Source organism: Phacochoerus africanus, chromosome 1 (assembly GCF_016906955.1).
Source record: "Phacochoerus africanus isolate WHEZ1 chromosome 1, ROS_Pafr_v1, whole genome shotgun sequence".
In the NCBI taxonomy this organism is placed as follows: Eukaryota; Metazoa; Chordata; class Mammalia; order Artiodactyla; family Suidae; genus Phacochoerus; species Phacochoerus africanus.
In genome coordinates this window covers 3,390,463-3,662,259 of record NC_062544.1, presented here as the reverse complement: position 1 = coordinate 3,662,259, position 271,797 = coordinate 3,390,463, and the positions used below count along the sequence as shown (strand labels likewise).

The window sequence follows — 271,797 nt, the reverse complement described above, 5'->3', positions numbered from 1 at the left end:
GGGGCCCCGCCTGCCACCCTCTTTCTAACCAGACCTAATCCCAGCCAGCCTCATCCCACGAGGCCCCGTCACCTCCCCAGCCAGAGGCTCGGGGCTGCGTCCTCACTACTTTCAGACCTGCCAAGTGGTGGCACTCCTCCCTCCCTGTCCTCAGAGGACACCAGCATCTGGCCGGTCCAAAGGCATCGCTGACGCCTCACCAATACGTTTTCTCATCCCAGCTCTTGCATCCTCCCTGCTCTCTGCCTGCCTGTCCAGGCCCTTCCCGATTCTGGTTACACATGACCCACTGCCCTCTCCGACAGCTGTGGTCATGAGACTCCCCGGAGCCCAAGGTTACATGCAAGGTGACTGACCCCGGGACCATTCTGACGACCGATAAGGACAAAATATTATTTTAATTGGTGAAGAAAAAGGTATTCATGGCCCTTAGAGAACCGTAAAAAGGCCTTATCTAGGACCATCGTGCTGAGGACCAGTGCAATGAGGCTTTGCCGTCGGAGAGAGAGGTCAGGCTCAGCTCCAAATACGCAAGGAAAAGTGGGAACTTGCAGCCAAGGAGCAGGTGCCCAGAGGGGGCGGCAGACAGGACATTTCCAGGAGGAAACATCAGGTGTCAGGGAACAGACCTGGTGCTTCTGGCCAAATGAACCTCACAGGATTCTTGCTGAGGTGGGGGGGGTGAGCAGATCTCCTGGAGGTGGGGCCCGGCGATAGAGGACCAGGACTAGGCTTAGAAATCTCAGGGGAGCAGATGTCAAGAGTGGGAGATTCTGGTTAAACTGACTTAGCGAGGCCCTTGCTAAAATGGGACAAGGCAAGGAGTTCTCATTGTGGCTCAGCGGGTTACGAATCTGACTCGTCTCCATGAGGATGCAGGTTTGATCCCTGGCCTCGCTCAGTGGGTTAAGGATCCAGTGTTGCCATGGCTGTGGTGTAGGCCAGCAGCTGCAGCTCCCATTCAACCCCTAGCCTGGGAACTTCCATCTTTTTAGAGGCGCAGCCCTAAAAAGCAATTAATTAATCAAGGAATTAAAATCGGCCAAGGCACAGGTGAACCCAGAAGTCAGGGCCACGTGGAGAGGAGGGCTCAGAGAGCCTGACCAGGGTCCTGTCGAGGAGAGAGCGTGGGGACGAGTGGCAGCTGCTCTCCCTTGACGCTGCCCTCCCCCCGCCCCCACCCTGCTCCAGCCAGGGTGGATCTGCCTCTGGGCTCCTCTGGGTGTCACCTAAAGCAAAGATTTCGCTCCCCCAGGAGCTTGGGGAGCTCTTTCTTCCAGAGCCCAAGGGAAGAGCTGTCGAGGGAGCTCTGCTCTTAGAAAAGTCACCGTGGCATTTTGGAATCTGAGAGAACCTTCCCCGCGGCCGCCTTGAGGCCAAGAGAATGGGTCCCAGTACAGGGTGACAGCAAGGCTGGTCCCTGCAGGGATCTGGGGTGAGGGAGCAAGGACAGATGCCACCAGAGGCCATCCACGGGCACCTTCTGATCCCCTGCTCCCTTCAGGCAAACCTGAAGGAAGGGCCTCTAGAGACACTGGCCGAGGGTGGCTGTGCGCCTCTGGAAAAGCCTTCCTTTTCTCACTCCTCGGGAATCAGGCCCTGGGCTGCTGGCCTGCTGCCGGACATCCTGCTGGGCTCCTGGCCCCCTCAGGCCCCTGCACACCTGAGAGTTCCGCCACCTCGGCAGGTCCAGCAGGGAAAGCCTCTGCCAGTCTCTAGCCGTGACTCTCACAGGCCTGCAGGGCAGCCTTTGTTCTGCTGTATTGACTTTGGAGACAGCAGCTGCTTTATGGCCTTCTTTCTGTGCCTTCTCTTGAGTTTTACCTGCCCTCCCATACCCCCACCCACTTCAGAGTCTGTGCCCTGAGCTGAGGTTTGGGTCGTGCCACCTCGCTGATGTGTCCTGTGTCCTTGAGCTCCCCCAGGACTGACTCTAGAAAGGATGCTTCCAGGATGCCTCTGATCTCGTGGTCCCGCTCTCCCTTAGAATCCTTTTGCCATCATCTAAAGGGAATTCTTTGTTCATTTATGGGCAGCATTTCCTCAATGGACATTTACGTTAAACGGCTTCTCACGATTATTTTCTCATGCTATTTTTAGAAATTTATTTTTTCGAGGTGTGGTTGATTTGTAATGTGTTCATTTCCGCTGTGCAGCAGAGGGATTCCGTCTGCATATGTGTTGTCTTATTCGTATTCCTTTCTGTTGTGGTTCATTAGATATTGGATTAGGTCCCTGAGCTGCACGTAGGACTTGTTGCTTTTCCATATCCTATGTATACTAGTTCGCATCTGCTAATCCCACCCGCGGTCTGGTGAGCCTCCAAGGTCTCACCAGGTCAGAAGGTCTGGTTTGACACAAAGCTGCCCATTGGTGTTGAAACTGACAACACAAAGAGCCTGGACCTGGCCAAAACCCAGACTGGGACTTGAACACACGTTTTAAATTAGAATCCCTCACCCGGTGTCTGGACTCACTGAGGCTCAGGTTCTTCACGTCTCTGCACAGAAGGAATTCAGCGAGAGGCAACGTGATAGGCAAGAAATAGATTTATTGGTATAGGGTGCTTGTGAGGGATGCCAGCAGGCAGGCACGAAGCTCTGCCCCAGGATCTGATGGGCTACAGTTTTATCCTCCAAGAGGAGTGAGAGACACGAAATCCCACCTCCTCCTTTCCGGGAATAGCAGCTCCTCCTTGGTATCCAGTAAGGTGTGTGTTCAAATCAGCCGCAGGGCGGTCCTCAAACCCCTGCCCTTGGTCTGAACCTGAATGCAGGCCTCACCCCATCCCCCACCCGACGACCTGAGGCAGTTCTCGCGCCTCCACTAGTCAAGCCAGCCTGCCTTGTGCTGATGGCTTTCTTGAGCAGGTGTTCACTCACGGTCATCTCCCAAAGTCCCCTGGGTTTCCCTCTCTGTCTTCGGTCCCTTACTGGGACTTCTACAACCCCCTGCGCCATCCCTATTATTGCCATCAGCCCCATCCGAGGAAATGATTTCCTGCCCATGTGAGCTTGGCTGAAGGCGTGTGTCTCATCTGGGGACTGCTATAGGGACCTCAAGGTAGTGGCTACTCAGAAGGTGGGTATCCGAGGGGCACTTGGCATCCGTACCCACACACTGGCCGTTCTCACTCCACGTCAGGGTCTCCCAGCCTCGCACTGCTGCTTGGTGGGCTGGATGATCCTGGGCAGTGGTGGGTCCTCCCTGTGCATCTTAGGATATGGAGCAGCATCCTCTGGCTGCAGAGCGGATGCCAGTGGCCCCTCCCCCAGCCCCCACTATGATACTCAAAGACCTTGCCCTCTGTCCTTGTGGTGGGGTTGGGTACAAAGTCACCCCCAGTTGAGAGCCACTGCTCTATGTCAGGAAAGTTGCATCTTTAATGTCCTTGGTGGCCGGATGGGAAAATCCGGAGGTGCGAGAGAGGTTTTTACAGACGGGGGATGCTCATCGCAGCACCAAGTCCACCTTGCACAACGTACAGCCCTGTTTGTCACAGCTATCCGTCACCCCTTCCCCTGTCACCCAAGGCTTCACTGGAGTTCGGGCACCCCCTCTCAGGATGCTCCCCCGCCCACAAGGCTGCACCTTGCAGGTGTACCTGTGGGTGGGTCCTGGAGCTGCCCCCTTCCTCTTCTCCCTGTGCGGTCACTTGGTCACGTCCTGTGCAGCTTCCTCCGGTCACCTGGCATTAAGTTTCCAGGCTGAGCCTCTGGCCTGAAGTCTGGAAGAGCATGTCGCACCACCTGTGTGCTCTCTCCCTGCACGCGTGTGGACGGGGCATCTGAAGGTCCCCCCCCCGGGGTTAACCAAGGCGCCTTCTCCCGCTTACAGGCTGGAAGTCGAGGAGGGCAGCAGGGCTGCTGGGCAGGTGTGTGCAGCTCCCTCCTCGGGCTCCGCATCATGCAGAGCCACCTCCCATCCAGGTGCCCCCAGGCTGTCCCCGCTGCCTCATCCAAGCAACGTTTTCATATGGAAGTCCTATCAGAGTTCGCCTTGGATCCCGGAGGAGTAAAGTCAGAGCCTGTCTCGGAGGCTGGCTGTCTCCGGGTTCTCACTCCCCCTCTTGAGCCCCGCTCCCCTGACCCGGCTCCCCGCCTTCAGGCTGCAAGGGGGTGGGGTCTGCAGGACCTCCGACCCAAGGTCTTGGCGAGGCGCTTTCCTAACCCAGCATCTGTCGGCCTCCCTCCCTGATGTCATTCATTCACCACTGTCCTTTCCAGGGCCACCTGCCCAGAGGGTCTGCCTGACGTGTCTGTCCTTGTGTCCTTGTCCTCTGAGCTTGTCACCTTGTCACCACCTGGCGTGATCTGTGAGTTTGCGGATGGCTTCCCTCCACTGGAATGTGTGCTTCCTGGACCAGAAGCACGTGTCATTCTTTCTGTGTCCCCAGTGCTTGGGACGTGCCTCACCCATGGCAGTTCCTCAACACATCGCATTGTTGAAAGAACCAGTGAGTGCATCAACCGATGCATATCGAGATAAAAATAAAACTCAATGAGAGGAAGAACGGCTCCCCAGTCATGCTCCTTGATACTTACCAGAAGTCGAAATACTCAGATGATCTGCAACCGGCACCTGCATGAAATAATTGTGATACATCCAGTCAATGGCGTATTATTTGGCAGTAAAAAGAAAGGAACCATCGAGCCGTGAAAACACATGGAGGAACCTTCATGTCATGCCACGAAGTGGAAGAAGCCACTGTAAAAAGGCTACAGCCTCTATGATTCCAACACTGTGACATTTTGGAAAAGGCAAAACTATGGAGACAGTGAAAAGTTGGCCGTCACCAGGGCCTGGGGATGGAGGTGAGTAGGTGGCACAGGGGATCTTTAGAGCAGCGAACACACTCTGTGTGATGTTATCATGATGGGTCCATGTATCCTGTTTGTTCAAACACATGGACCATATACAACAAGGGGGAACCCTCATACAGACTGCGCGCCTTGGGGGATTAGGATGCGCCAGCCAGTGTAGGCTCATCAATGGTCACAAACGTATTATGTGACGGGGTGTTGATAATGGGGGAGGCTGTTTGCCTGTAGGGACAAGGGATGCATCTGCACTGTCTTCTCTTATCTTGCTGAGAATCTAAAACTATTATAAAAATTAAAGTCTAATTTCAAAAAAAAAAGAAGAAGAAAAGATTGCAAGCCATGGGAATAAGAATAGAAAGCCTCCAAGTCAAGAGCAGGTTCGGGCTGTGACAGCATCCAAAAACAGCGCCAGGGACTCTGGGGTGCAGTGAGCCAGGGCTGGGACTGTTGATTTATTGAGGTGAGCAGCAGTGGGCACAGACCAGATCAGACAGGGTCTTGTAAGCCACAGTGGAAATGCGATAGATTTGAATGCAATGAGCAGCCATGAAAAGCTTTTTTTTTTTTTTTTTTTTTAGCTTTTTAGGACCATACCTGTGGCGAATGGAGGTTCCCAGACTCGGGGTCTAATCTGAGCTACAGTTTCAGCTTCTGGCCTACACCACAGCCACAGCAACACCATAACTGAGCTGAATCTGTGACCTACACCATGGATCACGGCAATGCCAGATCCTTAACCCACTGAGCAAGGCCAGAGATCGAACCCGCAACCTCATCATTCCTAGTCGGATTCATTTCCGCTGCTCCAGGAGGGGAACTCCTGTTTTGAGTTTCTTACTGGCCTTAAGAAGCCACCATTCTCAAAACTTCCATATTTCTGAAATTGGGGGTCCAGATTGTGAGTTGAGAAGGCTTTATTCTAATGTCATGAAACTATAATACATGATGATTTATCCAGGCAGAAAATGAATGTCGAGGAGGAAAAAAATGTCTTTGATTTGTAATAAATGTCTCGCAATTGTTTGAATTTTAGATAAAAAGATACCAAACATCTCTGGCCAGAAATTTGCTTTTGGCCTCATCCTCAAGCCCTGACATAAAGAAAAATGGGGCTAAATGTTAAAAGTATGTTCGGATAGGCGGTGGGAGCTCCAAGCCTCAGAGACAATCATTCAACATATACTACAGTGAAAAAATATGTGTCTTAGCTTGTTGATTACAAAATAGGAAAGTACAAACCCCAAATGCTCTTGGATGTATCCTGTTGAATTGGTCGTTCCATGTTGAACTTCTATTTGAAAAGAACTTTTCTATTCAGTAAGGATCTTGGCGGTTGTAACTTGAGGAAAAAAGGCAAATGTCTGTTTAAGCAGAGGTTGAAACCTCTTTGAATGTTCGGAAGTAAGAAGGCAGATCCCATCCCATCCCACTGTGAAGGCAGGAACTGCAGGCTGCCTGCCCATCCTCATTCTCAAGAACTAGTTGATGTGGAAGGAGCGAGGAAAAAGGAAATGATGTTTCCCTTTTCTCGGCAAAAATATCAACAATCATGGGAACTTTCAAATAGGCAAAGTTATTCAAGGCTCCTCTGGAGCCAGGTAGCTATACTACTTAGAAATGATTCAGTTGCAAGAAACAGGAAATTCAACCTCATTTGCGTTTGAGAAGAATGGGTTGGCTCCTGTGAACTGGTCTGATCCAGGGATCAGCAAATCTAACTTTTTGTTGTTGTTGTTTTTTGTCCTTTTTTTTAGGGCCACACTCGTGGCATATGGAGGTTCCCAGGCTAGGAGTCTAATCGGAGCTGTAGCCACTGGCCTGCACATCTGCGACCCACACCACAGCTCACGGCAAGGCTGGATCCTTAACCCACTGAGGGAGGCCAGGGATCGAACCCGCAACCTCATCATTCCTAGTCGGATTCATTTCCGCTGCGCCACGATGGGAACTCCCAAATCTGACTTTTAAACTCTCTTTCCATGATCAGACAGGCCCTCTGCACAGCCTCCAGGTGGATGGTTCCTCTGGGCTCTCACCCACTGGGAGAAAGGGTACCTGTGCCTGCTCCTTATAAGCAAATTTCTAGCTCACGCAGGTCAGGTGCTCATACCTGATCCAGCCTCTGTGGCTGGGAGATGCTTCCGGGAGAAGCTTGGGTCCACCTGGAGCACAGGCAGCCCCTCACCCCATGGCAGATGGGCGGGGCCAGATGCCGAAATGGCCTCAGGTGCTTCTACTCCAGGCAGAAGACTGGATGCTGGTGTCCCTCCAGAGCACGTGACGATTCCAGTGGACCCTGTCTGCGACTGCGCTGCCGGCTGTGGTTTCCGCTTGGTGGAAAGGAGGGGTACAGCCCTGGGGGTGGGCAGTGGCTCCCTCTATTCCTAAGATGGCCAGTTGTACCAGATGCTTCAGTAAAATGAAACGAGACCTAGGAGGCTGAGTATGAAAGTGGATTTTTTTCATTTCTTCACCCATTGGACATGTTTATGGGTCACGGCTCCCATCCCTGCCAGCCCTGTGTGCTGTGCTGGGTGGAGGAGGTACAAGCTCATCAGCCCTTGTCCCCAGAAGCTTCCTTCTGGGTCATGTAACCCATCGTTAGGAGGTAACAGTGTCACTGAAACTGTGCAAGGAAAAAAAGGAAACCCTGAAAAAGCCAAATATCCTGAAATGGTCACATATCTTGGGGAAATGGAGGTATAGCTGGATATTTATTTAAAGAGCCTTCTAAGAATATCATATAAAAATCAAGGGCTTTGCCCTATACAGGCAATTCCTTTAAAAGGATGAGCAAAAATGCTTGCTCAGCAATTGTTTAGTGAACTACCCAACTGTGGTTAGTTGCTCAGATTATGTAGCTACAAATTAGGACACCAAAACTGAAGTAGTGGCAATTAAGTCAAATTGTAGACAAAGTCATAGAGAAGAAAATAACAAACGTCTCGAGTGGCACCCAACCCGTCAGTCTTCATATCTGGAAGCAAATGACTCCCAAGGTAAATAAATTCAAATCCCCTGCAAACGAAAGGCGTGCATAGAATTAAAGCAGACAGCAAGCTCTTGTTTAAACATGCCCTGATGTAGGAGAAAGAGGTGACTGGTGAGCCCATCCTTTCACTATCTCTCTGGTGGGTCTTCTGCAGATTGCAGGGTCTGGAGAGCTAACCCTACTGTGCTTATATGTCTTTGTAGCTAGACTGGGGGCGTAAACTAGCTTTGGCCAGGCAGATGTACTCACAGATGTTTCAGAAGAAAGACGCAGGAGGACGTCCTGTTTCTGTTGTTGTGACCGTGTAAGGTGGTTTTTTAAATTTTCTCCGTCAGTATGCCAGGAGGCCATCACTCGTTCTTTTAGAGAGCCCTTTGTGGCCGTGATGTCTGGACCTCCTTTGCACAGCTAGGAAAGGCAGGCCTGGAGGACACCAGGTTGACACTGACTCCCTGGCCAGGCGCCTTCCCAGCTCATCACAAGTTGTCCCTCCTGGTCTGTTTGGGCCCGTAGGGCACCGCGTCCCTCCTGGAGGCCCAGCCTGGAGCCCCATTTCCAGTGTAGTCGCCACCAAGTCGATGGATAGCTTGTTTTAAATCCCTCTTGGCTTAAAATGGTTGGCGTGCTTTTTCGTTCGTGCATTGTGATGCTTCCTCCAGAATTCTGCAGCAAAAGCAGTGGTAGGTCACAGACCCTGAAGGATTGAGGCAGGGAGATGGCCTCCCTGTCTGGATTGAATTTGAAGGGCGGAAGGATTAAATCGCCCTTAGAAAATGAGAACGTAGGCATACATGGCACACAGTGGGAAAATCTACTTACATTGCCAAGACGTTGGTGGATGAGCAGCTGCTGCAACCTCACGGCAAGAATGAGGAACTCAGGAGGGTGAGGGGCTGGCTGCTTCTGGCTAAGCTGAAGATTTCAAAGAAAGACAATGTCGAGCCTGAGGCTTTGCACTCTCGGCTAGGGCACAGTCAAACAAGGGGCTCCTGAATCTGACAGGTGTTGCCTCTCGCAGCCGCGGGCTGGTGTGGCCAATCATAGCCATGGCTGAATTGCCATGTCTGCTGAATTCAAAGCTTCCCCAGCTCTCCTTTACCAAATACGGATTGTTCGGTAGAGTGGGAAGCGGAGAATTGCAACGGGGAGATTCCCTTGCTAACAGAACTAGCTCCTTCTCTGTCCGACGAGGTCAGTCTTATTTGCCTTGGACATAGTCTCCTTGAAAGGGGTGCTACTTCTTCCCCCTGCCAGCCTCGCCTCCCTTGTCACCCCCGGACCTATAATTAGAATCCGACCCTGACATGCCCGAACGGGGGAGCAGAACATCTGACTCAGAAAGAGGAGACATATTCGTGACCATCGGTATAATTTGTTCACACAGTCAGCCCTCTGTATCCACGGGTCTCGCTTCCACTGATTCAACTCACCATGGACCAAAGAATTTGAAAGCAAAATTCTAGAAATTCCCAAAATGCAAAATCTGAATTTGCCACTCACTGGCAGCTAGTTACATAGAATTCACATTTTATTTGCAACTATTTGCATCAAATTTACATTGTATGTAAATTCTATGTAAACAGTATGTAGGTATAATATCCAGAGATGATTTTAAGTACAGAGGAACAGAGGAATGTAGCCTATATGCAAATAGTACAGCATTTTACATAAGGGACCTGCACATCCAAGGCTTCTGGTATCCTGGGAGGGGTCCTGGAACCAATCCCCCTCAGATATCAAGGAGGGACTGTATGTAATTATAGATGATGAAGCCTGGGTAGTACCTTTTGGAATGGACTCGAAACATGATAAATAAATGAGTAAAAGAAATACAACTTTAGATAAAATGTATCAGCTATGAGCATTGTCATTCCCTGTGACCATTTGCTTACAGGGAATTTGATTATCTCACCATCCTCCAAGGCACCATATTGGTTCAATTTATTGATGGCCTCATACTTATTGGACTTGACAGTAATCACTGCCCCAGTGATTTTTTTTTTTTTTTGGTAGGTTCACATATGTCCCAACATGGGAGAGCAAAGGACACTCTGTTGGTTTTTGAGGCCACCAGACCACTGTGAAAGAAGCTCTAGGCTTGGACAGACATTGCTTTTTGAGGCAGAAAGCACCACATTTGAGTGTGCAGCCTGACTCATTTATTGAGTCACCTGAATTTCAGAGGAACTCGAAGCAGAAGGCAGGAAGCTCTGACCTCTGGCTTTCCAGCAGACACAGGGGGACAGACCAGCTGTGTCACGGAGTCTGTGGCAGGGTTCCTAGGGGGACTTGTCAGGCCCTTAGGCTTTGGGCACAATTTTTTAAACAATTAATTAATTAATTAATTAATTTTGTCTTTTGTCTTCTTAGGGCCGCACCCGCGGCATGTGGGGGTTCCCAGGCTAGGGGTCAAATCGGAGCTATTGCTGCCGGCCTACACCACAGACACAGCAATGCCAGATCAGAGCTGCATCTGTGATCTACACCACAGCTCACAGCAAGGCTGGATCCTTAACCCACTGAGTGAGGCTGGGAATCGAACCTGCAACCTCTTGTTTCTTAGATTTGTTTCCGCTGCGCCACAATGGGAACTCCTGAGCACAAAAATTAATGTCCTTTTGGGAAATAACAATCATAACTCTTTTCCCCCTAAAGTGGCTCTTGGTTGCCACTGGACCCTGGAAGTGATGGCCTGACGACAGGACAGTGTGTGTCCTTGTGATCTAACTGCCTGAGTCATGAAGTGTGACTTCCTTCATAGCATCGGGTCAGACGGACGTGACAGAGGAGAGCCTGAGCATATGCAGGGGCCAAAGGTCCATTCAAATCACTCGAACAGGAGGCTCCCCCTCTCTGTAGCCCCACTGACGCTTCACGTCTCCTCTCGTGACCGGCCAAGCCAGAGCCCCACGGGAAGGCCGCGTGCCCCGATGCCAAAGGAAGAAAAGCACAAAGCCTCCTTAACAGAGGGCCCAGCATCTCATGGTGGTAACAGCCTAGGATAGATTTCTGCAGAATTACAGCTCCTCTCAGCAAAGTCTGTAGAAGAGCAGAGAAGGAGACGTCCCCCGGGGGCAGAAATTGAGCCAGGAGTGTCTTGTTTTTATTGCAGGAGATTCGGCAAGAGGTGTCCCTTTTCCATGACAAAGCCCTAACTTATCCAGCTCAGGGTAATTGCTCCGTCGTAGTAACTCCTACAGGGCTGAGACGAAGACTGAGCCCCCACCAGATCCCGCACCGCTTTGCGTCACTGCTGTTTCCTTCTGAGCCTCCCTACACGCTAACAGGAAGGTCATTCTGCTTAGAATCTTGTGTTGTTTTCACCTTTCACGATGCGTGTCACAAGCTGATTCATACAGCAGGCTTTAATGCATAATCCCTCAACCGACATGAGAGCGAGAGGCTGACAGATGGGGACGCATAGCTCTTGCCATCGGGAGAGTTGAGCTAAATGCTTTATGTTCTAATATCAGCTCAGGCATGCATTTCTTGTGTGCTTGAAAAAATTTTCTTTTTAGGAAGTTCCTGTCGTGGCACAGTGGTTAATGAATCCGACTAGGAACCATGAGCTTGCGGGTTCGATCCCTGCCCTTGCTCAGTGGGTTAATGATCCGGCGTTGCCGTAAGTCGCAGATGCGGCTCGGATCCCACGTTGCTGTGGCTCTGGTGTAGGCTGGCAGCTACAGCTCCAATTAGACCCCTAGCCTGAGAACCTCCATACGCCACGGGAGCGGCCCAAGAAATGGCAAAAAGAAAAAAAAAATTTTTTCTTTTTCATGTGTGCTTTAGAATTTCTGCCTCCCCAATGGGAGAATGTATACCAACTACTGAGCAGGAATCCTGCGACGTGCAGTGTGATTCGAAAAGCATCTTGGTTTTCTTTTTCTTTTCTTTCTTTTTTTTTCTTTTTGCTTTTTCAGGCCGCACTTGCGGCATATGAAGGTTCCCAGTCGAGGGGTCAAATCAGAGCTGTAGCCACTGGCCTATACCACAGCCACAGCCATGCAGGATCTGAGCCACGTCTGCGATCTACACCCAGCTCACGGCAATGCCAGATCCTTAGCTCACTGAGTGAGGCCAGGAATCAAACCCGCAACCCCATGGTTCCTCGTCAGGTTCTTTTCCGCTGCGCCACGACAGGAACTCTGCGTCCTGTTTTTCATTGATAAAATAGCAACATGAAGAGGACGGTATAACTGTCTTTATGAAGTAGGTTTAAGTCACAGGTCTGAGATTTGAGAAAAGTAGAAGGAATCCAATACCCTGAACTTGACCAGTGTGATCTATTGTCTTTGAACTGAGTGGTACGAATTTAGCAAAGAAAAACGCAAAAACCTCTTGCTGCTGCCAAAGTATATGTTTTCAATTCCCGTATCCCAAAGTCTCTCTTACTCTTTTGAGGGGAATTCCTTTTCTCCCTAGGTTTGATGAAACTCTCATTTATTAGAGGTAGAAAGATGATTTCTTATCCAAACATCTCCCCAGAGATGTTTGCATTAGAAATCAGCACATTTGCCCCACTTTTGTTTATTGGTCCCGTGTAAATCTGCTCCTGGCGGGGCGCTGCTCTGGGGGTACCGCCTGTGGGGGTGCAGGACCTGGCCAGGGGAGCACCTCCAGGGCTGTGATGCCCCGCCCCCTGCCCCACCCTAAGGAACCCAGAGGTGCCACAGGGTGGGGCAGGAATTGTACTAGAGATTCAGGAGCCCTTCACAGGAGATGAGCCTGGAATTCTGAGCCTGGGATTCTGAGTCTGTTCTTTTGTCGAGAACAGAGCCATGAGGGTCAGCAGGGTTGGCGCGGAGCGACGGTGGCAAAGTCACTGGGCATAAAACCATGGGTGAGTAGTTCCCATTGTGGTTCAGTGGGTTAAGAACTGGATGTAGTCTCTGTGAGGATGCAGGTTCAATCCCTTGGCCTCGCTCAGTGGGTTAAGGATCCAGCATCGCATCAAGTGGCAGCATAGGTCCCGTGTTGCTGTGGCTGTGGTGTAACCTGGCAGCGGCAGCCCGGATTTGACCCCCAGCCTGGAAACTTCCACCGGCTGCAGGTGCAGCTGTAAAAAGAACAAACAAACAAAAGCATTGGCTTATCAAGAGGAGTCGAGTAAGCGTACTCGGCCGCAGGGAAGGCTGTGGAGGCAAATGTGAAGGAAGACTAAGCAAGAGATGGGTGGTGGGGTGTGTTAGTTGGAAAAAAAATTGGGGGCCCAAGGACACTGTAGTGCGTGGAAAGTCAGGGAAGAGGAGGGTTATGCCTAACCAGCTGAACTTCCAAGGATCCGCTTTCTTGGATGGATTTCTTTTCTTTTCTGAAGGGCAGACCTACAAGCACACACCATACAAGGCTGACGGCTGCCCACTTGCACAGGCATGTGTGCGCCCATAGATGTGGGTACCATGCAAGCCCCGTGGAGTGTGACAGAAGCCACCACAGCAGCTTTCCAGAAATGCCAGGGGGCAGTGTGGGATCACGCAAAGACTTATAGCCACTCACTGTGAAGCCTTGGCCGGACACTTGACCTTGAGAGGGTCTTTATTCGCACATCCGCAAAATGGGTCAATGAGACTTCCCTTTATCAAGTTAGTTGCACATATAATACCTGACCAACAGGTCAGTGTTTAGTAAGTGGCAGGTGTTAAAATCTGCAGACGCATCGTATTCGTAAATTCAGTTTGTAAATTTCCCTCTACTCCTTTGGAACAGAGGAGGGCTCATTGGAAGCAGGCCTACCTGGTTGGAAAAATGCTCTCCTGGTTTTATTTGAATTGATAAAAAGGGCTCACGCTTTGCCTGCATCTGAACCATCTGGCTGCGGGTCTGCCCACCCCACCCCCCTAGAGCAGAAGGGCTTCCCATGTGGCTGGGTCCCGGGTCAGACTCTGCACCCCATCCCTCGCAACACATGCAGCTGTTGCTTAAGGAATCCGCCCGCCTTCTCAGCTCCATGTCCACAGTTCCTGTCGTTTGAACTCACCCTTGGAAGTCACTCGGGTGTGGGGTCTGGAAATGACCTGCACAGGATGTTCTGCCTTGACAGCTGCCTCCCTGCAAATTTCTCAGGGAGCCTCGTCCTGCCCTCACACTGGCCTGACTCGCCCAGCTTTTAATCTTCTTTTCTCTTTTTTCTTTTTAGAGAGGCACCAGCAGCCTGTGGAAGTTCCTGGGCTAGGGGTCGAGTGCACCTTCTGGCCTCTGCCACAGTCACAGCAACTTGGGGATGTGAGCTGCATCTGCGACCTGCACCACGCTCACGGCAACATCAGATCCTTAACCCACTGAGCGAGGCCAGGGATCGAACCTGCGTCCTCATGGATACAAGTCAGTTTTGTAACTCACTGAGCACAAAGGCAATTCCTGAGACTCTCCCAGCTTCTAGGGGTGCCTTCTGGATTTCCTGTCAAGAGGGGGCCTCCCAGAAGCACTCTCTGCTTGAATCTGATGCATTTAGAAATTTTTGGTATTCTGAGTACTTAAGAGTCCAAGGGTCCAAACCCATACAACTGTCTGCATATATTATCATCAATTTACCATCCCGCCGTCTAAATCACCTTGACTTTGCTTCTCCAGATACCTCTCACCCAGGAAGAGAAGACTTGCAAACATTGCTAATTTCAAGAGCTTCCCCAAAGTTAATTTAAATGGACATCAGGCGCCAGAGTTTGCAATGTATGATATAGGGTGACTATGGGCCTCTAGGCCTTGCGGAGTCTGCCTCTCCTAAGCTATTACGGTGTCAGGAACTTTAAGGAATCTTCTTCCCATCCTCCCCCCGGAAGAAGCAGCCTTCAACCAGACACCGGAAACCACGTAAATATCCCACCCCCTCCAAATCTAAAACCATCAAGGTAGCGCACGCCTATAGTGTGGTGAGTGACAAGCTCCACTTTGCTCTGCCAGCAGCCTGCACTGGTGGGATTGCCGGGGAGCTGGCACTCAGAGCACGATGCCTCTGTGTCCCTCCAGTCACCTCCCTGCTCTGTGCTCTGTGTTGACAATGTGTGTCTCTGAGGACCCTCGGCAGCCCTATGCAGGGTAGTTGCACCGTGTCTGGTCGACTGGGACCCACTCCATCACCTGGCAGCACCATCATCCCGGCCAGGCATCGGGTCTCCTGGTGCCATGGGCTGAGAAATGGCTCACAGGGTCCCTGACGTCGTCCTGGTGGTGGGCTGAGAAAGGGCTCCAGAGTCCCCACTTCCCATCCCTGCTGCTTTTTATGACAAAGGGGTCTTCGCAGGTGCGATTGGGGTGAGGATCTTGGGGTGCGGAGGTGTTCCTTGGTTTTCTGGGAGGGGCCTAAGCGTAATCTCTTTGATGATGGAGGGAGGCGCCCCAAGACAAGGAATACAGGTCTCCTACAGAAGCTGAAAAATGCAAGAAAACAATGAACTTCAAATCTTCAAATATCAAAGAACCAGTCAATATACGATATCCTGTATATACTGTACATTACAGATGCATTATCGTTACTGTGTGGTATAAGGCAGGACGTTGCAGTGTGTCTGTTGCCAAGGCTGTGGCCAGAAAAAGAGGAAGAGGATAAGAGCCTTTATCACGATTATCAAACACTTTGGTCAGTTAGGAACGTGCTGCACTGAGCAGAAACGCTGGGTGGGTCTTTTTTTTTTTTTTTTTTTAATCTTGTCTCTTTGCAAATTCTTGGGCTGCTCCCGCAGCATACGGAGGTTCCCAGGCTAGGGGTCTAATCAGAGCTGTAGCTGCTGGCCTACACCAGAGCCACAGCAACGTGGGATCTGAGCTGCGTCTGCGACCTACACCACAGCTCACGGCAACGCCGGATCGTTAACCCATTGAGCAAGGGCAGGGATTGAACCCTCAACCTCATGGTTCCTAGTTGGATTCGTTAACCACTGCACCATGATGGGAACTCCCCTGGGTGGGTTTTTAACCTTGTCTCCACCCTCCATTTCTCTGAAGTGGGGACAACAAACTGTACCTGAATCTTCAGGTGAGCGGAATGCTCTGTAATTGCTTTGGGATGGATCCAAAGGTGCCCCCAGACCAGCCTGCCTCAGGGCCAGTGCTTCTGGGCGGCAGTGGACGCTCATGCTCACTGCTGCCAAGTGTGTGCGGCCTCTCAACGTTAGCCACCCACCCTGACCCAGCTGCTCGAACTGTGCCTCTATCTTTCCTCCACTGCCCTACAGGCAAGCGACTGATGACTCGGTCGTTTCCCCTGCTGGCTTCTTGCTGTCCCAAGCTCAGCCCCACCATTGTTTTGTGTCACTGTCGCATGCAATGCTTGGGTGGGGGGGGGGCAGAACTGCTCCCTGTCAGAATTAAAAAAGGTACAGGGGGAGGAGCCTGTCACACCTGGGGCTGGACCCCTTCTCAAGGTGCATCATTGGGCAGGTGGTGTACCTTTTTCTGCCATCACACTATACAGCTCAACCGAGTGGGAGTAAGGAGTGAAAGTCACCTGGTTTCAAAGCACTCGAAGGTTCCAGCACTCTCTAAATCACAGGACACTCTCGGATAGACGTGCACATGCACCAGCGGATCAGGCAGAAATGATATACTCCCAGAATGAAGGGCTGGGGATGCAGGAAGATTTATTGGGCTTTAAGGAAAAAGGGGGAAAATCATGTTATCAAGTGAAAGATCGGAAGGGATGGGAACCAACCAAAAATTAGAAAACACCGGACGCAGCCGGCCGCCTCTGCTGCCTCCCTCGCAGGGGAACAGCAGGGCTGGCTGACCCTCTGGGTTCCATGGTCACACATCCAAGACTTTGAGGATGCTTTGCAGGAAGAAATTCCTTTGGAACTTTTGGAGCCCAGAACTTGGAAAGAGGTTTACCTAAACTCTCCTCCCCGGGGTCTGTGATCATTCAAAAGTATCACAAGAAGCTTGTCCAGCCAAGGGAACGGTTTCAACAGGCACGTCAGTGGTCAGAGTGGAAACCATTGATTTCAACATTGCGGGGTCAGAGGCGTGATGAGGAATCCAGAGGATCTAAACGCTGGTAAACTGCGAGACTGCTGGTCCCTTCACAGACCGGGAGCTCGGAGTGAGCAGCAGAGGCTGGAGGCTGGAGTTGGGATGGACGGTCCTGGGCGCCCCCATCTTCTGCTCTCAGGCTGACCCGGCGAGTGGACCGACAGGGCTGGCTACGGGAAAGCCGGGAGACCTGTGTCCCGCCCATCCTCATCCCTCTCCTGGGCAGCTCTGGGGTCCGCCTTCTTAGGATCCCCCTCCCACGGCTCAGCCCCAGAGCTGTCTGCTCCTCAGGGCAGGGCTGAGCGTCGCAAGGCGATCGGCTTAATCAGCTGCTTCCCAGGCAGGGCCCATGGCTCAGAAGGGGGCAGTGTGTTATCTTCCTGAGACACACGCGTTACAACTCTGTGTCTCCACTTTGAGACTGGACTCCTTAATGAAGGAGCCTGGAGCATCATCATACAGTAAAGGAAGTCAATAGAAGATAGAGAGAGAGAGAGAGAGAGAGAGAGAGAGAGAGAGAGAGAGAGAGAGAGAGAGAGAGAGGTAGATAGAGATACACACAAAAGATACAGAAGAGGCGTTCCCATTGTGGTGCAGCAGAAATGAATCTGACTAGGAACCATGAGGTTGCAGGTTTGATCCCTGGCCTCACTCAGTGGGTTCAGGATCCGGTGTTGCTGTGGCTGTGGTGTAGGCTGGCAGCTGTAGCTCCGATTAGACCCCTAGCCTGGGAACCTCCATAGGCTGTGCGTGTGGCCAAAAAAAGACAAAAAAAAATTTACAGAAGAATAAATATCATACTCTGAACATATGTAATATATATATTTCATTCATATGCTACTTCCTGTAGACACGCACAACACATATATTCTCTCCATGGAAAACATGAAAGAATGATATTCTATAAATATGTAAGGATTTTGTTAATATAGATATATTTTTTCTAGCCAAATGATGATTTCAAATATAGTTTTATAATCTTTTTTTTCACTTAGCATTGACTTCTAAACATAAATATGAAGCTCTGCTTACAAAGTCATGGTTCTTTCTTATGCTTGCAAAACATTTCGCTTTAATTAATTCAACCTCATCTCTGCAGCAGTACATTTTGGTCGGCGTCTCTCAGCCTTGGCACTGCAGGCATTTTGGGCTGGATCATTGTCTGCTGTGGGCATCCTGTGCCCTGTTGGGTGTTGAACAGTATGCCTGTCCTCTGTCCACTAGATGCCAGCAGAAGCCCTTGCAGTTGTGACAAGTAAGGCTGTCTTCAGACGTGGTCAAGTGTCTGCTGGGAGCTGAATCACCTTAGGTTGAGAGCCAGTGAAGTCTGTGTGTCGCCCTCTGGCTCCCTTTAAACAAAGTTGCCTGAACTTCCTTTTAGCTGTCTCCCCCCTTCTATCCAATTACAGCCCGAGGGTAAATTCCTTGATACTAAATTACGGTTGCAGAGAAGAAACACCCATTTGAGAACTTTAATATACTTTCGCCAAATTTCTGTCAAAGTATCACTTTTAAGAAGTTAAAACCCCAACTCTCATACAAATATAAAGTGAGCCTATGTCAAAATTGTCTTTGTCTGCTGTAGGATGGTGAGGCTGGCTCAGGTAGAAGTGAAAAACGGGGGCCCGAGATGGCCAAAACACTGGAAGAGGGCAAGTTAGCCCCCACACAACGCAGGTCTGAGCTTTGGGCCGACGTCCTTCCAAGGCTGCGGGCACCATTCATGTGCATCGCTGCATCTGAACGCGGCCTCCGACAGGGCTGTGGCATAGCCTCATCAACAGAAAATAGCAGGCAAAGCAAAGGCATTTTCTCCTAATGAATCCGACAGGTCTGAGGTGCCTGCTGGCAAAACCCCAGTACATCCTGGAAAAGCCACTCATTCTTTTGCCTGTTTCTAAGGTTTGATGGTTTTCTCCTAACCCCGCCTTTCTGAAGTTTTGTAAAACATACTCTTCTTTCAGTGCACCCAGCTCACGGAACCGTAACCAGCAGGAGGGGTGGGTTGTCAATCCTTTTTGGCAGGTGTACCTGCAGCTACTATCTGACAGGTATCTTCCTGCTTAGTTTCCATTTCTTTCACTACCTGCGAGGTCAAATATGCCTTCACGTATTCCTTGGCCACTCATGCTCTAATTTATTTGGTCTGTTTATCTTCTGTGTCCATTTTCCTTTCGGGGAATTCAACTTTTTTTCATTCATTTGCAATTCATTTGTCTACTTAGAATACCAATTCCTTGTCCTTTATAAGTGTGAGGACTGTTTTTTCTAAATTTTCCTTTGCCTTTTCATTCAGTTTTCCTTTAATGTAGGAATTTATATACAATCGGGTCGATCCGTATTTTTCTTTATGGTTTCACCTCTGGAATTATGTTGAAACATCCTCTCTTAACCTCAGATTAAACACACTTGGCCCACAGGGGCCACTGATTCTGTATCTGCGGATTCGATCAACAGTGAGTCAAAAATATTCAGGAGGAGTTCCTGTTGTGGCTCAGTGGGTTAAGAGCCCGCCATGACGTCCATGAGGATGAGGGTTTGATCCCTGGCCTGGCTCAGTGGGTTAAGGCTCCGGCATTGCCCCAGGCTGTGGTGTGCTTGGCAGGTATAGCTTGGATCTGGCATGGCTGTGGTGGAGGCTGGCAGCTGCAGCTCTGATTCCACCCCTGGCCTGGGAACCTCCATATGCCGCAGGAGTAGCCATTAGAAAAATAATGATAAAATAAACATTTTAAAAGCTTCCTTTACTATGAACATCTCCGTGAGCTTTTCTTGTAAAAAAACAAAAAAAACCCAAAAAACAAGAGACCCTGTCATGGTGCAGCGGAAATGAATCTAAGACTCTGACTAGGAACCATGACATTTGCAGGTTCAATCCCTGGCCTTGCTCAGTGGGTTCAGGATCTGGCATTGCTGTGAGCTGTGGTGTAGGTCACAGACACGGCTCGGATCCCGAGTTGCTATGGCTGTGGTGTAGGCTGGCAGATGTAGCTCTGATTCAGCCTCTAGCCTGGGAACCTCCATATGCCGTGGGTGAGGCCCTAGAAAGCAAAAAAAAAAAAAAAAAAAAAAAAAATCGGGGGGAAAAAAACAAAACTCTGGAGAATTCCAGAAAAAGCAAAACTCAAATTTGCCATATGCATTGCAACTCTTTACATAGCATTTACGGTGTCTTTACAAGGATTTTCTCATGGAATTTGCACTGTTTGGGGTATTATAAGGGACCTAGGGATGATTTAAAGCAGGGGGAGGATGTGTCTAGGTTATATGCAAATACCGCGTCATTTTATACAAGGGACTTGAACATCAGTGGATTTTGGTGTCTCAGGGCGTGGAATGGGGTCCCAGAACCAATCACCCACGGACACAGAGGCCAGCTATTTAGCTATACTTTCTTTCAGAATATCTATTGGTTATTATTGGATACTTAAATTTGTAATCTATTCACAGTTCATTTTAAAATAGGATGAGAATCAAAAATAATAACTTTTTCCCCCCAAAGAGTTAGCCAGTTTTCTCAACTGTTTTTTTCTGTTAATGATTCATCTTTTTTTTGAAATTGTCTGAAAAGGAATTTTATTTATTTTTAGCTCAATGAATTTTGTTACACTTATAGCAGTAAAATATAATTTATCTTTTTAAAGTCCTGTTGCTTATGTGTGAAGCCCTGTGTAGGGGGCCTGTTTCTGTACTCTGTTTTAGCTTCTTGATCTAGCTGTGTCTTGGCTCTAAGCCTGAAAATGTAAATTCCTGTTGACATATCATAGACTTCTTTATCTGGCAGAGTAGGTCTCATTTTAAAAGTCACAGCTTTTATTTCAAATAGTGGAGTGTCCATTTGTAAGAATTTAGGTAAGTAAAAAGGTGTTTATTTTTTTATGGACAGTGATTTTTCCTTTTGTCATCCAGCTAATATTTTCCTGTTAAAAAGATATTTTCACCACACAGTGAAATTTTGCTGTGTGCAGCCAAAGGCAATGACCTCTGTCTTATGTATCCTTACCAGGGCTCCCTTTCCTGTGCCTGGATTGTCTGAGAATGTTTAGGCCCAAGGTCATGGGGGGACGTGCAAAAATTGGCCGAGGGAAGGCTCCTGGGCGCTGGTGCTTGTGACCCAGCACAACCAGATTGCATGCACCAGCAAGTCTGTGCATGGTTGTTTATTTGTTTGTCCTTTTTAATCTCTGACCCAGGTTCTCAAAGAAGGCGTCTCCATGATCCCATGAAACTTACCAGAGTGGCTGGAGGAAAGTGACTTGGGGAGCAGAAGGGTTGGCAAAGGCCTTGTTAACATAAACCATGATGAGCAAAGCCCTTGGCAGCTGGACTTCTCAGGCCCCTTAAACCTGCTAATGTCCATGACCCCCCAAGAGCAAGGTCATCAGCGGACCCTGGCACCCCCTCCAAGGAGCCAGAGTCAACATTCCCAGGAATACCATCTTTCCAAGCTCGCAGCCCAGGAACGACCATCTCCCCCAACCTCTAACTGCTCAAACAAAATTATAAAAAAGACGCAATATCTCTAATAGTGAAAAGGACCACAGGTGTCCTGAACCATCATGGACAATAAGACGACAGCACCCGTTCTATCGTGGAGGCAGGTTCTGTTCTCCTGAGGGAGTTCGAGTCACTTTCCGGGGGGCCCTCCCCACGCCCCAGGGAGGGGTGGAGGACGGGCGTTGTCAGCCCTCTTTGCTGAGAACGCTGACATCCTGCAGCTGTGGATGGGGGAGCCTGCCCGAGTCTGCATCCGCTGCCTGCACAGCCCATTCTACTGGTCTTCCTTTGCTGTGTCAAGTTACAGAACCGACAGCCATGTATTAGCTCATAGTTCTCCAGATCAGGAGCCCAGGCCAGTGAGGCTGGGTTGTCTGCTTACTCACAACCCGGGGTGTTGGCGGGGCTTCCATCCTTCCTGGAGCTCAGGGAAGATTCTGTTTCCAGCTCATGCGCGTTGTTGGCGGCATTCCTCTCCTCATGGTTGTAGGACTGAGGACTCGGAGTCCTAGAGGCCACTCCCTGCTCTTGCCATGTGAGTCCCCATCTTCAAAGCCAGTGACAGGGAAACCCCCTCATGCTGAATCCCCCTCATGCTTCCAATCCCCTTCTTCATGAAGAGCTGGGCTTTTGCAGGGTCCACCACCTGATTAGGTCAGGCTCACCCAGCAACCTCTCCCTGCCTTGAAGTCAGTGTATTTTGGATCTTAATTCCATGTATGGGGTCCCATCCCAGGAGCACCTAGATGTATGCAGCACAGGGTAGGGGGCTCCTGACGGGATCTGGAGGCGACCCTAGAACTGCCTCCATATTCACTGCCTTTCTGTTGGGGGCACCAGGACTGTAGGAGCCTTAGACAATTTCTCTGCTGTTAAGAATGTCCATGTGTGACTGGGGACATAGAAACTGAGTAGGAAGCAATTTGACCTTGGTTAGGGTCAGTAGAACGCATGGGAACCCCACCCAGAGAGGCTGCAATGAGGAGGATGCCGACAGCCCGGCAAAGCCCTTTCCACGTCTGGCAAAACCGCTTTCCCCACTGCTGCCTCGCCCTGTGGGTCCAGGGACTGAAAGAAGCTGTGTGGCGGTTCTATGGTTGCCTTTCAATGACTTTTAAAATAAGTCTCATTTAAGCTTCAGTGTCTTTTGCTGTTGATAAAATGCTCAGTGTATTTGGGGCAATGAAATAACGAGTGACCATGCGCTGATGTTCTTTATGAGGTGTTGGTATAACTCCTGCTCGTTTGCCCTCAACGACACAGCAGAAGAAACCTCCCGTCTCCACCCACAAACTGACACTCGATACGTGGAGCACGCCACATCCCCCAAGCCTTTCTTTACCCCAGGTTACGCCAGACCTACTTTCTTTCTTTTTTTTTTGTCTTTTTGTCTTTTTTTTGTCATTGTTGTTGCTATTTCTTGGGCTGCTCCCGCGGCATATGGAGATTCCCAGGCTAGGGGTCGAATCAGAGCTGTAGCCGCCGGCCTACGCCAGAGCCACAGCAACGCGAGATCCGAGCCGCGTCTGCAACCTACACCACAGCTCACGGTAATGCCGGATCGTTAACCCACTGAGCAAGGGCAGGGACCGAACCCGCAACCTCATGGTTCCTAGTCGGATTCGTTAACCACTGGGCCACGACGGGACTCCGAGGTTACGCCAGACCTACTTTCTAAATTCTGGATACACGTTTATAAACGCCACCCTGTAACGTTTTTAGGAAAGCCTAAAAAGTAAAAACATTTAGTCAGGAGTTCCTGCTGTGGTTCATCGGGTTATAAACCTGACTAGCATCCATGAGGTTGTGGGTTCAATCCCTGGCCCTGCTCAGAGGGTTAAAGATCGGGCATTGCCATGAGCTTGGTATTGGTCACAGATGCAACTCGGATCTGGCATTGCTGCGGCCGTGGTGGAGGCCGGCAGCTGCAGCTCTGATTTGACCCCTAGCCTGGGCACTTCCATAGGCTGCAGGCACGGCCCTACAAAAAAGAAACATTTAGTCAAACCAGGCTCCCTGGGGCTGGTGACGGGCTGGTGGAAGCCCCCTCCTTCCAGTCACTGTTGCAGGGAGAGGGCTGAGCCCTGGGGAGATGCTAGAGGAAGACCCCCCCCCCCCCGCTTTGCCTCCACACCAAGCTCTTCTCTGCAGGAACCATCAGCGTCCCTCTTGGATTGAAGGAAGCTGTCATCTTCTATTTCAGATGAGGCAAGCCGGGCTCCCGGGGGGCTCCAGAGAAGGCCCACCACGCCGTTTGCTCTGCATCAGACTCCCCGTCCCGGCTGCTCCCTCCGAGCTCGGATGCCGTGGGTACCACAGGCGCGGGGCAGTGGGTCAGGCTCCGCTTCTCAAGCAGGCCCTCGCTAATAGCATCATCTGCCTGGTTTTAATTTTCACCCGCTTCCCAACTGTCGGCTTAGGAGTGTTCCCAGCCAAAATCCTTCCTTCTTTCCACCCCGTCCCGGTGCCTGGAGCCGTTTCGCGATTGTCTCGTGAGGAGGAGAAAGGAATACAGCTCAGGATGAATGGGAGAGGGATGAGAAAGAAGGATGCTACGCTGGCAGAGACACGCCAGATGCTAAAAGACTAATTGAAAACCCCCACCTGCAGGGTCACCGCAGTGCGGCCGGCTTGACGGGGACCCTAAATTATCTCCTTGCTGCGACTCACTGTGAGAAAGAACGTTTAAGGAAATCCAGGGGACATTCCAGGGTTTCTTACAACTTTATCTAACTGTTCAGCATGCGGGACACAGAGCGAGGGGCTGATTTAAGGGCCTTCAGCCGTCCCTTGGCCCCTAAGCAAATGTTCCAGCGCTGAGTCACTGACCAAGACCCGCAGGGCTCGCCCTGAGGGATAAAACAGACGTGTGGCTGTGGCGCCTCTGATGCTGTGTCCTGTCCGGTTGAGAGACTTCATGTCTCAGAGGGCAGCGTGGTGGCTCTGGGGCAGTTATCACAGGGCCTTCCCTGCTTGTTTTCTCTACCAGGTGCCCGGGTAGATGCCCGTGGGCGTTGCATGCCTGTCCTCCCCCACTCAACCTGAGCCTCCTTGCAACCTGGCCCTTCTCAGTTGGCAGGGCCTCCTCCCGCTGGCCTCGCTCCGGGAGGTGCGTGTGGGTCTCTGCGGCCTCAGATCCAGGGACGGGACGGCCCGACGGCTGTCTGTGCTCTACCCCTCCCTCTGGCTGGGAGCCTTCTCCCCCTCCAGCCTTGCCGCTGTCCTTCTTGCCCTTTCAGATCTAGGTGCCCGAGAAATGTGTGAAAACTAAATAGCATCATATCTTGCCCCTGCTCGAAGCTCTCCAACGGCTTCCCAGTGTGCTTAAAATTAAACTTAAATATTCCGATGGCTGGAAGGCCAGCGTGCCAGGATGCGTGCCTCTCCCTCCTCCTGGTCGCCGAGAACACTCGCTTCCTTCCTGTTCACGGCCTTGCCAGGTCCCTTCCCACCTGCGTCCCTCCACTTGGAGCCCACGCTTTCCAGGTCACATCCCAAGCACGCGGGTCTCTGCTGGACTATTTCCTCTCCGGAGAGGGTTCATTCTACCAGCCCCTGTGGGAGCCCCCGGGGGCGGGGTCCCTGAGGCAAAAGGCATCTGGGCTGCCACAGGCTGGTCCCTCAAGTGTTTGGGAAATGAGTAAGTAAGTTCTCTGATGCATCAGAAAGTTTAACCCCTTCAACTGAGAATGTGGATGGGTTTTTTACTCCCAAGTTCATTTCATTTTAACATCTGTGGACCAAGTAGTCTAAGCAATATGGGAGCTTCTGCAGCTGTGTTGTAGCCACTAGCCATGTGTGGCTATTGAAATGTAAATTTAAATTAATGACCATTAAATATTCATTTCTTTTTTTTGTCTTTTTTTTGTCTTTTTTTTTGTTGTTGTTGCTATTTCTTGGGCCGTTCCCACGGCATATGGAGGTTCCCAGGCTAGGGGTTGAATTGGAGCTGTAGCCACCGGCCTACGCCAGAGCCACAGCAACGCGGGATCCGAGCCACGTCTGCAACCTACACCACAGCTCACGGCAACGCCGGATCGTTAACCCACTGAGCAAGGGCAGGGACCGAACCCGCAACCTCATGGTTCCTAGTCGGATTCGTTAACCACTGCGCCACGACGGGAACTCCTAAATATTCATTTCTTCAGTCACGCTATGCACATTTCAAGGGCTCCATAGTTACATGTGACTGGTGGTTGCCTACTGTGGACTAAACCTTTTTCTTTTTTTTTTTTTGGTCTTTTCTGTCTTTGCCAGGGCTGCGCTTGCAACATATGGAGGTTCGCAGGCTAGGGGTCTAATCGGAGCTGTAGCCGCTGGCCTATACCACAGCCACAGCAACGTGGGATCCGAGCTGCATCTGTGACCTTCACCACAGCTCACAGCAGTGCCAGATCCTTAACTCACTGAGCGAGGTCAGGGATTGAACCTGCAACCTCATGGTTCCCAGTCGGATTCGTTAACCACAGGAGCCATGATAGGAGCTCCTGGACTAAACATTTTTGTCCCCTGCCACCCCCCACCCCCACCAATTCCTATGTTGAAGCCCTAACTCACATGATGGTACCAGGAAGTGGGGCCTCTGGGAGGTGATTTTGTTTAGATGAGGCCAGAAGGGTGGGGCCCCCGTGATGAAATTAGTGCCCTTAAAAGAAGAGGAAGAAAATTCCTCCTCAAGGAACTCAGAGTCTGCTGGGGAAGGACAGATGGGCAAACAGCATCCGATTGGTCCTGGTAGCATAGGGTCTGAGGCCTTAGCACAGAGGCCCTGCCTTTGCTGACTCTGAGCTGGGTTTTCCAAGAGGTTCAGGAGCCATTCAGTCAAGTGGAGCGTGGAAATGATGGGGGGACCCTACCGAGTTTCCTGAGAGGAAGACCCGAGGAGGAGCTCTAAGACCCCAAAGAATGTGTTTGCGTGCCCCTTCTCCCCTCCCCACCTCCTAACACATTGCATTTAAAAGCAAAGCACATTTCATTTTGCTTCTGGCAAGACTGACATAAACACACAGTCTCTGACTTACCGTGGCTCAACTGGGGTGTTTTCAGATGTATGGTGGTGCAAGTGTTCTACATCCAGACCACTATTCTCTCCTGATGCTGGGCAGCGGCCCAGAGCTGGAGCTCCCAGTCGGCCCGGGGTGGACCACTGACATGTGTACAACCATCCTGGGCCCATGCGGTCACTCTTCTTCACCATCAGCACAGTATTCACTCAACTACGTGAGACGGACCAACACTTTCTTCTAAAACAGGCTTTGTGTTGGGTGATTTGGCCTGACTGTCAGCTCTTGTAAGTTTCTGAGCACGTTGGAGGCAGGCTGGGCTGTGCTCTGCTGGGTAAATTAGGCAGATTAAATGCATTTGTGACTTATCATACTTTCACTTTACCAGGGGTTTATCAGGACAGACCCCCATTATAAGCTGAGGAAGGCCTGCACCGCCATAAAATAGTTGGGTGGTTTGGGGTACGTTACTTTGTATAGAAGCAGCTTACCCAGCCTCAGTGAAACAGAGGAGATAGACGATTGTCTGAGGTGCTTCTGGCAGGTGAATAAAAAGTCCCAGCCCGAGGCACGACGGTGATCAGAGTCCACAGCTTCTGCAGATGGAGCTCCCTTGCAGCGAGCGGCGACTGCAGCCTTGACGCGGGTCTGTCTGCAAATGCGGGTCCTCCAAAGACACATGACATGACTTCCTGTTACTTCCCAGCTGGGAGAAACTCCTTCAGCTTTCTCCCCACTTCCCTGGTGTCAGTTTCTTGCCAGGGGATCGGTCTCCTGATATCCAGGGGTTTCAACCACCCCGAACAATCAATCCATCTTCCTGCCATCTGTGACTCTGCTTCCTGGTGTCCGTGTCTCAGCTCCAGGTCAAGTTTATGCAGTCGTCTTGCACCCTGGTCTTTTACCTGTGGCACCCGGCAGGGTCTTTCTCAATAGTAGGCATTTCACCTGTCAATGTGCCTTTTACTTTTAAAAAAATTTATGCATTCGTTTTTTAGGGCTGCACCTGCGGCACATGGAAGCTCCCAGGCTAGGGGTTGAATCGGAGCTACAGCTGCCAGCCTACACCACAGCCACAGCAACTCGGGATCTGAGCTGTGTCTGTGACCTACACCACAGCTCACAGCAATGCTGGATCCTTAACCCACTGAGTGAGGCCAGGGATTGAACCTGAGTCCTTGTAGATGCTAGTCAGACTCTTTACCACTGAGCCACAGTGGGAGCTCCCTCAGTGTGCCTTTTAAAATGGTACCAGGGAGTTCCTTGTGGCCTAGAGGTCAAGGATCCGGCATTGTCACTACTGTGGCTTGGGTTCGATTCCTGGCTGGGAACTTCCACATGTCACAGGCATGGCCCAAAAAATGGCACATGAAGGAAAGCCACCCAGCGCTCAGCTGGGCTCTGGACTTGCCCTGGTCCTCCTGGACCCCATCCTGCGGTCGTGAGTACTAGAGAAATAAGACTGAGGACTGCAGACTTCCCAAGAAGCTCAGAAAGGAACTGTGTGGTCATCCAACGGGGACTTCCAGGGACCTGTGTGACGCGGAATGGCGAAAGAGAAGTGGCTGGCGGGAGGGCACTTCCCAGTCTCTCCTGATGGAAGGAGAGGAGTGACGCAGCCAGGACACTCTAAAAGGTTCACCCGGAGAGCAGTCTCCCTTGGTCCCTCTCCCACACCTGTGCTTGCTGCTCACAAGGAAATCGGTGACCGTTGCAGTGCATTTTTGCAGGTAGGAGGCTTTTCCTTGCCTCGTCTGGTGGGATTTCAGAGTCTTGTGGAGGTGGCAGTGCTGTCCCTGCAGGTTGGGCTGGAGATGAGACCGCCAGCCGAGCTTCGTGCGGGAGAAATGTTGGCAGCGGCGCCAACTTTAAATTAATGTGCATATCAGGGTTGCTTTTCATAGCTTTCCTGCAGGTTTTAGCAACAATAGACCGAGGCAAGCTTCATGGTGCCTGAGCCGAATCAAGCTTGCCTTTTTTTTTTTTTTCCTCTGACGCGTATGCAATTGGGTTTTGGCAGAGAGTCTCTGCTTTCTTGGGTCTGACATCATTGCTGAGGTTGCATGGATACCCTCTAAGAAAACATCATCTGTAAGCAAACAGGCTCACAGAAGAAAGGAATGCGTGCCAATTCCGACGAATCTTCGTCTTTATGGGAATAGCTGTTTGCTATCGATGATTAGCCAAACATCTGTGTCAACACCTCCTGGGCTGGAGATAGAGACGCTAATCGCCACATTTACAGCGATATTTCTAGCTCCAGAGGGGGAAAAGCTCATCCCCGAAATCATCTCAGATAAGCTCTTCCAAGTAAAATCGAGTCCCCTAATTACTTATGATAATTAAAGACACTGATGTTTGCTTGGGATGCATGCATGTGCGCTCGCGCGTGTGTGTGTGTGTGTGTGTCTTGTCTCACACTAAACTTTCTCAGAGAATGACCTCTAGCCACTCCTATGGGGTCATTTTAGGAAAAAAGATGTTTTCCTTTCCCCAGGGAAGAGAAGCACATGGTCTCAACTGCAGCACGAATCCAGGCATCACTCAGCATTTTCCGGGCTGAAAAGAGGCATATATGCTCTTCGAGGATGGTTGGTGTGACTAAAAATGACAAAAGTGTTCAATAACTGAATCCACTGTGACACGTCTCCTACAAGAGTCCACATCTGTACCTCATGGGTCTACACACAAGGCTGGTCTCAGCGTTTATTGTGCGAAGTGTGTTTGTCCTGGTAATTTACAAACACTCGGCTGCCAGACAACGCCGGCTCCCCCGGTGCATGTTTGCTGCAGCAGGCGTGGTGGGGACCATGGGGGCCACGCCGGGGGCCGGAGTGGCTGCCTTGCTGTGCAAGGCGTGGCCTCTGACTGAGGCTGTGCTCTGCCAGGGATCTCTTCTGTCCCTTGGAGGCATCCACCGTTGGCATCCACCTGCAGAACTGATGTTGCAGGAGGGTTTGGTGAGAGATCTGGACCCACTGGCAGCTGGACAATTCGCTCAAATTCAGAAACACTCATAGGTAGAGCTGATGAAAAAGCAGGACGGTGTTCATGGCCTCGGGCGGGCCTGACGCCTCTCTCCTCTGTTTTCCTGTCCTGGAGGACTCAGCACAAATGGGCCTTTTCTAGCACATCCAAATCAACTCAAAGTACCCACTGATGGCGGGATAAGAGGCCGTTTTGTCAGTTGCATCCTCCCGTGGGCACGCGAGGCTCTCTCAAGCCCTCAGAGGCCGACACAAAAACTTTGAGTCATCCGGTCCACTGTCCTTAAACCTAGAGACCAATTCCTTGAGTTTAAGAACATGAAGTTTTAAGTAAAGGGAGAGTTTATTCTTCCATGGCTGTTCCTATTGAATTTGCAGGCTGCTTCTTAAGACCCTGCACGGTGGTGTGGGAGGCAAAGGATGGAACTGCAGCAGGCTGAGCTATTCCAGAGTCCACCGGGTCCTTCATAATGCCAGCTGGATGAAATCCAACTTCAGATTCGAGCTCCCTCCGCACAAGCGTTTTTGTCTTTCTGCTTCCTTAAGTCTGCCTTTTGCTCTGTGAAAGTTCACCCACAAGGCAAGTTCTCATGTGGCAGAAGCAGGGAAAATGGCTCAACGCATCTTGGTGGAATCTGCGTAAGGCCGGCAGGTGTCTTTTCCAAACCGCTGGGGAACCGTCCTGTCCACCACTGAAGCCATCTTACCTCCGACTGCATTTGCCATCAGCTCCTGCCACCTCAACATCACAGAGCTTTTACGGGGCCCTCTGCGTCCCCCCCCTGCCCCCACACTCGTGTTCAATCAAGACCCTCAGGTTGTTCTGGCTTCTGCACGTTTACCCAGGAAAACCGTCTATCACCTTTACCGAGAAGCTGAAAGCGGACAGCTTTTATTTTATTTCAAAGCTGGGGCATCTAGGGGCCAGGACACGGGGTCTTTCCCGGGTCATCCCCACCTCCTGTCTGGACGACTGTCCACAGTCGTGAGGGTCCCAAGGGCGCTCCTACCTCAGAATCCAAGTGCTGTGCAGAGACTCCATCCGTGTCTTCATGGGAGCAGAGGTCTGAGTCAGCACCAAGATGACAAGGGGACGGAAACGCAGCTGGACAGGACAGTCAGAAGCGCAAACAAGATGCTGAGATATACTTAATGTCTTTCTTGCCTTGCTCCTTTCTTCCGCTTCCTCCTCCTTCTTCTTTCTTTTGACAGCCATACCTGCTGCAAATGGAAGTTCCTGGGCTAGGGATCGAATCATCCCTAGTAGCTAAGGTCTACACCACAGCCACAGCATTGCAGGATCTTCAACCCACAGATCGGGGCCTGGGGGGATCTCCCTTAATGTTTTTCTTAATCATTTTTTCGTACATTCCCCCCAGAATCCATTGGACTCCTCCCCTCAGTTGCACCTGTGACTTCACTGGATGGTAGCAGGGTCTTGTCACAGTGGGTGTGCGATAAGGCCAATGTGACTGTTAAGCTCTGCCCTGTGTCAAAGCCCCGCGAGCTCTAAGCATCCGCCACCCTCATCCTCGGGTTCTTAAAGTAAGAGAGCCTCGAGCGCCTGCATCCAGTGTCCATTTAGAGTATAGACTTGGTACCGCTTTGAAATTCTTTGCTTTTGAAGATGCCATTTAGTGCTTACAGATTGGTGGGCACAAGAAAACACAATATTCTTTCTTATCAGAGGGGAGTTAATTACAATTCAGAATTTAAATTACTCACTTTAAAAAGTTATTGAAGTGGGAGTTCCCGTTGCGGCAAAGAGGAAACGAATCCGACTAGGAACCATGAGGTTGCGGGTTGCGGGTCAGTGGGTTAAGGATCTGGCATTGCCATGAGCTGTGGTGTAGGTCACAGACGTGTCTTGGATCCTGCATTGATGTGGCTGTAGCGTGGGCTGGCAGCTGTAGTTCCGATTGGACCCCTAGCCTGGGAACCTCCATATGCCACAGGCACGGCCCTAAAAAGCAAAAACGAAACAAAACAAAACAAAGTTATTGAAGTAGAGTTGATTTACAAAGTTGTGTTCGTTTCTGCTGCACAGCAAAGTGGCTCAGCTATACACATGTCCATTCTTTTTCGGATTCTTTTCCCATGTAGGTTATCACAGAATACTGAGTAAATTTCCCTGGGTACTCACTTTTGAATGAACCGATATGGCCCTATCATTTTTAGATGTAAAGGAAATTTCCATTAAGTCTCACTTCGCTATGATGGAAACATAAAAATAAGAGTTTGTTCATTTGAGTGTCAAATAAGAATTCACTGACTTTGGGAGCCTATATATTAAACTTCAGGACTTTGGAGCAAGGCTGGGGTGAGCTAGTTCAGGGCAGGTGCCTGTCTTTGAGGCGGCCCATTTGCGCTGATCGTAGAGGAATGAAGGAATCAGCAAATGAAGAAGGTGAGATGAGCATCCCGGGCCCGGAAGGAGCCTTCATGTTGCATCTGCTCTGCATGGAGCCTGGCGTCTCAGCGTCTATTCGGGAATCAGCTGGCATCCTGCCTTGTCCTCAAGCCCACAAGCGACCATCCGTGCACACACTACAGTGATGCTGTGGTCCTGCACGCTCCCCCATCCGGTGAGATTTAGCTGCTTCTCTTCCGGGGGTCATCACCCCATGTCCCCAGAGCGCGCAGATACAGCCCACTGTCACCCAGGTGCCTATGCCCTGTCCTCGCCTATCTGAATCTCCGCTCTTCCTCCAGGCTCGGCTTCGAGGCCTCCTCCTCCCTCTGTTCCCTGCATCTCCTACAGAGTCTAGCACATAGCAGGTGCTCAACAAACATGACTATAGGGAGGGAAGTGATGCCTGCCAGGTGTCTATTTTTAAGTCTCCAGGCGTCAGGGTGAAGAGCTGTCAGCTTGTGCACACCTGTCCCCAGGAAAAGCCTTGCCAAGATGAGGACACAGCCTCTCGCTACCTGGGTATGACCAGGTCACTTTGCTGTACAATAGAAATTGAAGGGAGTTCCTGCTGTGGCTCAGCGGAAACAAACCCCACTAGTATCTATGAAGATGTGGGTTCCATCCCTGGCCTCGCTCAGTGGGTTAAGGATCCGGCATTGCCATGAGCTGTGGTATAGGTCACAGATGCGGCTCGGATCCTGAGTTACTGTGGCTGTGGTGTAGGCTGGCAGCTGTAGCTCCAATTCGACCCCTGGCCTGGGAACCTCCATATGCCACGGGTGCAGCTCTAGAAAAGGCAAAAGGATGAAAAAAAAAAAAAGGACCAAAAAACCCCAAAGTATTTCAAAACTCACTTATTTTCTCAACAATTTCTTTTTATTAGTATCTCTTTCTGGAAATGAAACATGACTCACTTCTTCTGGACAAAAGAAGTCCATCCTTTACTCCGCTGCTTTTTCTTCCTCCCCAGGGCACTGGCTTCTTGCCATTTTATTTAGCCTTCGTGTCCTCTCTCCTCCCCGAGCACAGCGCTGCTCGCATCTGCTCACACGGCCTCGCCCTGTCATCTGTCTCCTTCTCCCTGACACAGCGCTCCCCCTCCTCGCTCCCACGTCCACAAACACATAACTTTCCGCTCCACTCAGGCTCCCTCACACTCCGCAGCTAGAACTCCCCCGATGCAGCTGGACGGGGCCAGCTCATAGTTTGGGAGATGAGGTCACTGTGGCTTGTCTATACAGCTGTGCTTCTGGCAGGGCCCCGGAACCACTAATCCCATCCCTCATGGTGGAACCGACAGTTTAGTCTCAAATCCACGTTCCAGGCAGGCCCATCATGGTCCTCGGAACATGACACACTCAGAATAAAGCCAAAAAGCGAGTCACCTAGCCCTGTAACCCAGCACCAGCTTCCAAATGTCTTCCTACAGGTTCCATAACCCTGGTGGCCCTGGACCCATCGAGAAGAGCCTCCCAGCTGCTGGTGTGGGTGGCTACGGTTGTGACCCCCTTGGCTGGTGATGCTGAGGCCTGGGGACAGGAGGTTGGCTGTGCCTGGGATGATGAGGCCAGTGGCTGCCCCTTCTGGGTAGAGGAGCCTGGCACGCTGGCCTCTCTCTGGCCACACCTCGTTCTGGACTAGACACACCTAATTTGGAATTTGATGGGTGAAACAGGACCTGCAGACTGGGTCCAAACCAGAAGAATGTCCGAGGCACGCCAGAAGGGAGTGGGGATTAGGTAATAGGGAGGGGAAGGGGCTCTCTGTCCATCTGTGGTCACCAGCAGTCATGGTTGGCCCACGTCTAGGGGAGGCAAGGTCAGAGCTGTCAGGATGACTCTGCTGGAATACAGACCACGCAGTTATGGGACGTCCGAGCAGAAACTGACGGTCAAGCTCGTCTAAGATCCATGAGGTCAACCAGTTACCCAAAGGCTCTCCTTCTCAGTGGACTTTCCCCTCCTTTTTCTTTTCTTTTTTAGGGCCATACATGCAGCATATGGAAGTTCCCGGGCCAGGGGATGAATTAGAGCTGCAGCTGCAGCCTACGCCACGGCAACACTGGATCTGAGCTGCATCTGCATTCTACACAGCAGCTTGGGACAATACTGGATCTTTAGCCCACTGAGCGAGGCCGGGGATCGAACCCTCAGGATGGAACCCATATTGTCCCAGGGACGACGCTTCCCTTGTGGCTTCACCAGCTGAGCCACAAGGGGACTATGCCCTCCTTATTTATTTATTTTTTTTTTAAATGCTACAGTGCAGACAGGTGAACGTGAGGCCAGCGGGAGTGGGTGCTGGCTGCTAGTCAATATTTCACTGCTACCGCCCGTGCCGTGAGCCGCCTGTGTGGTTGTTGGAAACTTTGCATTCAAGCATCTCTTGGAGGAAAAGAACAGCTCGTGTGCAGCCCCTGAGCAGAGTGAGCGGCCGGTGTGGGGGGACCCGCTTGTCACGATCTATGCAAAAACTATTTTCGGACAGTTCAGAAAGTATTGTATACAGCACACATAGAGACAGAGAGAGAATAAGCACCAAAGGAGATGAGGGAAAAGGAAGGGTTACAGGCATTCTTGTTCAATTTTTTTAAAATATTTTCTCTAATTTCAACATTATTTCCCAATGAAAGGTTAAGAACGACAGCAAAAGCAGTGCAGTCTATTCCCCCCAAAGGAAACTCAGACCTGCCTTGGGGTCACCGTGATACCTCAGGGATTTCTCAGTTTCGGGTTCTGCTGGGTTTTATTTGTAACGTTAAAAAAATTTTTTTATTGGCACATAGTGGACTTACCAGTTGTGTTCGTTTCAGGGGGACATCAAAATAAATCAGTGAGACATATCTGCCGGAATTCAGCAGGGCGGCAGCAGGCCTGGCCTGGGGGCCTCACTTTTCTGCCTCCTGTTTGGTGACTTTTTTCCAGGATGTGTGTTTCAATTCACCTCCAGGTAGCTGAGGGTGAACACCGCCCAGCTGCGTGCCAACAATAAGGCCTGGCTCTCCTGTAGCCTCAGAAAAACTGTAAATAAACGAAAACGCAGGGGACATTATTTGATCTAGAGAAGGGTTACTTAAGTCTTCCAGGATGTTGGAAACAAAAGATGTTTTAAATACCATAAGGCCTTCAAGAGGGATTTAGTAATTCTGCCCAACATGAGCTGAGATCAATTGGAAGGAAACCACACCTAAGCACTAAAGCCCCACGTGGAGGAGAAAGAATTTAAAAATCCAGTGTCTTAGACCCCAAGAATTCAGTGATTCTCATTTTTAAGTGAAAGATAATAGGATCAACAAATCTCTGAACATCCTTGAGCTCCTTGCGGCTACATCAGCCACTCCTGCAGGCATAAATTTTTTCCCTCGTTGCCACAGCCAGAGTTGAGGGGGGACCGTGTCATTGCCATGTGGTCAAGCTAAGGGGACAGCATCAGTGGTTTGCAAAGTGGTGAGACCCCAGCCCAGGAGCATCAGTCAGCACCACCCAGGAATCTGAGAAATGCAAACCAGCAGATCTGGGAAATCAGAGCTCCGGGTGTGTTTCAGCAAAGCCCTTGGGCAATTCCTTGATCACTACGGTGTGGGAGCCACGGGGCTACATTTCATGGCCCCATTTTTACTCCAGTGGCATGTCACTTGCCCAAGGAGCAAGGTTTTAAGCCCTGTTCAATCAGCCCCTGTAAACTTGGGGAGATGAAGTCACATTATTGACTTATTGTAAATCCAGGGACTCTGATCAGAAGACCTCTCATTTTCTATTTCTTTTTTTCTTATTTGTTTATTAAAAATTACATTGAACTGGGCTTCTCCAATTCTAAAGGTTTCTCAACTTTGCTGCAAAATGACCTGCAGAATCCATTTTAGGGCCGTCCCTGCAGCATATGGAGGTTCCCAGGTTAGGGGCTGAATTGAAGCTGCAGCTGCCAGCCTACACCACAGCCATAGCAACGCCAGATCCGAGACACGTCTGCGACCTACACCACAGCTCACAGCAATGCCGGACCCTTAACCTACGGAGCGAGGCCAGGAATCAAACCCACATCCTCATAGATACTAGTCTGGTTCTTAACCCTCTGAACCACAGTGGGAACTCGACAGAATCCATTCTTTATGGGTTCCTCACAGGAGGAGGACTCACGGAACACGTCGGACATCCTGCTGAAGGGCCAGGGGACAGAGACCAGCCCTCGGGTGCCCCTGGACCCCTTGCCCCTCCCCACCCCCCGAGATGGGCGGGCGGTGCTGGAGAGGCAGGGTGCTGGGCTCAGGGCTGAGGCCACACCTTGGTCCGAGAGGAATAGTCTGAGCATTCCCGGGTGCACCCAGGTGTCTGGGAGAGCCTTGGGTCCTGGCCTGGAGTGGGGTGCTCCCCTGGAGACCCCACCTTGGGAGGGGGGTTGGAAACGGGGGCTCATAAGCATAGGGGTGCGCTTCCTTTCATCAGCCTCGCCCTTTGGGAAGCTGGGGCCACTGGAGAACTGGGATTTTTTTTACAGCTCCTGGTCTTTCTGCAGAGGCCCCACTTTCCCCCCAGAGTTGTGGCCAGCAGGAACGAGATAAGGACAGCAAAGCCTGGTGCGGTGGGACAGGGGAGACGCAAGCTTCAGAAGCTCAGAGCCAAGGGCTCAAGACTCGTCTCAGCCATCATCACCCATCAGCAGACACTTGTTTCCATGGAACTTGAGGGCAGACGTCCGAAAAGGCTTAGCAAGCCCTCAGTAAACCAAAGTCAAGGTCAGAGATCAGAAGCTGTGAGAAACAAACTGGTGGTTAGAAGTGGGGAGAGGGAAGGGGCAGCAAGACAGGGCAGCAGATTAAGAGCGCAAGCCACTAGGATGTACTGAAGAGCCCGGGGAAATGGAGCCACGATTCTGCAATACTGTAAATGGGGAATAATCTATAAAAATAGTGAATCACTAGAGTTCCTGCGGTGGTGCAATGGGTTAAGAATCTGATTGCAGCAGCTCGGGTCTCTGTCGAGGTATGGGTGTGAGCTCAGGCCTGGGGCAGTGGGGTAAAGGATCAGGCGTTACCACAGCTGTGGATTGGATTCAATCCCTAGCCCAGGGAATTCCATATGCCCAGGGTTCCGCCATAAAAATAAAAACGATTTTTAAAAAAATATTAAAGATGTATGTACAATGTAAGATTGTTGTATATATGTATGTATTATAATACATGTATTAGATAATAATAATCTTATTAAAATCTATAATATATAATACCTGTGATGTATATGTATTATAACACATCTAGTAAGTGTAATAATCTTATTAAAATCTATAATATATAATACATATATGTATATATGTATACATTATTACAATATATGATATACATTATATATGTATCAAAGTGCATGTATTTTAGGAGTTCCCGTCGGGCCGCAGCGGAAATGAATCCTACTAGGAGCCATGGGGTTGCAGGTTCAATGCCTGGCCTCGCTCAGTGGGTCAAGGATCCGGCGTTGTCGTGAGCTGTGGTGTAGGTCACAGATGCGGCACAGATGTGGTGTTGCTGTGGCTCTGGGGTAGCCCGGCGGCAGCAGATCCGATTAGACCCCTAACCTGGAAACCTCCATATGCCGTGGGTGCAGCCCTAAAAAAGACCAAAAAAAACCCACATGTATTTTATATAATAATCTTATTAATAGCTATACTATGGATAGATATATATATAATAATCTTATTCATATCTATACCTTGCATAGATATCATACATAGAGCCATCTTGTTCATATCCTCATTGACGTACTGACTTATAAAGAAGTTGGCTCAGAGGGATAAAGCACATACACATGATATGAAAAGTCATTTCTTCTCTTGCAAGACCTCCTTGCAGAGAGAAGTTTCTAAGCACAACCAGGTGGAATTAGCAACTCCTTTCAGATCTGAGTATAAAGTCAAGCACTGGGCTCATGTCCAGATTTAAGAGTTGAGTTACAAATAAAACAAGTTATTATATAATTCAGATGAAATATGGTACATGCACTGAATGCCACGGAATCGCATGCTTGAAAATAAGTAGTGTGGTGAATGCTATGTGAGTTTTGCCAAAACTAAAGTTAACAACATAAAATAAACCCGAAGCAGTAGCCCTCAGTTGAACCTGTGAACTAGAGTCTGCATTTGCCAGCGCTTTCCATCCACGTCTCTACGGATTAAACCATGAGCGGCGGGCAGCTGCAGATCCGCCGCTCCCCCGCGTGGTGCTTGGGGCGGACATCAGGAGGGAGGCACTCGGGGCTCCGGGAAAACGCGCCGAACAGGGCTTCAGACAGTCAGATTATTTTTTTAGGACAAGATTTTATGTGCCCAATTCTTGCATCTCCTCATGTCTAGAAAAACAGCGATGCCTGCTCCTTGCGACTAGCGGTAACCATCAGCAACACATTTTGCGAAATGTGCGTCTGGCTGCAGGCCCCGCCCTCTCCTCTGTATCACACCCTGATATCCCCCCTTTCCTCTTTGGGGCAGCATTTCAGAGCTATCTGAACTCCAGCTGCCTGGTCCGCAGTTACAGCTAAAACGAAGAAAGTCACGGTCACCCGTGAATGCGGTCACCTCCAAGGGCGAGAGCCGCTGAGTCCTGCAGGCTGTGAAAACTCAGCATCCTGGCCCTGATGGCAGAGGCGCATATCAGAGGAAGGATTTCAGGGAGCCCAGGCCTCTTCTGTTCCTGCTTCCTGCCCTGGGTTGCAAAAACGCCTATGAATCCTGGTCCGTCCCTCACTGCCTGGGAGCCGTTTCTCAGGGCTCCCCGAGGTGCTGTCTCCGGGGCTTAAGTCCTAATTTTGCCCCAAAGAAAACTCAACCCTCAACTCCCAGGTGGTACATTTTTTAAAGCCATGTGGGGGGCTTTTGCTGTCTGGGGGAGGAAGGCCCCACTCTTGGCTTCAGATGGGGGGTGGGGGGCCCTGCCTGATTCTTCCAGGGACCCTCCGCTCTTCAACAGGAATTGTCCCTTCAAGCTGACTCTGGTCTGCAGAATATTCTCTCACTTCTGAATACTAAGTTCTAGCTCTGTCTTTTTTTTCAAACTATCCCCTCTGCGTGGCATGTTCTTTTCCTGTAAAATACACCAGCCCCAGGACCCATGCCAAGGAGTCCAACACATGGGTGTTGCAGAAAGGAACGCAGGTCCTGGGGTCCCTTTCCTGGGACCCTAATTCTGTGGTCTGTGGGGGAGGCCCCAGCCCAAGTCCCCAGGCCTCCCCTCACAGGCTTCCTGCAGCCACCTGTGTCTCGTCTAAGGCCATTCTTTGAACTCACATAGAGAAAAGTTTTCTGGTTTTTGAATGGAGGCTGCTTTTGCAGTCCCTGGAGATCAGCCACCAAACCTGGAACGTGACACCGTGGTCCCCTCCCAGGCCTCACGTGGGTGCGGGGCTGCTCAGGAGAAAGGGGAAGCCCTTTGCTCGCATGTCCGCAGCCCATATCTACCACCCACTCAGGGGCATCTCTGGCTCCAGGCAGAAGGTTCAGGTTGCTCCTGCCCCAGAGATGCCTCCTTCTGTGACACATGTCCCTTCAGGCCCCTTTTCCTCCCACTTTGCCACGTCAGGTGCCTCCTCCACCGGAGAAGCTTCTCCCTGACTCTCAGGAAGCCTGCAGACCTGACTCGTGGGAACCCCACCTGCAAGGGGCCCTCTTTCTCCTGCAGGAATCTGACAGGGATGGAGTTGGCACAGGGGGTTGTGGGAGTCCCAGTGTCGGATCACAGACAGAGAGGGAAACCCAGGGGACTTTGGGAGATGACTGTGAGTTAACACCTGCTCAAGAAAGCCATCGGCACAAGGCAGGCTGGCTTGACTAGTGGAGGCGCGAGAACTGCCTCAGGTCGTCGGGTGGGAAATGGGGTGAGGCCTGCATTCAGGTTCAGACCAAGGGCAGGGGTTTGAGGACCGCCCTGCAGCTGATTTGAACACACATCTTACCGGATACCAAGGAGGAGCTACAGCTCCCAGAAAGGAAGAGGCGGGCTTTTCTAACCCCCATGCCCCTTGGAGGATAAAACTGCGGCCCATCGGATCCTGGGCAGAGCCTCCATGCCTGCCTGCTGGCATGTCTCACAAGCATCCTATCCTAATAAATCCATTTCTTGCCTATCACTTTGTCTCTCATTGAATTCCTTCTGCCCAGAGGCACAAAGAACCTGAGCCTCAGTGAGTCCAGACACAGGGTGAGGGATTCTAATTTAAAACTGTGGGTTTATGGGAGTTCCTGTCGTGGCGCAGTGGTTAACGAATCCGACTAGGAACCATGAGGTTGCGGGTTCGGTCCCTGCCCTTGCTCAGCGGGTTAAGGATCCAGCGTTGCCGTGAGCCGTGGTGTAGGTTGCAGACGCGGCTCGGATCCCGCGTTGCTGTGGCTCTGGCGTAGGCTGTGGCTACAGCTCCGATTCGACCCCTAGCCTGGGAACCTCCATATGCCGTGGGAGCGGCCCAAGAAATAGCAACAACAACAACAAAAAGACAAGAGACAAAAAAAATAAAAAATAAAAAATAAAACCGTGGGTTTAGGTCCCAGTCAGGCTTTAGGTCGGGCCCGAGTCCCGGCATGTGGGTTCATGACCCAGCCTGTGTTCTGGCTGGGTTCAGGCCATCAGGGCTGTTAGTTTCAAATCCCCTTCAGTAAAGCCTCTCCATACCAAGTCTGGACCACTTTTTACTTGATGTCGAGCCTCAGTGGCCTCAGCGGGCTATGTGGGAGCTCAGGAAGTGGCCACATTGTGCCTTGAAACCTGTCACTTCCCAGAGGGTGGCCCCAGGAGGCCGGGCTGTGCCCTACAGCTGTGCCCTGCGGCCAGGCCTGGCTGGTGCCTGAGGAGCCTTGGTGGCTGTGGCCACAGGAGCAGGGACTTGATTGGTGGGGCCACCCCTGAGGGAGGGGGGGAGGCTGGCTCAGGACCAGCCTGGCCCCAGTGTGGAGGGGCTGAGACCCTAGTCACTGAGGGGAGGGGAGGGCCTGCCCCAGGCCAGGCAGCCTGGCAGTGCCCGTATGCCCAGGGCTCAGGCTAAGCAGCCTTACTCACCTCTGACTCTGGGGCCAAAACTGTTAGAGCTGCAGGCAGAGAGTGAGGCAGGAGGAGAGAAGGGGCCACGGGGCCAGATGGCAGCAAACCCAGCCTCATACAAACGGGATCCATGCGTGAACCAAGTAACCCGGAACCTCCAGACGAAAGGGAAACAACGCATTTTAGGATGATAAGTGCCCTGCAGGCAACAAAGAGGTGGAAAGGGGCCCAGGTCCCGTCTCCAAGGTCCAAATGTAATCTGTTGCTCATTATGCCCTCATTATAATCAAATTATAATAAAATTAGCTCTACAGATAGTCATCACACACTGAGGCCACGACACTTCCCCAAACCAAACGAGGACAAAAATCTCTCCTCCCTCCGGAAGGTGAGCTGGGATGAAAACCAAGGAAGCCGACCCCCAAACCCCGCCTTCTCAGCGAATATCCCGCCCCTACAATCCGATGCCCTGGGTAACCCACTCCCAGAAAAAGCCGGGCAGCTGCTCCCCTCTGCCCACCTCTCCTTAAGGGGTGTATTTCTCACTTAAATAAATGCTCCCTCTTCTTTCTCATTTTCCGTCGCGTTTCTGAATGCCTTCTGTGACAAGAAACCAACCTTTGGGAACAGACGCAGAGAGTGGGGGACAGAGGGATGAAGGACCGAGCCCTGGGTGACAGGAAAGCTGAAGCCTGGCCAAGAAACTGGGAAGATCAGAGAAACACTTAGGCCAATTCGAGCTGAAGGAGACCCCAGAGGGCCAGGGGCTCCCAAGCCCCTCCTTCCTCCCGGGGCCACGCAGGCCTTGCTCCTGCGGCAGAGACAGAGATGAGGCAGAGCGAGATTAAGTCCCAAGCTCGGCTCTGAGGTAGAGCCTTGTCACTCACCCACGTCACCTTGGAAACGGAGACCTCCTCAGGCAGCATTTAAGGGGGGTGTAGAGGCGTTCCGTTGTGGTGCAGCTGAAACGAATCCAACCAGGAACCATGAGGTTGCAGGTTTGATCCCTGGCCTCGCTCCATGGGTTAAGGATCTGGTGTTGCCATGAGCTGTGGTGTAGGTCACAGATGCGGTTCGGATCTGGCATTGCTGTGGCTGTGGTGTAGACTGGTGGCTACAGCACCGATGAGACCCCTAGACTGGGAACCTCCATGTACCGCGAGTGTGGCCCCAGAAAAGACAAAAAGACAAAAAACAAACAAAACAACAACAACAAAGGAGGGTGTAGAAGGGGCCAGCAAGAAAATGTGACTGGTCAGAGGCACCATCCAGCAATGTTCTCCTCCTACACTAGTATGTCAGATAAAACAATTTTGTTTGCAGTGGGCACAAAAACCCTGACTCAAACTCACTTCTGCCAAAAATGGGAAATAGTTTCATGAGGCCAAAGAATGGTGATGCCTTAGTTTTCTCCAAGAACCAAGCAGCTATTTAACCTATGAACCCATTTTGCAGATGAAACTAGTTAATGAACTAGAGAATGCCAGTTTATTGTAAATTATTATAATTATGCAGTAGCATAACATCAATTACTATTATAAATTTATAAGTTCCAGAAAGAACTTAAGAAAAGTAAAGCCAGAAACAAGTCCTGAATCTATTTTCCGGTAACGAGCGCTTCTGAACCTTCACGCAGCTCTATTTGTCACCATCTTTAAATAAATCACTCGCCTTGTAGGTGGAGCAAATGTAAATTATGCATTCTTTTAGGGTAAAACCTCACTAGTGTCAACCTCATGCTTATATAAGGGGAATGCAATGAAGTCAGTCATTTTAATCTTTTTTTTTTAATTTAAAGAAGATTGAAAGATTTTTTTTCTTTTATTATGGCAAACGACCATCATTTGAGACCATTACATAAAATGGTGGTTTCAGAGCAGAAGCAACCCCCGGACACCAAAACGAAGGCAGGTCCCCATTCCCTTGGCATGTGGTTACTCGTCATTTTATAATATAAAGTCAGAGACACAGAAACCGCCAGCCTCGGTGGCTTCACATTTGCTGAGCTCCTTTGACGCGTCTCTCTGAGTTCAAATTCCCAACCACATCCCTCTAGCAGGGGACCTCTCATCCCCAGGAGTCCTGGGGTCTGCATCTGTCCCCGATGGGTGTGGTGCGAGCAGGGCGTGCAGACCCGCCTCCCTGGCTGGCATCCTGCATCCCTGCCTTCCATCGGTGCCTTGGGATGCCTCTCCCGCCTCTGCTGCCGTTTGCCAGGTGAACATCCTGGACGCCGACATGTATCCTGATGTTTCCGGGCAGATAGAGAGCAACTTAGATGAACCAGACTGTGCCCGGCCAGTTCTGTTTGCCAAACGCGTCTGGTGTCCCTGGAGGCGCTTTGGTTCCTGCACGGACGGAAAAACCTAGTGGAGGCAGAAAAGCCAGATGTCAACAGGGGTGGGACGACCGGGGCCTCTGGGGTCTCACTTTCCCAGGCTCTGAGCCTCTGTGTTCAAAGTTCAGAGAAGCCAACACATCCCAACAAACACCTCATATTTCTCCGGCTTAGATTAGAAAAAGCCTTTCACTTCTTTTCTTGCTATTGCGTTTCACTTTCGGAATCTGCTCACATATTTATTCCTTTATTTGGCCAAACCTACAGGAACTATTCCTTTAAGGCAGTTAAGTTTTAAACTTCTAAACCTGGACATTCTGTTCACACATACAAAGATTTGGGGCAAGGGGTGGTCGTTGTCTGGCGAGTCCTTCTTCCGCAGGTGATCCTCCGTCAAATGGGACGACTGGTCCTGAGCCTGACTCGGAAAGGTGCACAGCGGTCCCACCCTCGGGGAGAGACCCCTCTGCGGGTCCCTCAGGCCCCTCTTCCCTTCGCATCCTGCAGAATGCGACCCAGCCCCTGCGGAAGGGGTGCTTTCAGCAAGACAGACTCACCAAAGCAGGGGTCCGTTGGCAAGAATATATGAAATTTAGGGAGATTTTGTTGTGGCTCAGCAGCTTAAGAACCCGACTAGGATCCATGAGGATGTGGGTTTGATTCCCGGCCTCCCTCCGTGGATTAAGGATCTGACATTGCGGTGAGCTGCGGTGTAGGTCGCAGATGTGGCTTGGATCCCACGTTGCTGTGGCTGTGGTGTAGGCTGGCAGCTGCAGCTCCAATTCAACCCTCAGCCTGGGAACTTCCGTATGCCACAGGTGCAGTCTTAAAAATAGAGAGAAAAAAGAACATACAAAATTTAGAGATTTAGGGCTCTTGGTGCCGTGGTATCAGCCCACTATAAAATACTGAAGCCTGGCAAAGCAGGCTTGATTTTCTTTGTTGTCTGAAACTAAATAGGTGCACTTAAAATGTTCCCAAACCGAGCGCCCCCACCCGCTTCCATCTGCAACCATCTCTCTGCTCTGCCCATACCTCTGTCTACTGTGGATTTGGGGGTGTGGCTGTACCATTTCAAAGCCAGGCTTCTCCCCATCCCCCAGTGCAGGTACTTGGGGAGGGAGGACTGGTCATCCTTGCGGTGAGTTGGGGGGCTTCCCAGCCCTTCCTCTGTCCTCCCCTCCTCCTTGCTTTGCTTTCTCTGCCCACCTCTTTTTACCACATGTGCCCACAAACAGGCCCCTCTCCCAGGCCCCAAATGTGCCCTTCAGGGCCCCAACTTCTGCCTCCTTCCCTCCATCCTGGCCCCCCTCCCCGTTGCTTTAGCATCTTGTTCTGTACAAAACAATCTTCCAAAGGAATCCGCTTGAAAGTTATAACTTAGTGCCTAACAGGGGTTGGTCCAGGTTTGGGGGGAAGGGGGCATCCAGATTTACAATTTCAGGCGCCCTTTGTAAGAGAAAGAATGCCATAACAGTTTGTGTAGATATAGACTCATTGGTGCCATAGTTTAGATTCTACATGTAAGCGCCGAGGCCTTGCGACACTACAGCACAGCACAGAGACCTGCATCCAATCCCTTCAGGCCGACCATGATGGAAGAGAATATGAGAAGAAGAGTGTGTGTGTATAGCTGACATGGAGTCTACTGGCACGTGACCTTGGATTTCCAGCCTCCAGAACTGTGAGGAAGGCAGGTCTTTTGTCTCTGAGCCTGTGGCCTGCAAGAGCAGCATCAAAGACCTGAGACGCATGGATAGCATATTGGCCTCGTTTGTCTTCTGGAAGTTTAAGTACTCACAGAACAAACGTATCTGTGTAAGGAAAGAGTGGAGAATATACTTGAAATGTACCGTGACAAAGGTTTCTCCCACCTATTATAATTATTATTATTTTTTGTCTTTTTAGGACCGCACCCGCAGCATATGGAGGTTCCCAGGCTAGGGGTCAAACCAGAGCTGCAGCTGCTGGTCTACACCACAGCCACAGCAACACAGGATCCAAGCCGCATCTGCAAACTGCACCACAGCTCACGGCAATGCCAGATCCTTAACCCACTGAGCGAGGCCAGGGATCGAACCCACATCCTCACGGACACTAGTCGGATTTGTTTCCACTGTGGCACAATGGGAAGTTTTTTAAAAGGCATTGCCAAACATCAAGAATCTGAAGTACTCATTTCATGGTTTTTCCTTCCTTTATTTTCTCCTCGGAACATCAGAGACCGGGCATTTCATCTCGACACGACTTAAAAGAAATCAGTGCATTAGTCAGGATAAGCAAAGTGTTCTTGACTAGAGTACAAAGTCTCGATGCCTGTTCCAGGCCATCTCTCTCTGTCTTTACACAGACCTGGTGCCTGCAGGGAGCCTTCAGCCATGCCAGTGGCACAGGGCTGCCCCCTCCGTGATTCAGTGCCTTCTGTACCTCCCCCCCCCTCGCCCCCACCTGTGTCTTTCTGACCTGCAGCAAAGCAAGAAGCCTCTTAGTGCCTCCTGGGTGACGCTGTGCTCTGCGTTTGCATATTTGGGACTTTGCTTTTAGGTATGAAACTATTCTCAGAAGTGAGCCGCCGTGTCATCGCCGGAGGCTGTTTACATTTTAAAGAATTTCACTGAGTAGGGTTTTCAGGTTCTCAAAAACACTATCCTTTTTGTCCATTAATATTTATGGCCTCAGCTTGAGAGAAGATCAAAAGCTCCCTCTGGTTGGCACTCCCAGGGGATGACAAAGTTAGCAAAAATTGCATCTTTCTGAAGGTAAATGTCTCATGTCTATGGGCTTGACCCACAAGGTGAATGATTGTGTTTTGTCTTCTAGAAAGAGTTAAATATTAAATATTATGCTCATAAGTTTTTTCTTAGAGGATACACACAAACATAGGTAAGTACATTCATAACTATGATTCCTATTTCATGGTTGAAGAATTGGGGTTTGCTTTTTTCTTTTTTTTTTTTAAGGGCTGCACCTGTGGCACATGGAGGTTCCCAGGCTAGGGGTTGAATCGGAGCTGTAGCCACCAGCCTACACCACAGCCACAGCAACGCCAGAGCAGAGCCACCTCTGCAACCCACACCACAGCTCACGGCAACGCCGGATCCTTAACCCACTGAGTGAGGCCAGGGATGGAACCTGTGTCCTCATGGATACTAGTCAAATGCGTCTCCGCTGAGCCACGACGGGAACTCCCGGGCTTTTCATTTTTTTAAATGCACATCTAGTTTTAGAGACTTTACAAATAATTTATGATGTCTGAGTAAGAAATGGCATATTCTCCAACGTTCAGTAACACTGAATTTTAATTCATCATTAACAGGAATGTTTGTGGAATTTGGAGAAATGATTGTCACAGAAAAGTGAAATATAATTGGGGGCCTCGAATTTCTGAGAGTTAAGTAATTTAAACCCCTGTGGCCTTCACTCCCCCCCCCCCCAGTTTTGGCCATTGACAAAATAAAATTGACCTGCCAGCAGTATCCGCTCTGGAGGCTGCGGTCATCACCCGCCTGTCCACGCACCATCCTCCTCCAGAGGGGACGCACCGATTTATTTCCTGCGGGTCCCAGGCTGGGTCCTCCGTCTGCTGTGGGAAGAGTGCCGAGAATCACGTAGCCTGAGACTGCTTGCTGCCTTCATCTCGACCTCCTCTCTTCTCTGAGGTCAGCACCAATTCATTTTCCTAGAGCGAGAGAGGAAATCGAGTTAGGGGAATGCGGAGAACCTTGGAGAGCATTTAAAGCTGGGACTGCGCCTATGGATGAGGCCGTCAGGACTGCTGCGGAAGCGGGGGTGTGATGGGGGGCACGTGTGTGACCCCTAATGCGCACGTGGAAGCCCTGCTCCCCCTCGTATGGTGCTTGGAGGTGGGAGCTTTGGGAGGTCATTTGTATCAACTTAAAAAAATGCACAGCCTGAAAGCTGAGCGTTCCGTTTTCTTTGGGGCAAAATTTGGACTTGAGCCCAGGAGAGGGCATCTCAGGGAGCCCTGAGTCACCGCCCTGAGGAGGCGAGGGGGATGCTAGGGCACGTAGGATAAAGGCGAAGGGGAGGTGCTGCAGCCATGCGTGCATTTTATAGAAGGTCACTGCTGGTGTCCTGAAGGTCACTGCGAGTCACGAGGAGCAGACATCACCATGAAGGATTTTAGTGTTTTTCTAGATATGAGGAGATGCAAGAAATGGGCTCATAAAATCTCCTAAAACTATCTATCCGAAGACCTGTGCTTCCAGTTTTCCCAGCGCACAGAGGGCCCCGCTCCTGGTCTCCACCCCGAGCTCCCCTCAGGGGGGCTGCGGGTCGGCAGCTGCAGTGGCTCATGATTTAATCCACGTAGAGGCCGAGGGCAAGTGCCAGACTTCAGTTCACACTCGCGCTGGATGAGATCATGAGGGCGGGGCCCCTCTAATGGGGTTGGTGCCCGTTAAAGGAGAGGAGCTGGCTCCCTCGGTGACCAGGGAGGTTGCAGCAAGAAGTCAGCCCGCTGTAAACCGGGACAGAATGCCAGCATGCTCGCGTTGATCCTGGACTTCCAGCCTCCAGAATCATGAGAAATTCCTGTTTGCTCTTTAAGCCACCCGGTCTATGGGGATTTGTTCTAGCAGCTCCAGGGACTGAGGCGGGGTACCCAAGCAGCTTGTCGGAACAGAGCTTCTTCTTTTTTTTAAACAAAATCTACTTATATTTATTTCTGCTTTGTCTACATTCTTTCAATCCTGGCTAATTTCATTTCTTTCTTTGAGACTTAAGATGAGGACTGCACACCCAAGGAGTGAAACCGTCAAAAAAAGCAAAGACATACGAGTGAGGCTTGTGGTCTCTGGGGGAGGTGGGGGACAGAAAATAGTTTGCGGGGGAGGCCTATGGATGTTCCCAGACTAGGGGTCAAATCAGAGCTGCCGGCCACAGCCACAGCCGCAACCACAGCAAGACTGGAGCCAAGCCGCGTCTGCGATCTACACCACAGCTCACGGCAATGCCAGATCCCTAACTCACTGAGCGGGGCCAGGGATTGAACCCACGTCCTCATCGGTGCTAGTCTGATTGGTAACCCCCTGAGCCACAGCGGGAGCTCCCGAACACAGCGCTTCTTGAGAGTTGGAGTCTTGGGTTGGAGCCCAATCTGGAAAGAAGGTGCGTGTCTGGCCCAAATCACTGGTGATGTCTCATTCAGCGGGGTGTGGGGGACCGCCTTGTAATCGGGGCCTGCCATGGGCTACCAGGGGCTGCCCATGCCCCTGTGCGCTGCAGTCAGATTGGCCACAGAAGAGTCAGTTGCTATTGAGGGTGTTGGCATCTGAGACAGTTACACACGTGACACTGCTGTGATGGATGCCGTCAGAATAGAGACCAACCACAGAGCAAACGGACGGACTGGCTGAACAAAGGCCACCAACATTACAACCAAACTGTAGCAAATGGATGAAACAACTTTTGCAAGAAAAAAGAACACATCCGTCTATGGGCTAAGTCTGATATTCAATGCACAATTGAATCCAATAAGGCAAAATATTAGTGGTTTGTGACCAGCTATAGTTCATTGCAGTGAGTCAAAGGTCTAGAACGAGAAGGCTCGCATACTTCTGGGCTTCCCTGGCCAAGCATTTCTCTCGAGTAATCGAAATTGAAACATAATTGTTAAAGGGCTGGGTCCGTGATGTTCATAAACAAAGAAATGTGAGAAACGCGCAATGACGCAATCGTTCTGAAGTCTGGGTTTCGCCATGCTTTGATTGATGAGACGCTTTCAGGGCACTGCCACTCCCCGGAGGACAGCGGTGCCAGATTGCGTTTATTTACTGAAAACTTTGAAGAGGTGTAAGGTCATTGGGACGGTCCTGGTTGCACAGAGGATAAGATCAGATGGGCTTTAGCGCACTGTCCAAAACCAATATTTAGAATAGGATAAAGGGAGCCCCCAAACGCAGCAAAGAACAAGCCCCTTGGCTTTTTCATTAAGATGTTTATACCGGGTGGGATCCCGTTTCCCGTCTTTTGAAAGCAAAGCCTTGGCCCCAGAGGAGGCGGTCTCTCTTTGGGTCTGAAGCAATCAAGCCCTTTTCTTCATTGAATCTTTGGTTGGCCCGGTGGCTCATCCTGCTGGCAAATCCTGAGCGCCCTGTGGGTGGAGGAAGAGTGCCCCGGAGCGGATCTTAGGGACCAGGGGTGGGGGCGGGTAGCTGAAAGATCAGTTGAAACTTTGAGTCGTGATTGGACCCATAGTGAGGTGTTAACAGATAAGCTCTCCCCAGCTGTGCAGGAGCCTTGGAGCCCAAGGGGGTGGGTCTTTTGCTGGAAAGCCCAAGATCCTGCCTTAGGCCGACCCACTCCTCCCCTGGCCAACGGCAAGGCCTGGACCCGGGTCCGTCGGGCACCACCCAGGACCCAGCTCTACCTTCCACTGCTTGGGCGACCCTGGGCACACACGCCTACTCTCTCTGCCTTGGGTTCCCTGCCTATCAGAGACAGAGATGGAGGGTCACCCTGCCCCTTGCTCGCAGGATTGTCTTGATGATTAAATGAAGATACTCACTTAACCCCCCTGTGCAGGGCTCTGTAGCTGTAACATGTCCTGTGAAAACAGTAAGCATTTTTGAACAAGCAGGGCTGGAACCACTGGACATCCATAGGCCAAAAAATGAACCTCACAGCTTACATGAAAAGTATCTCAGAGTGGATCACAGTGGACTCAAATAGAAAAACCAGTCTGCTAAAACTTCTAGAAGAAAATAAAGAGAAAATACCTGTGATCTTGGAATAGGCAAAGACCTCTTAGACACATCACCAAAAGCACGATTCTCACAAAATGAACTTTTGAGTAATTTGCTTCCAAAATGGCAAAAGTCCTGCTGTGTGAAGGTTACTATGAGGATGAAAAGACAGGCCACAGACAGAGGGAAAATATTTGCAAAACTCGCATCTGATAAAGATTTCCTATATCAAATATCAAAACTCAAAAATAAGAAAACAACGCAGTAAAAATCTGCCAATGAAGTGAAAAGAAGATGAGGGGTGGTGATGAAGTACATAGATGAGAGCTCAGCATCATCAGACAGCAAGGAAGCGCCAGGTAAACCCAGGTGAGACACCAAGGCATTCCCATGTGGGTGGCTCTGACCGGACACCGTCAGGCCATCAGCCCTCCAGCCACGGACACCCTCCTCCCCCCGGCCCCCGTTTTCTCTGTCATCATCAGTATGACAGGCCCTCGAAGGATTTCGGTGCATCTGTAAAGAAATTATGAGGCCCCCGTGTATTTTTTGAAAATCTGAGTTGTGTGAATTTCCCATCTGCTGTACACTCACCGAGACGCTCATCAGCACGCGTGAGAATAGCTGAAATTCACAACATTCAGTGACTAGGAAACTGGGAGTCTCTCTCTCTCTTATGCTGTCAGGTGTTGACCTTGAGACCCAGCTCAAGAACTTGCCAGGGGTGTCCCTGGAGTGGAAATAAGTTGGACTAGAAAAGGGTAGTTACACCGTGAAAGCAACACAAGAAGGGATGATCTTGTCCATTACAGAAGCAGGAGGTAGCATTTCAAGCCGTTCTACTTCAAAACAGGAGCACACATGGAAACCCAGTGGGCAGAGCAGGTAGCTGGGTTAGACTGAAGGCAGCAGCTCCTGGTCCATTACGGCTCCCAAGCCCTCCACCGACACGTCCTGAAGGAGAATGCCTCCCTGGAGCCAGCGGCCCCTTCACTCTTTAATCGGCACATTCTGTATATTCAAGACCCATTCTGCACATTTTTATTTTATTTTATTTCTATTTCATTTTATTTTATTTTTTTGGCTGCACCTGCAGCATGTGGAAGTTCCCGGGTCAGGGATCAAACCCGAGCCACAGCAGTGACCAGAGATGCTGCAGGGACAAAGCCTGATCCTCAGCCTGCTGAGCGACCAGGGAACTCCACGCACGTTTATCTTTTGAACGGAGTAGGAGTCTTAACACCCACAAAGTTGTTTTCGCAAATCCTTTTTAAATACTTTTTAAGAGTCTGGAAGGAAAGCTACACAAAGGTTAATAGTGGTTATTTCCAGCCGGTGAGATGCGGGCAGATCTGCCCTCTCCCCTTCCTTTCTCTTTTCCCCTCAGTACTTTCCCATCGACCGAGGGCGGGTATGTGATCCTTTCCCTGGGGAGAAAGTGAAGTCGGCTTCATTTTTGGCAGGTGTCCTTTGTGTGGGCGACGGAGAGCCTGGCTCTGCTGGAAAGAGGGCATCCCAGGGGGAAGGCAGCTGTGAATGATGGCTCAGCACCGCTCCAAACAAATGGGAATTTCACATCGAAGGTTCTCCAAGGAGTCCTTTTCCTAACTGAGAACCAATGAACATGTCTGCAAGGAAAGAAGACCCCAGCTCTCGTTTTTCTATTGCATGAACTGTGGAGTCTGCATCCATACTTTATCACATTCACATCTCAGTAACACAATTAAGATGTCTGGGCAGCGATTTTTTTTAATCGTATTGCAAAACTGTTGATTTGCCATGTTGTGTTAATTTCTGCTGTACATCAACGTGACTCAGTTATCCACACACACACGTCCATTCCCATACAGGTCATCACAGACTATGCAGTGGAATTCCCTGGGCTCCACGGCAGGTGCCCTTGACCCTCTATCTCTTCCATATACAGCGGTGTGCAGTTGCCAGTCCTAACACCCCCATCCCTCCCCTGTGAGTCCGTTTCTGTTTTGTAAATAAGCTCGTTTGTACCATTATTTTTAGATTGCACATATAAGTGAAATCATATAATGTTTGCCTTTCTCTGGCTGATTTACTTCACTTTGTACGATAATGTCTAGGTCCAAACATTTTTTTTTTTTGGTCTTTTGTCCTTTTAGGGCCACACCCTAAATGTGTGTGGTTCCCAGGCTAGGGGTCTAATCAGAGCTGTAGCTACTGGCCTACACCACAGCCACAGCAATGCCAGATCCGAGCCGCGTCTGCAACCTATATCACAGCTCACAGCAACACTGGATCCTTAACCCACTAAGCAGGGCCAGGGATCGAACTGAAACCTCATGGTTCCTAGTTGGATTCATTTACATTTTGCCACAATGGGAACTCCCTCTAGGTGCAAACATTTTGCTCTAAGTGGCATTATTTCATTCTTTTGTATGGCTGAGTAATATTCCTTTATATATAGAATATATATGTAATTATATATGTTATATATTTTTATATATGTCACATCTTATTTATCCAACTTTCTGTTGATGGACATTTAGATTGCTTCCATGTCTTGGCTATTATAAATAGTGGTAGAAATTCTTTTTTAAGAAGACTTTGCTACAAATGTGATAAATTCATTTGAGTAATAAAAAAAATGAAAAGAAAAAAAAAAGAAGACTTTGTTTTGGAGTTCCCATCGTGGCTCAGTGGTTAATGAATCCGACTTGGAACCGTGAGGTTGCAGGTTCGCTCCCTGGCCTCGATCAGTGGGAAACTCCATATGCTGAGGGAGTGGCCCTAGAAAAGGCAAAAAGACCGAAAAAAAAGAAAAAAAAAGACTTCGTTTTCTGTTTGGGTTTTTTTTTTTTTTTGGCATTTTAGGGCTATACCCGTGGCATAAGGAGTTTCCCAGCCTAGGGGTCGAATCAGAGCTGTAGCCGCTGGCCTACGCCACAGCCACAGCAATGCAGGATCTGAGCCGTGTCTGCAACCTACACCACAGCTCATGGCAACACCGGATCCTTAACCCACTGAGCAAGGCCAGGGATCGAACCTGCGTCCTCGTGGATGCCTGTCAGAGTTGTTTCCACTTCGCCAGGACAGGAACTCCAAGAAGACCTTATTTTATGTTTATAGCAGCTGTTGTTGTTGTTTGAGTGCACATGTCTGTGTGTCTGTGTCTTCGAGAGAGAACCCGAAAGGAGGAGACATCGAGGTTCAATGCTTATTGAAGCTGCGTGTTGCGCATTCCAGGCTCACGGCATCTTTCGGTAAGAGGCCCCGAGCAGGCAGCCCTCGAAACGAGCCTGGACCTGGAGTCAGGGGGCCAAACGCATCTTCCTGCCCTTGACCAGTCAGTCCCCGGGACAGGCCACTTCACTCCCCGGGGCTGCATCTTACCCGCAGAAGAGGGAGAGGCATGCTATCCTTCCTATGCCCCCTGGTTTCTCTGAGAGCCAGTGTGCATAAAATCATTCTCTACGTGTGTTGAAATCTGTAGGTGCCAGCAACGGCAAATGCACGGCCGAGTGATTCGGAACCATGAAACGTTGCCTCTCTCTGCTCTTGATTCTGAGGCGTGGCTTTTAATGGACTGCGTGGGACCTCCCGGTGCATCCATGACCAGCCAACCCAACAACTCTTCAGAATCCGCCGTCATTTCCTGGGAATTTTATTGTGTTTTTCAAAGAGGACCATTTTGCTGTGTCCGTGGAGAGCAAGCGGGCCCTGGCCCTGGCTCCATGCAGCGGTCTCAGTACCCTCAGCACCCAACAGATGAGAGTTTCCTGAGTAAATGGAAAGAAACAAGCGCCAACATGTCTAAAGATCCCATGACTATATCGCCCTAATGCCCAAACCACTGGCTGTCCATAGAGACTCATTGTCTCAGCATTTGATAGACCGACAGGGTTCAAACCCAAGTTTAGATGCAGCCGGTGAGGAAGCTTCATGTCAAAATAGCAACTGACAAAATGTTGCGTTCCCATGGCGGCTTGTCCCAGCCTGTCCTCAAATTGGGCTGAAGGCCCTGGCCTTGGCCTTGCCTCCTTTCACCCCTGAGACCTCAGGGGGGCACAGCCTCCTAGACCAATGATCTTGGAGTTGCCTGATCACCCCCTGGTGGGCTGGCTTCTCAGTCTGATGAACCGAGTCCTTGCATCACAAAGTCCCCTTGGTCTTTAAACCACGCACAAGGCTTCCAGGGTCCTGGGTGGGTCCTGTCTGATACGCAGAAAAAACCGAGGCACAGAGGGAGTTCCCACTGGGGCGCGGTGAAAACAAATCCGACTAGTGTTCATGAAGATGCTGGCCTCGCTCAGTTCGATCCCTGGCCTCAGTCAGTGGCTTAAGGATCCGGCGTTGCCGTGAGCAGTGGTGTAGGCCACAGATGAGGCTTGGATCCCGCGTTGCTGTGGCTGTGGTGTAGGCCAGCAACTGCAGCTCCAATTTGACCCCTAGACTAGGAACCTTCATATGCTGCAGATGCGGCCCTAAAAAGGAAAAAAAAAAAAAAAAAGAAAAGAAAAGAAAAAGAAAAGCAACCCAGGCACAGAAAGATGAAAGTGCCAGAAAGCTGGCACTCAGCAGATCTAGGATCTAACGGAGGGTCGGCTCGTGGTCGCGTGCGGCTTCCTCCTCACAGCCACACTATGCGCAGTCTGGAAATGGAAGCACTTGAACCAGAATTTCCCAAGCTGCGCTCCTTGGATGAGAGGTGGCCCACTTTCCACAACATTCATCCACAAGCACCTGTCCAGGGCCCCCTCTGGGCCAACTCTGTGTCAGGCACGGGATGGTAACATCCGCCCAGATAGTTCTTATCCTCGTGGGCCTCGTCTGAGAAGCGTTAAGGGTCTGCCCCTTAGAGGAAGTAATCTGTCCCTTGATGTAAGTGGGGCGGTAAGTCCCCCACTATTATCGTATTGTTAACAACTTCTCCCTTGGGTTCCTGTTGTGGCTTAGTGGTAAAGAGCCTGACTAGTATCCATGAGGCTGTGGGTTTGATCCCTGGCCCGCTCAGGGGGTTAAGGATCTGGTGCTGCTGTGAGCTATGGCATAGGTCACAGATGTGGCTCAGACCCTGCATTGTTGTGGCTGTGGTGCAGGCCGGCAGCCACGGCTCTAATTCAACCCCTAGCCTGGGAACCTGCATATGCCGAGGGTGCAGTGCTAAAAAGAAAAAAAGGAAAAAACAAACAAACAAAAAAACCACACAACTTTTCCCTTGTGCCTGTTGGTATTTCCATTTTTTTTTTCTTTGCTTTTGCTTTTCAGGGCCACACCCATGGCATATGGAAATTCCCAGGCTAGGGGTCAGGTTGGAGCTGTAGCTTCTGGCCTACACCACAGCCACAGCAGCACAGGATCTGAGCCTCAGCTGTGACCTACACCACAGCTCATGGCAACGTCGGATCTTTAATCCACTGAGGGAGGCCAGGGATCGAGCCTGTGTCCTCGTGGATGCTCGTCAGATTCATTAACTGCTGAGCCACGACCGGGACTCTGGTATTTCCTTTATCCGCTCAGGTATCCCCGTGTTGGGTGATGTCATGTAATGAACGTGTGTCCTCTTCTCGTAGTTACCCCTTCGCCGTTTCGCAAAGCCCTTCTTGGTCCTTGGTGGTAGACTTAGTTTAAGGTCTGCTTTGTCTGACATGAGTATGGCTTTCACTTAGATGGAATATCTTTTTCTCTCCCTCAGTTTCAGTCTGTGTGTGTCTTTACCTCTGACGTGAGTCTTCCATAGGCAGCGTATAGATGGTTCTTAGTATTTTTTTTTTAATTTAATTAGCCACCTTATGTCTTTGATGGTAGCATTTAGCCCATTAACATTTAAAGTGTTTATTGGTAGGTATGTACTTATTGCCATTTTGGTAATAATACTTGGTTTCTGGTTGGGTTTGTGGTTCTTGTCTCCTCTTTCTTCTTGTTTGAGTTTCTTTCTTTGTGGTTTGATGATTTGCCATTCTGCTGAGACCGACCCACATAAAGCAAGGATTGGATTCTCTGTGGTCAGAGGACATCACGGTGCTATGTCCCTCGCTCTCAGCATGTGGTCTGTCTCTAGTTCTTTTTCTCCACTGCTGGACTGTGGATTCGTGTGCTTAGAAGCCGCCATGTTGGTGTTGCCCTGACAGCTGGCCTGGCCACTGAGGCATCCTGTGTAACAAGCATCCTTTCATAGGAGTAGCTCCTAAGATATCATGAGAACGCTCATGATTTTAAGGGAAGGGGGTAAACCTTTAGCAAAAGCTGCATGTTCAACATTTAGGCCACAACAGTCACCTAATACGGCATTGTTGAGATTCTGTTGAGTGTATTATTCTGCTCCCAATTCTGCTGTGTGGGATTTTCCCACCTGGTCTAAGCAATTCTCTGACACCAGCTGGGTGCCGTGCAGTTCAACCCAATTCTGAACTACGTACCTAGAGACAGTGTCAGATCCCACGGGTGAAGGTATCCGTCTTTCAAGACTGCTTCCCTCCACACTTAAATGTGAATCACAAGGCTGCCAGCTGTGATTCTGATCAATGGCTACAGATTGGAAGTTCCAATGACCTCTTCCCCAGGTTCAACTTATTTGCTAGAGCTGCTCGCAGAACTCAGAGTGCTCAGAGACTTACCAGACTGCCGTGTTACCATAGCCGGAGGCAACTCAGGAAGAGCCAGAACCGCGGAAGAGCTGCACAGGGCAGGGTGTGGGAAGGGGCTCAGAGCCCCCAAGTCCTCTCCAGGTGCCCACTCTTCCCAGTCCCCGGGTGCACACTGCGCTCTCCTCTCCAGCTGTGATCTCTCCCCAGTCCCCAGGTGTGTGCTCTCCTCGGTCCCCAGGAAGTTTATAAGATCTGGGAATCTAATCATGGGCATCCGTAGAAAAACAAAGCCAAGCAGAACAACCCTGCCTTGAAGACAAATGTGTGCTGCTCTGACACAGGGCTGTATTCACTCATGCGGTACTTTCCTGTAAATTCAAAAGGCCGCCGTTGATTTTGTTGTTGATGTCATAGACAGGACATCGGTTCCGTCTTTCAGATTCCACAAATAAGTGACATCGTATGGTACTCGTCTTTTTCTTTCTGGCTGACTTCACTTAATGTGAGAATCTCTAGTTCTAGCCATGTTGCTGCAAATGGCATTGTTTTGCTCTTTTTTATGGCTGAGTAGTATTCCACTGTGTATATGTACCACATCTTCTTGATCCCTTCATCTGTAGATGGACATTTAGGTTGTTTCCACGTCTTGGCTATTGTGAATGGGGCTGCAGTGAACATAGGGGTGCATGTATCTTTTTCAGTGAGTGTTTTATCTGGATATATGCCCAGCAGTGGGATTTTGGGTTCTATATTTAGTTTCCTGAGGAACCTCCATACTGTTTTCCTTAGTGGTTGTGCCAACTTACATTCCCACCAGCAGTGGAGGAGGGTACATTTTCCTCCACACGCTCTCTCTGTATAGCCGTGGTGACTTATGAATGTGAGAGAACATGATTCAGTTCATGCCAGGGTGTGTTTATAATTTGCAATTTACAATCTGTCCCCCTACCAGAATGGAAGGAAGTTTAACTGTTCTGTTGACCCCTATCCATGCAGCTCCTGGAATAGAATCAAGGTCAGGTTAGTGTCCAACACAAAGGAATGAATTCGAAGGGTCAAGGGGTTCCTCGCTTCACCTGGTCATTTCTGCTGGGAGAGCTACCAATGCAGAAAAAGGGATTCAGAGGCATCTTTGGACTAAATGTGTAAAGCTTTAGACTCAAACTTTGTGATGCTTCAGGACATTGCGTATGCCACTCTATTTTTTAATGATTATAATGTTCACCTTTTAATTTCTTCTGGCCAATGTCTTGTCAACTGGAGGCCAGACATCTGAACTTGGCATCATGGGGAGGAACTGAAGGTGTTGGCGGGGCTGTGCCCGCTCTGGAGGCTCCGGAGGAAAGTCCATCCCTTATCTTCTCCAGCTTCTGGTGGCTGTGGGCATTCCTTGGCTTGTGGCGGCATCCCTGGAGTCTGTAAGTCCAGCCTTTTCGAATCACTCTGCATTCTGCCTTCACCACTGCCTTCTTCTGTGGTCCAGTCTCCCTCCTAGTGGAACCCTGGCAATCGCATCCCTGAAGACCATCCAGGAGAACCTCCCGTCTCAAGATCCTCCCTCACACCTGCAGAGTCTCTTTGGCTTTTTAGCGGATAATACTTGCAGCTCTGGGGATGAGGGCCTTCTGGGGTCAGTGCTCAGCCTACCCCATCTCTCCAGAGTCGGTGAAGCACACTGAGCACTCACGAAGAAAGAGGAACTTAGACTGTGCTACCTGAGATGTGGCTGTGCTATTTTGCTAAATTCAGACTGGTTAGGCTCCCTCAGTCCCTTTATTATGCTTTGATATGCACCACCTGCAACACACACACGTGCGCACGCACACAGGCAAGCAAATCTCTGAACACACCCACAGAGGTGCACATATTCATACACACCCACACTTTACTTTTTAAAATACAAATTGTGTGTGTGTGTATCTTGGCTTGTTCACCTTTAAGATCTGGCTTGGAGACACATCCCAGCTGCCTTTATTCTGTCCTGGGCCCGCACCAGCTTAGGTCCCTTTTGCTGTGTTTTGTTCCGGGTGGGATCTTAACCAGAGAGTCACACCAGCTGTGTCTGGTGGTGCAGAGCCAGCTGCGGGGCCTGGTGGGTGGACCTGCCCGCGATGCCCTCCGTCTTTCCCTCGTCACTCACGTGACCTCAGGTCCACTCCTCAAATGTAATTCACTTTTACTGTGTTATCACCGAAGACCCTCCTGCTGTCTTACAACGCGTGGGGTCCTGTTTGTAAACACGGAGCATTTTGCCTGGCTCGCCGAGGTCAGTTATTAACACACATCGTTAGCGATTTACTGGTCCTGACCGTTTTTGTGCCTTAAGCATCGAACCCAAATAAAGACGCCCATCCAACCTAGAGAAGAGTATCTGTATGATAAGCTCTGTTCATTCTTTATTTCCCAAAGAGGCCGAAGACAATTTTTTTTCAGCTATTTTAGACTTTTGCCTTTTTCTGTGTAGACCTCGCGGTTACCGTCTGTGTTTTGCAAAGCTTACCTGGCGCATTTTACCTTTAGATCATCGGATGGATTTCCATCACAGTTTTGATCTGCGTGTGGAGACCAAGGATACACCAGGGACCGGGACGTGGCTGCCTGTTTGCGTTCGGCCTGTTGAGCACAGCCAGCCCGAGAGTGTTGGTCGGAAGGAAGCGCTGGGGTGGATCGAGAACGGTTCTTGGAGGGAAGAGCATAAGTTAAAGAATGTCTACTTTTTTGGTGTGAGATAAACTCTTTGAAATACGCAGTGGTTACAAGTTAACACGCATTTTGATGAAAACTTCCCATCTGCTGGCTGAATGCATTTGAGTTATCGCGACCGCTGTGCCCTGTGTGTGTGTTTAAAACCATGATAGTTCTACATTTAGTTTTTTAAGGAACTTCCATACTGTTCTCCGTGGTGGTCGCATCAGCTTCCATTCCCACCATCGGTGCAGGAGGGTTCCCTTTCCTCCCTCTCCAGCATTTGATGTTTGTAGACTTTCTGATGACGGCCATTCCGACTGGTGAAAGGTGGTAATTCACTGCAGTTTTGAGGTGCATTTCTCTAATCATGAGTGAGGTTGAGCATCTTTACATGGTCTTTTTGGCCACCTGTCTGTCTTCTTTGGAGAAATATTTACTCAGATCTTCTGCCCATTTTTTTTATTGGGTTGGTTGGTTGGTTGATACGGAGTCAATGTTCATAGCAGCCCTATTCACAACAGCCAAGACATGGAAGCGACTTACAGGTCCATCGTGAGAGGGACAGATAAAGATGTGGTGTATACATACAATGGCCTATTAGCCCTAAAAAAGAATAAAACAATGCTGTTTGCAGCAACATGGATGGACCTAGACATTATCATAATGAGTGAAGTAAGTCAAAGACAAATATCATGTGAGATCACTAATATGTGGGTCTAACAAAACTAATATGAAGGAACTTAATGAAACAGAAACAGATTCAAAGATTTTGAGACCTAATGTATGGTCGCCAAAGGGGAAATGTGGAGCAGGTGGGATGAAATAGGATATTGGAATTGACATATACACAGTATTATACGTAAAATAGTCGTTGGTAAGAATGACCTACTGCACAGCACGGAGTAATCGACTCAGTACTGTATAATACCCTACGTGGGAAGAGAATCTGAAAAGGAATGGAAATATACATCTATATCCATATCTATATCTGATTTACCTTGCTGTACACCTGAAATGAACACAACTTTCTAAGTCAACTCTATGCCAACAAAATTTATCAAAAACACAAAGCAAAACTAGTGTCTTCTCTTTCCCTTCACAAACCAGTTGGTAAAAGGGATGGCGAGGATGGATGGGTGAAATGTAAAGTGTGATTAATGCCAGGATCTGGCTTTCACTGTCAGTTCCCCCAGCTTGGCCACGGAAAACCAAACCAAACACACTCCAGGAGTCACTGTGTATTAATGAGAAACACCAGCCTCCAGGGGCAGATGGGATCTAAGCTGTGACCATGCGAGGCTTTAAGGATGTTGCCTAGGACAGAACAATGCTTGGGGTTTTCCAGGGCCGGATGTGTGGGTTGAATGGCTTTTTATTTGATTTTTTCTTAATTTCCTGACTATGTAGGCACAGTTGTGAGCCCTGAAGGGCTGGAGAGGGGGTAGAGTTGCAGTTTTGTACCGATCCCCTCAAAGGATTAGAGGTGGAGAAGGGGGAGGGCTGGGGGGGCTCGCTCAGTGGAACTGAACTGGGTTCTGTGTCTGGGAGAAAGGGAAGCACAGTCAGTTCCATACTGAGAGCCTAGGGCATTTGACTCATGATGAGGTGGCTAGAAAATGCTTACTCTTTGCAGGGAAGGCTGGCCCCACACTGGGAGGCCTCAGTTTGTACTGGAAGGGAGGGCCTTGAGGGGCTCAGGTGTGGATGTGGGATGGTTTAAGAAAGGCTCCAGAAAGATTCGTCCCGTTGGGAGGTTTCAAATTCAGAGTTTAACATGGACTGTCTTCCATGTGCTTTGACCCTGAAGTTCACGCTGCATGTGACAGCACAGCCTCGCACTGGACAAGGACTTAATTTCCTGACTATGCAGGCACAGTTGTGAGCCCTGAAGGGCTGGGGTCGGGGTAGAGTTGCAGTCTTGTACCGAAGACCTCAGGGTCATGTCACAGTGGACGCAGGAAGAGGTGGTGCTGCTGGAATAGGGGAGAAGGAGGAAGGCCAAGTGCAGAAGAATGATTGGAAGGAGACCAGTGTCATGGGCAGGCTCCATTGTCCTTGACCATGGCCATGCTCGACTCAGACACACGCAACAGCAAACCCTGGGAAAGCAGGTGCTTGCAAAGAAGAGACACTGGAAGACGAGTCAGGATTCTCCCTACAATACACAAGGAGCCATTTCCATTTTGCCTTAAGTCCTGGTCTCCATCAAGTTGGGCATTTAATTCTTGGGATTATGTAGAAAATAATGAAATGGACTCACTTTTTCTGTAATACTTTCCCCCCTCCCCACCCCAAAGAGTATAGATCATCGCCAGAGTCATCAGAAGCAAAAGAAAATTAAACTTTGGGAAGAAAATATGAACCTAAGTTTTCATGACTTTTGATTAGGCATTCATTTCTTAGCTATGACACTGAACACACGCAAAATTTTTAAAAAAAGGTAATTTGGATTTTATCAAAATTAACTTTTGTCCTACCAATGACACTATCAAGAAAGTGAAAAGACAGACCACAGACTGGAAAGTACTTGTCAATTATGAACTTGATAACAGACTTGTATCCACAATATATAAAGAACTCTTATAACTCAACAATAAAAAGACCAGCAGCCCAATGGGCAAAGGATTTGTATGCATTTATCCAAATAAAATATACACATATTCCACTGGCATATTCAAAGATGCTTAATATCATCGTTCATCAGAAAATGCAAATCAAAACGACAATGAGATACCACTGCATGTCCATTAGTATGACTAAGATCAAAAAGTTAGACAGTGGTAAGTGCTGGTGAGCATACGGAGAAAATAGAATTGCTGATGGGCTTGCAAAATGGTGCAATTCCTTGGGAAACAGTTGGGCAGTTTCCTCAAAATGTTAGACATGGAGTTACCATAAGACCCAGATTTCCTACTTCTAGCTATAAACCCAAGAGAAGTGAACATGACGTCCACACAAAGACCTGTGCACAATTTGTTCAAAGTAGTATCGTTTATAATAACAAAAAAGGGAAACAACCCAAATCTCCATCACCTGATGAATGGATAAACAAGAGGTGGCATTTCTATTAACTGCCCCAAAAAGGCGTGAAGCAGGCATGTGAGCCAAGGACACAGGTTGTAGGATTCCTTTTACGTGAAACGGAGTCAAAGTCACAAAGCCAGAGGGTAAATCGGTGGCTCCCGGGGCTGAGGACCTGACTGGGGACAGGATATGGAGTTTCTTTTTTTTAGGGGGGGAGAGTGTAAAAATATTCTGGAATTAGACAGCAGTGATGGTTGCATAGCTTTGGGAAGATACTAAAACCCACTGAACTGGACGCTTTAAAGGAGTATATTTTATTGGATATAAATTATGTCAATTTTTAAAAAAACAAAAACGGAAGAAGGCATAGTGCATGGATGAGCCATGTGTAAGCAAGACAGTGGGAGTCGTATGTGAAGTTCAAAGCTTTGGGTCATCAAATATTTCAGCCAAAAAATATGTAAATATGTCTGGAGTGTTTATGGGTGGGAGGTTGGTGTACACGGCTCAGCTGAACCAGAGGCTCTGGGGACAGATATGTCCTGTGAGGCAGGGCACAGAGGCGGGGTGGACCTGGCCCAGCTCTCCCGGGTCCAAGCACAAGCCCCGGCGAGCGTTACCCTCGTGAGCTCCAGATCCATTCCCACCTGGGGGTCCCGGACCAATGAAGCAGCAAACGGGGCAGGACGGGGGGCCCTCAACTCGCCTGCCTTCCTGCCAACATCTTTCCTCAGTGTAAATCGCATTCTCTTTATTAGCACATCTCTGCTGCTACGACAGCTTCCTTTTTTGTGTGTTTGTTTTTTTGTTTCTCTAAATCTTATGGCCGCACCTGTGGCCTATGGAGGTTTCCTGGGGCAGGGCTTGAATCCGAGCCGCAGTTGCGACCGACACCACAGCGGCAACCCAGGATCCTGCCATACGCTGCGGGAATTCCTCAAGTGCCATTCTTATCACGTTACCTCAACAAGCCCTTACAATCGGCGTGACCTACAGTCCATCATTTGGTGGGTTGGGGGGCAGGCAACTGGCTACTAGTACTATTTGGAAATACTGACATATATGGTGCTTTATTTATTTGATTTTTTCTTTTCAATGGCTGCGCCTGCGGCCTATGGACATTCCTGGGCCAGGGATTGAATCTGAGCTGCATCTTTGTCCTACGCCGCAGCTGTGCCAAGGCTGGATCCTTTAACCCACTGCACGGGGCAGGTAGATTCTTAACCGGCCGCACCACCGGGGGAACCCCTGGCCCCTCTTTTTATGCAAATGATGTGGGCGGGTGTCTGAACGGATTCGCCCTTCCTTTCACTGCAAAGACACTCAGAGTTGCTAGAGTCCCAGGGGATGCTGTGGTCTATGGATTCCTCCCATTGCTCTGGCATGTCAACTTCAGTTCCAGTTCTGCAGAACAGCTAGCGTTCCTCGAAATGAAATCCCCAGTCTGCCTGGGGGACCGAATACGTTGATTGAGACGGAAGGTGCTGCTTCTAAGAGCAGGGTACCTGGCGGGCCCCTTACTAGTATCTGGTCTGAAGAGCCCCCACGCAGGCTGTAGGGAAGTTGTGGTTCCATCGGCAAGGGATTTCTCAGACACTTGAAGATAAATCAGTCAGACTCCATTACAAAAAAAAGAAAGACCAGGGTGATACGTGGACCGTCCGGGCCGTGAGGGAGCCCCTTGCTGTGTGAAAGCTGAGTCATCCTGGATGAGTAATTCTGAGAGGAAACACATGGATGGAGGCTTCCCCAGACGTGGGGAGGCCAGCCCGCCCCTGGGGCCGAATGCCGTGGGAGGTCTGGGAGAAGAATACTAACACGTAGCCTCAGCTTCGCTGGCATCCCCTGGTGGCTAATTACATCCTCTTGCAGTGCCGCATCCCAGGAAACTTCTCCCTCGAGGACTGGTCGAGTGATTGCTTTCCTCTGCTCTTTGCCCTTGAGGTCCTGCCCTCATCCTCGCCTCCCACGCCAAGGGTTTGGTTCTCTGGAAACCCCGGCCTTTTTCCTTCTGGCCTCAAGTCCTTCCAGGGAAGAGAAAAGCCCCAACATGAAGCTGCCAAACCCAATCAACTTGACCACAAATTTTATTAATCCCTATCCAAGAGGCAACGTGAAAATTGTTTCATAACTTTGTGGAGGTGCTCCATGTGAACAATTTCAGACAAATCATAAAACAGGTCATGAAAACAAAGAGGTCCTGCCCTAGAAATGGTTTGGCATCTTTGAGAAGCAAAGAAACCTACTCGGTGGTAGGTTTGCCCCTGAGGTCTAAACGCAGCTCTGGGATGAATGGAAACAGCCCAGGAAAAGGGAAGGGGAAGTTTGGACTCGTCTCGTCCAGGTCCTGGGCTTTGTCAAAATCTCTACAAAGACCCGGAAACCACCCAGGTCATGGCGTCTCCTGTGGCCCCTCCAGTGGCACCTGCACACACAAGCCTCCAGCCCTGAGACCCAGCAAACATGAGGGCTGACTTTTCCACCCTCAGCCTTGGCGCCCTTGTCCCCGCATCTGCATCTCAACCCCATGGTCTTTCTAAAAAAAAAAAGGAATTCTTCCTGAGCTGGGAGAGCCATGAGCTTAGAGGAAAGGCTGACAATTAATCAGCGTCTGAGTTTGGAACTTACCCGAAAACTCAGAACCCGTTGTCCCCACATTCGAACAGAAGAGGGGGCTTTGGTGTGAAATGGAGTGACCGCCATGCTTGGAGCTCCCGCTGTGGAGGGAGGGCAGAGCAGGAAAGACACGAGGCGATTTTCCAGTTTATTTACGGTGGTTTCGTGTCTCTCAGAATTGAAGAGAAGGCCACTTGTCACACGCACCCTCAGTTAAGATAACAACAAAACAGCTGTGCATTTGCTTTCGAATTGTCCATCCAAGCTGTTCTGTCCTGAGGAAACTCCCAGCAATGAACTGTGGTCCCCAGAGCCTTAATGCCCAGACCATGAATCGCTAAAGATATCGCAATTTCTCTTTTGTTCCTTCCTGCCATCTCTCTTCACTTCAATTTAACCAGAGTTTTATTTGAGGCGTAGGTGAATCCACAGCCCTCATTTTAAAAACAAAAGTGGAGGAGTTCCTTTTGTGGCTCAGCAGTTAATAAACCCAACTAGCATCCATGATGTTTTGGGTTTGCTCCCTGGCCTCGCTCCGTGGGTTAAGGATCTGGCGTTGCCGTGAGCTGTGGTGTAGGTCGCAGACGTGGCTTGGATCCCATGTTGCTGAGGCTGTGGCGTAGGCCGGCAGCTATAGCTCCGATTTGGCCCCTAGCCTGGGAACCTCCATATGCCATGAGCGCGGCCCTAAAAAGCAAAAATCAATAACTAAAAATAAAAACAAAAGTGGAAAAAATAAGGAAATTACTTTGTATCTGTTTTTCAGTTGAGGGGAAGAGAGTCAAAATTAACCTGGTGACCTTTTGCAAATATAATGCAAATTATAATGTTCTCCCCTCTCCCAACCCCAGCACACACAATGAGTGTGTGTGTGTGTGTGTGTGTGTGTGTGTGTGCACGTGCACGAGTGAGCGACAGAGAGAGAATGGATTTCTGGTGCCTCTTTTCTCAGGAGGACACCTGTCCTCTGGGCTTAAGGCCCCGCCCTCCTGTGACGTCATCTACCTCGATCACCTCCTCAGGGGCACCGTGTCCATGTACAGTCCCATTGGGGCCACGCGTGGTCCCACGCACAGTCCCATATGGGTCAGCATGCGAGTGCGGTGGGGGTGACAGGATTCCGTTCACAGCACGCCGGGCGCTGGAGCAGGAGGGGCTGCGAGTCCCTTTGCAGGTACAGAGGTGTGACAGAGTTCGGCACATCCCACCACTACGGTGCCCCCTCGGACATGAGGGGAGAGGGTTAACGCTGCACAGATTTGGCCCATTTCCCCTCGGGCACTGATCCAAGTGTCATGAGGGGACATTTGGGTGCTCCCGGCTGCAGAAGACAGACCTACAGGACCCCGTCTGCCCGTGCCAGAGGCATCCCCTGGGGTGGTCAGCTCTGTGACGTTCCCTTCCCCGTGGGAAGGCATGGTTTGCCGCTGGAAGGTGACAAGGGAGCAAGTGGCACGCCAGGGGGCAGAGTCAGGCCGTGAAGTGAGATCTGGAGCAGGTGGTCTCTGCTCATTCATCTCCGGGGCTGGAGCCTGGTGTCCTGGGGAAGCTGCTGTTCCTTCCTCGGCCCCTGAGAAGACGGCGACGGCCACGTGCAAGAAAAGCAACAGAGGTGCTCCCTTGCCCGTCACGCTCCACCCTCGGGCTCGCCACCTCTCAGCCACACCCGACACAGGGCGCTGCGTCTCTGTCTGGACCTCAGACTCAAGCTCTCGCGGATTTTTTTTTTTTTTTTGTCTTTACAGGGCTGTGTCTCTGGCATGTGGAAGTTCCCAAACTAGGGGTAGAACTGGAGCTGCATCTGCAGCCAACACCACAGCCACAGCAACCAGATCTGAGCCTCGTCTGCGACCTACACCACAGCTCATGGCAACGCTAGATCCTTAACCCACTGAGCAAGGCCAGGGATCGAACCCGCATCATCATGGATACTAGTCAGGTTCTTAACACACTGAGCCACAATGGGAACTCCCCAGCTCTCATGATTTGTAAACCCATTGCAGGGACCAGCCATCAAACCAAGGGCAGACGAGGAAATCTCAGGCACTGTGGCTCCCAGCTGGATTTCGGGCAGTTCTGCTCAGGCCCTAAAGCCCAGGTGACAGCCAGGCCACTTTCAGGGCCAGGCCGGCAGACGGGTGGGCCTGGGCAGAGCTCTGCTGTAGATTCGGGCAGAAGAAGCCTTGGCGCTGCCTTCAGTTTCCTCCTTTGCCAGGTGGGCAGGTAGCTCTGAACACCCCAGTGTGGACTCAACCCACCCAGCCTTTTGGAGAATTACAGGTATGGTCTGCTCTGTCCACCTCTGGAGCCTGGGAGTGAGTGAGCGGGGGTGAGGGAGCGTGGGGGTAAGGATTTTGGCAGGCACCACCAAAACCATCCCTAAAACCCCCCAAGCCCTCTTTATCTGCTTCTCGTGCAGAGAGGGACCTCCTTTCCATCTGGCTGGATTCCACGAGAGGAGAGCCTGTGCTCAGGGTTGATTCAAGACTTCTGGCCAATAATTAGTTTAATAATAAGCAAACTGGAGACCACAGATTGTGGAATGGTTGAGGAACCTGAAAACCTAATTGTTCTGTTTTATCGACAGGAAGTCCAACAGCCAGAAGTGACATGGCTTGTCCGGATCAGGCAGGTGTTAACACAAGGGCCACCACGCCGCCACAGCCTTAAGGGAAGGGGCCTGAGCCAGTTCCCAGTGAGCGTAGACGCATGCGCTCTGCCTGCTAAGAGCAGGTGTGATGGATGGTGCGGCTGTTCTGATAGCCAGGCCGTTCCCGGGTCCATGCAGGGCGACCCCATCACTGCTGGCTGTCTGTCTTCCACGAGAGCCTCACACAGGGGAGCAGTTCATGTTCCCGTGGTTTTGCCAAGTGCCTTGCTCTGGATGGTGGGTGTGAGTGCAGGTGGCCCGGGGCCTGCTCTGGGCAGAACAGTCAGAGGCAGCGGTCATTGCCAGCAGTTGCTGACCCGCTTCCCTCTGCCGTCTAAACCGTGTGGCCTGGGTGGGGGCTGGTCTTCATCCTGGACTTGGGATCAAGGACAACGCCCAGAACAGACTCACGGGCCACCGGCAGCCACGGATCAGTACCATGCAGAGATAAGCCTTTGCCCTAGAAGCCCCTGAGACCCTAAGGCTGTCCCTGCCGCCACCAGGCTGACTGACGGAGTCGATGTGGGGTGACTGCATGTGGAATTCACAGTGGCCAGAAAAGGGCACATGATCCAGTTGCCATCAGTGCCTCTAGACACCGAGGACTCGTGCTCATCCGGGGCTTCGGCTTCTGGGCGGGTGGTGTCATGAGTGAGGCTGGACCAGAGGAACTGTGCCCGGCGGGGCGGCGGGAGGCCCGGGCCGTGTTAGAGTCTAGCCTGGGCCCAGCTGCCCATGACCTGAACTTGGCAAAGGGGTGCAGAGCTCAGGCCCCAGCGATTCTGACCAGCCAAGGGCGGGAGCCGTGCTGCCATCATTGCTGGTGGCCCTGGGGCCTCTGGCAAGTGTACAGGTCAAGCCGTCCTCTCATCTGGAGGAGAAAAAAGGAGCGTGCGTGAAGGCGTCTGTCATGCGTGTAGGTGAGACGGCGGGGTCCCGCCCCCGATTGACTGTGCCCTCTTGTACCCTCCCGGGGATCCTGTTTCCCTCTGGAAATTAACAAATAGGGCTTGCTGAAGCATGCACGCCAAAAGGCTCTTTTGAGTTGAAATGCGTTGGAATTAATTACGAGGAACAAAACCTGACTTCGAATATGTGCCCCCCAACCTACATCCTGCGTTTGCAAGTCTGATCGCACGCGGAGAGAGAAAGCAGTTCCCTGACTTGACAGCTTTGTCTTTTTGGTCCTTCCTCTCTGCATCTAAGAGACCATCGAGCAAGGCTCCAGCCCTGTGGCATCGGCCCTGGACCCGGCGACCCTACTCGCCCAGGAGAAGCATCAACCTCGCAGGTCATCTTGGGCTGTCGGAGCCCAGCTTCACTCCGAGGCGCTGAGTCAAGCATCCTGACCACCCGGGCTGTGGCTGATGACGGAGCATCCGAGGAAACCAGCGCCCTCCCCCAGGTGCCAGGGGCCCATTTCTCCATTTTAAGGCCCTCATGCTGGTCTCTGCGCCAGCCCTCGGGTCCCAGCGCAAACCTCAGAAGAAGCACGCGCAGTTCAGAAGCACGCCACACAATGCAAAATTTATTATAGAACCTCGGCAAATATAAATATCCAGGTGCCCTTTGGGATGGAGGTCACACCACGGTGAAGGAGTAAAAGCCGCAGAGATGCTGGCGGGGCGCCGGCGAGGCCCGCGTGCAGCCTTCCCTCCGGAGCCGCTGGCCTTCCTGCTGAATGGCTGCTCCAGAAACACACACAGTGGATGGAAGAATCCTAAACACCTCACAACGTGCAACACCGAAACATAGGGTCCAAAGCCGTCACTTGCTGGGTCCCCAAGTGGGACCAACCCTGAGCCCCCGTCCAGTCGGCGAGGGTTGGGTGGAACCAGTGAGTCTCTAATTCTGTCACTTGAACAAGAAAAGCATGAGGAAATGGGTTTAAACAGGAAACATGCACTTGCAAATAACTGAGAGAGAAAAAACAGCACATAGGAAAATTCTCTCCTCCAGCATGTGAGTCTGGGAGGGACAGAAGCACCACTTAGAAGGGGTTTCATTTTCCCCGTTTGCAGAGCCGGGTCCCCCGCCAGGATGGAGACCAGCTCCCCCACCTGGGCCCCCGGTCTCTATGCAGAGAAGCGGCCACTGGGGCAGGACGGGCCTGGGGACACATCCTGGAGCTGATCCCGCCCCAGAAAGGGGCCTCCAGGTGGGACCCGGCTGGTGTCCTCGGCAGCAGCTGCTTCTTTCCGGGCCGGCCCTCACGGACAAGGACCCGCAGTTCAGGGTTAGCACGTAGGATGAGTGCCGCCTGCTGCCCAGTGTGCCCTGTGTCCCGGGGCCCGGCTCCGCCTCGCCAGACCATGTCCGTGCACCCAAGAGCCACTTGCACGCGTGAGTCTCTCTCACGCACACGCACGCACAAACGCAAACACACGTGCATAGGAGTTGGGTCCAAGAGCCCAGCATGACGTTTCATGTCCTGGCTTCCATCTTGCTCGGATGCGCACGGTGTGGACGCCCTGCTGGCTGTGCTGGAAGGGAGGAGGTGCCTTTTGTGCCCTGGAAGCCGCCGACGTGGTTCACAGGTTGGACGAGGAGCACGTCCGGCAGCACTGCGGGCCGTAGGAGGGGTGGCCGCACAGGCCGTGCTGCGGCACCAGGGAGCACCAGGGGGTGCGGTCCTCGCAGGAGGCGCCTGGAAGCGAGCAGACCCCGGTCAGCCACCACCCCAGCACCTGCGCTGCCACCAACAGTAACCGCAGCAAAGCAGGGCAAGCCTGTCACTGCCCTGAAGCGAAGGTAGGGAAGGCAGGAAGGCAGGCCTCAGGTCAAACGGACCCGTGGATCATGCTTTTTTTTTTTTTTTTTTGTCTTTTGTCTTTTTAGGGCCACACTGCCAGCACAGAAGGTTCCCAGGCAAGGGGCAGCTGCCAGCCTACACCACAGCCACAGCAACGCAGCATCCGACCTACACCACAGCTCATGGCAACGTGGGATCCTTAACCCACTGAGTGAGGCCAGGGATTGAACCCATGTCCTCATGGATACTAGACAGGTTTGTTAACCTCTGAGCCATGATGGGAACTCCCGATCGTGCTGTTTCTCACAAGACCCTTCTAGGAAGGTTCCTGCAAAGCTCAAACGGTCTCCTTTTTGTGCTAAACCCACCCACTTGACCGCTCATCCACCCCAGACAATGGGCCCTCTGTGGACGGGACCCCAGCTGCCGAGGCCCTGACTGAGCCAGCCTGCTCACGCTCCTCCAGCCCCGCGTTCTCTTCCAGAAACCTCGGCAGACGGGGCACAGTCCCTGCAAATATTCGAGGCCCCGAGGGTTTGTGCACAGGGACAGCGTTGAGAGAACTTCCATAATAAGTCGGGCTCTTGTTTCCCTGGGGGGAAAAGGCCGTTTTATTTAAAACGTCTTCTTGAATGTAGAGAGTAGCACGGCCGTGCGGAAGCAGCCCTGCTTTTTTAAAGCCAAAGAGATTTCATAACCATCGGGGAGAAGCCAGAGGTCGCTGTGTGGGCCCTTTTGTGCAGGACAAGGAGGAGGAGATGCACGGAGAACAAGTGGGCCAGACACCTGACCCCCTAACCCGCGGGCATCCTCCACTTCCTTGGCTCTCTTAGGAACCACTCCAGAAATGGGTCAGCCCCTCCCCCGCTGCCCCTGCCGGCAACGCCAAGGTCAAGCCCAGGGGCTCCCACACTCACCTCTCTTCTTGGCAACGGGGCAGAAGTGAGTGTTGCAGGCCTGGGAGGCTGCGGGCTTCTGCTGCACGAAGCAGCCCGAGGCTGGCCGGCCCCCCGCCAGGCACTGCACAGACCTTGTCTGCACGCCGCCGCCGCAGCTGGCCGTGCACTGCGAGAAGCACAAGCAACAGTCAGCCTGGGCCGCTGGGTCCTCGGGCCGCCCCCTCTCCCCAGATCCCCCCCCACCACCAGGCTCCTTCCGGTGGTCCCCCCCTACGACTGATGGTGGGTGCTTGACCAGATTCTGGACTTTTCCCAGGTATGGACACTGGGGAGAAGTGCCTGCAAGTCTGAATGTTCTGATCATCAAGGGTTGGATGGACACGAAAAAGCGGCACATATCTGGGGACACCGTCTGTGGTCCTTCATGGAATGCCGTCACCAAGCCAGCCTTTCTGGTGCCCCTGACCAGGAAATGACAAGCCAGCTCCCACTGAGGCAGAGTGACACTGAGCCCCTTCCAGACTGGAGCGCAGGGACCCTGGTGCCATTCAAGTCCCCCAGGGGGTCACTGGAACGCTCCCGGGAGCGTTTCCTGACATGGAGGCTATAGCCCATAGCAGTGGCCCCATTTGGGACACACTGCGGACAAGAAAGTGGGAGGGGACGTGGGCGATCAGACAGACAGAGGAACTCAAACCCCCAAACCCGCAGCAGTTAATTTGCCCCCAAAGAAAGTGACTCAGGCCTAGATGGAATTATGTGAATCGTGCTCAAAGAAGGCTTTGGGTCCCAGAATGTTAAGAATGTAAGCAATTAAAGCAGCACCTGCAGAAGAGACGGCATCCGATAACGTCTTGGATACCCTGGTGTGTGGTGGGTGAGCTAAACGGATGCTTAAAAACTTGAGGATAGGGCTATGCAGGTTTGGAGTGCATAGAATTCAGGCAGCTGCCCAAGCATCCAGGACCCTGTGCCAGGAGCCCCCAGCCGGTCTTCCAAAGCAGGAACAGCCTGCAGCCAAACAGTCAGTTCCCGCTGCTGCACACAGAGGCTTGGGAAGTGGCTTTTAAATCCCCTGGTGATAGGGACTCAGGGATGGGGCCAGTAAAACATCGTCTGCCCCTCGAGGGAGAGACGTTGGAACCAGAACGTCCTGAAAACTCCTAAGCTGGAGGAGTTGGCCTTTCTTCTTTTTCCCTCTTTAGGAGAAAATCCAGGGCTTTCGCTGAGAAGCACGCGGTGGGGAAGGAACATTCCATGAAGCTTACCCTCTTCTTCCAAACCCATTTCAGAGAAAGTCATTGATGATTCGGTTTCAGGGTACAGCGAAGGCAACCAGGAAAGCAGCAACAGACGCGTGAGTTGAAGTCCTATCATCAGCTGGGGCAGAGTCTCCCTCTGGCTGAGGATAGCATGCCCCAGGTGGAAATGCAGAGAGCTGGCTGGCATCACTGCATCACTTGAGCAACCGTGGGTGGTTTGATTCTTTTTGTCTTTGGCTCATTCATTCACAAAGAGGAATTGCTTCGTAGGAGCTGTTCTGGGGTGTAGACACTGCGTGGGAACACAAGCAGCTGGCCGCTCCTTGGGGCGCTTACACAATACTGCTGCTGGCGCCACCCCCAGGTCAGTGGTTGTCAAGCTAGAGGGCACGTCCGAATGACCCTCCGGGCTTGGGAAAGCAGAATGCTGGAACCCAGGCCCAAACTCGAGCGCCAGCAGGGCTCGGCCTGAGAACCTGCATTTTTCTAGCCACTGAGGGTTGGGTCACACCTAGAGAACCGGTGCCCAGTGACTGACCAGAACTACACAGCAAACGGCCCTTCCTCTTTTGTTTTCTGTTTGCAGAACTGACTTGAGTCACGTTTAATCTAACGAGAGCGGTACAGCGAGCTGATGTGCGGCCTGACTGCAAGCATCCAACGAGCCTCTGGTGATGAGGCTGAGGTTCCCCGAGTGGCCTGGCGGTCACCGCCATCTTTCAGTCCCATGGACTCCCCCTGCCCCCTGCCTTCTTCTGATCCCCTTTCAGGGATCAATTTAAATGTCCCGGTGCAGCCTCGGTGACACCCTGGCGACCCCCTCCTCTGTGGGTGGGTGGGTGATGCTATGCCCAGCTGTTGAGGGGCAGGTGGCTGCCGAGCATACAGCAGGGATATCCCCATTGACCCCACAGCTGCCCACGTTCAGGTGCCTTCCCGACTCTCCCTTTGCTTCTGGCCCTTTAACCCCACGGGCTGCCTCCTGTCGCGGAGGGTGGGGCTGGGATGGGCCAGGGCTCCGCGAGAACCAGGGAACCAGAGGTGGAAAGGGTGGAGGCAGGGCACTGGGGTGCAGCCCCTGAGGTCCGGCAGTGATGGTTATCGCAGGAGGAAAGGGCCGTTGGGAGGACGACACATGCCCGTCCGCACCAGGGACACGATGCTGACTGGCACGCCTGGCTCTGAAAGGGTCTCTCAGGCCGGCTAGTCCCGCCCCCTCCCAGGGAGTCTCGGGAAGAGACACCCACTGAGACGGATGCTCCAGACACCGAGATGCTGCAAGGCCTCTCCCTCCTGATAGCCTGTGCGTGCCCCGTTCCCGCTGCAAGGCCCATGCTTCTAGGGAGACCCGCCACTCCTGCACAGGATGTGCCACATGACCTCTGACTAGATGGATGGGAGAAATCGAGAATTACTCTTTTTTTTTTTTTTTTGCTTTTTTAGGGCTGCACCTGCGGCTTATGGAAGTTCCCAAGCTAGGGGTTAAACTGGAGCTGTGGCTGCTGGCCCACACCACAGCCACAGAAACGCTAGATCCAAGCCACATCTGCTATACTGTAGCTCATGGCAATGCCAGGTCCTTAACCCACTGAGTGAGGCCAGGAATCAAACCCACATCCTCATAGATACTAGTCGGGTTTGTTACTGCTGAGCCGCCGTCAGAACTCCCAAGAATTACTCTTAATCATTACTTAAAAACCCCCAAAGATGCATTTTTAAAACAATAACATTTGCCTCTAGGTTTGTTTTAAATTAGAGCAACTAGGGGTTCCCGTCGTGGTGCAGCGGAAAAGAATCCAACTAGGAACCAGGAGGTTTCGGGTTCGATCCCTGCCCTTGCTCAGTGGGTTAAGGATCCGGCGTTGCCATGAGCTGTGGTGTAGGTTGCAGATGCAGCTTGGATCCCACGTGGCTGTGGCTGTGGCACAGGCCCATGGCTACAGCTCTGATTAGACCCCTAGCCTGGGAACCTCCATATGCCGCAGGTGCGGCCCTCAAAAGACAAAAGACCAAAAAAATTTAAAAAAAAGTAAATTAGAGAAACTACTCTCATTCATGTTGCTGGTCTTCGTGGAAAGTGCTGGCGGAAGGTGATGGCTGAGCCTCTAAGTCGTGACGGACGCTCTGCTCGCTCTTCCTCACAGGTCAGGGTCCACCTTCCCATTCACAGGAGCCGGTAACACTGGGGCTTCCTGCAGGGCCAAGTCCATCTCTCAAATGCAAATGCAACACCAAGTAGAGGAACACGCGTTGGTGGCAGGGCGTCAGAGGCTTGGCACCTTCGTCTTCCTTCGGTGAAGTCTCCTCCATGGGGACCCCGAATGTCTCTCTTTATTTATCACCGTGCGTGGGCCTGGCTGGGGGAACCCCCCGCCCCACGTCTGGGGCTTCAGCCGCCGTGACTCTTCTCCCAGAGACCAAACGTCTTCCCAGTGGGAAAGGGTTAGCGCACCTCTCAATGGCCGTATCCATCACCCCTTCTGCCCTAAATCTAGGTGGGACTGTGAATTTTTGTGCAAATTCAGATGGTGGTGGGTGGTCTCCCTCCCACTCAGGTGAAGTTATCCATCGATGCCAACAAGGCACGTTCCCCCGGGTGCTGCCGTAACTCCAGGGAGGAGGGCAGCTCATCAGAGGTTGGAGCCAGGGTGCGGGGCAGCCCCGTGTGGCCGGCTGAATGCAGTCCCCCAGACCAAGCCTGCTCCAGCCTCCACCCGTTCTGTGTGTGACCCTGTGTGAGTCTGCACATGCGGGAGGGTGTCTGACACAGCACTGCAGTCGTAGCTGCTGCAGGGGGAAACCCACAGGTCCCCGGTCAGCGTGCGCTTGGGCCGGGCAAGGAGTCCCAGAACAAGCCAGGGCCCCGGCACACACCTCGTCTCTGCCACGTAGAGTTAGACACACAGGCCAGCAGGTGTTCACACACAAGCCTTCCCAAGACCAAGCCAGTGCGTGGACCACTGGACCCTAAGCCCAAGCAACCCAAATGAGGGCAGTCAGTCCTGCCGGGCGAGGCACTGGGAGCCAAGACGCAGGCAGGGCCATTACGACCCGTGGAAACCCTATGGATCCCTCCCACTGCAGCAGGAATAACCTGCCCGGGGGCAAAGCCGAGCCTGGCGCCGGGCCCGCATGTCTCCCTCGCAGGTTCCCACGGCTGGAGGGGCCAGAGCCTTGGGTACCAGAGCTCGTGGCAAACGTCGCCTTTGAGTTATTTCTCCCCAAAGTTATGTATGGCCTGGGAATGTAATAGATGAGTCAGAGGGATAAGATCTTCCAGGAGCTTATGATAAAAATGACTTATTAGACAGACTGAGCAGTTCAGGCTGGTGAAAACTATGCAAGACCTATTTTTAGGTTTTAGGTTTTGGTTTAAATTAAATACTGATAAACTTGTTTTTCTTTGGCTAAATTTGCCTGAGGTCTCTGAACGGAGCAGAGGTGGGTGGACCCTGGGAGCCTCAGCCTCCCGTTAACACAGGGACAGCGGTCTCAGGATCCACAGGCCACCTCTCGGCGGTTCCTGGGTCAGGGGACCGAGGGTCACAGGGCCTTGAGGTCTCCCCCTTGGAGGCCCACCTTCCTCCTGCTGGGGAAGCCCTAGTGGTGGCAGATCCCATGGGGTTGTCAGATCAGCTGCTGTCGTTCACGTGCCCACAGTCCTCAGACTTGGGGCTGGGCCAGGAGGAACAGGAAGGCGCAGAAGGCAAAGCCCTTGGCCTTGGGAGCCACCCTTGGGATGGGGCAGGGGTCAGAGAGAAAACACAGTGGGAGAAAGACACACGTGGAACCAACCTGGACCCTGTGGGACCTTCCTAGAGACAGACACCCCCAGTGGCCCCCACCTCTTGTTTGTAGAAAAGCTTTAGCCTCTAGGTCTATTGTTGTTTTGTGTATGTGTTGGGGGGGGATTTGTTTGTTTTTGGGGATTTTTTTTTTTTTTTGGCCGAACCTGTGGCATATAGAAGTTCCCAGGCCGAATCAGACCTGCACCTGCCAGCCTATGTCACAGCCACAGCAACTCCAGATCTGAGCCACAGGACACAGCCATTCTGGGGGGCTTGCCCCATTCGCGTTTGCTCAGATTTGCAGTTAACTTAACATAAACCTACAATCACCTGTTTCTTCCAGATCTTGTCTCCCTGATTCACACACATCACTGGGGGTGGGAGTGGGGGTGGGGGTTCAGCCCAGCTTTTAGCAAAACCATAACATTTTTCTACCCTTCACTGGGTGATGCTTTAGAATAATCGCAGGTGCCCTAAAAGGCGGAGTGACGTTTGGAGAGCACCTCAGGGAAGCAGCCCGGCTCTGCACCTGCTCTGGAGAGGAGGGCCTTGGATCTGGGGTAACCCCCTCCCAGAAACTCCCCCCCAACCCAGCCAGCCCACTCTCCCGTAAGTAACTTAGAGCCACCCCTACCTGAGACCAGGGCGAGGCAGACCAGCTGGCCCGTGGGGGGCCTGCGGCAGGGAACAGAGGGTGCTTAGGGCAAGGAAACGGGGCGCAGACGCGTTCTAGCTCCAGGTGGGGCTGTGGCAGGTGCAAGCACTTCTTGGAGGCCAGCTCCTGGTACTTCCCAGAAACGTACTTCTCAGCACATTTTAAGAACCTTCTCTGTGTGCCTCTCTCACAGGTAGCAGAGCACTGCAGAGAGAAGGCAACGGAAGCCGTGAGCAGAAGGTATTTTCAGGGGGTGGCGGCCTCTCATAAAAAAACATTGCGTCAAGACGCCTCCTGAGTATATCAGCTGGAACATTTATATTTGTGGAAACTTGCAATGGCATTTAAGGGAGCTTGGCATTTTACCTATTCATTTTTATTTTTTAAATTTTTTTGGTCTTTTTTTTTTTTTTTTTTTTTTTTTTAGGGCCACACCTGCGGCACAGGGAGGTTCCCAGGCTAGGGGCTGAATTGGAGCTGCAGCTGCCGGCCCACACCACAGCCATAGCAACTGGGATCCGAGCCGTATCTGCGACCTACACCACAGTGCACGGCAACGTTGGAGCCCTAACCCACCAAGCGAGGCCAGGGATCGAACCCACATCCTCATGGATACTAGTCGGATTCATTTGCGCTGAGCCACGACGGGAACTCCAGGACCTCGGTGTTTTAAAAAGCCGTTACAGTGTCTGCCATAAAAAGGAAGGTCCTGAGGTCACAGTGGCCCAGTGTTGGGGGCGTTAGTTGGGGCGGGGCAATCAAAAACCCCGGGGAGAGTAGTTTGAGAGCCGCTGCTCCCCCGGGAAATTAAAACGTTGGGCTGTAACCGCTACTGGAAGGCACTGCCGTGTAACACACGAGGGTATGAGGTAAGTCCCGGAGCTCCCGGATTAACACCAGCCAACTGCAGCCAGATGCTGGCCCCTAAAGCTGGGGCAGGCAGAGGGAACCCAGGGCACACAGATCTTCCCGAGAGCCCTCGGTGTCAGCACAGACAGCAAACCCACTCGTTCCCACCAAGACCTGCTCTGAGCCTGAGCTGTCACTGCAGCCAGACCCTCTAGCCTGTGCAGGGGGGGCCCTGGGCAAAGCTGCAGCCTGGCAGAGGCTGGAGCCACCTGTCACACAGGGATGACACAGAAGAGCCAGGCACCCTGTTGCACGGAAGGGGAGGGTCCCCACGCCTGGCATCGCTGCCTTGAGCCAACGTGCCTGCAGGTTGCTTTCGCGGAGGAGCCCAGGTGGCCACACCTGCTGGGGTCCTGGCCTCACACACGTGCTCAGGCGTGGCTTACAGGTGTGCTCTGTGTCCTGACGCCAGGATGGAGCCGGACGGGGCTTGCTGGGGCCACGCCTAAGAGAGGAGCTCTGGTGTTGTGTGTGTGTGTGGACACCTGCATATGTGAAATATTCAGGGTGAGGACTCCCCCAGGGACACCTCCGGGCTACCATGCAGCCCACGTCGCTTCCTTAGGACTCAGCCTCAGGCATGGCATGGCAACAACAGTCTTGTAATGATGGGGAAGTCCACTCCTAAAGACACCGAGGCCCCTGTCCCCGGTGAGAGGGGACCAGGAATTCTTCGTTACCGGGGCAGACGTGCTACAGTAGCAACTCGGTTTGTACTTTTCAGTGGCGGAGTGAAGTGCTGTCTCACCCCAGTAAACGTCCTGCCTGGCACAACATTCCCTGCTCCATTCGTTCCTCCCCCCTGGACGGGGCGCCATTCGAGGTGTGGGTGGGAATGGAACCCATGTCTGTCCCTGAGGGGCTTGGGGTCTGGGAGCTGGGGGCTTTCTTTCTGTGGCTGCTACGGAAATGCTGGGTGCGGCTCTGGGATTACAGGGCAGGTCCTGCAGGCGGGGGCTGCTGCTCTTCTGTGGGTGCTTGGTTTCCGATGCCCCCTGCTTCACTGACCCCAGGCGATGCACACTTGATCACGGAGCTCCTAACAGGCTGTGCAGGCAGCCCCTGTGTGCACCGTACCCGTGAGGGGCTGGCATGGCCGCCTCGGTGTCCCGGGCATGGGGACAGCTCTGTCTGCTCCCCCACGTGGTGTCCTAGCACTCACCCCAGTCAAAGCGAGTCACGAAAACGTTAACCCTCCAAACTCAAGCTTCCGAGTGTTGGTCCCGGCACAGCAGGGCTGGGACAGTCCCCTGACAATGCAAATGGGGGCTTCCTGGGCTTCAGCAGCACATGGCACTGAGCCAAACCAGCACAAGCCGTTTCTTCCCCAGTCAGAAGACCACCCACGGACGCTCATCTCAGGAAAAGGGGCCTCTGTCCCTTCCCTCCCCAGAAATGGCCACAGCTATTCTGAGATGAGGTGGGGTCCCCACCACCCACGGTCAGCACGACGAAGGCCCCCCCCCCCCACTGGCACCACTTCACCCATTCACCCTCTCTCAACCCCGAGGGGGTGATGGCCGCGGACGGACCCTGGATGAGGTGCCCCGGGATATGACCTGAAAGCCAACTCATGCCAAGGCGTGGAGTGCCAGGAGGGGGCGCTGAACGCTGGTGGGGGGACAGGGAGGGCTGGAGATCCGGAGGAGGAGGAGGAACGGAAGCAGAAAAACCAGTCGAGGGGAGGCAACCGAGGGGAGAGCTGGTTGACTCAGCTCCATCTGGACTCGGAGCACCTACCTGGGACCAGGTGCACCTACCCGGGACCAGGTGAATCTACCTGGGATCAGTGCACCTACCTGGGACCAGGTCCCCTACTTGAGATCAGGTTCCCTACCCAGGACCAGCACCTACCTGGGACCAGGCGGACACAAGCCACTGCAGCTTCCTGTGCTTGTGGCAGCGCTTGAGCAGACAGGCCTCATGGGTCCTGGGCTTGGGCTCCGAGGTGCAGACAGCGTCGGGCAGCAGCTGCGCCCTGGCCGAGGGGTTGGTGCTCTTACAGGCCACGGACCGCTTCTTCCACCCCTTCCCGCAGGTTCTCGAGCACTGCATGGGAGGAGCGGGGTCAGCTCCCACGATGAGTGGGGCAGACCGTGCTGGGGTGCCAGGTGCTGCCCTCCAAGACCCAGGGAGACCCCAGCCCCGCCATGCAGGAGGGGCCCCGCCACCCCACGCCAGCCCTGCCCCGTTACCTCTGCCCAGGGCCCGGTGCTCCACGCGGGTGGGCAGCTCTGAGGGTGGCAGGTCTGTCGGCTGGAGGGCATGGGCTTTGGACAGAGGCTGGCTGGGACCCGCTCTGATTTGTAGTGTGCCCGCCGCGTGCACTGGACTGGGCGGCTCTGAGTGCCCCCACCACAGGTCCGGCTGCAGGTGCTCCAGTTCCCCACGGACCAACTGCGGGGACAGAGAAACCCTATGGTGAGGGATGGTGCCACCTCTCCAGAGGGGAGGACCAAGTCTGGGGAGTGGCACCAGCTGGCATTACTTCCCACCTAGTGCCAACACGGGCAGTTATTCTCGGTCACCCCAGCAGTCTGCCCTGGCCCCCCCAGCTTCTAAGCTCCCTGATTCGCATCCCCGATTATCACGTCCCCCCCAATAAGGTTCACTTGAACTTGAAACTAACTCCCCTCAATACAGTGTGTCTAGTCCTGCTCTAACTTTTATGCAAAAGGGAAAATTTCAAACACATAAAGACACCCATGTCCTCATCCACTCAGTTTCAAAGATCATCAATTTATGCCCCACCCCTAGAGCATTCTGCAGCAAATGCAAGACATAGTAATATCTCAATACGCATCTCTAAAAGAGAAGCATTCTTCGCTTTTTCAGTCTAGTACCTGCAACGCCATCATGACATCTCAGCATTTACTGATGACCCTTTAATGTCATTAAATACGCAGGGTTCCATATTCCCCATTATGTCATAAGTGTCTTCGCTGAACCTGCTCGTTTGACCTAGAATCCAAATAAAGTCCACACGTTGTAAGTGGTGGATGTCTTTCTCCTCTTTTAGTCTATGGGTTCTTCCTCAGTCTCATTTTTATTCTCGTCAATTTATTTGTCACAGAAAAGACTGTTCACCTCCCTGCATCTCCAAAGCTTTTTTTTTTTTTTTTTGGCTGATTACAGGACTTTGCAAGGTACACATCTCTGGTTCTACTTCACGTCACATGTTCTTCTGGACTTTCTGGAATTTAGTCATTGGATCTAGAAGCTTTGTCCGATGCACATTTTTTATGTGTTTGCTTTGTGCGACTCCTTGAAAAGCGATGACTTCCAACAGAAGGCCCATGTCTGCTCATCTTTCTTTCACTTTGTTAGCAGCTGTGGATGTTCAAGAATATGCCTCTTGAAGGGAGTTCCCATCGTGGCGCAGTGGTTAACGAATCCGAGTAGGAACCATGAGGTTGCGGGTTCGATCCCTGGCTTTGCTCAGTGGGTTAGGGATCCGGTGTTGCCGTGAGCTGTGGTGTAGGTCGGAGACGAGGCTCGGATCTGGTGTTGCCGTGGGCTGTGGTGTAGGCCGGCAGCTCCAGCTCTGATTGGACCCCTAGCCTGGGAACCTCCATATGCCACGGGTGCGGCCCTAAAAAGACACAACAACAACAACAAAAAACAACAATCAAGAATGTCTCTTGAAGCAAGCCTGTTTTTCTCCTCTGCTATAAAGGCATTCCTTGTCGACAGGCATGCGGAGGCGACGGCGGTGGGGGAGCCGGGTCCAGCCACAGAGCCCTGGCTGGTTTTGCACAAATCCGCGCACAGGAGGGCCAAGGGCATGGCTGGGGTGGGGCTCACCTGGGGCGGGAGAGGCGGGAGGTGAGAGGTGGTCCCACAAGGAGGATCCGTTTGGCCAGGGGGCCTTGGGCCCCAGGGGTGGCCACTGGGACTCTAGGAGGACTCGTGATGTCCACTCCGCTGTCTTCCTGCTCAGGGCGCTACACAAACCCTGGAAATTCTAAGGAAAGCTTGGGGCCTAGGAGGCTCCGTGTTGGTGAAACGTCATCACCGAAGGGAAAGGAAAAGCCAGGCTCGCCTTCCTTCAGACAGCACAGCAGCCCAGGCTGGACGAGCAGGGGTCCTGCTGCCAGCGTGGCGGGGCCTGGCGGACAGCAGAGCCCGAGAGCTGCCAGGAGGCTCTGCCCAGCCGAGTGTGTGGGGCGGCTCGGGGGCCCCTCGCAGGAAGATTCTGTGCCCTGGCCCACAGCATCGCTGGGTGCGAGGCGACTGAACTCCATCTTCTCCTGAACCTTGAGGCAGAACTGGGGGTTAGTGAAGATGCTCAGTCCTCCTCTGGCTGGGGGACCTCCAGCCTCTTTTGCACACGGCGCCCTGACAGTCACACTCGGGTGAGGACCCAAAGCAGCAGCCACAAAGCCGGTCCCAGAGCTCAGGAGGCGCCTCCTGGAGACGCTGCACACCCGGGGCCGGGGGTGGGGCGGGAAGGAGGAGGTTCCGTGAGAACGGAGCGTGCGCACCGGGTTCCCCGGGGGTCAGGATCAGGGGGACAGAAGCTTGTCACCCCCCCTCCTCCCAGGGTAACGACGGTCCTTATCTGCTCCCCTCGGATTCTGGTGCTCTCCCTGCGCGCGTGCACACATGCACAAACATGACGCCCTTTTAAACATGACTGAAAGTCTGCAACTTTTAAATGCAGCGATTTTACAACTCAATGTCCAAAACACAGTTTTCTCACACTGCAAAGCCTTCATGCACATATTTTCAGAGTCTGGAATATTTCACAGCATGGAGCAGTACACAGGTATCTAAACAGGGAAATCGAGGCACAAAGGATTGGGCTCCGGGCTCCAGGAGACCCACGAACACCCCCAAATCCTACCAGTTCCAGGGGGGCCGTGCCCCCAAGATTGCAGAGTAAACCAGTCAGCACGTTTCCTCAAGTTCTCAAGGGGTCTGTGATTCAAACCACTTCAGAGCCGGTTTTTGGACCCTCGTGAAGGTTCTAAGAATAAACTGAGCAGTGGAGGAAAGAGAGGGAAACTGATGCTGCTTCCTGGGCGGGAAGCGGAAGAGATCCCACCACGGCTCCTAGCAGCCCTGCGGCATCACCTGGCACGATAGCTTTCCTTATTTTGCCTTGTAGAAGCCCTGAACTATTTTATACTAAGTGTTTCTCAGGAGCAGACTCTATCATATTTCTAAGAAAATTATTTTTACACGCTGTAATGCAAAGTTTTATTCATATAAAACTAAACACTGAGATTGTTGGAACTGTTCCTTACCAACGGTGGAAATGCTTCCATTTTTCAGTGTCAACAAGAAGAGTGGGTTTTTCTTTAATTTCATGTTAAATCATGTAACTTATGCAAACTCCTTATGAACCATGGGCTTTGGCTTCTTGGCTGGGATGACTGCTTTGGAGCCTCTCAGCTGCTTCTCTGCTGTTTTTATGTTTCCTCTCACTTCTTCCATTTGCCCTGCAGCCTCGTAAACTGTAACTGGTGTCCACACTGGGGTTGCAAAGAGTCTTGGCTGCTCCCAGGCTTTTCCCACCCCCGCATTGAGTCCTCTGTCTCCACCATCGTAAGCCCTTCCAACTGGCTGGTCCATTCTCTGCCCTTGTCTGAGCTGCACATCGTTAAGAAATCATGCTGAACCCAGATCACTCACACGGCATCTGGAAATGCCCAGTGTCTGTTCTGTTTCACAGGGAGAGCTCTGGAGGCAGGTCTTGATTTCCGCTCATGAAAGGGTCAAAATCCACGCACGCTTCTGCGCTGATGTCTGAAGGTTCTGTGAGCAGAACGAGGCGTGTTGGGCAGAGAACCTGTCCTGCTTTGTGCTGGCTCTTCAAGTCTGCCGACTGGAGCAAAGCAGAGGGCTGGCATGACCCAAACCCGTCGGGTTTCCCAGGCAGGACCTGAAGGACACAGCCACTGGGCCACCATGGTGCTCCCACTGGCTAAGGGCCCCTGGCAGGGCTCGCCTCTACAGCCCTTGGTGCTGCCAGGAGAGGGTGCGGTTTATGGCTGTTACTCAGCTGTTGGGCAGGATTTCCTGGCACCATTTGTTCACTATTCAATATCCCTGTCAACCGTTGTGAGTTATTTCTCATCAAATTACGTTCCTCTCCCTATTTAAAAAAATAAGAACATTTTGGTTCTGGTTATTTAATGCTTCCTTTGAAAATGCACATTTTCAACGAGAGTCTTTGATTTACTGAAACATTGAAATGCGTGGTCATGAAACCCGGCCCAGGAAGGCGTGGGGCGGGCACTGCCATTCTGACGCAGAGGCCACCGTCAGTGGGGACCAGAGGCTGCTGCTCACAGCCGAGCGCCGCCCGCAGCCACCCCGGGCTGTCACCCATGTGGCATCAGGAGCTGCTGGCTTCATTTTAGAATTCTGTTTCAGTTTCTCTTTCTATTCTCTTTAGAAGTTTCAGGAGGAGGCAGGCTGCTGTCCCATTTCATGAACAGCTCAACCTTCTGTGCAATGGTCTTTCATCACTCAGTGAACACAGGGCCTAACGATGGGGCAGAACCCGCGTCACAACCCGATACTAGCGAAGGCTGTGTTCACAGCTGGATGGAGCTCCAGAGAGGTGCGTGCTGGACGGGGTGAGAGACGGCATGAAAACACACCTCCGATCCCGAGGTGTCTCCACATGGGTCACTCACGACCTTCACCTGCTAGTGCATCCATCACAACCTTCAAGGAGACGGTTCCTAATCAAACCGCCGCTTTCACCTTCTCAAATGAGCTTTAAAATCCTCTGCTCCTATAAACACAGACACGCACACACGCATGCTCAGTGGCCCGGGGGCTGGGGGGGGGGGTGACAAGCAGCGTGCGGTTTTTGAAGACGAAGGACCTTGTCTTCATGAAACTACAGCCCTGCCACTTTTAAGTCATCTGAGATTTATCACGCTTTTCCTCAAAACTAAAATGTTTTCAAGATAGCAATGCACATCCAACAATAAACAGATGCCGGTTTGAAAAAATAATTTTTTCCCACAGGGGAAAAAAGAAACCAGCTCAAAGTCAACTTAAAGAGAGCAGACCTGCATGTGCAGCGACACGCATGGCCCAGGAGATGACCACACTGAGTGAAGAAAGCCAGACCGGGAGAGACAAATGCCCTGTGATAGCAGCACTTACATGTGGAATCTAAAAAAACGCAAAGGGACTTATCTGCAAAACAGAAAGAGACTCCCAGACAGAGAAAACAAACTGATGGTTACTGTCCACTGAAAAAAATGCACGACCTAAAAGCTGAGAGTTGCATTTTATTCGGTGGACAAAACTGAGGACTTAAGCCGGGGACGCAGCATCCTCGGTCTGAAGAGGCGTGCTGGGAGCCAGGATACAGAGGAGTTTTTGCAACAAAGCCCAGACAGGTGGAACATTACAAGGTGACCGTTAATTAAAGAAAACCAGACATCTCAAGGACTGTTAATTAAAGGAAATCAGACATCTCAAGGAATAGAGCGCTTTTGAGCAAGCGCAAGAGTTGAGCAAGATGCAAGAGCCTGGGCTCAGCGAAACCATCCCTTTGGTAACCTCAGCTCTCGGAGGCCAGCATCCTGTGCTTCTCATCCTGAACCCCCTCGGGGTGCACCCTTAGGGGGTGGCTGCAGTGGCTGACTGCTGCATGGGGCATCCTGTTTCCATCCTGAGGGACCCCAGGGCTTATCAGAGCGGGGACGGGGCTGTAAGGTGACAACTCAATGGCTGCAACATCCTGTATTTACTAAATGGGAGGCAATATTTTCCCTTTTACATCAGCAAAGGGGAACATGCAGGGAGGGACAGATGAGGAGGTGGGATTAATGTACAGACACCACGTACATAAGACAGAGAGCCATCAAGGCTGACCTACGGTACAGCCCAGGAAACTCTCCTTGACACTCGGTACTCACCTACAAGAGAAAAGATTCTGAAACAAAGAAATACAGATACACACACAGATAATGGAGTCACTAGGCTGTACCCCCGAAAGTAATGCGGCTTTGTGCATCAGCTGTACTTCAATTTTTAAGTTCCTGTTGTGGCGCACAGGAAACCAATCTGACTAGTATCCATAAGGATGTGGGTTCGATCCCTGGCCTCGCTCAGTGGGTTGGGGATCTGGCACTGCCGTGAGCTGTGGTGCAGGTTGAAGATGTGGCTCAGATCCTGCACTGCTGTGGCTGTGGTGCAGGCTGGTAGGTGTAGCTCTGATTCAACCCTTCGCCAGGGAACCTCCATATGCCACAGGTGGGCTCTAAAAAGCAAAAAAATAAAAATAAAATAAATAAAAATAAATTAAAAAAAACTAAAAAAAAAGAAAATAGGCAGGAAATAAAGAGAGCAGGCTGGCCATCAGATGGAAGCACAGCAGCTGAACTCAGAGGCCTTGGGAGGAGAAGTGAGGAGAGAAGCTGATTCCTGAGCCCTCCTGGCTGCGGGCCGCACACCCGCCCTCAGCTGGCCTGCCTCCTCTGCCGATTTGGGAGTCACTGGTCTATGTCAGAGGATGCTTCCTCAGCATCAGAGGATGCCAGCTACACTCCCAGCTGTTCCGCGGCAGGGGGCCAGCTCGGAAAGGGCCAGGGAGCTTGATAACCAAATGTGTGAGTGAAGGGTTTCGGTGGAGCCAGCGTCACTGGACAAACAGCATGCCCTCTGCTCTCACGCTGCAACCTCTGGAGCAAATCCTCCTGCAGCCTGGGCGTGAGTACGGAAGATGGGACAGGGACACCGTAACGCCGCGCCCCCCTTCCTGGCAGCCTGTATTCCACCTGCTGGACGCATTCTCCTAGAAGCCCCTCCAGGAACTGGCCTCAGCTGTCACCTCAGGACCGAAAGGCCGCTCCTGAAAACAGGTTGGCAAGGACAGGGGATGGACCTGAGAAAACAGGAGACTTGGATGCGGAAGCCTGGTCATCAGCCCTTGGAAGCTTGTGGCTGGACACTAACTTCACTTAGTTCAGCCTCAAAAGTTGAATTGAACTACTCTGTATGTGAAACTGACGCAGACACAGGCCTGAAAATTTTTTTTCCCCATCTTTAAAGGCAGCGTATCTTTGCTGAATCACACAAAGCCAAACTGCAAGACGTCAAAAGCTCCCCACAAACGTGGGTGTTCATTTTATGGTCTGTGAGAAGCCAAAGGTATGGAGATTTTTATTATTCTGGGCCTCGCGCGCGTGCTATTTTTACCAGGTTTTTCTGCCTCACTGTCCTGTCATCAGCTGTTATCTCAAGAAGAATCAGTAAGATCCACAGAGCTTCATTTACATGACAGAAAACAGGGAAAAGAGGATTAGGAGGGACTCTCGGGCCAAAGAAACCTGCCTCCCTGTGCCAAACAGCCTTAATAATTCCCTGTGTCAGCAAAAATCCTTCATCGGAAGGTTTTTCTCTCCGCAGACGGCTGACGGTCTGTGCATGTGTCATTAACGCAAATGAAATGAATGAAAACCCTCAGCTCGCAAAGGGTGAAGGGAAAACCCAGATCCTGGATGACCACGAAGGCTGGGTCTTTATGAGGCTGCCCCTCCAGCCAGTTTCTGCGGAAAACGGGGGAAAAAATAAAAGCTGGGTGTTGGAGGCGGGCAGGGCTTCAGAAGAGGTCTGCTCTTCCAGATGTGTCTCAAGGATGGGAAAACGGACCGAGAGGCAAAGGCAGGGCCCGAGGGGGAGGAAGACGCCCACAGGATGGGGCAGGAACCTCCCACGGGGCTGCCCTCCGCACGCATCCCGACTCTGCCTCTGTGGGAAGAACAGCACCTTTGCCAGCATCCGACTGCTGAGCGGCAAAGGCCATGCCTTCCTGCTCCTCTGTCACGCCCATTGGTACCCAACCTTCGGGCCAACTCTTTGTGTCACAAACAGCTCTGCTACGGAGTAAAAAGAAGGGGGGTGGTGACGTCATATAGGCAGGCGAATTAGCAGTCTACACCGGGTTGCGGGAGAACCTGACTGATGGCTGACAAGGAGGTACCGCCTTCTACTTTAAAAGGTTCAACATTCGGAGTTCCCATGGTGGCTCAGTGGTTAATGAACCTGACTAGCATCCATGAGAACGCGGGTTCCATCCCTGGCCTCGCTCAGTGGGTTAAGGAGCCGGCGTTGCCCTGAGCTGTGGTGTAGGTTGCAGACGCGGCTCGGATCCCGCGTTGCTGTGGCTGTGGTGTAGGCCGGCAGCTACAGCTCCGATTAGACCCCTAGCCTGGGAGCCTCCATATGCTGCGGGTGTGGCCCTAAAAAGACAAAAAAAGAAAAGAAATAGTCAACATCCTAAATTCTCATGCCCAAGCTTAGTACCAAGGCGCCAAGAGGACCCTGGGACCCAGCCTGGCACCGAGACTGTGTTTCCAAACCATAGCTGCCTGGTGGGACTCTCAAAACCTCCACCTTCCCGGTCTCTCCTTCTTTCTGCAGGAATCACAAATTTGGGGTTGGGAGTCAAAACTCTGAACTTTTGCAAAGCCCTCCTTCCCCAGCCTGGTGGCCACGATGCCCAGCAGGGTTGGGGATAAACCTAAGAAAGGCAGCACCTGCTCTTCAGGCCAGACCAGGCTCTGGTTCTTGCAGGTGGCAGCTGCCCTCACTCCCTCTTCCGTATGAAAGTTGTACTAATGTCACTTTTTAACTCTTGTGAGAACTGAGATGTGACAATCCGATGTCAGGGGAAAAAGTTCTTCTGCCAGAAGGCTCGATCCTCAATCCTGTCGCTGGTAAATCAGAAGAAACCCCCAGGCAGCCCCACTGCCCAGCTGGCCTGATTCTGGGGCGCCCCCTGGTGTTAAAGACCACGCTCTGGAGGGGGCCTCGCCCCAGACCCTGCACCCGAGCTGCTGGGAGTGCGAGTCCCGTCACGCAGGCTTCGGCTCCTTCTGAAACAAAGGAGCTGGGATGGACCAGAACTGCCTCCTCCTCGGATCCTCCCGACTAAGGGATGGTACCCACGTCCGATGCTGACACTTCCCATCCTTCTGAACTACCCAGCTTGACAGCTGTGAGATGCTGGTCTAGGACGGCTCCGTGGTGCAGGGTCTCTGGAAGCGGAGGTGTCTCCTGGGCATGGAAGGCTGTGACAATGGCTGTATTCATAGCTGGGGGCACCCTTTTCTACCGCTCTGCCCCCCACGCAGACAATCGAGTTTCCACCGGGCAGGGCGACAGGACCTCCCACATGAGACTCCTCTGATGTCTGCCCCCAGGAGAACAGAGCCTTGGGACAGGGCCCCAGTCAGCATTTGTCCTGGGGACTCTTGACGTCCGTTCCGCTCTTCCCTGGACACGAGACACACCACTGGATGGGCGCCTTCCTGCCACTGGTTCACGTCCAGCCTCGGGAGCGACTCTCTTCTCTGAACTTGACCTGTCGGATCATCGGGCCTCTCCATCCTCTTGGCAAAGCCCCCAGCTCACTGCCCACCCCAAGTGGAGCGCCAGGTGGGGTGAAGGGACAGCCTGGCCCAAGGTTGTCAACATCCTTCTGCTGCCACCCCGTGACACATGGGCACACACAGAACCAGCTGAATCCATGTTCCGATCTGCTTCCGCCAGCTGAACTTGTTATTGGAATTACGAAATGCAGGGAAGTTGGGGGCAGCTAAACGAAACATGAGCACGGAAAACACGACGCCTGTTTCCATGAAAACCACTTTGAGTCTCTGGACTGACTCGGTAGAGATGAGTCATTAAAGGGAACTGCTCGCAGCTTAGGTGTGGTTGAGACCAAAGTAACCATGGAGAAAAAATGAAAAATTTAAGATGATTTTGCACTCAGATGAATGAGACAAGTTTCACCCTTCTTTCAAGAACTCAAACTAAATATCATAGGTATTGTGCCTTTTTTAGGCAAATTATCAACTTAGATCTTTTAATAGGCATATTTCTACTCAAAACCAGCTCTGGTTATAACTAAAAGAATTAGCGAATGGATGCACATTTAGGTACTTTAAGTAAAAAATAAAGTTCAAAGTGCATGTGTTTATATGTATATATACATATTTTTCTTTTTAGGGCTGCACATGCAGCATATGAAGGTTCCCAGGCTAGGAGCCGAGTCAGAGCTACAGCTGCCGGCCTACACCACGGCCATAGCAACATGGGATACGAGCCACATCTGCGACCTACACCACAGCTCCTGGCAACACCAGATTCCCGACACAATGAGTGAGGCCAGGGATCGAACCTGCATCCTCGTGGATATGAGTTGCCTTCGTTTCCGCTGAGCCACAATGGGAACTCCCTGCGTACGTATTTTTAAGTGTTTCCCTTAATCTACTTTTTCATCAGTGGGTTGAGGCATCTCTTCTGCCTGGTGAGGACCCGAATCCTTCCTGTCTGGACTCCTGCTCACAGAGCATCTCCATCTGACCTGGGATGGGGACCCAGAACCAGCCGTCCCCAACTTTTCCCCTCTGGCCTGCATATCCATTCCAGGGAGTGGAACCCCTCATGGCCCTCCAGCCCTTCCTGGGTTTCCCCAAACCACAGACTCTGCTCCCTGCTTCTCCAGCCAAGCTGCTCCCTCCTGCACACCTGACCAGATCCAGGCTGATGATGATCCGTTTTGTGTGTCTACCTGGCCGGGCTACAGACCTAGATATTGGCTCAAACATCACTCTATATGTTTCTGTGAAGTTGTTTTCAGAGGAGGTTAGACTCCAAATGAAGCAGCTCCCCTGCCATAACATGGGTGGGCCACACCCAATCAGTTGAAGTCCTTAATAGAAAAAGACTGACTTTCCCCAGAAGAATGGAAAATTCTACCAGCAGATGACCTTTGGGCGTACACTCCTGCACTGAGTCTTCCCTAGGTCTCCAGATTTTGGACTTGACAGCCTCCGCAACTACACGGGCTCATTTCTTAAAATCTCTCTCTTCACACCACACACACACACACACACACACACACACACACACACACACACACACACACTCTCTTACCCTACTGGTTGTTTTTGGAGAACCTGGCCTAGTTCAACATCTTTGTCACATCACATCTGACTTGCCTTTGCATTGGCTCCTTGCTCCTGGGTTTAATCTGATGAAAGCCAGTCCCTCTCTGTTACAAGGAATAAATGAGTTTCAGTGCTAACATGAACATGCCTCTTCACTCTCTGAAATCCTTGCAGCTCCATTTCCTAGGCTGTGTGATTCATTGCCTAGGAGAACCTACTATGGCCCTTCCCTTCTTCCCCAGATGCTTACTGAATGTGCAGAGTACTAGGTAGTACAGTACTAGGTGCAGAGTACTAGGTGCAGAGTACCAGGTAGTGCAGTACTAGGCGCAGAGTACTAGGTAGTGCAGTACTAGGTGCAGAGTACTAGGAAAGCCTGCATGATGAGGCTCATCTCATTCCTTCTCCCAGCCTGGTGTCTCTCTCCAGTCAGGCCTCTTCTGACCAGGCTCCGTGAGAAATCACAGTGCAAGGATGGCAAGAATCAAATCTTGTTGGGAATTCCACATTTTAAAGGAATAAGAGAGACCATTTCATAGGCAAAGAGAAAATAGCAAGAAGGAAGATCTGCAGGCTTCGTCCTGATCGGGAGGGGGGGGTCCCCCTGAATCTTCTCTCTTCATACAAAGGACTCGAGTGAAGAAAAAGGGAAAGGAAATTGGGACTAAAGAACCTAACTGTTTATCTTAGTGACCTAACACACATATTTATATCTAAAGAAGGGAAAAACAGAAACTGTTATATTCAACTATACTAAACAAAATTAGAGAGGCTGGAAAGGCCCTGAGCAGGTGTTTGTCATCTCTTCAGGTATTTCTCACCTGAGAACAGAACAGAAACGATGGTCACTGATGAAAGAACTGGGTTGTCAGGTTCCCCACAGAGAAGGTCTGTAGAAGAAATGACTAGTCGTCCTGTCTGAAAAATTCTGTCTTTCCAAAAACAAAAAGTCACGAGATCCTTGCAGAACTCCTGAGAGATACCGCCGGAGCTGATCGCATCATGGAAATAAGAAGAATCCTGGGGCTCCTTAAACTGCTTTCAGGCAACAGCGCACTAAGGACCATTCCTGGAGGAGAAGGGGTTCTTCTCCCACTACGCAGAGACCATGGCGCGGGGCCGCCCAGGACGCTCAGACATTGGAGAGCTGGTAGGAAGTCATGCCATGTAGGTAAAACCCAGCTGTATGAACATGAACTTGCATGTTACGCCCATCTGCGAATTTCACATCTAACCTACTTTTTGATTTAGAGACACCTTCCTGTCCTGAAGATGTGGCATCTCCCTCATGGAGAAAGGATCATAAAACAGGTGGCCCAAATCACCAAGAAGAGAAAGCTGTTCATAAACACGTCTTCCAACTCACTCTAAAATTACTTCCCGACGCATGATAGGACCGCACACTTAAACAAGGGCAGGTTTTCGGAACTATTCAGAATGTGTTGCTGCAGCAACATTCACACTTATTTTGCCCTGAAGAAGGGTGACAGGTAATAGAGACAACATCTTCTACTGGGTCGCTCTGCTGCATAGCATTGGAAAGAACCTTGCAAATCAACCACACTTTAATAGAGAATTTTTTAAAGAACTTTTAAAAATATAAAGTGCACGTTGGGCTTCAAAGATGTAGTTCAAGAAAATGCAAACCCGAGAATCCCTGTTTTGATTACGTGTCGAAATGATGGTGTTTTACATAAAGTTAAAGAAATACATCATTTTTAAAAAGGCACTTCTTTTGCCAGAAAGATGCGTTCATCCAGCCCAAGAGTTGGTGAACAGTTCACCAAAGGGCTTGACAGTAGGTATTTTAGCCTGGTGGCCACACAATTGCAAGGACTCAACGTCACCTCAGCAGCGAGAGGGCAGCTGGAGGCGGCTGTAAGCAAGTGGGCAGGGTGTGCCTTAAGAAGACCTTCCTTAGGAGTTCCCCTTGTGGCTCAGCGGCAATGAACGCGACCAGTATCCAGGAGGTTGCAGGCTCAGTCCCTGGCCTTGCTCAGTGGGTCAAGGATGCGGCATTGTTGCGGGCTGTGGTGTAGGTCACAGATGCTGGCTCGGATCCTGTGTTGCTGTGGATGGTGTAAGCCAGCAGCTGCAGCTCCGATTCGACTTCTAGCCCAGAAACTTCCATATGCCATGGGTGAGGCCCTAAAAAGCAAAAAATAATTAAATAAATACGTAAATAAAAGAAAGGAAGAAAGAAAAGAAAACCTTATTTACAGAATTGGGAGGTGGGCTCCCAGGGGCCACAGTTTGCCCACCCAGGCTTCAGCAATTGCACTTGGGGAGATGGGATCAAGAATGTTTGCAGAAAAGCCGGCAGAGATGGGTCTTTTTACAAAGGCCAGGACGGCTGGGTAAGGTCAGGGCACTGGAGAGTCAGACCGACCCTGAGCACAGCCGAAGCGGATGGCCTGGAGGACTGGACAACTGCCTCCTTCAGGGAGACAGATGTTAACAATAAAACAACAGCTGCAACAGAAGCAACCAGCCCCACGCGCGAAGTCGTGAAGGTCTAGCAAAACGGTTGCAAATCTTCAAGCGAGACTAAGGCCTGGAGCAGGTGGCTTCCAGGAGGGTGCGGAGGGGGATGGGGGCGGCCAGCACCTCGTGGGCAGCACTGAGCTCAGCGAAGGGCCAGCAGGCCGGGCTCTAAGCTCTGGAGAGCTCTGGCTTCTAACTCTGCCACGGTCCCGCGAGCGGGGCGCCCTTCCTTAGTCCATTTCTTAGAAGGAGGGAAGCTCAGGATGCCTACAAGCTGTGGGGGCCTGGCTTTGAGCCCGGAGTACAGCTTGGGGCCTGAGAAGCTCACACAAGGACCTTTTCTGCAAGGACACAATGCCTGCTCTGTGCCCCGTGCTGTTCCAAGCGCTCGTGAGGATTAATCCACCCACACGGCAAACGCTTTAACCACCCCAGGGAGATGCCGGCAGAATCCTCCTTCTACAGAGGCGGAGGCGAGGCCCAGCCATGGTGAGAGTCTGTGGTGCAGCCCCTGAGGTTCTAGGTGGTGAAGGGCACACAGCTGGTTGGCCGCAGGGCCCGAGAACACGCAGGGAGCCCTCTTCTAACCCACCCACCCTGCGGTGTTCTCGCTTGGTGGGTCAAGGCGTCAGCAAGGGGGCCTTTCAGCTGGGAAACTGGAACAAGGCAGTTATCTAACGTGGCTTTTCTCCAAAACATCCTGGGAAAATGCATATATTCAGGAGTTGGGGGGGGGGCATTACACATCTTAATTGGATGGTTGCAAATTGTAGGCATGTTTCTTTCACACGCATATAAGTATGGAATTCACTGCTCTACGTCCAAGTTACGTATTTATTGCTACTTCCTGGCTAACCCCCGTGCAGAGCAGTTTTTTGAAAACTCCAAAACGATTCAGTATTGAATCAGTGTCAAAATACTCGGTCAGGGCCATGCGCTTTCCAAATGGTTGTCTGTTGAGTCACCAGGACATCCGGATTTTCTGTAACATCTGAAATACCTTTTCCCTGCCCCTGAAGAGAACCTATTAAAGATGCTCTAGGGAAAATCTATGTGTCTAACATGAATTTAAACATTTCACAACGGAAGTGACGCGAGTTCATTTTTTCTCTCTTTAAAAATGGACGGCTTTCCCCTAGGAGGTGGTTTAATTCATCTTTGGAGGTGCAAAATGTCATTTCAGTGAGGGAAGATTCATGGAGAACCTCGTGCCAACTCGCTTTCTTTGGATTCTCGTTTTCTTGGCAAGAAAGGTCAGTTTCCCGTTTCATACAGAAGTTGAACTCTCCCCACTGCGGCTTCTTCCTTTTATGAGAAGGATTTTGAGACGATGGCATCTCTCCTCCTCCAGTTTCAGGCTTTTCTGGTATTTTTGCTGTAGGGCTTCTTGGATGTTCACTCCTTGATAAATACTTGGAAATGATCTTCTCCAGACACATGAGTCAATTTTCTAGGAATGCTTTCCAGGTGGCCTCGTCCAGCACATCTGGATGGTGCGAGCCAGACTGCAGCCCCTCAGTTCCCCAGGCTTACGCCCTCGACCCAGGTACAGTGCGGCAGAGCTCCGGGTCAAGGGCAACTGGTCAGCTGGGGCCGTCCACAGAGGGTTTATGTGCCAGGGTTACCAGGAATGGCCATAAATCCATTGGGTTTTAAGAGAGAAGCCAGAGAAACAGATCAAATCCACTTTTTACACAGGGCGGACTGCGAGCAAACTGACACCGTGAATGAGGTCAAGGTCAAGGTTGTGCCCAGAGCTTCAGTCACGTTCTTTGCTGTAAGATCATAGGAGGCACTAAGATGGAGTTACCATCGTGGCTCAGCGGAAACAAACCCGACTAGCGTCCATGAGGACTGGGGTTCAATCCCTGGTCTTGCTCAGTGGACAAAGGATCTGGCGTTGCGGCGGCTCCAATTCCACCCCTAGCCTGGGAACTTACACAGGCTGCAGATGCAGCCCTAAAAAGAAACCCCCCTCAAAAAAAAAAGCCCTAAGAACATCACGGACACAGAATTACACAACTCAGGTCCGCAAGGTAGTCACAGAGCTTTCCGAGGGGTTAGCCTGCTAAAACGCAAAAACCAAGTATCTCTGGTTACCTCAATTCCTTACTGAAAAAAAATTATGAAAGCAGCAACGACAGCTGAATCAAGAGGAATATGAGGCATAAACCCACACAGAGGTTCTGGGAAGAGACCTGAAAGGTAAAGGTCAGAAGTCAGAGCAGACACGTAGATATTCAGAGTAGTTTCCCCAAAACGATGGCCGGGTTCAAAGACTCTCTAAGTTGTATCTGTTAAGCTGTCAAACAGCTTCCCAACCGAGGTCCAGGTGGGAAGGCACCCCATGCTGGGATGGCTTTTCTAGCCACGGGATGCCCTGAGGGCAGATGCCTGTCACCGACGTCCAGTTAACATTTGATGTTGGGGTCCTTTTTCTCCAGGAGGCTGGAGCCATTCCATTCTCTGCAGGGAGGCGTTCTCACCGTAGCACTTGGAGGAGAATAATCGGATGCAGAAATGAATACGTAGGAATATGCAGAACAATTTTTCTGTAACCTTCTGGCTCCTGTCTCCATAAAACTACCTTCTTCAGCCATATTTATTCTTCTTCAAGACACTGCAGATTTGTTATTTCTTTTCTTACAAGTCTTATGTCCTTATGGGTTGAGATTTGCCCTATCAGGTGGATTTTACATATTAGTAACTGAAAGGCTATAATAAATATACATATATATATATGAAATATTATATATTATATGGAAAGAGTTAAAGAATATTGCTAGTTATTTAGTTAACAAATAATTATTTAAACACTGTTTTTTTCCCTTGGGAATCAACTTCCTGATCTAAAGCTTCAGATGTAGCATCACAAAACTTAAGAGTGGAATCCTGCTGTAAATGGGATTTTTTTTTTTTTTGTCTTTTTGCCATTTCTAGGGCTGCTCACGCGGCATATGGAGGTTCCCAGGCTAGGGGTCTAATCGGAGCTGTAGCCACCGGCCTACGCCAGAGCCACAGCAACACAGGATCCAAGCCGCATCTGCAACTTACACCACAGCTCACGGCAACGCCAGATCCTTAACCCGCTGATCAAGGCCAGGGATCGAACTCGCAACCTCATGGTTCCTAGTCGGGTTCGTTAACCACTGCGCCACGACGGGAACTCCTGTAAATGTGATATTTATCCACTGCTCTTACACATGTCGATGCGCAAAGACTGAGGGGATTTGGAAAGGCACGTGCTACCCTGGTATTTCATTAATGATATTTGTTGTGTTATAACTGGCATAATTTATTAGCCTATGCTGCAAAAGTGCCTAATAATTTAATGTATTTACGTTACCTATCTAGACATAAAAAACCATTCTCTATTTAAATGTTCGTATATGCTCAATACTCTCAATGAATTGAGGCAGAGAGAAGCCCCAGATGTAAAGACTTCATTCTCTAACTCAGCTGGTTTAAATGACTCGAATTGGGACAGCAGCCAACCAGTGGAGCATTTATGATAATTTATTCCAAAATACCATATGCAGACCATGGAAACGGTGTCTGGGTCGTTTAGACAGGACGCTGATGTGTTTCTTTAACTGCCCGCATGATGTAAAGTCTACGCGTGCACGAGCAGCCATGAGAGACCTGCATTAGCGTTCACAGGCCCGGGACGGAAATTTATGGGACGTTCACGTCTCTGAACTAAATAAAAGGATCTCCTGAGGAAGAACACGTGAGGCCACGTGAGAGTGCGGCGGCCGTGGACAGCTCGCCGTGTGTATGTGAAACCCACAGGCACAATGACGTCAGGCAGGCTGTGCGCATGCGCCCTGCCCTGGAGAAACCGCTGTACCCTCCCAGTCCCGAACAGCCTGCAGCCAGACAGACGATCTGGGCCAGTGATCCAGCGTCAACGTCCCTCGAGTCTACAGGGATCCAGGAACACGAGTCGTGATGGTGAGTGTTTAATGAGGGGCTCTGTCCACACTACCTCTTTAATTCTCACCACAAATCCCTATGGCAGGAATGGTGAGCACGCCCATTGCACAGGTGGGAAACTGAGGTGCAGAAATACTAACTCATGTGCTCAAGGATATGGGGGAGCAGGTGATGGGGCCAGGGTCCCCCTGCTAGGAGGGACGCCCATCATCACTCAGAGGCCCACGGGAGGTGTGTCACAAATATGGGGCCCTGTGGCCACCAGGATGGTGTGGCTACCTGCCAGCTCGGGAGGAGTCCTTCACAAATGTCCTGGGCGGTGCTCGTGATGGTAGCATCGTCTGTAGACGGAAATGATGCTGCTGGTGATCAAGGGACCAGATTCTGAGGCAGTGTCTTTGATAACCACGAGTAGGCCACACAGCCATCGACGGTGTGAAAACTCTGAATGCTTTATAAAAAAAAAAACCACATCTCCCTTTGGACGGGATAAGCAATGAGATCCTGCTGTATAGCACTGGGAAGTATATCTAGTCGCTTATGATGGGGCATGATAATGTGAGAAAAAGGAAAGCATATATGTCGGTGTGACTGGGTCGCCATGCTGTACAGTAGAAACGGACAGAACACTGTCAACCAGCTATAATGGAAAAAATACAAATCATGAAATATAAAAAAATAATGTCTCTCCTAAACTCTTTTTAAAAATATTTACTTCTTTCTAAATTTTTTTAAATTTCTTTTAGGGCTGCAGGTACGGCATGTGGAAGTTCCCAGGCTAGGGGTCAAATTGGAACTACAGCTGCTGGCTACACCACAGCCACAGCAATGCCATATCCAAGCCACATCTGCACCCTACACCACAGCTCATGGCAACACCAGATCCTTAACCCACTGAGTGACGCCAGGGATCGAACCCACATCCTCATGGATACTAGTTGGGTCCTTTTCTGCTGAGCTGCAATGGGAATTCCTAACGTCTTCTTCTTTTTTTTTTTAATTAAAAAAAATCATGGTAAAGATTTGGGGAAAGATGGTATAAATGAAGCAGTATAGAGATTCCTTTTCCCTCAAATAGATGGCGGAGAAGCTGTGAAAATTCAAAAGAGTCGAAATAAAAGGAATACTCCTGTCACAAATCAACCCATACTTGCCCCATAGGTACTTGGGAAAAGTACACCACAGGATCAAGACCAGGAGGAGGCAGGGCAGCTTCGCTGTTGGTGTCTAAGAGTCTGCACAGAATGCCCTGGTCAGAACTGAGCTGAAAAAAAGGAGTCTTCCAGGGAATCTACGTGAAGATTGCAGAACAGCTCTCTCGCCACCAAAATGCACATGTAGGAAAGATACAGAACTCAAAAGAAAGATTAAGGAATCAAAACATCATAAAGAAGACTTACTCATCAAATACAATTTTACAAAACAGATTCCACTCCCAGGGAATTGAAAAGTAAAAATTCTACGAAGCCAGACATCAAGGAAGAGATAAGATGACAGAATGACATTAAAAGCAGCTAGAAGAGAAGCAACAGAAGGACACTCCCAGATAGGAAGGAGTTAGGATACTCATGGTTTCACTGCCCTACTTGAAAACTTCTCTCCTGCTGACCTGGAAAAGATGAAACTATTAAACTGAGGCATGAGAAAGCTCTTGTATGAGAAGCTTGGTGAGGCCACTGAATCCATTTAAACAGACCGTTCAGCTTAAATAACTGTAAAATTGTAACACAGATTTAACTGACTATCATTATTGAAATGATAGGGGTACATGCTACAAAAAAAAAATAACATTAAAGCTAAATGGAAATGAGAAACCTGCAAGCAACTGTAACAAAGATTAGAACCTGAAGTAGGAAGAGCAGAGAATGAAAAAGTAGAAATGCGCTAATCACCTTATTTTACCTAATAGGATTTTTAATGGTTTTAATTTGTGGAGTCGATAAATCAAAAAAGAATGTCTGAGCCATATGATCTGAAATAGTATAGGTAAATAAAGTAAATTTAGAAATCCACTGTAAGTTCCCTAAATAACCGGTGGGGTGAAGAAGAGAAGGCCGAAAATCAAAAGTTAGAAAAGCAGCAGTAGCGAAACATTAAATAACTAAAAATGGGAAGCAGACTCAGAGGAAATAATTACTACAAGATTACCTATTGAAGAATAGCACACAAATAGAATTACAGACTCAGTTTAGGAAATGCAAGAAAATCCCAAAGAAATCCTGTAAAATTAAAGCTACCAAAGCATATTCAAAATCACAGTGATTGCTGGGGCTCATAACAGGAATGCAAGGATGGTGCATTAACCACACACGCCAGGCGTCATCCATTGAGACTGGAGAATGAGATACAACATTTCTCTTCCTCAGCATCCTAATGGCAAGGGCTCATGTGTTTGCTTGATGGAAAAGCATCCAAGTTCAAGTGTTCTTCAGGGACTCGGGGGCTGACATAGTGTCACTTACACAAACACTCGGAATACCAGCCGACACTCAGCGTGCAGTCCCAAGGGACCAGTGCATGTCTGTCTTCTGCCCTGAAGCCCACAGACCTGCGTGTCTAGAGACGGCCCATAGTCCCGATGAAAGGAGTCTTCCCCGAGGTGCTGCTGCTCCAAATCCTGAGAGGGTGTGGCCCGTGGGCTTCTCTGAGGTGGGCTGGGGTGTAGGCAGGACTCTAGCCTATGCTGCAGAACCTCAGACACTTCTCAAAACAGATTTGTTGGCATCCCCGTCATGGCTCGGTGGTTAACAAACCCAGCTAGTATCCATGAGGATGCAGGTTCGATCCCTGGCCTTGCTCTGTGGGTTAAGGATCTGGCGTTGCTATGGCTGTGGTGTAGCCTGGAACCTACAGCTCCAATTCGACCCCTAGCCTGGGAACCTCCATATGCCTCGGGTGTGGCCCTAAAAAAAAAAAAGACTAAAATAAAAAGTATATAAAGGTTTCTAAGTACGCTACATAAACAAGATTTTATTGTTCACTGCATATCAATTAAAAAATGCAATGTAACAGTTATAAGAAATGTGTTTGACAAGGTCCTACAGCAAATGTCTATGAAAGATTGTCCAGAGAGCAAAGGCTCATGTGTTGAGCAACCACACAGTTTATCATCCAAAAGAGGACACGTCTGAGGGTAAAAGGCGCTACGAGTGGGACGAGGTGGATAAACTGGAACCGTTCTGCGCAAATGGGGATGTGTGCCTGCCCTTATTATGGGGCTTCTGTTTTCTATGTCACACTCACACACACACACACACACACACACACACACACACACACACACATGCACAGGGAAAGAGAGAGAAAACCAATAATAAAACGATAAGGAGTTGTGACCATAGCTTCACGCTGATTCACTGACACACGACACCTGCCTGGCTGGTTTAAGCATCTCCTGCGTAAGTGTCCTGCTGTCCCCCCTCCAGTGCCCACCTGCCTCGGCCTCCACATCTTCACCCTAACTGGGGTGGCTGCGAGGATGGCACGACTTAACCCCTCATTTCTGCAAGCGTTAGATTCGGGCCAGGTCCCGCTTTATCGTCATCATCATCGTCATCGTCACCCTCCCAGGGGAGACCCAGGTTTTGGGGGGCCCGAAGCTGATGCCGTTTAGGACAACTTCTGCACGAGCAGTGAAGTCAGCCCTGGGGACTTGGCATGAGAGGCGCCTCAGGGCTTCCTCGGCCCCGCGTCACCCCGCTCCGTCCCTGACATTCCTGCCATGACCTTGTGCCTCATCCCCTGGCGACGTTACTCCTCTTTTGAAAGTGATCCCATGGCGACTGTCACTGGTTACAAGAGAAGCAGCCACCCTGCTTAGCTTGGAATCAAGGGCTTCCCCAGAAATGGGACTTTTAGGCTTAAAACCAGGGCAGTTCCAGGCCACTTGGAAGGAGCGGATCACTCCGGGGTAACTTCCTTTTCTTCTCAATACAGAACAGATTCAACCCTAGATTTAGGTAAAATTTTCCAGTAATTTTCTTCCATGTTTTGACTGCCCTGCTTCAACGCACTCCTTCTCATAGCACAGCAAGGCACACATTTTCAGTCTCTTATGACTGTTTAGTTGTCCTTCTAAGTAAGCAACCATAACAAACACCTTTCTGGAAATGTGATGCACTGAACTCGCGTGTTTATCTCTGCTGCCTCCCCCAAAGTTAACGGAAGCCAGGAAGGAGACCCCTCGCTGGAGAGGCTGGCCTGGGAGAGGCAGAGCTGTTAGATTGAGAAGCTCTGAGATGCTCCCCGCCACCACCCCCCCCGCGCCCCCTCCACCCCAGCCCCAGGCACCTTCCCTGCTATGCTGGGCACACATGCTTTGTACCCCAAACACACACACAGCTGATGACAGGACCCTTCTTGGAGAAATATAAAATTCTGCGGAACATTCGGGGAAGTGACAGAGCAACCGAAGGATCCTGTCTCAGCCCAGAGAATATGCTGGACAGAGAAGGATGAGGAATTGGAGGGTGACATCTGCGTGAAAGGCACAGAGAAACATCTGCCTTCCAACCACTAGAGGAAAGGCATAGGCAGGGAATAGGATCCAGGGAGAGAGGAGGGGGAGGGGAGGGAAGGGAGCGAAGGAGAAAGAGGGGGAGGGGAAGGAAGAGGGGGACAGAGAAAGAAAGGGGGAGGGGAGAAAAGAGAGATAAAAAAGGAAGAAGAACAACAGAATTTTTGAAAAGAGGACTCGGAAGTCTTCAAAGAGAGGGAACAAAGACCAAAAAAAAGCATTTGTCAGATGTTTAAAAATAAACAAAACAAAGTGGAAAATCTCAAAGATTAAATTTTTCAAATATCCTAGGAAAAACGATGAAGAGCTGGACCTGTGAAAAGAGGACGCAGGAACATTAAAGCCTGAGTCTAACGGATCAAGCGTTTGGAAGACAAGGATTCAAAAAGCGAAGGGGGGTTATTCCCATCTTGCTTCTCGAAACTGAAAGGGCCCCCTACAGGCTCCACCAACGAACGAAGATAAGATGACATGAGGCAGATGAGACGCCTGGGAGTGAATACAAGACCCTACCATTTCCTCCAAGGGCGAGGTGAACATAAAACAAAACAAAACAAAACAAACACAAACAACCGGTTCCCAGATGAAGGACTGGGAGTCAGAACAACCACTTCTCAGCAGCCGCAGAAGGGAGACGGGGCTGTCAGGCCAGAAAACTCCTGGGGGGGGGGCGGCCTCCACCCCTGACCTCTGCTCCTAGACTCCGTCAAGCCGGGAGCCGCAGAAAGTTCAACTCCCCGCACGGAGTCTCAAGCAGTGGAAGGAGCTTCTTCCCCAAACACGGTCTCAGCCAAGACAGACACTGGCCTGGAAGCCAGGCAACACCATCTCGCACCTCGCACAGCAACTGGGACAGTCCCAGGACCACTGGCTCAGCTGGAGCAGAGGTGGTGGCACCGGGATGAGGCTGCTGGGGAGAAGGTCTCTGCCGAGGTCACCCTTGGGGGAAGTGCCGTGACAGGCACGTTCCATCCACACCTGCTCAGGGAGGTCTGCCTGGCACCGGACACTGGGCACCTCCGGTCCCACCTCCTCTGTCTTGTGTGTCTTTCCTTTTATCCGTGGTTCTTACCACCTTCTAAAGAGGCCATCAATTAAACGGTATGCTACGTTTCCTGTTGACCTGACCCTCCCCTGGAAACTCCCAGGACATGGACCTTTATCTGTTGGCCCCGAATGGAACCCCAGTGCCTGGCACAGAGTAGACGCTCAACCTGTATTGGTTAAATGAATCCAGGAACATGCATCTTTGGGGGCTTTATGCAAGCAAACCAAAGCAGGCAAAATTCAGGCAATGATTCAGTTTCAGAGAAATATAATCATGTACCCGAAAGGGCAGAGCCCAGGCAGTCTACTTAGCCAGCGAAGCGTAACAAGACGACGACGGGAACAAGGCATCCTAGCAGCACATAACTGCACGGGAAGGATGGAGGCAAAGGCAGCTGGTGTCAGGAGAGCTTATGGATGTGACGGTGACACGAAGTGGTGCCGAAGAGCTACAGCCTCCCCCGATGCATAAAGAAAGGACAACCTCCAAAACCCACAAAGAAGAAAATGATAACTACATGTATGATTTCCCCAAATAGAGAAAAATGTCACACCATATGGCTTATATGTGGAAATGCAAAAAAAACCAAAAAAAAGATACAATGAACTTATTTCCAAAACAGAAATAGACTCACTGACATAGAAAACAAACTTATGGAGAGTTTGCGTCGTGGCACAGTGGTTAATGAACCCTGCTAGTATCCATGAGGTTGTGGGTTCAATTCCTGGCCTCGCTCAGTGGGTTAAGGATCCAGCGTTGTTGTGGCCTGTGGTGTAGGCCGGCAGCTATAGCTCTGATTAGACTCCTAGCCTGGGAACCTCCATAAGCCACGGATGCAGCCCTAAAAAGACAAAAGACAAAAGAAAAACAAAAAGATCTTATGGTTTCCAAAGGGGAAAAGGGGTGGCGAGGGATAAATTAGGAGGTTGGGATTAACAGATCCACACCACTAGAGATAATATAAATAATCAACAAGGCCCTACTAGTTAGCATAGGAGACCCAACATCTTATAATAAACTATAAGGGGAAGGAATCTGAAAAACATACATACATGTGTATGTATTTGTACCTGAATCGCTGTGCCATGTACCTGAAACTAACATGATACTACAAATCAACTACATTCCAATAAAAAATTTTAAAAATGAACTAACAGAATGATTATTTTTTTCAAATAGAAATACCGGGAGTTCCCACTGTGACCCAGGGGGTTAGGACTCCAACTGCAGCCGCTTGGGTCAGTGCAGAAGTCTGGGTTGGGTCCTGGCCTGGTGCAGTGGGTTAAAGGATCAGGTGATGCTGTGGCTGTGGCATAGGTCACAGCTGCAGCTTGGATGCAACCCCTGGCCTCAGAACGTCTGTATGCCATGGGCGTGGCCATAAAATTTAAAAAAAAAAAGAAAAAGAAAGAAAGGAAGGAATCCTGGAGTAGACACCAGAAGAGTAAAAATGACAGTTAAGAGTAACTGAACTGTGACTCCTGGTCAGTGGGATCAGGCACAGGGGTTGGGAGGGTGGGGCAGGGAGTGCGACTCCTCATTGCGAGCCTCAAAGCACGAGACGCTTTTCTTTTTTTGTCTTCTTGCCATTTCTTGAACCGCTCCTGCGGCATACGGAGGTTCCCAGGCTAGGGGTCTAATCGGAGCTGTAGCCACTGGCCTAGGCTAGAGCCACAGCAATGCAGGATCTGAGCCGCATCTGCGACCCACACCACGGCTCACGGCAACGCCGGATCCTTAACCCACTGAGCAAGGCCAGGGACCGAACCCTCAACCTCATGGTTCCTAGTCAGATTCATTTCCACGGCACCATGTTTAAAAATACTGCACTCTCATGAATGAAAGTCACTAGGTGTTTTTCAATAAGATGATTTATAGATAAGCCAAAATATGGAGCATAATGGAGAGTATATCATTCAGTTATGCAGCAGAAGACAGTAATAGGACATTCTGAGCAGGTGGAATTATTTGCAGTTTGGAATGTTTTTCCTTCCTTTCTTTTCCTCACTGTCTGTATTGAAGTCACAGTTTCTTGGGCCGTATCATGGGGTGAATATGTAATTTTGGCCAGGACTAATGCTGAGAATACTTGACCTTCTGTGCCAGGCACAGGCCAGGGCTAATCCCAAAAGACCCCCGACAACCTGAGCCCACACCTGCCTGGGGGAAGGGGCGGCTCGCCATCCCCAGATAGGGACGCTCATCACACTCGGGGCTGCATGGGAGAGGCGTCTGCAAGTCAATGTCTCTTTCTAGGTGGTTCCTAAAGATGGTTCCATGTCAAGAACCGATTTTCAGCTCACAGATGGTTCAAAAACACTTGGCCGATATTCAACCAACATTCAAACAGCCACCCTCTCCCCATCACCCGCCCCCTGTGCCACCGAGGTCTTGCCTGCTAGAGAAGATCCCGTGAAAAACCAACCAACCAAGCTGACCTGAAATGACCAGCTGTGGATGGTTTGAATCCCTTGAAAGAATGGCCGGATGCTCTGAAGTCTGTTTCCTGAATCCCACCTCCTCAGGATTCGAACAGCTCCCTTGTCCCGCCCTCTGGGGATGCCTAGCCAAAGCTCTCAGCACAGACGAGGGTCTGGGAGGCTTCCTGTGGGCAGAGCTACATGCATCTAGAGGCTTCCAGAGAAGTGCAGCCTAAAGCCAGACACCTGAGGCCCCGGGGAGGCCCGGGTGGACGGCCCCCAGCAGTGGGCGTTCCTGCTTCCTGGACCGAGTGCTAGTTTTTCTCACATTTGGTGTCCAGGTGGGAGAAAAATGCGCATCTTTAAATGCCGGACGTAAACGGGGCCCGGCCAGATGGAGGCAAGATGGGAGTCACCTCCAGAGAGCAGAAGGACGGCCCTCCCTTTCCAGAACGGAATCAGCCTGCTTTTCTCATTTAATGAATGGAGCACTGAAATACCTGAAAAATGTCAGCCAGGGTTTGGAAAAAATGCAAGTCAGCCAAAAAGTGGACCCTCTCAACTGCCAGGCGGTTTTTGGATAGACACATTTCTACTGTTGAATCACTGAAATGAGAAGAATTATAATCTATTTTTTTTTCTTTTTAGGGCCGCACCTGTGGCATATGGAAGTTCCCAGGCTACGGGTGGAATTGGAGCTGCAGCCACCAGCATCCGAGCTGCATCTGTGACCTACGTCGCAGCTGCGGCAACACTGGACACTTAACCTACTGAGCGAGGCCAGGGCTGGAACACACACCCTCACAGGTACTATGTCAGGTACTTTTTAAATTTAAAAAAATTTTTTTTGTCTTTTCTAGGGCCACACCCATGGCATATGGAGGTTCCCAGGCTAGGGGTCTAATTGGAGCTACAGCTGCGGGTCTACACCACAGCCACAGCAACGCGGGATCCGAGCCGAGTCTGCGACCTACACCACAGCTCACAGCAATGCCGGATCCTTAATCCACTGAGCGAGGCCAAGGATTGAACCCGAAACCTCATGATTCCTAGTCGGATTCATTAACCACTGCGCCCCGACGGGAACTCGGGTACTATGTCAGGTTCTTAACTCACTGAGCCACAAAGGGAACTCCAGTTTGTTTGTTTTTTCTTTTTATCCTAATTCTGGTTAAGCCAACATTACCACTGTGTCTGTGCCCATGGCCTGGGTGATGAGGCTCAACTCAGGACCTGCAGGCCCAGGTGGCCCAGGCGATGCCCACCTGAGACTCAGGTGACTGGTCCGGGCACTGCCCACCTCACTGTCTCCTTCCCCTCGAGGCCGCAGGACAGACGCCCCACCTTCTCCACCTGCCGCTTATCTGCAGAAAAACTTTAGCCAAGGATGAATTTAATTGGAGAAGTGAGAAAATACAGAAGCAAAGGAAAAGAGTCCATCAAGACTCATACCGGTTTGGTCATTAAACGAAGCGAAGGACTTTTTCTTCCTCCTCGAGGGCTGCAGATAACACCCGAGCCATGTCCTGGGAGCTCTTTTACAGAGGCTGAGACCCCCGCCGGGTGGAAGAAGTCAACTACACGACAACCAGACTGTGGCCAGGATAGAAGCCGCCACCATTCTGCGAACTCACCTCAAAGAAAAGGAAGGACCCTGGAACCGGAGATTACCTGTGACTAAAACGATCAAGATGACACCAACCAACTGTTCACAGCAGCCAAGACGTGGAAATAACCCAAATGTCCAGGACAGATGCCTGGATTAAGAAGATGTGGTACATATACACAATGGAATACTACTCAGCCATACAAAGAACAAAATCGTGCCATTTGCAGCAACATGGATGGACCTAGAGACGCTCATCCTGAGTGAAGTAGGTCAGAAAGAGAAAGACAAACACCATATGATGTCACTTATATCTGGAATCTAATATACAGCACAAAGGAACCTTTCCACAGAAAAGAAACTCATGGACTTGGAGAAGAGACTTGTCGTTGCCGAGCGGGAGGGGGAGGGAGCGGGATGGATTAGGAGCTTGGGGCTAATAGATGCAGACTATTGCCTTTGGAATGAATAAGCAATGAGATCCTACTGTGTCGCGCTGGGAACTATGCCTAGTCACGTCGGATGGAGCCTGGTAATGTGAGAAAAAAGAATGTGTACATGTATGTGTGACTGGGTTGCCATGCTGTACAGTAGAAAATTGACAGAACACTGTCAACCAGCTATAATGGAAAAAATAAAAATCATTATATAAAAAAAAAGTTGACACCGATCAGACACCATGTGATCCATTTCGAGATGACTGTCGGAGCTGACCGAGCTGTCCTCCTCGGCCGGACACCCCTGAGGCTCCCCTCTAAAAGCTCCTGCCCCCCGATCAGCAGTTGGGAGCTGGTGCCTGGAGACATAAGTCCACCTGCTCCTCAGGTTGCCAGCCTCCAGAATAAAGTAACCTTTCCTTTCTGGCCAACACTTGTCTTTTTCAAGCTGCGAACAGCCAGACCCGAGTTGGGTAACAGAAGGACTTGGCTTCTCTCACTGGGAAAACGGAGGCAGTGAGGAAGAAATTTCTCAGCATCTGGCCACGGCCTCTCCGGGGCCTGTCCCTGCTCCTGCTTACAGCCCACCCTCCCAGGGACAGCCTCCTGTCCCTGGTCACTTCCAGAGGCGCAGAGGCTTGCTGCACCGGCTCTCTTGGGCAAAGAAGGAAGGGTACCCAACGGTTCCTGGGCTCCACGGCCACGTTCACCTCCCGTGGCGGTCCTGTGCCCTTGCTCTGCTTTGTGGTGAGACTCCCGAGGGATGGGGCTCTGCCCACACACGCTGCTTTCTCATCTCTCTCAATCCCACGCCCCGACCGGAAAGGGTCACATGGTGCCAATGCTCGCAACCTCCCCAAATGTCCCCAGGGCTTGAGGAGCAGGATACGAGTGGCCTAGACCTCCAAGGTGGTACACCCACGGTCACCTCATGCCTCAGTGGCTTCTGTCTACTGTCTGGGTACTCACCCAAGGAACATACACAGATAACTCCAGCAATAGAGCATAACTGGGGAGTTCCCGTTGTGGCTCAGCGCAAACAAACCTGACTAGCATCCATGAGGATGCAGGCTCCATTCCTGGCCTCGCTCAGTGGGTTAAAGGACCTGGCATTGCTGTGGCTGGGGCATAGGCCTTCGACTACAGCTTGGAATTGACCTCTAGCCTGGGAACCTCCATATGCTGCAGGTGTGGCCCTAAAAAGACAAAGAAAAAAAAATTGCATAACTGATCTGTAAGAAGATTTACTCCAGCAAAAGCTCTGTCATGGTTCACTTTGCTTTTTCTATAAAATTACTTATTTCTGGGAGTTTTACGATAATCGTGTATGGATAATCTTGGATTTTTTTTAAGTTGTGTTAATTCATATGATGGTTTGTTTTATTTATTTATATCAAAAGGTAGTGGTGTGAAAGAGAATATAATTTCCTGCAGTAGAGGCAATAAAAGAATATGAACAGAATTTGGCAAATTCATTAGAAAAGAGAAGAGCCATGACACAAACAGATGAAAAGACAAGGCCTGGGAAACAGAAGCCAAAAATCCTGAATCTAGGTTCAACTCCATAGAAGAGCAGTCACATCTCATATAAATGGACTAAGTTCGCGTGTAAAAGACAGGCCTGATTTGAGAAAGTCAAAATCCAAGAGAAAATTATTCATGCAAGGTGCAGAGAAACCCAATAATAAAACATTTAAAGATAAGGAGAATGAAGAAATGCAAGACAGGCCAAAAATAAGTAAATGGAGGTTAGTACCATAATATTAATTTCTGAAAAAATCGATCCCACACTGAAAAGCAGTATTAGGAATAAGGATGGTCAGTATTTAATAAGGGAGAATAATTTACACAGAAAGCATCACCCTACCTGACAACATAAAGTATAATTTGAACATTAAGGATCAAGTAAAATTAACAGGACAAGTTGAAAAATAAAAAATCATAATGTGAGTTTTTAAAGTATTTCTTTCAGACACAGACATACAAGATAGACAAAAAGTCAATAAGGAGCTTGATCTGTCATATAAATAACCCCACACAACACAAAGCACACAGCCCTTCCTTCCCACAGAAAATATTTACAAAACCTCCCATTCCTAAGGCATAAAGGAAGTCTCAAAAATGCCAAAAATGACATAATTTTAACTCTTTCTTTGATCTCAATGTAGTAGCATCTGAAATAACAAGAAGATTTTCCCTGAAGCCTCAATAAATTTGGAAATGGAAAACCACAATCATTCTAAATAACTCATGGATCTGAAAGTTTTTTTTTTTTTTTTTGGCTTTTTAGGGCCACACCTGCAGCATATGGAGGTTCCCAGGCTAGGGGTCGAATTGGAGCTGTCGCCACCAGCCTACAACACAGCCACAGCAATGTGGGATCTGAGCCGCATCTGGGACCATAGCTCACAGCAACGCTGGATCCTTAATCCACAGTATGAGGCCACGGATCAAACCTGCATCCTCATGAATGCTAGTTGGGTTCATTAACCACTGAGCCACTATGGGAGCTCCTCTGGATCTGAGAGATTGACGGTGCTTAATCTTCCCTAAAAACAACCCACTGTGTTCCCCCAAAAGAGTGAAGCTTCAGTGTTCAACGAGTATTTCCAGAAGTTGGGAGTTCCCACTGTGGCTCAGTGGTAACGAACCCAACTAGGACCTGTGAGGAGGCAGGTTTGATCCCTGGTCTCGCTCAGTTTGTTAAGGATCCAGCATTGCTGTGGCTGTGGTGTAGGCCAGCAGCTGCAGCTCCAATTCGATCTCTAGCCTGGCAACCTCCATAGGCTGCAGGTGCTGCCCTAAAAGACCAAAAAAAAAAAAAGTCCAGAAGCACTGGTTAGTATACTCGTATACCCCAGTGAATATACAGAGGTAAGACAGATTCGTATTTAACTCCAGGAGTTAAACCCTTTCCTGTGTACAGATCAGCTCAGTGGCCAGGGTCCTTTTCATCCCCCCTTGGTAGACCATACACTACAAATATTAATACCCTAAAAATATTAATATTTCCATGGCTAATATCCAAAAGAGATGAGACAGAAAAAATCGCTGCCCCTTTCCTGCCACTGGCAGTGTTGCCCTAAGGAGATGATTAGCGATGAGCTTATCCTGCTGAGTCTTAGCTCTCATCTCCACTGGGCAACCCGAGATGCAACCACCAGGATGCAGCCATGCGTCTCGGCATCTTGGCTGTCAAGGGAACAGGTCTGCTGATGGGTTTGTAGGGAGTCAGCAAAGCGGAGGCACACACATGAGGACCAGCCACATACCAGCCGAGAGGGACACAGGGCGAGGCATCTGCTGACAGTATGTTTTATCTACACTCCTGCCGTGCATCCCTAGAAGAGCCCTTTGGGAGAGGACTCGGATCTGCTTACCATCTGGAAAGCATTTATTTCCTCGCCTACCTTCAGCCCCACTGTCCAGGAAGGCGGGCAGTGACTGTGCTTCGAAAACCAGAGAGGTAAGATAAATGACAGGAAAAGCCACTCCATTTAGATAAACTGAGAAATAGAGAGAGGAAATAAATACCCGCGTGATTTATAATTCATATTTCCAAAGCAAGCGATAAAAATGCCTGATTCTCGCTAAAAGGAGCCGTGGGAGAGCTGGGCGCTGGCCTCGCGCACAGCCGCCTTCCAGGGTGCAGCCGGGAGGAGACGGACGCCCGCTGGCCTCCCTCCATCCCCGGGAGGGGCGCGAAGTGCTGACACGTTAGCCGTGGTGCTCCTGCTGGCCGGGGCCTCGCAGGCATTTTGAGCTCATCCTCCTCCAGCCAGAAGCCTCCTGCCTCCCAGCCCTCTGCCCCTGCGGAGGTTTACGACCTGGGTCCCCGTCCCGGATGCCTGCGCGCCTGAGACGCGGCCGGTGGCACGAGTGGTTGAGGACCGACCCGGGAGGCGAAGGGCTCCAACCGGCCGAGCAGGTCACGTGTTGGCTTCCGTTAAAAGGGAGAAGGCCCGTGAATGAAGATGTTTTAAAGACTCTGCTCCCCAGTCCTTTGGGAGCCTCCTTCCCCTGGAACAGGAAACGCACGCTGCATCCTGCTGGAGCTCCTGGCCCGAGTCAGCCAGACGGCGCGAGGCTGAGAACCGCGGCCATGCGCACCTGCTGCGGCTTTGAGGCCACGGGGAGGGGGACACCGGGTCCAAGAGGGCCCTGGATGGAGCCTCGAGGCAGATGGCCTAGTGAGAAAGAAGCCGGCCCTCATTGTCGGAAAGATACAACCTGCGTGTGCTGCCCACTGCATCAGGAACCAAAGTCATCCGTGTTCGGGGCAGGAGAGCCATGTAGCTCACTTTCAGAGCAAAACAAACAAGTTTTAAAATTAAGATCTATTGTACCAATTCAATTATTAAAATCAAATGCTAAGCCACAAGGACTATGTATTTCATACAGGTTCCCTCTTCTGCGTCTGTCACAGAGTGTGTTGCTTCACACGCTAAATCACGTGAGTGGGTTTCTCTGTTTAGAGCTAGAGTTCCAACAGCCAAGATGTATGGGGTATTTAGCAGACGTGCTAAGAGCTTTGCCTGGATCCCCTCAATGAATCCCTGCGATTGCCCTGATCACATGTAAGGTGGGAGCAGCCGGGTGACAGCGCAGCCCACACCTTTTTTCTTTGTCAGGGCTGCACCTGCGGCATATGGAAGTTCCCAGGCTAGAGGCTGAATCGGAGCTGCAGCTTGGGCCCTGCAGCAACACTGGATCCTTAACCCGCTGACCGAGGCCAGGGATGGAACCTGCATCCTCGCAGAGGCAGCATCCGGTCCTTGGTTTGCGGAGCCCCAGTGGGAACGCCTTCAGCCCACCCCTTTGACCCTAGCCCCTTAGCACAATGCAGGCTGACCAAGTCCACTCTGCTGGAGGACTGATGCATGGAGCTGGGAAATCTTGCTCCCCAGGGACAATGGAAACCCGTGGGCTGGCTTGTCATCAGGCCTCTGCTACTCGCCGGGGGAGCAGGAGCCCGGCAGGCCCACCCTTGTCCTCCTCAGCATCTCCCAGTGGGGACAAAAGGCGTTAGCTTTTCTGCCAGACTTTGCATTATCTCCCAGAGCTGCTTCTTTCAGAGGAAATATAGACATTCAAAAAGATGAGATATGCAAATAAAAGACTCGGGGCCTCTGGATTTTTCTGGGGTGACTTGGGATACCCTTGCTGAGCTTTCTACAGGTGGGTCCTGGACACCAGTTCCACCCTAACTAGACTGGTCCTTCGCCCTGACTCGTGTCTCTGCTTTCAGCACACAAAGCTGCTGACAGAGTTTCCTGGTGAGATTCTACCCGAGCGAGTTGGATACAGAATACAAGATGCAGAAGAATCCAGAGACATTGCTGACTCTAGATCCCAGGCAGCCAGACAGGCAGACTGCAGGGGGTGGAGGACGCCCAGTGAGAGAAACCATGGGCTGAACAGGTGGCTTACAGGAAAAATCAGTAATGCAAATATCAGTATTTATGGTATGGTGTAAGGAAAGCTGACACCCATTTAAAAATATTGCTTTGAGGGAATCCATGAGCAGGAAGGATAAGAGACGCCAGAGACGTAACTGTGGAGGCTTCAGGGGAAGGAGCAGGACTGCTGGCCCCACATGAAGGGGACACAGAGCCTGGGAGAGTCAAGGTGGGTGCTGGAGGGAGGGAGGGTGGCCGGAGCCTGACACCCATCTCTAAGGTCTGAGGTCTGAAAGCTGGAGGATGGGGGGGGGGTGACGTCTAATCATTGTCCTGAGAGGGACCAGATATCCAGGGAAGGGGTCAGGATAGCGTGCCATCCTGGGCGGCCAGAGACGCAGGTGGCTGCACCTTCAGAGTGAGACGTGGGCTTGTGAATTGCTGGCAGCCTTTAGCTCCTGAGCTCTGCGCGCAGCCCAGGGACGGACCAGGGTGTCACCAGGTTGGGTTTTCTAGGGGAGTAGAGTTGGACAAGAGGCTTGAGTAGGCTGGACAATGATGGGGGGGGCGGGGGGCACCAGCCAGAGTGGTGACACAGAAGGGTACCTTGAGTGTGGATCTGGGAGCTCATGAGCTGCAACGACAAAGAGGCTGCGGCCAGCAGGGGTGTTTGGAACCAAGGCCTCACAGAATGTCGCGCAGGAGGCAGGGGAGGGGCTCAGCTGCCCACAGAGACCTTGGGAGCGTGGCTCGAGCAGGGAGGGAGCACTCCCCCGTCACACGGAGGCTGGGCTGGAGGCAGCTGGGGGCAGTGGGGCGGCTCTGCCCTGAGGTCACCTGGGATTCCACTGCCTCTGCCCTTGGACTCCATGTGACCTGCCCACTGCGGCTGGATCTGGGTCACCAAGGCAGGCCAACTCCGCTGCCACCCAGGAGAGGGGACAGGCAGGGGAGGAGGCAGAGCCTTCGAAGGACACCCGTGAAGACACCTGTCTGTTCTGGTCCCATCCCATTGGCCAGACAGATGACGGCGGGGAGGAAGGATGGGGAAGGTCCAGGCGGGCGTGTGGGCGTGTGTGTGTGTGTGTGTGTCTGTGTCTCTGTGTGTGTGTGTTGTGAATTTCTATTAACACAGATGAGAAAGAGGAAGGGGGCATGGGGGCGCCTCCCTGCAGCCCTTGCTGACGGCAGGAGAGAGAGGCTGAGTGGGGCCTGGAGACTCAGGGAGGGACGTTAGTGACCACGGGTGGCCGTGGGGTGGGGCATCTGACGACACCTCAGTCATCTCCAACATACAGACACTGTCACTCCTGGGGCAGCTCTTGAAGAAGCCCGGCCTAAGGTGGTACTTGACATGAGGCACTTGTGGGAAAAAAAGAAGAACAATAAGGCTTACTCTGGGTTAAGGCACAGGGGATTACTCAGCGTCTTATTTCTTGACGGCAGCATCCAAACAGGACGGGCCAGGCTCCCCTACGCCACCTGCCCCAGGGAGGGCGGCCCGAGCTCCTCACTCCGGACTCAGGCCTTCCCGTTTCCTCTCCGTCGTCTCACAGCTGAGGATGCTGGGGGAGGGGAGGGGTGAGGCCACTGCCCAGAGACTATGCCGCAGTGGAGCCCTCGCCCTGGCCTGAGGGACCCTGATTCACCCCTAAATTCTATAAGCATTTACTGAGGGCCAGGCACCGTTCGTCCCTCCAGATACATCAGGAGACTAAAGCAAGACTTGACCCTGCAGAGATTTTCAAAAGCATGGAAATTCTGCACCAGGAGCAACGGTTTATCCGAACAGACACAGGAGATGATGACGATAGCTGAGGATAAGGGCTGAGGGCGAGGACCATTTTGTCCGGCCACGTCAAGTTTGCTAGAATTCCACACTGAAATCCAATAACGGTACTGACTTCCGTAGGAAGTGATGATTCTGATGTACCCGCCCTGGACCAGCCACTATAGAAGCAGCCTCTGCCGTGCAGCGCATCCGCCGAGCTGGAGAAAACCCTACATCAAAAAGATCCATGCAGCCCAGTGCTCACAGCAACACCGTTCACAATAGCCAAGACACGGAAGCCACCTGCACGTCCATCAGCAGAGGACCGGATGAGGATGCGGTACGCCTATACAGCGGAATCCCACTCAGCCGGAAAAAGAACGGGATGATACCGTCCGCAGCAACGTGGACGGACCTAGAGATTATCGTACTAAGCGAAGTCGACTGGACAGAGAAAGACAAATATCCTATGATATCTCCTACATGTGCAATCTAAAAAAACAGTGCAGAAGAACTTACCTACCACACAGAAACAGACTCACAGACGTCAACATCAAACCGACACTTCCCAAAGGCGAAACGTCGGGGAGAAGGATACATTAAGAGCTTGGGCTGGAAATGCTATAAAATTTCGTTGTGATGATCATTGTACAACGACAGATATGATAAAATTCACTGAGTAATAATAAAACATTTAAAAAAAGAGCTTGGGGCTAACGTATGCACACTACCATGTATAAAATAGACAACTAACAACCACCTACTGTACAGCACAGGGAAATCTACTCAATATTCTGTCATAACCTATATGGGAAAAGAATCGGAAAAAGAATGGACACATGTCTCTGTACAACTGACTTGCTCTGCTGTACGCCTGAAACTCACACAACACTGTAAATCAACTATACGCCAGTAAAATTTAAAGAAAAAGGAACCTCAAGTAAAATAATGGATGCACAAGAAAAACCCAGAGTGACACGGAACTGACGGCAGCTGGGCATCCCCTGAATGGTGTACCTAAGGATTCATCACCAGGAGGAAGCCCAGGAGGCGGGGGGAGCCCCTTGTTTTTTCGCCACACAGTACAGGGACGCGGCAGCTGCTGGCTGCCCCCTGCTCCCTTGGGGCCACCAGCTGCTCCTGCATCCTAGGCTGGGTCCTGCAGGGCCTGGAGAGGCAGAGGGGCCAACGAGGGGGTGCCCCAGGCATCACTTCCCATCTGAGTTATGTGATGCTTCAAATCACACAGTTGGAAGCCCAGGAGCGGGTGACTTAGTCCCAGGCTGGGGTAAGGTTCTCTCGTGTCCACGGTAAGGAGCTTCAGCAAACTCACCTGGGCAGCCTGGACGGCCAGGGTACGAGCCACTCAACAGTTCCAGGGAGATGCCAGGCGAGCACTAAATATTCCCAATCGTCCCGAGCTTTACTATCCTGGATCTACTCTCCACTGAGTTGAGTTTCTGCTGCACGTTAAAGCCACCACCACACCCCCCAATTGAACCTAAAGCGGTTTCCCGACTCTTCACACCGATGCCTCTGCCTTCGTGAGAACTCAGTGCCGTAGGGAAAGGCACGCTCAGGGTCCCAGCAGCCCCAACCTCCTTCTCCACGAGGCTCCTTGGGGACGCCCACACTCCGTCCCCTGGAACACAAGTGCAGAACCGGCTCTCTGGGGAGAAGGGGTCAGGGTGTGGCACTTCAGCGGGCCAGGGGGCCCTGGCCGGGTGCCCCCCCATTTCCTTCAGACAGGAGACCCACTTTCCGGAAATGGGGCTCTGCTACGTCTTCCCGCCACTCACCCTGGGGCTCGTTTCCTAAGCTGTCCCGGGTGGCCTGAATTTGATGTGTGACTTCAGGCACAGAAGCAGCTCATGGTGGCCGTGCTCCTGTCTGAGGTCCAGCCCCGCACGCCCCACAGGGGCGCCCACTGGGGCTGTGGGATCAGTGACAGAGGCGGAGTGCGGACCAGGGCAGGCATCAGTCCCAGGAGTCCCCTTCGGTTCTGGAGGATCCCTGGGTGGGCATGCATAGCCTTGGTGAGTGACGGGCCTCTGGCACAGAATTCCTGGTGCAAATTCTGACCTGCTTCTCTCTCAGTATCAGGCTGATCGGTCTGGTGGCCAAGGAACGTGGTGGAGGCGGGGCCACGGGCTGCATAAGGTGACAGGTCCCCTCCTGACAGGATGGGTCTTCCTGCCCCCCCTACCCCCGCAGTGGTGGGAGGCAGGGTCCCAGCCTCTCAGATGCCGCTCCGTGGCCTCCATCTCTATGCTGAGTGAGGACCTGGGGACCCACGGCTCAGAGAGAAGGCAGACCGTGCACCCACCCTCCTGCGTCTTACTGTCTCTGGGGCAGGCGTCTAGCTTTATGCTTTTGAGACACACACTAAAGCTCAGCAAAGCCGGGCTCCATTTAGAGCCACTGTGGACCTCTTCATCAAACTGCGAGAGATCATGTGTGCTGGGGCGAGTGCCCGGCTATCTGAGGCGTCTGGTTGGGGTGAGACTCTCATCCTGTAAGCACCTTTCCCAGGCCACTTCCACACCCCTCCGTGGAGATGCAGCAAGTGAGAAGCATCAGACTCTGGACAAGCCCGGGGTGCGGGGGCGGGGGGCGGGGGAAGATGGCTGGAGAGGCCCGGGCAGGACAGAGCTGCCTCCTGGGTTCTCCCTACCCCCTCAGGGGCCCTGAGCTTTACCTGGGAACATAAAGGGGCGGAAGTACTGGAAAGAGGGGGCCAAGACAACAGAGCCCTCTCTGTGCTGCCTGTCCCACAAGTGAGGCAGGCGGAGTCCCCGCTCCCCCCACAGCCCCAGCAGCTTCACTAGTCAGAAAAGCAAACAACAGTGAAGGGGATGGAGCTGAGAGCAAAAGCATCCTGTCCCCTTGGGTACCACTCCCCAGGCTGAACAAAGCAGAGAACAAGCCCCACCCACTAGGAGGCCTCCCACCCACACCACAGGCTCTTCCAGGCTCTCTCCCTGCCTGAACGCGAGTCATCTACTCACGGGTCGGAGACCAGGCAGTTTCTGTTCCTTTTGCCTCCACTGGCCCGGAGGACACAGCAGCAGGTGGCACTTCAATGCCCCAGACTCAGGAGCACCAAGGACTCAGCTTCTAGTTGCAATATTCTGACACCTGCTCAGAGGAGGGTGGGCGTTCTCACCTGGGGGGACAGGCAGACACTTTGCAGGGCGTGACCCCTGTGACGGGCCGGGCGTCGGGGCTGCAGAAGGACGCGTTCACCGGGAACCTCAGGTCTCTGTAGCAGGCTCCCCTCGTGGTCATGTGTCCTGTCGGAGAGTGGAACGCAGAGTAAAGACCACAGACGGGCCCGTGGTACGAGACCACGGAACCGAGAGGGACATCTTTAGCGAAAAACCTTTTTAAAAAACCTTTGCCCGGTTGGCACATTTTTGTTTAGTTAATGGCATCGGGTGACTCCTGATGGTCTGCTTTTCCGACCTGTCTTCACGATTTTTATCAGTGAATTTCATCAATTCTGAGACGGCTCCTACCTTCCCCTGCATTTCAACATCACGAAGCCTGTGCCTTGCAAGGGCTGCCAACATATATTTGATGAACCAATCTGGGTCGTTTCTATTGTTTCCAGAGTTGGAAATAACAGCAATTGCGCAAAACAGGCGCAATGCTGGGTACATTCACCAGCGCTTCCATGTGAGGGTGACAACAAGAAACGATCGGCAATAAAACAGAACTACAGACAACAATGTGACAAGCCCTTGACCCCAGAGGATTCCGAGGGAAGTACTGTCAAGGTCGCCGCCGAGTGGCGACGTCTGCACAGCGATGATGACGTGGATGTCGCCTTCGGTGAGGTGGGGGGAAGGGAAAGGTGGTTGGACGCTCGGCCTCCAGTCGCGTCTTTCTGAACACGCTTACATGTGTTCAATAGTTCAGTTCATTAAATTTACCCCCCAGAAGGGACCATTACTTACCAGAGGTGCCTAGAATTGTCAAAACCACAGGGATGGAAAGAAGGGGGCTTGCCAGGGTCTGGGGGGGGGGTAGGCGTCCACAGGCAGTGCTTCCGTTCGGTTCGGAAGATGCAAACAATATGGGGAGTGGACGGTTGTCAGATGTGGACAACAATCTCAACGTGCTTAATGCCGCAGAATGGTGCACTCAAAAGCGGTTGGTATGGGGCGTTCCCGCCGTGGCACAGCGGAAACAAATCCGACTAGGAACCACGAGGTTGCAGGTTTGATCCCTGGCCTCGCTCAGTGGGTTAAGGATCTGGCGTTGCCGTGAGCTGTGGTGTAGGTCACAGATGCAGCTCAGATCCGGCGTGGCTGTGGCTGTGGCGGAGGCCGGCAGCTACAGCTCCGATTCGGCCCCCCAGCCTGAGAACCTCCATATGCCGTGAGTGCAGCCCTAAAATGCAAAAAAGAAAAAAAAAAAGCATACATAGAAATAAATGAACCTAATACCTAATTAGGATGTTAGGAAAAAAGATAGCTCAAGAAAGCAGAAAGAAGGGATGGATATAGACTGGACCAGAAGTTGATATATCAGGAAATGAACAGACTTCAGCGTATTTGAATGCAGACAAAAATGTGAAGCAGAAGTCAGTATGTTGGAAAAGAGCTGAGGGTTTTTTGGGGGCGGAGCTCTTCTCAAACATGAACCCACAACTCAGTGCCCTGCCCCCTTTCATGCTCTCCCCGGGGTTACAGGGGCTGGGCATTGGCACTGCAGGGGCCACGTCTTGTCTGTGTGGCTGGCAGATCGCTCCCCATGAGACGCACGGGCACGGGATGTGGCCAGAGCCCCAGCCTCCCGTCCATGGCAATAGCTGATACCGACACTGGCTTTGGCAGATGCCAGGTCTGCAGTCCTCTCCAGACATTTCCCTGGAAACCCCTGCTCCGGTGCTGGCCTAGCTCTAATCCTCCCCCGGGGATTTCTGGAATGTTCTACACCTTCTACCTCTTCAACAGCTAGAGCCACGCTCAGGGTGAAGGCACCTCTCCGACCTTTACTCCACCAACTTTTTCAACTATTTCATAAGCACGTGATCCCTTATATGAAACACCTTCCCACTCGAAATACCTAGGACAGTTTATGCTTTCCTGACTAAACTGTCACTGAAATACTAATTTAATGAAGAAAATAAACAATGAGCGTGAATATACAAGGTGAGAAATAAGAAAATATCCACACGTGGCTTACTTTGAATATATAAGAATACCATTGGAAACCCTACAGAAGAGACGGTTTTCTTCATTAGCAAAATTAATTCCAAAGAGATAAATAATCTAAGTAATCCAATTACCACAGCAAAATAAAAAAATCAAAGATCTAACTCCTGAAAGAAAAAAAAAAAGATTCAGATGCTTCAAACAAATTCTACCACATGTAGAGGCATAGATAGCAATGCTAGTTAAGTGGTGCCAGCACATACAAAATAGGATAGGTTCCAACATTTTAGGAAATTTAGTATATTTTAGCATGAAAAGGAAAATTAGGGCTCCGTAATACTTAGAAGTACTAATGTAAATCATATAAAATAAATTAAAAGGCCAGAATCAAGTTGCACATGGGGAAAAAAAGGACATCACCAATGCCATCAACGATCCCTATTAGGAATATAAGAATGGCTCAATATTAGGAAAACTGGCTAAAAAATGTCACCCTTTGAATGGATTAGAAAACAAGCATAAAGTTACCATGAATGTAATAGGGCTCAGCATGTGATAATTCTGCCTCAATTTTGACAAAAACGTCTTTAAAACAGACAACTGATGAAGACTTACTCATCAATATATTTGCATGTTTGCGTGGATTTACGTGTGTGCATATTTATACCTATGTATCCAGACAGACAGACATAGATACTTACATGCGTACTTAAACCTCGGAGTCAGCATTATGTTAAACACTAGAGACATTCCCATTAAGGTCGGGAATAAGAAAAACAAGTGTTATCACTCTAGTTAAGTTCATTTTGGAGATACTGGCTCACACACACAGCTAGACAAGATAATAGAATAAGAGATAGGAACATTATCGTGGGGGAGAAACTTGAGATGAGATAAAAAGAGTAAGAGATAAGAACATTAGAGCAGGGAGAAACTTCAGATGGTATGGACACATCCTAGAAAACTCAAGAGAATGGACACGAGGATGAGCCTGCCGACGGCTGGAAGAGGGAGAAGGAGCTAGAGAGGGATGACCACAGACTCTTGGGTAACTAGGAAAACAAGCATGAACATAGGTTGACTCTAGAAAGACCAGAGATATCTTTGAAGCAGAAAGGAAACAATGCCTGCTGCTGGGATGGGAAGAATTGGCTCCTATGGGAGAGCAGCCTAGCACCAGCGTGAGGCAGAGCACAGAGATGGGTACTGAAGGACAGTCGTGCGTGGTGCTGATGGGAACGAGCTTAGGGAAGCCAGCTCTCCGGGGAAGGATCCAGAGACAGGGCTGCTGGGTTTGGGGTACACCTGCATTGAAGGAAGCGGAGGGCAGAACCGGGACAAGAATGTGCTTAGAAAGGAAGGGGCCAAATGGGCCATTCAGACGTAGATCAAGGGCAGAGATGTTTGAAGGAATGGCTGGAGCTGTGATGAGGGCTGGGGGGAGGCGGGGAGGTGGGGACTGAGAAAGGGTCGGTGGGGGGGCCAGAGCTGGAAGAGGTTTCAGAAATGAAAGGGACCGTGAGGCAGAAAGGATAAGCAGCAGGTGGCTGCTGGTTGGGAACGGAGCAGAAGTGAAGGTGACGCTCACGGAAGGTTCAGCGCTGAGAGTCTCGACGCATAAGGAAAGAGGGGAGCGTGAAGAAAGAGTTCGCTTTAAGACGGAGGAGGTCTGAGCCTGCTCGGGAGAGGAGGAAGAACGACACTGCAAGAGGAAAGGGGATGTTGCGGTGAGACCTCCGGGTCACGGGCGTTCCTGTCTCTTACTCTTTGATTCTGTCTAGTTAGGGAACGAGAAGCATCTTCCTGGGGCGAAAGTCACAGAAGGAAGGAGCAGCAGCGAATCTGCTCTGGGTTGGCGGGCGGGCGCTGGTGTAGACATCGGGCGTAAACCTCTGCTTGAGGATGGACGCCGCATTCACGTGTGTGCGGAAGCCCGTGGAACCCCTTACAGCCGGCGTCCTTAAGGCCTCTGGCTTCCCAGTTGCGACAGTTCGAGTGTCGCCTGGAATCGTTCCTCTACAAAGATCAGTAGGGCTCCGTTCTGTTAGCAGGAACAGCTTCCCTCCTTTTTCACAAAGTGACCATATGATCAAAATCACGGGGGGCGGGGAGGGGGGGCTGCTGACAGGCCCCCGACTTGCATCCTGGGTGTTTTCCAGGCAAGCTCTTGCCTTCAGTTCTCCCACCCACATCCGCTAAACCTGTCTTAACTCACCTTCCAAAGAGCACAAAGCCTGGACCTTTGGCCATCACGATCCCTGGTGGGAAATCTCCTGACTGACATGTAAAAATTAACTGCAGGAGTTCCCGGCATGGCTCAGCGGAAACGAATCTGACTAGTATCCATGAGGACGCAGGTTCAATCCCTGCCCTCGCTCAGTGCATTAAGGATCTCGCGTGGCTGTAAGCTGTGGTGTAGGTCCCAGGTGCAGCTCAGATCCCCTGTTGCTGTGGCTGTGGTGTAGGCTGGCAGCTGTAGCTCCGATTGGACCCCTAGCCTGGGAAGCTCCTTATGACACAGGTGAGGCCCTAAAAAGCCAAAAATAAATAAATAAATGAAATAAAAAGTAAGTGCAGTATCCAGTGAAGTTACTGCTGTTCTTTTAGAACTAGTTCTTTCCTGGGAAGTGGTCTTCCCTGGGGTCCCGGCATACCAGGAACTCCAGAGGTACCCCGGGGGCTGCCTGGGTCACTAGGTAGGACACTAGATTAGCCAGTGGGTTTTGCATACAATGTGGCAAAGTCCCCTTGTGGCAGAAACACAACTGCAAGTGAGTCCTCCAATCAAGCAAGCTCTCAATGCAGACCCAGTCCTGTCCCTAGGGTTCTGATTCAGGAGGCCCTGGGTGGGACCAAGAACCTGCCTTTCTAACAAGTTCTCAGGTGGTGTAGACGACGCTGGCCTGCTTCAGACAAGGCCCACGGCATCGAGGTTACTTTTCCATAGGATTTTGCCTAGAGTGATTTTAAACTGGTTGGCACCTGAGGTTTGTGAAAGCAAAATCAGAATCTTTACAAGTCCCTGTCTCACCTCTCACGCTCCTGTTTGAACTCCGTGTCCATAAGCAAAAAAACGGGTGTGTGTGTGTCTGGGGGGGTGGGCGGGCAGGATGTCCAAACCTACTTGTGGGTAGAGTTTTCCCAAGAGAAGAGGTCTTGGTCTTTTAGAAGTTACCCTTTCTAAGTACGCTCCAAAAAGCGGAGCCATAATTTGTCCTTTCTAGGGAAATGCTTTGAGCATAAGGAAGGATTCACCCTTTCAGTTCATTTTGTGTGAAAATGAATAAACAGAAACCTCATTTGAAATGGCACCAGGAGGCCAGAAGGGGGAGCTCTCAAGCCCTTCCTCCCGATGCCAACTGCATTACAAAGAGAGGTGCCTTGCCTCTCTTATTACTTTACCACCTGCAGAAGGGGAGAGTTTCTCTTCGCTTGGCAACAGCCCAGCCAATGAGAAACCGTCACAGCTCAGCCAATGAAAAGTCACTATACTTCACACTCCCAGTTTCCTCCAATGGACTTTTGTTTTCTATTCAATAACCCATTCCGACTCCGCCCTTCCCCTCTACCAAAGAAGGTTCCTCTCCTTGGTCTCTGGGCTCCCCCGTGTTTTGACTTAGGTCGCATGTCCAGAGATGCACTTCTTTGCTGTTCCCTGATAAACCCATGTTTCTGGTGAAATAACTGGGCTGTTCTGCTGTTTTAGGTAGATGAGAATGGTAATCATTCTTGAATGCATATGCTCAAGAAAGCAAACTTCCACTTTTTTTCTTTTTGGTCTTTTGTCCTATTAGGGCTGCACCCTCGAAACAGGTTCCCAGGCTAGGGCGTCTAATCAGAGCTGTAGCCGCCAGCCCATGCTAGAGCCACAGCAACGCGGGATCCAAGCCGTGTCTGCGACCTACACCACAGCTCTGGATCCTTAATCCACTGAGCAAGGCCAGGGATCGAACCGGCAACCTCATGGTTCCTAGTCACATTCGTTTCCGCTGCGCCACGACGGGAACTCTGCGAACTTCCACATTTAAAATGAGCTATTGACTGAATACATATAGAGGATATCTTTGCAAACGAAGGATACAAAGAATGTGATAATATGGAAAAGCTTATTGTTAAGGAACTTCGAAAAGAGGGCACACACATGGGAGGCGCGTTCGAGGGAGAGATGGGACAGGATTTGTTGAAATGTCTGCAGCGACTCTGGGCCAGAGGAAGATTTGTCTTCCCTATTTTCTACTTTCATGACATTTGGTTTTGTTGTTGTTTTGGGTTTTTTTTTTTTTGCCTTTTAGGGCTGCAAGTGTGGCATATGGAAGTTGCCAGGCTGAGTCAGAGCTGCAGCCGGCCTACACCACACCCACAGCAACACCAGATCCAAGCCGCATCTGTGACCTACCCCACAGCTGACAGCAACGCCAGATCCTTAACCCACTAAGCGAGGCCAGGGATTGAATTTACATTCTCATGGATACTAGTTGGGTTCATTATCACTTAGCCACAATGGGAATTCCCTGCTTATGACATTCTTAAAAAAAATAATTCTGGGACCTAGAGACTCCAGCCTTCGTGAAAAATGCACATCCCTTCTTGCTGACATCCTGGGCAGTCTTTTCTCATCCTAAGGCAGTGAGGGATGGGGCATGAGGCTCACCCGACCTCCTCTCACCCGACATCCTCTCGGCCTGCAGCCCATCTGCTCACCTGCTCTGGCCTCTCCTTCTCCTTCCTGCTCTTTGCCCCTAGAAGACTCAGCACTGACAGCCTAAGAGATGCACCAGGGAGGGAGGTGCTGGGAGCACGGGGAGCTGATGTTCTGGTTTCTATTTTGATTTACTTTGTAATTGCTGATGGACACAGAGAATCCAACCCGGAAGCATGTCAGGGCCCCATAAAGCACACACCCCCACCCCACGCACACACTGAAGAAGCAGAAAGGGCTCTGGGTCTGCCCAGATTCCCTCCTCGGCAGCGGGCAGCGTGGACGCAGATGCTGCATGAGGGCCCTGCCCCATGGACTGTGCCCAGACACTCGCACCCGAGCCTTAGGGGGCGTCCCAGGGGTCACAGGGCCGGGCTGCTGGGGAAGGCTTTGGGTCATGCTGTGAGAAACCAACTTCCATGGTTACTCCAGGGCCGCTGAGAATCCCACAAGGGCCGAAGGTCTTTGCTTTGCTCGAGAACCTGAAATTCTGTACCCATAGGTTTGGCCAAGAATGTCTGCATTTGTTTCATTTCCCTGATTTGTCCCTTAATTTTAGTATTGCTCCTATCAGATCAAGCCTCCCTTACAAATTCCCTCCACATCCTCTCTCAAAACTCCTGCTTTTCTGTCGTCTGTTCATTACGCTGTGTTTATATCTATATTCCAACCATCCAGTAACCTCATCTGAAGGAAAAAAATGGTAAACTAAACATTAAGCAAAAAAAAAAAAATGGCCCTCGTATTTGTCTGCAGTGTCTTTGCTTTTGTTGCAAAGGGTTTTGTTGGGTTCTGACTTTTTTTCACCCTCTGCATGTAATTTGTACACTCAAGACCTTGGGTTCTGCATTTATCTGGACCTACCGTTCTCAGTTCTTGGGTCAGGGCAGGTTACACGCTGGTACATGACCAAGAATAGATGCAAAGATGGCAGCTGAGGTGCGAAAGGGGAAAACAGGAGTTCCCATCATGGCTCCGTGGTTAACGAATCCGACCAGGAACGACGACGTTGCGGGTTCGATCCCTGGCCTCACTTCGTGGGTTAAGGATCCAGCGTTGCTGTGAGCTGTGGTGTAGGTCGGCAGCTGTAGCTCTAACTGGACTCCTAGCCTGGGAACCTCCATATGATGCAGGTGTGGCCCTGGAAAAGCCAAAAAAACAAGGGGGTGGGGAAACAAACCCCCCACACATCAGCTGTCAGAACACCAGTGGAATAACAATCTGGGTGGTAGAGTTCCTGTTGTGGCTCACTGGGTGAAGAACCCCACTCGCATCCATGAGGATGCAGGTTCCATCCTTGGCCTCGCTCAGTGGGTTAAGGATCTGGTGTTGCCACAAGCTGTGGCGTAGGCTGCAGACGCAGCTCGGATCTGGTGTTGCTGTGGCTGTGGTATAGCCAACAGCTGCAGCTCTAATTCGACCCCTAGCCCGGGAACTTGCATATGTCTTGGGTGTGGCCCTAAAAAAACAAAAAGGAGACAATCTGGGGCTCTCAACTTGGGGCAAAGGCTCTGCAAGGTCAGGAGGCCTGGGCTACTGAAGGGGACAGGACCACAGGCTGCCCTGTCACACCCTGGCTGGGTCTGCACTCCACGTGGTGACTGAGTCTGCCCAGGAAAGGCACCCTCCATCCATGAGGCTGTGGGATCCTTACAGGACCGCTAACCCCCTCCTCTTTAAATGCTGCGTGAGGGAAGCGGATTCACTTGCTACCCACACTGCAGCTCCCCTGAAGTGCCTCCAGGATGCAGGCTTCCCTCCACTGCTCCTGAGCTGCCCCTGAGTCCTTGCCACTGGTCATTGTCACATCCTGGTGGAGAAGGGCCATCATGCTTTGTCCGAATTCCATGTGGCTACAAGCCTGCACACCCCGTGGGCACAGACATGCACAGACATGCCGCATGCACCTCTCCAAGTGCACACGTGATCTTGAAGACAGCTGCACACAATCCAAAACAGCGAGAAAGGGGTTCGTCACCCCTGCCTGGAGCCACGAGAACAGTGTCATTTTATTCCCCTCTGGCTTTAAGAGTTTACTAACCTAAACGGTCCAGTTTCTGAAGCAAAGCTCTAACATCAACAGAAAAGAAGAGAAGCTGACATTCACTTGGCCAGACTAAGCGTTAGAGCCTTCAGGGTGGCGGGTAGTTGCGCATCCTTCACGGAACCCTGCTGATGACTTTATCATCCTCACTTTGCAGACAGGCTCACCGAGGCATGAAAGGCTTAAGGAGCTCCTAAGGTCACAAGTCTGAAAGAGACGGCGCCAGGACACGATCCCTGACCCTCTGGCCCAGACCCCACCTTGCCTGTTCTAGCCCTGGCATGATGGGTCGCCTTCTGGCCTGGACTTTCTAGCCAACCTAACATGCACGTGTGGACACTGTAACCTCTTGTTCGAGTTTTGTTTGAGAAGGAAAGGGATTCAGGACATTTTTCTATTTCAGAACTCTTCACATCCTGGGGACCATTTCTCAAGCTCTGTTTTGATGGGAGCGAGGGGAAGGCGGGAGGCAGGGAACTTGAATTTTGAGCCATGGAAGCCCCTTTCAGGGGCCGCTTCCCGCCACACATCCAGGAGCAGAAGGCCTCGAGGCACAAGGCAGCCCTGGGGAAGCCACCATGGAGGGTGACAGCGGGCAGACCATTTCTGTATGTAGAATTTTGCATATTCGTGAATCCCAAAGTGGTTGAGATCCTGCGTTCATCCATCCAACAAATACACACTCAGTCCCTGGGATGTGTGCCACACACTGAGGACACGGCAGCCAATAACAAACAGCAAACTTCGCCAACCAACCGCTGCCCCAGACCATCCCAGCACTGTCCCAGAACCCAACCCAGAGAGGACGCGGCGACGTGCACACACACCAGGCACAACAGGGCCGTGGAGGCAAATCCAGGCTAGGAGCGAGAGAGGGATGCTGCTTTGGGGTGGCGGGGACCGCAGCCTGCTGCGTGCTGTCAAGACCCCCGAGGGCTGACTGCTGGTGAGCAGAGCACAGCAAAGGCTCCCTAGAGGTGCAGGGGACACTGGCTGACGAAAAGCCCTTCCTCAGACCCGGGAAACGTTCGGGACACTGGGAAAGCTTATAGAAATGAAACCGGGGCAGAAAAGAATCGAAGCAAAGAAAGGGGAAAAGAATCCAGGTGTTGGAAGGATGAGCTGTGAGGACGCGTGGTACGATTCTTTCCCCTGGAGGAGTCCGTGCAGGGGCCCCATCCTGGGCTTTCTGAACAGACTGACTTGGGAGCCCACACAAAAGGTGTCCTTTCACTCATACCTTTGCCACTGGCCCCCATCTCTGCATTTTCCCAAGGAGAAATGCACTGGATGTTTCAGTGCCTTTCCACCGAGGTTAAGTCAGATGAGAATGACGTGCTGAAGCCAAGGCAGGGCGTCGGGTCAGCATTCTTACCAGCCTTGGGCTGGGCCCACAGGCTGGGCTTCTCAGGCTGCAGGTGTCCGCCCTCCATCACTGACCCACATGGATGCATGCATGAAACTTTGCAAGGTACGGGCTCGCTGGGTGGACCACCGGTGCCCAAATCCTACACTATTAAAATGGACATGGCCAGGCTCAACTGCACATTCTCTTAACTGTAGGGGGTCCTTAGCGACATAAGAGGAGATGGCAGATGTCGCCATCCCAGGAGGAAGCCCCCCGGGCATCGACGTAGACCTTGAGCAGGTTGGGAGGTAATTTTCCACGGATCTGAGGACCCTGGGAAACGCTCCCGGCTCTGGATGGCAGGTCAAGTCAGAGCGTTTCCCCAAAGCAAGATTCTCATGGGGATGTCGCCTGGGGACACGAGGCATCGTGCTTTATCCCACACTGAAATGGTCAGGGATCCAAAAACTCAGTAGTGCGCTGAGGGCTGATGAATTTGGAATTCAAAGCGGTTGGTTGGTGGTAGGGATGCTAGAGATTTTAATTTACAATTAACTTCCCAATTAAAAAAAATAACAGAGAAGCGAAGCCCTTAAATGTTTCTTTGTTTTCTTGCATCTAAAGAGGCTGGGAAAATAAAAAAAAGATGCAGATAGCCACAGGCCCACTCATATTTAGGGTTTTCCGGTTCAGTTTTACAGTAGGTTTTAGATAATTATGTTTTCTGATGCGTTTCCTGTGGAACCAGGTCTCCCCAGCCACTGAGCTGAACTTTTACAAAGACTCAGGTACCATGTCTACGAGTGAGAGCACATCTGTAAAGCAACTTCTCAACCGTGCTCACGATCTCTCAACTGTGCATCAGAAAGAAAAATCACACAGTTCCCAGGAATGTTAGAAATGAAGCTGGCCCATCTAAAATGATCCATAGTAATAGATACAACAGGAGAAGCATATAAGAGTCCGAGAATAAAGTAGAGAGGCAGAGAGAATAATCCTTTAACCGGGAAGAGCCCAACGCTGACCCCCGGCCGTGGAAGGTGCTGAGTAAAATAAGTGATGTGCTCAGGCTCAGTCTTGCTCTTTTTACAGAAACCAGCTCTGGCCAGCTCTTGGGGAATCATTTTCAAATCTTCCTATGTTGCCAAAGTCTCTGGATGAGGAATATTCCGTCGCAAAGATTGCGATCTCGAGGTTTGCAGTAACTCTAATGAGAGAATGAATTCCAGCTGTTGCTGTAAGCCTTCCCCTCCTTTTGCAAAGGAAGAGAAACTAATCATTTAAGCAAAATGACACAGAAAACTGGAAAATATTCCAGAAACAGAGCATGTGTTTTCTTGAGACGCGTGCTCCATCTCTCAAGCAAATGACAGACACTGACGCTTGTGCACTGAAGGACCCTGAACGCGGAGGACGGAGGACAACTCCAGGAAAGCGGAGTGGGTCCTTAACCCACTGAGCCACAGCGGGAACTCCTCAAGGCTTTTTCCTATAAAGTACCAATGACTTCTTTCATCATCCAATCCAGAGACACAGGGAGTTAAACAAAGGTTCCTATATTTGCCCCACGTGGTTTAAAGAAGTTTGAGGCTCCAGATTGAAACCCACAAACATCTTCTGACCGAACAGTGACTGACTGACTGACTGACTGAATGAATGAATGAATGGTTCCATATCAGCAAAGCAAGGGCTGGGCTGTTAATGTATAATTTTGTCCCATGTTCTAAACCGAACCACTAAACGATTTTAAAGTTTAAGTCTGCAGATGGAAATATCTATAGACGGTGATGAGGGCGTTCCTGGAAAAGTATGAGGAGAACTTGATTTACGAGGCAGTTTTAAGATTTGTCTGTCTGAGGATCTCTCTGTGACTGGGATAGACATTGCCACTTGAAAGGACATTGGACAGACACTGCGTGATGGACGCTGGAGAGAATAAACACCACCACGAGCCACGTCTGAAGAAGCCTTTTCAACGCAGAGGCAAATCAGAGGTTTGTAATTCATTACTACCTTTTTTTTTTTTTGTCCTTTTAGGGCTGCACCGGTGGCATATGGAAGCTCCCAGGCTAGGGGTCGAATCGGAGCTGTAGTTGCTGGTCTACACCTCAGCCACAGCAATGTGGGATCCAAGCCGCATCTGCGACCTACACCACAGCGCACGGCAATGCCGGGTCCTTAACGCACTGAGCGAGGCCAGGGGTTGAACCTGAGTCCTCGTGGATACTAGCTGAATTCATACCACTGAGCCATCATGGGAATTCCTAGAGGGCTTTATGATTTAATGGTTATTTTGATCCAACACTATTGGATCATCCTAAGTAGGCACAGCTAAAACCCAGCAGATCCAGTGTGGGCTATGGAGGCCTAGGGGATGGTTACAAGACGGGGAGGAAGACAGTAAGGATGAGAGATTAATTTTCCCAGGTCCCAGGCCGAGGTGCCCACGAGCGTGGTTCTGTTCTACTTTGTTGCCGAGTGGCCTGAAAGGACAGCTCACGGGTGCCCGTCACCAGGCAGGATGCCCACAGGCTTCTCAGCTGCCGTTAGAGCCATTTACCTGCTCTCCGCCTGTGCAGATGGGGATTTTATTTTTCCTTAGAAAGCACTGTCGGCATTTAAATATGATTTAAATGTTTTATTCTTAGTTTACAATGGGAGGAGTTAACGTGCTGAGTACACAGAGTTCACTTTTCAGATTTTTTTTCTATATCTTTTCCTTCATTTTCTACGTCTTATTTACTTAGAGCAACTACTAAAAAGGCCTCGAGTCACTTTCTGTCTTCCTTATGCACCCGTTATATCCTTTCTTTGTTTAATGTTCATGTGTATATCACCGGCTGTTACTCAACTACATATGCTGTCTAAACTAATTTCTTAATTATTAAAACCTGGAATACACAAAGCTGAAATCTATTCATCCATATGGAAACCTGCCCTTTTTTTTTTCTTGGTCTTTTTTAGGGCTGCATCTGCAGCATATGGAGGTTCCCAGGCCAGGGGTCTAATCGGAGCTGTAGCCGCCGGCCCATGCCAGAGCAACAGCAATGCCAGATCTGAGCTGCACCTGCGACCTACACCACAGCTCATGGCAACACTAGATCCTTAACCCACTGAGCGAGGCCAGGGAGCAAACCCAAAACCTCATGGATCCTAGTCAGATTTGTTTCTGCCGTGCCACGACGGGAACTCGAAACTTGCCTATTTTTAAAATATCAGACAGAACTTAGTATTCTGTTTCTAAATTTGCAAGGATTCCACCCTTTACCAGATAGTTCTTAATGGCTCAAGCTAAAAGTATTCCTCTAGTGAACTAGCTCCATCAATTTAGTTATAGGCTTAAAATTCTCCTGGTATTAAGACGACAAAGCTGTCTATTATCATACGAAATTCTTATTTTTGACAGGTTTCTTGTCATTTTCACAGCGACTTTCATAAAATTCTTATACTTTCTGAATGAATTTAAGTTTATGACCTTAGAGCAAATTTCTGTCCAATAAATTTTTTGAACAAGACCATTTGATACCCATCACTTTATATCACTATAGTTTCCATGAAGTTTCTACTTCTCATCATCAACATGAAACATATAATAATTTGAATGATGCTCATTGGGATAATCACTAATAACAAAATAACCCATCAGAAATCTTCAACTCGATGAAGAGCAGACATCCGTTCACTAAACCACCTCCTTAAGATCACACGCTTACACAGATGAATGAGAGAGGGTGGCTCAGGCTTTCGAGTGACCTTCTGCAGCACGGCTCTCTGCGCTGCCTCTGGAAAGACTACGGTCCCTGCGGGTAGAAGCCCTGGGCTTCCCAGATGGACCGGATGAGAACTTTGGCAGAGCGGTGGGGGCCAGGGCAGAGGGATGGGGGCCAGGGCGGAGCGGTGGGGACCAGGGCAGAGGGATGGGGACCAGGGCGGAGGGATGGGGACCAGGGCGGAGCGGTGGGGACCAGGGCGGAGCGGTGGGGGCCAGGGCACAGTGATGGGGGGCCAGGGCAGAGGGATGGGGGCCAGGGCGGAGGGATGGGGGCCAGGGCGGAGCGGTGGGGACCAGGGCGGAGCGATGGGGACCAGGGCGGAGCGGTGGGGACCAGGGCGGAGCGGTGGGGGCCAGGGCGGAGCGGTGGGGGCCAGGGCGGAGCGGTGGGGGCCAGGGCGGAGCGATGGGGGCCAGGGCGGAGGGATGGGGGCCAGGGCGGAGGGATGGGGGCCAGGGCGGAGCGGTGGGGACCAGGGCGGAGCGGTGGGGGCCAGGGCGGAGCGGTGGGGACCAGGGCGGAGCGGTGGGGACCAGGGCGGAGTGGTGGGGACCAGGGCAGAGCGATGGGGACCAGGGCAGAGCGATGGGGCCAGGGCAGAGCGGTGGGGGCCAGGGCAGAGGGATGGGGACCAGGGCGGAGCGATGGGGGGCCAGGGCAGAGCGGTGGGGGCCAGGGCAGAGGGATGGGGACCAGGGCGGAGCGATGGGGGCCAGGGCGGAGCGGTGGGGACCAGGGCGGAGCGGTGGGGACCAGGGCAGAGGGATGGGGACCAGGGCAGAGCGATGGGGCCAGGGCAGAGCGGTGGGGGCCAGGGCAGAGCGGTGGGGACCAGGGCGGAGCGATGGGGGCCAGGGCGGAGCGGTGGGGACCAGGGCGGAGCGATGGGGGCCAGGGCAGAGGGATGGGGACCAGGGCAGAGCGATGGGGCCAGGGCAGAGCGGTGGGGGCCAGGGCAGAGGGATGGGGACCAGGGCGGAGCGGTGGGGGCCAGGGCGGAGCGGTGGGGGCCAGGGCGGAGCGATGGGGACCAGGGCGGAGCGGTGGGGATGAGGGTAGTGTGATGAGGACCGGTCCAGGGTGATGAGGACCAGGGAAATGTGATGAAGCCCAGGCGAGTGTGCCCCACGGCCTGAAGGTGCCCCCCGCCCCGTGCCCATCGCCAGGAGAGCTGTGGGAAGTGACCTACCCCCCCCGCAGGAGACGGAGCACTCCGAGCGGATGGTGGCCCATGTGTAGCTGGGCTGGGCACGGAGCTTCTTCTCACTCCCCAGCCTCGGCACCGAGTACTCCCAGGCAATGCCGGGGTTCCTCCCCTGGAACAGCAGCTGCAACATCGGAAAAGGGAGAAGTGAAACGAGCCCAAGTGGATCCAGTACATAGAAGCTAATGTGTTTATTTGTTTTAAACTACTTGAAACATGAGTATTAGCAACAGAGATTATGATGATAAAACAAGCACGGTCCACCCTTCAAAATTTACATTCACTTTCTAAATGGAAATGAACTAGACTCAAGGACATGCACAAAAATATATAGACGCTTGTCTCTTTTGCCTTCCATTTCGTGTTTCCTCCCTAGCCTTCAATGGAACAAGGGCCTTTGCGTCTTTCCCTCAGTGTTTGTTTGTTTGTTTTGTCTTTTGCCTTTTTCTCAGGCCACTCCCGCGGCATATGGAGGTTCCAAGGCTAGGGGTCGAATCGGAGCTGTTGCCACCAGCCTACGCCAGAGCCACAGCAACGCAGGATCCGAGCCGCGTCTGCAACCTACACCACAGCTCACGGCAACGCTGGATCCTTAACCCACTGAGCAAGGCCAGGGATCGAACCTGCAACCTCATGGTTCCTAGTCGGATTCGTTAACCACCGCGCCATGAGGGGAACTCCTCCCTTGGTGTTTTCAAGGGAGCCCCACCGGTCCCCTCCATCAGAGCAAATCAGAAAGCAATACCTAAAAGGCACCTTCACATGTCCTAGCAGGCTCCGAACACCCCAGAACAGCTAAGTGGGTCTCATCCGTGCAGCATCACGGCTAAGTCTGAGTCCTTCCTCCTGTGCAGGTGCCTTTTGCCTACTGACACGAACTGCGCAGCTGCAGAAGATCTCTCACCAGTACACACGATCTGACAGGTGAGCATCCTGTGCTCACACTGCGCACACGGAATTGCATTCGGACTCGTCGCCTCCGAGCTGGAAACCCAGCCACAGGGACCAGTTACCTTTTTCCTCCAAACAGATTCCCATCCCGGTCTTGGTGAGAGGTTATTCTTTTTATTGAAACCTCATTGTTAGCCTGTGGATGGAAATCCCATCTCTGAGCCTTGGAGCCCTCGCTGGTCCTTGATGTGAGGTCCCAGTGGATAAAGTCACCGGGCCTCCCTGACTCCCCAGCACCACGGTCCCTCCTCGGCAACACAGCTCCAGTCTAGTCGGGAAGAGGCTGTGGACAGGTGTGAGCCCCGGACAGGTGGTTGCACTGCACGGCCATTGTGCCGCTCTGTCGCCTGACGTCCTGAGGCTCTGTGACCCTAATTGCTTCAGTTCCCAATAAGCCTGGATCACTTTCAGCCCTGACCCATCTCTCTCTCTTTCTCCATGAGTATTAAAGCTAAAGCCTAAGATGCTGAGAGAGAAATAACTAAGGCAAGAATTCAGGGTGCATATGTTTACAGAGGGGCAGAGGAGGAAGCTCAAGGCCAGGAGGGGGGTGGAGGTGGACACGTGGAGAAGAGGCACCTCCAGAGAAGATACGAGGACGACGGGATGGGGCTGCGAGGCCTGGAGAGCGGGTGGCGGGCATCTGGCTGGTTCTGACACCGGCACTCCTAGGTGTGGGCTGAGAGGGCAATTTTTTAACTAAGTCTGTTCTTTAAATGTGCACAGAAATATCAAAAGTAAGGAATTAGCATGTCTGCTGCCTGTTGTCTCCATTTGCCCAGTCCCACGGGGACAAATTACATTATCGCAAGATGCCCGACTGGCTCTCGTGAGCCTCTGCAGCCTTTGGTAGGACACAGGCGTGGGAGGGGAGTGTGCGGCCACCCGCCAGGCCCTAGGCCCCTGTGAGGGGTTCTCATCTCCCATTTCCACAGGACCCAGAGGAACGCTGATGCCACCCCAACTGCACAGACACAGCCACCCACAGTGGCTGCTTCTCAAGGCCGCAGAGCTCACAGGAGAGAAGCAGACTCTGGTCAAAGGTGACTGGTAATGATAAAAAAACGGGAGCTGCATGAGACATGTAATTACAAACCTCGGAGTTCCTGCCATGGCTCAGCGGTTCACAAACCCAACTAGCATCCACGAGGACAAGGGTTTGATCCCTGGCCTCGCTGAGTGGGTTAAGGATCCAGTGCTGCCGTGAGCTGTGGTATAGGTCCCAGAGGTGGCTCAGACCCCATGTTGCTGTGGCTGTGGTATAGGCCGGTGGCTACAGCTCCGATTCAACCCCTAACCTGGGAACCTCCGTATGCTGTGGGTGCGGCCCTAAAAGACCAAAACCAAAACCAAAACCAAATCTCATCATCACCTAGTAATGAAAGATGATCAAAAGAAGTCCACCGCCCGTTCAGTCTGCGTATTGATTCGTCTTGATGCTGAGACACGATCTAACCACAAACAATTTTTCTGTATGTGCAAAGTTACGCTGACAGCCTTGAACCTACAAACACACCCCCAGACCCCAAACCTCAGCCCTAGACCCAGAGGCGGGCGTCTACCTCCACGATGAGCGTCTCGTTGGTCGGTCCAGGGGAGGTCAAGGTCTCGGGTTCCTTGTAGGACCGCCTGTAGTTGAAGGAGCTTCCTGAAAACTTGTACCGGCCGGGCCAGTCCACCATCCAGTGTCCGTTCAGGTAGTATTTTTTGAGAGTATTTCGTACAGAAATATAGGAGGTAGATACGTTCATTTCATAGATGCGAATGCTCCGGGCTCCAGCAGGGATGGAGACCACCTGATAATACTCTGGAGCAAGGAAACGGGGGAGCAGAATGAGGCGCTTCATCCAGGAGGGCCAAGGCGAATCCCTAAGGACCTCTGGTTCCCCAGAACCAAACCTTGAGAATCGGAATTTGGAACCTGGAGATCTGGTTTGGCAATCAAGGTCCCTGAGTCCTACAAATGACTTAAAAAATTGGAGCAGAGCAATTGTAATGCTCCCTGTTTCTAAGAATCATTTTCATTGAAATAACCTAGCAACCCCTTCCCATCACAGCAGGAGGTCTGAGAAGCAAAGCAGGCCAGGAGTCCGGGTAGGGCTCTGAGGCTCGACTGCTATTTCCACGACACCCCGGTCCGGCCTTCCCACCAAGCCACCAAGCGGATGCATTTCAATCTTTGCTCAGCCCTGCGGGCAGCGCGGGTGGCGGACTCACGGTTGGTGCGGTGCTGCTTGGCGTAGAGGCCCTTGTGCATCGTGCAGCTGGAGTTATTCCCCCGGCACACACCGCAGGAGTCCTCCACGGCGTCGGATCCCAGGACGTTGTCACATCCCACCCTCTGCGGCACCCGCCAGGTCACGTGTCATTCATGCAAGGAAAGACAACAGGAGCGACGTCAGGAACCTCCTCCCGGGGTCTGGACAGTCTCGCCAACACAGGCGAGGTAACAAATATTTATTGGATACCCAGTATGTGCCCTGTGAGGCTGGAATTCTACGCTTCCATCCAAAGGAGGAGACCTTCGCGCGGCCAACGAGCGGTCCTCATTGGCATGGCTACAGGACTGTCCCAGCGTGAGCCCTGAGGGTCTCGGGTCGTGACATTCAGACCCACGGAAAGCGCTCAGCACAAGATGACAAGCCGTGCGGCCCCACGAGGGCCCACTAGATGCCCCTCGTGCTTTGGAATCACCCTGGGCAGAGGCAGAGAAGGAGCACCGGCCACGGGGGATCGTTCCCAGCAGTGACTTAGGTCAAGGGCGCATCCGGGGACGGTCTTAGAATTTTAGCAGCTCTTTCTAAATTCAGTGGCGCTGGCCAGGTTTACGTCCCCTAACAAAGAATGTGGGGTTGATAGGGAAAACCCCCCTGGGGAATGAAGTGCCTGGAGGCCACGAGCCCTGGTTTGAAATCCTCGGGCCAGATGCACCTCGGAACTCAGTGTTTTTTTGCATCGTAGGAAGGGACTTCGCAATAGCACTGAGAGTCCCAGCAGGACCTGGGCAGCAGTGGTGTTTCTAAAATGCACCTGTCTCCACACTGAGCGGGACAAACACAGCTGACAGTCTCACGGCAACTCCAGGCAGTTTCGCCACCAAGTAAGTTCAGGTCAGCCAAGTGCACGTTCCCCTGCACAGGTCTTTGAATTTCAGAAGTACAGGTGAGGGATTGCGACACTGTGTCACTAAGAATGCGTACAACAGTGATGGATTTAACACATCCACCAGTGAGCAGGCACAGTGGGTGGAGATTTGCGCATCTGAAAGCTAAGAGATCTGCACAGTGTCTGCCCTTTAGTCTAATCTTCCTGCACTGAGATGATTACACGGAGGATCTCAGCGGATGTCGCAGCTTTACTGCGGTCAAGGCTGTTCACCTTGGAGGACATCAGGCCTGGGGCCAGGTCTTTGGACTCCACTGAAGACACAAGCTGAGTAAGCCATTTATCACTGCATGTAACACCCTCCCCTTGCCGACAATAAACGCCTCCCCGCGTCTCACTTCTGGGCAAGGCGACCCGCTCAGGGCTTCGTGTGCGCCCAGCCGCCCAGCCGCCCAGCCTTCGCAGTCCTGGTCCTCAGTCCCCGGCCAACAGAGTGAGGTGGCCGATCCTGCGGAGACCCCACGAGGGATGCAAAGTGCCCTCTGCTCTCGGCCGTCCCTGTCTTCAGTTACTCTGATGCCACCGCCCCGCTCCTGCGGTCTCATCCTGTGACCCGGCTCCTCCCCAACTCCAGCGCCTTCCACGGGGACAGGAGGATAAAACCCCAACTCCTCGTGCTGGCAGAAAAAGGCCCTTTGAGATCGGCAGCCCTCCGTCACCCCCCTCGGCGTCCCCCAGCCCCGCCTGCCCCGGTACTCTGACCCCTGATCCGGTTCCTAGCAGCCCGAGATTTCCTGTATCTCCGGGTTCCCCTCCCCGCTCTGCCCCACACCCTCCTCCGACACCTGCTTTCGGAGCTGGCTGCCTCCCCAGGAGCCCTTGCAAACCTCCCAGGTCCACATCTAGGAAAGCAGCAGGTGCTCGCTCTCTCCCTGGGCTCCGTAGGCACCCCCATGGTCCCAGGCCACCGCGTGTCTACATGTGCGTCCACCTAGCTTTCTGCCCCCCGGGCTGTGACTGGGGGGAAAAGGGGGTGTTTCAAAGGTCTGGTCTCTCTAGCCCCTTGCGGGAGGCCTGGCACAAAGCGGACTGTCGGGAGATGTTTGTTGAACGAATGAACGATCATTATTACCTCACATATCCCATCTATACAAACATTACGGCTATCCTCCGAGCATGGAGTCCCATCTTTGACTTTATTTGACAAAGAAAAGAAGAAATCAAATCCTTCTGCGATACAGTAGAGTTTGCATAAGTCCTGATCTTAAAAAGAAATACACACACAAACACAAATAAGAGAGATACTTAAGCTCTGATCACTTTTTTGCTCTAAATTTTAGACTTTTTTTTTTCTTTTTTGCCCATAAAATCATTCCCACAAAATAATACATTGCACAGACATTTTTAAAAAAATTGTCTCTTTAGGCTTGGCTTTTCCCCTTCAATTTTTGATCATGTTTTAAAAGCTTCACCACTAATTTTTACTCTACTGTGTCCTTTATTGGTCCTTGTTCTGTACGTAGCTGTTGGCACATAGTAGGCATTCAATAAACATTTGTTGACTTGAACTACAACTATTTCACTAGTATAAAACTATTCTTTATAGAAAGGCAAAAAGTCACTACCATTTTGCAGCAATACACAAAATTCTTCCAAATAACACGTTAATACGATGATTACATAATCACAAGATTCCTTGATAGCTAGTGCAGTTACTAGAAATGCATACTATTTTTTAAATCTCAAAAGGGAAGACTCTTGGATGGAGGACTCCAGAAAGCATTGTTTTTTCATAAATATAATGGATTGTCAAAAAAGACTGATGCAGGGAGAATACAGGTCTCACTATACACTTAAAACTGGCAGGTCAAGTTCACTTCCGCTCCAGTAATCCCTTTCAAGGATTCATGATTTATGTGGCTAATATAAAACTTTTGCAGAAAGTTTCGTTCCTCTGTTCTCTTCTTGGTAAAGAATGGAACAGTTGATAATAAAACTCCGTCCTCCTTAGGGGGTTTTCACGGGCCCAAGACGCACCAACAAATATTTTCTTTATTGTGGAGGATAAGAGACGCAACAGAACAAGTCTAAGAATCAAATTTAATATCCGCTTTTCCATGATTAATGAATTTATTTGCTGAAAACTAGCAAAGTCAGGAAAAGCACACTTATTTTTTGTCACTGGTTTTTCAAAATGCTTTGTCCACTTTTCTCCTATTTGTTTCTCACTGGCTTAATTTTCTGGGTTTAGGAATGAAAACCCAACCCAGAAAAGGCTTTGTGTAAAATGGCTAAACTTGTGCCTCCAGAGTTTTCTAATTTCATACACCTCTCGCCATGAAAATATTATATGTACCTATATTGGGGCAATGAGAGAAAATGCCAGGTGAAATGGCCCCACTTACATATTTCTCAAGTGTTTGCTGGGCAATATTCTCATTTCAAAGAATGAGATGATACTGTGTTCTTTGAATTTATTCCTACATTGTACTTGTTGAGCCACCAAATGCATGCTATTTGTAATCACAAGGATAATACATACGTCTCCCCAGCTGGAGAGTGAAATCTTACATACAGTACAAATAAACTTCGTGGTTTATAAGGTGTAGATCAAACCTTTCAAATACAGTATGTTATCTGGTGTTCCAAAAGCCATGGGCACCTTTCTTTCATTTTCTGGCAGTTTTAAGTGTCCAGTGGGTGGCATGCTCATAGCCATATCACCACTGGCTACCGTGATTCGCAATTAAAAAAGAATAGTTTCATTATCAGGAAATCATCTACTTGAGCGTTTTATCACTTCTTTGAAGATGTTATGGTCTTATGCACAGGCACAAGCTGTCTCGCTGGCTTTTTTCTGAGCACACAGCTGGTCAGGTTTAGATAAGATGCCAGCGGCCTTGAGGCAGGCAGAATCAAACGAACAACCAGAAAAGCATCTGCGACCTGGGCCTCGCAGAGCCATATCGGGTCTCTCTGGACCCGCACTATCCACCATGCAGTTCTTTCAAGAGCAAAGACAACGAGGTACAGGCTATCGCTGGCTCGCGGGATTTGAGATTTACCTTCCACGTGGGTGTACGGTTTCCACTTGTAGCGCCATCCTCGGAACCGTTTGCTATTGTACTCGGCGCACTGCACCGCACGGAAGTCAACGCTGTCGCGGGGACATTTCTGACTGTTGCAAAGCTTCAGCGTCCGCGTGGAGCCCACGCAAAACTTCCCTCCATGCGATGGACTAGAATGTACACTGCACCGTTAGAAACCGTACCTCTCCAGGGCGACTTAGCCCTCCCTTGAAATGAGGCTTCTTGGAGAGAGGGGCCAGATGATGCCCAAATACCGTCACCCAGTAAGCAAAGTGCAGTTCTAAGAAGTCGCTGGCACTTTCTTACATATTAACGATATAGGCGTTATTTGGAAGAACAGGTGTGAACCCGGGAATCTGAGTTTGCGAGTTTTTGCGCATCTCTCTGCAGGAGGCAGGCTGAGCACTGCTGTTCTCTGGATGCTATAAAGGGGAGTCGGCTAAGGGGGAGCAGCTGATGGAAGCCAGAACTAAGACGGAAATTCAACCGCTCCCTCTCCAGATGGAGACGTCTCTCCATTCCCAGCTTGTTTGCGACACAGCCAGGACACCGGATGGGGACAGACAAGTGGTCCGCTTCCACTGTGCGGAAGGGACAGCAAACCCCCCTCTCATGCCCTCGAAGTCTCATGGACACACCAGGACGAGAGCACCCGATGTGGTCTCATGCATTAAAGACAAGGACTGAAATGAATCATTCTACTTGTGTCTTGACAAAGTTAAACAGATAAAGGTGAGAAAGGGGGATTAAAAGAATCCTCTCCACTGCATGGTGACTGCTTTTAGCATCCTTATCTCCAAAGAAGACAGGATGAAACCATGTCTGTGAAGATATATACATCTGATGAAAAATCATGATTTTTGGTTTTTCCACATGAAAAAAATTGTTCTTATTGATTCTTCCTTGTTTGTATTCTCTATACTTTCTTGAATTATTTCCTTCTTTTAGGCAGAACCTTGGCATTTCAAGTAAATTTGGTTCAAATCCAGTCCCTGAATATCACGGCCAGGTCTGCTACTTTTGCTGTGGTTGGATAGTTAAGTTATATCAAAAAGACATCATTGTACAAGAAATGCTTTAGGGCTTCCTCCCTTCCTTCTTTCCTTTCTCTTTCTCTCTCTCTCTCCCTTTTTTTCTTTGTTTCTTGGCTGTACCCACAGCATATGGAAGCTCCTAGGCTAGGGGTTGAATCAGAGCTACAGCTGCCGGCCTACACCACAGCCACAGCAACACGGGATCCAAGCCGCATCTATGACCTAAACCTCAGCTCAAGGCAACCTCAGACCCTTAACCCGCTGCGCAGGGCCAGGGATCAAACCCGCATCCTCATGGATACTAGTCGGGTTCATTGCCGCTGAGCCACAGCGGGAGCTCCTTAAACGGCTTTCTGACCTCGCATTCTTTTACCGTAATATGGGAAACACAGGGTTGCTTTCACCGCGCTCACGTCCACGTGCACATGCTGCCTGGAAGGTTCACAGCAGAGATGGCAGGTGGGGAGTGGGGAGGTGAGGCGCCCACCTGGGGTTTGTGCAGAGCCGGTCCCTGTGAGACACCCCTCCCCCGCAGGTCCTGGAGCAAGGGGACCAGGGCGACCAGTCCGACCAGTGGCCGTGGGTGGGCTTGGGGCCTTCGTCACCATACTTCACACACTGGCCTCCGCGGCACCACTGAAAATTGAAAGAAAAAGGGGTTACGTAAACTGTGTGGCGACAGCGGATGGATCCGTATGAACGCTCCGGGGTGGGGAGTTCAGTGACATGGGCCAACACCAGCCCTCGGGGAGCACACAGCACACACGCACTCACTGCTGCTTCTCTGTCCTTTCCAAACCCAGCCTCCTTCTGCAAACCCACGTAAAGGGATAACAGGCATCTTCGGACACCTGTCTCAGCTGCTGGAACGCAGCAGGTGGCGTTTCGTCCTGCGGCGAGAACGTTCAGGCCAGCAGCTCAGTCTCCGGGACTGAAGGCCGATCTTCCTGGAGACAACGTGCTCTTCACACCTTGCTGGCGGAACAGACTGACCGGCAGGTGGAAAGGCCCAGCCGGAGGTTCCACGGGGCCCGCACCTTGGCATTTCTGGCTCCTGAGCCCCAGGGCCAGGAGCCTGGGGGTTAGAAGTGATGCGTGTCCGAGGCCACACGGCTTTCCGGGGTGATGAAACGGCCCACACAGAGCTCCCCCTGTCGCTGTGGGGCTCGAGACCCGCTCAGCTCCCCTTCCTCCAAAGAAGTGCCAGTCGATGTTAATTCTGCTAATATCCACGTGGGTTCTTCACGCTCACCACACACGAAAGCTGCACAGGGTGTAGCTTCATGTTCAATGGCAGTGGTTTTTCCACTGATGGATCCCCTCGCTGGGCACAGCTGCATTCTGCCAGCAAAGTGTCGTGTAGGCGTCTATAAAAAATAGTTTTAGAAGAGCCAAACCAACCCATCCATGTGGAGGGGATTGCTGAAAACAGCTCAAGTTTCCCTGCAGTGCTGTGTCTACTGGATCCATTCTACTCGAGACACACAAAGTGCTGGTTTAAAGTCACTTGGTTACGTCTTCCTCCATGGTCACGGTCAAGCCAATAACTTGACCTACAGCCTAAGTGGAACCTGTTTAGGTTAGATTGTTTCATTTTGCCTTGGATATTTAAATGCAGCTTTATTAAAATTTGGTCTAGTTTTGTTTTTAAATACAGAAAAAGTTGACATTTTTTTCAAAATTTAGAGTTTATCTTTTTTTTTTTAACCTTTTATGTTTATTTATTTTTTTAAGTTTGTTTTTGCTTTTTAGAGTCACACGTGCAGCATATGGACATTCCCAAGTCAGGGGTTCAATCGGAGCTGCAGCTGTGGGCCTACCCAGCCATGGCCACACGGGATTCGAGCCACATCTGTGACCTACCCCACAGCTCATGGCGATCCTGGATCCTTAATCCACTGAGCGAGGCCAGGGTTTGAACCTGCATCCTCATGGATACTAGTCAGGTTCATTACCGCTAAGCCACAAAGGGAACTGCCAAAGTTTTTTTCATTAAATCGTACATTTACAGCATTGTGTCAATTTCTGCTGTACAGCGTAGTGACCCAGTCACACACACACATATATACGTATACATACTTTTTCTCATATTATCTTCCATAAAGTTCTATCCCAAGAGACTGGATAGAGCTCCCTGGGCTGTAGAGCAGGACCTCATTGCCTCTCCATTCTCAGTGTAATTGTTTGCACCTACCCACCCCAAACTCTCAGTCCAGCCCACTCCCTCCCGCTCCCCCTTGGCAACCCACCTATTCTCTATGTCTGTGAGTCTGTTTCTGTTCTGTAAACAGGTTCATCTGTGCCGTATTTTAGATTCCACATGTAAATGACATCACCTGGTATTTGTCTTTCTCTTTCTGACTTATTTCACTTCACATGAGAGTCTCTAGTTGCATCCATGTTGTTGCACATGGCACTGCTTCGTTCTTTTTTGTGGCTGCGTAGTATTCCATGGTGTATATGCACCACTTCTTCTTAATCCATTCATCTGTCGATGGACATTTAGGTGGTTCCCATGTCTTGGCTATCGTGAATAGAGCTGCAATGAACATGCGGGTGCATGTGTCTTTTTCAAGGAAAGTTTTGTCCGGATGTATGCCCAAGAGTGGGGTTGCTGGATCACATGGTAGTTCTATGTTTAGTTTTCTCAGGAACCTCCATACTGTCTTCCATAGTGGTTGTGGCAGCTTACATTCCCACCAACAGTGCAGGAGGGTTCCCTTCGCTCCACACCCTCTCCAGCACTTGTTATTTGTGGACTTGCTAATGAGGGCCATTCTGACCATTGCGAGGTGGTACCTCACTGCAGTTTATTTATTTATTTATTTATTTATTTATTTTTTTGTCTTTTGTTGTTGTTGTTATTGTTGTTGTTGTTGCTATTTCTTGGGCCGCTCCGAGGCACATGGAGGTTCCCAGGCTAGGGGTTGAATCGAAGCTGTAGCCACCGGCCTACACCAGAGCCACAGCAACGCGGGATCCGAGCCGCGTCTGCAACCTACACCACAGCTCACGGCAACGCCAGATCGTTAACCCACTGAGCAAGGGCAGGGACCGAACCCGCAACCTCATGGTTCCTAGTCGGATTCGTTAACCACTGCGCCACGACGGGAACTCCAGTTTTTATTTGTGTTTCTCTAATAACTAGTGATATCCAGCATTTTACATGTGCCTATTTATTGAAATATAATTGATTTACAATGTCGTGATAATTTCTGCTGTACAGGAGAGTAATTCGGTTATACCTACACATAGATCCATTCTTTTTCAGATTCTTTTCCCACATGGATTATCACTGAATATTGGGTAGAGTTCACTGTGCTATACAGCAGGTTCCTGCCGTCCAATCATTCCATAGACCTCACCGTGCAAATGCCAATCCCAAACCCCCAGTCCATCTCTCCTCCTACCTTGACCCCTTTGGTAAATTCACTGTCAACGTCTGTGAGTCTGTTTCTGGTCTATAATAAATAAGTTTATTTGTATCTTAGTCTTGGATTCCACATATAAGTGGTGTCATATGGTATCTATATTTGACCTCACTTAGTATGAGAGTCTCTAGGTCCATCCGTATTGTTGCAAATGGCATTATTTTGTTCTTTTTCACCGCTGAGTAAAATTCTGTTGTGTACATGTCCGGCATCTTCTTTATCCAGTCCTCTACCGATGGACACTCAGGTTCCTTCCTGCGTCTCGGCTATTGTAAACAGAGCTGTAATGAACACTGCGGTGCCTGTATCTTTGCAAATGATGGTTTTCGCCAGATAGATGCCCAAGAGTGGGATTGCTGGGTCATACAGTGGTTCTCTTTTTAGTTTTTCCGGAATCTCCATACTGTTCTGCATAGTGGATGTACTAATTTACATTTCCATTGACAGCGCAGGAGGGCTCCTTTCTCTCTAAGCCCTCTCCTGTATCCATCCTCTGTAGCATTGCTAATGATGGCCATTCTGACAGGTGTAAAGTGGTACCTCACAATAGTTTTGACTTGCATTTCTCTAATAATTAGCGATGTTGGATATCTTTTCATGTGTTTTTGGCCGTCTGTGTATCTTCTTTGGAGAAATGTTTATTTAGATCTTCTGCCCACTTTTTGATTTTTTTTTTTAATATTGAGTTGTTTGTATATTTTGGAGATTAATCCCTTATCAGTTGCTTCATTTGCAAAGATTTTCTCCCATTCTGTGGGTTGTCTTTTGGTTTTGTTGATGGTTTCCTTTGCTGTACAAAAACTTTTCATTTGGTCCCATTTGTTTATTTTTTTCTTTTCTTTTTTCTTCTTCTTTCTTTCCATTTTTGGCTGCACCTGAGGCATATGGAAGTTCCAGGGCCAGGGATCGAATCTGAACTGCATCTGTGACCCATACCATAGCTGTGGCAACTTTGGATCCTTAACCCACTGTACCACTCTGGGGGTCAAACTGGCAAGGTCACAGAGAAGCTCCATCATCAACCCACTGCCTCAGAGCAGGAACTCCACATTTGTTTATTATTATTTTCATGAGAGTTCACCCTTTTTTCATATAAGCACATAATTATATAGACTAGTATTTCCTCTTCTTCCTTGCATGACCTGTATCCCCCTCATCTTTCCCTGCTGCTTTTCCATTTAACATGTTCTGTTCTTCATTCCACATCCCTTGCTCCTTTGTTGTGGCCACACGACACTCCGTTAGGTGGATTTCCAACCAATCCCCTTCCAGTGGACATTGGATCACTTCTGGTCTTTTGCTGTGATAATCATTGCTTAACAATTTTGCAAATGCTTTTTTTTTTTTTTTTTTTGCTATTTTTTGCCAGAGTATCCTTAAAGGCCTATCCTTAAAATGATTTTTAAAACCGTTTTGAGAATCTGAGGAGAAAGCAGTGTGTCTTTCTCCAAGGACACTGGGGGGATACCTAGGTGCATGCTGACACACAATTTTGAGCATAATTTCAGGAAGATCACAGACCTGGGGAGCCCACCAGTGAGGCGTCAGAGGTAAGACCCTGTGTTAAACAGACACATAGACTGTCCAGGGAAGCACCAGTTATGTTTCTGAGAACCATGTTTACCCAAATTTCACATTTTGTCGATGGAGAGTGGGGCTGATGAAAGAAGACTCTGTCTTGGGAAGTGTGGTCCATGACGAGGTGCAAGCCCTCTTGGCATGCTGCCCATGGAATCCATTGTCACGCCTAAACCAAGAACTCAAAGAGAAGTAGCAAATTATGGCATGAGAACTGACACTGTGGATTAGAAGATGAGCCTCACGTGTCAGGTGTGTGAACCAGGTCACGTTGCTCGGGCGCAGCGAGCCTGCTTGTCCCTCTCTGGGCATCGGCAACGATGGGCACCACCAGACTGACTTGTCCCAAAGGCCCACTGTAATGACACAGGCCAAGTGCCTTGCACCAAATGCCACATACTCACATCATGAGAGCTGGTTTAATTTAACATTAGGAAAAAATGCTCAACATCCCTGATTATTAGAGAAATGCAAATCAAAACTACCGTGAGATACCACCTCACACCAGTCAGAATGGCCATCATTAATAAGTCCACAAATAACAAGTGCTGGAGGAACTTGTTATGTGGAGAAAAGGGAACCCTCCTGTACTGTTGGTGGGAATGTAAACTGGTACAACCACTATGGAGAATAGTATGGAGGTATCTTAGAAAACTATACATAGAACTACCATATGACCCAGCAAGCCCACTCTTGGGCATATATCCAGACAAAACTTTCCTTAAAAAAGACACATGCACCTGCACGTTCATTGCAGCACTCTTCACAATAGCCAAGACATGGAAACAACCCAAATGTCCATCAACAGATGACTGGATTAGGAAGATGTGGTATACATGCACAATGGAATACTACTCACCCATAAAAAAGAATGACATAATGCCCTTTGCAGCAACATGGATGGAACTAGAGACTCTTATACTGAGTGAACCAAGTCAGAAAGAGAAAGATAAATGCCATATGATATGACTTATAACTGGAATCTAATATACAGCACAAATGAATGTTTCCACAGAAAAGAAAATCATAAACTTGGAGAATAGACTTGTGGCTGCCTAGGCGGAGAGGGAGGGAGTGGGAGGGATCGGGAGGTTGGGGTTAACAGATGCAACCTATTGCTCTTGGCATGGATTTACAATGAGATCCTGCTGCGTAGCTCTGAGAACTATGTCTAGATACTCACAATGCAATACAACAATGGGAAGAAAAAGTATGTATACATGTATGTGTAACTTGGTCCCCATGCTGTACAGCGGAAAAAAAATAAATTAATTAAAAAAGTCTTACATTAGGGATTCTTAAAGAACTGGCATCTGCCCTGGCGTGTATCCAGGCTGTGGTCCCGACACCCCTGTTCTGGATCTCTCACAGCGTGAGCACAGAGGAGCCCAGCGTCCTTTTCCTGGAGTTCTGGGCTGGGCAGTGGGAGCTGCCATAGGCTCACCCTCCGGGTGCCTGTGAGGGTTGCATGTGTGCAGTGACCGAAGAACGGCGCTGGCCTCTGAAAAAGCTCTGACCACTCGTCAGGTTCCCCACCACACACGCCCACACAGAGCTCAGTGCTGGCAGCAGACGGATGGACCCAGGTTCCCACCCGGGAGGAAGACACAGAAGCAGCACAGCTGTCGCCCGTCAAGCAGAACACACCCATGGCGCCAGCAGGTCCCAAGGGGCTGGGACACTGGCGCCTGGCAACGCAGGCGTCTCAATCAATAAAGCGGACAGACCTCTGTGAACCAGGATACACAAAGACACACAACTAACACCAAAGGGAGCTCTGACACGAGCCTCTGATGCTGGTCCCACCGTGGCCACCGGGCGGCCACTTAGGGCTGTGTCACTTGTAGGCGTCTATTCTGGCTCGTGCTGTTCTAATTCTTTTCAATATGAAGGAAAGCATTCTATTTGGAAACACAGGAAAAAAAGAACTGAAAATATCCCGAACGCCAATTTAATTGTGCTTTCATGCTTTCAAGGTAAATAGACTGTAGCAAGAACACAAGGACAGCACTGCAGCTACAGCATCAGAGAAACAGGGAAAACGGCAGCGTTTAAAGAAGGCAGGATGCCTGGAGAGACACGCCTTGTCTGCACAAACCATCACCAAGGCAACACATAAGGGCTTCCAATCTTTCAAGAAACAGGCATCGTTTTGGGCGTTCCTGTTGTGGCTCATCAGAAACGAATCTGACTAGCATTCATGAGGACACAGGTTCGATCCCTGCCCTCGCTTAGTGGGTTAGGATCCGGCATTGCTGTGAGCTGTGGTGCAGGTCACAGAGGCGGCTTGGTTCTGGCGTTGCTGTGGCTGTGGTGTAGGCCTGCAGCTGTAGCTCCAATTTGACCCCCAGCCTGGGAACCTCCTTATGCTGCAGGTGCGGCCCTAAAAAGACAAAAAACAACCAACCAACCAACAAACCAACCTTTGAATCTTTCTATCTGTACTCACATTTACATGTGTTTAGGGGGTGATGTGTTTACCTCAGACTTTGAATGTACTAGATCAGTGACGGTCAGGCCCACCTTTCTTTTTCATATCTGTTGCAGCACTAAACAGTTAAAATGCACGGAATGAAAGTGGTACAGTGACAGTTTGGTCCCAATATGTTCCTATCTTTATAGACAGTCTTTTATATCCTGAAAAAATACAATCTCAGGTTACATCAAAAGGATTAAAATATTACTCTTGATTGTTAAGATAACTTATTTTTAAGGGGTGTATATTTTTTGGTCTCTTTTTTCAGGGCTGCACCCACAGCATAGGGAGGTTCCCAGGCTAGGGGTCCAATCGGAGCTACAGCTGCCGACCTACGCCACAGCCACAGCCACGCCAGATCTTTAACCCACTGAGTGAGGCCAGGGATCGAACCTCCATCCTCATGGATACCAGTCAGGTTCGTTTCCACTGAGCCGCGACGGGAACTCCTTATTTTTAAGTTGACATGAGCGCCCCGTGGCTGTCTCCCAGTCGGTATCAGACTTGTCCTCTTGCGTCTTCCCCTTTTCCCCACGAGAGCATCTCTCTTTTTGTCACTGGAGCAACGACAGGTCAAAAGAGTCTCTTCCCGTCTTCAAATCGATGCTCTGTGGCTTTCGCGGAATGGCTTCATGCTGGTTCTTCACGTTATTAAAAGATGGCCAAGAGTCTACATTTCTCCTGATCCAACAGATTCAGCCACCCTCTGTTGCCTAATATCTAGGTTTATCAATTCCAGATAGCTCATCGATGATATCAGCGGAAACGCGAGCAAGGGAGTCCCCTTCAGAGAATTCATATCAATGACACCCAGCCTGTTGACGCGGGTATAGACATGCACACATATATGAGAAAGACAGCTTACGAAACATCAAGGCAAGAGCAGGAGAGACGTGTGGGTTGAAAGATGGACATCTGACTATGGTCCAGGTGCCGGGATTAGCTTCTTACCATGTCATGCCCACACACAGTGCCTTCTGCTGCTGGCATAAACTTCGTCTCGCATTTCCTTCCAATCCGGTGGCACCACAGGGCTTTACAGATGTCCTAGAGGGAGAAAAGGGTCGCCAGCGTTACAAACAGTCCATAATTCCATGACTACATATCGCTGAAAAATTTAAGGGAGAAAACACTGATACAACCTAAAGCGGATGTCGACTGAGCAGTACGGGCACGTGAGAGAGGGAGGACGCTGAACACGCAGGTCTGGACTTGGTGTGACTTACTTTATCCCTGAAACCCTATTTATTTATTTCTATTTACTCATCATAAACGTAACACAATTATACTTTCTAATTAAAAAAAAAAGTAAACTACGCTTAATCCAGATGTTGAAGAAAACTACAAAAACTTAAAATTAAGTAACGATAATCAATAATTCATTCCTGACCCCATCTTTCGCTAACCTCTCCAAGTCTGAATCCTCTCTTCCACGTTAAAGAGGGTTTTGAAACGTGCTGGCTTGTCCCCTCCATTCGTCTACCCACCCACCCATCCGCCATCCCCAAGTCTTTGATGACGGCCTAGAATGTGCCAGGTATCTTGCTGGCCAGGAGGTTCCATAAGAAATACGACCAGACCTACTCTCTCAAGAACAGTCCTGGAGGAGTAGATTCGCTCTAAATCTCCACATGGGTCACACAGGGGAGGCACCCCTCCAAGGGCAGGGTGGGCTTGGAGAAGGAGAAGGAGAAGAGGGCTCTGCCCGGAGGACCCAGGAAAGGAGTCAAGGAAGTGGATGCTTGAGCTTGAGGATGGCATTCAGGACAGGAAGAACAGGAGTTCCCATTGTGGCTCAGCGACAATGAACCCGACTCGTATTCATGAGGACACGGGTTCGATCTCTGGCCTCGCTCACTGGGTGAAGGATCTGGCATTGCCGTGAGCTGTGGTGTAGGTTGTAGATGCAGTTCGGATCCTGCGTTGCTGTGGCTGTGGTGTAGGCGGGCAGCTGGAGCTCCGATTTGACCCCTAGCCAGGGAACCTCCATAGGACGTGGGGGCAGCCCTAAAAAAATGGGAGGCAGGAATAAAGGGTTTGTGCAAAGGATGGAAGATGAGAAAGAAGAAATGTGTGTGCAGAGGAAGGAGGGCCTGTAGGGCTGCTGCGTCCCTAACATAAGCAAGACCTGATGTCTACACACAATAATAGCCTCTCCACATGTAAGGGATTATTTTTTGCTCGTACGTCCTTCTGAGCCCAAAGGAAGATCTCAATGAAGGGCAGACAGTGTGACTCTGAAACGATGGGACCTTCTGGAATGCTGGCGGCAGCTTCCACGGCACGTGATGCAAACACTTCTTAAATTATCTGCACAACTGTTCTGAATATTTGAACAAGAGCTGCACTCTTTCCCAGGACATTTCAGAGCTGCACCTCCCGGATGCTGTGTGCTGTAAAGAAAATGCAACGCAGCAAAACTTCCACATAGTTCTGCTTGAAAGATGGCAAAAACTCTGCATTCTTGCTTTCATTCCCCGTTTCATTCCTTTCACGCTAAAGACGTGCTCCCACGAGGCTTTCTGCACCGTATGAGTGACCGCAGGAAAATGTCCCTTTTCATCATCTATAGTAATTCTACCCTCGTAAAACTACTTCTCAAATCTCCTGCATACTTTTACTTATCACATATTTAAGAGTTAAGGTATCTGTTAATGACACAGCTTTATACCTTTTCTGCTTACATCTCTTTCACTAATAAGACAGCTTTTCAGAACATGGAATATTAAGGAGTACGCTGCCCTGGGACTCTCGGGTTAAGAGATGCAAACGATTGCCTTTGGAATGGATGAGCAATGGGATTCTGCTGGGCAGCACTGGGAACTATATCTAGTCACTTATGATGGAGCCTGATAATGTGAGAAAAAGAATGTGTACATGTAGGTGTGACTGGGTCACCGTGCTGTACAGTGGAAAATCGGCAGAACCCTGTAAACCAGCTATGGCAGAAAAAATAAAAATCATTAAAAAAAAGATGTAGTCTGTCCAGGTTTTAATGTGGGCATCGATGAACTGCTTTACTTTTGAGGAATTCATAGTAAACGCCTATGGCTACAACCGCTGCACCATTACGGCTTCTTTTCTTGGGAGTCCTGCGGGATCGGAAAGTGCTCTTGGGGCAGAGGTACCACAGCGGTGGTTAGTCTTGGGACACTAGTGGGTATGCTGTGCTGGGGCCTCTGTTCTCAGCAAGAAAGATGTTCAGAGATCAGAGGCATGAGAGGACCTCCAGGCATCCATAAAGCAGAGGCCTGGGGGTCCGTGAGTCCCCACGAAGACAAGTGGAAAGCTCCCCTGTGCTTGTGGGGATGCCATCTCGACGGACCACCAGGGAGAATACTAAAGCGTCCTTGAAACCGGAGCTCACGGCCCCAGGCCCTGTGTCTGGGTGGACCACAGGCAGAATCTTGACAGCGGAGCAGGGCAGGTGGGCCTGCCCCCTGAAAGGTGGTTCCCAGAGACCCAGGGCTTCAGGAGGCTGGGCGCACACACAGGTGACCACACGGATGGATGAGGGAGTGACAAGTGCCAGGTAGATGTGAAAGCCGCCGCCACCCCGCGGTGAGGTCAGGGGGACAGACACGTGGTCCAGGGAGAGGGCGGGCTTCCGAGAGGTGTGGACGGGGCCAGGCGCATCTGGGTAGACAGAACCTGTATCCTTGCCCTGTGCCACTGACCAGGGACTCGTCCCAGGGACTAAGTGAAGCAGTCGTAGGTCACATGCCCAACTCAGGGCCTGGGGCTGGCAGTCAACAAACTCCTGCACGTGTCCTTTCTCACTTCAAGGCCGTGAGGAGGTGTGAGCACAGATCTGGCTCCCAGCCTGGGTTCACGACTGTGGCTGAAGGAGCCAGTGGTGCTACATCCTGGGACACTTTCAGAGATTACACAAGATGATACCAAATAAATGATATTTTAAAATGTTAACCTATTTTTTAGGAGTTCATGCTGTGGCTTAGCGGTAATGAACCCGACTAGTATCCATGAGGATGTGGGTTTGATCCCTGGCCTTGCTCAGTCGGTTAAGGATCCTGTGTTGCTGTGGCTGTGGTGTAGCTGCGGCTCCAATTCAAGTTCCTAGCCTGGGAACTTCCATATGCTGCAGGTATGCCCTCAATAAATAAATAAATAAATAAAATCACATGGTAAACTAATTTTATATACTGGCCACCAGTGCCTGGAATAGGGCTTAGTTCCGACCTGGCTTTCAGTAAACCCCTTCTGAGTTACTGAGCTTGTACCTCTGGGAACCTGGAACAGAATGAGCGGGAACTGCTGTAGAGTGAAATGAAAGTGACAGCGCTCCGTGAATTAGAATCATCTAAGAGAACCTCAGCGGGTGGAAATACTACACCTAGGCTGCTATTCAAACTATTTTTATGATATTCTCACGGTGCAGCTGTGGGGAACATTCTGCAGAATAAAGAAATGTGGATGGAAAATGCTCTCGAAGGCAATGGTTTTAACTTTGCTAAGGGCAAAGCTCTCAAGCATGGGATGCTGGGGGTCGGCCCACCACGAAAGCACGTGACCCTAACCCAGTCTGAGCCCCGCTTCTGCCCTCTGCCTCATCCTGGAAACTGCTCAAGCCCCAACTCCAGGCCTCCAGGCAGAAATAATTCACCGAGTCACGAGAGCCTTGAAATATTTAATTCATGTTACTGTGTCCAACGCATCCCAAAGCGCTTGAGACCTTGGTGCCCTGTAGATGTAACTGCTGGCCATTTGCTAAAAATGTGGCATTCTGTCCCAGAAAACAAATGTTCATTTTATTATCTAAACAACCAAAATCTGATGAATCCCTCTCAGGTTTATCATACCTTGACTTAACTGCTAACTTCTGGACATAATGGACAATGGGTGTATTAAATGCAATATTATGGTTGTAGGTTATTACATTCTTAATAAAACTTCAGGGGCCTCTTGGAACAAAGATCCTATTAAATCATGGGTCTAGGGCCAGGACGTTGCATTGTATAAGACCTGCTGGATGTGGGGGTGGGGGCCAGGTCGGGGGGCCGCTTTCAATTTACCAACAGTTCCCAGGATGCTAAGATGATCAAATTTCAAAGTAATTCTGGCAGCTTTTGCATCTCCGACTGCAGGGTCACGCCACCAGGCACTGTGGACATAGCAGGATGGGTGCTTGATAAAGACACAGTGTTCGAAATAGCTCATACTTGACTCGGGAAGAGGAGGGTTGAAGGCCACGTAGAGAGGTCACTTTTGGCTTTATCTTTGATGCTACTGAATTTGCTGGTGCAAGCTCTCAGGTTCTATTTTATCCCATAATTTAGGAGCCATGTTCACAGAGACCCATTCCAGCAATACTGACTTAGTGAAGCTTCACATGGCAACCTCACACCCCGAGCAAAAGAAACATTTTCAGATGACTGGCTTGGGTTTAAGGTGGCATTTCCATGTCGGGAATACAGTGCCACCAGGTTCATTTCTCAAACTGTCAGTGTTAGCCTCTCCGAAAATACACACTGAAAATGCAAACACAAATGATGGGCATAGCGGGAGATACATAATTTATTGCAGTTATTTGTTTTTCAAGCAGTGGTATGCTTTTAGCACTAACTCTGGTTATCAATATACAAGTCATCAGCGGATAAAGAAAGCCATGGCCGTATATGCACGTGGATCTATCCACCAGTGTGGAAACAGCCATATAGATACACCAAAGGCACCACCATTTATCCAAGAGATGGATGCATGTGCATTTCATTACCTCGTAACTTTCCAAACTAAATAGGACACGGTACTTAAAAGAGGTTCAATCCTTACTAAAACATCATCCATCCACCTGTCACGCTGCTCAGCAAACTCTTACTGAGTAAGCCTAAGTGACAAGGGCTGGTTAGTTTCCTTGTCATTTATTATTTTATATTCTCCCATCAGAAAACGTCTAGATCCTTACATTGTAACCTAATAAAATAGACCCATTCTAATAAACTTTCAGTAGGCGCTCATTTAAAAAATTAAATTTTATAATTGAGAATGTCCTGAGATGCCTCAATTCATATGGAAAATAAAGAATCCAATTGCTACTCCATATGTAAAGCTGAAATTCAATATGCTAGAGATTCTGGCCACATAAGTAGAATTTAACTTATAAGAATAAAAACTTGTCAAACTTATTTCTACTGAAAAACAATTTTATATCATAGTGAATGAGCTCACATTTTTTAATTTAATGGATTTTTTTCCTGAAAGATATTCTCTCTACTGTTTTCGATAACATAACTGGTACCAGGCTTGCTTTTCTACATGCAAAAACTATAAAACTGGGCAAAATATATGGCCAATTTGCTTCAGACTCTTGCAATAGGCAACAAAGTATGTAGCTCTCGAGAGAAGAGAAATTGCTAAGGTGAGTGCCACCTCTGCCCAGCTCTCTGTCTGGGAAGATACTCTGAATTGGTACAGGGATGTGGCTCCGAGGCAGACAGAAGGATGGAGGATGCTGCCCCAACTCGGACTAAGTCGCTAGAATTAGTGGGAAGGAGACCTGAAAGGAAAAAGCTGCATTGAACTGGGAGTCCCGGTGGTCTCCATGGGGACTTCCTGCGGGTCCTTATCTGAGGGGTGAATGATGCGTGCACAGGGTGAGACTCCATGTGGCCTGGCAGAGGGCAGCCGCTTTGCGCCGACAGCTGATAAGGGCTGGAAGACAGAGGATGTGCAACGCTGGGAGACGGCAGAGTCTGGCCCACACGAAGTGGACAGACTCCAGGGAGCATCCCGGGCATCCAGTGGGAAGCCCCAGGTCCCCGTCATGAGTAAGAACCACGATCTAGAGTAGAGACAATGCCCTAGGGCTAAGGAAAAACCAAAAGAGTGAGCCCTAAGGAAGAAGAAAACTAAGCCGCAGGGAGAAAAGGATTCATCTATTACAACAACATAATACATGTAACATAAAATAACAATGTATTTTATAGTCATATGTACTATGCTATATTCAAGATTATAAAGAAAAAGATTGAACATAATATGGGAATAAATGGGACGTTCTCTAGAGGAACACAGACTGTAAAAAAAGAACTAAGTAGTAATTCTAGAACTGAAACTTAAAATAACCCAAATGCATAGTTTTCTGAGTTGTCCAAACAAACGATTAGAAATGTTAGAAGAAAGATACAAATGATGAAAAGCTTTTTATCAGAAACAGCTGAGTCCAGATGAAAATAGAAATATGTCTTTCAAGTGTCTAAAGGAAAAAAAGAACAATTCAAAAAACTGTTCTTCAAAACTGAAGATGAATTAATGACCTTTTCGGAGAAAGAAAACCTAAGATACGTTGTGGCCAGCAGATACTAAAGGAAGTTCTTCAGGTCCAAGAAAATGATACAATTTGAAACTGATCTATAAGAAAATGTGAATAATAAACAGCAAATATGTGAGTAAACACAAAAGATGATCTTATTTTATTTAAAAACAACTCTTTTAAAACAAAAAATTTAGAATTGTGTCATGTGACTAATGCATAGAAATAAAATATATGGTGAGAGTAGTACAAAGTGCAAAAGAGGGGTGAGTGGACTTATATCTTGTAAGGATCCTCCATTTTGCATAAAGTGACATGACACTAATTTTTTTTTTTTTTTTTTTTTTAGGGCTGCAGCTGAACCATAAGGAAGTTCCCAGGCTAGGGGTTGAATCAAAGCTACAACTGCCATTCTACTCCACAGCCACAGCAACACAGGATCCAAGTAGCATCTGCGACCTACACCACAGCTCACACAATGCCAGATCCTTAACCCACTGAGCAAGACCAGGGGTTGAACCCAAGTCCTCACGGATACTAGTTGGGTTGGTTACTACTGAGCCACAATGGGAACTCCCACGTGATGCTAATTCTATGCAGGTTGTAAGTTAAAGATGCAGCTGTAATCTCTAGAGCAACCACTAAAACTATAAGAAATACAGCTAAAAAGCAAATTGATGCAAAAATAGAAGTTGTAAAAAGAAGTTTAAACCAAAAGGAAACAAAGGAACAAGAAATGAATGAGAACAATAGGAAATAAGCAGCAAAATGGTGCATTTAAATCCTCTATGTCAATGATTACATTAAAAGTAAGTGGATTAAATATTCCAATGAAAGGCTAGAGATTGCTCAACTGGAGAGAAAAGCAATACCAAATTAAACGATCTTTACAAAAGACACATTTTATATAAAAACACAAAGAAATTGAAAATAGTGGGCAAAATATCATGCAAGCAGTATTCCTAAATAAGCTGATGTGGCTGTATTAATATAAGATAAAGTAGACTTCAAGAAAAGTAACATTATCGAGAACAAAATAATGTTATTTTATAAAACTGAAAACGCCAAGAAGATATAACAATCCTAAATCTGTATGCAGCTAAAAATCCAGCTTCAAAACATAGGAAGCAAAAACTAATAGAACTAAGGGGAGAAATGGAAAAATACCTAATCTTTGTCAGAGGCTTTAACACTCCATGAAATTGACATAACAAGTAGCAAATATTGTGGAGGATATAGAAGCTATAAATACTATTATCAAACAAATTAACAAAGTAGATATTTCTAGAACACTGTACTCCACTCTTGCAGGGTTCGCAGTTGTTTCAAGAGGCCATGGAATGATCACAAGGACAGACCAAATGCTGAGCTACGAAATAAGTTTCAGTAAATTTCAGAAGCGTATTTATAGGTATATTCTCTTATAAAAATTGAACAAAATTAAACATCAAAATTAATAAGCTGTCTAGAAAGTCATTATTTATTTGGTAATTAAATAGTATACTCCTGAATAACGCATAGGTTAAAGAAGAAATCACCACTTAAATTAGAACATATTTATAGTTAATAATATTAAGACCTCAACATGTTCAAATGTTCAGGACATATGTTAGTATGCTGCTGAGAAGAAAATTACTTCAAATATAGTTAAATGTTTATATTAAGAAAAGAAAATTTTAAAATCAGTGATCCAAGTTTATCCCATAATATCAAGGAAAAGAAAGTCACATTAAGCCTTAGGATGTAGGGTGTTCCTGTCATGGCTCAGTGGTTAATGTACCTGACTAGGAACCATGAGGTTGTGGGTTCAATCCCTGGCCTTGCTCAGTGGATTAAGGATCCGGTGTTGCCATGAGCTGTGGTGTAGGTCACAGACACGGCTCAGATCTGGTGGTTGCTGTGGCTGTGGTGTAGGCGGGCAGCTGTAGCTCCAATTTGACCCCTAGCCCGGGAACTTCCATATGCCGTGGGTGCGGCTCCAAAAAGACAAAAAAAAAAAAAGAGGCAAGAAAGAAAAAAAATCCAACAACTTAATAAAGACAAATACAGTTGTTTTGAAAGGACTAATTCATCTGATAAAACTCCCAGCCAAGAAGATCAAGGAGAAAAGATAAAGCAGCACGTGTTACTATGAATAAGAATGAAAGAGGAAACATCACCATCGATCTTAAAACCACTCAAAGGATAAATGGGAATATGAATAATTTTGGGTAATAAATCAACAAAAAAGATAAAACAGAAAAATTCACTGGAAAAGCTCTCTTCTTGTGTCATTTTTTGATGTTTTTCTAATTAATCTGATCAATCTGGCTAGAAATTTCTTCTATATAACCCTACATGTGTTGGTGTTGCTGAGTGTGTAATTACCACAACCTTTCCACAGACAGAACTCACAGGTAAATTCTAAAAAACCTTTAAGGAAGAAACAATATCAATCTTATTATAAGCTCTTTAAGAAAATAAAGGAGTAAGAAGCACTTTCAAATCATTTTTTAGGGTTGCATAACTCTAATATAAAATCTTGAAAGGATTATAAAGAAAAATATCTAAATTATATCCCTCAAAAACACAGACATAAAAGTCCTGAATAAAATATTCACAAATCAGGTTAACAAAACATAAAAATGAATAATAGATTATGAGGATGTGGGTTTGATCCCTGGCCCCGCTTAGTGGGTTAAGGATCCGGTATTGCCGTGATCTGTGGTATAGGTGCGGCTGGGATCTGGCGTGGCTGTGGCTGTGGCGTAGGCCGGCAGCTGTAGCTCCGATGGGACCCCGAGCCTGGGAACCTCCATATACTGTGGGTGAAGCCCTAGAAAGACAAGACAAAAAAAAAAGCATGCAAAAATCAATGAAAAAATTTAAAGCCCATCAATATGATTAAAAGAATTAAGGGAAAAAATCTGTATCTAATCTGTATCAAACGATGCAGACAAAACCATGTAACAAAATTTAGCATACTTTTGTGATAAAATCTCTTACCAGTCTAGGACCAGAAAGGAACTTCTTCAGTTTGATAAAAGATAACTGTATAAAACCGACAGCAGCATATTGAAGGCAATGCGTGCAACTCTTCCACTTAGCAATTGTGAAGTTCCATGACAGTGTGTGACTGTCATGACAGAACTCGGAAGAGGGGTTGCTTACTCAGGTGGGGAGGGGGTGAATGGATCCGGGAAAAAGAGAACTTTCTCAGCTTGTGGAAATTAGTTGCATCTCCATCAGGACACTGGCAACGTGGGGGAACGCATTTGCTCAACTCCAACTGTACGTCTACAATTAATGAATTTCATTGCATGTAATTATTTCCTCTGCCTTAAAGAGATGTTCTGGGAGTTCCCGTCGTGGCTCAGTGGTTAGTGAATCCGACTAGGAACCATGAGGATGCAGGTTCGATCCCTGGCCTTGCTCAGTGGGTTAAGGATCTGGCATTGCCATGAGCTGTGGTGTAGGTCCCAGACGCGGCTCGGACCCCGCATTGCTGTGGCTTTGGTGTAGGCCGGTGGCTACAGCTCTAATTAGACCCCTAGCCTGGGAACCCCCCTATGCTGTGGGTGCTGCCCTAGAAAAGACAAAAAAAAGAAAAAGAAAAAGAAAAGGTATTCTGTATTTAACTTCTTATTTCCTGTACTTTCCAAATGTCCTAGTTTATCATGGATGATAAAGTCCCTGGTCACAGAGCAAAATAATGTGGAAACTGGGAGTGTGATATAGAAAAATCCCATCTTTGAGAAAAAAAGGAAACATTAGTTTTATGCTCCTTTTCCCTTAGCAAACAGAAGACTAACACTCCCAAAATTCTCATGAGTTTTACAAATTCTGCCAATGGGAAAGGCAACCTTGGGAATATATGCTGATGCTGACTGATTTATTGCTCTTGCTCCAAGCTGAGATTACCCAGCTGAGCAGAGAAGAATCCAGCTCTGGCGCAAGGCTGTAACTGACCTTTGGGGGAGCTCTACTGGAGGTTAGAAGAAACAAGATGATCCCATTAGATTTAAATTGGGAATATTCCCAGTGTGTCCTGTTTATTTTTGTCTGTGTTCCTCTTGATTTCATTATAAACTAGAATAAAAGAAGCCTCGAAAATAGTTACTTTCAGAGTTCCCGTCATGGCTCAGCAGAAATGAATCTGACTAGTGTCCATGAGGAAGCAGGTTCAATGCCTGGCCTCACTCAGTGGGTTAAGGATCCGGCGTGGCCGTGAGCTGTGGTGTAGGTCACAGAGGCGGCTCAGATCCTGCATGACTGTGGCTGTGGCAGAGGCCGGGGCAATAGCTCCAATTGGACCCCTACCTGGGCATGTGCCGCAGGTGAGACCCTAAAGAGACAAATAAAATAAAATAAAATAAAAAAAGTTACTTTCATTTTCCCATCTAGCAAGAGCCCGTGTCTCTGTGTTATGGGAGGAAACCGCTCTGCTGTGTCCCTGGGGGGTCCATGGAGGTCTGTGAAAAACTTCTCTAAAAACACTTACTTTGAGGAATTTAAAAATCAGAAGTCCCAGATAGGCTACTGCTTTATCGTATATTTTGCCTATATTTGAGGAAGCTAAAGGGACAGCACTGTTTCTCAAACACCGTTCGAAAAGAATGCAGCAGATTAATTTGCCAGCTTACACCCACCGAGACTTCCTGCTGAGCTCCGATGGGATAAATCAGAGAGAAAGTCAATACTTGGGAGAAAACTGACACCCACAACCGTATCTGCTATCATTTTCTTCGCCAGTAAAACACATGTTTCCCGTTACACAGGATCAGCTCTAACACACAGGATTTGACATTTGGTAGGTGCCCAATACACGCAGAATACATCAATGTCAGTGTCACGACTAAAACCATTTTAAGCAGCAGAGTGCATTGAACGGGTGCCAGCCATCACTTGCCTTTTTAAAATCCAGCATGCAGACCTTGGCTTTCTCCCCAAATTGCCACTTGCACTGCGTGTTTGCATCATACAACTCTCCCGGCAGCTTCTCGGGGTATTTGTATTCCTTCACAGGCTTTGGCTGATCAGCAAGGCATATAGCTTGGGCGGTGCTAAAACAGAGAGGAGAGATGGGGCTGCTGGTGATGCTGGAAGTTACCAAAGATACATATTCCATCGGGCCTTTTTCCTCCTCACGCACCTTCACCACGCGTATGAAGAAGAAGGCCGAGACGACATTATCTTCATTACATTTAAATAGAGGGGCCGCATTTTCTGAAATGGCTCACCACAGATTTCACCTTTTCCAGGGAGTCCATGTGTTCTTTCATGGATTCCTCAAGCTCATCGTGGGCAGAGGGAAGAGGAGGCATGCAGCCAGATGAGCCACGGGAGGAGCTCCCATAACAGACACGGTGACAAGTACAGTCTTTGCAGGGTTCCCGTCGTGGCGCAGTGGTTAACGAATCTGACTAGGAACCAGGAGGTTGCAGGTTCGATCCCTGGCCTCGCTCAGGGGGTTGGGGATCCAGCGTTGCTGTGGCTGTGGTGTAGGCCGTTGGCTACAGCTCTGATTAGACCCCTAGCCTGGGAACCTCCCTATGTCTCGGGTGTGGCCCGAGAAAAGACAAAAAGACAAAAAAAAAAAGTGCTCTCTTTACCAAGGACAGTAAAAAGATGAAAATGGGCATTGTGAGCAGCAAATCATAATCGACCAGTTTCAAAGGCTGTGCTATTCTTTCTTCCCTCCTTCCTTCCATTCCTAGGCCAGCAGACACCTGTCCAAGAGCCGCCAGCCCCGAGGTTCCACACGGACCCCTGCAACGATTTCCACCAGAAATGCTCTGTTCACAGGCTGATTTCTGACTAGGTTCCCGAGTCGGGAAGAAATGCTCGTTAAGTTCACTAGAAGCTGGTGAGTGACCAGTTAATGATGCCTGCCTCCCCATGGCGTATATCCTCCTTCTTGCCAGAGCCAGGCTTTGGTGTCATTTCCACATTCGGAGGGAGGAGAAACAGTGTCTGCACATAGCAACTAAATCCTACTTATACATTGCAGTAAGCAAGAATAAAAAACAAACCAACATGAACAAAACACCTCTGGAATCACCATCAATGTAACCAGAGCACATCTGTCTAAGCCTCCCCAAACCTTTCTTTGTGGGGTTTCCACCTTGGGTGAAATCCTTTTGGCTCCAGGGTCCTGGCCCCAGATTCTACTGCCTTGGGGTCCACGGATGCATGGACTTAATTAATATCCACACACACAAAGCACATGGGACCAAAGCACCATAAATGCAAAGAGGCCAGAAGCCATTTAATAGGTTAAATCAAAGGCTAGCAAAGTGCTGGGAGCTGTGTGGCTCACAGAGAGCGTGGAGTAAATGCCCTCTTGCCTTACAGTGATCACCATGCCAGGGCTACAAGGGAAGCAAAATGAATAAAAGCGTAATTTATCCACGACGGCGGTGAGTTGGCAGCTTTGAAATTCCACAGCCCCTCTCACTAATGATCTCAAATGATTTCTAAATACTAATTAGACGTCCCCCATTATCTCCCTGAAGCTGGCATCAGGGTGGGCAAGAGTATTCCCATTCCATAGACAGGAAACTAGGAAAAGTCAGCTAAGTTGACTCAAACAAGAGGATTTTTTTTTTTTTTAAGTTCAAGAATTTTTACAGTTTGGGTAAGTGTAACTTACTATTTGTCATTCTGCCTTAAAACATAATTCAAAGAGGACATCCATTTCTTGTAATCCCCATTGTGGCTCAGCAGTAATGAACCTGACTAGTATCCCTGAGGATGCAGGTTCGATCCCTGGCCTTGCTCAGTGGGTTAAGGATCTGGTGTTGCTGTGAGTTGCGGTGTAGGTCACAGATGTGGCTCGAATCTGGTGTTGCTGTGGCTGTGGTGTAGGCCGGCAGCTCTAGCTCCGATTTGACCCCTAGCCTGGGAACCTCCATATGCCTTGGGTGCAGCCCTAAAAAGCAAAAAAAAAAAAAAAAAAGGACATGAGGGGTGAACATTTCCAGAGCAGAGACGTGAACTCAACATCCAGTACTATTTTTCTCCTCCAGGCATGTGATGAGTCATAAAAAGCTGCTGAGAAGACAAGCGGCCGAGTGGAAAGTGATCCTCCGAGTCTGAGAATGTGAGCAAGGCTTTGGCAATCTGGCGGGGCTGGCGACTGAAGGCTGCAGTTGGGCACCTGACAAGAAGAAGGAGCCCTGGTACCTAGGATTTTCACTGAAGCCATGGCAGGTCCACACTGCAGGAGTAAGAACTACCTTTACCAGCCCAGCTGCGAAAGCCTGAATGCTGGTGTGACGTCAGCTCAATCCCGCAGTGACTTATCATGCCCCGCAACCGCCCTGTCTGCTGGAAATAAAAGATGATGTCACGCAGAGCTTTATTCTGCCTTAACATTTTTCATGAACAATATCCTTCATTTGTTCAAAATCACCAAATTTATGAAGAGATGAGGCCAAACAGTCAAAACCCAAGAGAATATACAACTAATAGACACAGACTCCTAAGGAATCCAGATATTGGAGTACTCAGACACGGAATTTTAAATTATTATGGTTTTGAGATTTGAGAAAATAGAAGTTGAGATGGAGAATTTCACCAGAGAACTAACACATACAAAATCTATATATGGTGTATTGTGAGAAGTTCTAGTATTTACATAATTGGAAATCAAAAGGAGAGACAGAATGCAAAGGTTAGAATTAAAATTTGTAGATAGGAGTTCCCGTTGTGGTGCAGTGGTTAACAAATCCGACTAGGAACCATGAGGTTGCGGCTTTGATCTCTGGCCTCGCTCAGTGGGTTAAGGATCCAGCGTTGCTGTGAGCTGTGGTGTAGGTCGCAGACGTGGCTCGGATCTGGCGTGGCTGTGGCTGTGGTGTAGGCCGGCAGCTGTCGCTCTGATTTGACCCCTGCCTGGGAACCTCCATATGACGCGGATATGGCCCTAAAAAGCAAAAAGACAAAAAAAAAATTGTAGATAAAATATCTGAACATTTTCAAAAAGTGATGAAAGACAATAAACCATCAATTGAAGCTATTCTAAGGCCCCAGGCAGGAAAAGGAGAAAGAAACACACAGATGGCCACCTGACGGGAATTCTACAGAAAATCAAAAATCACGCAAAATGTCAAAAGTAATGTGAAAGCAAGCGATGTGTCACTTTCAAAAGAGCCACAGAGGATATGCACCAGGCCTTGAGGACGAGGTCCCGCCGGGTCCCGGGGAAAGACCAGGAGCCCGGGGAACCCACGCAGGGGAGACACGGTAACACACACATCCACAGCCTCCGTCAGCATCACCCCGATGAGCCGAAACCCCATGTCCAGACCTCACCCCCATCCTCTGGCTGGGCTCGTGCTTGGGCATATTTGTGCTTGTCCCCTCGGCCAAAGCCGTCACCAGGCCAAGCCCAGAGGCAATGAGTTGGGGGCACGGTTACCCCAGGGTGTGGGTGTAAGAAGGAAAAGCATTGCAGCCACTTTACAAACGGACACCCAATATCCACAGATACGTCCGACTCTGCTACAAGAACTACCCAAACGGCCTAAGCGAAACAATAAAGCTTATAGGAGATGGTGTGCAGGAATATATTCATGATTTTGGGGTAAGCAGAGGTGTTTTTTCTTTTTTTTCCCCCCCAGTGGTGCATAAAAAGGACTAATCCTAAAAAAAAAAAAATACAAATAATCTGAATTCTATTAAAAACATATAAAAACCCTTCTGCTTATCAAGAGACACCATGAAAAGTATAAATACCAAGCCCCAGAGTGAAAGAAGGTATCAGCGATACGTATTTTCCCGAATGGACAAAGGGTTCATTCTCAGGACAAAGTACTTCTGTCAAGAGAGAAGAAAAATGAAGAAAAGCCTCATTTCAAAAAACGCACAGGAGACTTGAACAGGCGCTTCACCAAAGACGACTCTCCAGTCGCCCTCAACCACGCACAAAGGATCCCAACTCGTTATGACCGCTTGGCTCCACCACAGCAGCCCCGCACGACCAGCGAGAAGGAAAAAGACCAGGAAAAGGATCAAGTGTGGGCAAGGCTGGGGCGCTGACTGAACATCCGTGCCTGCTTGTGGGGCTGGGACGTTGCACAGCCACCACCTAGGAGAGCTATTCGGCTGTGTCTGCTGACACCGTCCACATGTCTTCAGGGCTCTGAAGCTCCTCTGCCCTCTGCACAATCAGAGCCACAGGTGGAAACCAAAGAACACTCCCGAGAACACATCCTATAACAGCACATTATGGAAACGCACGTGTCTGTCACCGGCAGAAAGGACTAATACGTTGTGGCCTATCCACAAAAAGCAAAACTGAGTAAAGGAATGCTATGTTTGTATGTGGCAGCAAAGAGAAAGCTCATAACCATGACATTTAGCTAAAGACCCTAGACACAAGATAGCACACGACTCATGATTCCGTTCAGAGTGCGCTCCAAACCAGATGCAACTGACGTCCTGTGTTCTTTGTCAGGAGGATATGATGATCTTTGGGGAAGAGGGAGGCGATGACGGGCTTGGAGAAGGGCGTTGTGGGGTCCAGCAGTGTTTCGGGTTTTTTGTTTTTTTAGGTTAGTTAACACATCCATCAACTCACAGTTACAACGTTTTATTTACTTGTCTATTTTTTTGTTTTTTGCTTTTTAGGGCAGCATCTGCAGCATATGGATCCCAGGCTAGGGGTCGAATCGGAGCTCCAGCTGCCGGCCTACGCCACAGCCACAGCAACATGGGACACGAGCCGCGTCTGCAACCGACACCACAGCTCAGGCCAACGCCGGATCCCTGACCCACTGAGCGAGGCCAGGGATCGAACCCGCATCCTCATGGATACTAGGCGGACTCGCTTCCACTGAGCCACAGGGGAACTCCAAGAACTTGTAAGATCCACTCTCTTAGCAAGTTTCACATGTAGAGCATTGTAAACAGTAGTCACCACGCAGTACATGACAGCTCCAGGACTTAGTCATCCTGTAATTAGACATGGGACAGTGTTCACCCATCAGCCCCCCACCCCCCATCCACCCGGCCCTCGGAAACTACTCATCTTCTCTCCTCGGAAACTACTCATCTTCTCTCCTCGGAAACTACTCATCTTCTCTCCATTTCTAATAGTTTGACTTTATTTTCAGTCCCACATGTAAGTGAGATCATAGAGTAATTTTTGCTCTGCTTTGTTTCACTTGTCATAACGCCCTTAAATCTATCCATGTGGTCACAAATGACAGGACTTCCTTCTTTCTCAAGCCCGAATGATGTTCCATTTTCTCGAATATGTGGATAGATAGATACAGGCATGAACAGATGCAAACACAGTGGCTGCATACGTATAAAAACACCACGTATACATCACGTATGCACGTCATCGGCATCTCTCTCCATCTATCTCGTATCATCTTTACTCCTTCATCCACTGAAGGACCCTTCGGCTGCTTCCACGTCTTGGATATTGGAACGCCTGCCACATCACACTCCAGGGAGAAGTTACACTACATCGCTAACTGTGTGAAGAGTCATCGGGTGGCGTTCCCAGGGTGGGGCAAGGGGGTGGGCCCTGTTCCCGGAGCCCCCAAATCCACCGCTGGCTGAGAGCAAAGGTCAAACTGTTCATCGTCCTGTTTTTATTCTCTGAAGGTCTGAGCCCAGCTCTTCTGATCGGGGTGTAGGAAAGTGAAGAAGGTACCATAGAGAAACTATTTCTGGTGGAGTTTCCGCAGTGGCACAACGGGATTGGTGGCACCTCTGCAGCGCCAGGACGCGGGTTCGATCCCTGGCCTGGCACAGTGGGTAAAGGTTCTGGCATGGCTGCAGCTGTGGCGTAGGTTGCCAGTGCCACTCAGATCTGATTCCTGGCCTGGGAACTCCATACGCCGCAGAGCGGCCAAAAGGGGAAAAAAAGTTTTTGAGCTACACCCTTATAGCTGTGAACTGGTCTCTACCCCCAGCAAGAGGTACTAATTCATGAAGAGCAAGGCCAGGGCTCCACAGCCTTCCAAAGCCTTTCCCCACGCTGCCTCGTGAACCGTAAAATAAATACGAGAGAGTTGAGAGCTCTGACTTGTAGCCCCCTGTTTCCAAGGGAGAAAACGGGGCCCCCTCCAAAGGCTGTATCATAAGGTCCCGTCCTTCGGCCTGTGAGTCCCAATCCCCCCGCTGTTCCATGGCACGGCAGGGCCTCTTCTCCATGTCACAGAAACTGCACGCAGCCATGACGTGTTGGTTCGTTTTTCCTTAGAGGGACGACATGGGACAGCAGAGCACATGTGAACTGAAATGTATTATTTCCTTTATATGCCCCCACCTCGTGGGGTTTCGGGCCACATCGCACTTTCTCATGGGCAGAGTCTGGGGACGGCAGGGCATCCGTGCGCCCCTCAACTCCTGCTTTCCTGCAGGGATGCAGATTCGTGTAATAAGAGGGGAAGCATGTTCACTGGTCAGCAGGGCATGAGTCAAATTTCTAAAAAGCAAACTGAAGATGAGTCCATGTCGTTTATAATAATGATGAGTCCATTAGTTTTCCAGTAACGAGCTGAAATTTCCCGAAGTCCTGGGCCTCCTGGTCGCAGACATGAGTGAGTGTGATGAGGTCTGAGTCTGTTCACGGGAAATGACAGGTGTCTTCATTGACGAGGTTGAGGAATTTATTGCAAACACGTATCCGTCCTTCTTGACTCTCCAAGGATGGAGCAAAGCTGTGCTGACCACTGCAGTGCACCGAGCTCTCCCTTTGCATCTTTTCCCACGTATCCAGCAGCGCTGGGCTGCTGATAAAGGGAAGCAGACTCACCTTTGAAAAGGTGGGCCATGTATCCTTTGCTCACTGTTGGGATCACGTCCAAACAGCCACGAACACTCACCGGTGGAGAATATGACAGTATTTTGATTACTGGGAAGTCAGCAAACATATAAAAGAGGATGGCCCAGACTCATCATCAGTGGAAAATCAGAATTAACCTACCGTGGACAATACACAACTGATCATCTCAAGTGCAAGGAATCTTTTTTTCTCTCTTTCTTTTCTCTTTCTCTCTCTCTTTTTTTTTTTTTTTGGTCTTTTGAGGGCTGCACCAGCGGCATATGGAGGTTCCCAGGCTAGGGGTCTAATTGGAGCTGTTGCCTCTGGCCTACACCACAGCCACGGCAATGCCAGATCCGAGCTGCATCTGTGACCTACACCACAGCTCACGAAAACGCCAGATCCTTAACCCACTGAGTGAGGCCAGGGATCGAACCCGCAACCTCATGGTTCCTCGTCAGATTCGTTTCTGCTGCGCCACGCCAGGAACTCCATCCAGTGCAATGAATTGTAATAGTGAATTTGACAAACAGAGGCTTTCTTGGAGAATTTCATCTTTCAAGAAAACAAATTTGTGAGCATGTAAAAGCCTGCACATTTGTTTATTATCATGTGGTCCAAAGAAATTGGTAAAGCCCCTGAAAATAAATGTTTATTGCTTCCTGGCTGCAGAAGGGTTTTCCTGATTAGCACAAAAACAAACAGGTGTACTTCAGCACACACGTAACCATTCCAGGATCACTGAATGAAATGGCCTTGCCCTCTAAAATCTATAATCATTACTGGGATCATATTCTGATGTGAGATTACAGCTCATATTTAATGCCATCAAAATAATTATTCTCTAAGCAGATAATTATTTTCTTTCTGTGAGCTTTCCTATACTTCTTAGCAGTTTACAAACTTTTTCTGGAGTCTTTTATAATGCTAATTCTTGCCGCATGGGTTTTTCGAGTTGTCAGAACATACTTCTAAAAGTTTAAAATATGTATTTATCTTCACTAGAACCATAAAGATGAAAAATAAGTAAATTAAAAAAAAACAGTGTGAAAGCGACTCAATAGGATTAGGGATATCCAAAGCTCGAAACTGTCCTTATTAATACAAATAAGAGCACTGTGAGCTTAAAGGGAATTCATTCTCTTACTTATTAGAGACAGCAGAATCCTTCACACAAATACACACACACACACACACACACACACACACACACACACACACAATTGGAACAGCTGCATGAAACAGCTAAAAACAATGCTAACAATCCCTGGCTTCCCTCCATGAGAACGCCATACAGGGAACAGCAACTGCTGAAGGAACCAATGTGTCCCGTCAGTTGCAGAAGAATGGGAACCCTGCCTTTTTGGTATACTATAAATTAAAAAAAAAAAAGATGAACTGTGAATTCCCCAAATACAGGTTTGTATTACCAGGGTACAGACATTGTCCACAAAACTGTCCCTCTTCCTGGATGGCACAAAACATGGAGAGCCGTCACCACCCTTTGGGTGGCACAACCTGTTGGCTGAAGTCTCAGGGAGAGGCTGCGAGAAAGGACTGCAGTGACAGCCTGGCGTCCTGGGGCGGGGGGGTCAGGATGCAGCTCAGAAGGCGTGTTACGAGGTCCGGAGAAGTGATGGAAGAGGCGGCGAGAGAGGGAAGCCAGCCGCGGGCTCACTGCCCCACGTGGGCACGGGGGAGCGGGAGTCGCCCTCCGGATAATGAACACCACCCAGGGAGTACAACCAAGAGGAGTACTGGAGTGACCCTGCCCGAACGGGGTTCTAGAAACAAGAGGAGTCACTGTGTGCAGCCGAAAAAAGAAAGAGAAAGGGCTCATGAAAAACCAGGAGACGGGGAGAAAATCAGGAGCAGGGTCAGCCCGCGTTCCTGGCGCGTGTGGTCTGGCCCAGGAGCATCTCACTCGGGGTGGGGTCATCGGGTGACAGGGGGAGGACAAGCACAGGTGACCACTGAGCGACTCTGTACTGATGTTTTCTTTTTGTGTGTTTCCATTAATATTTCTAAACATTCAGTACATGACATATGCATGTCATTTCATTATTATAAATATTATAATAATGTACAATATAATCATGAAATGTATTAGAAATATGTAAAATATACTTTATATTGCAAATGTATAATATATAAAGTGTTACAGAGATATGAAGTATATTTATAGAGAGACAGTTTTAATAAGTGCCTGCATTTACATAAATCTATAGTTCTGTTTATATACACACATACATGATTTTATATTTTTAAAGAATTCTGTGCTGGTAAAAGCGTTGCTTGCCTTGGAATATTAGTGATTTGCCCTATTTTCTGTCGATAGGAACAGATTATGTCTCTTTTTTTGCGCTGGTTCCTAGAAAGATGCGCCCAATGTCAAGCTTCACTATCATAGCGGAAGGCAGTGCTCTACAATCTACATAGTTGTGCGTTTTTACTTGTTCTTGCATTTGTGCTTTCCTCTCTGTCTGACTTCCAATTATACTGTTTCTTTTTGTTTTGCTTTCTTGTGATAATCTGCTACAAGTTCTTAAGGTACAGGGGTTTCGTTTGTTAGTTTTCTCCAAAAATACAGAACTGAAATAAGAGTAGTAAGTCTCATGAGTTCCCTAATGAATCTCAGAAATTTGAGGGTGGTCCATTTCTCTTCAGCATCAGAGTGTTTTGAAAATAAAGAACAACAAGCGTGGCCGCTCCTTTTCAGGAATCAGCATATTACTGTGAGTCAGTGTGTGTGTTTGCAAGCAAAACACAGTTCTGTGTGTCTGGCAAAGTACATTTCTGTCTAACAAATGAACGGGTCCTCCTTCTTGGATCAGAGGGGTTCTCCCTCCCAGGGCCAAATCAGTAATAATTTTCCCCAAATGACAACGGTGGGCATGGGTGTGTCTTCCAGGAGAGGCAAAAACACCGCATCCCTAGCGATTCCAGGCACCACTACGCAGTCCCAGAGAGTGTTCGGAAGGGGAAAGAAGGAGCCTTGAGGGGTTCGGGAGGGCCCAGCATGTAAATCCTCTGGCATCCAGCACCCTGTGTCGATGTTCGGAAGCAGGCCATCTTCACCTGGCTCAGCAAGCTGGAGTTCCTGCCGTGGCTCCGTGCTAAGGAACCCATGAGGATCCACAAGAATTCGGGTTCCATCCCTGGCCTGGCTCAGTGGAGTCAGGATCTGGGCTTGTCGTGAGCTGTGGTGTAGTTTGCAGACACGACTCAGATCCTGTGTAGGCTATGTCTGTGGTGTAGGCCAGCAGCGGGAGCTCCGATTCGACCCCTAGCCTGGGAACTTCCATAGGCTGCAGGTGCAGCCCTAAGAAGATAAAAAAATAAAAATAAAAAGATGACTGGCTGCTAATCTGGTGGTTCTGCTAACCACTTACTTTCTAAACCAACAGACCCTCCTTCCTCATTTTTAGTATTTGAACCAGGTAATTGTGTTAAGTATCTGCTGATAAAGACAAAAACCATGGCTCTGACTCCCACAGCCTCGCTTTTCCTCCGCTGTCTGGCCACGGTTCTGAGAACCAGTAGAGGAGGCCACGTCTAGGGTCCAGAATGCCTAGGTTTTACTCACTTCTGCCTCTAGACGGTCCCCGCCCACCCCACGTCTCAGTTACTTCGCCTGTGCTCTGGTTTGGGGTTAAGGATACAGCCCGGACAGCGCTCTCTTTACCAGCCCTCACGTCCTTCTCCTCCAGGCACAGAGGTGAACAATACTTCTTACCTTGCACCCCTTGCACTGAGGGCTGGCGGCTGAGTTCCCACTTCCAGGATCACGGCCCCTGTCCTGCACCCCCTCTGGTGCTCTGCTTTCCTAGCCACCAGCTGGCTGCAATGGGGAAGTGGGTCCTGGAAGAGGGAAGAGTCACGGGGTCAAAGGACCCAGGGTCTCTGAGTGACTGCATGGAGCTGAGAGCCGCTGCCCTGTGCCGAGGTGTCATGGGAGTCAGCAACAGAGCTGGGGTTTAAAGCTTAAACTAAACTTCAACCTCAAAGCCTTTGACAGTTGGGGAATAATCCACATTACTAGCAGATCTAAAAATGTTCCTTATGAGTTCCCACTGTGGCTCAAGGGATCAGTAGCATCTCTGGAGCACAGCGATGCGGATTCAAGCCCCGGCCAGGAACAGTGGGTTAAGGATCCAGTGTTGCTGCAGCTGCAGCTTAGGTTGCAACTGCGTCTCAGATCTGACCCCTGGCCTGGGAACTCCACATGCCACAGGGCAGCCAAAAGAGGGAAAAAAATGTGTCTTAAAGTCCCTTATTTCTCTAAAACTTTAAAATTTACTACCTTTTTTTCCTAGGGGATCAAACCCTACCTTCCGATGTTCTGTACCCTAAATGCATTAGAGCAATCATAAAATCTTCCAGAAATAATTCTTCAAATTATAATATTTTAGACCCAAGTGAAGGTGTACAAATGCAAGGTTTTTTTCCTCCTAATAATAATTGCATTTTGTAAAAAAATAATTCATGGTATGTCAATTATATCTCAATAAAACTGGAAGAAACATTTAAAATTTTTTCAAAAATCACAGACTGAAAACCTCTGGTTATGGAAGTGAGATTTTTAGAAAACTCAATGGCGGTAACGATCCGGTTTGGTGAGCACCTTATAAGCTTCTTTTGAATCTCAAGGTCAAGCAATGTCGATGATGTCTGATGAAGCCTGCGAACTTGAGGTTCTAGGACAGTGCTGGGCAAACTCCTTGGTCACACGACTGTCTCAAGACTCCTTCACACGGGACCACCTGCACGTCACACCTGAGTCCGGGGCTGCTTGGGCAGGATGAGGCTGACCCAAGACTGAGAACCGAGGGCACTGAATCGTGGTTTTCTCCAGAGAGATGCCCAGGAGTGGGGCTGTTGGATCACATGGGAGTTGTATTTTTAGGTTTTTGAGGAACCTCCATACTACTCCCCATATGGTTGTACCGATTTCTATTCCCACCAACAGGGAAGGAGGGTTCCCTCTTCTTCACACCCTCGCCAGCATTTGTTGTTTGTAGGCTTTTTGACGATGGCCATTCTGGCTGGTGGAAGGTGGTGCCTCATCGTGGTTTTGATGTTTACTTCTCTAATAATGAGTCACACTGAGCATCTTTTCACGTGTTCTTGCCCATCCGTATGTCTTCTTTGGAGAAACGTCTATTTAGATCTTCTGGCCCCCCTCTTTTTTTTTCTTTTTTAGGGCTGCACCCATGGCATACTGAGGTTCCCAGGCTAGGGGTCGAATCAGAGCTACAGCTGCCAGCCTATGCCACAGCCACAGTACCACTGGTTCCGAGCTGTGTCTGCGACCTACACCACAGCTCACGGTAACGCCGGATCCTTAATCCACTGAGCGAGGCCAGGGATCGAACCCGCAACCTCATGGTTCCTAGTCAGATTTGTTTCTGCTGCGTCACGATGGGAACTCCCAGATCTTCTGCCCATTTTTTTGGCTGGGGTGAAATTCAGGCCCCAGCAGGCATGGATGCTCTCCTATCAAGATGAGCAGTGCTTCTCCAAGCTGAATGCACTACATACCTCTGAGGACTTCCTTAAGGGATTGTGATTCAGAGAAAATACTTACAAATGATATGACCAGTAAGGTGTTAATAGCCAAAATATACAAGCAGCTTACACAATGCAACATCAAAAAAACACATACCAAATTTATAAACAAGCAGAAGGCCCGAATAGATATTTTTCCAAAGAGGACATGAACCTGGACCACAGGCCCGTGAAAAGATGCTCGACATCAGTCATCCTCAGAGGAATCCCAATTAAAGCCAGGGCGAGCGGTCCACCCCCTCACGCCTATCAGGACAGTTACTGTCGAAGAGAACAGAGATAACGAATGTCGGCAAAGATGCGGAGAAAAGGGAACCCTCTGCCACTGTTGCTGGGAATGCAAATTGGTGCAGCCACTGTGGGAAACAGTATGGAGAGTCCCCAGAAAACTGAAAATAGAATGACCATACGATCCAGCAAAGCCACTCCTGGCTATGTATCAAAACCACTGAAAAGATCCACATACCCCAATGGCCATCGCAGCATTGTTTCCGACGGCCAAGATGCAGAAGCAACCCGTGCCCATCAACAGACCCACATGTATACACCCCCCCACACACAGACACGCACACCACCCCTACACAAGAGAATACTACCTATCCATAAAAAAATAACAACATTCTGTCATGTGCAACAACACGGATGGGCTGGGAGGGTATTAGGGTCTTACACTAAGTGAAATAAGTCAGACAGAGAAAGACAGATACTGGACGAAATCTAAAAATAAAACAAACTAGTGAATACCGCAAAAAGGAGACAGACTCACAGGTCCAGAGAACACACTCCTGGTTGCCCGTGGGAAAGGGGAAGAGGTGAAAGGCACGAGAGGGGTTGGGGATCAAGAGGTGGGAATTATTATGTATAATAAAATGAGCACACTCCAAAGATACCTAGTGCAACATCGGGAAGACGGCCAGTACTTTGTAATAGCTGCAAATGAAGGATAACTTTAAACACTGCCAATCCCTGTGTGTTATACCTGCAACAAACTTCTAAAATATTGCACAGCAACTATAATTCAACAACATTTTTTTAAAGGCATGGAGAGAGACACCACCAGCTCCAGAGGCTCATACCTTAAAAATTTGTGCAGGTACTGGCGGCTGCAGGCTGACCAGGAGAAGACCCCGTTGCGTCCTGCCAACGTAGGGGACATGATGTTACCCTCCGACTTTTTACACACGTTCCCTTCTCCGTCATGGACCATGCCGAAGCTACGAGAGAGAAATGGGTCTTTCAAAACAAGGAACCGTTTCCACCGTGTAACACACACTGACAAACCCAGGTCAACACCGCGAGGGTGCCCCTTCTCCTGCGTGCCAGTCAGGCAAAAGAAAGCGTTCCAACAGCCAAACAGGAGAATATCCGAGGGGCCTTAGCCCCTTTCACCGAGCTGTCTGACGGCGTACACCAACGCCACAACAGAGCGCATGTCCAGATGTCGGCCAGGGGCAGATGTCTGAATGATAAGGAAGCCTCTCCAGTGGGGTGTCGAGGGCAGTTCCTTCGATCTCCTTGGTGAAGCTGATGCTGTTCCAGGTGCTGTCTTCTCTCTAGTCCTTGTCTGCTCCCCGAGAAATGATGGTCAGCATTTCCAGGTGTTGGTCCGGCTCTGCAGATGAGCCTGATGCTGAGAACCACTAAACAACTACGGCCACGCTTGGCGGGCTGACACTGCGTCCTACACCCGGTGCTGATCCGGCTCCGGCTAGGGGCTGCTTTGCAGAGGCCGTGACAACCAGTGCTTGACCAGACCCCCTCCGTCCCTTTGGAGGAAGGGGTTCCTCGGAAGGCCGGCAAGGAGCTACGATTGTGCTTATCTGCGGGCCTTGGGCTGCAGGTACATCTGTTACACTTGACTAAAACCCAGACCCCTTTGGGGCTTCCGCCTTGGCTTAGTATATGGAGACACCTCAAGCTACAGTGCCTGGGGGAACTCTCAATAGGGTCCTTTGCAGGTGTTCAAACCCCGCGATGCCAAGAGCACCCTCTTACGGTCACTGGAGAAAACTGCAGCCCTGCCCCCAGAAGAATCCCAATGATGGAGTGTCTTCCTGTCCCCAGCTCGTGGGCTTCCTGTTGGCTTCCTAAAGCTAGCCCTGTAGGAGAGCCTCACATTGCCATCTTCACCCGCCTCAGAAGAGCACCACCCACCACTGGGGAGGAAAGCCTGGGAAGTCCCAGAGCTCCGTAACCATGAAGACAGCCCATTAGGGCAGGTACGTTCTTGGAGAGGCCAACAATTCTGGGGACTCACCCAATCTCTGTGTGGGCTCCCGGAGGGCAATTCCGAATGAGTGGGACACAGGGGGAAGGGGAAAGCAAAGACGGACAGGTGGTTATTGGATCCGTGGACTTTCTGCCACCCAGAATCCCATGATGGATGGAAGGAGAGCTCCGGGGATGGGAGACACCAACTTGGGGGAAATGGATTCCCAAGGGGGGCCAGGGAATCTGCCCTTGCGGCTGAGGCTGAGGACTTAACTGGCTTTCTAAGAGCTATTAATTGTATCAGTAAAAGATAACAATTCCCATTGGTAAGCACATTAAATACATTTTCTAAGCTAAACCTCACTTCAAGCCTCCAAGGTCGGCAGAATACAACGGCAGCAAGACTGAGGGCTACAGCCAGGCTTGTCTGGGGTCTCAGAGTCGGGACTGGAGCCAACACTCTGAGGTCAGAGCCGTGGCAGCATCCCTGTCATAGCGTAACCCGAGCGTGATTGAAGGGGGTGTCCATGAAATCTGGGGCGCACTGTCGAGTTTCTGCAAAATTCCTGCCCAGTACCAAGGGTGATGTGCATGCATTCATTCCAGCCTCTGCCCGTTCTCTGAAGTTCTATTGAGCAACCAGTGGAGGTGAAGGTCACCACTCAGCAGAGGAGATGAGCCACCGCCATGGAGAGCGTTCACTGCAACCGCATGGTGGCTACCTTGTGGCCAAAGTGATAAAAACGGAAGCGCAAAGTACCTTCCACTGGGAGTTCCTGTCAGGACTCATTGGCAGCAAATATGATGAGCATCCATGAGGATGCAGGTTTGATCCCTGGCCTCACTCAGTGGCTTAAGGATCCAGCGTTGCTATGAGCTGTGGTGTAGGTCACAGATGCAGCTTGGATCTGGCGGGGCTGTGGCTATGGCTGTAGTTTAGGCCAGCAGCTACAGCTCTGATTCGACCCCTAGCCTGGGAACCTCCATCTGCCATGGGTGAGGCCCTAAAAAGACAAAAAAAAAAAAAAGTACCCCCCCCTGGCTGACCCCTGACCTGAATGTGAAGAAGATACACGACAGCCCAGCAACGCCCTGGATGTAGTTGCTACCCCTCCTGCCTACATCTCTAAGGAATTCAAAGCCAGAACGCCCTGGGTCTGGGAACATCTGGGTCTTAAACGTTTTCATCAAGGGCGTTTTCAACGATTCTTTCTAGCATCAATTCGCAGACTTTGCCGAGTATCAGACTATCTGAGAAATGCACCACACACATGGCTCCCTAAAGCTCACCCAGGTAGATTTTTGATTTAGTAAGTTGGGGCTTAGATCCTGGCCTCTGTGTCAGAATCCTAACACAGCAACGTGATTCGGATGCCCACCCAAACCTCAGCCCTGCTACGTTTCGAGTTGCATTTCCTAACAGTTCAAAGCCCACACCCTGCCCGGGACCCTGGCATCCAAGGACCATACGATGATCGCACTGGATATTAATGTCATAAAGTCATGGAAGAATGAAGAGGGTACCTTTTGAAGATACCGTTGGTATTTGGCAACTAAGAAATAAAATTACCATTCCAGTTAGACATCCCAGGCACTTTTTCCTTGCTTCCATGACTCCTAGTACTTTATTCAAAGTCCTTATCATCCTGGACGTTAAAACAGTACACACATCTTTCTTTCTTACCTGCCAGCTTATACGTTTCTACAGAAGAGAGGCTCTTCTTCACCATGCTCCAAGCCCCAGTGCCAGTGGACTTACTAGCCCATGACAGGAGATCCACTGATGTTTGTTGAATGAATAAAGAACCACCTGCTCCCTGCACCAGTCCTGGCTCTGTCCCACATGCTGAGAGAGCTAACACATCCTTGCTTCTGGCTCTAGTCTCTCTTCTCCCTTTTCCAACATAGATCCAACCACTGGTTCTTAGCAATTTCTACGTTAAGGTCAGATTCCTCAGTAGTCACCACAAGAGGTCTTAAGACAAAAACAAGTGGATTTAGTAGAAAAAACTAGCTGGACATGCACAGACTCTTTCTTTGAGCTAAAGGTTAGGAAAGCTACGGCCCAAAAGGCACGGGGCAGCCCCCCTCTACCCTCATTAATGGCCTCTGAATGTAAACCAGACTGAGGACGTGGCATTCACCTGCAAAACAGGATATTTTATTAAGCCCTAGTACGTGTAATATTACTTTTTAATTCTTAAGGTCCAGAACTCAGAAACTGACTTGGAGTTCATTGCCAAGGATGAGACAAAGCGAGCTCTTTGACCTCCGCATTAAACCCATGGTTCCTTCTCCAACAAACATCAGTCATTAAGTAAATCAACTGAATACATACGTTGGCCTTCAATTCAGCTGAAACGCACGGAATTTGGTTTTGACGTCCTCCTTGCTGTCACCCTTCTCATTTTAAAAAATTGTATATTGAAGTACAGGACTTCCCGTGTGGCTCACAGAAAAAACTGTATGGTGAAGTACAGTCGACTTGCGGTGTCATGTTTGTTTCAGGTGTGCGGCAGAGTGACTCGGTTATACAGATACCGGTATCCGTTCCTTTTCAGATTCTTTCCCCATATGGATTATCAAGGAATATTGACTAGATTTCCCTGTGCTGTACACTGGGTCCGTGTTACCCACCTGTTTTATGTATGGTAGCGTGTATATGTTAATTCCAACCTCCCAATTTAGCCCTCCCCCACCACAGTTCCCCTTCGATAAACCCAAGTTTGGTTTCAAAACCTGTGAGTCTGTGTCTGTTTTGTAAATAAGTTCCTTTGGATCATTTTCACTAGATTCCACGTATTAAGGATCTTACATAATATCGGTCTTTCTCTTTCTGACTTACTTCACTTCGTAGGGTGATTTGGGGTCCATCCATCAGCCCCTCTCATCTGGTGCAGTTGCCACAGCTAATGACACCCTAGGAAGACGCCCCCGGCACGCAATCGTTTGCTCATCCCTGACTCGCTGCACCCACTCCACCAACCCACGTGCTGACCGCACGGCTCGTCTCCGTGCCCAGCGAGGAGCGGGAGAGAAGAGACTGCCCCCAGGGGTTTCTGGGCTTTACGCCACGGGTGGAATTGCTCTACAGAGAGCAGATGTTGCCATCATCGATGCCATTGTCATGGTTACATTCCGATCCCCTGTTGGGGCAGTCAGCACACGGCCCGTCAGGTGCCCGTCTCTCCCACACATGCTTCCTATTTTTCTCAATTGGGTTGGAAGCGATTCCATTGGCAACACCGAATGTTCCGAGCTCCCAGTGCCTCCCGCATCTGCACAATGTTCTCCAAACATCCGTGCTCAGGAAGCAGTCAATCGTTTTCTGGAGGTTAATTCTAGGAGGAGAGGGACTCATCTCCATCCAATTCCAGAGCCCCTTCCCTTCCTCCCATCCACAGTCCTACTTGCAAGTCAAAACGCCCTTCTCTCGTTTGGAAGAGATGTGTCTTCCATCTACATCCAACCCTGGTGATGAAAGGAAATATGAAGAGGGAACTCTGTCCAACCTCTTGGGACAGAACACGATGGAAGACAGAGAAAAAGAATGTTATATATGGGTGCCTGGGTCACTATGCTGTACAGCACAAGTGGACACAATGTGAATCAGCTATACTCTCATAAAATTAAAAAAGAATAGCTGCCTTCTAAGAAAAAAAAATTAAAGCAAAGGCTGATACGCTGACATGGAAGCCTGCAAGTCTGGTCTTGGATGTATCACAAGTAATTTAGTTAAGTTCACCACCTGCAGCTGCCAGGCCGGCCAGTGCCTGAATCTCTACTGTTTATCTAATGCTGATTTGCTCAGCCCTCAGTGACTTAAATATTTCTTACCTTGATTGTTTAATTAAATTTCGGGCATGGTTCAGAGGATAGCAAGAGCCCCGTGTCGTTAAAATAATGAGAGTTTTTGAAGTTTTAACTCTGGTAGCCTATTAAAACTGCAATTATGACTTAACTGAAAGCTTTATAAAGTGTAGGGGCAATTTTCTAGGCACTGAGAAAGTCAATCATTACCTGCAATGATGACGGGAGCAGTAATAAGATACGAGGCTTCACTTTCAGGTCATCAGTTCACACAGAGCCAAAGTCTGTGGGGGCCTCTGTGAGATTCCATTAAAGGCAGGCACACGTGTGTATACAGAGGCATGTACGCACCCCCCCCCACACACATGTTTTGAAAAGGACAAGGTGACATGAATTGTTTCAGTCCAGTTTCTAACAGGGGATAGAGAAGTCAGCTTTGCAAAGGCCATATCACCGACAGTGCCTTTTGCAAGCTGTATGATTTGCAAATAAAATGTGATTGAAGGTGAACATAGAAAAACTGTAATTCTTGGTTGTGCATTTTCTAGGAGAAACATCACATAGTTTCAGTCCCTTGGGAAAACACTGGCATAACCACTACTGATTCTAGTATAAATCAGGGCACCAGCAGGAAGTCAGCAAGTGGTCCCCAAAGAGAAAAAAAATTAAGAGACGGTTCCTTAAGGTGAAGCAGTTTATAGATTATTAGACCAAGACACCTAACTTAAGAATAACAGCTACTACAGAGTTCCCACTGTGCTGGTTAAGAACCCGACTAGTTCTTAACCGCATGAGGATGTGGGTTTGTACCCTGGCCTCGCATAGTGGGTTCAGGAGCCAGCACTGCCGCAAGCTGCAGTGTAAGTTGCAGACGTGGCTCGGATCTGACGTTGCAGTGGCTGTGGCTGTGGCCAGCAGCTGTAGCTCCAATGAACCCCTTGCCAAGGAACGTCCATATGTCACAGGTGCAGCTTAAAAAAAAAAATTAAAAAAAGAATAACAGCTACTATAAGTAATTAACAGAACTGTTTCTACAGGAATAAGGTGAGTTTCTCACTTAAAAAGACATTGCTAACGACAAGCCCCCCATTGATGAGACTGCTTGTCCCACACTGGCCTCCATCTCTCCGCACCAAGACCCCAGGCTCCTCACTCACCCCAATGCTGCCCCATTTCACAGCCAGCAACGCTGGGCACGTGGGGATGCTGGAAGCAAACCAGCCCCTACCAGGTCTTACTTTCTGTCTTGCCTGCACTCCCCAAATTCTGCACAGCAATCAGACTCCATCTCTACACTTCAGGAAAGTGATATAGAACAGAAGCTTGAGAATAGCAAGTTACCAAGGGCGATGGATAGGCTTGTCACCGTCCTCAATGGCGGGAAGCCCTCCTGCAGGAGGAACTGACTGCAGTCGGAGCTTAGCCCGCAGGACCAAGTTCAAAGCTCAGGGCGGAGGAGCAGAGGCTGCAGGACAGTCTGCAGTCTGTGATCTCACACATGTATGACGGGAAAGGAAGGAGGAGAGAGGAAAGTCCAAACCCGGGCGTCACCAGCACTTTTCAGCGTGCGTAGCAAGGCTCAGACCAAGCAGAGGAAGCCCTCGGCGGGCACTTGCTACCCGTCCGTGGCGTTCTCACTGCACGTGTGCAACATCCCCCCACAGACCGGACCTCCCGCGCCAGCATCTCCCGACAACCCTCCCGTCCGGAAAGGCCCCAGGCTCCCCCTCCCAGGAGGATGCACTCACTTGTGTCCTGACTCGTGGGCGATGGTGAAAGCCAGTCCGAGCCCCGTGTCTTCATTAATGGTGCAGCTGCGGTATTTGCTGCACATGCCACTTATGGGCGCGAATCCTGGGGAAAGATCAAGTAGGAGTGGTGTTGCAATAAAGTGGGGGGATCATGTGGGGCACTCATCTCTGTCCTTTAGAGAAGCTGGGCTCTCATCTCTGTGGCGCGAAATATGAAGCGGCAAAGCCGCGGACCCTCCTAGAAAAAGGGCTCTTAATCCTGACTCTGGGGAAGCGGGTCTGTTCCGTCTTCGTGGAAAACAATCCAGTTGCGGGTAACGTTCAGGTGACAGGTTAGCACGGGGGCCAACTCCCGGCAGACGGAGGGGAACTTCCGCCTTTCTCTATAGAAATTTTTTGTGTCCCCAGAGCCCGAGGAAAGGCGCTGCAGAGAATGGGTGCGCCAGGCGGTCCCGAGGCCACTCCAGGTGGAGGACTTGCCCAGAGGGGCCCCAGGACTCAACATCTGTCATGCTCCTGGCCTCATTTCATGGAGATGACGGGCTACAGAGTGAAGTCACGGCAGGAACAAGCACGGTAGGGAGAAGCCCGGGGAAACCAGGCACCAGCTCCCAGGGCCGCCTCCTCCTCTGCGGAGACGCACAGGAGAGATTTCATTCTCCCAACGAGGGGAAACGCGTCCACCGTGGGTGCTCAGTAGACACCAGGCCCAGGCCTTTGGGTGGGGGCTGGTCACAGAGCACCCCTGCCTGGCACGAGACCACATTCCAGGCTCCCAGAAGGGAGGCAGGTGTTCCCTGTAAAGGGCGTTATCTCTGTGGTCTGGGCCCGGGGAGCCTCGCTTGTCAGGCAGGGTGGCGGGAATTGGAAGTCTTCAGAGGGTCTTCAGTCTTTTAGTCCAGCCCTGGGCCTGCCTTGTCCACAGGCCCTTCTGAGAACAAGCAGTCAGGACCAAGCTTTGTTCAACTATCTGAATACATTTTGTGATAAGGACTCCTCTTTGCTAAGACCTTGGGATGAAATGGAGAGCCAGAAAAAACAAACGACAAGTCCAGGAGAGCCCAGGTCAGGAGCACAGTGTGCTCAGTACTGCGATGATATTACACAATATACACCGAGGACCACCCAGCCCTATAAACATGTTAAAATGGCTACGGTTGAGGCGTTCCCGTCATGGCGCAGCAGCAACGAATCCGACGAGGAACCATGAGTTTGCAGGTTCGATCCCTGGCCTCGCTCAGTGGGTTGAGGATCTGGTGTGGCCGTGAGCTGTGGTGTAGGCCACAGACGCAGCTCGGATCTGACATTGCTGTGGCTGTGATGTCAGCCGGAGGCAACAGCTCTGATCAGACACCTAGCCTGGGAACCTGCATATGCTGCCGGTGCGGCCCTAAAAAAAAGCAGAAAAAAAAAAGGCTAAGAACTATAATATTGTTGTAGCATGGCTACAACATTTGAAAATACACTCTTTCACAGAATGAGTCACCCTTGAATCTACTGACCCCACTCTTACCACTGGAAGAAGAAATGGAAGAAATTATTTCTTTCTTTCTTTCTTTTTTTTTTTGTCTTTTTGCCTTTTCTAGGGCCGCTTCTCACGGCATATGGAGTTCCCAGGCTACGGGTCCAATCGGAGCTGTAGCCGCCGGCCTGCGCCACAGTCACAGCAACGCGGGATCCGAGTCACGTCTGCGACCCACACCACAGCCCACGGCAACGCTGGATCCTTAACGCACTGAGCAAGGCCGGGGATCGAACCCGCAAGCTCATGGTTCCTCGTCGGATGCGTTAACCACCGCGCCACGACGGGAACTCCCACAAAATTATTTCTTGAATTAGAAGAGACAGGCGCTCTTGAATCTGTGGGAGCTCTTCTCCTGTGAAAGAGCTGACTCCGGTGCACACACGCCTGCTTTATGTTTGGCCAAAGCTTATGCCAGGAAGCGAGTCTATTCCTTTACCACCGCTCCCAGGAGCAGCTGCCACGTCGGGACTCGGAGTGAGGGCAAAATAACTCCCTATCCCAGGCCGCTGATAGGAAGTGTTTCTCCAGTGCCCCCGAGGGCCTTACCCAGCGTGTCACAGGGCTCATTCTTCCAGGAGCAAATATCCAGGCCGGTGAGCAAGATGGCATGGTCATGGCGGGTCCCGTCCTGCCCCATCAGTCCGGACTGCCAGCGGCAGAAGCTGCTTAACGTGTGGTCCGCGTGATGGCTTATCACCAGCCCTGGCTACGCAGGGCAGACCGAGGGCCCGAGACAACAGGGGGAAAACAGGTCGTCATGCAGTTGTCCCTGGCACCGTCCTCACGTCCTCACAGCAACCTCACCCCGGCTTGGATCGCACATACGTAGGTGGATCGGAACGGCCTATAAGCTAATGCGTCCATTCTATGCAGTCAGCTCCCCAGGAAGATGCAGCATGAGAAACCTGCACAGACTCAGGGCAGACACTCACGCTCACTCCTCTAGTTTCGCACAAAAGCCCTCTGAACACGTGGCAGCGACCCCAAAAGATGACTCCTGTGCATGAAACGTTTGCCAAGCCTTTCTAAAACACTGAAAAATTACATCAGGCAACAAACGGATTCATGTACATGAGACGCAACACAAACACGAAAACACACCCGAAGGGCATTCTGCTTATTTCCTAACCACACTGGGCAAGCACGGTGCCCCATGTGTAAGTCTCTCAATAGTTGTTACTACAGTGTTAAATTAGGTCACTTCCCTACAGAGGCATCATGTTTGTGAGAAGATGCGGCTCAGCTGGCAAAGTCTGATTTCTAGAAACTAGGCCGGAACTAGAAGGAACCTCCACAGACGACTTTCAGCCTTACCCACAAGGACCAAGTTCTAATGATCAATAGTGGAATATCAGCTGGAAGGCCACCTGAACTCCTGGTAAATGAAAAAGCCGGGGGTGGCAGGAACATCTCCCAGAGCTGGCCGATGGATGAGTCACTTAAACCTTATTTACAGGTACGCTATGGTTTCCTATGGATGTGGTCAGAGAAGACCAGGCATTCCACCAGGTATTTCAGGGCTTGGTTAAAGCTTTCATGGCCAGACTGCTGTGTTGAAATTGCATTTTTCCATCACCAAACATGTTTTCTCCTTAAATGTTCACTGGGTGTCTGCAGAGAGCCCCATGCACCTGAGCTAAACGCTGGACATCGACCCTGGGACATGCCTGACATTCTTCCGCTGGTGATTTCCAGGAAAACGGCATTAATTAAAGTTAACCCAGGTGTACAATCAAACGATAACCTGGCTTATTCTCGGCAGCTTGGATGAATTCCAAGGTGAAACGTTTTCATACCAAGAATAATTAACCTGTCACCCGAGAAGCCCTGTGAGTTGGGCACCCCTCCCCAGACACACGCAGACAAAAGACAACAAAGGCGTAGCTCCCGGACTGTACTCAGGCCAGAAACAGGCCTGCCCGGGCAGGCACCACGCTGCTGAGCAAGCAAGCGCGCGGCACGCAGCGCCTGAAAGTTGGAAGGCACCTTAGATCTTAGAGATGACCTGAGATTCACCGAAAAATTATTTGTTTCCTAAACCAGGCGATCATGGCTATAACAGGACACGCTGCCAAGACCTCGGCAGAGGGGTGGGAGTGGATGCAGGATGTCCGGCCAGGATCCAGGGTTCACTCCCTCGAGTCCAGTCGGCAACTGGGTTGGGGCAAAATAGAACAGAGGGCCCCGAATGGCCAAGGCGCCCTTGCTGAGGCCACAGGAGGTCCACGCAAGTTCTCACTGTAAAGCGGGGTGAACCTCTGCGCGGTCACACGGGGCTTCGGAAATGAAGGTGCTGCTAACAAGATCCAGCAGAATTTGGGGTGTTCTAGCAATGAGAGAACGTGCTCGATGCTCTATACAGATCAAATCCTGAGACTAAGATGCTGAGGGTCAAGGGGCTGGGTCTCGGCTGTTGGGAGGAAACGGAGCGGAGCCGTGCGGCGCCGCACGGAGGGGTTTAACTCTGGGCTGCAGGACACTGGGGGTCTTTGCACAACACAAGAAAGGGCTCAACTCCACCTCCATCCTACGAGCTCGTGCTTTGCACTCAGCAGTCCTAGTGTATATCCTACCCAGGTATTTAAAATACCCCTTCTGGAGCTCCCGTTGTGGCACAGGGGAAACGAATCCGACTAGTAGCCATGAGGATGCCGGTTTGATCCCTGGCCTCACTCAGTGGGTTGAAGGATCCCTGGCCTTACTCAGTGGGTTAAAGGATCCGATGCGGCTCGGATCTGGCCTTGCTGGGGCTGTGGTGTAGGCCGGTGGCTGCAGCACTGATTTGACCCCTAGCCTGGGAACTTCCATATGCCACACGTGCAGCCCTAAAAGAGAAGCAATAAATAAATAAAAGTCTTTCGGTTCCATTTTTCATAAGCCAATCGAATGAGTATTTCTTACTACCCCTGCCCCAAAATCTTAAACAATACCAAATAATCATTAAAGGAACTGACAAGAAACCCATTGCCTTAGACACCAAAATATTAAAACATTTTTGTCACCAAGGGAAAAAAAGAGGTAAAGAATCCATAGCACAATCATATTCCGGAGAATAAATCATTATTTTGTACTTGCTGTTTTCTGGGGGAAAAATGCTCCTGGCTTCAAAGAGAGGATACCTGCTCTTCTTCCAGAAGAATCAGCCCTACGACGGCGATGTTGATATTCCCTCCTATGGTTCCATCCTTGAACAAGGCCGACACCTGAGAAACACAGGCGACCCACATCAGTCTCTGCAGAGGCCAAGCCCACCCCCAGCCCTCCGCCTGGAGTCCGCAGCCGAAGGCCAGGCCCGTGGCCTTCAGAGGCAGCAATGGTTCCTTACACTGCTGGGCAGACAGCTCTGGGAATATACAACAGCCCAGGAAGCCCACTGCTGGATCCTTGCCACTGGGGCCTGGAAATAAAATCATGACGTTTGGGAAGGTGGATTCTGCCTCTTATGAACCCCAATGAGGCCTCCTAGCTGGTAAGAGTCCTTATTAGACTGTAAGGGGGTCTGGGGTGTTGTTTTTGAACCACAGCGATGAGACACAGGTGGGCACTCCCCACGCTCTCCTCGCACGAGTCCAGAGCATAAGAGAGGCTCTGGGGAGGAGGCCCAGGGGGCACGAGACAGAGAAGGAAAGCGAATGTGGGAAGCAGGTGACCGAGGCAAGACGCAGACATCAGAGATGACATCCCAGGTGTAGAGGTGAGGGATCAGAGGGGCGTCGGGGTGACGATCGCCGACAGGGGACAGTCATGGGACGGGACAAGAAGCGGATTTGGCCCGGAAGTGACGAAATCCTGGAGAAGCTCTGCAGAACGGAGGCAGCCCCGGCCCAAGGCAGGGACGTGCGGGGAGCGGGGCGGGGGGTGCCTCTGGGTCACCTCCTCGCTCAGCTTCCTGGGACGAGGGAAACCTCAAGGACCCAGCCACCAAACACGACGGCAGCGGTAGCGAGCACGCCCGTCATGGGAGAGCAGAGCACATTCAGAGGTACTCTGATTATCCAAGTCGACCACTAAACATTTAAAAAATAGGAGTTCCTGGAGTTCCCATTGTGGTGCAGTGGTTAACGAATCTGACTAGGAACCACGCGGTTGCAGGTTCGATCCCTGACCTCGATCAGTGAGTTAAGGATCCAGCATTGCCGTGAGCTGTGGTGTAGGTCGCAGACGTGGCTTGGATCCCGCGTTGCTGTGGCTCTGGCGTAGGCCGGCGGCTATAGCTCCGATTCAACCCCTAGCCTGGGAACCTCCATATGCCATGGGAGTGGCCCTAAAAAGACAAAAAGACAAAAAATAAAATAAATAAGTAAATAAATAAAAAATAGGAGTTCCTTTCGTGGCCCAGTGGTTAATGAACCCGACTAGGACCCATGAGGATGTGGGTTCGATTTCCGGCTTCGCTCAGTGGGTTAAGGATCCTGCATTGCCATGAGCTGTGGTGTAGGTGGCAGACGCAGCTCAGATCCCGAGTTGCTGTGGCTGGGGTGTAGGCCAGCAGGTGTAGGTCCGATTCAACCCCCTAGCCTGGGATCTTCCACATGCCGTCAGTGTGGCCCTAAAAAGCAATAAACAAAACAAAAACAAGACAAAAAACCAAACCAAAACAAACAAACAAAAAAACATTTAAAAAATGTTTTCATTACAACCTCCTGTACCACACAGGGGGCACTATCTAATCTCTTGGGTTAGAACATGATGGAAGTTAGTGTGACGGAAGGAATGTGTGTACATGGATGACTGGGTCACTGCTGTACAGCAGAAATTGGCACAACACTGTAAATCAACTATTCTTTAGTACAAAACGTGTACTTTCAAACTTCAAGGACAACAGGGAGAGAATACTGATCATTCTGAAATACTCGACGTGAATATTCAAATATAAACAAAATAAAATAAAAATACACTTTGGTTGGCCAGAGATGTGGCCTTCTGTTGTGTAGATTTCACTTAAAAGAAATGGGATTTAGATACTTCTCATTATTCAATAGTTACTACAGCTCCCAAGGAGCCACAGCCACGTTTCATCTGCAGTGACGTCCTACAAGGTGTGTGGCCTCTTGTTCTTCCTTGTAGACGAAGTCATGTCTATTCAATATTTGAACATTCATATCATTAAAAAGATGGGTAGTTCTGTACTGCCATCTAAAACCACACACATAATGCTGATAAGTAGCTTTATTCTGCTCAAATGTCTCAGCAGCCTCTTATAGATTTCTGATAATTGAAGGCATCCGTAAACCCCAAATCCATTACTGGCTGAGAGCAAAGGTCAAATTGTTCATCTTCCTATTTTTGTTCTCTGAAGGTCTAACGTCTCTTCTTTTTTTTTTTTTTTTTTTGTCTTTTCTAGGGCTGCACCTGTGGCATAGGGAGGTTCCCAGGCTTGAGGTTTCCCTCGTCCCAGGGGTCTAATCGGAGGTGCAGCTGCCGGCCTACACCACAGCCACAGCAACACGGGATCTGAGCCATGTCTGCGACCTACACCACAGCTCACGGCAACGCCGGATCCTTAACCTGCTGACCTGCTGATTGAGGCCAGGGATCGAACCCACAACCTCATGCTCCCTAGTCGTATTCGTTAACCACTGAGCCACGATGGGAGCTCCAAAGAAGGTCTCTTCTGATTGGAGGGTACTGAAAGTGAGGAAGATATCACAAACAGAGTATTTCTGGCGAAGTTCCCACGGTGGCACAATGGGATGGGCAGCATCTCTGCAGGTTCAATCCCCAGCCTGGCACAGTGGGATAAAGACGCCGGCACTGCCACGGTGGCAGCGTTAGGTCCCAACCGTGGCTCAGATCTGATCCCTGGCCTGGGACCGCCATAAGGTTTTTCTTTTTTTCAAAAAAACAAAAAAAACAAAAAAAAAACCCTTTAAAAACCTTCCTCATGTACAAGACAGAAATCCACAAGTAAAAGCAGGAGGTAGGACACACACGCCCGTGCAGGTGGCATCGAGCCCGCGACGGAAGCAGGAAGGCTGGTCCTACCATGTTGAGTACGGTCAGGACGTAGGTGGTGATGTTTTCGGGGCCGTGGTTTTGCATCATCTTTCTGTCAACCACCACCAGCGTCTCCACGGTCAGCTCCTGGTTCCTGTGGGACTTGAGCAGGGAGCGTCTGTGCCTTGACCGTGACGTGTACTCGTCGGGCAAGACGAAAAGGTCTTCCCGGGGAGGCTTGGGCATGTCTACGAAGCGACATTCAGAGAGGAAGTGAAAGCAAGACTGTCACGCAGAACCAGTGGTGGAACTCAGCTTGAAACACTGGATTTCACAGGGTCTTGCAGAATAGACTCGTGGCTGGGGAGGGGGAGGGAGTGGGGTGGTTGGGGAGCTTGGGAATGGATGAGCAATGAGAGCCTGCTGTGTCGCACGGGGAACTCTGTCTAGTCCCTTATGATGGAGCCTCATAATGTGCAAAAACAGAATGTGTACATGCATGTGTGACTGGGTCACCTTGCTGTACAGCAGAAAAAAAAAAGTTGTATTGGGGAATAACTATTAAAAAAGTTTTTTTTTTTTAAAAAAAAAACAAATAAAAAAGTCTACAAGGGAAAAAACAAAACAAAACTGGATTTTAGGAGTTCCCGTCATGGCTCAGCAGAAACGAATCTGACTGGTATCCATGAGGACGCAGGTTCGATCCCTGGCCTTGCTCAGTGGGTTAAGGATCTGGCGTTGCAGGTCACAGACTCGGCTCGGATCCTGCGTGGCTATGGCCGTGGTGTAGGCCAGCGGCTACAGCTCCAATTGGGACCTCTAGCCTGGGAACCTCCATGTGCTGCGAGTGCGGCCCTAAAATGATCAAAAAAAAAAAATCAAGTGGATTTTAAAAATGAATGTTCGTGGTGTGGACCATAAAACCCTGAAAACTGTGATGCAAAACTTGGGTTCAAGTGGAAGACTAAATTTAAATAAAGCTTGCCTTAGTCTACATGTCATGGAATTCATTACTCCGTTGACCTGGTATAAATCTGTCCTGATTTAAAACCAAAAGATGACTTCGGCTCTGAAGTGCTGGCATCTAAAAGCACCACGTGCCAACACTCTGAGCATCAGGATCCGTGCAGCAGGGCTCCGCCTCGGAGTGGAACTCAGAGGCACGAAAAGCAGTTCTGTCTCCCATCGTGTTCTTACTTGAAGACGTTTAATGACCGAATTGTTTTTAAAGTTCATTCCTGTGTCTGGACACACAACTGGTTTGTCTGCAGTGTTTCGAATGGGCAATAAAATGCTCAAGACAAATCCATTTCGCCACAGAGCTGAGTTTCCTACAAAGTAACATGACTAGTTACCTAATTTAATGGGAAGACAAAATATACTCTGAGCAAGCTGTTTCAAAAAATAGTTTGGGGGTTTATAATCAGCAAGTTAACACTGCATTAAAAACTACTAGGTTTAGTGGATGCCTCAGAAAATGTGGTTGGAATAGTTTCATGAGAAAAGAGGTTTCAATACCCACATATTTAGGTGGCACTAATTCAGAAGCTATGCCAACCTTATTCATGGAGCCCACTGCTAGAAGATGCTGTTTGTTTGACTGGTACCCATGTCCATGACATCTTATCTCTCTTTGCTGAAATACTTTCAAACCTAAATGAACCTTTTGGCAGATCCCAGTAATCCTGGCTCAAGTTCAACAGTCCCTCACCATGTACCAAGTTCACTGGTGCAATTTACACGGAAGTGGCCTCCATCCAAGGGATGTCTACACAAACGCCATTCAGGCTCTACGCCAGCCCAGGGTAGGGGCGAGGCCGCAGGCACACAGGGAGTGAACACAACTTCTTGGCAGCCCCTCCCTAGAAAGCGTTGGAACTAGGTCTCAGACCGGGCAGTGTGGTCCTAGGCCATCAGTCCGACTCTCAGCGGTGGAAATTGTGCACAGGGCGAAAGTGGAGCCAGCATAGGAGTCGGCCCCCAGGACTAGGATCAGAGCAGAAGCACCCGGGGTGATGCTCTAACTGGCCTGGGCTCTGACAAGCCCCTTAGAGCACATTGCTCACCCCTCAGAACGGTCCTTTGGCATTTCCCCCAAACACAGGAGTCCCAGCTCCAAATCCATCTGTGACGCCCACCCCTGGGAACAGAGAGCTAATCCACGAGCCCGAGGTTCAGAATCACTACTGATTTTAAGCAGATCAGTCTGCTTTTGTCTGCCCTTTTTCACGGAGAGATGCCTAAATACACAGACCAAAAAAAAAAAAAATTCTCATTTTCTAAACCAGAAACTCTCTTAGGGAAGACTTTTTGCAGGTGTGAACCTCACTGAGATCAAGGATTGGGGTTCCTCCAGGCAAGCCCAAAGCCTCATGGACGTGGGCATGGACCCCAAAGGTGGGGTCCCGAGAATTAAATATTCAGCCTGGAAGCACCATGGGTCAGTTCTTCTAGATCCGGCCCACGGCCACTCAGGGGCCAAGGGTTTGGACGGCCTTGTGTCCAGCAGAAGCGGCTGAAACTGTGGCAAAGCCAAAGCACCAGGCCGACCACCGACGTCACTGACCCACAGGAGGAGTTCTGCGGCGCTTTTTGTTTTTTTTCTAGTTTTCACATGAAGACAAAGGTTATTTTCTGTTGTTGTTGTTTCCCAAACACAAACCTTACTGTACAGTTTAGTGTCTTTTTCAAATAACTGCCTCTCACCAACCCAACCCCACTCCTGAGATCCTGAAATGCCTCTGGAGGCAAATACACCTGCAGCTGTGCACACGTGCACGGGCACGCCCAGAAGAAGAACCGCTCTGCGCTGTGTGCACAGCTGGGCCTTCGGGCTACTGGGTTCTGATCACCCCCAGGTAAGGAGGAAGAGCTCACATTCAGTCCAGAAGGGTCAGCACAGCTGGACGGCTCAGGGCCACGTTCATGTTTGCATCAGGCCCTGGCTGGTCTGCCCAAGAGGTCAAGCCAGCCCTGCCCACCTTTGCTGCCTGGACCCAGGTTCTTGGTCATCCCTCTGTCCCAGACACAGAGACTCTGTCCTGCTCTGACCACACCCTCACCAGAAACCCTTGAGCACCATCTGGCACCGTCCTGGCTCTGACCTTGTCCTGCCCGAGTCCTGTCCCTTAGTCTCCAGCTTCCTGGCCCCTCCCGGCCACCTCTCCTGCTTCTCGCCGGCCTCAGGCAGCTGCTGCTGGTCAGGGTGCCCTGTCAGCCTGCCGTCCCCTGCCCTGTGCTCGGCTCTGTTCTTCTGCTGCCTCCTCCCGGCCAATTAGGTCGTTTCTCAAGACCATCTGAAGGTTGCCTGAGACTTCCATCTACAAGGATGCTGGAAGTTCAGACGACACAGGTACGGACAGTTCAATGGCACGTGTACTTCTGCCAGAGGTGCCAAGGGACTCTGGGTCTTCCTCTCTAGCCCACAGCATCTATGGAGACCCTGCCTGTGCCCACCTGTATTTTAGGGTGCTGGGCCTAGCAGCCAACACCACCAAGCAGCAGAGAAAGAGGGGGCTGGGGGAAGATGAGCCTTCCGGAGGCTCCTTGGGAAGGCTTACTGAATAAAGCGATGCTTGAGGGGAAAGCTGAAGGAAGTGAGGAAAAGTCCAGAAAACACTCACCTCCTATTCCTGAGTCTGTGACAAGCTCCTACATAAAATATAAATATCACATCTCTTCCTAAACGTCCGTGACGCAAAGAGAGAAAGCTCTGCCAAAGCCCTAGTGATAAATCGCAGGTAAGTTATGTCCTGCAAACTCTGTCTTCAGACGTGGTGGTGAGTGAGGTCCATAAACCTGCTGAGGGATACATCAGCTCAGCAGGAAAAGCATGTGAGCCTTAATAAATCTAGACCTTAAAAATATAGAATTACTGGGCAGACATGCCAGGGTTCTTTTGAAGACGCCCGGCGGATTCTGCATTTCTGCACTGTGTCATTTAATCTGCCTGGGGAACAGCTCTTTGAGAAAACATCTACCGCCATCTCTGCATCTGGCACAGAGAGGTGTTTTACCCTGAAGGTACAGGTGTGACCGGATCCCTTTAGACTCATCCTTTAAGTGTAGCAAAGGCAGTCAACACATTTCGCCTTGAGGGCGGACTGCTTTGAAGAAAATTAAAAATACCATTGGCTTACATGAAGGCCTGATTGTTAAACAGACAAAAAGAATCGCCCTTACATACATTTCTTGCGTCTTCCGCAGAAATGCTGCTTCTGCAGGTGCCTGGGGCTGACGCCTCTGCGCAGGGGTGGATGTTGGTGCTGGAGGTGGCGGTTTTCCAGGTCCCACTTTTTCTGGCTCCTGGCCATCTGGGGGGGCTCTGGACCCTGTGGCTCGGTGGATCTCTTGTACAGGATGTGGGAGGGGGGGGTCCCCTCTGCAGAGGCCCTGAGTCTCCCTGCCAGGTGCGAAGGAAGTGGCTTCAAGAAGTAGTCCGCTTCCTGGGTTCTTATCATGCCTGACTGCAGACAGAGAGGGAGAGGGAGACACGTGTTGCTGTGTTAGTACCCGCTCGCAGACACGCTGTCCCCCCAGGGACAGCTCACACGGAAAGGACACACGGGGGGCTGAGCAGGAGGCACGGGAAGGACCCGCTGCTGAGTGCTTTCCAGCCGCATCCTTCCAGACACCGCGGTGTGGAGGGACCCCGACCTCCCGGAGACGGTCCCCAACATACCAAGGTCAAGGGACCTCGAGCCACAGAAAGGAGGAAGCACACCCGACGCCCTCGGTATTAATGTGAGTGTCGGGGGCAGCTCCCCAAAGAAAAACGGACAGTTATAATCCAGTCCTGATACAGTGATTTGCAAAACTCGATCCAAACTTGGATACAATGTGACAATTTCTACAAAGGTGCACCTTAAGGAAATTAATCCAGAAGAAAAAGCACCACATAATAGGGAATCGGGGAGGCCTTTCTCTTTTTTATATTATTATAGTTGGTTTACGATGTGGTGTCAAGGGAGGCATTTCTAAGCCAATATTCGGAAAATAGGAAAGAACAGATGATAAAACCTGAAAACTGTCTTACAGCCTCCAAGGCGCGGAAGCACAAACGACAACACTCGGAGGAGAGAGACTTGAGAGATTCCCTTTTACCTTTTCGGGTGACAAGTATTTGATTTTATTTATTTATTTTTGTTTTTCATGGAAATTTTAATCGCCTTCCCCCCATGTGTGTGGTCTGCTTTAATTGTATTTTTTTTTTTTTTGACAAGTATTTGAAAAACTTGATTACTCTTAGGAGAAATGGAGACAAACAGGCAACGTGACACCCTGGGAAAGGGGACACCAGAGCCGGACCCAGGAGGGGCCACCATGGCCACCGCCCTCCTCACTTAACACTGAAAATGTATAATTCAATTCTAGGATTTTAACCTTTGGAAATTCTTGCCACATACTTCTTGTAGGTGCTTCCCCAATCTTGACAAATACGTGTAAATGTATATGAGTCATGGTAATTGTAGCCAAGTACAGACAAAACAAAATACACCAAAACCAAGAAATAATCTAAATGTTTACCAATTAACTCAGGGTAATTTTTAAAAAACACATGTATATATTTGGGGGGGGGTACATAACCATTAAAAAAAGGCCAGCTGGTTATTGCACTGACAATAATCTTAACGAAACATTTTTTTGTGCGAGCGCCTAAGGCTGCAGCCAGCATTTTCCGTATTGCATCTTATGTATCACTCACAGCCATTCTCTGAGGTGCCTCTTTCATGGATGAGGACATAGAGAGCTAGAGTGATGAAATGACATTTTCCAGAGTTCCCAGCATGGCTCAGCGGAAACGAATTCGACTAGGAACCATGAGGTTGCAGGTTCGATCCCCGGCCTTGCTCAGTGGGTTAAGGATCCAGTGTTGCTGTGGCTGTGGTGTAGGCCGGCAGCTGCAGTTCCAATTCAACCCCTAGCCTGGGAACCTCCATATGCCAAGGGGGCGACCCTAAAAAGACTAAACAAATAAATATATAACACTGTCAAGGTCACCTGGCTAGGAAATAAAATGTAAGGGTGTGAACAAAATCTGAATAAGTTGCAAACCTGTAAGTTTATTTATGTATTTATTTATTTATTTATTTTCTTTTTAGGGCCACACCTGCAGTATATGGACGTCCCTAGGCTGGGGGTCGAATCAGAGCTGCAGCTGCAGCTGCCTACACCACAGCCACAGCAACGGGGGTTCTGAGCCACGTCTGTGACCTACACCACAGCTCACGGCCACACCCAATCCTTAACCCACTGAGTGAGGCCAGGGATCGAACCCGCACCTCCACAGAAACAAGCCAGATCATGAACCCACTGTGCCACAGCGGGAACTGCAGAAAATTTTAAAAGCATTTAATACAGTATATAGAATGATCCCCAATGTATTCACCTTTAAATAGTGCCTCTGCACCTAAGACATTTTCCTTGAAGGACTGATGGGAAATTGCTGATGCCGATGAGTTCAGGGAGAGAAAACTGAGGAGGAGGATGCGGGAATCCTTTCACTTTTACATCTTTAGGCACAACTCAAGGTTTTAAAATCGGCGTTCACCCTTACTTTAAAAATGTCAATGGGGAGTTCCCGTCGTGGCTCAGTGGTTAACGAATCCAACTAGCATCCATGAGGACATGGGTTCGATCCCTGGCCTCACTCAGTGGGTTAAGGATCCAGCGTTGCTGTGAGCTGTGGTGTGGGTTGCAGACACGGCTCGGATCCCATGTTGCTATGGCTGTGGTGTAGGCTGGAGGCTACAGCTCTGATTGGATCCCTAGCCTGGGAATCTCCATATGCCACGGGAGCAGCCCTAGAAAAGGCAAAAAGACAAAAACAAGGAAAAAAATGTCAATGGCATTTCTGGATCATGGGATTTCAGATGAATTTTTTTTTTCCCACTGTACAGCAAGGGGATCAAGTTATCCTTACATGTACACATTACAATTACATTTTTTTCCCCACCCTTTGTTCTGTTGCAACATGAGTATCTAGACAAAGTTCTCAATGCTACTCAGCAGGATGAATTTTAAAGTCCTTGTAAATGATCTTTTAAGACACCTTTACAATTTTAGAATGCAATTCATTACTCCTACAGAGCTATCCAAGTATCGTTTAGAATGCTCCAAAACACTCTTATAGGCGTGCTGATTTTTCCAAGGTACTCTGATAATTGAGCACACTGATTAGACACTTCCTAGGTACTCAAGGATACAGATGCTGAGGCACCTGTTCTGAGTGGGCCTCTGGTCCAGGAGCCTGCGTCGCAGAGTCTCTGGGGTCTCAGCGCCCATGACTGCCCAGCAAACAGTGTTCTGCTGGGCTGAGCTGTCCTGCCTGGGTCGGGGTATCTGCAAAGTGTGGGGTGACAGGCATGGACAAGCCCTGCTCAGATCTTGGGTAAGGGCCAAATCCAGCCCTCGGGTCAGGAGGGTTGCGGGCGGAGGCAGAATAGAAGAGCAGAGATGAAGCACTGGCTGCAGTGCTCCTGCTGGTGGGAAAGACTCAAGAGAAGGCAAACCTGGGAGACTATCAGGGAAGCCATCGGCACCTGGGGGGCAGACCGCCCGGCACCCAGATGCCAGGGAGCCTGGAAAGGTAAGAGCCTTGGAATTTATGTCCTGGATCCAGCAGGAGGAGGAGGGGCGGGGGCTCTCATTCCTGCCTCTGTGGGTGACTGGGAACCCTTCTGGCCTAGGACTCAACTGATTCAACTGGGATGGATAACACTTTATTTATGGATTCTAATTTTTTTTAGGGCCACACCTGTGGCATATGGAAGTTTCCAGCCCAGGGGTCAAAGTGGAGCGGCAGCTGCCGGCCTACACCACAGCCATTGCAAGGTGGGATCCGAGCTGCATCTGCAACCTACACCACAGCTCACAGCACGCCAGATCCTTAACCCACTGGGCGAGGCCAGGGAGCAAACCTGCACCCTCATGGATATTATCAGGTTCTTAACCTGCTGAGCCACAACGGGAACTCACAGATAATACATCAAAGTCTGCAGATCTATCCAGGAAGAGCCAAGTCTGGAATTACATAATAGCTAAAGCCGGCTGGGTTTCATCCTTTTAGCATCAAACTAACCCAAGAGCAGGATGTGTTCAGCCTGCTGTGAAAACATGATCAGAGGGTTTGGCGCAGTACTGAAGGTAACTGCTTGAAATGTTAAACGAAAACAAATAATAAACTTTTGCTTAAAAAAGCCCTTTTCTGATATGCAAACAACCCTTTGCTTTTCAAGTCACCCTTAAAAGACGATCAACTCCTGTCTGCTCTTCAGATTAGATGATGCTTCGTGTCTCTGGCGCGAGCCTGCGGACTCACAGAGAACAGAGTGATGAAGCAGACCCCCGGCCTCTACCCCCGATGCCAACACCGTGACCTCTGTGACTCTGGGCGAGTTACTCCTCCCCTTGGTGTGGACCTGTCACCTAGGGAGGGGACACAAAGGCACACAGCTGCTTGCCAGGGTCTGCAGGACTTAACAATTTTATATATATATATATATATATATATATATATATATATATATGTAGGAGTTCCTGCTGTGGCCCAGCGGTAATGAACCCAACTAGTATCCATGAGGATGTGGGTTCGATCCCGGGCCTCGCTCAGTGGGTTAAGGATCTGGCGTTGGGTGAGCTGTGGTGTAGGTGGGCAGACGCGGCTCGGATTCTGTGTTGCTGTGGCTGTGGTGTAGGCTGGCAGCGGCAGTTCGATTTGACCCCTAGCCTGGGAACTTCCATCTGCCGTGGTGCAGCCCTACAAAGACTATGTGTATATACACACACATGTGTAAATTTAAAATCCATGACCTTCAGAAAACAAGCAAAAAAGATGTGCTGCACTCATGAAACCAAAAGTGTGAAATACCATCCCAAAGTACAATCTGATTTTCTCTGCTTCCCTTCCGATAATGGGGGCAATTCTGGGGAAGCCGTCACTGTACAGTAGGCGACCCTTGTGGAGCTCGCCCATGGGGGTACCCCAACACCACCATCCCCCCAAACACATCTTTGCTTCTGGCTGTTGCCTCAGCCTTTCTGGCTTCCTCCCCTGAAATGCTTGTGTTCTGCAGCAGCTCCTCCGGACTCAAAACCCTCTCCTGCTGTCCCCTAGGTTCAAAGCTACATCCCTGGTGGCCCAAAGGACCAGATCCTGAAGCCAAAGCACCTTGTTGCTTCTGGAGACTTCTGAATTTCCATCAACAAAGCAGTCGGGTGCTACACTGTGTCAGTTATAATGTAGTCCGAGGTATAGCAGTCTGTGTTTAAATAACCCCCGATTCCATTAAATATGTAGACCAAAATAACTGATAGGACTGCTACTTTGATATCCCTGGATAATCAATAGATAACGAAAAATACAAGAAAAAAGTTACCCCACCATCTAACTGCATTATTAGTGTTAACAGGCTTACTTAAGTGATTAGGTAAATCGTGGAAGATTCATGTTTTCTTCTTATCAAAGCTTTTCTTTACGGAATCAAGAATATTTACTCGGAAGCTCCTCGAATGTCTGGGGTACACCTGCCACAGGAGCCACTGGGAGGTCAGGCAGGTGGATCATTAACCAGCCTTCGGAAAAGGCCGGCGTCCCTCAGGCACTGCAGGGGAGCTCTCCAGGCGCCTTCTCATCGCCAGTTCTGTAAATGATTTGCCATTGGGAAACTCGGCACTTGCACTGCCTTTATCAGGAAAGAAAGCGGAGGGGCCCTCTCAGTGATGCGAAAGTGCTGCTTCTCAGACTCCCAGGTACAGAGAACAAACCAGCGGTTTCCAGGGGAGAGGGGGAAGGGGGAGGGACGAGAAGGGGGTAGGGAGGGAGAAGTATTCGGGCATATGGCACAACATGGGGATATGGCCAGTATTCTCTAGTGACTGTCCCTGAGGTGTCATCCTTAAAAAGCGTGAGTCACTATATTGCACACTTATCACTTACATAATATTGTACAACTATACTTGGATAAAAATAAGATTAAATAGAAAGAAAAAAATTGCTGCTTACTAAAGAAAGTATTGAAGGATGTTTACTGTATCGTATTTGTTGTATTTAGAACATTTATCCATAAAAGTTGCATGAGTCAAAAAATAAGGAGTTCCCGTCGTGGCGCAGTGGTTAACGAATCCGACTAGGAACCATGAGGTTGCGGGTTCGGTCCCTGCCCTTGCTCAGTGGGTTAACGATCCGGCATTGCCGTGAGCTGTGTGGTGTAGGTTGCAGACGCGGCTCGGATCCCGCGTTGCTGTGGCTCTGGTGTAGGCCGGTGGCTACAGCTCCCATTGGACCCCTAGCCTGGCAACCTCCATATGCCGCGGGAGCGGCCCAAGAAATAGCAACAACAACAACAACAACAACAAAAAGACAAAAAAAGACAAAAAAAATTTAAAATAAATAAATAAATAAATAGTGTAGGAGGTTCCCATTGTGGCGCAGCAGAAGCAGACCCAACTAGGATCCCTGAGGATGCGGGTTCAATCCCTGGCCTCGAGCCCGCATCCTCATGGATCCAGGGGGTTAAGGATCTGGCGTTGCCGTGACCTGTGGTGTAGGTCGCAGACGCGGCTCAGATCCCAAGTTGCCAAAAGCCTCAGCTCCGATCGGACCCCTAGCCTGGGAACTTCTTTATGCTGCAGCTGTGGCCCTGAAACACACACACACACACACACAAAGTGTAAATTAGGAAGAGATGGTTAAATGCCCAACCACCGAGCCTGGCTGGGCATGTGGGAGAGTCCCTACTAACCCAGATCCAAGCTTGATTCAGGGGACACCGTGAGTCCTTGTCAGAGCACTAGCTGTCAGTCGACACAGTGGGAAAGCGATGCAGCTCATTGGGAGAACTAGGCCTTTCCATTCCCAACTCATTTCATTTTGAGTCCACTTTTTTGTCATTTCTCCAAACGTGTGACTTGTATCGGGACTCTTCTGTTCATTCCAGTCTTAGGAGGGACATCTCTAAAGCATCAGACAAACACACATTTTACAGTTATTTTATCTTGGGCGTCATCTCTGTGCCTGGTAATATGGGCTAAATGTTTTCTTCTATGTTTTCTTCTTATCCTAGTAACAAACATATGAGGTGAGAATTAATACTCTCATTCAAAGGGATGAGACATTAAATGCAAAAATGTGTCGACATTAAATGCAAAAATGTGTCTGACATGGTCAAGCTCAGAAGTAACGCAGCGAAGATGAAAATTCAGTCCGAATGACTCCAACCTGCCAGTGTCTCTACCATCACCATTGCTGTGATTCTCCAGAGGCATGAGCCCCTGCAGAATAACACCCACAATGGCGATTGTTGAGAGGGAACTTGAATTAGCTGGAAGTGAATACTGCAAACTCTAGCACTAAAAAAAAGTTAAAAAGTAAAAAAAAAAAAAGAAGTATAACTGATATGCTAAAGAAGAACAGAAAATACAATGATAGAAAATGCTCAGTGAAAGCCACAAAAGACAGAAAAAGAGTAGAAGGCAAAAATAAGAAAAACAAACAAGAGCAACAAATAGAAAACAGCACATGCAGTCAATAATAATTCGGTCACAACAGCTTGGAAGGTCAGTAGTCTAAATGCACCAGTTAAAAGACAGAGATTGTCCTGGGTCAGAAATCACGACTTGCCTATATGCTGTTTACAAAAAACCCCACTGTCAATGCAAAGACACATAATATAGCAAAAGTGAGTGCAGGTAGAAAATATGCCATGGTAACAGGAATCAAATGACAGCGAGAGGAGCTGTCATTCATTTCAGAGAGAGTCGATTTCAAAGGAAGGAAGGTTATCAGGAATTCAGAGGGGCAGTAAACAGGAGTACAGGCACCTGCTCTCCAAGAAGACACGATCCCTAACAGTTACGGGCCTGACCACAGAGCGCCCAGGTACATGAGGCAACCAACGTCCGATAGGGCGGAAAGGAGCAGCAGGTGACTCCACCACCGTAGCTGGAAGATGTCCTCACCCCCTCTCAGAAATGGACAGACCAGCGGGCAGAAAAGCCTGAAGGACGTGGCTGAACTCGGCTGGATAATAAAAGACATCTACGGGTTACTTCGTCCAAGAAGAGCAGGATACACTTTTTTCTCAAGCTCACTTCAACCGTTTGCCCAGATGGACCACATTCTGGGCCATAAACCACACTTTAACAAATTTAAAATAATAGAAGTCACACAACATCTGCTCTCAGACCACAACAGAATTACATGAGACGTCAATAATGAAAAGAGAGCTGGAAAATCCCCAAATAAGTAGAGAGGAGATCACACTTCTGAAAAACACATGGGTCAAAAAAAAATTAAAGAGAAATTTAAAAAAAATTTTTGGATTAAATGAAACTGAAAGCACAACAGATCAAAATTCATAGAATGCACTGAAGTGCTAAGAGGAACTTACAATGTTGAATGTAGATATTAGAAAAGAAGAAAGATCTAGAATCAGTCATCTAAATTTCCAGTGTAGGGAACTAGAAAAAGAAGATCAATAAAAGATAATGTAAGCAGACGGAAAAAATAATAAGAATTAGAGCATAAAGCAATACAGCAGAAAACAGGAATCAATAGAGGAAAATCAAAGAAACCAAAAGCTGGCTCTTTAAAAATGATGAGACAGGAGTTCCCGTCGTGGCGCAGTGGTTAACGAATCCGACTAGGAACCATGAGGTTGCGGGTTCGGTCCCTGGCCTTGCTCAGTGGGTTAAGGATCCGGCGTTGCCATGAGCTGTGGTGTAGGTTGCAGACGCGGCTCGGATCCCGCGTTGCTGTGGCTCTGGCGTAGGCTGGTGGCTACAGCTCCGATTCAACCCCTAGCCTGGGAACCTCCCTATGCCGCGGGAGCGGCCCAAGAAATAGCAACAACACCAAAAAGACAAAAAAAAAAAAATGATGAGACGTACACTTTCTGTACTTAGAGAAATTTGAAGGCCTGAGTGCTTTTCTTACACAAAAATAAAGAAAATCAACCAGCTGAAAAACTCTGCAGTGCAATGAATAACCACCTAGAAACCAGAAAGGGCTTATTAAAAAATAAATTCAGAATAAAGGAATCAGTAAATGGTAAAAGAATGTCCTTGTTAAACTGAAAACATCTAATAAACATGTGGTTTTTGGACTAAAATGGGCATACCTCATGAAAAAGCAATGAAAATGAAAAAAATCAAGACCATAGATAACCTAATGGGATAAGACAGATGTTTACAAAGGGAGAGCAAACTTTTCTTGGAGATTAAATAGCGTTGTAGCATGTATTCTTAGTTTTCATGAGTCAGTTTTGGGGGTTTTTTGAGCTTTATAATTTTATGACCGGTCAGTCTAACATAAGGATTTAAATTTCCGCTAGAGGAAAGCTTCGAGACATACGCTGTTCAAAGTGGTGGCCACTCACTTTCATTCACACTGAAGAAAATGAAAAATTCAGTCTCCCCACTGTTCAAGAGTCAGGCCTGGGGATTCGAGTTTAAACAAATTAAAATCAAATAAGGTGAAAAATCTCATCGTGCAGTTGCCCAATAGCCACATGTGACTGGTTGCTCCCATACGGGACAGCACAGATAACTTCTTTTATGGCGCAGAGTCTTACTGGCGAGCACTGCTTGGAACAAGTGGTAATTAACACATCTTTGGGAGCTTACTTAAGACGAGCTGGCTCATGAGTCTGCTGGGATAGTTGTCTAGAATAAATAGTACATATCACACAGTTAGGGGCATCCCTATAAATCACATCTACCAGCACTTCTTTAAAATCGAGCCAGCTAAAAAATCAGAACGTGATGTCCTCGACGGATTGCTTAGGAAGACTGCCTTTGGTTGGCACAAAAATATCTCCACTAAGAACAGCCCAAACTTAAATTCTCAGATCCCGTTTCTCTCCGTACATTCCCAAGACACAAAGAGAAACATTTAAGCCAACAGTCATCTAGTCAAGGCATTGATTATATTGCTGCAACTTGATATAATCAAAACACCATGGATTCAACACTCTAATAGAGTCATTGACAAGAGTTGTATAACATTTAGACATGAATTTGATCCCATAAAGAAAATGCACTGTCCCTCTCATCCAAGAAATGCAGGGTATGTGTGTTTATTCATTCAACGAATATTCATTAATTGCCTATTATGAGCCGGGCACTCTTCTTGTCAATCCAGGTACAAAGATGAACAAAATAGACAGATATGGCTTCCTTTGTGAAGCTGAAATTCCACTGTGGGCTGGAGGTAGAGGATGGATAATAAGCAATAGACATAATAAAATGGGTTTTTTTTGGGGGGGGGGCTTTTTTCTAGGGCTGCACCCGAGGCATATGGAGGCTCCCAGGCTAGGGGTCGAATTGGAGCTACGGCTGCGGGTCTACACCACAGCCACAGCAACACTAGATCCGAGCCGCATCTGTGACCTACACCACAGCTCACGGCAACGCCAGATCCTTCACCCACTGAGCGAGGCCAGGGATCGACGCCACAACCTCATGGTTTCTAGTCAGATTTGTCAACCACTGAGCCACGACGGCAACTCCAGACATAATAAAACGTAAACCACAAAAAGTTAAAATTCAGTATGTCAGTTCTCCCCCCCCCTTGATCTGTTGATTCAAATGTAATCTCAATCAAAATTCTAGCAAATTATTTTGCGGATATCAACAAACGGACTGTAACGTTTGTGTGGAGAAGAAAATGACCAGAAGAGCCGATCTAACCTTGGGAGAGAAGAGCACCGTCTGAGGACCGACTCCAGCAAACTGCACCCCTTACCAGACAGCTGTGCTACCAAGGCCATGCGGTGCTGGGGAAGGAAGAGACAGGCAGAGCCGTGGGACAGAACGGCGTCCAGAAACGGATCCATACCAACACAGCCAGCTCTCCTTTGACAAAGGAGCCAGGGCAGCGCGATGGAGGAAAGACCGTCTCTCCAGCAAGTGGCGCTGGAGCAACGGGACAGCCCCACGCGGAGGGATGAGATCCGGACACGGGCACCGCCCTTTTCACTGAATGAACCCCGTGTGGACCACAGAACTAAGTGTCAAGTGCAAAACTATAAACTCATAGGAAACAACACAGGAGAAGATCCAGACCTTGGGTGCGGCAACGCCTTTGTAGCTCCCACACCAAAAACGAAGCAAGAAACGACTACAATTTCCGCTATGTGAAAGACACTGCCGAGAGAATGAGACGACAAACCGCAAACTGAGAAGCAAAATATTTGCAAAAGGCACATCCGAAAAAGGACTGTTAACCAAAATACAGAAAGAACTTTTAAAACTCAACGATAAGGGGACAACTCAATTAAAAAAATAAACCAAAGACATTAACAGACCCACCCAGGAAGATATACAGATGGCAAATAAGCATCTGAAAAGATGCACCGCATCGTATATGTCATCGTGTGTTAAAGCAGCGAGAACAGTGTAAACCTGTTAGACTAGCCAGACTACCAACAGCAAATGCTCACGAGCAGGTGAGCAACAGGAATTTTCACTCGATGCTGGTGGTGACCCAGAACGGTGCAGCCACGTCATAAACCAAAACTGCACCAACTGTAAGATCCAGAAGTGGTACTCTTCGGTATTGATCCAAAAGAGCTGAAAATTTCACATCCACACCAAAACCTGCACAGGGATGCTGACAGTCGCTTCATAGTCACTGCCATTTGGAAGCAGCCAAGAAGCCTTCAGGGGGCGAATGGATAAACTATGGTGCATTCAGACAATGGAATATTACTCAGCACTAAAAAGAAACAAGGTAGCAACTGATGACAAGACGGGGAGGAAGTTTCAACACATGTTACTGAGATGTGACAATTTGAAAAGGCCACATCACTTAGGATGCCAATTCCATGACCTTATGGGAACAACAAAACAATGTGGACAGTGAAAAGAAAAGACCAAAGGTTACCAGGGGTTAGAGGGGCCGAAGACATGATTAGGCAGAGGGCAAAGGGTTTTTAAAGCAGTGAAACTATTTTATGTGCTGTTATAATGATGAATACATGTCATTACACATTTGTCCGAATCCACAGACTCGACCACACCAAGAGTGAACCCTGACGTGAACTATGAACTGTGGGTGATGATGATGTGTCAACGCAGGTCCATCAGCTGGAACACGTGGACCAGCTGGTGGGGGATGCTGATAACAGAGGAGGCTACGCACGTGCGGGGCCAGGGGGCCTGTGGGAACTCTCTGTACTCATTTTGCTGCGCTTTTCTAAAAATGCTCTAAAAATAAATTATACTTTTAAAAACTTAGAATGAACAGCACCAGGAGTGCAGGAAAGGGGGTTTCAATTTTAGATAGTGCAGCAGGGTGAGTCTCACTGAGAAGCTGGCATTTCAGCAAAGCCCTAGATGGATGAGGCACTGTCTGTGCGGACTCCAGAGGGATGGCTGTGGGCCAGGCAGAGGGGACGGCCACTGCAATGGCGCTGTGGCCCTACATGGCATCAGCTGATGCTATGTTCTTTGCACAGTATCCATATGGGTCAGATTCACCAACCAGGAATATTAACCGTTCAGCAGGGCCTTGCTCACATGGGACAAAAGCTCTAGGAAATCTCTTCCAGCCCATCAGACAGAGCGGACACATGAAGCTTCTGGTCTTGTCCCTGCAGTCTGTCCCTACTGCTCCCACAGAGGGCTACGCTTCCCATCTGCCACTTCCACTCCTGCCCTCCTTCCAATGTTTGGAGGAAAAAAAAAGCATAGACCAGATCACTGACGACTCACAATGTTGCAGACCCATCCCTGGACCTGAGAACACAATCACAGGAGCCTCAGCCTCAGGCCTGGATTTGTCTCTTCCAGGCTATGCTCCTGCCTCCCCTGGGGCTCAGGACACCTCTGCTGCCCCAGCTCCCCTGCAGCTTCAGGAACACCCAGGCTCCCTGTGGCCTCAGAGCCCTCGCACCCACTGGTCCTGCTTCCTGTGCCCACCTCCGCCAGCCCTCCCCTGGCCTGGCTCTTCCTCGCCTTCAAGTTTGGTGGCAGGGGGAGGTGTGGGGACTTGCTTGATTTGTGTCCTCTTCATGGCAGAGCAGAGGCTGAAGCCAGCCTTGTGGCATGCGCTGCAGTGATGCGATGGCAAGGGGTGGCCCGAGAGGCCAAAGCTCTGGCTCAAGTTCTGACTCTGCCTCTCTTCAGAGGGTAAGTGTGTGTGTGTGGCGGGGGGGGGGGGTGAGACCTAGTTCCCATCTTTGCACACAGAGGAGAAATTTCTGGCTATTTCCCAGGTTGACTATGCAGATGAAATGCACACATGTCAGACGTGGGGAAAAAAAGCCATTTTAATGACGTCCACCAAGACCCCAGTAGATGCTCTGGAAGAATGAGGGCCGCACGTGGGAAGCTGCAGAGAGAGGAGGGGACGTGTGCGTGGGGCTCTGGGCAGGGTGAGACACGAAGACCAGAAGGTCAAGGGCAGCTGGGGAGAATCGCAGTGCAGCCGGACCATCACTGCCGGGTGGTCAGGGCAGAGACCTCGGCCAGAGTCGCGAGGTGGGGCGGACACACATGTTTCTCATCAGAGGCCATGGGTCCCCAGGGCGTTGTCACCTGCCTCTGCAAGCCATTGCTGAAATCATCCAGGTTTTTCCACACACACACACACACACACACACACTCGATCCATCCCAGTGGGTGATCTGTGGCCCCCTTCCCTCCGGCTGTGGCAGGCTGCTGGCTCTCGGCGAATTCTGTTATGAGCTCATCAAGTTGACACTTAGCTCATGAATCAGCCGGTTTTCTATTTAATCGTGCCACTGGGGGTAGGGCTCTTCCCCACTGGTTTTGGCGTTGCTATCTAGTCTCTCATGACAGTGTCCTTCACGCTCCAGGTTCCAGGCCTGTTACCTCATCTTTCTGTTAATCACATTAATCCTGCTGGCATTCGTTGACGGACTGCCTACCCTGACCCTGACTCTGTCCCAAGGACTGCATACCATCCTATTATCACCCATCCTCAGGGCAGAATTACAAGGTAGGGACCCGCAGCTAGGTTTCTGTGGATAAAGGCGCTGAGATGCTCATAACCCAAACTTCCATCAACTATGGAAAAATGGATAAACACAATGCAGGACATCCTGACAGAGGAACCCCAGCGAGCAGGGGAAAGGAATGCGGCCCTGAGAAGCCCGGGTTAATCCAAAAACAGTGTGTAGCGCACAGGACGCCCCCTCACACGGAAACGGAGCAGGAGCCCGTGGTCCTTCCCCACGGGCCCCCTGCCCGCCTCTCATCTGTGGAAGAACTTTAGCCAAAGACTAAATTTAACCAGAGAAGAAGCGAGAAGATGCCGAGGCCACAGGAAACAAACAAGACCAAATAATAATCATCATTAGACAAAGTAACAGTCTTTCATTCTCTTTACAGATAATATTCTGAGCCACCTCCTAGGAGCTGTTTTGTGGAGACCGAAACCCCCATCAAGCGAAGGAAGTGGCCTACATGATAACCAGTCTGTAGCCAGGACAAAACCTGCTGCAGTTCAGAGAACTGACCTCAAAGACGTGGGAAAGAACCGCCCCTGGAACGGAAGACTAACTGTACTTAAAACGATCCAGACGCTGCAGCTCAGACCACACCGCACGACCGATGTTGAGACAAATGTCAGAGCTGACTGTGCTGTTTCTGCATGGAGACCCCTTCCTCCACAGGAACACCCCGAGACTCCTCTTTCAAAGCCCTTGCCACTGGTTCTCAGGGGGAGGTGGCCTTTGGACACGAGTTCACGCTCTCCCTCCAGCGGTGCTCCTCCAAAAAGAAATCAAACTTTCCTTTCCACCAGCCTTGCCTCTCTAGGACTGGCTTCACACGGGCAGGCAGCTCCACTCTTTTTTAGTAACAATATCACATAATTCAATTTCTCTGAAACGTCCAGAGAAGGCTAAGCTATGCGAGGCAGGAAGCAGAGCTGTGGTTGCCAGGCTGAGGGTGGGAACAGGGAGTGACTTCTGGGTACAAGGGCTCTCTCTGGGCTGATGGGAATAGTCTAAATCTGAATTGTGGAGATGGTTGCTCAACTCTGCACATGTATGAAATATCACTGAATTGTTCACTTGAAGCAGGGAAGCTTTGTTGTGTGAATTATCCCTCAGTAGAGCATTTAGAAAATAAAATAAACCAGAAGAAGGTTTGGAGAAAAAGGAACCCTCCTATACTGTCTGTCAGTAGAAATGTAATTTGGTGCAGCCACCTAGGAGAATGATACAGAGGTTCCTTTTATTAAAGAGACATTAGAACTACCGTAGGATCCAGAAATCCCAACCCTAGACATATATCCAAATAAAACTCTAATTCGAAAAGACACATGCACCCCAGTGTTCACAGCAGCATCATTTACAACAGCCAAGACAAAGAAGCCACCTACGTTTCCACCGACAGGAGAATGGATTAAAGATGTGGTACATATATGCCATGGAATACTACCCAGCCATGAAAAAGAATGAAATAAAGCCATTTGTAGTAACATGGAGATTCTCATACTAAGTGAAGTAAGTCAGAAGGAGAAAGACAAATACCATATGCTATCACATATGCAAAATCTAAAATGTCACAGATGAACGTATCACGAAACAGAAACAGACTCACAGACATAGAGAACAGACTTGTGGTTGCCAAGGTGGGGGGGCGGGTAGGAGAGAGAAGCATTGGACGCTGGAATTAGCGGATGCGAATGAGTGTTTATAGGATGGATAAACAAGGTCCTGCTGTAGAGCGTGGGGAACTGTATTCAATATCCTGCGAGAAACCACAACGGAAAATATTAAAAAGAATATATACATACATGAATAACTGAATCACTTTGCCATACATTTGAAGCTAACACAACATCGCACGTGAACTATATTTCATTTTTTTTAAATGGTTAAAAATGAATAAATAAAGCAAACCTAGGCTCCAGGAGTGTGTCCTGAGCAAGGTTGGCAGCCAGGACAGCTGGGATCCCAGCCCCCCATTCCTTCCACACCTTGGGGCTTCTTGGGGGTGAGGTCATTCAGCCCAACACCCAGTAGAGCCTGGACACCGTGGCCCGCTATGGGGTCAGATTCCTCGCAAAAGAATGCAGAGGCAGGCAGCGAAGCCAAGAGACTCTGAGAAGCCCAGGGGCCAGGGGAACGGTGCGTGCCAGAGCTTCCTTCCCCGACATCCACGGGGGATCTTGACTTGCAAGGCTGAATGCAAGGCACCTGTCCAGCTTCATGTCACCGTTTTCACCAACACTGCAGCGGCAGGCGTGGACGCCAGCAATTCCCGGGTCTCCCCGCTGCTGCCCTTGGACGGGGCATGAGCTTCCCACCTGTGGGTTCCCAGCGGCAGACACGCGAGAGGAAGCCCATGGACGCTCCCTGGAGGAGGGGCTGAGGCTGCTGTTCATGGAGTCTGCCACCCTCCGCACATCCAGCCAGGACTCTCAAAACCGCCTGTCCCTGGCAATCCTCTGAGAAGCCCATGGAAACCCACGCTCCCCTTTCCTCGCCCAGAGGTTCTGAGTCAGCAGGGCTGCGTGGGAGTTGGGACAACGTGCATGTGAAAAAGAGTCAGAGAATCTGGCACTGAGACACACCCAGGGTCTGCGTCTCCAAGGCCAGGCCTGGGACACCCTGTGCTCACCTGGCATTTTTCACTTTCCAGCCCCGCGCTCAGAGGCAAGGCAGGCGAGTCCTCTGTGGTCTCTCTCTGATTTTGTCAGCTCTCTGCCGTCTATTGAACAACTTTCTAGCACACAGCCGAACTGTGCGTGAAGTTTGTTATCGCCAAGTTTACATGTTTTTTCCAAGCACGGTGGCATCAGACACCAGCCTCAATATGGCCTCATAAGGGCTTTTGTAACGTAGGGCCGGGGGGTGGACTTTTGTACCAACCTTGTGGGTTTGACACAACTTCTGTGACACATTTGACTTTCCAGGCAATTCCTGTAAACATCCGTTACTATGGATACAAAATCTGACCATTCACAAATCCCAGCCTCAGTCAATCCATGACCACATAGACTCTCACACACATTAGGATCCCAAGGGGAGGGTAAAAGTTATGACCGATCTTATTTCCAGACAGTTAGCTCAAACTGCATGACCATTATAATGGGGCGATGCATATTCAGAATGGTCTATTTTAGAATCAAGAACCTATTAGGCAATTACCACCTCTTTTTTTTTTTTTTTTTGTATAAATAGAACATCGACAAGGCTGGCAAAATTAGTCCGTAAGAATCTAGGCATCTTCCAAACAGCATCCTCTCAAGCATGTTTTCTCACTATAGAAAACACGGGCAGATCCATCACTTCCAGAGGAACAAAAACACGCCAACAAACAAAAACCAAAAAAACCAAAAAAAAAAAAAAGACAAACGACCTTAATGACAACAAATAAGGAAAAGAAATCAGGCCAAGGTTGGTTCCTTCCTGTGATTCACAGCCAATTTCTATAAACTACCGGGGGGCAGGCACCTGTTCCCTTTGCCCACCAGTGTGTAAACGACCTGATTTCCATAATGGCTCCGAGAAAGCAGCTCCAAAGCAGCTTGGGCTCAGCTTTGTCCTCCTCGCCTATGGCCGTGAAAACAGCCCAGCAAGGCAGACGAAGCATCGCTCCCGGGAGTGGCAAACCGCCACCCAATCATGCAGATGCACTGTTTGGCATTAGCTGGTCGTTACTGCTGGCTTAGCCTCCTGCGTAACTGACCATTTCCACTCGTTTACCCACCAAACGGCCCCCAAATACACAAGTGGCATCGACATCGTCTCTGTCATAATCGTTTGTGCTCAGTGAACATTTGTAGACTGTGATTCTAGAGTCAGTCCCTCCTAAAAGAGCCCAGCAGGGGGACAGCGTGGCTCAGCGTGACTTCACACACGTGGGAGCTTTTGTACCTTTTTTAGAATAGGTTTATCCTTAAAGAGTTTGTCAAATCAGAATGTGTGCACGTACGTGGAACTGGGTCACCCCGCTGTACAGTAGAAAATTGACAGAACACAGTAAACCAGCTATAACGGAAAAAATAAAAATGATTTTATCTATCTATCTATCTATCTATATATATAAAGAGTTGGTCAAATTGATCATGGAGGCTGGGGAACATCCACCGGCCTTCAACAATGTCTTAGCCAGTGACTCCGTGGTATCTGTGGACGCAGGGGACCTGGCACTGTCACCTAAGTCATACACATAAAACGAGGACGGCCCGGCTCCGCGTAGCCCACTGCTCTACTTGTTACCCTCGTCACACTGCAGCCCTTGGGAGTGCATCATCCATGGGTCAAGCCCTGCAGAAGCATAAGATGTTGCTGAAATATCATGATTAATGTCGAGACTGAACTTAGGGAAGAGCATGAAACACGGAAGGTTGTCGGTACGCAAGGACCCCAGGGTCCTAGTCAGACCACAGAGCCGGCAGTCACAGGGCCGCTCAGGCCAGGGAGTTTATTCGTGCTCAGGCTACCTCCCACCCCACCCCAAGAAATAAATTCAGAAAGTTAGAAAGTTTCTGAAAGGACAGTTTTTTTGAAATCAGCACATATATCACTGACAAGGAGCATTCCGGAAAAGCCATATATATATTTTTTTTTCTTCACACAAGACATGAATAAAGAGACTGCCCAGGAGCCGCTCTCTCAGTCATTTCTAGGTGGGACCTTCATTTCTCTCAGTGTCTCTCTGGTGGCCAGTGACATCTATGAGGACAACGCTCCCTGTGGCTGTCTCTCTGCCAATTCTCTACATGCATTTTTGGCTCAACCTCACACTGCAAGGAAATACTGTTAGAAACACTGCTGGCTCCTCCAAAAGAAAAGCACCGAGCCTGATAGCTGTGAATTAGGCTGAATTACAGGAACCAGCCATACCCAGGACTGGAAACCTCCGTGATTACTTTTGGATTAAAACAAATGTTTTTAAGCATAGGTTCTCTGGCTGGCTGGCTGGTTTTATGGTCTTTCATCCCCAAATCATCACATCATGTGAGCTGGTAACCACGAGAGTTACAAAGGGCACAGGAGTGCCCCATCTCCTCCGGAGGTCATGCAGAAATGCATGGCTGTCCCCCGTGCAGGCAGCAAAGTGATTGAAGGCACAGGTTTTGTGCCTCTAAGTTCTTTCAGTGTTGACCAGATTCAATGCTGCCTGACCGGGCGGTGAGACTCCGAGGGTTCCAAGGAAGAATGTCCCTGGAGGAGACCTGGGTGCTGGGGGAAAGCTCACCGTCTGTTCTCAGATCCAATGAATGTGGCTTAGAATCCATGATCTATCCCTTTTTTGGAGGGCAGCTTTGGGCAGGCTACAAAATACGTCTGATGCTCAGATTTCTCCTAGTCACCATAAGAGCAGAGATCCTTCTCATATTGTTAATACACTGAAATGCCAGAGCAATGCAGACAGTGGAGCTGACTGCAGAAATGCCTGCCCTGGCACAGTAAGTCCTTGCTTTCATATCAATATTCCTCCCTATTTATAATGGGTACATTTTCAAATTTTATTTAAAACAATTCAAATTACATCATTGACACATACTTTAATGTAGGTGTTTCTATGGTTAAAAAAAAAAAAAAAAAGCAGAATTCACAACGTGTTTGTTCCATAACAGCCAAATAAAGAACGCAGACTGCAAGCAGGCCTTTTTAAAATGGTGACACATTGGTAGCCAGGTATACTGAGCATTAGAAGAATTATGTGTTCAGATTTTTTCTCCCCAAAGCTCTGCTATAGGAGTTGGACAAAAGCAATTGCTGGTTGAAAAAATAAGAAAGTGAGATGAACAGCCTTTCCATGAAACCGTCACAACCCCCCTGCCCCCGTTTGTCTGTTAACAGGAAACAATGGATCTGCCTTTTTTTTTTTTTTTTGTCTTTTTAGGGCCGTACCCGCAGCATACGGAGGTTCCCAGGCTAGGGGTGGAATCGGAGCTGTAGCCACCAGCCTGCACCGCAGCCTCAGCAATGGAGTCTCCAAGCCGCGTCCGAGACCCACTCCACAGCTCACAGCAACACCAGATCCTTAACCCACTGAGTGAGGCCAGGGATCGAACCCACCTCCTCATGGATGCTAGACGGGCTCGTTAACCACTGGGCCACGACGGGAACTCCCTGGATCTGCCGTTTCTGAAGAACCACCCAATTGAAACAGGTCAAAGCCCAAGAACGTATCATGCATCTGCTTTTCCTACGACAGAACAAGTATTACCGGGGCTATTCTTCTGGCAAGAGCTGGAAACATGGGATGTGAGATTATTCACATGAAAAAGAAAAAGTGGAAAGACATGTGAAAAGAAGATGATTAAATCACCATAGGAACGTGGAACGTTAGCTCATCATGAAAGGAATTCTCCAACCAGTATCCAACCAAACACAGTGGCAACAGAGGCTACAGTGTTCTCATGTGTCTCTTCTTGACACGTAGAGGAGAAAATTACCTATTATGCTGTGGACCCTAAACAACGCTACCCACACATGCACTGCATCTATGACGGCTGCGTCGAGGCCACCCCATGCCCGAGAGAGCCTGGAGCAGGCCACCCCTTTGACGAAATGCAGATGAAAGGGCTTGAAATCAGAGAAAGGAGACGTTGGTTGGGGTTGACTTTGAAACTAAGATCAAACAAAGAGGGCCTGAGATAGAGGAGAAACCCGAACTGTGAAAAATTGCCAAATGAGAGGATTCATTTTGCAAATGATACCTGATACAATGTCAAAACGTAATTAATATGCTCGGCCTTCACAGTTGGATACAGATGTTGGGTAGAATGGATATGATAGCATACAGTATGGTATATAGTATACAGCAGAGTATAGACATAATTATATATGATTTTCTTAAAGCATACAGTAGAGTATATAGTATATACGTAAGCAATAGATAATATAGGCAATATGCTATGGTCTAGGTGGCCCAGAACTACGATTCAACGACTTAATTTTAAATTATGAGCTTTTAAAATATTGTTTTACATTTAAAAGGCGATCTGTGAGACTGTCGAATTATCCTTGCTAATGTACTTCCAATGTTAAGGCCTAAATGACCCAATCGTCTCGAGCACGAGAATCCTTTATACCTACAGAGGCGCAGGTGTCCTGGGCGCTCAGACCTTCTGGTGAGGTTGAAAGCTGGTGCACACATGTGACACAAGCCTGGGATGAAGCTGGGGTTGGGTCTGGTTTGGTTAAGTTTTTAAGGTTTCAAATCAATGTAAGGAGTATTTTCATTACTTTTAAAGAAAACTGCTATGCTATTAAGTCCCTGTACCAACCACCCAGCTTGAAGTTGTGGTCATTTTGCAACTTTCGATGTGGGCCCCTTTCAAATGGGTGGCCATTAAGTCATTCCCCTAAAATTCTCACAAACAAAGTGGCTCCAATTCTTCCTCCAGTAGAGGAAGGTGTGGCAAATGCATTACTCTATCTTTTCAGAGGGTTAATAACAGGAAACTTGAAAGTGTTGGGGATTCATAAGCTCAATCTTACTAGAATGTGTAGCCCATAAGCCACTCTCCAGTGGACAACACACTGGATTGTTGGAGGCAGAGGTAGGAAAATACGGTTGACATTAAATCCAAGTTTTTAAGTAGTAAATATATAATTACGGTATGTATCAAAGTACTATTAGAGATGCAAAATAATGATACTAAATGGTTAAGAAAAGGATACCTTGGAGTTCCTGTCGTGGCGCAGCGGAAATGAATCTGACTAGGAACAGTGAGGTTGCGGGTTCGATCCCTGGCCTCCCTCAGTGGGTTAAGGATCCGGTGTTGCCTTGAGCTGTGGTGCAGGTCACAGATGAGGCTCAGATCCGGCGTTGCTATGGCCATGGTGTCGGCCAGTGGCTACAGCTCCGATGAGATCCCTAGCCTGGGAACCTCCATAGGCCTCTAGTTCAGCCCTAAAAGGTCAAAAGACCAAAAAAAAAAAAAAAAAGGACAGGACAGGACAACTTCTATTACTGACCTTCTTACAGAACATGCAATGACATGTTTTCACATATGCTATGTTTACACAGCACAGCTCCGATGTATTTAAACACTGAAATATTTACTCTCTGAAATCTTCTGCACACACTGGTACATGTCAGCCAGACAAGGGATGGTGCTATAAAATATCCTAACTTCTCTCCTGGCTTATTATTCTGCAATCCATCACTCTTTACTTTATTACCTAATGATGACCTGCAAAGGGAAGAGACAGAACCCCCCCAGCTTCAGTTAGAGCTAATCTCTGCAAATAAAACAAGGTTGATAGCTCCTCTGGCTGCTGCAGGGGGAATGCAGAGCCAAGACGTCCGCTCTTCTGGGTCCTTTCTCATTTATGACACCTTGTAAGCACACACCCCTCTCCCAGGTGCTGAGAATGGGCAACTTTCAAATGTGTGGGCATAAGCAGCTTCTAAAAAGTGGATAAGCGGTACTCTTGCATTTTAAATTGCCTGCTGAAATAATGTGTCCTTTAACCATCCTAAGCGTTTTCAACAAATCGCCCAGAAGGTTTTAGTGTAACGTATTCTAATTCTAACCCCTTCCCATCTGGGAGTCTTCTCTGAAGGTCAGCACCTCCACCTCTGGCTACTTTAACTTACCTGAACTTGCTTGTATGGCAATGTGTGCTGTCATTTTTTTTTTTTGTCTTTTTAGGGCTGCACTCGTGGCATATGGAGGTTCCCAGGCTAGGGGTTGAATCAGAGTTGTAGCTGCTGACCTCCGCCACAGCCACAGCAATTCATTCGGATCTGAGCTGCATCTGCGATCTACACCGCAGCTCATGGCAACGCCAGATCCTTAAACCTGCTGATGGAGGTCGTGGATGGAACCCGTGTCCTCAAGGATACTAGCTGGGTTCACTACCGCTGAGCTACAACGGGAACTCCAGTTGTCTTCTAATTAGATTTTTAAAATCTACCTTTCATAATTTAGTAACGGGGGGTGTTGAGGAGAACAGGTACTGCTCAGCTCCTACGAGGAGCCCTGTGCTAAAGGCTTTTGTATGCATGTTGCCTCACCCAATCCTCGTGCGACCCTGTGATGCCAAGGTTACCTACAAATTAAGGGAACCAAAGCCGAACCATTTGGCCGGTAAGCGGGGTTAGACTTGAACCAGATTGTTGAGATTTCAAAAGCTATGTTTTTGCATTCGATGTGCCATTTGCTTTTCCTCGGAAGCCCTTTCTCTCTTTTTCTTTCCGAATGTGTGTGTGTGTAAAGGGGTGTCTTCCTTCACACGTGGAGAGTCCCTGCTCTTCCCTTCCCTGGCTGCTCTGGATAACTACCTCAGCTCTGCAACTGTAGCTGCTCCAAAATGCTTGCTGACTAGTGTGGTTCTAGGTTTTGATAAAATAATTGCTTAATATTTTACTTATCCCAAGTGAACAAAGTAAATATGGAGCCGTGGTTCTTATTTTATGAGAAGTGCCAGCTGTTCCTCTCTGAAAATTAGTCTGCAATAAATGTGCTTTCATCTCTGAAAGTTAGTCTAGAATAAACCCATCGGGTGATGGATTCAGAGCAGGCAGAACACCCTTTCTCAGAACCCTTCCACCCTGGTCAGAAGCTCGATACTTACAGAAGATACATGTCCTGAAAAAGCTCAGAATAGTAACCTCTGAAAAGTTTCCTTGAGATTATGAGAAAATCAGACAAAGTAAGGCCACTTTTTTTTTTCTAAGCAGACAGAAAAACAAGTTTTCTCTGAAGTTCCCATTGTAGCTCAGCGGAAATGAATCCAACTAGGAACCATGAGGTTGCAGGTTCCATCCCTGGCCTCACTCAGTGGGTTAAGGATCTGGTGTTGCCACGAGCTGTGGTGCAGGTCGCCGACACGGCTCGGATCTGGCATTGCTGTGGCTGTGGTGCAGGCTGGCAGCTGCAGCTCCAGTTTGACCCCTAGCCCGGGAACTTCCATGTGCCACAGGAGGAGAAGAAGAGGAGGAGGAGGAGGAGGAAATATATGTCCAAGAAACCAAGACAGAGCAGTTACAATGTTTTTACCCTGTGTAGTAAGTTATACCAAGCTAAGAGGGAGACAAACGCATTTGGTTTCTTCAATTCTGCTTTATATAAATCATACCATATCCTATTGCCTGAGTATATAGCAAAGTTTCTTATTTAGAACTTGTTTAGCCATACTCTTTGTCATTAGAAAAATCACTCACACAGTTAGGACTGCAAAGCTCTCACTTGCAGAGAGTCTTGTCGGAAACGATGGAAACGTGAACGCACCTGCTCTGTTCTTTTGTGCTGTGGAAATACACTCCCAGGGCCACAGCAGACAGGCTTGGACCTCCGTGGTGCCTGGAAAACTCAACTTAGAGCCTTTTCTAGACAGAGCTTTTCACAGTCGCGGCATATTCTCCAGGGACTTTTTCCAACATACGCGGAGCGAGTGTGTGAAACGAGGAGACTTTTTCCATCCACCCGCCCACCCCTCCAATCATCTATCCAGTTCCTTCCAAGGGCCAGGGACCCTGCTGAGTGCTCGGATCCTGGAGGGACCCTGGAGGTTGGTGCTACCCTTAGGATGCCGACAATCTGTTGCGAAAGAGAGGTAAATATTAAAGGAGTAATCAAAATACGAGTTCAATTGGGATCACTCCTCTCAAGGAGGAAAATAAGGTGAGTCGTGGATGTATCGCAAGGGAACCTGTTTGGTTGGAAGAATCAAAGGAGGACGACTTATGGGAGTGACTTTCCCGGTGATGCCCGATGAGAAGGACACTTGGAGTTCCTGCTGCTGTGAGTGGGTTGAGGATTGAACTACAGCGGCTCGGGTTGCTGCAGAGGTGCAGGTTCAATTCCCAGCCTGGAGCAGTGGGTTGAGGATCTGGCGTTGCTGCAGCTGTGGCTCAGACTGCACAATCCCTGGCCCGGGAACTTCCCCATGCTGCAGGTGCAGCTTAAAAAGTAAAAGACATAAATAAGTAAATGAGAAAATAAATGAATAAATAATAAAAGACACTCGACCAGAGGAAGAAGGGTGGGCACCGTGTTCTAGGCAGAAGGAACAGCATTTGCTAAGACCCTGAGCGGGTAAGGGGTCCAGCCTTACTGTGAAGCTGCTGCCACTTGAGCCTGGAGAGTTTCCCCTACACGGATGAGGTGGCAGGCAAGAGCAGACCCCAAGGGCATCGTCGGCCATCCGGAGGACATTCAGTTTCCAGAATGCAATGAGCACATGTGGAGTAAGGGAATTAAAAGACCAGAACTGTGCTTTTCAACCTCCGTGGAGGCCGCTCTCTGGGGGACGCAGGAGGAGGGGTAGAATGCAGGCAGGCAGCCTCAACATTCATGGCAGAGCTCCGACCCCTCCTTCTCCAAGTCCGCTCACAGTTCCCAGGGCCCAACTTGAACTACCCTGCATGGAGGCCCTGCTTACCTCTGCAAGCCTAGTCAAAACTAAGAACCTTCCTTCCAAACGTTCTCAACATGGGTGAACGTAAATACAGGCTTATCACATTGAAAAGCCTCTGCATTTTCATCTAAGAGTGAAAGAGACAACGCACTCCCATGAAAAGTTAACCTATGGTCGAATAAAATGACCCTAGGCTCATCCAGGGAAATAGTTTTCCTCAGGCTTTGCAGACTGAAAGAAATCACCCATTGCTTATACTTTCAATATTTGACTCCAAATTTCTAATATCTTAAGAAATGCAGATACAACTATTCAATGACAGAAAATGGAATAACCAGATTTATCTGTCATTGCCTGATGAAGTTTTCTGTTATGTTACACCATTTTTAAACTAAAAGCAACCAGACATTTTAACATCACTGTAAATCTGGTTAACAGCATGTGGGTTTTTTTTTTTCGTTACGTCCTAATTTAGTTTAATTTTTACTTCAAAACTGGTAACTTTTTATATATTGACAGTACATACTTTCCTGGATATGCCTATTTACCGTCAATTAACAGTATAAGAAAAAAAATAAGAATTCTGCCAGGATTTCTTTAAATTGTAATTTATGAGCATATAGTTGATTTACAGTGTTGTGTTGATTTCTGCTGTACAGCAGAGTGACCCAGTCATACACACACACACACACACACACACACACACACACACTTCTTTTTCTCGTATTGTCTTCCATCAAGTTCTACCCCAAGAGACTGGATATAGTTCCCTGTGCTGTACCGTAGGACCTCATTGCGTATCCCTTCTCAGTGTAAGAGTCTGCATTTTCAATGAGATGTTTCTATTCAGTCTTCCTATAATTGCACAGAAATTATAGAAAAGAAAATATGAAATCAGCACTGATTTTGTAACTGATTTAAAAACCCTGTATTTACTTGAATAATGCCTTTAAAACACATACTATTCCTTTAAAAAAATTTAAAAAAAAACCCACTCTTGAGTCGTGAAAAGTAGGTGTGATAAAGGACAAAGGATGAATGCTGTTATTAGAAGAATCCAAATCAGTAAAAACGACCCATACCTGGACTACCTGGGGACGGGAGTCTCAACAGAAGAGCAAATGTCAAGAGTGGCTCACAGTTGTGTTTTGCGGCTCAGGAAGCTGAGAGTTGGGTGGGATTACTGAGCATGGCTATGGTCCAGAACGAGCAAAGACGAGACTCCACTGAGGGTATAAATTCACTCTGGTACAGAGCCTGGCCTCAGGCCAATTGATGATGACATCCCCGTGTCTCCTTCAGGAGTGGTTTAGAGTAGCCAAACTCACAGACACTGAAAACACACACACACACACACACACACACACACACACACACACACTCCCCTGAGTGCCAATTTAAGTCATGAAATGAGACATGAAATACCACTTCCAAGCCTACTGAGGAAAGGCTGTGCTTCTTTTCCCTCCAGGTCAAAGCCACACAGGGGACTTAATTTTAATCAAATCAGGAACAAGGGCAAGAGCTGCCCATGCCAGGGGAGCAAGATCCATGTGCATGGGTCTGACAGCCATCTCCTCACAGGAATAAGCCTGCCACCAGGCCTGGCGAGGTCTGTATCTCAGGGTCTCACCCTCCCCCAGATAGGGTGGGATGTTCCTTCTGTTGTAGCTTCCTGTGTCTGTTTTTCCTCCTCTACAGACCAGCGGCTGTGCAAATAATTTTTGAAAAGCACTGGAATTCCTGTTCTGCATTAAAAATAATTTGTACATTTAATATATTTTTATTAAGGGCTTTACTATGTGCCAAGCACTGTTAAAAGGAGTGAGGATAAAGCGAGAAAGTGTCAGGCATAAATCCTTGCTATACTCTCAATATTTAGCATAGACAGCCGGCTTTGTATTCAGAAAGCATCCTCAGTTCTCAACTCCCCTTTTATCTCTGCTTTGTGCTACTGGGGCCGGAACCCTACAAACCCCTTCCTCCTTTGCCCCTGCTCTTCGGTCACCTCTGTCAACAGCCGATGCAACAGGGAACTGGAGAGAATGAGGACGGAGGGAGAACTTATTTCTTCCTGTCCGCACCCTGTGGACTTCCTTTCTGCCCTCTGTGGACGTCCAATCTATTCCTCGTGGACCTCCTACCTGTTCCCTGTGGGTTTCCTGTCTGCCCCCTGTGCACTTCCTGTCTGCCCCCTGTGCACTTCCGGTCTGCTCCCTGTGCACTTCCAGTCTGCCCCCTGTGCATTTCCGGTCTGCCCCCTGTGCACTTCCTGCCTGTCTCCTGTGCACTTCCGGTCTGCCCCCTGTGCACTTCCCGTCTGCCCCCTGTGCACGTCCTCTCTGCTCCCTGTGGGTTACTACCCTCGCCCTGTGGACTTCCTCTCTTCCTCTCGGCTGTCCTATCCGCTTCCAGTTCCTGCTAGCCTTGCTTACCCTGGCAGTGACAGTTAATTGCAGTACCTGATGGCGGTTTCCTGGTTACTTTAAAAAACCAGCAGCAAGGTGCCCCCTCGGAGTCCTGGCACCAGCTGGACAGCTCCACCTGCTCAGGCTTTGAGCTTAACTGCAAGCACCTAAATTTTAATAATCCCAACTCCTTCCCTCAGTCCCTCAGCCCCAGGTCCAGTAGCTGCTTCCTGTGAGGCCCTGGTATTTCCTTTTTCATTTTTCAGTTCTTTGATACCCACTGAATGCACTGAATTTTGTCTGTCCTTTCAATTAAATTGCATGCTTTCTGTTTCCTAACTGGGCTATGATTAACGCCGATGATAAATACTGAGTAGAAAAATAAAGCGGGCAAGGGGAGAGGAGGTTTTTGTGGAAGAAAAGGCAGGTAATGTTAGATGGGGTGGGAGGAAGCACGGAGGGCCTCGTGGTGAAAGTGACATGGAGGAGGAAGAAGAACGTGGAGTCCCCTCATGGCGCAGCGGAAGCAAACCTGACTAGGAACCATGCGGTTGCAGGTTCCACCCCTTGGCCTCGCTCAGTGGGTGAAGGATCTGGAGCTGCTGTAAGCTGTGGTGCAGGTCGCAGACATGTAGGCTGGCAGCTGTAACTCTGATCAGACCCCTAGCCAGGGAAGCTCCATATGCCATGGGTGCAGCCCTAAAAAAAGAAGAAGAAGAAGAAGAAGAAGAAGAAGAATGTTGCATGTGTGTGAGGCAGATGCAGGCAGACTGCTCTGGCTGACCGTCAGGCAAGGCTGGTCATGCTTTAAAGAGCTTGGTTGCATCTGGTCTCCTTTTTTCCTTTCTTTTCTTTCTTTCTTTTTGTTTTCCCCTCCCTCTGGCCTGGCCTTTCTCTTAAAAGTAGATTTCAGGCACCTTTGGCCTTTGGGAAAATCCAGACTGGACACATTCCCTAGAGGAACTGAGCGCAGGGATGGCATTCCTGCTCCTCAAGGGGACCCGTGCGGCTGCTCTGAGGGGATCTTGGCCGTGGAGAGTGTCTTGACCACAGCGGCCATGGAGGCGAGCACCGATCCAATGGTCCTCACGGCAAATACTCCACTGGCCACGGACAGCGTCCGCCTAAGGGCCGTCCTTGTCGGTGCCAGGGGAGGCATGTGTCTCCCGACAAAGGGACATCACCAAACACCAGCCAGAAGGGAACCAACCCTGTCACTCTGTCTCCTCCCCACTGCTACCTGGCCAACATCTCCAGACCCAGACTCACTCGCTCTATCTTTAAACCCCAAGATGCCAACTCCTGAGGTGGCTGCTCTCTACAATGCGTACTGACATCGAGTGTGTTGCTGCAAAAACATCGCTGGAGAGTGGATGTCAAAACACTCACGCTACACTCGCCTCGTAACATTGGCCAAGTCACTCCACCCCTGGAGTCTCAGGTTCATCACTTGCAAGTAAAGGAAATAGAGCAAAATAATAGATTTTCTATTAACTTTTCTCTATTCATCTCATTTTTGTTTACAGTTAATGGTAAGCTGATAGAAAAATCTGTGGTCACATTAATTATAAAGTATTACTTTGATCTACTTCCCACAGCTCACAGCAATGCCAGATCCTCAAGCTACTGAGTAAGCCCAGGGATTGAACCCGCTACCGCATGGTTCCTAGTTGGATTCGTTTCCGCTGTGCCACCATGACGGGAACTCCTGATTTGTATTTATTCTTAAGTTATTAGCAGAAATTTACTTAGTACTTTCAGTTAGTTCCCCACACTCACCTTTTAAATTTCCTAATAATCACTAGCTTTGGCCATATTTTATCCCCAAACCTCATCTTCTCTAGTTTTCCTGCATTCCTCCTCACTCCGACGTATCTTCAACTGGTTATGCCATCACGGGCCTTCCCGGAGAGTGATACTTTTCTTTTAAAACTCACTTATGATAACATGAGAAAAAAGAATGTATACATGTATGTGTAACTGGGTCACCATGCTGCACAGTAGGAAAAAAAATAACGTATTGGGGAAATAAAACAATTTTTAAAAATTAAAAAAACCAAATAAAACTCATATTAGCCCTTTGATCCATCTCCTGTGTTGGTTCTTTCCTTCTGCTCCTGTTTTACGGTCCCAGCTCCAAGAACATTTTTCAAAGTTAGTTGAAAATCTGGCAACATTTCAGACAGTTTCCTAGGATTTATTGGGTGCTTTAGAAAAATTCTCAATGACTCGAGTTTCCAGCAGATCCCTGGAGTCTGTGTCTCGAAATAAAACCTGGTACCATTCAAACCAGCCCCCAAGCAAGTCCCCGACCAAGTGAGGGACTTTGCGAGGCAAACTGAGAATTGTGGCCTTTACACGTTTTCCAATACTATTGAAAGCAAGAGAGTAATTTGATTTTAGGAGAAATGATATGTACCTTACACATTAATGCCTTGACAGATTACACAAGAAGAGCTGAAATTCATGCAGATTTTGTGCCAAAGGACAACTGATGAAAGGGTTTTTTGGTTGTTTTTTTTTTGGTCAAGTGCTAATTTGATTACATGTACAGAACCTGCATGGAATCCTTCAAAACAATCAAATATTGTCTTATGTAACAGAAAATATTTCTAAAGAAACCTCATTTAAAAGTAGTGATAACGGGAGTTTTAAAATAGTTGGTCAGAAATCATATTAATTAAACCATGTCTGAATAAAGTGCTTCAAAAGAAACTTTAGAATGTTTGGCATAGTCATGAAAGGAAATCATATGAAAAGAACTATAAAGTGAATTTTATATTTATTCATATCTCAAAATAGAGATTGAGAAGATAGAGCATAGTTTTTTGTTAATTTGAAATACAATCATTTGTTGCAAGAAAAAAAGTTGGTTAAGTGTAACAAGAACTTGGGGACACAAGGATGAAAAAAGCACTATCTCTTCAAGCATTCATAGCCTGATATAAAAAATCAACTGTCAATAAATAAGTATGGAATGAATCCATAATTTTAATAGAAGCTCCTGAATCATTACAGATGGGGTCCCCTAAGTTCACAGAGGGCTCAGGCCAAAGGAAGGGGGCATCAAAGTGGAAAACAAAGGAGAACATCATTACCGTTTTGAGGGCATTCAAGGAAGATGCAATGGAAAATCCTGCAAGGTCCCTACAGTGCACCGTCAGCTCACGGATCGAGGGAAGCAAAAGAGTGTCGTGATTTAAAGCCCTGGTTTTGAAGTCAGGCAACTCAGGTCAAAACCCACTCTTTCAATAATTACCTCGAGAATCATCTGGAAAATGTGGATAATGAAATATCTTTGGGCAGTGATTTGTAAAATATGTTAATAATAGCATCTAGCAGAGACTGGCTTCCTGAATAGCAGTGTAAAGAATGTGGCAGATCTTCCCTCGGAAACAATCATTTGCCTGATGAAAATTACATAGAGTTCCCGTTGTGGCTCAGTGGAAACAAGCCTGACCAGTATCCATGAGGACATGTGTTCAATCCCTGGCATCATTCAGTGGGTTAAGGATCTGGCATTTCCATGCACTGCAGTATAGGTCGCAGACATGGCTCAGATCCTGCGTTTCTGTGTCTGTGGTGCAGGCAAGCATCTGTAGCTCTGATTTGACCCCAGCCATGGAACTCCCATATGCCACAGGTGCAGCCCTAAAAAAGAAAAAAGAAAAAAGAAAAAAAATACAGACGCACACATACCATTTAAAGTCTCCTGAAATTGTTCTAAGAGCATAAAACATGGACAAATATCTCATGACTTAAATGTAGTCACTCTATCAAAGCATAGTGAAATGTTGTGGCCTTTGAGCCATGGTCTAGTCACAGGCTCACCCTGCTCCTCGCTCAGTTGGACAGAGCTCTATTCTAGGCATATTTTACAAAGAACGGGGCTCCCTTTCCCCCACACTCTCATCCTAGAGCTGTATTTTCATGTCAGGAGAAGCAAGACTCCAACATCTCTTATGCTGTCAGTTCTACCTTGCAGAAGCTCTATTCCAGACAGGCATGGACTTGAGAACTGATTTCTCTTCCATCAAGAAGCCCCTGCAGAGAGGGTGGGAGCCCTACTCGAGGCTCATCAGGCTTAGAATAATAGACCCCTGAACACCCCCACTTCCACACATTGGTAAGGTTGAAGATTCAAGCCAGGAAACACAAGCAGAGAAGAGCAGGTGCTCCACTCATAGAATAGGGGTTTCACTTTGGGAGGAGAAGTATACCTCCAGTTCTAGCTCCTGTTTAGTGGCCCACATATTTTTCCCAGAAGGAGAAGCAAGATCTAAGAGAAGCTCACTTAAAGGGACTGATTGTATTTGGAACAGAGTACGTGAAAGTTCATGCCTAGGGGCATTGTCAAAAATAATGGGTATCTAGTTGCAAACAATTAAAGGAAGACTGGTTGTTCCAAGATACTCAGAACAATAAGCAAAACCGTATACCAGCTAGAAGTTTAGCAAAGAGACTCGGGGGAAAGGCTAGATGATTTCTCCTGGGGGTGTTGTAGTCTCAAAACCAGGCAGCACCCTAATCCCACAAAGCTCTGCTGTCATCAAATTAGACCATGGAGCGATTTATACCTGCACCTGCCATTAAAAAAAAAAAAAAAAAAGTGATCAGCTAGCAGTCAGCCTAGGCTAACAGCTGGGTGTGATACCAATAGAGGCAGATCAGCACAGGCTTTCAGAAAGACTGTACACATACCCTAGGTTTTGCTCTCTGAGAAGCTACTCTGGAAACTGTATGCTGCAGGGAAAACACACCAAGAAAGAAAACAACAGCAACACGCATTGGAGAGGGTGTGTGCTCAGTATCAAGAATTGCTAAAATATACTATCTGTAAAGTTCTGTTTTCAGCAAAGAAAATTATAAAACACACAAAGAAACAGAAAAGTGTGACTCATACACAGGAAAAGAAAGAGGCAATGGAGACTGCTTCTGGGGGGACTCAGATGTTTCACCCAGTAAACACCGCAAAGCAACTACTTTACATTTGTTCAATGAGCCAAAGGAAACTATGTCTAAAACAATGAAGCAAGGCCTAATAGCAATATGTCATAAAACACAGAATAAGAAAAATTCTAAAAAGAACCAAAGTGAAATTGGAAATACAATATCCAAAATTTTTAAAAGTGTATTGCAGAAGCTTCACAGTATATTTGAACAGCCAGCAAAGAAGCTTGAAGATCAATCAGTAGAGATACACAGTCTGAAGAGCACAGAGGAAAAAGAATGAAGAAAAATGAATGGAACCTCAGAGAAATGTGGTACATCATTAAGCACTCCAGGATACGCATAATGAGAGTACCGAAGAAAAACGGAGAGAGAAAGGAGCAGAAAAACATATTTGAACAAATGGTCAAATACTCTTCAAACTGAGAAAAAAAAAACATTATTATGAACATTCAGGGAGCTCATATAAATCCAAAAAGGAAAAACTCAAAGATGCCTACACCTATACACATCATCATAATAATATTAAAAGACAAGGACACATTGAAAAGCCAAAGAAAGACTATTCTTTTTTTTTTTCTAATTGTTAACTTTTTTTTGTCTTTTTTTTTTTTCAGGGTTGCACCGTGGCACATGGAGGTTCCTAGACTAGGGGTCCAATTGGAGCTACAGCCACTGGCCTATGCCAGAGCCACAGCAACACCAGGTCTGAGCCGTGTCTGTGACCTACACCACAGCCCACAGCAACTGGATCCTTAGCCCACTAAGCAAGGTCAGGGATCGAACCCGCGCCCTCATGGTTCCTAGTCGGATTGTTTCTGCTGTACCACGGTGGGAACTCCAAGACTATTCTTTATATATAGCCAAAGTATGAAGAGATAAACAGCTGACACGTTGTCAGAAACAATGAAATCCAGAGGCAGGAGGTAGGATGATATATTCTAAGTGCTGAAAGAAAAGCAAAAGCAAAACAACCACAAAACAAACAAACAAACAAACAAAAAAACTTGTCAACCATTCATCTCTACCCAGCAAATCAAAACCACAGAGAGATGCCACTTCACATCCGCTCGGATGTCTGTCATAAAAAAAGATGGACAAGAACAAGTGTCTACAACGTGGAGAAACTGGAATGCTTATACCTTGCTGAGCAGATGCAAAATGGTGCAGCTACTGTGAAAAACAGAATCTCGTCAAAAGGTTAAGCGCAGAGTTTCCACGTGATCCAACAACCATACTTCTAGGTGTGCACACAAGAGAAATGAAAACATTCTGTCTGCACAAAAAACTGTATGCACGTGTCCATAGCAACATTATTCACATAACTAAATAAAATGCAAACAATAATGTCTATCCACCGATAGACATTACAATAAAAAGGAGTACATGTATACAAGGAATTATTAGTTACCAATAAAAATAACAAAGTCTTTAAACATATTGCAATGTGATGAGCCTTGAACCCAGGATTCTCAGTGAAAGAAGCAAGACCACATACTATATTCTTCCATATATAAGAAGTGACAGACAAATCTACACACAGAGGATGCAGATTAATGGCTGCCTAGCGCTGATGAGAGCCTGAAAGTAAAGGGGACCGACTGCATGGGATTTCTTTGGGGGCTGATGCAAACGTCTCAAATTCGATTGAGACGTGATGTCTGCACAAGCCAGGGCGTATCCTGGAAAACACGGAACTAACACGGTTTTAAGGCGTGAAATTATGACGTGGAAATTGTATCTCACTAAAGCTGGGTCTTTTCTTTTTTCAATAGTACCCACCTCTTAGTTGTCATTAGGCTAAGTGAGACAACGAATGGGAAGCTATTAGGCAACTATTGGGCAAATAACATTGGGTGAGTTGTTGTTGTTCCTTCTGTTCCTGCCATTGTCATCACTGTCTCTTAATGAGCCCCATGTTTTATCCATTATCTAAAGCACCTGCTGTGAGCGCATACGTATGTGCTCGTGACTGGTCATCACAACAGATGTGTGATGTCATTTTGGTAGAGATACACACACAGCAGGTGCTAATCTTCAATTAACCTCATTTAGCAGGATGAGAGATATCTCGAGTCCATATACTTGCTGGAAACACCAGAATGACTCTAGAAGTCATTTTAGGGCTTCAGACCTTAGTTAATTTACTCTACTTGGGCATCATACACAAATGTTAATCTCTGAACATTCGTGGATGAGGTTATCAAGGATTCCATGAACTTGACAGATGTTCATAACCTTCCCTGAGACTGTTCTTCGCTGGTGCTCCTTCAACCGTGGGCACCTCATCCCGACTCTACAAGGAGGATGCAGCCTGGACAGCATCTCCTCTAGAAACCGACACTGATGCTGCTGCCTCTCACCTAGTAGCTGAGGCGTCTTCATCCGAGTCCTCCTAGCCCTCCTATTTGCCCTTATTTTGCCATTCGACAGTAAAACTGCCTATTCCCTGCTTCTCTGATGGGACAATACACTCCTCGGACCCAACTCTGATGGGTTCTAGTGACGCACAGCTCTGAAGCACATTCATTATTCATATCAGATTCAAAGTAAAATGCTCATTTTAGTTCTGTCTTCTTTCTCTCGTTTTTGTCTTTTTAGGGCCGCACCTGTGGCATATGGAGGTTCCCAGGCTAGGGGGCACATTGGAGCTACAGCTGCCAGCCTACACCACAGCCGCAGCAACATCAGATCCGACCTATGTGTGCCACCTACATCACCGCAACACCAGATCCTTAACCCACTGAGCAAGGCCAGGGATTGAACCTGCAAACTTATAGTTCCTAGTTGGACTCATTTCCGATGTGCCACAATGGGAACTCCCTCCTTAAGACTATGTATTTACTATAAATTAGACCATGCCATCAACTATTAACTTTTACAGTGGTCCTCAAATTAATTATAAGAGGAATATAGCAACATTTCCCCAAACTTGAAATTTGAGACCCAGGAGAAAAAAACTATGCGTTTGGAAATTGCTCGTCTCAAAACCGTAAACCATTTGCCCTAATTGAATAATCCAAAATAGTAAACCCTTAATGAAATACTACTTGTTAATTAAAAAGTACTGGTCTCAGGCTGTAGATGAAATAGGGAGAATAGCATGTAGGTACTTTCCCACTACAAGAGGTCTTGTTTTCCGAGCGACTCCACCAGGGCCCGCAAAGAGGCCTGCATGGAGAACCATAGACTGACTCTGGGCTCTCACTGGACAGCCCCGTCATCCAGAAGCCCAGTGCAAAAGAGCTTCACGGAGACCTACCTGGAACTTTAATTAGAACCTGAAAGAAGCAAGAATAACAATAATAACACAAAGAAGCCATTCCCTAATGCAAAAGATACGCTGTTTTTCTTCGTGTGTTAGTCAGTTTGAAAGAGGAGGGATGGGGTAGCCATCAAGCAGGGAAGGAACAGCAGACCTGGCAGCTATTTCAGGGGCACTTCCATTCAGGAATTTTATTACCTGGCGAGAGAAAGAGCACTCCGTAATCCTCCCTTTTTCTTCTTCAAAATGCCTCTGATTTATCCTATGATGTGACAAATGCCCCCGGAATCTCACACTCCTGAGTTGAGGTCACATTTGTAATGACCATCTACAGACAAAATATCAGTGAGGTCGAAATTAATGTATTTGGAAGAGTAATGGTGAAAGCAGACAGATTTCTATTCCAGTGATCGAAATATTAAATTCCAGTGTTTATCATCCAGAGGATTCTTTTTTCTGTGCCTTCCATTTCTTTATCTTTCACATAGCTGTCATTGACAGCTTTCGCTGTTAACTCCTATGGAGTTCAAAGAGAGTCCGAATCTCGAGCTGCTGCCAGCCAGCTCTGTTCACGGACAGACTCCAGGCCACGGCTCAGGCAGGATGGGAAAGCCTGGCTCACTGAGACCAGGGGTGTCCGTGAGCCTGCAACCCTGCTGGGTTATTGGGGAGCACCTCACCCAAGCTCCACAAACAAATCCAAGAGCGCTCTGAAAGGCGTGGCCCATTTCCCCACCACACAGATGGTTCCATTTCTGATCAGAGCCTTTGCTGAAGAAAGCCAAGGAAGAGATACCCTCCTTGGTGCAGTGGTGAAGAGTTTTAGCTCTTTGATTAAGGATGATCTATTTTTTCTTGAGAGAACACAGAAGACCTCAGCTCCACTGGCCTCATCACCGTCCCTCCATCCTTGGCCATCCCCGCCATGTCCTTTCTCAGATGAAAAGCCTTTTACAAATGAAAGTAGACATGAGCCCAGCTCTGAAGAAATTCCTCTAAAAAGCATAATATTCATATATTTTTTTAAAATTAACAGGCTATATAGTATTTGCACATATTCAGTGTTTTAAGAAATTGATGATGAATGACGCCTCAGCATCCAGTACTCACACACACGTGACCCTCTGAGATGAGAGGCTGAATCTCCTCTTCCTAAAGAGGGAAAGGACTAAGACAGACTTAGATCACTGCCGAGAGATGGAAGGACTAAGATAGACGAAGGTCACTGCCGAGAGATGGAAGGACTAAGACAGACGTAGGTCATTGTCGAGAGACGGCACAAAAATGTTCAAACTTGGAACATGGTCAAGACCCTGTTGTTTTGATCACACATTTTCACTGAGCTACTTATCTCCGCTACTGACGTCAGGTCTCCTCCATCTGTGTCCAACTAATTCATGTGTGTCCAAGACTCTAAGCATCTAATTCCCGAAAATTATGTAAATATTTTAAGAAAAGTAAAAGGCGAGACATTAAGATTTCAGCTTAGGGAGTTCCCATCGTGGCTCAGTGGAAATGAATCTGACGAGCATCCATGAGGACACAGGTTCGATCCCTGGCCTCACTCGGTGGGTTAAGGATCCAGTGTTGCAAACTGCAGGGCATGGATGCTGTTTACACATGGGGAAAGGAAGCCGCCCGACATGTTTTAGAAAGTATTATTTGGAGATTTTCCTCCTGCGCTGACAGATCAAAGAAGTCTGTGCTGTGATAACGGAAGCCCGAGCTAAAAGAACAGGGCAGGCTTACCCTGCCTCTCCCGACAAGCAGCAAGATCTGTACTCACCAAGCCTCCGCAGGTTGAAAGAGCCACGGAGGAGTTTTTGTGGGACCGTAAGGAGCCTTGATAAAAGCAGAAATCCTCGGGCAGGAGGGGCTGCACGGACTTAGTGCCCCGCTTTCCCAGAGTCTGTACGAGAAATCCAGGAGCCACCAGCTTGCTGGAAGTTTCCAGATCCATGTGGAAGTCTTGCCGGAAGCCCTGCAGCCGAAGGTGCAGAGAGCCCACTCCGAGCTGGGCCAGCGCCCTTTTCCTCCTCTGGGGGTGCGAGATGTCGTGGGACACGTAGTCACCGTTGCGGTCAACCTCGTAGGGAGACACCAGGTCATACTCTGAAAGCGAGAGAGGGGATGTGGCTGAGCAACTCCAGCATCCGGAAAAGGGTCAGCAAGTCTTCAAACCTAATTTACTACCAGATCTTCCCACGCCGCCAAAACGGATGGAGGAAGGGTCGACATCCACCCATCCTCAACTCCAAACGGCAGAAAGTGTCGAATCAGAGTTGAAAGGGACCATCTTAAAAGGGGACTTTCAAGAAGTCGTGCCTATCACGTGGGATCACCAAATCCAGCAAATCCAGCAAACGCTATGACGCGTCTAAGGAGAAATTCATCACAGACCAAATGAAACTAAGAGCGGACTTTTCTGAGCCCATTGCTTTAGAGTAATTACAATAAGAAACCATTTTTCTAGTTCTAGACCTTCCTCAGTCATCCGTGGTCTTCTACCAACGTCTACATTCCATTGCTAGGAAAGGTTAGCTGAAAAGTACAGACGGTTTTTCAGAAAAGGGTCTAAAAGACAAGTATGACGGACCCTCTTCGGTGTTTCCTTCCAAAATATTTACTTATTAAATCATTGAACTGCAGGAGAAAAGGCAGAGGAGTCTGGGTTTCCCAGACGTTCACATCTGGAGACACTGTGTATCTCAGCTGTGTATCTGCTCCCAGTGAAAACCACTGTTGACCCTCCCGCTAGCCTGCGTTCCTGGCACTTGATCGCATTTCACACTCCAGGGCTGTTCAAACCCATGAACTATACCCTTCTTTCCACTCTACAGTATGTTACAGCAGGCTAACGTGTAGGCAAACAAGTGACTTATTCGGGGAGTTCCCATCGTGATTCATCAGAAATGAACCTGACTAGCATCCATGAGGACCCAGGTTCGATCCCTGGCCTCGCTCAGTGGGTTGAGGATCCGGCATTGCTCACAAGCTATAGTGCAGGTTGCAGACACGGCTCGGATCTGGCATTGCTGTGGCTGTGGGGTAGGCTGGCGGCTACAGCTCTGATTCGACCCCTAGCCTGGCAACTCCATATGCCGCAGGAGAAGCCCTGTGGTATACATGCACAATGGAATACTACTCAGCCATAAAAATGAATGACATAATGTCATCTGCAGCAACATGGATGGAACTAGAGACTCTCATACTGAGTGAAGTAAGTCAGAAAGAGAAAGACAAATACCATATGATATCACCTATATCCTGAATCTAATAAATGGCAAACAAGTGAAACTTTCTATAGAAAAGAAAATCATGGACTTGGAGAACAGACCTGTGGTTGCCAAGGGGGAGGGGGAGGGAGTAGGGTGGATGGGGAGCTTGGGGTTAATAGATGCAGACTGTTGCCTTTGGAATGGATGAGCAATGAGATCCTGCTGTGTCGCACTGGGAACTATGTCTAGCCACTTATGATGGAGCCTGATAATGTGAGAAAACAGAATGTGTACATGTAGGTGTGACTGGGTCACCGTGCTGTACAGTAGAAAAAAAAACTATATTGGGGAAATAACAATTTAAAAATAATAATAATTTTAAAAAAGACAAAAAAAAAATAAGTGACTTATTTTGAAAATATCAGGAAGACCCCACGGAGCAAACAGATTTGGTGGCACCCAGATGACATGCTGGGCTCCTGTTGCAGGGAGTCCTGTAGCTTTGCATGGGGTGCATGTGCATTCTTTCCCTCTCTGGGCAAAGTGGGGAGAACACACTTGTAGCTCCTTCAGGATCCTGGGCAGGGGCCCTCAGCCACCTTTCTCGAAATATTGCAGCTGTTTTCTACAAAAGGGGTCTTCCCTTGTAGAATCATTTCTTTTTTATTGCTTGGCCAGGAGTCTCTCCTTCATTCCCACCATGGCTACAGCCCTTCTGCCTCCAGAGCTCGGGGAGAGGCTGTTTCTGGTCAGGCAGGACAGATCGTGGAGCAGCAACACAGGCGTGGCCTTGGTCCCGGGGTCAGAGCTTCCCGCACCGTCATGTCCTGAACTCCAACTTGGCCATTTAGACTATGCGAAGGTAGATTTGTTACAGATGACGTGACAAAGAATTTTAGTTAACATTCTGTTAGCCTGATGTATACCTTTCAAATATTTAATTTTAATTTAATTTTTTTTTGTCTTTTTGTCTTTTTAGGGCCGCACCTGAGGCATATGGAGGTTCCCAGTTCAGGGGTCTAATTGAAGCTGTAGCCACCGGCCTATACCACAGCCACAGCAACTCCAGATCCGAGTAGAGTCTGCGACCTATACCACAGCTCTCGGCAACCCTGGATCCTTAACCCACTGAGCGAGGCCAGGGATCGAACCGGCAACCTCATGGTTCCTCGTCAAATACGCACCCCGGTCATGTACACAGGGATGCGGAAAAGGCTGTAGCTGAAGAATTCAACGAGTGAACAAGGTAAAGCACGGTTTCTCCGAGTGCATTGACCACTCTTCTCAGAGAAGGCAATAGCTCATCGCACCAAACTGACAATTCAGAACTGACTCTGGAGCCTATGTCTTAAGATTAGAATCGCCCAAAATATTGCCATGTGATTTCAAGAAAAAAAAAAAAATCAGTGAGATTCCTGATCCTTGAGAATTCCTTAAGTTAAGACTGTGGTCCTGCGTAGGGTTTTAAGCAGAAGAAATTCACACGTGGCTGCTCCAGGCAGCGCCCTGGTCGACGTGACTTCGAGGCGTGGATCTGACTGCGCATCGCGTCTAGGAAGAGCCCGGTTTCAAACTGTGTGCGTGAGGCTTGGACCACCTGGGAGAGGGCAGGGGCCGGCTGGTTCCAGCTGCAGGGCATGGGCTTGGCGCACCACGGCCCCCCTCTGCCATCAGCGGCATCGCATCCACAGCGTGAAATCCGCCACAGTGGGAGTATTCAGCCAGTGGGAACCAGCAAACGTTACAGGTCAGAGCCCCAAGAACCTGGTAAACATTTATACCAACTTGACGGGTCTCATGTCATGCGAATGTGCGAATATGCATCATATGAACTTCAAATGCGCGTGCGCGCGCGCGCGCACACACACACACACACACACACACACACACACACGTCTCGCGTGTCCAACACAACAAAGTTCTAAAGAACTTCTGACCTTTGACCTGGAAGCTTAACTTCCTCTAGATTAAAAAGTTAGCAAGCTCCTGCTAGGGCTTTGCTCTTAATAAGACCCACATTATCATGACACAGGTAAATCGGTAGGAAAAGCATTCAAGTCTCCTGTTAAGGAACAGCAGTGCTGATTCAGCCACCGTGAAATAAGTGTCCCGAGTGTCTGAAGATATAACTGATCTTAACTAAGTTATCTACTGTCGCCTCACAGAACACCGGGAGTTCTCCTTCATATTGCACCAGTCCTCCAGACACCAGCAACACCGGAAATACAGGTTGAAATATATATGTGTGTGTTAAACAAACCTTATGGCCAAAAGAGTTGTTACAAAGCCAAAACTTTGGATTCTGAAATCATGCAACCGTAAATAACCCCAGCATCAGGCACAATCTATTCCCGCTCAATATCCTGGGTCAAAGAGGTACCATTCTGAGCAGAAACGGTCTTTTTTCCTCTGGTCGTGTGAACGCTCTCTGCTGAAACCCACCCTTTCACCTGGGCCTTTTGGAAGAGCTCAAACACCTGCATGCTGGGGGATGAGGCTGTGGTGTGTCCACAGGCTAGAGGTTCACTGATGAAGGCTGGCAGGTCCCCTTTGAGGTTCTGACCAAGGGAGCTGAGGGATGGGAACGCTGGGCGTGTGACACCTGGTGAGATGCCAGGTGATTAGAGCCACATGCCTGCCAGGCTGGAGTTCAGCCTGCAGGACTCTTTCCAGGGAAACGGGCTCGCTCTGGCACAAAGTCTTGGCTTCTCCTCCTGAAAATGGTTCTGCCTCTAAGGCTCTACCTCACAGAAAACCCCATACACCTTTTTTTTTTAAGTGGGGAAGACTACTAACTAGAATATAAATAATTACATACTAGAGTGAATCCTAAAAGAAACATTAAAGAAGACAAGGGCAAGCCCAGAAATTGAACTTTAAATAAAGAACCTTCTCTTGCAAATAAGTGGCAAGTGATTTTAAACGGTCTATCATTTTTATCTAGCGCCCTCTGGTGGTGCTGGAGAAGATCCCATATTCTGGCTTTCATAGGATTTATCACTTTATAGAGTATTCAGACAGCACTTGGGAGAGAATCTCAATAATTAATGCATATATTAAATTATTGTCTTTATGGAACTTCATCAAGATGAAAAAGCCATATTCAGGAATCTGCATTATTTACTCAAAATTTCTAGGTTTTCTGAAAATATGTTGGCGTAATCAAACCTGGTTCTTCCTCTTCAAGTCACTAAGGACATCTGAGATGGCAATTTGTGGTCGCAATTGATGCAAAGTACTCGCATTCAGCAGCTGCCAATGGACTGGGTTCAGATAAAAACCAGCTAGCAACCGACCTCCCACACCTGCTTTCAGGTTTTCCCTAAAGCAGTTCAGAACAGAGAAGTGCATCTCTGAGACAGAAACGATAAATGCCGCTGGTGAACAGTGAAAGTAAAAAAAGTACACTGCAGAAAATCAGACTTGTTGTTATGTCAAATCGTGGCAAAGGACCTGAACACTGCTTACGACATGAGCAAATGACCCATTCCCTGCACTACTACGTTTCAGTTACACCCAAGTCTTAAAGAGCGTCCTTTTTGACACTAAGATGGCAAGTACTGTGCAAAATGACTGTCCCTCGTCTCATCTCCCGCTTTGATGGTGAAGGCTGTAAAGAGAGAGACTTCACTGTAAAAGGTCAGAGGGGGGCGGTCCGGGGAGGGGGACGAGGGGATGAAGAAAGTGGTAATAAGTTCTTTGTCACTGCTTTCAAGGGTACTTTAATGTAACTCCTAGATTATTCCTTCCTCTTCTATGGTTAAAATTAAATACATTGTCTTGCTTTCTCCCCTAACGTTGATGGTAATATCGCTGCTAAACCGTTTTTGTTTTACAGGGAAACAACATAAACACTGGTGAAAGTGGACTCGCAGGTGCTCGCTCTTTCGGTTGTAAAGAAGCACAGCAGCATCTCACCAGAGTTCCTAGAATTATGAACAGTCGCAGCACCTTGTAAACTAGCGTGAGGGGATTTACGAGCGGCTACACGGCAAGGATTCGACCCCCCTCGCGGACTTACCGCCCTTTTCCACCCAGCCCGGCCACTCCGCGGGACCAGGAGAACGCTGGACGCTCGGGCTCCCGGGCGAGGCTGCTGCGGGTCCCACGGCGCACGCAGGTGCCTGCTGAAAAACAGCGGCGACACCTCGGTGAGACGGGGGCTGCGCGAGGGGAGCCTCGGGGGACCCTGTCCCTCTAGTCGGGGACTCACCTGCACACCCACCAGCAGCAGCACCCAGAGCGACGTGCAGCCGGGGGCGCGCATGGCTGGGCTGCCCCGCTTGCCCCGCGCCCGCCGCCAGAGCTGTGCCCCCGCGGGGAGAACGCACGGTTTCATCTAGGGGCGCTCCGAGGGGCCGGGGGCCGTGGGCTGCTCCCCAGGCCCGCGGTGTGCAAGTGGGCAGCGAGGACCAACCCGACCGGCGCGCAAGACCGTGCCCCGCGGTGACTGCGCCGCCCGCGCCGGGGTTATTACTGCGGCTCCGCTCCGCGCGGGGGGCGGAGTGGCGGCGGGGGCGGCGGCGGAGAACCCGCCCGCACCGTGGGAGAGCGGGGGAGGGGAGGGCGACGGCGGGGGCGGGGAGGGAGGGGGCAGGAGGGAAGCAGGAGAAAGGGCGGCGGGGTGGGGCGCGAGGGGCGGAGGGCGGGAGGAAGGGCGCTCGCCGACCCGCCGTCGGGCCCGTGCGGGGCGTTCCGCGGGCACGTGGGTGGCGAGGTGGCCGGGGCCGGTACGCCGATCGGGCTGCCCTCCCCGGGCCCTCGGCACTTGCGGTCCGCGGCGGGATGGCTGGCCCCTCGCGGCGCGGCGCCCTGCTCTTCCCGGTCCTCACCCCGAGGCCCCGAGCTCCCCACCCGAAGACCGGGCGCGTGCAGTCCGCGGACGGGCGGCGGGCCGGCGCCTGAGCCCCGAGGAGGCTGCGCTCCAGCCCCGGTGGTGAGGTTGGCTGCGAATCAGGGGTGCCCGGACCTTCTTGGGGGTGTGCGAATGTGCTTTGCTCTCGGGTTCCTGAAGGGATGGGAGACTGGGGAGTCCAGGGAGCTCCGTCCCCCATTCCGTTCCTTCGGCTGCGGGACGTAGCGGTGTACCCGGTCCGAGCCCTCGGCTCCTGTTGACTGATTTGCCGTGAGTGCTGTCAGGGCTGCTGGGTGCCTGGGTGCAGTCCATAGAGCGAGAGGCATTGGGGGCCCGAGTTGGTACTGGCCCAAGCCTGAGACTCTGCCCCTGTGCCAGTCACACAAGGAGGCCAAGGGAGCCGCAGACGCGCGGCCACTGTTCTGGCTACAAGCCCAGCCGGTGTTCTACACCTGTCGGTGGCACGTGTGTGTGAACGCGCGTGGTGTGTGCACTTGAACGTGAGCGCGCGGGTCAGGCCCTGAGTGCGTGCGAAGGTGCATCTGTGCCACCCTGGGTGTGTCCCGGGTGCATGTGTATGCACAGGTGCGTGACTGCGCGCGTGCGCCGGTGCGTGTTCTCAGGCAAGTGTCGTGCTTGTAACCACTATGCCTCACCAGCTGCTCCCGGCCTCCTTGACCTCTGAGACCTCTGACCTCCTGCAGGTCCCGGAAGTCGGAAGTCTGGGCTCCTGCTTCGTGGTTCCTCCTATTCTGTGTAGCCCAGGCTTTGCCTGCTCTGCACATTTTGGAGAGGCGGATGGAGAGGGAATTGGGGCAGTGGCTTCCAGCCGCCTTTGCCCTTTGGCCCTGAGCCTGTAGGTGCCTCTGGCTTCTGGCAGTCCTGCAGAGCCAGACGTCCTGGGCAGGGCCACGAGGACTCTCCGCGCTGGGGCTGGCTCCTGCTCCATCTCTCGCTCTTTCTCTCTCTGTCCCTCTCTCTCATATGCATTTATTTGAAAGCGTTTCAAAAGCGGGAGAATTTTTACATAAAGCTTTGCATTGGGGGGTGGCCTTAGAAGCCACCCCCACCCCCACCCCCAAACACAGTAGCTTCTGCCTCAATGTGCAGGGCAGCAAGCTTGCTCCAGGGGAGGCTGGAGGCTGGCAAAGACTCTGCAGGAGACAGAGGGTCCTTTAGCGGACAGTACAGGCGTTGCATGCTTGGTAAACTAAGATCTTTAGTTATCGCGACTTGTGTCGAAGGTAGCATGCCCAGGAATCAGATTTTCCAAGTCTAACTGCCATCACACGAGGACACGGGGGCTCTCTTTTTATAAGTTTAACCTATGGAATGAAAGAAGAATGGCTGATATAAAGGATTTACTTTCAGGAATTTTTTTTTTTCCTTTTCCGTGTAACCAAAGTGAATCTTTCCGTGGTGAAGAAAGAAGCAATGTCTTTTACAGAGATGAGTGTTTTTCAGGTTTTTTGGCCCTTGGCTGAATTTGGTGCTCACCCCAGATAACTCAGGCGGAGGGCAGCCTGGGGGCAGGGGGGAGATAAGGAAACAGGTGGACCAGGTATAAAAAGACAATAGAACATGGGGGGCCTATTTGTAATTTAAAATAAGACGTATGTATTTGGTCTTCCTCCTTGCAGCACAGAGCTCCCCAAAAGGAATCTTCCAAGTGCCCAGAGCACTCAAGGTGTCTTTTGTTATGTTAATGAGGCGACTTTGCTCCCTAGGGGAGCCCAGTTGCCAGGGAACCCAACCACGTGATTAGAGTGTTTGAACTTTCATTCCAGCCTCTTGACCTCCTGGGAGGGAAGAGGGGCTGGAGGTTTGAATCAGCTGCAGTGGTCCGTGATTTCATCAGTGACGCCTGCGCAAGGGAGCCTCCGCAAACCCTGGAAAGGACCAGATTCAGACTCAGACTCAGACTCAGAGACTCAGAGACAGGCTGGCGCACAGGTGGAGCTTCGCAGCGGTGGGTGGTGCTGTTAGAGAGGGGACGGAAACAGGGCACCTTCCCCCATACCTGGCCCTCAGCAGCTCTTTCATCTGGCTGTTCCTGAGTTATATTATCCTTTTATAATAAACGGGTAATCCAGTCAGTAAAATGTTTCTCCGAGTTCCGTGAGCTGCTCTAGCACATGGATGGAATCCTTGGCTAGAGGATGCCTAGAATTCATGAACCTTTCTTTTGGCTCCTAAAGGAGATCGCCCCCCCTCCCCCCCACACACACTCTCTCTACCTCTGAGTCCTGCCCGGCTTTTTGTACTCGGCCTCGGTCCTGTCTTTCTTTGATGGCTGTCTGTTCCCAAACAGGAGGCAGCCCGGCTGAGAAGATCACCTGTGCCTGCCTCTCAAGCTGCCATTGTCACCTGTGGTCCTCTGCTTACACTCACTGCTGGTTCTCCTGGCTGGAGTCACACTGCCCCTCTAAAGGGCTTTTAGCAAGCACACCTCTGCTTTACTGCTGTGCTGCGATGGCCTCTCCCCAGTCCTCAGAATCATTCCAAAACATGAAGCATTTTTATTCTCCATGTTTTGCTGCTGCCAGTTTTGGCCATCTCTGCCTCTGGACGTGACCTCTCCTGTGCCGTGTGGACTGCCAGCCTCTTCTCCTTGCCGTCCTCCTGCAGCTGCTCAGTGGGTGGTTCTGAGTGGAGCTTCTGGATGAGAAGGGCCATGGTGCCCTTTGAAGGCGTTTGCGCGGGGGGACACAGGATCAGCGTGAGGGGGTGGATGGTGGATGCCAGCCCTCTGGAGAGAGAACATCCAATATGGGCTTAGTTCTCAGAAAACAGGAGAGAGGCGATGGTGGCCTTGACAAGTGGCCTTGACAGTGGGGTTGTGGGAAAATGGGTGGATGTCCAGCTCATTTAAGACATAAGGTCGGTAGACGTTGGGAGGTAGGCAAGGCACACAAATGAAAACAACCCAAGAGCAATCGAGGTGTTTTAAGCCAGCGCTTCGGTGACTAGGACAGACAGTAGTGCATATAGTGCAGTGTTGGACTCTATGGGCTGGTAACATTTCCCAGTGAAAGTTCGCTGCCCTTCTGTTGTCCTACGGTAAGTGCATTATCTCAGAATGAGGCTACTTTCTGAATTGAATGACTTTACCTTCACGAGATGCCCATTATATTGACCTGATTGTTTTCATTCACCGCTGTCATGAGCCTATAAACCATTACAAAATGAAATCACGGTGAGCCGAACGTTTCAGCGGGGGAGTATCCATAGTGTTTGGACTTGACAGAGGCTGTGAATTCAGGGAGGATCTGGGAGGCAAGAATGCAGTCCATGCAGAAGAAATCTCCACCGAAGCCTTTCAGGGGCGGCTCTGCTGCTCAGTGCGGCCCTAGATCGTGCTTCCAGAAGGCTCCTCCCTGACTGGCATCCAGGAGTCCTCCCTCCAGTCTTTCCGCATGCGGAGACAGTTAGAACTGTGTCCTTGCTTGGTCTTGTTTGCTGGGTGGCACTGCCCTGCATGATGCACCCATTCTGCGTCCACACCTTGACCGAACGCCTCCCACCTTGGCCCCAGGCTCAGCTCTTCCTCTGCACATTTTGCGGACCTGTGACCAATGCCCCCCACATCTGCAACAGCCACCCCTAAAGCCTAGGTAGGAAGGAGCCTGAAGCTTGGTACCTCTTGTTCTTGCCAGAGCGGTAAAATGCCAGTTGGCACTGGTGGAAGAAACGGAATGGCCTCACCAAACACCTGCCTAGCCCAAAAGACGCCCAAACCCACCAAACATTAAAATACAAACCCTGAAGCCCACCTATACCCTCTCCAAGTGTACACATTGCTCCCACAAATGATATCTATTTTTTTTTAATTAAAAAATTTTTGCCTTTTAGGGCTGCACCCCCGGCGTATGGAAGTTCCCAGGCCAGGGGTTGAATCAGAGCTGCAGCTACCAGCCTACAGCACAGTCACAGCCACACAGGATCCGAGCCACATCTGTGACCTATACCGCACAGCCTACGGCAATGCTGGATCCTTAACCCGCTCTGCAAGGCCAGGGATCAAACCCACATCCGAATCCTCATGGATCCTAGTCTGGTTCATTACCGCTGAGCCACGATGGGAACTCTGATATCTATTTTTTAATTGTCAATAATCCCAGACATCGTTTTCTGCCCCCCTAATTGTGGGCCTTCCAGCCCACCCTGCTTTTGAACAGGCGGCACCTAACCGGGCCGTGGGGCAAACGAAAGGGCCCTAAGGGGTCCTTTGGTTCCCAAGAGGGAGGAGGAAGGGATGCACGATGAAGATGACTGGGCCCTTTTCTTCCCCCAGATCCCTGGTCATAGGTCAGGCCTCCTCCCGGAGCAGCACTGAGCGCAGAGGGAGCTCAGAGCAAGGAGCGGATCTGCAGTCAGCGCCCATCAAGGCGGAAGGAGGAGCAGCCCGCCCCGCGCAGGCGGGGGAATGGGGACCCCAGCTGAGAAAGTCTCTCGTTTTAAGGAATCTGTTTATGGCCTGTGTCCCCGTGACACGGTGACTGGGAGGTTACTGGCGGAAAATTTGAGGACAAACAATAACAACTTGAGTCCTGAGGAAACACGGAAGCGAAAGTTAAACACCCAGAATGTGTTTTCAGACCCTAGGAGGTGATGAGCCTTTTTTTTCCTTCCCAGACTGTGGCAGATACAATTTTTAATACAAAAAGAGTTTTATATTTTACTTATTTATTTATTTTTGTCTTTTTGCCTTTTCTAGGGCCACACCTGCAGCATGTGGAGGTTCCCAGGCTAGGGGTCGAGCCTCAGCAATGTAGGATCCGAGCCCCGTCTGCGACCTACACCACTGCTCACGGCAATGCTGGATCCTTAACCCACTGAGCGAGGCCAGGGATCGAACCGGCAACCTCATGGTTCCGCGTCGGATTCGGTAACCACTGCGCCACGACAGGATCTCTGAGTTTTTTATTTTAATAAAGTAAGTTACTAATAGAACAATGCAATGAAGTGAAATGAAGAAGACAGACAGAAGCCAGTTCCTTTATGCATTTATTTTTTCTGCCACCCTTGTGGCCTATGGAAGTTCCAGGGCCAGGGATCAAATCCAGACCTCAGCTGTGACCTTTGCCACTGAAGAGACCACGCTGGATCCTTAACCCTTTGTGCCACCACAGGAACTCCCAATCAGTCCTTTTGCAAATTCATTGATTCAAGTGAGAGTGAATGGATCTGTCGAATTGCTTTGAAAGCTCTCAGATGCCACTTGCCATCTCTGCCTTGTCCTTGTCACAGAGCAGCCGTCTGCCAGCCTTGACCAGTCAGGAGAGCAGCACCACAGGGTAGAGACCAAGCAGGCAGTGCATCCAGGAAGGGGTCTCCAGCTCCACCTGCGGACCCCTGTTTGTCACCTCTGTGCCAGGCCTGGGAGCAAGGCACCTGCATCAAACATCTCGTCACCTCATCACCCGGCTTGACTGTTCCCCTTTTATAAAAACCCGTCTTTTTTTTTTTTTTTGTCTTTTTTCCATTTCTAGGGCCACTCCCACGGCATATGGAGCTTCCCGGGCTAGTGGTCTAATCGGAGCTGTAGCCGCTGGCCTACACCACGTTCACAGCAATGCCAGATCCTTAACCCACTGAGCGAGGCCAGGGATCGAACCCACAACCTCATGGTTCCTAGTCGGATGTGTTAACCACTGAGCCATGATGGGAACTCCAAAAATCTATCTTGTTCTTTTCCAGTGAGGTTCTTATTTTCACCCAATTCCCTTTTTTATTTTATCTTTTTTATTTTATTTTATGCCGAGACCAGCTCAGCAGGATGGGGCTGAAGAATGGGTGCTGTGGAACTTAAGGAAAAAAGCTAACATAAAACAAGACACAGAGACAGTAAAGGTGGGAACCGGGGGACTCACGGTCTCTGGAACCAAGAGCCCTGCCTCAGGAAACCACACCGATTTTGTATTACTCTTTTGAGGAGATCGCATGAGGAGGGGCTGTGGGTGGATGATCAAGCAAGAAGACTGGAAAAACATGTCTCGCGACAATTTTATTTTATTTTTTGCTATTTTAGGGCTGCACCCACAGCATATGGAGGTTCCCAGGCTAGAGGTCGAATTGGAGCTGCATCTGTGACCTGTACTCCAGCTCACGGCAACGCCAGATCCTTAACTCACTGATCAAGGCCAGGGATCGAACTTGCATCCTCATGGATCCTAGTCAGGTTCATTAACTGCCGAGCCACGAAGGGAACTCCCCAATTCCCTTTATCTTTCAATATTAATCATGCCGTGGATCCTTCAGTGAATTCCTAATGGGGGCCCCACCAGAGCTGTTTGCACTCCCTCCTCCCACACTGGGCTCGCCCTCTGTCCTCACAGGTCAGTTGAGATGCTCCCTCTGGCTCTTCCCAGCTGACCTGCTCTCAGTGTCTTACTCAGCAACCAGAGCGACAGCAGAGGTGTGCATAGCTGGGAGGGCTCCATGCAGCGATCTAAACACACAGCACACGACCCTACACCCCTCCTGGTCCCCCTGAATCCACAAGGACTGGAGGCCAGCGTGGAGGTGGTGTCCCTGAGGACGACAATGGAAGAATTTGAGCTGCTGTCAGACTCTCACTGCAGAGGGACACCAGGGGCAAACAGTGCACTTTGACAGGGTATTTCTGTCCCCTCCTTGTGACAAAGTTGACTGGGAATGGAACGGCCAAGCCATAGTGTATTTTTTCTTTCAAACATGACACGTAGTGTTTGCTTTTGCAGAGAAGAGCTCTTGAGGCAGATTCGGTTTTATTTGCTTGGTGGCCTGTTGTACTTTCCAGCCTGGATCCTCTTAGAATCTCACATGTCTTTGTCCTTGTTCTGTTTTGTTTTTTTCCAGGATGTAGGTGGCTGGCTGTGCATTTTGTCATTAATTTTGCCTGGGACATCACACTTATATAGATTTTTCCAGCTTTGGAAAGATCTAGATAATTCTTTGTTTCTTAACTGGAGATAGGATATTATATAAGTAATGTTTAGAGTTAAAACAGATACATAGAGAGTTTAGGTCGCTGCTGACATTGCAACGTGACAAAGACCAGTACTGAAAAGTAAAGCGTATGAGCATGTGTCTGTGACTAAATGAGGCGAATAAAAACTCTATTCTGCTGATGAGGATATAAAATATACCGCTTTCTTTGTGACTTTGAATATCAGAATTAAACTAAAGTCATTTTGAAAAGCTGAGGGTAAATACTGGAATAGGCTACTGCAGGGCTGCTGGGGTATTGAATGCGGTGGAATTAAAAAGCCATTAGTTCAGAAAAAAAAAAAATACCAAGAATACAGGAGAAGAGAAAAGTACAGAGATTCTGAGTATGTAGAAAAAACCCCAGAGAACAGTGACAGGAAAATGAAAATCAGAAGGCATACGTGTGACAACAGAAGATGGAAAACATTATATCAACACACACAAGATGGGATTTGCTTATTATAAAAGAAAGTCTTGGATTTTGTTATGGAAGTAAAAATCATACACCTTTAAAAGTGTGACAGGAAAACTGAAATACAGACTAAAGTATTAAACTAATGTTGAATTAAACTATGTATCAGGAGAAAAAAAATAAAATGAAGAATCTCTGGGCACATTTCCTGCCCTAAAGGAGACTTCGTTTTCCCCTCTGTATAATGGATGTGAGAAAAACAGAACCTTCCTCAGAAGGTTGATGTGAGTTCAGAATAAGGTAATTTTTCTAAAGAGCTTAGAACAATGCTTGGGACGCAGAATTGATATGTAAATTTAACGGTACTTTAACTTCAGTGAATGTTAATGGATTTAAGTGAAAACAACATGATTTTGACAAAAAAATTTTAAATGGAAAAAAAATAGTTGCCAATATCAGATCAGTAAACACCAAATTCAACACAAACATCAGCATTTCCTTTCCTCTAAATGGTGCTTCCAGATCGAGTTGATTTTCATGGGAAATCGTTGCAGTGACCCTCTCAGAATAAAGATTGCATCTCTTGAAGAGAATTCAGCATTGCTGCAGACCCAAGACCAAGAAATGCACAGCAAATCCGATGTGACAGATCGGATTCATTTTTCCCATATCACATCTCATTTGCAAAGACTTGGATAACTGGCAAAACTGCCCATCAGACTCAGCAAATATGGGGGAAGAGAATCCAGTCTTTCTCTTTGCAAAAGCATCTGGGAAAAGTCTGGATAATTTTCAGAGATAAAGAATCTCATCGACCATGTTGCAGATCCAGTTTGTGCTGCCTTAATGCTCTGGGTCAGATTCAATGGGAAACCCTGCCATGGACAACTAATTAACATCATGACCTGGTTATGGAGCAATTTTAGTTCAGCTGTCTCATTCTATCTTCATGAGACAAAAAGAGAAAAAAATTCTGAGTTCCCAAATTGCAAAAATCCAAATCAGTACCCACATGACATTACAGACAGAGACCAAAATAATTATCATGACTTTATTAAGATGCTTTTTGGCACAAAACTAATTGTGGGGTTGCAAAAATCACTAAGATACAAACTTTTCCATTGATTTCCTCATAACTGAGCAAGTCTATCTTTGGGAACATTTAAACTCACAGTTTTTATTTCTTAATTCAGATGAAAGCTTCTCACTCCCTAGCTTTCTCTACCTGCCCTCAAAAAAAAAAAAAAAAATGAATTTAACTAATGGCTCTGAAATTGTCTTTGGCAGACAGTGTGAAATGCATCCCAATCCGATAGCATCCTTCAACACAATTTGGAATTCGAAAATAAACTGCATGGACAATGATGGAGATCAGTTACACTGATGAAGCGTAGACTATGCTTTTGCAAATTCTCTCAGTGTCCAGTTTTTGCCAGCCCCCCCCCCCCCCTTCGCAGGGACAGGCATGGATTTAGACATTGGAAAGTCACTTTGTAGAAAAAAAAGGCACTGTTGGTCCGTCTTGGGCAGAACCCTCCTCTTATTTTCCTGTTCTTTCATGTGTGAAGCTTTGCTCAGAAACACCTTTCTCAGAACAGATGCTCACACCCTGTTGGCTTATCCAGCTTTGATTTCTCCTCCCTCTTCCTCTACCTGGTACCACGTCATGTATTTGCTGGACGCCTTGTACATCAATCACCTTGTCCCCAGAACGCCTTGCTTGCTGCCCTCTCTGTCCACCCAGAAGGCCCAGCACGCTGTGGGTTCCATACATGTTAGTTGCCTGGACAGTGTGGACAGATCCATATTCAAGTTCCCTTTTCCTTTTTATAATAAAATAATAGTAATCCAAAAAACATGATTCGAACCTTCCTGAACAGTCATGGAAGAGCTTGTATCTTTCAGCCTGTCCTGAAAAACTGCAAACTCTGCCCCAGGGAGAGGCGGAACATGCTAGCCCGCCTTGTGTATTTCAGCATGCAGATGGTTGGAAGACTGGCATTACTTTTCTGCCCAGAGACAGAGCAGGAGGCAGGAAAGACGCCGTCTTCCCAGGTAGAAGGCTTATTAGCTGTGGACGTTTAAGCCCTGTGCCCTTTCTCTTGTCCAGACCCGGGGCAGAGAGTCTGACTTCGTGTTTTCGAACACGAAGCGGATTTAAGCCTTTCGATTCAAAATCTGCACGCACATTTAAACAGATTTGGGCTTCTTTGTCGTGCTTCAGGGCAGACACCGAGCAGAAGGGGGCAGCGGCTGGTCAGATCCCGGGAAAGGATCTAAAGCGGGGGGGCCCTGAGCTGGCGGACCTCACGGTAACTGCAGCGGATGTGAGGCTCGGAGCTGTGCTGTGCGGCCCTCAGGTCGGTTCAGAGCAACCGGGCAAAGCCCAGACAGACGTGAGCTGTCTAGGGCTGGGACGTGAGCACAGAGGCAGGTGCTACCAGCAAAGGCCCTCGTGACAGTCAGAGCACAGGTTTAACCAGAGCACGCAGTGGCCGAGTGGCGATGAGAGCTTCCAGGGAGAGTCTGTTCTTTGAGATGCTGGAGATTCTGAAGCAGCAGCTGGGCGGCCCCAACCCAGAATCGAGAACTCCTCCTCCTCCTCCTGCAGTCTGCTTCCCGTTCTGAGGGGGAGGGGGGTGTGTGTGTGCACGCATGAGTGTGTGTGTGTGTTTTCCTATTACATATGGAAGTCCCAGGGGCTAGGCAGCCAATTGAATTGGAGCTGCAGCTGCAGGCCTACCCACAGTCACAGATCAGAGCTGCACCTGTGACCTCTGCTGCAGCTTGCAGCAACATTGAATCAACCCACTGACGGAAGCCAGGAATCAAACTCACGTCCTCACAGGGACACAGTCAGGTCCTCAACCCACTGAGCCACAATGGGAGCTCCCCATATGTGTTTTTTTTTTTCTTTTTAGGGCTGCACCCTTGGCATATGGAGGTTCTAGGCTAGGGGGTCCGGTCAGAGCTACAACTGCTGGCCTACACCACAGCCACAGCAACGTGCCAGATCCAAGCTGAGCCTGTGACCTATACCACAACTCTCGAAATGCTGGATCCTTAACCCACTGAGCCAGGCCAGGGATCGAACCCACACCTCATGGTTCCTAGTCGGATTCATGGCTGCTGCTCCTCAAGGAGGAACTCCTCCATGTGTGATTTTTGATACAAGTACCAACATGCTGAAGCTCACAGTCTTACGATAAGATAGGTCTGCAATTGCGTAATAAAATCTTTCTCCTTGAATTCTTCCACCAATGTGGCGCCAAATCACAGAGTTCGAAAGAGTCTCTTCCCAGTCCCATTAGCCTGTTAAGTGGATCAGGACCTGGATGGGGGCTGGATCATGCTTACCTAACCAGTTCAGGGTTCCCCTTCCTCAGGAGCCCATGGAAAGTGGGTGCCAGTGGGTCGTTGCAGACACCCTAGATTTACTCCACAGTGAAAGAAATGTGCGGGACTACAGGTGACCCACCACTCAATGGGGCCAGGGACCAAACGTGCATCCTCATGGCTGCTGCTCGGGTTCCTAACTTGCTGAGCCAGGACGGGAACTCCATCCTATTTCTGCCCTCTGTTGACTGCAGAGCACATAGTTGAAATAGCAAGGTTCCCAAGGACACCCGCGGGGACAGCACAGCATCCTTGGTGCAGTGAGGAGGGCTGGGAGAAGATGATCTGTGGGAAGGCGTTTTTTTCTTCTCGGGACCTGCCTTTGGAAGCCAGTCTTCCCCTCTCGACACCCTGCATGTAGTGACGTAGTTTCCTTAGCGAGGCAGTGGGGCTGGGCTGTGGTTTCCTGCAAAGAATGAGATTCTCACTCTCCAGGACTTGGTATGTTTCACCATCTCTTTCCCAAACCTTTGCAGCAGCCACAGGCTTGGCTTGCCAAGTGAATTCAATGCACAGCACGGCTGTCCTCCTTCCACTGTCTCCTCCGTAACAGAGTCCAAACTGCTTCCCCCGAATTCTGTCCTCCTAGAGTGATCTGCTCCCCTGGCTTTGTAGCCGTCCTGTATGGGGGGGATTCAGGCACAGATGTGGACCTTCGGGGAAAGTCTCTCTGGGGTGCGCAAGGCCTGACCTTCAAAGCGCCGAAAATACAGAGGCTGAAAAGGCACGAGTACTAAACCCTCTTCGCTTTTGACAGTTATCCTGCCCTAGCTTCTTACTTGTTAACTTGTCTAGCTCGTTTGTTAACCTCCAAAGGAGTACCTTCTTGTTCGATTTTGTGTATTTTGCGACATCTAATAGCATCGAATGCTTACTGGGAATAGTCAATGATGTTCCTTCAGCGGAAGACAGCCTGGCAAAGCTGTCTTTTCCTTGGGTTGTGGCAAAGGACAGAGCAGCAGAGAAGGGGGAGGGTTAGAAGTGTCTCAGGCCCAGGGAGATCGAGAAACAAAATTAAATAGAACATGCGTGCTTTTTTCTGCAAGACTTACTATTTGACCTCTAAATAAATCTCTAAATAAAACCTCACAAAATACAAAAGTGTTAGTAAATTATAAAAGACCTGAAGGATAACCCTCTGCCTTTCCTTCACCTGATGTTTATCTTCAGGTCCCCATTTTTTTTTCTTTTTAGGGCCGCACCTGCAGCATATGGAGGTTCTCAGGCTAGGGGTTGAATGGGAACTGCAGTTGCCAGCCTACACCACAGCCACAGCAACACAGGATCTGAGCCGCGTCTGCGACCTACACCACAGCTCATGGCAATGCCAGATCCTTAACCCACTGAGTGAGGCCAGGGATCGAACCTGCAACCTCATGGGTCCTAGTCAGATATGTTTCCACTGCGCCGCAACGGGAACTCCAGGTATCCATTTTTAAGACCTCCCAGAGAAACCAATAATCATTCGATTATAGTACAAGCACATGAGGCTTTTCTGATTGAATCGATTGCGTGTGAAATGCATGTTTATTTGACAGGTGTGGGTGTGAGTAGGAATGCTAACTTCATTCTCTCCCTTTGGGGTGTTTAGGGAATGGTCTGAGCTTGGTGGCAGGGCTCATGCCGCTGAGATGATATCCGGAGACAAATGCAGAGTCAGGGACCCAGAAGCTGCAAACGCTTCTGGGAAGTTTGCCACAGGTTTACTTCAAACCAGCCTTTCAGATTGGATTTTCAGATGCCTCTTCTCCTCGGTGGGGGATATGAAGGATGCGGGAGTATTTGTTCCGTTTGTGTTAATCTAATGATCTACCTCCATTTACCAGCTTCAAAGCAAATAAACAAAGCTCGTTACTACTTACAAGCGAGGCGTAAAGCTGGCCGGGGGATTCTAACACCGAGCCTTGACAGCAAACGGCTCTTGGAAAGGGGTTCTCTCTGCTCTGATTTGACATAATCCAGAGAGATATCTTTCAACCTTCCTCTTTTTTAAATATATATAGTTGATGTACAATACTGTGTCAATTTCGACTGAACAGTAAAGTGACCTGGTCATGTACACACACACACACACACACACACACACACACACACGCGCGCGTGCGCGCACACACACACACACACACACATTCCCTTTCTTATATCATCTTCCATCCTGTTCTATCCCTAAACGGGATGGGGTTCCCTGTGCTGTAAACCTCACTGCTTCTCCCTTCTAAATGTCAGAGTTTGCATCTACTAACCCCAAATAAACTCCCAGTCCATCCCACTACCCCCCCGCCCCACCCTGGACAACCACAAGTCTGTTCTCTATGTCCGTGAGCCTCTTCTCTTCCCTCAATCCACCTCTCTGAGTGCAGGACTTCAGGCACAGGTAGGGAAGGGGATTTCGGTGGAACTGTCCAGAATACGGGGCTGATGGGGTCAAGAGGGTGATTTTCAAACAACAGCAGTTGCTGGGACTTGAACTCAGATCTTCTAGTTTCATTTCATCATGACTCCCTATTGAAAAGAGTTTGTGGTGAGGCTCACGAAGAAGGGGTGACCAACCAAGGGAAGGGCTTCCGTGGCAGAGACGGCCCTGAGCGGCACACGTCCTGATCTCTGCGTGGGACGGGGCTGGGCCACCTGTGCTGTGTGCCCACGACAGTGTGTCAGGGGACATTGTCAGACCCCAGGCTGCCTCCTCCCCTCTGCCCTCTTGGTGATGAAAACTCAAGCCTTCTGACATCCTCCCACCCGAGGGGAAAAGAAATAAACAGACTTGTGCTTCTAATCACTTTTGTTGAGTGCCACTGTCTCTATGGAGGTTTATTGGGGGAGATCAACTTTTTCTTTTTTCTTTTTTTTTTTTTTGCTTTTTTAGGGCCGCACCTGTGGCATATGGATGTTCCCAGGCTAAGGATCAAATTGAATTGAAGCCGCAGACCCAGCAACTCAAGATCCAAGCCGTGGCTGCGACCTACACCACAGCTCACAGCGATGCCGGATCCTTCACTCACTGAGCGAGGCCAGGGATCCAACCCACATCCTCATGGATACTAGTCAGGTTTGTTACCGCTGAGCAACGAGAAAGGAACTTTCTGTAAACAACAATAGCAGACATGCTTCATGAGGATTTTCACTGTAACCAGTGACAGAACTTTTATAAGCACACTTACGATGCTTGCAATAAAACTTCATCAGAAAATACAGGGTTTTAGAGATTAAAGTGTTTAACAAACATTCCCAGACATTGATTTAAAACTAGACTTTATTCAAGACATAACTTTAAAAAAATTGTTATTATTTTTTAATTTATTATTATTTGCTTTTTAGGGCTGCATATGGAAGTTCCCAGGCTAGGGGCTGAATCGGAGCTACAGCTGCTGGCCTAGGCCAGAGCCACAGCAATGCTGGAACTGAGCCACATCTGAGACCTACCCCACAGCTCACGGCAACACCAGATCCTTAACCCACTGAGTGAGGCCAGGGATCGAACCTGCAACCTCATGGTTCCTTGTCGGGTTCCTTAACCACTGAGCCATGACAGGAACTCCTCCGCCAAGTTGCTTGTCTGTGGATGGCGTCTTTGTTTCGCCCCCCGGTTCGCCAGTGCCAATGCCATTTTCTTCCCATTTCCCCGATTACCTTTGTGATTGGGCAGGAATTCTGGAGGCAGTGATGAGAGCCATGGGATGGAAGCTCCTGCCCACCTTTTTGGTGAAGCTGAACTGAAAGGCCGGTTGGAAGGGCGTAATTGCTGCTCAGTCACTCTTAGATGCATGTTTCTAGTCATTAAACATCAAGGACTTAATAGTTTTACTTACTTAAAAAAAAGCGCTAACAATGGCATTTGGAAAAACATTCCCACTTCTGCCTTGGGCCTCGCTGAGCGACTGACATGCTGATGATGGGAAGGCCAAGTTCCCGAACTGAAGTGCTGTGTGCTGTTTGGAGAGAGCGGCAGAGAAGACTTCGGCGTGAGTGTGCAATTCTGAATTACCAGCTAGGGGTGACTCTTAGCATTGCTTTGAACCCACATCCTTGTCTTCACATGAGAATAATCCCTTTTTTGCTTATTCTGCCCGGGTGGCTGTGGAAATCAGGAAATGACCGAGGTCCGACGGTACCACCCCACCGACTATTAAGTGGTTTAACTCTGGGCAAGGGCAGGGTTCTCTCAGGCTCCCGTGGATTTTTAGGTGTGTTTCCCTGGAACCAGAGCACAGACCTTGTCAGTAATGGAAGAAACAGGCGGCAGGGGAGTTGGGGTCTGGGAACCCAGAGGGAAGAGAGCGAGGGGCAGGCAAACTCAGCTCCACTGCTGGCGTCTCAGCCCCCCGCCGGCTTCAGCCTAGGGCTCCATCACTCTTCCAGAAAAGCAGTGAGTTAGGACAGACTCTCCCAAAGCAAGAAGAATGGCAGCAGCAGGGGCCAAGCTGGTTCTGGGGGTGGCTCCCAGACCCAGGTCCCCGTGGCCATAGAAGGAAATCAACAGGAGTTGGTTAATACCACTCACAATACAAGCCCCATCTGAGCACTGACACCTAACATAAAAATCCACATCTGGGAGAGAGCTGGGGAGAAGCTCAGCCTCTAAAAATCATAGTAACACGTCCATCATTGGCTTGGAAACAATATTAATGAGAAGCGGCAACTAAATTTGGTTGGAAGCCACAATAAATTAGCTTCTCCAGGGAATGTTGCACAAGCCAAGTCCTCGGCATCTGCTGCTGTCTCATCTAAATATGCATCTTAGCGAGTTCCCGTTGTGGCTCAATGGGTTAAGAACCTGACAGTGAGTCCATGAGGATGCGGGTTTGATCCCTGGCCTCACTCTGTGGGTTAAGGATCCGGCACTGCCGTGAGCTGTGGTGTAGGTCTCAGATGTGGCTCTGACCCAGTATTGCTGCAGCTGTGGTGTAGGCCGGCAGCTGCAGCTCCCGTTGGACCCCTAGCCTGGGAACTTCCATATGCCACGGGTGCGGCTGTCTGTAAAAAGAAAAAACTAAAACTAAAAATGCATTTTAGTTTAACTACATTTCAAAGAGTGTGAGGGCCAACTTGGCCGGACCGGACAGCTCAGTAGACTGAGTCCAGGATGGGGGTGGGACCGTGGCTCTGAGGTCACCTTGCCCAAGCTCCCTTGTTTATAACCTGCAGGGACCAGAGAATGTTTCCAAACATCTCTAAGCCTCAGTTTCATTACCTGCTAAACAGAGGGTGGGAATAAGAGGTCTATCTATTTCTAGAGTCACAAGAAAAAAATGTCTACAACTCAAAGTCCTTAGCACTCACCTGTCACAGTGGTGACTGTTGAAAGAGGTGACTGCAGGGAAGCCATGGTTAGCGGGGGCCACCAGAGGCCTGCCCACCATATGGATGGGCATTCTGCTCACTGGGTAACACCACAAGCGGTACGGGGCGTTCGCCAGCTTCTGGGTGTCTCCAGAGCTGAGGACGCCCTGGCAGGTGAGGTGTGGGCTTCAGATCCTCTTCTTCCTCAGGAGCTGGTGGAGAAGCCTGTGGTCAAAAGAGGTTTGCCAAGGGGCGATGAGATGGCTTAATCCGCTGGGAAATGGCCATGCTCCTTTGGAGAAAAGGTTTAGTTGCGCTTTCAACATGCACTTGGAAGAGCTCATGGGAGAATGGAAATCTCGGGGGTATTCTTCGGGACGGTCCAGGGTCAGGAAGATGGGAAGCCAGCCTCAGCCCTGGTTCCAGTGACTCAGATGTAAAAGGGACTTGAATTGCATGATGCATGTCACCTTTGTGGTCCCTTGGGCATCCTTCTCTTGTCACAAGAAGAACAAACGTGGCCGCGCCAGCTGATTGTCCTCCCATCGTCCTGAGCACTAAGATCCAAGTTTCTTATTCTCAGTTGGGCGTGGGGCCGCCCGGAAGAAAGGCCACATTTCCCAGTGTTCTGTGAAGCTCGTCGAGGTCAGGAGAGCAGGTCTGGCTGGCACAGTGTCGGCACAGGAGGCACATCCTCCTTCCAGGGGGGGTGGGCTGCTCTCTGCCGCCTTCCTGCTGGCTGGAAGGTGGATGCAATGGCTGGAGCTCCAGTCATGATCTTGGACACTGAGGTGGCGCTGTGTGCTGTGTCTAAGGATGCGCTGGGGTCAGATGGCAGGAGCCTCTGAAACCCAGTCTGCCACCCACCGCCTGCCCAGGCTCCTCTTTCATGCAGGAGAAACACACATCAATTCTGTTTCAGCCATACCTGCTTCCTGGAGGGATAGATGGACTGTGTGTCATGCCCAGGTTGGGAGATGATATGGTTCCAGAATGATACATAGTTGTCTGCGAGAAAGAGACGAGAATGAGGGCAGTGAAGGCATTCCAGGAAGGAAAGGAAACCACAGTGTCCTCAGGTGATACAAGAAGGACTTCATATTGACAGGGATGGAGTCGGCACAGGTGGTTGTAGAAGTCGATAAAGGACCATAGTTAAAGAGGGAAACCTAGGGGACTTTGGGAGATGACTGTGAGTTAACACCTGCTCAAGAAAACCATCAGCACAAGGCAGGCTGGCTTGACTAGTGGAGGCGCGAGAACTGCCTCAGGTCATTGGGTGGGAAATGGGGTGAGGCCTGCATTCAGGTTCAGACCAAGGGCAGGGGTTTGAGGACCGCCCTGCAGCTGATTTGAACACACATCTTACCGGATACCAAGGAGGAGCTACAGCTCCCAGAACGGAAGAGGCGGGCTTTTCTAACCCCCATGCCCCTTGGAGGATAAAACTGTGGCCCATCGGATGCTGGGGGCAGAGCCTCCGTGCCTGCCCGCTGGCATCTCTCACAAGCGTCCTATCCTAATAAATCCATTTCTTGCCTATCACTTTGTCTCTCGCTGAATTCCTTCTGCCCAGAGGCACAAAGAACCTGAACCTCAGTGAGTCCAGACACAGGGTGAGGGATTCTAATTTAAAATCGTGGGTTGGTGTTCCTGTCGTGGCCCAGCAGAAGTGAATCTGACTAGGAACCATGAGGTTGCGGGTTCCATCCCTGGCCTAGCTCAGTGGGTTACAGATCTGGCATTGACATGGTGTAGGCTGGTGGCTACAGCTCTGATTAGACCCCTAGCCTGGGAGTTTCCATATGCCGCTGGTACAGCCCTAAAAAGACAAAAAATAAAAATAAAACTGTAGGTTTAAGTCCCAATCTGGGTTGAGGCTGGGTTCAAGTCCCAGCACATGGGTTCAAGTCCCAATCTCGGTTCTGGATGGGTTTAGGCCATTAGTGCTGTCAGTTTCAATATTCCTGCTTTGAACCTGAGCTAATGATTGAAATAAAAGAATATATTTTTCTTTCTTTGTTATCATTCATATGTAAGTAACATTTTTTAATACTATTATTATTTTTTTTCTTGTGATTTAGGGCCGCACTTGGCATATGGATGTTCCCAGGCTAGGTGTCCAATCGGAGCTACAGCTGCAGGCCTTCACCACAGCCACAGCAACACAGGATCTGAGCCACTTCTGTGACCTACATCACAGCTCACAGCAATGCCAGATCCTTAACCCACGGAGCAAGGCCAGGGATCGAACCCACATACCCATGGGTCCTAGTCGTGTTGGTTAACTGCTGAGCCACGAAGGGAACTCCTTTCATATGTAAGCAACATTTTATTTTATTTTTTAGAGCCACACCTGCAGTACTTGGAATTGCCTGGCTACGGGTCGAATTGGAGATGCAGCTGCAGCTGCAGGCCTACACCACAGCCACAGCCATGGCAACACCCGAACTGAGCTGTATCTGCGGCCTACATCACAGATTGTGACAATGCAGGATCCTTAACCCAGTGAGCAAGGCCAGGGATCAAACCCTAGTCGTCACGGACACTATGTTGGGTTCTTAACACGCACAACAGGAACGCCAACATTTTACTAACTGGGGCATTCTGTACTGTTTGCTCCCAAAATCAGAGAGCTGGTTGGTCTTTTTTTTTTTTTGTATTTTCTAGGGCCACTCCCGCAGCATATGGAGGTTCCCAGGCTAGGGGTCTAATTGGAGCTGTAGCCGCCAGCCTATGCCAGAGCCACAGCAATGTGAGATCTGAGCCGTGTCTGCAACCTACACCACAGCTCACGGCAACACCAGATCCTTAACTCACTGAGCAAGGCCAGGGATCGAACCCGCAACCTCATGGTTCCTAGTTGGATTCGTTAACCACTGAGCCATGACAGGAACTCCATCAGGTAGCTGGTTTGAACGATGGGACTTTGCTGGACATTAGGATGTTACAGATACAGCTGCGCTTGCATCTGACACGAGTCTGTTTAATCAGTGTCTCCACCTAGTGAGCGGGTGCATGGAAGGAGTGCCAGAGGGTGGAAGATGGATGTGGGCGAGCTCGTCGTGACCTCTTTCCTACGATGAAGGGCACTGCATCCTATGACATTCCTTCTGCCTGTCCCTGGCTATGGCTGGAGGCCCCACTGTCACCCAGAGCCCTGTGTTACCCAGCCATCTGTCCACCGCATTAATAGTTCACACCACACCTAACCTACTCCTGACCCCGGTGGCACTGCCCAGTGTTCCAGTGAGTGCCCTTGTCATTGAGTCACTGAGGGCGAACACAAAGTCATCACCAGGGCCCCTCGGAACTCTTCTTAGGCAGCGCTGACTTAAAAGAAAGGCACCACCTGGGAGTTGAGGGTTGAGTTTTCTTTGGGGCAAAATTAGGACTTAAGCCCGGGAGACAGCATCTCGGGGAGCCCTGAGAAACGGCTCCCAGGCAGTGAGGGATGGACCAGGATTCATAGGCGTTTTTGCAACCCAGGGCAGGAAGCAGGAACAGAAGAGGCCTGGGCTCCCTGAAATCCTTCCTCTGATATGCGCCTCTGCCATCAGGGCCAGGATGCTGAGTTTTCACAGCCTGCAGGACTCAGCGGCTCTCGCCCTTGGAGGTGACCGCATTCACGGGTGACTGTGACTTTCTTTGTTTGGGACGTGACTACAGCCTGGGGAGCAGGGGAGGAAATACCACCTCCTCCTGGAAATACCCCCCAAGGAGGAAAAGGGGGGACATCAGAATATGATAAAGGGGAGGGGGAGAGGCACGCAGCCAGGCATACATTTCACAAGTTTGCTGGTCTCCTGAAGGTCACTGCGGGTCACAAGGAGCAGACATCACCATAAAGGATTTTAGTGTTTTTCTAGATATGAGCAGATGCAAGAACTGGGCTCATAAAGTCTTCTCCTAAGGAGTTCCCCTTGTGGCACAGTGGAAACGAATCTGACTAGAAAGCATGAGGTTTCAGGTTCGATCCCTGGCCTCACTCAGTGTGTTAAGGACCCGGTGTTGCCGTGAGCTGTGGTGTATTCTTTTTCACATTCTTTTCCACTGTGGTTTAGCACAGGATATTGGATATAGTTCCCTGTGCAGTACAGCCAGACCTTATTGTTACCCATCCTGCTACTTTGCATCTGCTAACCCCAAATTCTACATCCTTCTCTCCACACCCCTCCCCTTGGCAACCCCAAGTCTGTTCTCTATGTCTGCGAGTCTGTTTCTGTTTTGTAGATATGTTCATCTGTGTCGTACTGTAGATTCACATATAAGTGCTATCATGTGGTATTTGTCTTTCTCTGACTTACTTCGCTTAGTATGAGAATCTCTAGGTCCATCCATCATGTTGCTACAAATGGCATTATTTTCTTGAATGGCTGAGCAATGTTCCATTGTATCTACGGCCACATCTACTTCACTTTAGCTGTTGGATTAGGTGGTTTCCATGTCTTGCCTATTGTAAATAGTGCTGCAGTGAACACAGGGGTGCATGAATTATAGTTGTGTCTGGCTATGTCTCTGGAAGTGGGATTTCTGGATCCTATGTTAGCTCTATTTTTAGTGTTTGAGGGACCTCCATACTGCTTTCTATAACAGTTGTGCAAATTTACATCCTCACCAACAGTGGAAAAGGGTTCCCTTTTCTCCACACCCTCTACTGGTGGCCTTTTTTGTCTTTTTGTCTTTGGGGGGCCACCCTCATGGCATATGGAGGTTCCCAGGGTAGGAGTCTAATCAGAGCTGCAGCCACTGGCCTACACCACAGCCACAGCCACGCGGAATCCGAGCCTCATCTGCGACCACAGCTGATGACAACGCCAGATCCCTAACCCACTGAGCGAGGCCAGGGATCGAACCTGCCACCTCATGGTTCCCAGTCAGATTCATTTCCACTGCACCACACCCTCCGTCCCCCGTGCAGTTTCTGCTCCAGGCTCAGCCACCCGAAGAAGTAAAGAGTGAGTCCCTGTGAGTGTAGTTGCGGCAGCTGCATGACGTTAGGGCTGATTTGGTCCCTGGGCCGCCCCCGCTTTGACTTTTGAGCCCCGATTATGGTTCGTCCCGTGTCCTCGTTTCACTGTCTTTCCCGTACTGTTTGGGGATTGCCTCGGATTAAGGGAAAACCTGGTGGGGTTTTTAACCATCCTGACCAGCCGCTGAGTCTCACTCTGCACCAGAAAATTTTCAGACCCACGTCTCCCAGTGGGTGTTCCTGGAGTGATCACAGGTGTGTCTCGAGGACAGAATCTGTCACCAAACCCTTTTCGGAAAAGCACAGGGGAACAAAGCTAGCAAGTTTCCTCTGTGGCACAAGGGCCAGGCCTTTTACCTCTTAAGGGGACATGGAGCAGCAGGAGTCAGGAGGGAGGGGCTGACCAGGTGACATGGAGCCAGAAGGAGAAGGGGGGATGAGGCGGAGGAGGGACACAGGGCTGGGGCCTGGGCCGCTCCATCTTGTGTGGTGTCTTTTCTTGACTTTGCCATTGTAGAAAGTGGCCATCCAGATAGGACACGGCCAGCCACAGGTAGCGCCTCAAACTCATCATCACTCTGGTTATTACAGAGGACAGGACTGAGTCCATGTTGAATCCATGCCTTTAGCTGTAAGCTTTGTGCTGGGTGGCCTGGCCTTAGCCAGGCTGGCCATCACTGTTTGTAAAAGAATGTTGCTTACAGCCTGAAATGCACAGGGCAGCTCACTCTCAAGCCTTCCCCCTTTAACAGTGTAACACTGTTGCATTCCTACAGCCATCAAAGTTGCAGAACAGAGAAGACACATGTCTTGTGGGTGGTTTATAGGAACATTGTGACCAGACCTCCCTGGACAGCTGCAAGAACAAAGGATTCCAGCAGCAAGAAGTTTCTAAGGACCAGGCCCACCCCCTCCCCCTTTAGTAAGCAGATGGCCTGGACTGCAGGGGTGTCTGTTTCCGCTTAGTGACACCTCCCAGTTTCTTACCACTCTCTGATGCCCACACTTGCTTCCCTGGAGACCTGCTTTGATGTCCAGGGTTTTGGGTTTGTCCAGTGTCAGGTTCCTCACCCAGCAGCCATCATCGTGAGGAGGGTGTCCCGGGCTGGTGAGCAACTGCTCATTGCACCCTTCTCTCTGTTTCTCGTAAATCCAAACTTTGCATTAACAATGAAAGGGCCGTGTGGACAGCAGGCACAGGGGCAGTCCCAAAGCAAACTGGCTACATCTCTGGAGAAGATAAAGAGGAACCGGAGATGAATGTCCCTGTGGTCTGACAGGGTCTGGAGGGGGAGGAATTGCCACGGCCAGCGCCGCAGGGCAACGGGAGACCCTGGAAAGGGGACAGCACAACATAGCGGGTCACAGAAGACACTTAGAAAAGTGGGGGACCAGGAGGCACTGCCTTCCACAGAACAAAGGCTCCTAGGGGTCAGCCCACCCGCCTTTTCTTAGGGAAGGGGCGCAGGTTCATGCGCAGGTGCAGGTCATGATAAGGCTTTGTTAGGGGTTGTGATTTTTGCACCTGTGCCAAATCTGTTTACTGCATCACTCGGCCGTTTCCACCGTCTCCAACATCTCCCCCTATTTTATTGATTTGTGCCTCATAAATTCTGATGGCATAGCGTTCATCTGGTTTCTATGGATCAATCTGATTCTGCAGACCATGTCCACAGTATGTCAGCTGAACAGTCACATTCGGGGGGTGAGGGGGTCCGTCTCCATCTTCCTGGGAAACTATTTTTTTTGCCTTGTTACCATTCTCCTCCTGGGAACCTATTTTTCCCCACTTTTTTTTTTAATAGGATGGGGCTATGATCCTCTCTTGTGTGGCTACTTCCTGCTGGATGGGGTGACGAATACTGGGTGGCTGGATGTGGTAGGTTCCTACGATAGAGGTTGGGAAGTAAAGAAAAATAAGATTAAATAGAAGTTTTGGAATTTAGGTTGATACCGGTACTGTTGAAGGAGGAGTGGTTTTTTCTAAATAGGTTTTAGGAGTTCCCGTCGTGGTGCAGTGGTTAACGAATCCGACTAGGAACCATGAGGTTGCCGGTTCGATCCCTGGCCTCGCTCAGTGGGTTAAGGGTCCGGCGTTGCCATGAGCTGTGGTGTAGGTCACAGATGCAGCTCGGATCCCACCTTGCTGTGGCTGTGGTGCAGGCAGGCGGCTTCAGCTCTGATTAGACCCCTAGCCTGGGAACCTCCATATGCTGCGGGAGCAGCCCTAGAGAAGGCAAAAAGACAAAAAAAAAAAAGGTTTTAATGTTTGATGTGGTATTTAAGACATAAATAACAGGATCTACTGGTCCTTATACGCATTGCTCCTTTCTGTTGTTATAAGAGGAGACCTTGAAAATGTAAGGTGGCAGCTGCCAGCTGATGCGATTTTGACAAGGCACATAAACCCTGAAGTTCTTAGCGATACAAAGCCTTGTCTAAAATTACTTCCATCGTATTTGCTAGTATCACCTTGAATGTCTGACCCACAGCTACTCTATTCTGCCCTTTTTCTCTATGGGCCAACGCAGATGCCACGCTTAATGCTTTCCGTTTTTCTAGATACAAGAAGATGCAAGAATTTGGGTCTATAAAAATCCTTACCTATATGAAATCTAACTCTCCGAAGGCCTGTGCTGTCCATTTTCCCAGAGCACAGAGCGCCTCTCTCCTGCTCTCCATGCTGAGCTCAGCTCAGGGGGGGCTGCGGGTCAGCAGCTGCAGTGGCTCATGTTTTACTCCATGTGGAGGCTGATGCCAAGTGCCAAACTGCAGTTCACAGTGTTTCCACATGGTCATAAATTCAACCATGGTTTTGAGAGGCATTTCTTGACCAATTCATCCCACGGTGCTGGGACTGAAGAGTCCTAGATCTGGCAGAGATTTGGCTGATAGGCAATTCCATGTGCTATGACTGAACTAGGCGTTATTAACTGTCGCCCAAAGGTTTCTGGACCACCTCTCTTTCTAGTCTGTGATGGTCCAGGAATATATCCCCTCTTGTGGCCTTTTCCCAGATCTAGAGATCCCGGGCCTCAGATGGAACGGTGTATCATTTTCTCAGACTCTGTTACAAATTTGGCCATGGAAGAAATAGCAATGTTGTGAAAACAGTTAATAAAAATATAGCAGGAGAGCAGTATTAGTAAAGTCCTACACAAAACTTTAAGTGAAGCGCTTTCACCCTGTTCAGCTGGCTTAGTCGTTTCTTATCTTTAAAGGAAATGATACACTGGCTTTGTCCACTCAGCCTCATTCTCTGGTGTTATTAGGCTGGCCATTCCTAGATGGTTTCATTGTTCCCAACATAAAGAAGCCTTTAGATTTAAATTAATGTAGCCTGGCAAAGCTATAGCCCTTGGCTGAAGTCTCACTTGTTGCTAATGGACTAACATTAGAAGAAAACATTATTTATGGCCGGGGTCAGAACAGGTTATTAACTGGCCAGGTGTGGGGGATCCCACCAAGAAACATCCTTAATAAGGGCCTTGGAGGGGAGAAACCCATCAGGGTAAATCAGAAGGAAAACAAATAACCATACGAGGCAGGTGTGGCCACCTTAGGACCGTGGTCTACTTCTGACGTTGTCTTTTTCGTCCAGGCATTGGTGTTTTTCTTATTAGAGCCTTGATTTAGGGTAATCCTGAAGTCACCACTTCTTTCCATAGGCCAGTCCAGTGCAGAGGCCCTCCTTAAGTGAGAAATATAAATTTTAGAGTTCATTTTCTTCACTCCTTCCTATGGCACCTAAGGACTGATAAGAAACCTTTTATCTGGGCTGGAGACAACCCTTTAAATGATACTTTTCCAGAATGTATATATATTCTCCTGGTTATCATGGAACATCTGGATTTCCCCAGAGACAAATTACAACAATCGGCTTCAGAAACAAACTTAATTATTTTTAATAATTCAGTTAAACTTTGTAATAATGTAACAGAGGCAAAGAACTATCGGGGAGGTGAGTTTTAAAGAATAAACATTAATCTCAATATACAAAACTAGAATATGAATCAAAACAGTCTTTTTCTTTAAAATTACCCTCATTTTTACCAAATATAGCCAAATTAGGACTGTAGAAAGTCTTCCCCAAATGGAAAAACTTTTTTTTTTTTTAATTCATTTCCTTTTCATTATTGGCATTGCCAGGGAGCCAAGAAGAACCAAGCGGCTGTCTTGAATTTCCCATAGCCCTGAATCCAGATTCAAGTTCTGCATTTGCTTACTTTGAAAACTGGTTTACTGAAATTTTAAACTTAGCCCCAACCACGCACACAATTCTTACTGTCCACTTTCCAAAAACCTTCCATAACCTTTTGTATCTACATTATTTTGTCCCTATTTTTCCAAAATAACAAGCTATGGGACAGATTTTTTTTTTTCTCTTAATAAAATGTAATTACATTCCTCCATTAAATCTAGGCACAATAAAGTATTATACTTAATGGTGATGACTCTAAAGCCATGTCTATATTAAATCAACAAACTTCAATAGTAATATCCAATAAATATTGAATACTGAATTTTTTGCAGTTCACGTGAACAAAAATTAATTTATTTCCTTAAAGCCAATTAATTAGAGCTCTTCAATGAGTTTATCTTGGCAATGCCATACATACACAACACAGGGACACATACAAACAAACAACAGAAAGACCTCATATTTTCCCATCTGAAGCTGCAGCCAAGAACAAGGTAAAAATGTGTAAAACAAGTCTCTTTCTGAGACCTTAAAGAGCGTGTCAAGTAAGACCAGGAACGGAGTCTGTGGGGCCTGTTCTAATTTCTGTGCTTTTTGTCTGCCAGGGGAAGCCTGGCTTATAAAAGGGACTTCAGGAATGGCCTGTCCTTTTATGGAGCCAGAACATCTAATGCAGCGTTATGTCGACCCCATGCTCCCAGTGTCACTCGTTGGAAGTCGCGTGTCACTTGCTCTCCCTCTGTGACACTGTTTCACACCCCTGCCAGCAATCCAGAAAGTTGCAGCCGCCGTTTCTGGAAAGACACAGGTATAGCCTTGTCCCCAGGTTATTAAAGGATCAAGGTCTGGCCTTACATTTTCCTCAGGTGTTTTCCAGTACGCTAGTGGGGAGGTGCTGGGAATACGCTGGCCACAGTGCCCTTCCATGGGCATTTTTCCTGGATCACTGCAGGCGAAAAAATTTAAAACAAGCAAAGCTCGTCTTCATGATGGTGTGTGGGAGGAGGCTTCTTGTTCCCCCTTTTACGTTGGCGTTTCAATCTGTGATGTGTATGCTCTACCTTAGCTTGTCCTTGGGGAGGATAAGGATGCCAGCGACATGGAAATAGCCCAAATTTGACAAAATCCAGCAAAAGCCTCACTAGCATAAGCAGGGCCGTTATCAGCTTTCATACGCCGTGGAAGGCCCCGAACAGCAAAAGCTTCCCAACAGTGGTTTTTTTTTTTTTTTTTTTTTGTTGCTATTTCTTGGGCTGCTCCCACGGCATATGGAGGTTCCCAGGCTAGGGGTTGAATCGGAGCTGCAGCCACCGGCCTACGAGAGCCACAGCAACGCAGGATCCGAGCCGCATCTGCAACCTACACCACAGCTCACGGCAACGCCGGATCGTTAACCCACTGAGCAAGGGCAGGGACCGAACCCGCAACCTCGTGGTTCCTAGTCGGATTCGTTAACCACTGCGCCACAACGGGAACTCCCCAACAGTGGGTTTTGACATGTGGGACAGTCTCACCGGCCTGAGCCGAGGCCCAAAGAACAGAGGCGTATGTGTCAACAATCACGTGAACACGTTTTTAAACGACCGAACCTCTTAACTGAGTAACATCCGTTTGTCGGAGTTGATTACGTTTTAGTTCTCTAGGATTGATTGGGAGACACTTGGGCTAAGCTTTGACACGAGAGACAAGAGTTAGTAATATTTTAGTCAGTGTCTCCTGAGGGAGGGGCCGCGGATCCACCCAGGCTGGATCATCGTTAATCCGTTGCGTAGGATCTGCATGGGCGAGCGGAGGGTTTTCAATGGTCCCTATAAAAAAGCCTCATCGGACGCTTTTCCATGGGGCTTAACGGCACGTTGTTTGTAAGCTCTTTTACACCCTGACTGTTTTTTCCTCAGCCTGTTTTTGAAATCCTAACCTCTTCATTGGTTTCCATCCAGGGGAAGAATCACTAGAATCCCCACAACAGACACCCTCAGTCATTAGTTTGAGTCTCATAGCAGACAGGAGATCTCTTCCGCATAGAGTGACAGGTCTATCAGCAAGTAAGGTTAAAACAACCCGTTTTTCCTTCTGGGCCGACCCAGGAAAGCATCTGCCAACTTCGATGGACTAGGGGGACCTCCTAATCCCCTCAGCTTTGTTTCGGGGGTAATTAAAGGCCATGCGCGAGGCCAGTCATTATAACAAATAACCCCAAACAGCTCCAGTATCTGTTAATCCCCTTATATTTTTTTTCCGTGAAACTTAATAGTTATTTGTGGGCATCCAGTTGGGACTTCCCGAGTCCACAAGACCAGAGGCGTCCCCGAACTCCCCGATCCTGACGTCCCCCTCGCTTTTGGGCAGCTCTGTCCTATCTTAAGACGTCTTGTGGCAGCAATAACAGCTGAGCAAGTCTCATCCCAGGTTGCAACGTATGGATGGTTTTGGATTTCACCAGCACCTCAATCTCTCCTTGAGAGTCTGCCTCTATCACCCCAGGCAAAACTTGCAAGCCTTTCTTGGTTAGGCCACTTCTTCCTATAATAAGGCCTGTGGTGTCCGGAGGAAAAGGGCCGTGGATTCCAGTAGGAAGAGCCTGGATGCCCCGGTCACGTGTTAAACCTGCTGCTGCGGTGCAGGGTAAATCCAACTCGGCGCTGCCGGAGTGGCCCTTGTAAGGGATCGGGTTCCTTTTTGGTTTGAGCCACAAACGCCCTCACTAGTTGATGGGGCCCGGGGCGGGGGGCCGATTCCCGTTTCCCGACACGGAGTTGTTCGTGGGGAGCCGTTTTGGTGACACTTAGCCCTACACTGATTCGCCCAACGATTTCCTTTCCGACAACAAGGACACAAACCGGGGTTATGCGTGTGGGTATTTTGAGGGTCGGTGGCAATAGTTATAGGACATGCTAAACGGGTCCACTCCTCTAGCCTGGCAGATTTTAGGGCCGATTGAAAGGGGGTCAATGTTGTCTCCACAGCGAAAGGCTTATTCAAACCCTCATCAAGAAAGGGGGAGCAGAAGGCATAGGTCTTTCCTTGTGCTCCTGCAAGGGTTCTAGAACACGTCTTATTAGTGCCCATGTAAAAAAAAAACAGAAACACAAAGAGAAGCCCCAGACTGCTGAGCATGCTTTAAATTTTCTCCCACGAGATGCTAACATTCGGGGTCCACAGTACCCTTGCCTGGAAACCAGGGGTCCTACTCGATCCTGGCTTCCAGCAATGACCCTCTCTCAGACTCCGTTGCCTGGACCTCTGACTGTCTTAACATACGTTTAAGCAATTGAATGTAATGTTTAGTTTCCTGTGATGGATTCTGCCCCATTGTTATCCTGGTTTAAAGTTTCTACATGCCACTCACGGTCATGACTCCGTCAAGGGCAAGGCTACTGTTTCCACCATCTGGGGTTTCACCTCTTCCTGCTCGTGGCAGATCTTAATTTTGCTTTTTCCCACTTGCGGCACACCTTCTCTTCCAGCCCCACGTCGGGCGCCACCCTGCCGGGGCCAGTGCTGCAGGGCAGCAGGAGATGCTGGAAGGGGGACAGCACGACATAGCGAATCACGGAAGACGCCGACACTTAGAAAAGTGGGGCACCAGGAGGCACTGCCTTCCACAGAACAAAGGCTCCTAGGCGTCAGCCCACCCGCCTTTTCTTAGGGAAGGGGCGCAGGTTCGTGCGCAGGTGCAGGTCATGATGAGGCGCTCTCGGGGCTGCGCTTTTGCACATGCGCCAAATGCGTTTCCTGCATCGTTGGGCCATTTCCACGGTCTCCAGCGTTAACAATGGAAGGGCCGTGTGGACATCAGGCCTCGGGGCAATCCTGAAGCACAGTGGCTACCTCTCTGGAGAAGATAAAGAGGAACCGGAGATGAATGTCCCTGTGGTCTGACAGGGCCTGGAGAGGGGACGCTTCAGGGGAAACAGGGGAAACCAGGCAAATGCGCACACCCACAGAGCGATAGGCTCCGGGGCTAGAAGGCCACACTGCCACAAGGACAAGCAGATGGCTCAATTCCGAGATACATGGAGACAAATGCCTTCCAAGAAGAAGTAAAAATTCCGTCTGGCTTCATACAGCCCTCGCCAGCGAAGTCTACGCTTTCAGAGAGATGTGTCTGCAGACAGGAGTGAGAGAGGCGGCCCTGTGTGCCCCCCGCCAGGCCTTCCAGGCTGGACCTGGACAGACATGAGGACACGGAGCTCTGGCCTCTGGTGGGATTGGTTCTTCTCCAGGTCAGTTTTCGCTCTCCTGGGTCTGTGGTCTGAGGAAGGCTTTCCTGAGGGCAAGGGAGCTTGGCCACATTGGGTGTCACCGAGAACAGTGGACAATAAACAAAGTCACAACCTCGAGCAGCGAGCCCATTGCTGGAAGGCTCAGGATGGTTGTGGAACAGGCGAGGTGGTTTGCATTCTCTCCCTCCAGCCCTGGACACTCTGGCCAGCTTTCCTTAGCATTCTGGAAGTAGTCGGAGTTGCTCCTGCAATCACTGAATGGCCTTTTCCTCCTTCACATGTGCTTCAACCTGGCTTTGTGACCTTACACAACGGCAGACTCCACCCACCCCTGCTGTAACCGAGCAGGACCCTTCGTGGCCTTCCTGGGGCAGCCCTGCCCCCCGACCTCTGCTTCAGCTCCTCTCTGAAGTGTAACATGTATCTTGTTGGAAATTTACAGGAACATCGAGGTGGGACCTCTGGGGTCAGTTACAAGAACCAAGGATTTTTCTGCACCAAGAAATTTGCCACAATGCACCACACCCCTCCCTTGCCTTGCCTTTCAATATGCCTTCCTTTTTCGGCTCCAAACTCTGATGAGTTGGTTTGTTGTGACCCGTGCATCGGGCACAGGGACTGTGCACTAACAATGCTGCGGACGCCAGCCGAGGAGTCTGTGCCCGCGGCGGGCTGGCTCCAGCTGCGGGCAGCCCCTTCCCGACACCTCAGCACCTGCCGGAGCCCACTTCGTTCCAGGGACCTTGGAGCGACAGTCCCAGGCAGGTGCCGGCCACCAAGGCGTGCGGCTGTTTGGAGCAGAGAAGCGTCCAGAGCTGCGGGTCTACGTTCACGGTCACCAGGGGGTAAGTGGCTCCAGCTTGCACAGGCTGGGTAGTCTCTTTGCTCTGTTTGGGCTGCTTTTTTGTGGGAAGGGAGCCACTGTGGGTCCATCTTCCCTGACGACGTGGCTGATCTGGAGGGTCTGTCCGCCGGGCATGGGAGGCCCGTTCTAGACTGAGCCTCCTGGATTTTCTTTGTGGCGTGACTATAGCTTCTTTGTTGTGTGTGTATCATTTTGGGTTGAGCCACGTGTGGTCCGTTCTGTTGCGGGAGCTGGGCTGCCTGGGGGCCTCCATCTGGGAATGGAAGTGCGATTTCTGAGCTACCGCTTGTGGGATTTTTTGTATTTGCTTGGGTCAGTTGAACGTCCTTGGGAACGGGCTCGCGTGCGGCACCAGGTATCCGTGCCTGGTTTGTTGGTTTCACCTGCGGCGGAGTGTTGGTTGCAGTTTTTCCCTTTGCAATGGATGGAATCTCCTTTTCTGCTGCCAGGGACCTGTGATCCTGAGAGCCTGCTTTGCATAGCATTTGTTTATCTGATGTTTGCTAAATCTGCCATGATAATCAAAGCTCTATTCCGCTTGAGAGACCCCCTCGGGTACATTTTGCAAAACTGGGAGATCTTTGGTACGCTTCTAGAAAAGAGAGATAAAGATTTTTTTTAAAAAAACACTGCATGGCCGCTATATTCTTTAGACTCTGGAGAAAACTGGTTAAGACGGAACTCTTGAAATTCTGAAAGTGTTCTTTTTGCACATGCCATGAGAGAAAGCTGGCTCGATGACATCACCTAGGTGTAATAGAAGTTAAATAAAATCATGTTATATGTGTTACCAAGTTGTCAACAAGAAAAATAATGCGGCATGGTGAAATTTTATAAGTGAATTAAATGCAAATGAGAAAAAAGCTTTTAGGTAAACTCTATAGGAATAATTATGTTTTAAAAAGGTCTATCTAAAATAGTCTGTCCAGGAGTTCCTGTCGTGGCTCAGCAGTAAACGAACCCAACTAGCAGCCATGAGGACGCGGGTTCGATCCCTGGCCCTTACTCAATGGGCTAAGGATCCGGTCTTTCCCTGAGCTGTGGTGTAGGCTGCAGACAATGCTCAGATCCTGTGTTGCTGTGACTGTGGTGTAGACTGGCGGCTATAGCTCCAAATGGACCCCTAGCCTGGGAACCTCCACATGCTGCGGGTGAGGCTCTAAAAGACAAAATAAAATAGAATAGTCTCTCCAGATTTTGGTAACAATTATTTGCCTCTTGGTTTTCACCAGAAAGTTAAGGTTTTTGAGAGTTGAGGATTTTAATCTAAATATGTAATTGAAGCTACTAAAAATACTGTAGGAAATATTCCACTATATTGTAGGAAAATGGCATATACGTTTTTTGAGTGGAAGAGGAATTTTACGTAGGTCAGGCTGAGATTAGATTAAGCTTAACCAGGTAAGTGGATTTCCTTATTAGAAGTAACTGGTGCAGGATTAGATTTGGTTTCTCTCTGCTAAGAGTGCAAATTTACTGTGATTCTATCTGACCAAAGGGTTTTAAAACTGATATTTTTGACACATTTCCTATCAAATGCTGATGAACTTTCTTTTGATTTCCGCTAACTTGGGGATTTCATGAGGTCCTCGACATCTCAGAAAAAAATATTTAACTAAGAGCGGCTGGCATGTTAAATTACACGGAAAGTGTTGTCAAATGAGTGATACGCCTCCGAAGGTGATACCGTATGAGTAAATGTTATAATTTTGGTTATTTTAAAATGTCCACAGCCACTTCGATGAGCTTCTTTGTCAAGAAGCATTGTGATCAGATCTTTAATCTTATTTTTCGAAAGCCTTTAATAGACCGTTAGGCTGATGCTTTGCAAAATTACCACATTTTGAAGAAGAAGGACCTTTTGAAAAAGCGGGCTTCTGATAGCTTTTAAGTCATACTGCTCAACTAGGAACGATGCGTAGAGCGTCTAATGGAAACTGATTTCATGGGCCGCCGGTAGGAGGTTGATTATGTACATTTGAGTCAGCGGAGGAATATGGTGATGGCTTCTTGGTTTTGCCAGAGATGCCACTGGCTTTCGATCTGTGTATTTTCTAAACGTGGGGGCTCTTCGCCGCTGGTTTAGCAGTTTGATGGATCATGCCTTTGTGGGCAGAGGCGAAGCCTTTGTCCTTTCTCTCTACCTAACCTCTTAAATTTGCCACAGCTTTATCAGATAAGTTAGCAAGACCACCTTCTAATAGGTGCAAAAAAAAAAAAAAAATCTCAGGGTGTTTTGGGGACCTCATAAAAGGGAGGCATTCACCCAGACCTGTAAGGGGGACTCTACTCCTTGGCAGGGCCGTCCTGGCCCGGAGAGGCCTTTTAGAACTTCAGCCTGGGACTCCTTGTGGAAAAAATTCCAGCCCAGTCAACGTAAAGGAGCAAATTATGATCAATTAAGTAATTGTGAAACAAACTCATCTTAATTTGGCTGTGTTGGATTTTAAAATGAGGGTCTTTTTAGAGAGAAAGGGACCATTTCAGTGGATATCAAATTCCAATTGTGTTCCCTGAGGTCTGATACACGGTGCGATGCCCAGACAGTTCCTTCCTTACGGCCGGAGCGGGTGAGCCGCCTCCTCCTTTGATCTTGTGCAATAGACGGCGTGGGGACGGAGTGTAGTTATGACACAGTCCGAGAGTTGATGGGTATGGGAACCGGCACCAAAAGCCCAAGTCCAATTACACACGAGACAACAGAACTAAATCAGGCTCAAGTAATTGTAGAAAAAGAAGGAAGGAGCGTTTTGCTGTTTACTAAAGATCCTGAGACATTTTCCCAGCCCAAGTCGAATCCTTTCCATTTGGGGGGCGGGGTGGGGCTGTGCAGGACTCCTCTGAGGGGTTAGCGTGGGTTGGTTCCCCATGGGAGGGACACGTTGGAGATGTCACCTTCTCAGAGCTCCAAACAAACAGAGTGACACTCGGGACAGAGAAATTCCATCTTGGATAAAAGATCAGGTTCCGGGGAGACTTTACAACTAAGTGTAAAATGTGGAATTTTCTAGAAGTTTCCATCCTACTTCTGTTGTGTTACGGTTCTTTTTTTTTTTTTTTAAATACGACCTATGTATTTAAAATTCTTCCTAGTGACTCCAGTTGGATAGGCGAAAAGACACTCAGTGGATGTGCCTTTCCGCATCCTATGTTGCTGCTGTCTTTGCGTCTTCTAATTTCTGATGTTATATTTGATACTCCATCTCCTAGGGCTCCACTTTGTACGGTGCAGCCACGAGGGGGCTGGGCGTCAACTGCGAAGCACGGGTTCCCGGGGTGGGGGGGGCTCGTGTGAAATGACTGGGTTTCAAGGGAGTCAAAGGGAAGTTCAGCAGTTTGAAGAAGTAGGTAGGTGAGATTAACTTTCTGCAACATTTACGCAGAATGGACGGTTTACTTTTCGGGGTTTTTGTTTTTAATTAACAGGCAGTTTTTAGAGCATTTAGAGGATTACAGAAAAATTACGCAGGCAGAGGAGAGGCTTCCCACATTCTCCCATCCTCCCGCAGAGTTCTCCTTTTATTTTCAACATGTGCATCCATGTGCTGCATGTTTCTGTGGATGAGCCCATATTGATGATTTTTTTGTGCTTTTTTTTTTTTGGATTTTTATGGTCACACCTGCGACACATGAAAGTTCCCAGGCTAGAGGTGGAATTGGAACTGCAGCTGCCCGCCTACGCCACAGCCGCGGCAACGCTGGATCCTTAACCCACTGAGCGAGGCCAGGGATGGAACCTGTGTCCTCGTGGACACTAGTTAGGTTTGTTACCGCTGCGCCACAACAGACATTCCTGACGACTTAATTTTAATAAAGCCGCTGACCCCTTGGTCTATCCTGATCACCAAGCGTTCACTGCAGAGAAGCTGACTCAGGAAGGACAGCTGGTCCACCAGCCTTTCCTAGGTCGTGGAAGTGACAGTCTGCCCTGTGTATGTGGCCTCCCTCAGACTAAACCCTCCTGCTAAATCGGAACTCACCAGGCCCGTTTGCAGGCATAAGGTGTAGCTCCCCGCCCTTGGCCTTGGCCGTATCAGAAGGTCCCAAGGCCCACTTCTAGCACAGGAGCTGGAGGGAGGGAGGGAGTGCGAGGGCTTCTTTTTTTTTTTTAATTTGTTTTTATTTATTTTTATTACTCCCACTTCCCCAGCAAGGGGCATTTTGTGAAACCAGGAAACTGTGCTGTGGAGGCAGTGAAAAGTGGGTGGGAAAGAGTATGAATTATTTCATGAATGTACTTAGGGACTTTTTTTTTTGTTTTACAAAAATGTGTAACTTGAAACACAGCCAATTCATCCCAGCAGAATGCTGACTGCTGAAAATGCACGCCGGGTACTCAGAGTCTGCGGGCTTCGATTGCCGAAAATACGTTTTTGTTCATCTGAGCACATGGCTTACTCGGAAACGGCAAAACGGGGACACTTGGCGGGTTTGCTAAGCCCTGATTGTCCTTGTCTTGGGTTCAATTTAGCAGCATGTCTGTCAGTTAAAACATCCTCAGGTGCCTCCGAGGATGGATGAAAGAAAGGGTTCCTTTGCCAGAGTCCGGAGTTAGATGGGTGAGACCTGGGGGTGACTGGGGGTGGGTGGGAGGGAGAGGGGCCAGCACAGGGTCTGTCTTCCAGGTGGGGGACTGTGACTGGACATGGAACCTCTACAGCATCTGTAAGAGTTTTCTTGGGTCTCAAAATAACAAATCTCCAATGTAGGGCAGTAGCTCTCAGTGTACCGGAAATAGAAGTTTCCTTACAGTTCAATTCAGTTCAACTCCAGGTTGCCTTTGTCCATCTGATCTGAAAATCACAGAGCTGCCCTTGATGTCGAACCTACGCCACACGAGATGCCCTCACTGTCGAGTTTTCACAGGGCTCGGTGGCCTCTTGTTGCGGCGGGGAGGTTTAAGTGGAGCTGAACATTGAGGCTTCTGAAGCTTCCTCTACTGTTCATCTCTTAAAGATGTCACGAGAGTGAGCGATTTCTTATCTCAGTTGCCAGCATTTCCACGGAGCCCTCTATGCAGTAGTGGTGTCTCTCGAGCTTTCCCTGGGCCACCGGGCGCTGCTCCCCGCAGCCTCCGTCTTTACACCTGCCCAGGTGAGAGTGCAGAAGAGGTGGGTCTCCCACACTCGCCAAGCGACACACACTGCCTTCTCTCTCCAGGGTAGCACCTGGAAGGAGCTTCTGCAGCCAAGAAACCCCAGTGGAGGTGGGGGGGGGGCAAGGGCAGACCCAGGTGCCCACTCGAGCCGGCCGTTCTGCTCTCTGACTGTACCCAGGACCCGTCTTTGTTTCGAGAGGGGCGGGGAATGTACAGCACTCTAAGAACCTGGCTCGGTCCAGCCCCACGCTGCTTTTTCTGTCAATGGTTGGCATTTTCTCCTATATTCTGGAGGGGAGCGAGCGCAGGGTCAAACACTGGGTTTGTCGTTGTCGCGTGTAGGGCACACATGTTCACCATCCCTCTTTGGGATGGCTTCTCCCACACCACCTGCCTCTGATGGTCGGCTTTCCAATCTCTCCTTCCATGCAAGCCTCTAGTGGCATGTCATTTCCCCATGAGCATCTGCGTGTGTGCACACACATGTGTATACAGAACTGGCCACATTTGTTCAGATCGGGCAAATTCACTTGATAGCTATGAAAATCGAAAAGGAG

General features: G+C 49.4%; 1 protein-coding gene across 1 annotated transcript; it reads right to left on the bottom strand.

Moving 5' to 3' along the window:
• Positions 1 to 68,775: 68,775 nt before the first annotated feature.
• On the bottom strand, positions 68,776 to 235,397 carry ADAMTS16 (ADAM metallopeptidase with thrombospondin type 1 motif 16). Its single transcript, XM_047766755.1, has 23 exons — positions 235,177 to 235,397; positions 234,985 to 235,090; positions 229,532 to 229,857; positions 192,003 to 192,282; positions 187,865 to 188,064; positions 184,999 to 185,082; positions 182,426 to 182,585; positions 180,352 to 180,457; positions 173,659 to 173,796; positions 160,139 to 160,292; positions 148,932 to 149,027; positions 140,983 to 141,131; positions 139,438 to 139,610; positions 137,505 to 137,635; positions 135,485 to 135,608; positions 134,830 to 135,074; positions 132,302 to 132,440; positions 117,253 to 117,379; positions 79,736 to 79,937; positions 79,395 to 79,589; positions 76,611 to 76,835; positions 70,945 to 71,092; positions 68,776 to 69,922 (listed from the first exon to the last, which is right to left on the bottom strand). The coding sequence occupies exons 1-23, from the start codon at positions 235,300 to 235,302 to the stop codon at positions 69,807 to 69,809; spliced, it is 3,750 nt and encodes a 1,249-aa protein (XP_047622711.1). The 5' UTR covers positions 235,303 to 235,397; the 3' UTR covers positions 68,776 to 69,806.
• Positions 235,398 to 271,797: the final 36,400 nt, after the last annotated feature.

Bases quoted from the DNA above. Each gene is read 5' to 3' on its own strand.
- ADAMTS16 (XM_047766755.1), bottom strand. From the start codon at position 235,302: ATGAAACCGTGCGTTCTCCCCGCGGGGGCACAGCTCTGGCGGCGGGCG. The intron at 192,283-229,531 runs GTGAGTACAGAT...CTCTGTCTGCAG, and splicing joins TTTCAACCTGCGGAGGCTTG to TCAGGCATGATAAGAACCCA. The intron at 79,590-79,735 runs GTAACGGGGCAG...CCTCCCATGCAG, and splicing joins GCACCGGGCCCTGGGCAGAG to TGCTCGAGAACCTGCGGGAA.